General features: G+C 41.1%; 4 protein-coding genes across 11 annotated transcripts in view; 1 reads left to right on the plus strand and 3 right to left on the minus strand.

The window, feature by feature from the left end:
• Nucleotides 1-16780: 16780 nt before the first annotated feature.
• Nucleotides 16781-146837, minus strand: ECPAS (Ecm29 proteasome adaptor and scaffold). Of its 7 annotated transcripts, none has more exons than XM_031654398.1 (50): nt 146553-146822; nt 135480-135583; nt 113251-113381; nt 106259-106375; nt 104185-104303; nt 102286-102435; nt 98845-99013; nt 95475-95614; nt 92692-92773; nt 90324-90443; nt 87980-88065; nt 87655-87733; nt 85470-85519; nt 84395-84461; nt 84182-84304; nt 82263-82366; nt 80157-80280; nt 78578-78658; nt 76745-76970; nt 76200-76291; nt 74315-74449; nt 73280-73442; nt 72354-72526; nt 70891-70992; nt 57545-57668; nt 54706-54851; nt 54230-54284; nt 53316-53430; nt 52283-52351; nt 50506-50623; nt 50070-50237; nt 47187-47266; nt 46151-46256; nt 45350-45397; nt 44043-44164; nt 39483-39633; nt 31275-31340; nt 29928-30017; nt 28799-28865; nt 28143-28234; nt 28000-28066; nt 27257-27448; nt 26500-26708; nt 25605-25648; nt 25318-25510; nt 23931-24069; nt 21387-21492; nt 21099-21187; nt 18468-18539; nt 16781-17069 (listed from the first exon to the last, which is right to left on the minus strand). In XM_031654398.1, exons 2-50 carry the CDS (start codon nt 135499-135501, stop codon nt 16930-16932), a joined length of 5523 nt encoding a protein of 1840 aa, XP_031510258.1. In that variant the 5' UTR covers nt 135502-135583; nt 146553-146822; the 3' UTR covers nt 16781-16929. The 7 variants fall into 7 exon arrangements, 6 of the variants coding, with proteins under 6 accessions (XP_031510258.1, XP_021782977.1, XP_021782974.1 ...); XM_021927285.2 differs by lacking the exon at nt 146553-146822 and adding an exon at nt 145937-146047; XM_021927283.2 differs by lacking the exon at nt 146553-146822 and adding an exon at nt 136216-136323 and having other exon boundaries at nt 16786-17069.
• Nucleotides 146838-179610: 32773 nt separating this feature from the next.
• Nucleotides 179611-205494, plus strand: ZNF483 (zinc finger protein 483). 2 transcript variants are annotated; one of them, XM_031654400.1, is made up of 6 exons: nt 179611-179736; nt 181781-182322; nt 185395-185483; nt 188246-188372; nt 188767-188859; nt 196417-205494. In XM_031654400.1, exons 2-6 carry the CDS (start codon nt 181908-181910, stop codon nt 197928-197930), a joined length of 2238 nt encoding a protein of 745 aa, XP_031510260.1. In that variant the 5' UTR covers nt 179611-179736; nt 181781-181907; the 3' UTR covers nt 197931-205494. The 2 variants fall into 2 exon arrangements, with proteins under 2 accessions (XP_031510260.1, XP_031510261.1); XM_031654401.1 differs by lacking the exon at nt 179611-179736 and adding an exon at nt 181654-181675.
• Nucleotides 205495-224413: 18919 nt separating this feature from the next.
• LOC101004980 (prostaglandin reductase 1) lies at nt 224414-257517 on the minus strand. The gene is made up of 10 exons (XM_003911369.4): nt 257263-257517; nt 254980-255095; nt 252655-252700; nt 251384-251440; nt 247476-247643; nt 243242-243359; nt 240211-240366; nt 236092-236200; nt 231592-231710; nt 224414-224677 (listed from the first exon to the last, which is right to left on the minus strand). Exons 2-10 carry the CDS (start codon nt 255083-255085, stop codon nt 224567-224569), a joined length of 990 nt encoding a protein of 329 aa, XP_003911418.1. The 5' UTR covers nt 255086-255095; nt 257263-257517; the 3' UTR covers nt 224414-224566.
• A 29420-nt stretch (nt 257518-286937) lies between these two features.
• Nucleotides 286938-288358, minus strand: part of LOC101007270 (prostaglandin reductase 1-like) — a 28719-nt gene continuing 27298 nt past the window's right edge. The window contains exon 7 of the mRNA XM_031654768.1: nt 286938-287151. Within this exon, the coding sequence (XP_031510628.1) occupies nt 287041-287151 (111 nt within the window). The 3' untranslated portion in view covers nt 286938-287040. The remainder of the gene's footprint in view (nt 287152-288358) is intronic.

Consider the following 288358-nt stretch of genomic DNA (forward strand, 5'->3'; position numbering starts at 1 on the left):
ATGGATGCAGCTAAAACCATCATTCTTAGCAAACTATCACAAGAACCTAGAACCAGCACCGCGTAATTTCTCACTCATAGGTGGGAACTGAACAATGAGATAACCTGGACTCGGGGAAGGGGAGACATCACACACCAGCGCCTATTATGGGGAGGGGGGAAGGGGAGGGATTACATTGGGAGTTATACCTGATGTAAATGATGAGTTGATGGGTGCTGATGAGTTGATGGGTGCAGCACACCAACATGGCACAAGTACGCATATGTAACAAACCTGCACGTTATGCACATGTACCCTAGAACTTAAAGTATAATAATAAAAAATAAAATTAAAATTTAAAAAAAAAACATTTGAAAATGCCAGGATTTTTTTTTTTGGTAGGTTTTTTTTGTTCTGTTTTGTTTTTAAACCAAAGATGGTCACTTTCAGTAGAATGTTTTTAATATTGTTTTTTAATATATAGTAGTTGTGTGGTTGTACATACAAACATATACACATATAATGATAATGTGCAGAAAACAGATAATGAAATAAACACTTATAATGGTAAAAAAAAAATTGACAATCAGATGTTAAATAGGAATAATAGTCACAAATATTGAAGAAAAGCATGTAAAATTATCACTAGCAAACTATATGATTTTATATCTAAAAAAGAACAAGAGAATCAACTAAAATGTTCCCCAGAAGTGAAGAGTTTAGTAAAATAGCCTAATAAAAGAAATAAATAAAAACCAATCATTTTCTTGCAGCCAGTTGGAAGATATGGTAACCGGAAAAAGATTCCATTATCAGTTGCATTAAAAATGTGAGCTATCTTAGGATGACTCAAATGAGAACAGTGCAGAACTTACAAAAAAGAAACAATAAAATTTTAATAACAGGAGTGCCCTAGCCAATAAACTGGATGGATACCAATGCAAAATCTAGAGTCTACCTCTCTAAACATGCATTATTTTTATCAATAAATAAAAATAGTTCTTTTCTGATGAAACAAAAAATGTTATATTAAAATGAAACCTTCAAGTGAGCAATCACTAAACAGGTGTTTCCCTAAAAGATTATAGAGATAAATGAGTCTTTTGAGGGTTTCTCACAAAACCAAATAACTTAAAGGAAAAAAATGCTATGGAATAACAAAACGTATACTTCAGCCACTTCACCTTTCAGAAGAGTAGCATGAGGATCTCCCCTCTGGGTTACATGGCTCTTTTATTTAGGAAAACACCTCAAGGGATCTGTTTTCTTATGAAAGCAGGCCCTGGGCTAGTTCAAACGGGGAAATGGGTTGATAAAGATAACTAAATTATTCTATTTAATAATGATCTTATAGGATTTTAGCATTCATTCCTGGCTTCTTGAGGAGAAGCTTGGGGCACTGGGAGAGAAAGCAGAGAGGGAATTAGAGAAGCAGCAGCCCAGAAACCTTGCAGGAATAAGGAATCCAAAGACACTAACAAGAGGAAGGGAAAGCTAAGGTCTATAAAAACTGTGAGGACTCAGATTGAAGTTTAGGTTGCTGACTGCTTTCAACTATTTCGATTCCCCTGTCTGTCACTCCCAAACCTTCAGGTAAAGTCATGCAAATACAATGGTCTTGGATAATGGAGCTTTGATTATGGAAGAACAGGACTAGCTACCAGAATGGAGGATTTCTAGGTGCAAGGCACTTAAGGACATCTCTGTCCAGTCATTAGCTGACCACCCAGCTAACTGAGCAGAGACTTCCATGGTCACATATAAAAAGGAATTGAAGACTTTGCAGAATTAGTTTAGGAAGTCACTTAAAAAAAAATAGCAACAACAACAAACTCTGGAATGGGAGGGAAACCTGGTTTTCATTTAATATTTAAATATTTAATATGTTTTATTTCCCTTTAAAATAATATGTAATTATATAATCGCATATTATTTTAAATATCTGATTTTCAACAAAAGATTATAAGACATGTGAAGAGACAGGAAAGTATGATCCATATTTTTATAATGATAAAAGTGTCCCTGCCTGCCCAACATGGTGAAACCCCATGTCTACATTTAAATATACAAAAAAAAAAAAATTAGCCAGGCACGGTGGCGTACACCTGTAATCCCAGTTACTCAGGAGGCTGAGGCAGGAGAATCACTTGAACCCAGGAGGCAGAGGTTGCAGTGAGCCAAGATTGCAGTACTGCACTCTAGCCTGGGCGACAGAGCAAGACTCGGTCTCAAAAAAAAAAAAGTATTGATCCATCAAGAAGACATAATTATAAATGTATATACACCTAAAGCAGAGCTCCAAAATATCTGAAACAAAAACTGACAGATTTGGAGGGAAAAATAGACAATTAAGCTACCACAGTTGGAGATTTTAATGCTGCACTTTCAATAACTGGTAGAACTGGACAGAAGATGTAAGGCTGAAACTACACTACAAACCTACAGACCTAGCAGCTTCTAGAGAATACCCCATGCCACCGCACACACCCACGCACCGCAGTCTTCTCCACCATGCCACCACACACTCTTCTTCACCATGTCACTGCACACACCCACACACTGCACATTCTTCTCCAGTGATCACGGAATATTACCAGCTGATTTTGTGCCCATGCCCGTCAGTATGCCCTTTCTCCACAAAGGTGACTGCACTCCTGAATTATTCTACTTCCTATGTTAGTTTGCCTGTTATTGCAGCTTTTAAAAAATGTAATCAGGGCAGGGGTAGTAGCTCAGGCCTATCATCAAGGACTTTGGGACGCCGAGGCAGGAGGATTGCCTGAGTCCAGGGAGTTTGAGACCAGCCCGGGCAACACAGTGAGATCCTGTCTCTACTAAAAATTAAAAAAATTCATTAGTACATGACTGAAGTCCCAGCTACTCAGGATGCTGAGGTGGGAGGATTGCCTGAGCCTGGGAGGTTGAGGTTGCAGTGAGCTATGATCACACTACTGCAGTCCAGCCTGGGCAGCAGAGTGAGACTTTGCTTCAAAAAAAAAGGAAGCATATGATACACATTATGGTGTGTTTGCTGTCCTTCCCTCCACAGTATGCCTGCAAGATTCATCCATGTTGACATTTGTGGTTGCAGCTTGTCCATATTTATTGCTGTTATTGTCTATTTTATAAGCAACACACTTTATCTGTTGTCCTATTGTTAGACATTTGAACTGTCTTCACTTTTTGCCTATTTCAACAATGTCATTATAAACCTGTATGCATATGCCTTTTGGTTCACAGGCGTACACATTTCTCTTGGGTATATACTTAGGAGTGGAAATGATAGGTGATAGGACATGCTGAAGTCAACTTTAGTAGATAGTACTAAATTATTTTTCAGTATGTTATGAAAATGTGCACCCTCAAGTAAACCTCAAGGTTTCCTACTGATGCATAACAAGCTAAACCAAAATTTAGTGACTTAAACAATAGGCATTTTCCTATATATCATGGATGTCTGAGTCAGAAACTCAGACTACTTAATGGAAGTATTTGTGAGAGATTGAATAGTATAAGTTTGGCAAAGATTTTGGATTAGAAACTTTTCTTTTTTTCACTCAAATTTTTTTTTTATTTTTAATTTTTGTAGTTAGATTTTTTTTCTTTTAGGAGTTGGTTCAGCTATGGTCAGAGCTGATGAGCTAATCCTCAGAATTAAAAGGACTGGTAAAACTAATGAAAGGAGAGGATTCATTCTGTAAATAAATATTCTCTAGGAGAATTATCTAAGAGAAAGTTATTTCACTAAAGAATTTATGGTCTAGCTGGATGCGGTGACTCACGCCTGTAATTCCATCACCTTGGGAGGTTGAGGCCGGTGGATCACTTGAGGTCAGGAGTTTGAGACCAGCCTGGCCAACATAGTGAAACCCCCTCTCTACTAAAATACAAAAATTAGCTGGTCGTAGTGGTGCACATCTGTAATCCCAGCTACTCAGGAGGCTGAGGCAAGAGAATCACTTGAACCCGGGAGGTGGAGGTTGCAGTGAGCCAAGATTGTGCCACTGCACTCCAGCCTGGGTGACAGAGCGAGACTCTGTCTCAAAAAAAAAATAAATTATTGTCTAATATTAGGAGTTGACAGATAAAAATAATACCTAAAAGAACACCTCCAATTTTATATATTTTATGATGGAATTATGTGAGCATAAACATATAGAGGGGTCGTAGAAGTGATAATCTGCAGGTCACATCTGGCAGACTCTCAAATTATCTGCCTGGGGAAAGTCTTATAATTCATGGCCTACATCCTGTTCCCTGAGTAACGGATCTTATTGTGAGTTCCTCCAACTGTTGACATACTGATTAATACATAACTTATTGACATTGAAAAGAACACTGATTTGTTTCTGAATCATACAATTTTACTGCTTGTCTTACACATAGAACATTTTAGCCTGTATGCTGTAATCTGCAGCCAATGATTGCAAACTCTTTATTGTAATCACCAATGAAAAAGGGTAACTCCCATATGAGGAGTCCCCCTCCCTACTCCCAAACTTTCCCAGAAAAGTCTTTCAAGCGGTAGCTGACTCCAGACCATGGCCAATATGGAACTTCTAGCTTAGCACATTTTTGCATTTGAAAGTTGTTTTGATTGTCAAAAGAGTCAGATGAAAGCATAAACTTACTTATAAGACTTCAAGAGTAGGAGGTACTGACATCATAAATGGGTTTAATGCCATATTAAGTTGAAATCAATTCTGGGACAATGGAGAATTGTTTTAAATAAGATAGAGATATCATTTGGTTTATGACCAAATCAAGATGTAGAATATTCTTGAACCAAGAAGTTCCCTCATGCCCATTTACAGTCAATTATCTCCCCTGACCCCATGCCCCCAACTACAGACCTGACTTCCTTCACTATAGTTTTTCCTTATCTAGAATTTCACATAAATAGAACTATGTATAGTATGCAGTCATTTTACTTAGCAAAATGTCTTATGTTTATGTAATCATTTATTTTATTGCTGAGTATTCCACTGTGTAGATTTACAACTGTTGATGCACTCACTAATCGATAGACATTGGGATGGTTTTCGGCTTTGACCTATAATGAATATTTACTTACAAGTCATTGTGCAAACATAGATTTCCTCTTGTCTTAGGTAAATACACTTGTGTAAAATGTATGGGTCATAGTACAAGTGTATGCTTAACTTCGTATGAGATGTCAAACTGTTTCTCAAAGATGCTGTTCCTATTTTGCTATCCCATTAGCGATATGAGAATTCCTGTTGCTCCACATCTGTGTGACCGCTTGATTTTGTCACTCTTTGATTCGTCCTTTCAATATGTGATGACCCATGTTGGTTTTTTTCCCAAGGAAATATGATGTACTAACATATTTTAACAAGTAGTGTGTATAGAAAATAACCAACAGATGTTTTTGTATCTATAAATTATATTCAAAAATGCTCCAACATGTTCCAAATGTTTAAAAAGTTTTATTGAGATATAATTCATATACCATATGATTTACCCATTTAAAATGTACAATCCAAAAATTTTAAGTGGATTCAGACTTGTACAACTATCAGCACACAATCAATTTGAGAACATCACCCTTAAAAGAAACTCACACTCATTAGCAGAAATTCTCTATTTTCCCCCAACCCCTAACCCTAGGAAACTACTAATCTACTCTGTTTCTATGGATTTGTCTATTCTGGACATTTCACATAAATGGAGTCACACAATGTGTGGTCTTTAAAGCTGACTTCTTTCCCTTATATGTTTTCAAGATTCATCCAAGTCATAGCATGAATCATTATTTCATTTCTTTACTTGCCAAATAATATCTCATTGTATGGATATCCATATACAATGAGATATTTGGCAAGTAAAGGAATGAAATAATGATACATGCCAAACATCTCATTGTATAGATACGCCACATTTAATTTTTATCCAGTCATCAGTTGAGCATTTGGGTTGTTCCCAGATTTTGGTTTTTATAAATAATGTTCCTATGAACATGTATCTATAATTTTTTGTGGGAAGTATGTTTTCATTTCTCTTGAGTATGTTACACTTTGTTTAAACATTTGAGAAACTGCAAAACTGTTACCCAAAGCAGCTCTATCATTTTACATTCCCACCAGCAATGCTTGAGGGTTCCAATTTCTCCACTTCCTTATCAATACTTCTGTGTCTTTTTTTTAAATAGCCATCCTAGACAGTTTGTAGTGGCATCTCATTGTGGTTTGCATTTGCAATCCCCTAAGGGTTATTGATTTTTAGCAATTTTTATGTATATATCTTTTGTATATCTTCTTTGGATAAATGTCTATACAGATCCTTCGTCCATTTTAGAAATTAGGTTGTCTTTTTGAGTTGTAAGAGTTTTTTTCTGATACAAGTTCCTTATCAGGTATAGAATTTGCAAATATTTTATCCCAATCTATAGGCTGTCTTTTTACTTTCTTGATAGTGTCCTGTGAAAACACAAAAAGATGTTAATTTCAATGGAGTTCAATTTATATACTTTTTCTTTTGTCACTTGAGCTTCTGGTATCATGTCTAAGAAGTCTTTACCTAACCCAAGGTTATGAAGATTTACTTCTAGATTTACTTTGAAGATTTTACAGTTTTAGCTCTTACATTTAAGTCTGATCCATTTTGAGTTCATTTTGCATGCAACGTGAGGAAGAAGTCCAACTTCATTCATTTGCATGTAGATATTCAGTTGTACCAGCACCATTTGTTGAAAAGACTATTCTTTCCTCATTGAGTGAATTTGACACCGTATTGAAAGTCAATTTGCCATAAATGTAAAGGTTTATTTCTGGACTGTCAATTCTATTCCTTTGAACTGCATGTCCAGTCTTGTGCCAGTTCCACAGAGTCTTGATTATCATAGTTTTTTAGTTAAATTTTGAAGTCAGGAAAGAGAAGTAATCCACTTTTGTTTTTTTGGTGTGTGTGTGTGTGTGTGTGTGTGTGTGAGAGAGAGAGAGAGATGGAGTCTTGATCTGTCACCCAGGATGGAATGCAGTGGTGCAATCTCGGCTCACTGCCACCTCCAGCTCCCAGGTTCCAGAGATTCTCCTGCCTCCGCCTCCCAAGTAGCTGGAATTACAGGTGCATGCCACCATGCCCAGCTAATTTTTTGTATTTTTAGTAGAGACGGGGTTTCACTGTGTTAGCCAGGATGGTCTTGATCTCCTGACCTCGTGATCCGCCTGCCTCGGCCTCCCAAGGTGCTGGGATTACAGGCGTGAGCCACTGCGCTCAGCCCACTTTTGTTCCTTTTCAAAATATTTTAAGTATTCTGGGTCCTTTGCACTCCACATAAATTTTAGAATTAGTTTGTCTACTGAATCTGTAAATCAACTTGGTCACTATTGTCATCTTAACAGTATTAACTATTCTGATAAGAATGGATGTCTATTTACTTAGCTTTTCCTTAATTTCTTTCAGCAATATTTTGTAATTTCCCAGAGTGTAATTTTTGCATGTGTTTCATTAAATTCATCCCTAAAAATGCATTTTGAACAAAGAATTTACTATTGCAAATGAAACCGTTTTCTGAATTTCATTTAGACTGTCCGTTGGTACAACATAGAAATAAGTGATATTTTTAATTAACTTATAAAAATCAATCAATGATCAATTGATCCTCAACTTTGCTAAACTCATTTAGAGTTCCAATAGGTTTTTAGTGAATTCCCTAGGATTTTCTATATACAACATATTATCTGAAAATACTGTTATTTTACTTCTTTTCTTTCCAATCTCGATGCCTTCTGTTCACTTGACTAATTTCCCTAGCTGGAACTTCCAGCATAATGTTTAAAGGAAGGACCAAGAGTAAACATCCTTATCTCATTCCTGAGCTTAGAGGGAAAACATTCAGTCTTTCATTAGGTATCTTGTAACCCTATTATGTACTATCATGTAGCCTTATGGTGTAAGCTGTATGTTTTTTGTAGATCCCCCTTATTAGCTGATGAAGTTCCCTTTTATTCCAAATTGTTGAGTGGTGTGTGTGTGTGTGTGTAAAATGAAGGCGCACTGGATTTTATCAAATGCTTTTTCTGCATCTATTGAGATTATAATATGGCTTTTCTCCTTTATTATATTGGTGTGAGGCATTACACAATTTGATTTTCATGTTAAACCAACTTTGTATTCCTGAGATAAATCCCTCATGGTCATGATGTATAATCCTTTTTCCATATTGCTTCACTCAGTTGCTAGTACTTGTTTGCAAGTTTTGTGTCTATAAGAGAAATTTCTCTGTAGCTTTAGTTTTTCATCTATGTCTTTGTCCAATTTTGGTACTAGGGTAATACTGGCTTCACAGAACAAATTAGGAAGTACTCCCTCTTCTATTTTTCGGAAAAGTGTGTAAATAATTGATATTCTTTTGATACAGGCATAACTATTATGTACCCATAATTCAAAATAAAAAAATTAAAAAATTTAAAAAGAACTGGCATTCTTTTAAAATGTTTGGTAGAATTCACCATCTGCGCCTGGACTTGTTGTTGCAGGTAGCTTTTTGAGTACTAGCTCAACTTCTTTACTTGCTGCAGGTCTATCTATATTTTCTATTTCTTCTGAGTCAGATTTAATTTTTTGATTTGTGGCTTCCCAGGGATGTGTTGATTTCATCTAAGTTATCTAATTTGTTGCCATATAGTTGCTTATAGTATTCCTTTATATTTTGGTTTATCTTTTAAGATTAGCAAGTAGCAATATCTCTTTCATTCCTGTTTTAGTAATTCAGTGGGTTTTGTTTGGTTTTTGGTCTAACTACAGATTTGCTGATTAACAATTTTGTTGATCTTTTCAAAGAACTAACTTGCAGGTTTTTTTTTTTCTTTCCTATTCTCAATTTCATAATTTCTGCTCTGATCTTTGTTTCCTCCCTTCAGGTTTAATTTGCCTTTTCTTTTATAGTGCTTCAAGAGAAAGGTTTGGGATAGGTTTTTTTGTTTTGTTTTTTGAGTCAGGGTCTCACTCTGTCACCAAGACTGGAGTGCAGTGGTGTAATCATGCCTCACTGCAGCCTCGAAATCCTGGGCTCAAGCAATCTTTCTACCTCTGCCTCCCAGGTAGCCGGGACTACAAGTGCATGCTACCATGCCTGGCTAATTTTTAAAATTTTTCAGAGAGACATGGTCTGGCTACATTGCACAGGCTGGTCTTGAACTGCTGGCTTCCAACAATCCTCCCACCTCGGCCTCCTAAACTTCTGGGATTACAGGCATGAGCCACTGCACCTGGTCTTTTATTATTATTATTCATACTCTAATAAGATGGCCTTTTTTTCAGTTATAAATTCTCCTCTAAGCACTGCTTTAGCTACACTTCGTAAGTTTTGGAATTTTGTGTCATTTTAATTCATCTCAAAGTATTTTCTAATTTCCTTGGTGATTTCTTCTTTGTTCCCCTGCTTATTTAGAAGTATGTACTTAATTGCCATGTTTATAAATTTCCCAGTTTCATTCACTTATTAATTTCTATTTTCAATTCATTGTGATTATAGAGTACATTTTCTACAGTTTCAATACTTTCACATTTTGATAGGAATTGCATTGAATCTGTAGATCAACTCAGGAGTTGTGGCTTGTTTTATGGCCTACGGACTGTTAATCCTTGCCCCAAGACAGGTGTAACTATATGTCAATGTAAATTCATCAATTGCAACAAATGCACCACTGTGGTACAAGATGTTGATAGTGGGTGAGGTTGTGCATGTGTGAGGAAAGGGGGTATATGAAAACAAACCTCCCTTTTTGAAAGAAATATTCTAAAGGTGTTTTTCATACTTTTCTTCTTCCCTTACATTTTTGATTTCTGGAGAATAGTTCTCAACAATGTAAACCTTCATTTCAAAACCCTATTTCTAAAATTCCTGAAATGGCCAGAATAATTCAATGTCAAATTAGAAAGATCATATCAGCATAGAAAAGAGTAAGCTAGAATCCAATACCTAGGAATCCAAATGAGAGCAAGCAGACGTTACCAGTGCAAATAAATATACCATATTCCACACTCCATATCTGAATAACTTTTAAAAACCTGAATTAATTTTTTGACCAGAGGCAAAATTACCTACCCATATTCTCCTTTTCACTTAAAACTCATGTGTAGTCCAGATGCAGTGGTTCATGCCTGTAATCCAACACTTTGGGAGGCCAAGGCAGGTGGATCACTTGAGCTCAGGAGTTCGAGACCAGCCTGGGCAATGAACATGGTGAAACCCCATCTCTACAAAAAATACAAGAATTAGCTGGGCACAGTGGCGTGCACCTGTAGTCCTAGCTACTTGGGAGGCTGAAGCAGGAGAATCAACTGAGCCCAGGAGTCTGAGACTGCAGTGAGCCATGATCATGCCACTTTACTCCAACCTGGGCAACAGAGTGCGACCCTATCTCAAAAAAAAAAAAAAAAAAAAGCGGGGGGGTGGTTCATGCCTGTAATCCCAACACTTAGGGAGGCTGAGGTGGGTGGCTCACCTGAGGTCAGGAGTTGAGATCAGCCTGGCCAACATGGTGAAACCCCATCTCTACTAAAAATACAAAAAATTAGCCAGGTGTGGTGATGGGCACCTGTAATCCCAGCTACTCGGGAGGCTGAGGCAGGAGAATTGCTTGAATCCGGGAGGCGTAGGCTGCAATGAGCTGAGATCGCACCACTGCACTCCAGCCTGGGCACGAGACTCCGCCTCAAAAAAAAAAAAAAGGTTTTTTAGATTTATCTAAAACATAATTTAAACAGGCATTACTTTTAAGAGAAGTTTCAGGTTCAAAGCAAGATTTGAGAGGAAGATACAGAGTTCCCATATATCCTCTACCCTCACACATGCACAACCTTGCCCATTATCAACATCTTGTACCATAGGGGTACATTGGTTGCAACTGATGAACTTACACTGACATACAGTTATCACCTGAAGTTCATAGTTTGCCTTCGGGTTCACTCCTGGTGGTGTACGTTCTATAGGTTTGGGCAAATGTACAATGACATATATTCACAACTGTAGTATTAGACAGAGTATTTTCACTGCCTTAGAAATCCTCTCTGCTCTATTTATTCACCCTTCCCTTCTCTGAACACCTGGCAATCACTGATCTTTTTACCATCTCCACAGCTTTGCCTTTTCCAGAATGTCATATAGTTGGAATCATACAGGATGTAACCTTTTCAGATTGACTCCTTTCACTGAATAATATAAACTTATGTTTTCTCCATGTTTTTAATGGCTTGAAAGCTCTTTTTAGCACTGAATATTTCATTTTCTGGATGTATCAGTTTATTTTATATTTTACCATTCACCTACTGAAGGACATCTTGGTTGCTTCCAATTCTTGGCAATTATGGATAAAGCTGCTATAAATATCCATGTGCAGATTTTGCATGGACGCAAGTTTTCAAGTCACCTGCATAAACACAATGAGCACAATCGAATGGTAAATGTATGTTTAGCTTTGTATAGCTTTTTAAAAACAACAAATATTCTCCAATTCTATGTCCAGTATGGTGGAGTAACTTCCCAGAAGACTGCCTTGCATATAGAAACTATAAACACTGTATTCAAAATAAAACAAAACAAAGCAAAAACAAACAATTTTCTTAAGGCTCTAGAGTCAGAGTCGGGTAGATTTCGGCGGAGAGCCAAAACATGGAAGGGGCCGGCAGGGGGTGAGTTTCGGGGCTTTGTGGCTTTGTCCTTAGGGTAAAGCACAGTCAGAGCGTGGCACAGAACAGTGGAAGCTCCCACTGAAAATCACCCTCTCTCCAGCCTGAGGGAGGCAGAGCCCACTACAAAGTAAGGGGAAAATCCTGAATATAAAACAGCAGAGAAGAACCCAAGTTTCTATGTGTAACTCTGCCCAAGTCTGTGATTAACCTCTGAACCACTTATGTTCACGGCAGACTGCAAACAGCTCAGCCAAAAATAAGCTGAACTGAGATCTGAGCCAAAGGGGAGACAGTTGGCAGTTTGAGTCTAACCATGTTCATTGTCTGCTCAAATTGAACAGCAGCTCTTTGAAGGAACAATCCAGAGTCTCCATGACATAACATGCACAACGTCCAGGAATGTTGGGACATAGTCCCAAAATACCGGATATACGAAGAACCAGGAAATGATGTTGGGGACCTGGGGGAAGCAATAAAAAAAGACCAAAGCCAAGATGATCCAGATGTGTAAGTATCAAATAAGAACTTAAAAGCAATTATAATTATGTTTCATGAAGTTTTTAAAAATGTTAATGAAAGATTAGAAATTGAAAATTTTTAAAAATTGAAACCTTAGAATGGAAAATTAAAATATCTGAAATAAAAACTCACTAGATGGGCTTTAATATCAGAATGCACATGGTAGAGTCAGTAAACTTAAAGAGAATTTTTAAAACATGACTAAGACCTGTAGAACAACATCAAAAGATCTAACATATGTTTAACTAGAGTTCTAGAAAGAGAGGAGAGAAGATGGCACAGGGAAAAAAACACATGGGTAAATGGCAAAAAAAAAAAAAAAAATCTCAAATTCAGTAAAATGCATACATTTAGAAATTCAAAAATCAAAGCAAAACTTGAGGATAAATATGAAGAAAAGCACAGCTAGGTACATCATAGTCAAAGTGCTTTAATCCAAAAATAGGAAAAATCATGAAAGCAGACAGAAAAAAAACTACATACCACATCCAGAGAGCAACAATTTGAACAGCCTCAGAAATCACACTGGAAACGATGAAGGCCAAGAAACAGTGGGGCATCTTTACAGTGCTAAAATAAAACAAATACTAAAAAATACTGATGTTCAGAAAAGATCCTGTATTTGAAGACTGTTCTGGAATCAAAAGTAGCATAACAGAATTATACATCTAACTACTAATACCCAACATTGGTTTTAAAGTACTCTTTTCAAGAATACCCAAACAAATACAGATGTTCCTATTAGCTGTTTTCTCACTGTCTTTTATCTTCTTCATAAAGGCTTTTTCACTACTACTTGAATGTAAAAGAAATGTATCATTTTTAAAGGTAAACAAACACTTAAAACTTTCAGAAAGCATCATTTGAAAGGCTGTTTCCAACTTTTATAACATTATAATGTTTCACTTTAAAAACATGTTACTCTAGCTCCCTGGCTCCCTCCCATAATCCCAGCACTCTGGGAGGCTGAGGCACATAGGTCACCTGTGGCCAGGAGTTTGAGACTAGCCTGGCCAAAAAGGTGAAACCCCATGTCTACTAAAATGTAAAAATTAGCTGGGTGTGTTGGCAGGTGCCTGTAATCCCAGCTACTCGGGAGGCTGAGGCAGGAGAATCCCTTGAACCTGGGAGGCAGAGGTTGCAGTGAGCTAAGATCGCACCATTGCACTCCAGCCTGGGTGACAGAGACTCCATATCAACAACAACAACAACAACAAAAAGAGCTACTCTAGAGTAAGCTAATTTGGAACCTGCTTGAAAGGAAAAAACATACCAGGAGGGAACGGCATGGGCTTGTTGGCTGCTCGAGATAATAAGCAAGGTAACTCACTTTCATGGCCACCTTCTATAGTCTAAATATTTGCTTGGCAGTTTACAGTATAGGATGTGATTGTACCTCTGACATTTTACATTCATAGCCACGTATCTTAATCTTGGTCAAAAGGAGAACTGTCTGTTGTTTCTGTACGTTCCTAAGGGATTACTTTTATGAGAAAATAAAATGTTTCCATACCTCTTCTCCAAGCATCTGACAGCAGTTGTTCAGGGAGTCTTCCTTTTGTTTCTGCTTTGCCTTGGAACTCCTAAACACTTAAGCCCAGCAATTTCTACTTACCAGAGTTAGCTCAGAATATGGCAGGCAGTAGGGCTTTTTTTTTTTTTTTTTTTTTTTTTTTTTTAAGTGTAACTAGTCAACGCCTTGGCAGTTGAATTATTTTCCTGGAGAATTAATAAAAATTAATGCACTACTTCAAAAGAACAGATCATGCAGTTTTATTTGCCATTTAATATCTTCTTGGGCATGGATGGGATTTTCCTTTAAAATAAGACTATCAGACACTTAGCTAGCTGGGACACATTGCAGAGGATTTTGTGAAAGTCGCATATAAAATACAAACTTCTGTTACGTATAATATCCATTTAACAATAGTTTGTACATTACAATGAGGCCAATGTCAAAGTAACTCCCTGGCCTAGACAGCAGCATGAATCTATTGTGGCAGCAGCAGGTAGAAATGCCCCATGGAGGGCAGCCAGTGTGTGCACAGTGCAGTTGCTGCAAGAGCGCAGACCAACAAGGGCACATCTTTTTTCTTTTGTCTTATTAGTAAGTGCACAGTGAAAGATGGAAGAGGGAAGCAATGGGGATGCAGAGGCACTTTTGCTGTGCAGGTAGACTGTATTACAGGGAGACAGGGAGATACATGGAATTATAAATTCAATGCAAACATTAAGAAACAGCTGCTCTTTATCACCAAAAAGACAATTATATACTATTTTCACGATTCTGATTTCCAACTTGCCACACTTTGGGTATCTCCTTTTCACATATCAGTACATTTGAGACAATACATCCTGTGCACTAATTCCAGGAATAAGGAATTCAGTAATAGACCCTACCACCAATCAGTTTCTTGTATGACAGGTAACACCGACTATTTCTAGGGAGAAGGAACCAAAATCTGTTTGGGGGAGCTCTGGAAAACAAAGGCTGATGATAATAAACATGTATGAGTCCTTCTGCCATTTGTTGGCCAGTGAACATTTCACAATTACAAGCTCTGTTATTAACCCTTTTAAATAAATATATGCACACATGCACATCAAACATAAGGGGCACTGTGAGACAATTATTGAGCATTACTAGCTGTGTGAATGATTAGGCTGGTCAAGATGAAGGCATTAAGTATACAAATTAGAAACGTGCTCAGAAGGCTAATGTACAGGAATTCAATAGCACTAAGCACAAAGGTTCGAGTGCCTCAGCACCACTGTTAGCACCAAGGGAAATTCCCAATATTAAAAAACAAAAAGCTTAAAAAGCGTAACATTTGACAAGGTGTTAACATTTGATATAGACTAAGAGCATAATTCTTGTCTTTATAATCCTACTTTCTGAAAATATCCAACCTGCATTGCATTCTTGCCAAGGAATAATATCCCGAGTACTGTAAATGAAAGTCAGAGAGTACTTGGTGGAGGGGGAAATACTGATATGAAAAACAGTAAGTCCTAAAAGATGCCATGAACTTTCTAAAAAACATCCGAAGTTGATTTTTCCCCAAGCAAAAGCCGTTCTCAAATGAAAATCCATGATAGATTCCTTAAAATTCATGATGCTACTAAAACTCACAAGTCAGTATCAGCAGAGGATGTTTTTGTAATTAACACTTAAATTTTTATTTGTAAACTCCCTTTTCAATCAGAACAATCCCCAAACACAGCATATTCAGCCAAGTCTAGGTGCTATCTATGGCAGTGTTTTTTAAACTGTGAGTAGTGACCCAAGTTGTGAGTCAGGAAATGAATTGAGACAGTCTGAAGAGCATTATATCAGGAGCCCAGGGGGAGATATTAAAGGGTATCACACAGTTATGTATTATTTCATGAAATGTTTTAAGTATTTTATATTTAGGCATGCACATATATACACACACAAACACACATGTTCTGGGTCGTGATGTAAAAAGTTATTTTTATTATGACTTGCAGTCAAAAAACTTTGAAATACATCGGTCAATAGAGACCCTCAAAAATAATAAACATGGAGTTTCCACGAAAAATAATAAACATGGAGATTCCTGGTGTTAATGTCAATAAGGATCAGTATTGAATGTAAACCAATCTTCTGCTCTGGAATCCAAGGTAAGCTACAGAGTTCTCAGTTTACCATAAACACTAAGGCTTTACTTGTTTTTCCTCTTACCCTACACTTTCAGGCAGGGGCATGGGCAACAGAAGGAAGGAGGAAAACCCCTAGTGGCAATGATTTACCTGGAGTGGTATCATGTTATTTTGAGAAAAGGCATTTTTTAAAAGAGTAATTCCCAGGTGGCTAATTAAAAGGCTTTCCTTCTCCCCTATAAAGTCATACTGGTAGCATAAAAGTGAACAGAAATTTTATGTTGTCATTACAGTTTTGAGGCAGTCTGTGATTTTGTTTCTGGTTTTGCAAAATATGCAGCCACAGACACCGATAGAATGTGTGATCTTGTCCTAATCTACTTTACCCACCTGTAAAAGGAAGACGATTGGAATTATCCTAATGAGACTGAATCTGTCCTCTCCATCTGTAAAGATGCTAAACAATCATTTTCTCCAAATCAACCATCTAAACACACAAGACAATGTTCAGCTTCTGACTTTCGGAAACCCAACGATAAGGGTCACTTTAGTTCTGGCACAAGGGCTGTTGTGTGCCGCCCTAAACATACCTCAACTTGGAAGTTTCTTGGGTGGGCCAGGGTTAGCACTGATTTGGCAGATGGCTGTAAAAGAAAGTATCCAGGGCAGAACATTAAACACCTGGGTTCTGACTTTGGCACAGGCCTCAGAAAGCCTCTGAGATGACACAGCTTCCTATTTCTTCAGGTTTAAGAGGAAGGTTAAAACAAGTTATTTACAGGCCCCTTCCTGAAATAACTAATTTGAATGCAGTTCTAAGATTTTTATCCAGCTTGCTTTGCAACTTTGTCTATTAATTCCTTTAATAATAGCTTGTACTCTTTTAACAACTATTTCTGCCAGTTTCCTTTACAATCACCCCTCAAACATCCAAGGTTCCATTAAGCTCACTCAGCCCAGATACTTTAAAAACATAAAGTAAAATAAAGCTAATAAGGAACAAAATTTAAGGCTTTTTCTTTTTATTTCAGCCAAGGAATGATGCATGCTACAGATTAATCTTTACTCTTCCCCACTTGGTTTTTCAAAGAACACCACCATTTCAACCCCCAATGAACATGGCACTTGTTTGTTTCTTCCCCTTCTAATTTATTCCAGATTTTCAAGTGTTTTCTTCAGTAACGCTGCTTTCTCCTGCAGTTCAGGTCTGCTGTCTGGCTCCATAGTAGCTAAAGACTCAATTAGGAGCACTCTGCATTCAGATGTCAAACATTCCCACTGTTTAGATTCTGCATGGAAAAAAAAAAAAAGCAAAAAGAAAAAACCCCAAAGATTCCTTATAGGACAAGAAAAAAATTTAACAATATCCATCCCCCAAATAAATGCAAAGCAACCTCTTGATAACAGATCAGTATATAATGATTTAATGTTCAATAGGTGTCTCAAAACCTAATTCTTGACAATAGCCTAGAGGCACATCAGGGAGTTTCCTCTCCTTCCTCCAGTATCAGTGGGAGAAAGCGAAATAACTACAATGAAGCATAGTAGGAAGAAGGAATTATCGGGGCAAGGCACACTATAGCAAAAAAGTCATTTCAACAACACCATCGCAAGGCCATTTCATAAGATATGGTCAGTCAAAAAAAAAAAAAAGAAAAACTTGTAAGAAATTTCATAATTGCAAGGTCAGATTAAGTAGATGACACTCCCTTTTCTTTGAGTAAGGCATCTGAGAACTATTACATGCACACTGAAAATTTTAGAAAATAAGAAAGTATGTCAAATCTTAAATCTTGTTTACAAGGTTTTGCCACTTTCTAGCCATGTGGCTTCAAGCAAGTTTAGCTTGCCTTCAGCCTCATGTTCCTCATCTGGACTATATTAGTACGTATCTGGCAAACTGAGAATTTGGTAATATGACTTAAGTGCCTAGCTCTTTTATCTCAACAAGGAAAAAAGGGATCGGGAGATGTTTAGTGTTACTGAGTCTAAAAGTTCTGTCTGATGGAGCCCTAAGAGAGGTGTTTTAATTGCTAAGCAAAGATAGAGAAGTAGAAAGAGCAAACACACAAGGTTGCAGGAAAAACGTTTCCATCTCCTACATTCTTAATCCATGAAGTTAAAACAATTTGAGAGACAGGAAAAAAAAGAAGACAGTCCTCCTTCTGAAATCAGTAACAGATACACCACTGGAGAAAATGGTAACAGTTCCCCCTACCCTGCCCACTGATAGACCATTAGAAGAAAAACAGCTTAGGGGAGAAGAAGTAGGATTAAGAAAATTGCTACTACCAGATTTGATGACTCAGGGAGATAACTGTTAAAAATGTTTTTCCAACTCCACTTTTCAGTGTGCCGTTCTGCTTATTTACATGCACACATGCCACTGTCAACCACTTCCTCTAATTAACCAAGATTAAGTCAGGATTCCCGATGAAAACAAAAACTTTATTACTTTAAGACAACTATAGCTTAATAATATATTAAAAATATATAAAAGAATATCAAATTTAAATATTTAGTAAAATTCAATAGTTTTGGCTTTGTCCATTCTTATTGCATGTGCATACATACTGATTTGTATTTCAGAGTATATGCTTAGAGTGTAAGAAAAATGAAACAAAAAATTTCTAAAACATATGCCACATGGCTTTGTGGTCCTCCAGTCAGAACTAACAACAACTTACCTTCAAGTTTTTTAAGCAGCAATTCTATCACAGATAAAGCTTCTGTTCTCACAGATGAGTAGGTCTTATTTTCTAAAAAGAAAAATCATACAGTTTATACGGCCTGCCTGAAAAACACAACCTCCAAGATTAAATTTGTGTTACTGAAAGAAAGATGTCCAGAAATTACAACTCTAGGGAAGGGTACATCTGGTTTTTTGTTTTGTTGTGTTTTAAAGGAAGCTTCCCTTTGCTAAGTATCAAATACTTGAAATGTGCTAATGTACATAGTCTCCTACTTTGGGAAAACAAAAACCTGTCAGCCAAGTATACCAATCACCACAACAAATGGTAATATTTAAATGATCCATTTTAGAAGTGGAAGATGAAAAAACTATCTCAAACACAAAATCATCTTCACATCACACATAAGAACGATCCTTAGGTCTGCATGACCCTCCTCATTTTACCAAAGAACATTATACGACCCAGTGTTTAAGCCGATCAAGGAAACCTGGAACCCAGCAAAGACAAGTCTGTTGGCTGCCAGTTCTTTATCCATAAAAGCATGTTACTGCCAGCAACTGCAACTGAAGCATGCTTCCTTGGCATCCACTCTTTGACATGGCATCTGATTCACGGTGAAATTGTCTACCAAAAAAATCAACATACAACCAAGCCCAAAGCAGGGTAGGCATGAGATGGGCCTTAATCTTGTTATCTATGAAGTACAGAAGTGCTACAGTGACGGTGACCTGTCAAAATGACACAGGAGTCAGCTTGAAAGGGCTTCCACTGGCCAAATCTGGGACAATTTGAGTAACAAATTAAGATTTAAAAACTTAAATTATAAACCCTTTGAAGGGGGAAAGAAATCCATGAATCAATGCCAGTAACAGATAAATAAAAAGATGGGCAGAAGAGAAGAATCTTGCTTACAATAGAATTCGAACTATCAAATGGTGAATGTGGACAAAATGCTAGAGTTGCAAAATCATCTTAGTAAAAACTGGTTCAGGGAAGAATCATCAATGCATGCTAAATATAGAGAAGAGATTGTAAAGAAGATAAACATTATTTGAATGATCTTAAGGTCTGTTCCCACAGGCTACTTATTAGACACAAAAGGAAAATATAGTAACTAGCCATTAGAGAAAAACTGATAGTACCTTGACCAGGTAATCAAAATTAACATCACAAATGATAACAGATGGACACTGTGTGTGCCTCTTAATGTGAGGACATACCACTTATGTAAGTATCCCAACTGGGAATTCATAACCTGGATCTGATCATGAGAAAACATCAAACACCAAATGAGAAACACTGTTTTTTTCAAAAAGGGAGTTTATTCTTCAAAATTGTCAATGTCCTAAGACAAAGAAAGATTGACAAAATATTCCAGATTGAAGGAGACTAAAAATATATGACAACAAAATTCAATAAATAATTATGAATTGGAGGCCAAGGCGGGCAGATCACTTGAGGTCAGGAGTTTGAGACCAAGACTAGCCAACATGGTGAAACCCCGTCTCTATGAAAAGTACAAAAATTAGCCAGGCTTGATGGCACGCACCTGTAAGCCCAGCTACTTGGGAAACTGAGGCAGGAGAATCACTTAAACCCAGGAGGCAGAGCTGCAGTGAGCCAAGATCGCACCATTGCACTCCAGCCTGGGTGACAGAGCAGACCCTGTCTCAAAAATAATAATAATAATCATCATCATCATCATCATCATCATCCTGGACTGGATTCCCTAATGAAGGGGAGGGAAAAAAAACAATCCTATAAAGAACATTACTGGCTGGGTGTGGTGGCTCATGTCTGTAACTCCAGTATTTTGGGAGGCCAAGACAGGTGGATTGCTCGAGCTCAGGAGTCCGAGAACACCCTGGGCCAACACAGTGAAGCCCTGTCTCTACAATTAATATAAAAATTAGCCAGGTGTGATAGTAACTGTAATCCAAGCTACTTGGGAGACTGAGGCAGGAGGTCTGCTTGAACCTGGAAGGTGGAGGTTGCAGTGAGCTGAGATCACACCTCTGCACTTCAGCCTGAGTGACAGAGCGAGACTCTGTCTCAAAAAGTAAAAATAAAAATAAAGAACATTACCGAATCAACTGAACAAACTAGAGTATGAACAATAAACATTTGATTTAAAAAACTGCATCCATGTTTACTACCTAAAGTTGACAATGGTACTGTGGCACACTAAATAACTGAGGAAAAAGGGGGCCTGATGTAAGCAACATACTTTCAAATGGTTCAGGAGAAAAACATGTATACAGAAGTCCAAATGACAAAGCAAATGGCACAAAATGTTAACAGATGATTCTGGGTAAAGTGTATACATATTGCAGAGTATTAAATGTACTGTCGTTGCAACCATTGTGTAAGTTTGAATTTACTTTCAAATAACAATTTTGTAAAAATACTTGTCACGAAGGTTTTTCTAAACTAGATGCTAAAATCCTGTTATAGTTCCAGATTTAAATATTCCAGTTAAGGGGTACACACGGAGTATATTAACTAGCAGAGTCCAGTAGCTGTTTCAGAAATTTAGTTCCTAAGACAAGGTAGGAAATATTTGAAGCTCGGCTCCTTAGCTTTAAAATTAGGACTCCCTCGTCAGTTTTAGTTTACTACACTCACCTAAAGAATATGTGATTGATTTACAAGTTTCAAGCAGAATTTCAGCCAAAGCCTCAGGATCTGCATATTCTTCTTCCAAAAGCATTAACCTATACAAATCAGAAAGCAAGGTACAAATGCTAATTATTAAGAAACAGTCTAAAACTTTCCTGTCACAATTTCTGTCTGTATGTATCATTGTCACTTTAGCTACTAGTTTTTAAATGTATAAAAATTCCACTGATTATATATAAAATGCTGCAGGGGTGGGGGGAACAAAATAAAAAACTGAACCATGAGGCAGTTTACCCCTGAAAAAAGGCATTCATTGATTGCAAGACTCCTAGCTGCACTTTCCACGTGCTGAGTTTTAGCCGTTCACACATCAGTTTGCACAGCTCCTGACGATAACAACCTGGGAAAGAAAGACAAGGTGGGACACAGCAGGAGAGAGTATAAAAGAGCAAGAGATGGAATAAATGAGGGACAGACAGAGAGAGCAAGAGAAAGGCAGAGGGACAGAGAAAGAGAGAAGGCAGGGAGGATAAGGGAGAGAAAAGCAGGAAAAAGAGAAATAAAACAATAAATATTTTTAATTAAAGCCATTGAAATTTCTCCAAAACCTTCAGCATGACTTTGTACTCAATCCCCAAACAAATTTCCTTGATCAGAAACTGCCCCCACAAAGGTACAATATAATTGTTTACAAACATTCACTTTCAAGGCATATGGTTCTCCATGGAACTGAGAAAGCACTTTAACCACACCCCCTTTGCCCCTCAAAACTCCCTGAATGACAGCCAAAGAAAGGAGAACTCTGGAGGCCAGGAGCTCCTCTCTAGATGCTCACAAGCCTCTGCAAATTGCAGGTTTACCAAGAGTCAACAGTATTTTCTTATAAACCTGTTATGCCAACCGCAACTGTAATTATAATTATATAATTAATATTATGCCAACTGATGAACCAGCAGAAAACTTAAGAACGAAGTTGTTTTTAATTACTGTAGGATTTTGTAGGGCTCAAACAAATGTAAAAATGGGGGAAAAAATGTAGAATTCTGCACTAGAATTGTCTCATAAGAGCTTGAAATTTCTCTATTTTAAAGAAACAAAACCCAGAAATTGTAGATATATGTAAGAAGCCAATGCGTAACAGTTAAGTTCCTAAAGAAAAGGCCTTGGTTCGCAATAAATGCACTTTTCTATTAACAACCTTCTACGTCTTATATTAAAATAAACTGCTTTATGTTTGTATCAACTTTCTCATACAATTCCCTACCTTAGCTGTCTCCACCTATCAAGGAAAAGTGTAACAGTCTTTATAGTGTCATATTAGTGGACTTCCACTGCAGTGTATAATATTAAGAAATAAAACCACTTGCAAATTTGTATCTTCTGGGAAACTCTTCCTATAAACACAGCAAATACGTAAGTTCACTCAAAGGCTGACAGGGCTCAAAGAGAACCTTAACTCTGATTCTAGACATATCCAATTACAAATACTCAACAATACCTTTTTTAATAACATTCAGTAATATTGTCGCTTGGCATGGAGGCTCATACCTATAAATCCCAGCACTTCAGGAGGCAGGCCAAAGTGGGAGGATCACTTGAGCCCAGGAGTTTGAGACCAACCTGGGCAACATAGCAAGACCTCACCTCTTCAAAAAAAAAAAAAAAAAAAAAAAAACTAGCTAGGTGTCATGGCATGCACCTGTATACCCAAATACTTGGGAGGCTGAGGCAGGAAGATCACTTGAGCCCTGGACGTAAAGGCTGCAGGGACTGCACCATTGCACTCCAGCCTGGGTAACAGAGCAAGACCCTGCCTCAAAAAAAAAAAAAAATTTTATATATATATATATGTATATTTATATATATATATGTAGACACACACACTAAGATCTTCAGCAGGACGCACTGTAGGACCCAACCCAAGGCAAGCTTAAAGGGTAGCATCATCACTTCTTGGCCTTTTGGCTAAGATCCAGTGTAAAGGGTAGTATCATCCCAAGGTTAAGGCCCTATCAGGGGACTCGAAACTAACTGCAACCTCATCCAATAATAAAGGTTTACTGTTGATTTAATCTTTGGGAAATACATGTCCAGTTCTGAAAATCGTCCAGTAGTGAGTTTTTCACTGAAACAAGGATTTCAAGTGCTTACTGAACACTTGGTAACACGGCCATTCATTTTAGGATAAAGAGACCCCACTAATAAACTTTGTGGATTCCTCCAAACGATCATCAAGAAGATCAGCAGAACTCTTCTATCAAACTCTCTGCATAAAATGTATCATGGTTATTATAGGTGGAACTATGCCCCCAAAGTTCGTATGTTGAAATACTATCCCCCAGTACCTCAGAATGTTACTGTATTATTATTAGATAGAAGACAGACCCTTTAAAGAGGTCCTATGAGTGGGCCCTAATACAGAGTGTCTGGTGTCCTTACAGGAAGAGGTGATTAAGACACAGAGACAACAAAGATCATGTGAAGACACACGGAGAAGACAGCCATTCCCAAGCCAAGGTCTCAGAAGAAACTAACCCTGCTGACGATGCCTTGATCTCAAAAGCTCAGACTTCCATCCTCCAGAATTGTGAGAAAATAAATTTCTGCTAAGCCACCCAGTCCGTGATACTTTCTTATAGCAGCCCTCGCTGCAATGGTACACTGATCAGTGAGGTGATATGCTCACGTACACAAAAAATTTCCACTGAGTAATTCTCATTACTAATCAATCAGGCTCGATAAGAAACAATAACTATACTTTGTCATACAGAAAACCTTTGCTCTCATTAAGTAACCTCTGGTTACAGCACTTCTTCAAATGCGGTTTCTGGTGCTTACGTTGGGTCTCTGCGTTTCGGGGCCAGGCTTTGCCCAGGCTTTCAAAGGCACCCAGCAGATATTCCAGCTGGAGCTCCTTTTCCTTCTCATTCTCATCTTCATTTTTGGTTGTCTGGACCCCACTACTTTCAAGTGAATTCTAGGATATATCAAAGAAAATAAAATTTAATATTTTCTTCTTCAAAGTTACAGGTATGCTATTAAAGCAATCAGGGTACTAGGGCAGGAGCTATTAACCAAGAGTTAAACAGTAAATTCTCTACCATAAGCTTCCCCATTTACAACCAGAATACTGTGTCTCTAATAAATTTAGGAAATACTTTACAGGAATCTGTAAACAAAAGCTAAAAAATACTGCATATGTAGTCTTTTGAGCATAACGTGAGATCTGCATGAGAATCAGGTATTAAAGATGGAAGAAACTCAGTAATGATCTGAATAAATCCAAACTCTTTCTTGATAGATAGGAAAACAGAGGCTAAGAGAAGCAACTGGTCCAGCTCGCTAGTGATGTCATCAACTGAAAATACAAGTCTCCTAAATCCATATGCTATCACTATGTTTGTAATAGAAATTATTTAAATAGCCTTATTACTGAAAGAAAACAACTGCAAATTAGCAGCAATAAGAAATAAGAATGTTACTTAAAATATTTCATGTTTCACAAATAGGGAAACCACACTCTTTTTCTTTTTTTGGACCAGTGCCCAACTTTTAAAACTGAGTATTCCATTTTCCACATGAAACCTGAGTGGTTTTTTTTTTTGACCCAAATCCTCCACTATATGGCAGAGGCAATTCACATGACACACTGAGCTTCTTGCCTTTATTCTAGGATGGCTGGGGTGGCTTAGCTTATTAGCTAAGGCAAAGCTTATTATGACATAAACTGTTCATTCACTACCAAATCCACTCTCTGCTTCTCCCATGGAGGGAAAATGGACACCCAGAATGAAGACTCAGTCTGCTGCCAGGTGTGCTAAGTACTGAGCAACGGGATGGATATAAGTCAAAGTGCCATCTAGCGGTGCCCAAGAACTCTCCTCAAGAGAGAACTGGCATGCCCACTGTGATCCTTCATCCTTGCTTCACCTCCTCTGCATTCCTGCCTGGAACACACATACACTGTGGACCTTGAGGATGATGACTCCACCCTAGAAATGGCAGAGTTGGGAGATGTAAAGAGCCGGAATACCTGAACGCTTTGTGATGCTCCCAATGCTACATGAGAAACATAGCACTGTCTATCTTGTTTAAGGCCATATTTTGGAATTTCTCTGCTACTTGCAGCTAAACTAATCCTAATAATCAGGACATAGGGGAAAACAATGTTTTAACTCTTTCTTTTTAAAGTATAAACCAGAACTGAGGATACAGGTGGTATTACCTTCTTGATGAGAGGTATGACAATGTCAGAAAACTCCTGGAATCTGTCTTCTTTGGTGGCCTTCAAGACATCAGCTGCACAGCTGATTGCTACAATCTTGTATTTGAGATTCTCTTTGCTACATTCCTTCAGAACAGCTTGAAGAATTTCATTTGTGCTGGGTTGATTGGGCACAGACTTTTCCAGCTCTGCACTACAGGATCCATAAAAAAGCATCAGAAGTTAATAAAGGCTGCAGCTTTCAGGTTCAGTTTAAGAAATGGCATCCTCATTGAAAGAACATTTACCTGCAAGCTGTCACCACACAGGCAATGGCTTTCAACAGCTCTTCCTAAGGGGGTGAAAGATGAGGACATACTATTAATCCCAAACATGTCATTTACACTCTCTACACTATGATTATAATTACCTTAGGAATTTCTGATAACTGTGACAACAAAAATTAACAACTGTCACCTCATCTTTAATGCATAATTTTAAGCACATCCACCAAGTTTTACTCCAAACCATGGACGCAGGATAATTATCTTCACCTCCATTTCGTAGAAGCCTAAAGAACTGATTTGACCCAGGTCTCACAGACAACAGTGTCAACCACAGAATTAGAATGATGTCTGACTCCCAGTCCAGTACTACTTCAGTACCGCATGGGCCACTGTTGACCTTTACAACATAAAGATCATTATGTTGCCACAATCTCATGTTCCCCACTGAGTGTTCACTGTAAGAATCCTACTAAAGCCCTTGTGTAAAAAAATAACTGTTACTAATTCATAGGTCCCAGAGATGGGCATCTTCAGCCCCAGGTTTAGAAGCAGCCTACCTTGCTACTCTATGTCACACGGGCCCAATCCTGATCTTTTTATGCTCAATCCTGATCTGTTCATAAGGTCAACAGGTACAAAATGCTGACAAGTTGGTTTAAGACATAACTTGGAAGGCTGAATATGAAAAATGTATCTATCTCCAGCATTACTGTCCATTATGCAAGGCCACGTGGGTTCCAGTTTCAGAGGAAATACCACAGTTAATTGGGCAAGGTTTACCCAAAGCTCCACCGTCTAGGAAATCTGGTTCACAAAAATAATCCATCAGAAGTTACACAAAACCAGACCCTTATTATTATATGAAATGAAAGATGAAGTCAGAATCCCTTTAACTGGGCATGAATGGTTCCTTTACCTTTCCTGCCCACGTTCTTCCAGCCAGGCCTTGCAGCAATGCGGTCAGTATCATTCCAAGATATGGAGGTACTAGAGAGCTAGTTTGCTTTGCAATTGATGCCATGGCAATTGCACCCTGGGCTTTCATTTTCCAAGACTGAGACTGCAAAGCCTTCTGGGTAATGGTAATTAACTCCTGCAGGTATAATCGAATGCCACCAAAAGAACCTAGGAAAGCAAAATTAAAACAACTTTTAAGTGACAAGAAAAATTAACTGATTTTTCTAAGTCTGAAAAAGAGTCAGTGACCAACAGTCTAAAAGCAGTGATTCTCAACTGTTAAAACACACCACTCTCTCAAAGGGAGAGAAAGTGTGTTGGTGTTGTGACTTACTCTCACAATAGTAGAACTTTACGAACTTAGGTGCCCACAGGAACGTATCACACAAATGGGCATCACCCATTAATATGTAACAAGGTGAAAAACACATTTAGAAAACTACTGTAAAATAGTCTAAAGCCACAGAAAATCACACTTTCAATTAAAAATGTAAAGCTCTCCTTGCTCACAGAGTTTGTATTCTCTCATGTGGGCAGTGAGGAATGAGTAAAGACAAAAATCCTAAGTGCCAACCTTGAGAACTCAGCAATTGGGATGGGTGCATATTAAGGTCCTGGGAAAGTAACTTTAGAGGAGTTTATGAATAATGAATGCAAGTAAAAAAATCTAGCTGTGATTCCTAAGAAGCAGGTTTAACTCAGGTCACACTACTAACCAGGTACATTTTCCTGCCACACTTCAGTCCATAAATTACATTCTTCTTTTTCGGATTTTTCCTCATCAGCAATTTCATGCATGCCTAAAAATGCCAGAGGCAGGACTTCTTTTGCATGATTCTTTAACACATCAGGGCTGTATCGTCCAATAGCATGAATAGTCAAAGCACAAGAGGTCTTGTAGATAGGTTCTGAAAAGGAGAAACCAAAATCTTTATGATATTTATTGTTTTCAAGGGTAACTGATCTAAATAGGCTATTGTTCAACTCATACAATAGCAAAACAAATAGGTAAAGTCAATTAGAAATGTTTCTAGCAGGCTGGGTTGTGGTGGCTCACACCTGTAATCCCAGCACTTTGAGAGGCCAAGGTGGGCAGATAGCTTGAGCTCGGGAGTTTAAGACCAGCCTGGGCAACATGGCGAAACCCCATCTGTACAAAAAATACAAAAATTAACCAGGTGTGGTGGCACGTGCCTGTAGTCCCTGCTACTCAGAAGGTTGAGGCACAAGAATCACTTGAGCCCAGGAGGCTGAGATTGCAGTGAGCCGAGATAGCACCACTGCACTCCAGCCTCAGCGACAAAGCCAGACACCATCTCAAAAAAAAAAAGAAAAGGAAAGAAACAAATGTTTCTAGCAAATCACATAAAATCATGGAGGGTAAGACCTAATTCGTACTGTTTTATTGGGCTGTTAACATCTAAATTTAAAATAACATAAAATAGAAAAAGAAAGGTACCTTCTTTCTCCATATACCACCCACTGAGCTTCTGCAGGAGTTTTTCAGTGCTGCTATCCCGTGAAGTCTGAAAAAGAAACAATTCTAAGTATTTCTTTGTAACTGTCAGAGTTTTATTTAACTAAGCAAAAAATTTAACTCACCCGAACTAAATGGCCCATGGCAAATGCACAAGATTTCTGAATCACACTGTTCCGATCTGTCAGGCCACTAAGCAAAGCACTCATAAGTTTACCTACCAGAAATAAAGAGAAAAAAATCTGATACTTGGTTGACCAAATGTTCCACTCTGTTCCCAGAACCCAAACAAACCTAACCCTATAATTAACATCTGATTTCCTCCACAGTATAGATTTCTGAATGTTATATTTATATATCCATTTGCTTCCTTTCACCTGGTATAAAGTTAAAATTAAACCAGAATTATCGTGGAAAAATTTGCAAAAATGAGAGCCAGGTATATAAAGAACATTAGCCCAGTCTAGAAACCAATCTAAGAAGAGAAAAATGCTGACGTAAAATCAGCTATCAATGGTAAGTCCTCTGGAATAGAGGATACTTTTACCTCCATATACCACTAAGGAACAATCAAACGTTTATGAACAGTGAAAAGTTGCTAAACTTGATAAACCCTGCACTTCCTGCAGACAAAGAAATGAAGGGGCCAGGGGACTGAAGGGAGAAAAGGCACACAGCATCACAAGCAGGTCTGAATGATAATTCTTTTTCCTTTTTAAAACTCTGTCACACAAGACAGGGCCGTGCAAAAATATCACCACACATCACTTGACAAACTCACCTGAGTAAGGTGTTAGGTCCTGAGGACACTGAGTAGTTAATGACACAATGACACTGGCACAGCCACCCTACAGGATTACAAAAGCAAAGGTCTAAATCTGATGGTCACAATGTTCTACCTACCAAACCACTGGCTTAGGTGCCAAAAATTTAAACATATAAAATACATGAAACCTAATACCCCCTCCAGGATTCAATACAGAAAAAGGAAAACTCTTAAACTAGTAATGCAGAGATTTTATTTTTTAAACTCCCAAGAGAAAGATGGGTGATCTTAGACATTGTGAAAAAGAAAGAAAACTGGTACAATCTTCTGGAAAAGCAAAATATGTCATCTTGTCCATCACTGGGCTAACATTTCCATTTCTAGAAATTTAACCAAATATCTTCAGGTATGCCTCATCACCGTGAAGCATCACGGTGCTTTACTAATTTTTCAAAAACTGAAAACAAGTCAGATGTTCCCTGATGGAATAAAATAAATGGTGTTACATCCATACAGTGGAGTATCACAGGGCCATTAGAAGAGGACATTGCAGAAGATACATGTGCAGAAAAGACCGGAAGGAAACACTCCAAAATACTAACAGCAGTTATCTCTGTATAGCAAAATTCTGGACAATTTTTAACTTTTTCCTAATCTATAAATGCTAAAATTTTAAAATACCAGCAAGTGTTAATTTTGTCATAAGAAAAAATGTGAGTTATTAATTTGTTGTTAAAAGGGTGGTGGGCGGGGGGGCGTCTGATCCTTCAAAGATCTTGAAAACGAAGACATTTTTCTGTTCAAACACTGCTGACCCCTCTGTGAAAAATGCAATTGCCACCTAAAACAATCCATGCCCTAATAACTGGATGTGCATTTCCATGAACTGCTAATGAATGACAACCTAGAGGGTACGTACGTGGCACCCAGAGAACAGAAATGATTCCACTAAGTAAGTTAAGACAATACTTACTGGAACAGTTACATGTTTTCAGTTATCGGTGCAACCACAGAAATAAAATGGTTAGTGTATAATAATATTAGATTTTGTGGTAAAACATGAATTTCAAACATGATGGCTGTTATATCCTTATGGCCAAAACAAATGAAGATGCACATTTCTTCTTGTGAAAAGTACACTTACCTTAGTTCCAAGACCTACACCACTTCTGATCAGTTCACACAACCTAGGAACTAGCTCGCCCAGCACCGACACATCAAGATATTGCAGGCACTTTTGAAAAAGGACAAATATAAAGGTAAGCCTTGGCAAATAAGTCAGGACCACATCTTCAATTAAAAACTGCCCTTGTCAAACATGTACCCACTGGATTTGACATGAAGTTGAAAAATCACTGTTTGATTCTGCTCTAATTTCAATATTAAAACCACCACTGTACTACAAACAGAAAAATTATTCATCAGTGATTCAACACTAAAAACAAACCAAAAAATGAAAAACATCAATTGGCTAAAAAAGAAAATAATGGTTACTCAAGAATAAAGAATCTTTCGGGCCTACTTCCTCTTTATCAATCCATGTTTGGTATAAAAAACCTAAACTAAAAATTGACCTTCTACAGTGGGCCTACCCTACCAAATCCCCTCTAATGAGTCAATTTCTTAGATGAATTTTCCTATAAATTGCTGGCTTTTATTTTTGAAAATGCAATTAACATGTTTTCTATTAATAATGAATATAACTAAATGGTATTCACTAACTATTCCTATTTCTTTTTTATTTCCCCCCAATAATCCAACAAAGATACAACATTCTTAGACCAAATTTTGGTAACAGTCCCCCAACAGGTACTAAAACATAACTACTTCTCTTGTCCAGTTTAACGTAGTTTTTTGTACATTTCAATTTTTTTAGGGGTTGGATCTGTATCTTCAGAGTCCTGCTAAAGGTATAGATCTGCTTAGCAAACTAATTTCCAGTAAACACAATCATAGCTAACTAACCACTACCAGGAGTACACAACAGAGTAACTTTACCAAGACTCCAGGAACTTTAGAAATCAGAACCTGAGAGTGCCAAGCAGCTCTTTACTGCAAATGCCTTCCTATGACTAAAACAACGTATCGACATTGCCCAATCTCTTCACCTACCTTTATGTTACCTACTTCATTAAATACCTCCAGCTTATAACTTTCCTAGTTCCTCCCAAAGATAACTATTAGGCACAGGCACAACTCTGAACCTTTCTAAATACACAGATCAAAAGACTACAGATGTAAATTTATACAGAGCTCTTAATATGTTGTTGTCCCTTGTAACACAAATTTGGACCGACTGTTTCTGGCATTTGGGGAACTATTTATTCCACTTAGTGACAGAGAAGAAAAGAGAAATATACTAAGAAAAAACTGGAGTCACAACAGCTGCTCGACTCATCCCATAAGTCTCTACTTCATTTAACGTAGCCTGAAGACTTTGAAGAATTACACTTTCAGGTAAGAAAACCCTCTCATTATTTAAGACACTCACCATGTTGATTGTTTCCATCATCGGAGAGGATTTGGCAGCACTAAGGCGAGCACTATCCATCGCAGCCTAAAGAACAAAATTCAAGTCACTCGGCACATTCAATTAATTAGGAATAATCCACACACACACCATAAAAGACTTTCACTTCCAAATTACAGAACTTTAAAAAAAAAATCCGTAGCTATAACAAAGGCACACATTAGTCTAACTCTAATTTCTTTTGACCTATACTCAACAATTTACCAGGAGACGCAGCACCTCACTACAGGCGAAAAATTCAGATAATAGTTAAGAAATTAGCATAGTATGGCAGTGGGCAAGTCATCCAGCCTTCTTGAGCCTGAGGTTCTCCATCCACTAAATAAAGGAACTGACTAAATAAATTTCTAAGGTTTTTAAAATTGTGTCTAAGCAGTAAAAAATTTTATACGGGTAGTTCTTTAACTTTGTAATCAACCTTCATATCTACAAAGGTATTTTAATCTAACAACTATGCTGAAGGAGAGGTTAATACTATCCAGATATGATAAAGGAGAAAAGTAAGTCATACACAAGTGAATTGCCTAGGGCTGCAAAGTTTAGACTAGAATTTATGTTTCCAAATTCTCAATGCTTAGTAAACATTCTATGGACACCCAGGAAGGGGCAAGTCTACTGCTGAAAGAGGGAAAAATAATGAATAAATAAGCAGCAGCAACATTAGAGGCAAAGGGTAAAGAGAGTAAGTTATTAGAGAAGTTTAGGCAAGTTAAAGAGCAAATAGTGAACAGAGGAAATATGTTGTATATAACAGTGTTTAATAGTTCTAATAAAAAAAGTAAATTAAAAAGTCAAATAGAAGGGGCGGAGCAAGATGGCCGAATAGGAACAGCTCCAGTCTTCAACTCCAAGCGCGAGCGACACAGAAGACCGGTGATTTCTGCATTTTCAACTGAGGTACTGGGTTCATCTCAATGGGGAGTGCCAGACGATCGGTGCTGGTCAGCTGCTGCAGCCCGACCAGCGAGAGCTGAAGCAGGGCAAGGCATCGCCTCACCTGGGAAGCGCAAGGGGAAAGGGAATCCCTTTACCTAGCCAGGGGAACTGAGACACACAACACCTGGAAAATCGGGTAACTCCCACCCCAATACTGCGCTTTAAGCAAACAGGCACACCAGGAGATCATATCCCACACCTGGCCAGGAGGGTCCCACACCCACGGAGCCTCCCTCATTGCTAGCACAGCAGTCTGTGATCTACCGGCAAGGCAGCAGCGCGGCTGGGGGAGGGGCGCCCCCTATGGCTGAGGCTTAAGTAGGTAAACAAAGCTGCTGGGAAGCTCGAACTGGGTGGAGCTCACAGCAGCTCAAGGAAACCTGCCTGTCTCTGTAGACTCCACCTCTGGGGACAGGGCACAGTAAACAATAACAAACGCAGCAGAAACCTCTGCAGACGCAAACGACTCTGTCTGACAGCTTTGAAGAGAGCAGTGGATCTCCCAACACGGAGGTTGAGATCTGAGAAGGGACAGACTGCCTGCTCAAGTGGGTCCCTGACCCCTGAGTAGCCTAACTGGGAGACATCCCCCACTAGGGGCAGTCTGACACCCCACACCTCACAGGGTGGAGTACACCCCTGAGACGAAGCTTCCAAAGCAAGAATCAGACAGGTACACTCGCTGTTCAGAAATATTCTGTCTTCTGCAGCCTCTGCTGCTGATACCCAGGCAAACAGGGTCTGGAGTGGACCTCAAGCAATCTCCAACAGACCTACAGCTGAGGGTCCTGACTGTTAGAAGGAAAACTATCAAACAGGAAGGACACCTACACCAAAACCCCATCAGTACATCACCATCATCAAAGAACAGAGGCAGAAAATCCACAAAGATGGGGAAAAAGCAGGGCAGAAAAGCTGGAAATTCAAAAAATAAGGGCGCATCTCCCCCTGCAAAGGAGCGCAGCTCATCGCCAGCAACGGATCAAAGCTGGATGGAGAATGACTTTGACGAGATGAGAGAAGAAGACTTCCGTCCATCAAACTTCTCAGAGCTAAAGGAGGAATTACGTACCCAGCGCAAAGAAACTAAAAATCTTGAAAAAAGAGTGGAAGAATTGATAGCTAGAGTAATTAATGCAGAGAAGGTCATAAACGAAATGAGATGAAAACCATGACATGAGAAATACGTGACAAATGCACAAGCTTCAGTAACCGACTCGATCAACTGGAAGAAAGAGTATCAGCGATTGAGGATCAAATGAATGAAATGAAGCGAGAAGAGAAATCTAAAGAAAAAAGAAGAAAAAGAAATGAACAAAGCCAGCAAGAAGTATGGGATTATGTAAAAAGACCAAATCTATGTCTGATTGGGGTGCCTGAAAGTGAGGGGGAAAATGGAACCAAGTTGGAAAACACTCTTCAGGATATCATCCAGGAGAACTTCCCCAACCTAGTAGGGCAAGCCAACATTCAAATTCAGGAAATACAGAGAATGCCACAAAGATACTCCTCGAGAAGAGCAACTCTAAGACACATAATTGCCAGATTCACCAAAGTTGAAATGAAGGAAAAAATCTTAAGGGCAGCCAGAGAGAAAGGTCGGGTTACCCAAAAAGGGAAGCCCATCAGACTGACAGCAGATCTCTCGGCAGAAACTCTACAAGCCAGAAGAGAGTGGGGGCCAATATTCAACATTCTTAAAGAAAAGAATTTTCAACCCAGAATTTCATATCCAGCCAAACTAAGTTTCATAAGTGAAGGAGAAATAAAATCCTTTACAGATAAGCAAATGCTTAGAGATTTTGTCACCACTAGGCCTGCCTTACAAGAGACCCTGAAGGAAGCACTGAACATGGAAAGGAACAACCAGTACCAGCCATTGCAAAAACATGCCAAAATGTAAAGACCATCGAGGCTAGGAAGAAACTGCATCAACTAACGAGCAAAATAACCAGTTAATATCATAATGGCAGGATCAAGTTCACACATAACAATCTTAACCTTAAATGTAAATGGACTAAATGCTCCAATTAAAAGACACAGACTGGCAAACTGGATAAAGAGTCAAGACCCATCAGTCTGCTGTATTCAGGAGACCCATCTCACACGCAGAGACATACATAGGCTCAAAATAAAGGGATGGAGGAAGATCTACCAAGCCAATGGAGAACAAAAAAAAGCGGGGGTTGCAATACTAGTCTCTGATAAAACAGACTTTAAACCATCAAAGATCAAAAGAGACAAAGAAGGCCATTACATAATGGTAAAGGGATCAATTCAACAGGAAGAGCTAACTATCCTAAATATATATGCACCCAATACAGGAGCACCCAGATTCATAAAGCAAGTCCTTAGAGACTTACAAAGAGACTTAGACTCCCATACAATAATAATGGGAGACTTCAACACTCCACTGTCAACATTAGACAGATCAACGAGACACAAAGTTAACAAGGATATCCAGGAATTGAACTCATCTCTGCAGCAAGCAGACCTAATAGACATCTATAGAACTCTCCACCCCAAATCAACAGAATATACATTCTTCTCAGCACCACATCGTACTTACTCCAAAATTGACCATGTAATTGGAAGTAAAGCACTCCTCAGCAAATGTACAAGAACAGAAATTATAACAAACTGTCTCTCAGACCACACTGCAATCAAACTAGAACTCAGGACTAAGAAACTCAATCAAAACCGCTCAACTACATGGAAACTGAACAACCTGCTCCTGAATGACTACTGGGTACATCACGAAATGGAGGCAGAAATAAAGATGTTCTTTGAAACCAATGAGAACAAAGATACAACATACCAGAATCTCTAGGACACATTTAAAGCAGTGTGTAGAGGGAAATTTATAGCACTAAATGACCACAAGAGAAAGCTGGAAAGATCTAAAATTGACACTCTAACATCGCAATTAAAAGAACTAGAGAAGCAAGAGCAAACACATTCGAAAGCTAGCAGAAGGCAAGAAATAACTAAGATCAGAGCAGAACTGAAGGAGATAGAGACACAAAAAACCCTCCAAAAAATCAATGAATCCAGGAGTTGGTTTTTTGAAAAGATCAACAAAATTGACAGACCACTAGCAAGACTAATAAAGAAGAAAAGAGAGAAGAATCAAATCGACGCAATTAAAAATGATAAAGGGGATATCACCACCGACCCCACAGAAATACAAACTACCATCAGAGAATACTATAAACACCTCTACGCAAATAAACTGGAAAACCTAGAAGAAATGGATAATTTCCTGGACACTTACACTCTTCCAAGACTAAACCAGGAAGAAGTTGAATCCCTGAATAGACCAATAGCAGGCTCTGAAATTGAGGCAATAATTAATAGCCTACCAACCAAAAAAAGTCCAGGACCAGATGGATTCACAGCTGAATTCTACCAGAGGTACAAGCAGGAGTTGGTACCATTCCTTCTGAAACTATTCCAATCAATAGAAAAAGAGGGAATCCTCCCTAACTCATTTGATGAGGCCAACATCATCCTGATACCAAAGCCTGGCAGAGACACAACAAAAAAAGAGAATTTTAGACCAATATCCCTGATGAACATCGATGCAAAAATCCTCAATAAAATACTGGCAAACCGGATTCAGCAACACATCAAAAAGCTTATCCACCATGATCAAGTGGGCTTCATCCCTGGGATGCAAGGCTGGTTCAACATTCGCAAATCAATAAACATAATCCAGCATATAAACAGAACCAAAGACAAGAACCACATGATTATCTCAATAGATGCAGAAAAGGCTTTTGACAAAATTCAACAGCCCTTCATGCTAAAAACGCTCAATAAATTCGGTATTGATGGAACGTACCTCAAAATAATAAGAGCTATTTATGACAAACCCACAGCCAATATCATACTGAATGGGCAAAAACTGGAAAAATTCCCTTTGAAAACTGGCACAAGACAGGGATGCCCTCTCTCACCACTCCTATTCAACATAGTGTTGGAAGTTCTGGCTAGGGCAATTAGGCAAGAGAAAGAAATCAAGGGTATTCAGTTAGGAAAAGAAGAAGTCAAATTGTCCCTGTTTGCAGATGACATGATTGTATATTTAGAAAACCCCATTGTCTCAGCCCAAAATCTCCTTCAGCTGATAAGCAACTTCAGCAAAGTCTCAGGACACAAAATTAATGTGCAAAAATCACAAGCATTCTTATACACCAGTAACAGACAAACAGAGAGCCAAATCATGAATGAAGTTCCATTCATAATTGCTTCAAAGAGAATAAAATACCTAGGAATCCAACTTACAAGGGATGTAAAGGACCTCTTCAAGGAGAACTACAAACCACTGCTCAGTGAAATAAAAGAGGACACAAATAAATGGAAGAACATACCATGCTCATGGATAGGAAGAATCAATATCGTGAAAATGGCCATACTGCCCAAGGTTATTTATAGATTCAATGCCATCCCCATCAAGCTACCAATGAGTTTCTTCACAGAATTGGAAAAAACTGCTTTAAAGTTCATATGGAACCAAAAAAGAGCCCGCATCTCCAAGACAATCCTAAGTCAAAAGAACAAAGCTGGAGGCATCACGCTACCTGACTTCAAACTATACTCCAAGGCTACAGTAACCAAAACAGCATGGTACTGGTACCAAAACAGAGATATAGACCAATGGAACAGAACAGAGCCCTCAGAAATAATACCACACATCTACAACCATCTGATCTTTGACAAACCTGAGAGAAACAAGAAATGGGGAAAGGATTCCCTATTTAATAAATGATCCTGGGAAAATTGGCTAGCCATAAGTAGAAAGCTGAAACTGGATCCTTTCCTTACTCCTTATATGAAAACTAATTCAAGATGGATTAGAGACTTAAATGTTAGACCTAATACCATAAAAATCCTAGAGGAAAACCTAGGTAGTACCATTCAGGACACAGGCATGGGCAAAGACTTTATGTCTAAAACACCAAAAGCAACAGCAGCAAAAGCCAAAATTGACAAATGGGATCTCATTAAACTAAAGAGCTTCTGCACAGCAAAAGAAACTACCATCAGAGTGAACAGGCAACCTACAGAATGGGAGAAAATCTTTGCAATCTACTCATCTGACAAAGGGCTAATATCCAGAACCTACAAAGAACTCAAACAAATTTACAAGAAAAAAACAAACAACCCCATCAAAAAGTGGGCAAAGGATATGAACAGACATTTCTCAAAAGAAAACATTCATACAGCCAACAGACACATGAAAAAATGCTCATCATCACTGGCCATCAGAGAAATGCAAATCAAAACCACAATGAGATACCATCTCACACCAGTTAGAATGGTGATCATTAAAAAGTCAGGAAACAACAGGTGCTGGAGAGGATGTGGAGAAATAGGAACACTTTTACACTGTTGGTGGGATTGTAAACTAGTTCAACTATTATGGAAAACAGTATGGCGATTCCTCAAGGATCGAGAACTAGATGTACCATATGACCCAGCCATCCCATTACTGGGTATATACCCAAAGGATTATAAATTATGCTGCTATAAAGACACATGCACACGTATGTTTATTGCGGCACTATTCACAATAGCAAAGACTTGGAATCAACCCAAATGTCCATCAGTGACAGATTGGATTAAGAAAATGTGGCACATATACACCATGGAATACTATGCAGCCATAAAAAAGGATGAGTTTGTGTCCTTTGTAGGGACATGGATGCAGCTGGAAACCATCATTCTTAGCAAACTATCACAAGAACAGAAAACCAAACATCGCATGTTCTCACTCATAGGTGGGAACTGAACAATGAGATCACTTGGACTCAGGAAGGGGAACATCACACACCGGGGCCTATCATGGGGAGGGGGGAGGGGGAGGGATTGCATTGGGAGTTATACCTGATGTAAATGACGAGTTGATGGATGCAGCACACCAACACGGCACAAATATACATATGTAACAAACCTGCATGTTATGCACATGTACCCTACAACTTAAAGTATAATAATAATAAATAAATTTAAAAAAAAAAAGTCAAATAGAAAAATAGGCATGGAATATAAACACAATCACAGAAGAAATATAAATGACTAATACGAAATGAAAAGGCAATGGACAATGCTAGGCAAAGAGTGCAAATTAGAAAAATGAGATTCTTGTTATCAGATAAACATTATTCAACAGTGGCAAAGGTACGGAGAAAAAAGAACAATTAAAACCTTTGATGTTGCAAAACCTCTCCACCAAAAATTCAAAATCACCTCATGTAGAGCACTATGTATACATTAAAAAGAATGTGTATATATAGACATGATATTCTATTAATTTAAAAAACAAATCACAGAACAACATTCACAGTCTGATACTATTTTTAAATTAGTATGTTTGCTTGGTTTGGTAGCCTATGATTAAAAAGGAATTTGAGAGAAGGCACAGGAAACTTCTGATAGCAGGTGCTTCTCAGGGAATGATACTGTGGTGATGGGGAGACCTCCTGTGGGATTACTTTCTATCCTTCTGTATTAACTTTTCACAATAAACATGTCTCACCTGCAGTTTTTAAAAATGACTGATCAGGCCGGGCGCGGTGGCTCACGCCTGTAATCCCAGCACTTTGGGAGGCCGAGGCGGGCAGATCACAAGGTCAGGAGATCGAGACCATCCTGGCTAACACGGTGAAACCCCGTCTCTACCAAAAATACAAAAACATCAGCCGAGCGTGGTGGCGCATGCCTGTAATCCTAGCTACTCGGGAGGCTGAGGCAGGAGAATTGCTTGAACCCGGGAGGCAGAGGTTGCAGTGAGCTGAGATGGCACCACTGCACTCCAGCCTGGGTGACAGGGCAAGACTCCGTCCCCAAAAAAAAAAAAAAAAGACTTTGATCAGAGACTAGGTGAGTCCATTACACCTACAAAGCAGAATGATTTTGAGATATGCCAAAGTCTAGGTGCAAATACTCTTTGCTTACAGGGCAAGCGAGTCCATGGAAGGACTCTGAAGGTATAGACCCAAGCCCTAAAAAAAATTGAAATGTACAAAAAACTATGTTAAACAAATGTTAATTCATTTTTTAGATAGAAGTGTCAGTTTTCATCCAATTCACAAAACAGTGTATGAGCTGACAACCTCTCTCCAAAAAATAGTAAAACACTGCATGTGGTGAGACAGGGTGAGTTCTGGTAAGAGTAGTGACAATGTCATTCAAATGAACCTTGGTATCTTAACAGGGCTCTCCACTCACCTTTTCTTGCTCTGTTGCCCGGAGGCTCAAATAATTGAGAACTTGGGGCTCCAATACACTCAAGGACTCTAGCAGAGCTGGAATGAGTTTTGGTGCATGTGGTTTCAACATGGCTCCCGCACTTTTGCTGATCTTCACAAGGGTGTTAATGCTACAAACATATGGAACACAACTCCTGAGTCCTTTTAACAAAGTGAGAAGACCTACAAATCTCACCATGAGGCTGTTCTGTAGTTCACTGCATTAAAGCATACTGTCACATGGTTACAGAGCCTGGTCTTGGCATTTTGTTTAACTTTTATTAAAGAAACTTTCAAGCATATATAGAGGTAGAAAGAATGACAAAGTAGGAAAAGCCTACCTTCATTAATAGTAGGAATGAAATTCCATGTATTTATTTATAGTAGAAATTTATATTTATGGTGAAATTTTATGGTAGGAATTTATAGTAGACATGAAATTCTATGTATTCTCCACCCAGTTCAACAATTAGCAACATTTGACCAATTTTGTTTCATTTATGCCTCCTCCAAACATACAGCCGCCATTCCCCCGCCACTGTATTACAGTTATGTGCTGCATGAGACATTTCAGTCAACAACAGCAGACCACAATGTCCAGCAGTGGTTCCATAAGATCATACAGGAATACCCCGGGGATACTGCAGGTTCTGTTTCAGACCACCACAATAAAGAAAGCCACATGAATTTTCTAGCTTACCAGTGCATATAAAAGTTTTGTTTACACTATATTGCAGTCTATTAAGTGTGCAATAGCATTATATCTAAAAGTACATTAGTTAACTTTAAAATATCTTAGTTACTGATCATCTCAGCTTTCAGCAAGTCATTATCTTTTTGCTGGTGGAGGGTCTTACCTCAATGGTGATGGCTACTGACTGGTGGTGATAGCTGAATGCTGGGGTGGCTGTCATAATTTCTTAAAGTAAGTCAACAATGAAGTTTGCTGTATCAATCAACTCCTCCTTTCACAAAATATTTCTTTGTAGCATGAGACGCAGTTTGATAGCATTTTACCCACATTAGAACGTCTTTCAAAGTTGGAGTCAATCTTCTCCAACCCTGTTGCTGCTTTATCAACTAAGTTTATGAAATATTCTAAATCCTTTGTGGTCATTTTAACTATGTTCACAGAATATTCACCGGGAGTAGCTTGCATCTCAAGAAACCACTTTCTTTGCTCATCGAGATAAGAAGCAACTCCTCTTCTGTTCAAGTTTCATCAGGAGATTGCAACAATTTAGTCACATCTTCAGGCCCCACTTCTAATTCTAGTTTTCTTACTATTTCCACCATGTATGCAGTGACTTCCTCCACTGACATCTTGAACTCCTCAAAGTCACCCATGAAAGTTGGAATCAACTTTTTCCGAACTCCTATTAATGACATTTTGACCTCCTCCCATGAATCATGAATGTTCTTAACGGCACTTACAATGATAAACCCTTTCCAGAAGGTTTTCAATTTACTTTGCCCAGATCCATCAGAGGAATCACTAACAATGGCAGCTCTAGCCTTACAAAATATACTTCTTGAATAGTAAGACTTGAAAGTTGAAATTACACCTTGATCCACGGGCTTCGGAATGGATGTTACATTATGTTAACAGCCATGAAAACATTCATTTCCTTGTACCTCTCTATCAGAGCTCTTGGGTGACCAGGCACATTGTCAATGAGCAGTAATACTTCGAAAGGAATATTTGTTTTTTGTTTTTTTTTGTTTGGTTGGTTTTTTCTTTTTTCTTTTTTTTTTTTAGCAGTAGACTTCAACAGTGGACTAAAAATACTCAGTAAACCATGCTGTAACAGATAAGCTGTAATCCAGACTGTGTTGTTCCATTTCTAGATCACAGAGCAGATTTAGCAGAATTCTTATGGCTTTAATTTTTCAGAATGGTAAATGAGCACTGGCTTCAACTTAGTCACCAGCTGCATTAGCCACTAACAAGACAGTTGGCCTGGCCTTTGAAGCGTTGCAGCCAGGCACTGACTTCTCTCTAGCTATGAAACTCCTACAAGGTATCTTTTGCCAACAGAAGGCTGTTTCACCTCCATTGAAAATCTGTTGTTGAGTGTAGACATCTTTATCAGTGATCGTAGCTAGATCTTCTGGGTAATCTGCCGCAGCTCCTATATCAGCAATTGCTGCTTCACCTTGCATCTTTATGTTACGAAGACAGCTTCTTTCCTTAAACCTCATGAACCAACCTGTGCTAGCTTCCAACTTTTCTTCTGCACCTTCCTTACTTCTCTTAGACTTCACAGAATTGAAGAGAGTTAGGGCCTTGCTCTGGATTAGGCTTTGGCTGAAGGGAATTTTGTGGCTGATTTGATCTTCTATCCAGAATATTCAAACTTTCTCCCTGTTAGCAAAAGGCTGTTTTGCTTTCTTATCATTTGTGTGTTGGCTGACATAGCACTTTAAACTTCCTTTAAGAACATTTCCTTTACATTCCCAACTTGGCTGTTTGGCACAAGAGGCCTAGCTTTCAGTCTATCTCAGCTTTCAACATTCCTTCCTCACTAAGCTTAATCATTTCTAGCTTTCTATTTAAAGTGAGAGACAGGCAACTCTTCCCTTCATTTAGACAGAGGGCATTGTGGGGTTATTAATTAGCCAATTCCAATATTGTTGTGTCTCAGGGAATAAGACACTTGAGAAGTGGGAGAGAGATGGGGAACAGCTGTTCAGTGGAGCAATCAGGACACACACAACATTGATCAATTAAGTTCACCATCTTAAATGTGTGTAGTTCATACAACTCCAGAACAATTACAAAAGTAACATCAAACATCACTGATCACAGACCACCAAAACAGATGTAACAGTAATGCAAAGCATGAAATACTGTAAGAATTACCAAAATGTGACATAGACATGAAGTGAACAGATCTGTGGCAACCCTGCATCAAGCAATCTAACTGTACCATTTTTCCAACTTCATGTTAATGTTTGCACACCCATGAAATCACCTAATGACACATCTCAGAAGTATCCTATTCACTAAGTGACGCGTGACTGCATTGGAAAGCATACCCTTAACTAAACTCCACTATGAATATCTAAAAGACAAAGGTTCTTTATTATAATCATAATACCATTTTCACACTTTAAAAATATTAATGATTTTTCCATATCAAGTATCCAAATTTCTCTGTTTCATTAGCTTCTTAAACAGTTGGCATGCTAGAATCAGGATCCAAGCTCACTCATACATTGCAATCTACTGCATTTCCTAATTTTTTAACAGTCTCCACTCTCCTCTTTTTTTCTTATTTGTCCTCGACTGTATTCCAGTCAGGTCATTTAACATGTTCCTCTCTCCCCTGTACAGATCTACAGGCTAAACTGAGTCCACGTTCAATTTTGTAAACACACACACACACACACACAGAATCCTTCCTAGGCAATGCTGTGTGTGTCCTATTCCATCACATCACGATGCACTGGTTGTCTTTTTGTGCTGTGAGGAGTGATTGGTGAGTTCAGGTCTGGTTGCCCTGAATCATTATAAAGTTCTCGTCAGCCAGTGGATTAGGGGCATCTAATGATCACTACTTAGATTTTACTGAGGAGAGCAAAAAGTGATACTTTTTTGTGTGTGTATGAGGTGGAGTTTCACTCTTGTTGCCCAGGCTGGAGTGCAATGGTGCGATCTGGGCTTACCACAACCTCCGCCTCCCAGGTTCAAGCTATTCTCCTGCCTCAGCCTCCCAAGTAGCTGGGATTACATGCATGCGCCACCACACCTGGCTAATTTTTTTTGTATTTTTAGCAGAGACAGGGTTTCTCCATGTTGGCCAGGTTGGTCTCGAACTCCTGACCTCAGGTGATCTGCCCACCTTGGCCTCCCAAAGTGCTGGGATTACAGGCATGAGCCACCGTGCCCAGCCAAAGTGATACTCTTAGTTGCATCTGCCTTTGCAGTTGTTAGGTGAGTCGTCCTAAAAAAAACTTTCTCTCATCAACTATCTACTTGCCATGAAATACTGCTGGCACTATTATTAGTAATTTGTTCTACTTTTAAGAGTGAAATAAAAATGGAACAGATAAAGTTCCTAGACAGCACTGTAGTTTAAAAACAAACAAAACATACAAACTAGAATCCTACACTATTGGTTTTAACTTAAAGTAGCCATATATTATATCTAAAAGTGTAAGTACATTTTTTTGAATATTTTATCATTGCAGGTGGTAAACAGCTTGTCTTAAATCTAATAATGTGTCAAATATTACTGAATATTATCATGAACCAGCACGCTCCTGAGGACCTGCAGTGTAACAGGAAGATGTGCTTGTTGGGAGCAGAGGCTGATGACAACAGAAAAACATGCTTGACTCAGAATGCTGGGCAAAAGCAAGGTCTCACGAGAATGTTTCTGTGAAAATATTCTGTCTCACAAGTTTTCACAAATGACCCAAGGGTCATTCTCCCAAACCTCTTTCTCTATTATTTTCCAGAATCTAACCTTGAAAGAAACACGATTTCTAGGAACTGAGCAAATCCAATACATTCATTTCATCAATGGATGCACACCTGAGGGCTCGAACTTCCGTCACGGGGCTCATCATTCCTTTGTCCAGAAGGCAAGGCAGAAGGGCAGCGATGGTTCTCTGGCCAGCTGCTCCTTTGGCAGGGTCACACATTTTCACACAGACCTCACATACAAAGAGCATGGACGTTAGTGAAAGTGACCGCTCATCCAATAAAGCATTCATCTGACAAAAGACTTTCTACTTCACATATCTACAGAGAAGAATAAGTGAATCTACTTTCCCTGACACTACAGAGGAATGAGATCTGAGATTGAGGCTTAGGTCTGCCGAGAACTAAACAGAAAATCTAGTAATGCATTTCACTGTCTAAGCACTGGTCCTCCAATTTGTGAAATACAGAACAAAATAGATGATGATCAAATGAGAAAATATGTAAGAAAGCACTCTAAAAAAGGTTTAGGGCTGGGTGCAGTAGCTCACACCTATAAACCCAACACTTTGGGAGGCCAAGGCAGGCGCATTGCTTGAGCCCAGAAGTTTGAGACCAGCCTGGGCAACATGAAGAGACCCTGTCTCTACCAAAAATATGAAAAATTAGCCAGTCATGGTGGCAGACACCTGTGGTCCCAGCTCTCCAGGACGCTGAGGTGGGAGGATCACCTGAGCCCGAGAGGTCGAGACTGCAGTGAGTTGTGATCACAGCACTGCATACCAGCCTGGGTAACAGAGTGAGACCTTGTCTCCAAAAAACAAAAAAAAAATTAAAAAAAAAAAATTAAAGAAGTTTTGAAGTGTTATCATCATCATCATCATCATCATCAATAACGTCAGGTCACACACAATACAGTGGTCAAGATCACACCTGAAACAAGAAAACACCTATATTTAAAACCTGGTTTTACTATTTCTGTGACCTATGGCAAGGTTTGTGCAACTAGAATGTAAAGTTCCTGATATATCACAAAATCAAGTTCAAGTGGGAGATAATTTAGTTTCAAAAAGCTTTCCAACCTCACAGATATGAAAGGTAGCTTTATATGTAAACATAGCAAAAGCAAGAGAAAAGACAGGTGTTGCTTGATCTGAGTGACGTGCTCTTCAGGGTTAAGTCAAAGTTTTATCTTAATTTCACCATTTAAAGAGACCACAAGTATACTCTGTTCAACATACCAGCATTACAGTGTTTACAGCACTCGCTTTCTCATTCATTCTAAGAGCAGTGAACTACAACAGGAAGCCAATTATACTGCAAATACATGTCACTTCCTATGACAATAAGTAAATCATTGTCATGGTCACCCAGAACTCTGCCCCACTCCATTCCCAATTTAAGACAGGAGTTTTCACCTTGCTCAGAGTTTTCAGAGCTAGTTCTGCTGCTTTTCGTACAGATTCCTAAAAATGACAAAAGTGTGAGATCATACAAGTTAGAGAGTTTCACTATCATCTACTCTACAATTTGCAATTTAATTGCCTCAGAGCCTATAGAGATTGGTGGAAAATCTTACATTTCATATTAGGTTAAAAAAAATTGGTATCTCATTAGACTCCCTGCCCATCAAGGAACACATTACCATGCCATACTACTAATTTTTAAACATTAACTGTAACCTATTTTGACCTTAATAAATTTAGCCATTAACAGTTGAGAAACTAAATGTATTATGAAAGTAAATACGCAAAGATCTATGTGAGAATTCTGAAACACTTAAAATCCTCCAATAAATAAAAAAGAAAGGTAAAACTGAAGTGCCTAATTTTAATAGTAAAATATCAAAAATACCTAAAATTAAGATTGCCCAAGAAAAATTCAGAGGAATTGGTCACATTATTTGAGAATAATTAAACCCATTTACAGAACTGATCAAAATACTGTTACTATATTCAAAACTGTTATTTGTCCCTAATCCAACAGAATCATGTGATCTCTACTGAAAGAAGGTATACAGCCACCTTTTTTTCAAGTCTATTTAATTTAGATCTAAGGATACCCAACCTTGCAACTTCACAGACACATTAAGACCGAAACTTTGGGGGAAAACATTGGTCTCTACCTGGAAATGGAATTTTGACATATACAACATAAATATTTTAATAATTCCAATTTAACTTTTTGTATGTATAAATGCTGATTTATTTCTATAATACCTTGATATCATCTTGTACTCTAAAAAGCGTTTCCCAAATTTCTGGAAGTTTATCAATGATGTCATCTAAGGGTCTTCCTCTCAATAAATCATTCAAAGCTAAACAGCTGAAAATTAAAATTTCATTTCAACATATGAAGAAGAAGGTCAGTATTTTACTATGAAACGTTTACACTAAAAAAGAAAACAGACTCTGCCTCTAATTCGAGTTCTCATCCCCTCACCCCAACACAGCAATGACTTCTCTCCAGGTCCCTCAAATATACCATATATATATAGAATTTACAAGTATAAAATGTTTGTTTCCCACAACTACAATACAATCCCTTTGAGATGACACGTCGTTTTTTATTCACCAGTGTGCCCCCAGGGCCTAGCACACTGCCACGTACATAATAGGCACTGAATGAATGTAATTTGTATACAGAAATTCTACCCTATAAAGTCATGACAGTACAAAAATATATCTTGGTATCTAACAATTTAACAGGTAATCTTCAACTTCTTTGATTTCATACTTATATAAACTATGACAATTTAGGAAAATCTTTAACCAAAGCTTAAATAGTTAAAGAAAAATAACTACCTAATGTAGCCAACAAGAAATATGCTTTTTAGTAGTTTTTTGTTTTGTTTTGTTTCGAGACAGAGTCTCACTCTGTCGCCCAGGCTAGAGTGCAGTGGCGCAATCTCGGCTCACTGCAATCTCTGCCTCCTGGGGTCAAACGATTCTCCTGCCTCGGTCTCCCGAGTAGCTGGGATTACAGGCACACGCCACTGGGCCCAGCTGATGTTTGTATTTTTAGTAGAGACGGGGTTTCACCATGTTGCCCATGCTGGTCTTGAACTCCTCATCTCAGGTGATCCACCCACCTCGGCCTCCCCAAATGCTAGGATCACAGGTGTGAGCCACCACACCCAGCCAGCTTTTTAGTAGTTTTAATTTATTCCTTTTGCACAAAGTATAAAACCTGGAAATTCTGAAGGGAAAAAAATTCGGTTTTATTTGACTAAACTTATATTCCTAAAAATGGTACCTGGATTCTCGAACTCGCCACATATTGCTTGTAAGGTTCTTAACCAAATCTTGAAGAATTTCTTTCAAATATTTATCCACCTAAGGAAAGCAAAGGATAAAATTTAAAATGCAAAATCCATCAATAATCAAATTATTCAACTCTTAACCACACTGGTTAACCACATGTAACCCACACTGCCCATGTTTCTGTATTTTACAGCCTCCATGTCTCTCTAGGCCACTCAGCCCACAAACCTCTTCCCACTTTTGGTCGCTATAAAGCTGCCAGGTGATCATTCTAAAATGTACATTTGATGCTCTTATTTTCCTCAGTGCATAAGAATGAAGTCCAATCACCCGGGCTTCACACAAAGTGCACACAAAGCCTTCCATGACTCATCCAGACCCAAAAGTACCATATTCTGTCTCACCTCCATTCCTTGGCACATGCCACCTCTACCTACAATCCCCTTCCCAGGTCGTACTTGCTTGGCTAACTCCTACTTGTCCCTCAAGGTTCATATTAGCCGTTCTTTCTCAGAGAAGACTGGCTTGGGTACTCTCCTCTCTGTTCCCATAGCACCTTCTGAAGGAGCATCACACAAAACCATTCAATAACTGCACTGTTCCACTATACTGGAGACCCTCAAGGGGGTCAGGTGCAGTTACTGCACAGGACAGTGGAGTTACTGAGGGACAGAGTCTCACTCATCATCAGTGCAGTTACCAAGGGACAGAGTCTCACTCATCATCAGTGCAGTTACTGAGGGACAGAGTCTCACTCATCATCAGTGCAGTTACTGAGAGACAGAGTCTCACTCATCATCAGTGCAGTTACTGAGGGACACAGTCTCATCATCAGTGCAGTTACTGAGGGACAGAGTCTCACTCATCATCAGTGCAGTTACTGAGGGACAGAGTCTCATCATCATCAGTGCAGTTACTGAGGGACACAGTCTCACCATCAGTGCAGTTACTGAGGGACACAGTCTCATCATCGGTGCAGTTACTGAGGGACAGAGTCTCACTCATCATCAGTGCAGTTACTGAGGGACAGAGTCTCATTCATCATCAGTGCAGTTAGTTGAGGGACAGAATCTCACTCATCATCAGTGCAGTTACTGAGGGACACAGTCTCATCATCAGTGCAGTTACTGAGGGACAGAGTCTCACTCATTATCAGTGCAGTTATTGAGGGACAGAGTCTCACTCATCATCAGTGCAGTTAGTTGAGGGACAGTGTCTCACTCATTATCAGTGCAGTTATTGAGGGACAGTGTCTTACTCATCTTTTTATCCCCAGTACCTTACCCAGTGCCTGGCTCATGACTGTTCAGAATGAAAGATGAGTTTTACTTTTTAAGCCTCTGTGCTGTTTTGATATACACTTAGCAACTTGGTAATAATGAGAAAATAATGGTAGTATCACTTTTATACCAATGCTGACATTCTCAAAAATTTATGGCTTTTCCACTTTTATAGGTAGGAAAGGTTTTGTTATCCTTACTTACATGTAAGAAAACCAAGACAAAGAGGTAAATAACAAACTGATGTCCTCCTATGTCTGCTTCTCTCAACATTCTCCATGGATGATCTCATCCACACTTGTGGCTTAATCCTTTCACTCACAGAGATGACACTCATGTCTCAAGGGTCTAGGCCTGTGTCCTGAGCTCAGACCTACAAAGCCCACTGGCCTATTAGATCTTGGCTGACCCAGAAGTGCCACATGTTCTCCTGGAGCAAGCAAAACTCACTGAGTCTTCAAAGCTGAACCCTCAAGTACCTACCACCATGAATAGAAACATATTCAGCCTAGTACCAGACAGGTGAGACAGGAAGGGGCCACATTACGGGCAGGGACTTGTAAGATATAGTAAGGATCATGGAATTTATTTAAAGTGAGGCTGTAAAGCTACTAAAGGATCTTAATCCAAAATGGCACAATCTAATTTTCATTTTTAAAAATCACTTTTGCTACTATGTAGATAATTAAATGAAGAAAGGCAAAGAGGAAAAAAAAAGACGATGATGACCTGTTCATCGGGAAAGAATTAGGGAAAGAAGAGAGTGGATTCAAATAATACTTTGGAAGCAGAATCAACAGAATTTGCTACTAGATTCAATTGGGGGTGGTGGTGAGACACAGCCCAAAATAAAGTATGACACCAAGTTTTCTGGCTTGGGCAAATAGGTGAACAGTGAGAATAGAGGGGGAAGGTTATTTTTTAAGTCCTATTCTGGGCATGTTGGGTTTATGGTATTCTGAAACAACACTGAAGTGAAAATGTCAAGTAAACAGTTACATATACAAGTCTAAAGTGCAAGTGACATCTGGACCAAAACTATAAGATTGGGAACTTTCACAATAAAGATGACATTTATATGCCTTGGAACTGATTGATGCAGAGAAAGCTCAGAGAACAAAAAGATACTCAGAGACAAGCCCTGAGAAATCTTAGTATCTAAAAGTGGGATGGAACATGATTAACAGCCAGATGAGAGGACACCAACAGAGAAAACAGAATGGCAACTGCCTGCTTCCTTGTATGTCTCCCTACCTAACTGAATTCGCTGGAGGTGGGGCCACAACCCACTCTCCACTGCGTCAATCATCCCTCTCCACGTTTACTATTCTATTCGTGTGAATATATGATCATTTCCTTAACCATATTCCCAGCGGACATTTAGATGGTTTCCATTTTGGAGATTTTAATAAATGTTGCCATACACATCTTTGATACCTTGAAAGTAGGAAGAAAGCATGGAATGAAAGACAATTTGCTTGTTTAAACAAGTAAGTATAAAAAGTAGAAAGGAAGATGGGCAGTGGGTTTAAATCCCATGCATGACCTTGGACAATCTACAGTGTTTTCCTAACACAGGGTTCACAGACACTTACCACGGATTTGTCAGTGACCAACGCATTCCAAATACTTGTCATGGCCTGTCGAATGCCAAGGTTGGGATCAAACTGGTAACGATAAAGTCGAGGAACTAGCTGAGGCAGAAAAGGAGCCAGCTGCTCTCCAGCTCTGGTAGCAATTACATTAAAACCAAAAGCAGCACCCTAAAAATAATAATAGGCTGAAGTGACTCAGATGCACCCATTATAGTAAAATATTAACACAGCAAACAATTCTCCCTCCCAAACTTATGCCTAAATACAGCCTGATTTATTGGGCTTTCCAATCAATAGTAGCTATGCGGGGTTCAGCTTTCTCATCAGGCACATACTTTCACAAAATGCACTGTATATCATTTGCCACTGTCTGCCAATGTAGCATGTTTGGTTTGCAGGAAAAAACAGTAATAATTGTCCAGTGATAGCAACTTACCTTCCTAGAGTTCCACATTGCATGATGGTTGGCTAAATTCATAAATTTATACACCAGATCTGGCTGGCTAAGATCACTTGCCAGAGAACAAAGTTCCTTGTAGGTAGAAAGGCCCTGACTTGGAAACAAAGAAGAAGAGGTAGGCAATAATATACTTCTCTCTCTCCAGCCTAAAAAATTACATCATCAATATTACTAGGACATATTAAAATCAAATTTTCACTCAGTTGCTAATATTGAGTTATCTTATCACCATGGAGACGGAAAACAGGTTGGGAAGAATATAAAAAGTCACCTAATTCAACTATCAGCAATTCCTAAGCTCCTCTACATTGCTGCTGATAAATGACCTAAATGCACCTCTAAGTCCATAGAAGTGGTCCCCTCACCACCTGGGGATGCAACTCATTAATTCTCCATTACGTTATGCATAATCTCACATGATCATAAGAGGGTCATGTGAAGACGACATCTGTCTTCCCTAAGTCTTTTCTAAGCTGGCCCACTCTAACCCTGATTAACTTGAGTCTTGTTAACTTTCCTCTGAACAAATATATCTAATCGTTTTATGTTATTTTGTAAAATGTAAGCACTTTTTTAAAAACTTAGAAGGAGTCTACAAGGAGAGTAAGTAGAATGAAAACAACTTTTGATGTGATAACAGTGTACTGTAGGGGAAGGTCAACGACAGAACAAACTGCAGCTTTCTCCTGTTGCAGACAACAATGAAGCAGGCTCGTGTGGGACACCACAGCAAGGCCCTGCAACCAGCAAAGATTTGCCTAACAATCCACAGAAATAAAGCATGATAAAATAAAGGAGGTCAAGCTCAAGAAATTTATTTTAAATGCTAAAGTAGCGACCTCTAAGATAAAGAATTACACCCACCCAAAAACAAGTGGCAGTGGGTGCGCCTAGCTACGCTTCCAGTGTTCCGCAGGACTCAGCTGCCTGAGAGCTGACCTCTTGGCCTAGTCAGTCTTCCCCAACTGCCCTGAGAGCCCAACATCATGGGCTCCCATGCAGCAGCCCACCACCAATGGCTGGTCACTGAGGGGACATAAAGGGCCAGGCTTCATGCCTCAAAGCAGAACAACTCCGAAAGGCCACCCACGCCAGCTCAGAGCTCCTCAAGAGGCTGGTATCCACTGAAACGATGGCAGCAGTTCAGCCTTCCCTCAGTCATAGGCCCTATCCTGCTTCCTCATGTCCCCACAGTGATCCCTAGAGCACTCCCCAGTAAATTTCCCACACAGAAATCTCTATCTCAGAGTTTGTTTCCCAGGACACTCATTAAGACATCAGCCTGCCAGGCGCGGTGGCTCACACCTGTAATCCCAGAACTTTGGGAGGCCGAGGTGGGTGAATCACTTGAGGTCAGGAGTTCGAGAGCAGCCTGACCAACATGGTGAAACCCCCATCCCTAATAAAACACAAAAATTAGGCGTGGTGGCAGGCACCTGTAATCTCAGTTACTTGGGAGGCTGAGGTAGGAGAATCGCTTGAACGCAGGAAGGGGAGGTTGTAGTGAGCCAAGATTAAGCCACTGCACTCCAGCCTGGGCAACAAGAGTGAGGCTCCATCTCAAAAAAGAAAAAAAAAAAAAAAGACATCAGTCTTTTTTCCATATAAGTTTTCTTCTTCCACCAATAAATAATATTTCCTAAGCGGGTGAAAATCAACTTCATCACTGCTGTATTTACCAGACTAATAAATACATATATATATATATATATATTTAAAGATGTTTACCATTCAATGGATTTAGCATACTTACCCATCTGGCGTTTTGCCAAGAGCTCCCCCTTGAAATACCACTGTCTCTCCAGAAACTTCATGTTTAACTCTAAACCAAAATAAGAATTTCAATAAGCTTCAAGCTTTTCACACCAACATTCAACTAGCCAATGCAATTCATTTATACAGTGATAAAACTTCCTATCAAGCATTTACTGTGCATAAGATATAAAAGTCTTTTCCGGTCAGGCGCGGTGACTCATGCCTGTAATCTCAGCACTTTGGGGGGCCAAGGTGGGCGGATCACTAGGTCAGGAGTTCGAGGCCATCCTGGCTAATACAGTGAAACCCCATCTCTACTAAAAATACAAAAAATTAGCCGGGCATGGTGGCACACGCCTGTAGTCCCAGCTACTGAGGAGGCTGAGGCAGGAGAATCGCTTGAACCAGGGAGGCAGAGGCTGCAGTGAGCCGAGATCAGGCCACTGCACTCCAGCCTAGGCAACAGAGCAAGACTCCGTCACAAAAAGACAAAAAAAAAAAAAAAAAAAAAAGTCCTTTCCATGAGGCTACAAATTTTGTTAAATGAATCCAGAATGAACAAATTAACAGATGAAAAAGACATTTCACATAATTTCCCCTGGATTAAATGTGGTAGCACATGAAAAACTATCCTTCCTACAAGGGAGGAAACATAAAGCAGCAATCCCTTACACAGATGATTTTTCCCCTCACACTCTTCACAGATTAGACTATGAATGATATGCAAGCTTCTTCTCTGTATCTTAACTTCCATTTAGCCAACAGTAATTAAGGCATTTTTCTAATCCAATACATTAATTGTCTGAGATCATTAAACTTTCAAAGCTTGACCTAGTGGCATGCTCCTAAAGTTAACAGTATACACTGGAATAATTGTGCTATCCACAGCACAACAATTACGGACTTGCAATTTAGAAAAGGCTTCATAAACGAAAAAATGGAAAGCTGAATCTTCCTTCTCCAGCATATTCTCACTATGTGTATAGACTTCCTCTATGGGCTTGAATCTAAAATTTTCAAGTTCACCATACCTTTTGCCAGTCATAAGTGTTTCTACAAGTGTAGAAACCAATTCCTGTTGATCTTGTTCATTGCCTAGTTCATAAACCAACCCAAGGCCCTTTGATGCAACATCTTGGCTAAGTTCTACAAGAAAGTCAGACAAGATTGTATTACTTTAAAAAAATTTTGTCTGCTTGCTATGAAATCAAAAGCTTTAAAAAGTTAACACTGACCCAAAATGATATCAAAGTAAAGATATAAAAACAGAATCAACATGCCTATTTTATTAAAAACAATAATAAATCATTTCAGTGGACATGGCACCATACATAAGTTACTGTAAATGAGAACCACATTCACAGAAGATCCAGTTCACAAACCTAGACAATACTGATGGACCTATACAGTGTCACTGGACAGTGCAGTGACAGATCATCCACGGGCTATAAGTCATACACGTCAGAGATAAAACAGCCTCACAAGATCTCAATACACTCAGACCTAACTTTTAAAAGTCAATACAAGTCCATATGTTTAAAACAAGTTATAAAACAAAGCTACTATTGAAAGATTTAACACATATACGTTCACTCTCTCCTAGCTTAAATCAGAGAGGAAAAGTAACCAGAGGTAGAAAAAAGCTATTATGAGAGATACTAAAGAAGGCCTCGGCTCCATTTTAAAATGCAGAGTTGAGGAACATGTTCTAACGTATAAACCAATAAATAAAAAAGAATCTAAGTTTCCTATATCCTAACTAGAAATTTTGGTTTCCAAGCCATTAACATAACGCTTATCCTTACTGCTAACAAATAAGGTTTAATAATTGTTTTGATTACACAGCTCAAGAAAGTTTTCTTTTATGTTCATTAATCCAGGTTTTTCAACATTTAAAACACAAGTTCAATAAAGTTTAGAAATCAAATATTAACCAACAACCTACCATCATTTTCTGATAGAACTGAAACAAACGCACTTTGAATTTCTTTAAGATGAGACTGAAAGAAGAAAAAAGGCATTAGAACACTGAAACTCTACCTCTTTGAGAAAGAGTTTTGCTCTCACCGTGCACAAAATTTGTAGTCTTATTATCCAAGCCAGTTACAATCGCTGTTTTGCTCTCATCTTTACAGGTGGCCCAAATCACCTGGAGCTGCACCACTTTTACAGGTAGTCTAACACACGCAAGCTGACCATTGCCCTAACTGAGCTTCCCCATCTCAAGCACTTCTGACTTTATACCTTCAAGTCTAGAATCATCTTCTAGCCTATATATATCAGGCCACCATTCTTCATTCCTTCATGTACAATGTATTTCAAAATACCTACTATTGGTTAATGACCTTCACCCTCATATGCTTTCCTTGCTACTTATAAAACTGGTTTCCAACAGGGCTGACCACAGACAGCATGGCTCACCTTCACTTCTTTGTGGGTACTCAGCTTCCTCACAAGGGAAAGGAGCCAGATGCAGGCAGCTTGCCTCACATGTGGGTTGGGGCTGATGATATGTTTATTTAAAACCACATCCAACACCCATGGAACCACATCATTCACTTTGGCTCCTGGGGAAAAGCAAAGAAAAATAACAAAGAATTAAAATAATTCAACATAGTTTCCTGAAAAAATTAAATTGAAATCAACATTTGCATAACAATCCTATATTAAAATCTAAATGACTAAGGTGTTTAAAGTTGCTGAAGGAATCAATAATTATTCACTCTAGAACCTAGTGTAAACAAAATTACATTTCAAAGATACTCGAGTAACTTTTTAGTTCCTGAGAATAAAAACTTATCCCTACTCTTTAGCAATTTTTCTTTGTCTACTAGACGTTTCTCATCTTCCATCTAAAAACAAACTTCTTTTGCACTTACTTTCCTCCTCCAGCTACCATACTGTTTTTCTCCTTTCCTTTATTACTGCAGGGTTTCTCAAGCTCAACACTACTGACATTGTAGCTGGATAATTTTTTATTATACAGAGCTGTGTTATATACTGCAGGATGTCTAGCAGCATCCTGTGCCTTCACCCACTAGAGACCAGTGGCACCCACCCTCCCCAGTGTCTAGACATCACCAAATGTCCTCTGTTGGGCAAAAATCTCACTCCTCCAGTGACAAACCACTGATTTACATTAAGACCCTTCAAAACAGTTGTTTAAACTTATGTTCAAACTTTGCTCTTCTCTTTCCTTAAGCCCACTCCAAATCAGCCTTTTACCTTCTCTTCTCCACAGAAATTAGTCATAGAAACCACAAATGACTTTCCTGTTGCTAAGTTCAATGATGGTTTCTCAATTTTCACCTTAGTTGATATATTGGCAGTACATGACATGGTTAATTCCCCTCCACCCCTCATCCCTTCACAGTTCCTTGCTGATCACATTACTCCAGTTCTCAGAGTCAGAATCCCTTCCTTTAATTCCCATAACCACAACTCTAGCTGCCAGCAGTTCTGCTATCTGGGTAACTACAATTACAAAACCAACAAGTCCTTACTAGATTCCCATAACATGCCTGGGATAATATGCACAGATGTTAAGATGGCTAAGACCTGGGCCCTAACTGGCTTCTCAAATGCTGTTCATTCTACTCACAGCAAGATTGGTACACTGTAACCAACAACAACATCCAAAGGCCGAGTAGCACTCAGATGAGAATGACATAGAACACGCATGATCAAAATTCACATCAAAGATTCATCAACCCTCCCTTCTCCACAATATTTTATGTTCTCCTTTCCCAAAACAGACAAAAATAGAACTTCAACATTGAATGGACAATCTGAGATTCCTTTGGATGAGTAAAAAGCCAAGCAGGATGCAATCTTCCAAGAAGAGTTTGAGGCAATACAAGAGTTCAGAGAATGAAGACTGGCATAGATACCTCTCTACTAACCTTTACTTGTTAAGTCACTATGTAACTTATGGAGTCAGAAACATGCCTCTCACAGCAAACCCACTCCTCAGTGTGAGCCCTCCCTGCTGTCAAGCCTCTGTTACCACCTCTCACATGCAACCTGAAAATTCCCATTTCAGGTTTGGTTGTCTTCTTGCTAACAATGTCGCTTTCCTTCCTTACCGGTCTTCCTTCTATACAAACTGCTCCTTGCCTTGCTTCACGTGTGTTCAAAGAAAAACCTCAAAGAACTGACTCGGATTCAGCTTCTGTCAATCCACAGTTCTCATTACAGTGCAAGCAAAAGTGTGTTTTTCTATTTCCTTTAAATCTCTTTATGGTGGCTAATGAAATAATAAGTGAACGCATTACTGTGGAGTGAAGTGTTAACTGTAACACTAAGTGCAATAACTAAATTAATGCATTATTCATGATGGAACACAATATACAATAAAATGTTACCACGAGAATACTATCTTTTAATTTCCTCAATTGAGAGAATAAAATATAAAAACTTGGTGACTTTTCCTTCTCTTTAAATTTTTTTTTATTCTAGCTCAAATACTAAAATATATTTTCAATTCCAAACTCAAATCAAACCACAATAAATTTGAAATCATAATATATAAAACATAAAGTCAGAAACCACACGTTCCCTCAACTATATGCTGCCACTAAAAGCCAGTGTACCTGGAGCGCTAGCAGAAGGCACTTATGTAATAAGGGATTAAAGGACACATTATCTGGAAACAACTATACCTTGAATTCTGAAACTGGCTAAATACATAAATCCTCATGAAAAGAGCACAAGCTTCAAGGTGATCCAGAGCTGACTCCCCTGCTTGCTTGCCAAAGAGTCAGAAAAATAAGTTACTAATTTCATGCTGCCTTTTTTTTTTTTGAGACAGAGTCTTACTCTGTTGGCCAGGATCGAGTGTAGCAGCATGATCTCAGCTCACTTGCAACCTCTACCTGCCAGGTTCAAGAAATTCTCATGCCTCAGCCTCCCAAGTAGCTGGGATTACAGGCTTGTGCCACCACGCCCAGATAAGTTTTCTATTTTTAGTAGAGATGGGGTTTCACCATGTTGGCTGGGCTGGTCTCTAACGCCTGACCTCAGGTGATTCGCTCACCTCGGCCTCTCAAATTGCTGAGATTACAGGCACGAGCCACTGTGCCCAGCCTCATGCTGTCTTCTTCACCCAACTATTTTTCTTGACTGAATGAAATTGGTAAAACAGATATAAATATTTGAAAAAAGTAATATGGAATGTATAATGATTTTGCCTCAAATGTAATAACGAGAACAAAAAAGGGTTACTTGACAATTATAAATTGATTAGCTGAATATTTGGTACCAGCAGGAGGAGTATATTCCTCTTCAGTCACTAGCCAGGCATCTCGGGCAGCCACAGAACTAGTTCCTATTGCAGCGCTGGTAATGGCTTCGCCAATAGTGAACTGAAGTTCTATCTGCTTGGCCTGTAACGAAGGAAGTAAAAGCCATGAATGAGAAAACACATTTCCCAAAACCATCCATTTCTACAGAAAGCCTGCTTAAAAGTGTGTTTCTCAGCATGTTTTGTTTTCACTCTTTGCCCTAGCTTGCTTTCGGTTAATTCAATAGTTCAAAGGCCAGGGAGGGTGAGAGGGTGGAGGATATAAGAATCCCTTGAAGATATTTTTCAAAGTCTTTGCTGCCCTCCTCACCCTCAGTAGGGAACCACTAAGCAGTGATTTATGATTTCTGGAAGCATAATATGGTTCACCTAAGGAAGACTTAGAAAATCCCATCAACTTTGAAGCCATGTAAGTCTCAATATAAATTCTAGCCATCTCTCACCAGCTATATACCCTTATTTAAAATTTTTTAATTATTATTATACTTTAAGTTATAGGGTACATGTGCACAACATGCAGGTTTGTAACATATGTATACATGTGCCATGTTGACGTGCTGTACCCATTAACTCATCATTTACATTAGGTGTATCTCCTAATGCTATCCCTCCCCGTTCCCCTCACCCCAAGACAGGCCCAGATGTGTGATGTTCCCCTTCCTGTGTCCAAGCATTCTCATTGTTCAATTCCCATCTATGAGTGAGAACATGCAGTATTTGATTTTTTGTCCTTATGATAGTTTGCTGAGAATGATGGTTTCCCCCTTCATCCATGTCCCTACAAAGGACATGAACTCATCCTTTTTTATGGCTGCATAGTATTCCATGGTGTATATGTGCCACATTTTCTTAATCCAGTCTCTGAGACCACAGTGCAATCAAACTAGAACTCAGGATTAAGAAACTCACTCAAAACCGCTCAACTACATGGAAACTGAACAACCTGCTCCCGAATGACTACTGGGTACATAACGAAATGAAGGCAGAAATAAAGATGTTCTTTGAAACCAATGAGAACAACGACACAACATACCAGAATCTCTGGGACACATTTAAAGCAGTGTGTAGAGTGAAATTTATAGCACTAAATGCCCACAAGAGAAAGCAGGAAAGATCTAAAATTGATACCCTAACATCACAATTAAAAGAACTAGAGGGCTGGGCGCGGTGGCTCAAGCCTGTAATCCCAGCGCTTTGGGAGGCCGAGACGGGAGGATCACGAGGTCAGGAGATCAAGACCATCCTGGCTAACACAGTGAAACCCCGTCTCTACTTAAAAATACAAAAAACTAGCCAGGCGAGGTGGCGGGCGCCTGTAGTCCCAGCTACTTGAGAGGCTGAGGCAGGAGAATGGCGTGAACCCTGGAGGCGGAGCTTGCAGTGAGCTGAGATCCGGCCACTGCACTCCAGCCTGGGCGACAAAGCAAGACTACGTCTCAAAAAAAAAAAAAAAGAACTAGAGAAGCAAGAGCAAACACATTCAAAGGCCAGCAGAAGACAAGAAGTAACTAAGATCAGAGCAGAACTGAAGGAAATAGAGACACAAAAAACCCTTCAAAAAATCAAGGAATCCAGGAGCTGGTTTTTTGAAAAGATCAACAAAATTGATAGACTGCTAGCAGGACTAATAAAGAAGAAAAGAGAGAAGAATCAAATAGACGCAACAAAAAATGATAAAGGGGATATCACCACCAATCCCACAGAAATACTATAAACACCTCTATGCAAATGAACTAGAAAATCTAGAAGAAATGGATAAATTCCTGGACACTTACACCCTCCCAAGACTAAACCAGGAAGAAGTTGAATCCCTGAATAGACCAATAACAGGCTCTGAAATTAAGGCAATAATTAATAGCCTACCAACCAAAAAAAGTCCAGGACCAGACGGATCCACAGCCAAATTCTACCAGAGGTACAAAGAGGAGCTGGTACCACTCCTTCTAAAACTATTCCAAACAATAGAAAAAGAGGGACTCCTGCTAACTCATTTTATGAGGCCAACATCATCCTGATACCAAAGCCTGGCAGAGACACAACAAAAAAAGAGAATTTTAGACCAATATCCCTGATGAACACTGATGCAAAAATCCTTAATAAAATACTGGCAAAGCGAATCCAGCAGCACATCAAAAAGCTTATCCACCATGATCAAGTGGGCTTCATCCCTGGGATGCAAGGCTGGTTCAACAGATGCAAATCAATAAATGTAATCCAGCACACAAACAGAACCAAAGACAAAAACCACATGATTATCTCAACACACGCAGAAAAGGCCTTTGACAAAATTCAACAGCCCTTCATGCTAAAAACTCTCAATAAATTACATATTGATGGGACGTATCTCAAAATAATGAGAGCTATTTATGACAAACCCACAACCAATATCATACTGAACAGGCAAAAACTAGAAGCATTCCCTTTGAAAACCGGCACAAGACAGGGATGCCCTCTCTCACCACTCCCATTCAATAGAGTGTTGGAAGTTCTGGCTAGGGCAATCACGCAGGAGAAAGAAATAAGGGGTATTCAATTAGGAAAAGAGGAAGTCAAATTGTCCCTGTTTGCAGATAACATGATTGTATATTTAGAAAACCCCACTGTCTCACCCCAGAATCTCCTTAAGCTGATAAGCAACTTCAGCAAACTCTCAGAATACCCTCATTTAAACTTCTATGAGCCTCAAAAACTTCATTTGTAAAAGGAGCATAATATCATCATCCACAGCATTAGGCTTTAAGAATTAAATGAGGAAAAAAAAAAAAAAGAATTAAATGAGGTTAACGTACATAAAACGACTGTATAGTATGCTTGATTGTGGTTACTCCACAATAAATAGTAGCCATTATATTTTATTAACATTTAACAATTATTTAACTTTTTGCACTCTTAAATTTTATGATATCTTGATGTTACTTTTAAATGGCTCAGAAAAAAAGAGAATAATAAAGCATACATGAAATGTTAAAATTTGATAAATGTGGATAAAGGGCACACAGGAGTTCTTTACACTATTCTTACAGCTTCACTGTAAGTTTGAAAGCATTTCAAAAGTCAAACATTTGAAAATTCTATATAGTACCCACTCAAATGTTTTAACATTTTATTCAGAAATGTTGACATGATTCACTAGTAGGAATCACTGACCCAACATGTAACTACCTAGACCTGCATTTTCCACTTTTTACTGTGAACCAGAAAAAATTTAGGAGGAATAGGAGAAATAAGGGAATGAACAGAGAGCACGTGAGGGCTATGAACACGCTACTCTTCAAAGCCTAAAGACAACAGCTGAGACTTTCCTACACCAATCAACAAATGCTCTAGTGATGAGGCTTCAAGTACTAATGCCACATGCTTCCTAGTCTGAGGAAAAAAGATTTAAAGGCTTTAGCCCTACAGCTTCCCTGGTTAAAAGCTTTTCTTGGCAATTTCAAGCTGAAAAAAGGTATTTCAACATAATCCTTATTAGGGGTTCATTTTGTGTACCTGTACCTGTTTTTGCATGTTTCCTGTAATTAATAACAACACAGCTGGCATTAAAAACAAAAAACAAAACTCCATAGCTACATTTATGAATAATATACTATCTGGACATTGCTGTAAATATTCCATAAAGGGGGGGTTCAATAGAGAAAATAAGAACAGATACATGGGGATTCATTATATTATTATTCTATTTTTGCATATGTTTGAAATTTCCTATAATAAAAAGTTACAAGAGGGAGCAGGCGGAAGGACAAAGTGGCTGAACAGGAGGAGGTGGAAATGGTTAACAGGTACAAAAAAATAATTAGAAAGAATGAATTCAGGCCGGGTGCACTGGCTCATACCTGTAATTCCAGCACTGTGGGAGGCCAACGTGGGTGGATTACCTGAGGTCAGGAGTTCAAGATCAGCCTGGCCAACATGGTGAAACCCTGCCTCTATTAAAAATACAAAAATTAGCTGGGCATGGTGGTGTGCGCCTGTAATGCCAGCTACTTGGGAGGCTGAGGCAGGAGAATCGCTTGAACCCAGGAGGTGGAAGTTGTAGTGAGCTGAGATTGCACCATTGCACTCCCGCCTGGGCAATAGAGTGAGACTCTGTTTCAAAAAAAAAAAAGAATGAACGAGAAGTACTACTCTTTGACAGCAAACTAGTGTGGCTATAGTCAACAATAATTTCATTGTACATTTAAAAATAACTAAAAGAATATAATAGGATTGTTTGCAACTCAAAAGATAAATGCTTAAGGGGATGGATATCCTATTCTCCATGGTGTGATTATTAAGCATTGCATGTCTGTATCAAAACATCTCATGTACCCCATAAACATATACACTCACCATGTACCTACAAAAACTTAAAACTGAAAAAAAAAAAAAAAAAAGCCCAACAGAACCTCATCCCCTCCCCATCTAATGCAGGAACATCGAACTGAACTGTCCACCAAAAAAGCACCTTCATAAAAACTAAATCAGGTGACAGATCACAGTACCCAGCTTCAGCAGACTAACAAGAGGAGACGCGCTGAACAGTGTGGGAAGAACACATTGCCTACACCTCCAGCTTGGAAAGAGAACCTGTATGCTTGGGTGAATGACAGCAAAGGGAGTGTGATACTTTGCATTGCAACTCAGCGCCACCCTGTCACAGCATCAGGCAGAATTCTGCCAGTGCCCAAGGAGGCAGCACTTAGACCAAACCTGGGCCAGAGGGAAATCAGTTTCTTCAGTGAGAGGAACCCAAGTCAGTTGACTAAAATGGCCTCAGGTCCCCAAATAAATTTCACCAGCAGCTAGGCCACACTTGGAGGGAGGAAAAGCAAGAATACAGGAGACTTTTTCTCGTAACCAGGCACCAGCCCACCAATAGTAAAACAAAGCACCAGGCAGAGTCTGAAGGCCCCATTTCCAGGATGTTCCTGTGGAAGAGCACTTCTAGACTCACCCCAGGCAAGAAAGGAATCTGCTTGTGTGGCACTAACAACCTAAGTCCCAAGTCCTGGTTGGCTCCAACACCTGCTGACTAGAGCGGCCTCATCTTTGAAAAAGCATCAGCGGCAGTCAGGTGGTCACAGGTCTTCGGTGAGCCCTGGTACTGTGCTGGTCTGGGAGGCCATGGGCTTTGGGAGCAACTCAGCATGGTGCTAGCTGCTGTGGCCACAGGAGTGCCCACATTACCCCTCCCCTAACTTCAGGCAGCTCATCGTGGAGAGACACTCCCTCTATCTGGGGGAAAGAGAGGAAAGAGGACAAGAAACTTTGCCTGGGAACCCACAGAATGCTCCCTTATCTTCCCCAAGTCCATCAATGCTGGGTATCTAGGTGTCTGTAAGAGCTGCAGCACACCTGGGCTTAGGGTGCCCTCTAGTGCTGAAATGACTGCAGTGACCACAGGCTTAGGGAACTCAACACTCAGTCATATTTGAATTCTTGGAAGGCCCTCTGAAGGACAGGTACAAACGAGGCCAGACTGTGAAGACTGGAATAAATATTTACTCTTCAATGCCCAAACACTGATGAATGTTCACAAGCATCAAGGACATTTGAGAAAACATGTTTTAAAAAACATTCACGCTAAACAAACAGACTAAATAAGCAGGCACCAGTGACCAATTCTGGAGTGGTGTAGATATGTGACCTCTCAGACAGGGAATTCAAGATAGCTGTTTTAAGAATGCTCAACAACTTCAAGAAAACATGGAGAAGGAATTCAGAAACTTTTAAGAGAAATTTAGCAAAGAGATTAAAATGGAGGAAAAAATCAAATCTTAGAGCTGAAAAAATGTAATGGATGACTGAAAAATACTTCGGTGTGTCTCAACAGTAAAAACGATCAAGTAGAAGAAAGAATTAATGAGCTCTAACACAGGCTATTTAAAAACTTACAGTCAGAGGAGAAAAATGCAGAAGAATGAGATACACTTACAAGATCTGGAAAACAGCTTCAAAGAGGCTAAGAGTTATTTGCCTTAAAGAGAAAATAGAGAAAGAAACAGGTGTAGAAAGTTTATTCAAAGAAATAATCAACAGAGAACTTTCAGAACATAGAAAAAGACGAACACCCAGGGAAAAGAAGGTCAAAGACCAAGAAGATTCAACCCAAATAAGATACCCCAAGGCATACAATAAACTTGCAAAGGTTATGGACGAAGAGAGGATCCTAAAAGTAGCAAGAGAAAAGAAGCAAGTAAGATATAAAGGAGCTCTGATATGTCTGGTGGCAGAAGCCTTACAGACCAGGAGGGAGTAGAATAACATATTCAAAGTGCTGAAAGAAAGGAAAGAAAGGAAGAATAAGAGGGAGGGAGGGAGGGAGGAAGGAAGGAAGGAAAAAATCTTGCAACTGAGAATACTGTACTCAGCAAAGCTATCCCTCAAATATCAGGGGAACCAGCCCCCAATATTTCAACGTAGGTTCTTTTCTATTTTCCCTAAGTGTCAGCCAGTCTGAGAAAGAGAAAGAGTACAAAGAGAGAAATTTTACAGCTGGGCCTCCAGGGGTGCCACCACATACTGGTAGGAGTGTGATGGCGACCTCGAGCCACAAAACCAGCAAGTTTTTTTATTCGGGATTTTGAAAGGGCAAGGGGTGTACAAACAGGGAGTAAATGACAAAGATCACACGCTTCAAAGAGCAATAAAAGATCACAAGGCAAGGGCAAAATTAGAATTACTGATGAGGGTCCGTGTCCTGCTGTGCACACATTGTCTTGATAAACATCTTAACAGGAAACAGGGTTCGAGAGCAGACAACCCGTCTGACTAGAATTCACCAGGCTGGAATTTCCTAATCCTAGCAAGCCTGAGGGTACTGCAGGAGACCAGGGCATATTTCAGTTCTTATCTCAACCGTGTAAGACAGACACTCCCAAAGCGGCCATTCATAGACCTCCCCATAGGAATGCACTGCTTCCCCAGGGTATCAATTATTAATATTCCTTGCTGGGAAAAGAATTCAGCAATATTTCTCTTACCCACACATACGTCTAAAGGCTTTAAGCAAGAAGAAAAATACGGCTCTATTCTGCCCAACCCCGCAGGCAGTCAGACCTTATGGTTATCTTTCCTTGTTCCCTGAAAATCGCTGTTATTCTGTTCTTTTTCAGGGTGCACTGATTTTATATTGCTCAAACACATATTTTACAAACAATTTGTACAGTTAATGCAATCATTACAGGGTCCTGAGGTCACATACATCCTCGGCTTACAAAGATGATGGGATTAAGAGATTAAAGTAAAGACAGGCATAAGAAATTATAAGAGTATTGATTGGGGAAGTGATAAATGTCCAAGAAATCTTCACAATTCATGTCCAGAGACTGCAGTAAAGACAGGTGTAAAAAATTATAAAAATATTAATTTTGGGAACTGATAAGTGTTCATGAAATCTTCACAATTTATGTTCTGCCACGGCTTCAACCGGTCCCTCCATTCGGGGTCCCTGACTTCCCACAATATTGAAATATAAAGGAGAAATGAAGACTTTCCTGGGTAAACAAAAGACAAGGGAATTCACCACCAGATGTGTCTTACAAAAAATGCTACAGTTCTTCAATCTGAAAGAAAAGAACTCTAGCATGCAACAAAAAATGTAAATACACAAATTCAAAATACTCTAATACTGTATAGAGTATTCTAAAGATACTAAAGGCACTCTAATACTGCATTCTAAAAATACTCTAATACTGTATAGAGTATTAAGAGTACCTTTGTATTAGAGTATCTTTAGTATCCTTATCTAACACTCTATAGAATCTTTAGTATGAAGACTAAAACATAAACTTTTCAAAAATAATGACTACAATAATTTGTTAAAAGATAGGCAATATAAAAAGATGTTAAGTTGAGACAACAAAGAGCCAAAAAATGGGGGTATTGGAATTAAAACAGAGTTTTTTTAAAGTTTTTTCTTTGCTTGTTTTTGTTCTTTTCTTGTGATCAGTGAAGTTGTCATCAAACTTGTTATATTTTCTGAAACCCTTAGGGAAACCATAACTCAAAAAACAGTCTAAACAGATACACTAAAAATAAAAAGTAAAACATACTATGAGAAAAAAGTCACTTATCCACAAAGGAAGACAGAAAGAAAAAAAGAGAGGACTTCCAAAACAACCAGAAAACAAAAAACAAACTGTCAGTAGTTAAGTCCTTACTTAACAATAATAAACTGACTGTCGATGGACTAACTGATCTGATTAAAAGATACAGAATGGCTGAATGAATAAGAAAACAAGACCAACTATATGCTGCCTACAAGAAATTCACTTCGGCTAGGCACAGTGGCTCACACCTATAATCCTAACACTTTGGGAGGCCAAAGTGGGCCAATCACCTGATGTCAGGAGTTCAAGACCAGCCTGGCCAATGTGGCAAAACCCCGTCTCTACTAAAAAAAATAAAAAATAAAAAAATTGGCCAGGCATGATGGCTTGTGCCTGTATGCCCAGCTACTTGGGAGGCTGAGGCAGGAGAATCACTTGAACCCAGGAGGTGGAGGCTGCAGTGAGCTGAGATTGCTGCACTCCAGCCTGGGCAATGGAGCGAGACTCCATCTCGGGAAAAAAAAAAAAAAAAGACATTCACTTCACCTATAAAGATACACACAGATTGACGGTAAAGGTATGAAAAAGATACTTCATGCAAATGAAAACCAAAAAAGAATAGAAGTAACTATACTTGCATCAGATTAAGACTTCAAGTCAAAAACTAGAAAAAGACAAAGGTCATTATGTAATGATAAAGGGCTCAATTCAGCAAGAGGATATAAAGGTTATAAATATATATGCACACAGTATTGGAGCACTCAAACGTATAAAGCATAATAGATTTAAAGGGAGAGACAGACTGCAACACAATAATAGTTGAAGACTGACTTCAATACCCCACTTCCAGTAATGGACAGGTCATTCAGACAGAAAATCAAGCAACCCAAATCAAAATTGAACTACACTCTAGACAAAATGGACCTGACATTTACAGAACATTTCATCCAACTGCTGTAGAATACACATCTTTACTCATCAGCACATGGAACATTTTCCAGGACAGACCATATGTTAGACCACAAAGCAAGTCTCAAGCAATTAAAAAAATCTAAATCATATCAAGTATCTTTTCTGACTATAATGGAATAAAACTAGAAATCAATAACAAGTGGAACTTTGGAAACTATAGAAATATATGGAAATTAAACAACACGTTCCTGAACAATCAATGGATCTATGAAAAAATTAAGAAAGAAAAATTTAAAATGTCTTGATACAAATGAAAATAAAAACACAACATACCAACATCTATGGGAAACAGCAAAAGCAGTGCTAAGTGGGAAGTTTATAGCAATAAATGTTTACATCAGAAAAGTATAAAGACTTCAAATAAACAACATAATGATGCATTTTAAAGAACTAGAAAAGCAAAAGCAAAGCAAACCCAAAATTAATACAGGAAAGAAATAATAAAATTCAGAACAGAAGTAAATGAAATTGAGACTTAAAAAACTACAGAAGATTAATGAAATGAAAAATTGGGTTCTTTAAAAGATAAATAAAAAATTATTAGAACTGATAAAGTCAGTAAGTTACAGGATACAAAATCAACATATAAACAGTTGCATTATATGTAACATGTTTTGGATTTGTGTCCCTGCCCAAATCTCATGACTGAATAGTAATCCCCGATGTTGGAGGAGGGACCTGGTGGGGGGTGACTGGATCATGGGAGTGGACTTCTTCCTTACTGTTCTGATAGTGAGTGAGTTCTCACAAGGTCTGGTTGTTTAAAAGTGTGTGGCACCTCCCGCTTTATTCTTTTTCTCCTGCTCCTGCCATCTAAGACATGCCTGCTTCCTCTTTGCCTTCTGCCAAGATTGTAAGTTTCCTGAGGCCTTCCCAGCCATGCTTACTGTACAGCCTGAAGAACTGTAAGTCAATTAAATCTCTTTTCTTTATAAGTTACCCAGTTATAGCAGTGTGAGAACAGACTAATATGCCAGCAGCAAACAATTTTAAAAAGTAATCAAGAAAGCAATCCCACTTATAACAGCTACCAAAAAAACCCAAAAAACAAAAACCTAGGGAAAAATTATAACCAAAGAAGTAAAAGCTCTCTGTAATGAAAACTATAAAACATTGATGAAAGAAATTATAAAGAACACACAAAAGAGAAGACAGATCCCAAGTTCATGGATTGAAACAGTATTATTAAAATTTCCAAACTACCAAAAATGATCAACAGATTCAACATAATCCCTATCAAAATACCAATGACGTTCATCAAAGCAGAACTAGAAAAACAATCCTAAAATTTGTATGAAACCACCAAAGACCCTGAATAATGAGCAAAAAATACTGAGCAAAAAGAATAAAGCCAGAAGCATTGCACTACCTGACTTCAAAATGTATTACAAAGCTATGGTAAGCAAAACGGCATGGAACTGGCATAAAAACAGACACATACACCAATGGAACAGAATAGAGAACCCAAAGATAAATCTATCCATTTACAGTCAACTCATTTTCAACAAAGGCATCAAGAACATATATTGAGGAAGGAACAGTCTCTTCAGTAAGCTGTGCTAGAAAAACTAGATATCGACATGTAGAAAAATGAAACTGGGCCCCTTTGTCTCACCATATCAAACCAAAATAGACTTAAATCTAAGATCTGAATGTTGAGACTACTACAAAAAAACACTGGAGAAACATTTCAGAATATTGGTCTGGGCACAGATTTCTTAAATGAGATTATAAAAGCACAGACCAACTAAAGCAAAAATTGACAAATGGGATTATATCAAGCTAAAAAGCTTCTGCACAGCAAAGGAAACATCCAACAGAGTGAAGAGACAACCTATTGCATAGAAGAAAATATCTGCAAATTATCCATCTGACAAGGGATTAAAATACACAATAAGTAAGGAATTCAACTCAATAGCAAATAAACAATCTGATTTGAAAATGGACAAAAGATCTGAATAGTTATTTCTCAAAAAAAGGTATATAAATGGCCAACAGGTATATGACAAAAAGTTCAGCATCACTAATCATGATAGAAATGCAGAGAAAAACCACAATGAGATCTCATCTCACCCTAGTTAGAATAGCCATTATCAAGAAGACAGAAAACAATAGATGATAGTCAGAATGTGAAGAAAGGAGAACATTAATACACTGTTGGTGGGAAAACAGTATGAAGATTCCTCCAAAAACTAAAAAACTATCATATAACCCAGCAATCCCAGTATGTATCCTAAGTATATATCCAGAAGAAAGAAAATCTGTATTCTGAAGAGGTATTTGTACTCCAATGTTTACTGCAGCACTACTAACAATAGCCAAAACAAGATATCAATCTAAGTGTCCAGCAACAGATGAATGGATTTTTAAAAAGTGGTATATATACACAATGGAATATTATTCAGCCATAAAAAAGAATGAAATCCTGTTGCTGACAGCAACATAGATGGAACTGGAGGACATTGTATTTAGTGAAATAAGCCAGGCACAGAGCAAATATCCTATGTTCTCACTTATACATGAGAAAATTGATCTTATGGAAGTAGTGAACAAATGGTGGTTACCAAAGGCCAGGAAAGGTAATGGAGAGGCAGGGAAGAGAGCTTGGCAAATGGGAACAAAAATACAGTTAGAAAAATTAAGTTTTAGTGTTTGGCAGCACAAAAGGGCAAATATAGTTAATAAGAATTTATTGTATATTTCAAAACAGCGAGAAGAGAAAATCTGACATGCTCCGAACACAAAGAAATGAAAAATGCTTAAAGTGATGGATATCCCAATTACCCTAATTTGATCATTATACGTTGTATGCTTGTATCAAAATATCATATGTATCCCATAAATACGTACAACTATTATGTATCAATTTAAAAAATTAAAAATGGGAGAGGCACAGTGGCTTATGCCTGTAATCCCAGCATTTCGGGAGATCTAGGTGGGAGGATCACTTGAGCCCAGGAGTTCAAGACCACCCTAGGCAACATAGGGATACCCTGTCTCTACAAAAAATTAAAATATTAGCCAGGCATGGTGGCACATGCCTGTGGTCCCAGCTGCTTAGAAGGTGAGGTGGGAGGATGGTTTGAGCCTGGGAGATGTAGTGTACTCCAGCCTTGGTGACAGAATGAGATCCTGTTGTAAAAATAAAATAAATAAATAAAACAATTAAAAAAAAAAACAAAAAAACCTTCAGCACTATGTCCTATTCGACTGTGAAGATATTCTGCTTCTGTTTCATGGTTTTCATTATTCTCATCATTTAATCTCTGTACCTTATTTCCATACTTCTAGCTTTTCATGTATTTCTAAACTCTTAAAATAATGACATTAAAAGTAAGTTAAGAATCCAGAGAAGCCTTCATTAAAAAAAAAACAAAACAGGCCGGGTGCAGTGGTTCACATCTGTAATCCCAGCACTTTAGGAGGCCGAGGTGGGCAGATCACCTGAGGTCAGAAGTTCAAGACCAGCCTGGTCAATATAGTGAAACCCCATCTCTATTAAAAATACAAATATTAGCCAGGTGTGGTGGCGTGCACCTGTAATTCCAGCTACTTGGGAGGCTGATACAGAAGAATTGCTTGAACCCGGGAGGTGGAGGTTGCAGTGAGCCAATATTGCGCCACTTTACTCCAGCCTGGGAGACAGAGTGAAACTCCATCTCAAAAAAAAAAAAAAAAAAACCTAGAAGAAACCCACCACACTCAGGGATTTAAATCTACTAGGGTAGATTCTTTAGCAAGGCAACAATCTGAAAAGGCAGTAGGAAGCTTTCAAAAGCTCAGTACAAGGCGGCCAAAGAGGCTGGTATACAGAAAGTGAGTGAATGTCAAGGATCAAGGCTAGGGAAAGCAGGGCCAGATCAGGCCATGCTGAGACAGTACCCTATTCTGGCATTTGCCTACTCGTAGGTCTTCTCCACTACACACTAGGCATCTAGAGGACAGAAGCTAAATCATCAGACTTGAAAACAACTGAAATACCAACTGAAACACTCAAGAACAACTGTTTTTTAAAGGTTCACTCCACACATCTGGCTGACGGGGTATGTGGGTATATTTCCCCTTCTACCTACACTGCACCGTGCTGTGCTCAAAAATTTTAAGGTCTTTCCTTCATAGGTGATTTAGTCAATGCTATACCTAGCACAGTGATGAGCACAAAACTAGTATTCAAGTATCTGGTGAATAAACAAGTAAATGCTTAATTAGAAATCTCACAGCATGCAAAACTGCACCTAAAAAAGAAACAAAAACCAATGCCTTTTCTTCGAATAACTAACAATCAGGTAGCAATATAAATACCTCCACAGAATCCATCAGACCTTGCAAGAGGAGTTTCTGGTGAGGAAAATCTCCATCCCCAACTGGAAAATATCCCAGTGTTTGGATTGCTCGTTCTTTCATCTGGAAGAACATCAAATTTTTTTCTTTTAAACAGAGTATATACTAGCTTTACCCCAGCACAGTATTTCCAAAATGAGATGATAGGGAAGGGCAGTCTATCTAACACCTCAATGCGTAAGTTTTTACAAAAGCATCAAATTTTACAGTCGTATGTCTGTAAGTCACTGAAGGTAGAAACACACAAATTTGAGTCCACTAAGGATCCACAGCTGCAAAAGAAGAAAGAAGAAAGCCTTTAGGCTTATTACCTTTCAAACTACAATGATTTAAAATGTGGGTTCTGGGCCCAGTGGACCTAGGACCAAATCACATCTCAACCATTTCAGCCTATACTGGTGTGTGACCTTAAGCAAGTTACCTCCCCTCTATGTGACGCTGTGTCCTCATGTTAGCTCATATAGAGATGACAACTGTGCCTATTTCACTAGACCTTTTAGAAAATTCAATTAATGCATGCAAAGCACTTAACATACTCTCTGGCACATTAGAAGTGCTTAACAATATTTGGCAATGATTAGTTAATAGCTAATAAAAACTATACTGTGTATCTTCTCAGAAAGTTTTAAACAGTAGCTAGACCAAGATTAAGATTATATCAATTAGGCCAGGCTTGGTGGCTCAAGCCTGTAATCCCAGCACTTTGGGAGGCTGAGGCAGGTGGGAGTGCCTGAGGTCAGGAGTTTGAGACCAGCCTGGCCAACATGGTGAAACCCCATCTCTACTAGAAATACAAAACTTAGCTGGACATGGTGGCATGCGCCTATAATCTCAGCTACTCAGGAGGCTGAGGCAGGAGAATCACCCGCCTGAACCTGGAAGACAGAGGTTGCAGTGAGCCACAATCGCACCACTGCACTTCAGCTTGAGCGACAAGAGCAAAACTCCATCTCAAAAAAAAAGATTGTATCAATTAAACTTGTAGTAGTAAACTGGTATTTCCGCTCATTAAATCATCTTATACCTCAAAATTGAGGTGTTCTGATCACAAAACTGGCTTTAGGCGGTTAGGATTTATATTTGGCGTAAAATTTTTAAAAAATCATAAAACTACTTAACATTTTATTGTATACCTTTTGCATGACAAAAGATATTTCCTGATGAATTTAATACTTCACTCAAATCTTAACAGTTATAAAGATCTAAATTGGAATGACTGGGGCAAAAGATGGACACACTAAGATTGTACACAGATCACCTCTAGTTCAAAAGTAAACACTTAGATTTGCTTCTTTATCACCCATTTTTACATTAAATCCTTCCTCCAGCTGTAATGCCATCTATTCTCATTATAATTTGTTTTTGCTCATTTACTCACAGAAAGACAGAATTCCAGAAAGGGAAGAAATAAGAAAAAGACTTACCTTATTTGTTTCTTTACTGGAAGGTATTCTACTTAGTAAGCTTTCTACAAGATGCAATTTGGTAAAGCCAGATCCCTCACTGGGGATTGGAAGTGGACCATTTCTGCCTATTTCACCCAGGGCTGTGCAGGCAGCAATTGCCAGAAGGGGTGATGTACTGTCCAAAAATGAGCCTGTAAGCACATTTAGCCAAAAAGAGAATTATATACCATTATTCTTACAACCCAAAGCAACCAGTGATGTACTCAAGATTTTTTTAAGATGGCAAAATAAAATCAAAGTGTACAATATCTTTGAGTTGACAATTTGTTAACATTTATTCAGTGGAAAGACAACATGGCAACAGGGGATAGAGTAGTATTTTTTTTAATGTATACATTTTTTTTACCATAATAGGATCATCCCTGTTTATAAAAACATGTAGAAAAAAAACGTAGAGAAAAGAAAAAATGGAGTGCTTTCATTGCTTTGTTTTTTGTTTTGTTTTGTTTTTTTGAGACAAGGTCTAGCTCTGTCACCCAGGCGGGAGTGCAGTGGCATGATCACGGCTCACTGCAGCCTCAACCTCCCAGGCTCCAGTGATTCTCCCACCTTAGCCTCCTCAGAAGTTGAGGCTACAGGTACACGCCACTATACCAAGCTAAGTTTGTTTATTTTTTTATAGAGGCTAGGTCTCACTATGCTGACTAGACTGGTCTCAAACTCCTGGACTCAAGTGATCCTCCCAAAGTACTGAGATGATAGGCATGAGTTACCACACCCAGCCTTTGTTGTTATTAAAAATACAGAATTTATCAAGTAAGTTTTTTGTGAAAAAACTTGTGTCTTTAAAGTACAATGCCATAAAAAGAAACTGAAACTCCGTATTAAAATTTAACATAATTCAAAAGCTGCAACACCCAAGTCGGCATAAAGACATTAATTACCTATTGTTTCTGTAGCACTCTGAATGAGTTCCTCTTGATCAGGGAGGGTGTCAGCATTTCTCTCCAGGTCTTGTTGCTCTGCCATTCTCATTTTCTTTTTAGCCAAATACCTTCCCACCGTGAATCCCAGTGCAAGCAAGGATCCATGCTGTATCTCCGGGCTCTGAATTTAGCAAAACAATAGCATATCTCTGGCTCTCTCTCATGTATGCAAAACTACATGGCAGTAACTGTGTGTCTATTAGGATCATCTCTCCAACAAAACATAAGGCTAAAGAATAAAGTAAACACTTGAGGTTTCACTGGATGCTAATGCATTGAGCTTAGGGAATAAGAGAAACCTTGAGTTTCTAACGGAATTTTGAGAAGCTGAATCTTGATTCACTTTAAGATTTACATTCTCTAATTCCATGCCCACTCCAATTCCAGGTGAGATGACTTTCCTACATGCTCCTACATGCTCCCACGCCACTTTCTAGCTTACAGCACTTACATAACTAGAGTATCATAACTTTCACACATAATGTCTTTCTATTGCCAACAAAAGACAATGAACAGATCCTATTTCTAATTGCCAAAACCTCCAAACACAAGGTAACCAACAGACTATTTGAAGTAAAACTTGTTTTTTCACTGGCAGCAGATGAGGAAGAAAAATGGAGCTAACATTTCTCGCTCTCAGTACTAATCAGGCCCGACCCTGCTTAGTTTTAGTTTCCAAGATCAGATGAGATTAGGTGTGCTCACGGTGGTATCGCTGCAGGCTCTGAGCATCCTGTTGTACCAGGGATTCTCATGTATTTATGAATCACTGTACTCCTGGCACCTAAAATAGTGCTTATCAGACACAGCACCATACTTGTTAAGTGAGCTGACTGAACCAATGTATTACCTATCTCATTTACTCTTTACAGTAATAAAAGCAAGGAATTTATAAGTTCATTTTACAAATGAGAAGACAAAAACCAAAAATAAATTAGATCCTTTTATGAAACCCTATCTCCCACAAAAAGGAATGAAAACAAAATAACATACGTGATTGTCTTTTGTAGTCTTTATAAGCTGTTCTATCATTGATTTCAACTCATTCCCCGACACTGTTGATACCACCACAGAATAAAACAATGCTGCCAGTTCGCGCATTTCTTCTTTACTGCTATTCATCAGACTCTGAGTAGTATAAAAAAAAATACATACATGACACAGAACCACGAGCCTGATGACAACGTCTTTTAAAATTAAAAGAATGTTCAATCCATCTGTTGATGGATATTGAGGAAAAAAAGCTATTATTTGAAAACAAAATGAAAGCTGAATGAATTATATAACAAAATCTTAGGTCCATTTTTATCAAAGATACACAAGCACAAAACAGGTGAAATTTATTCACAGATGATCTAAAACAAGGGTCAGCAAACTTCTGTAAAAAAACTGAAAGGCTTTATGGGCCATTTGGTCTCTGCTGCAACTACTCCATTCTGCCACTGCAGTACAAAAGCAGCAACAGACAATACGCAACGAATGAGCGTGGCTAGATTCCAGTAAAACGTGGACACGACAAGGTTTGTGTCATGAAACTTATTCGTTTGATTTTTTTTCCCACATTTAAAAATGTAAAAAAAATTCTTAGCTTGCAAACCATACAAAAACAGGAGGCAGGCCCTATTTGGACTTTTGACTACAGTATGACAACCTCTCATCTAAAACATCAAAGCTCAAAAACTTTAAAATAATTTTAAAATCAGTAAATATTCATAAGAAATAAAAAAAAACTTTTTAAAATAGAAGCAATTTCATAAGACCAGATTATCCAGAAATGTGAAAAACTCACACCTCTTGGTAAATTTCTTTCATGTTTTCACCCTTAAAGATGTAATTTGTACATTTTTATCATCATTCAAGCTGTATTTTCCAAAAAAAGAACCACAATATGTAGCACATGGAGATACAGAAAACTGTATGGGCCAATACTTACACTAAAAAAAAAATTATTCATTATTTATTTGAAATTCAAATTTAACTGAGTATCATGTATTTTTACTTGCTAAACCTGGCATCCCTTTTGGTGTGGCCATGGGACAGGAACACCCTCATACATGACTGGCAGAAGTGTACACTGGTACCACACACATGGAGGGTGTGGCATTATCTATGAAAATTACAAAAGTACATGTCCTCTGATCCAGCTATTGCACTTCTGGGGAATCCATCTAAAACATATACTTCCTCAATATGCAAGATGATAGATTACTCATTGTAGCAGAATGGAAGTACTCTACATGACCATCTATAAAGATCTAGAATACATGATAGTACACTCATACAATAAAAACTGAGGCTGTTAAAGAAGATGCTCTCTCCATAGTTGTAGTGCAATATCTCTCTACTATTAAGTGAAAGAATGTATAAAACAGTATGAATAGTATGCTGCTTTTTATAAAAAGATGGGACAAAAATTTTAAATGCATGTTTTTATGTGTATGTACATAAGTAAACTCTAGAAAACATGCTATACATAAATGGTGACTTACATATGTTTGTCAGAGGGGAGAGGAAAGGGCAAAAATTAGGGTAGGTTGGAGATGGTTATGGAAAAGAGACATTTTACATAGTTTTTATTTAAACTACACAAACCCATTGCTTATTTTTTCTTAAAAAAAAAAAAAAAAAAAAACTTTCGAAACAGAATTTTTCTTTATACTCCTATGCTTCTCAATTCATCTCCCACTCTCCTCCAGATGTGTCAATGAGACACAGTGACCTACATGCTTCCCAGTAAGTGTCTGATGATGAGAGAGTTTTCAAAATGACCTTAAGGCAGAAAAGGTCATAGGGATGCTGGCAGGAAAAAGAAATTATGAGGTTAAAGTCTGAAATACAATTTTTTTAAAAAATAAAAAAAAGTACATGCAGAACATACCTTTATCCATTCTGTTTTGTCTACAAATTTGGTAGCCAGCTTTTCTGGATACACTGACACAGCTTCCAATAGACAGTACATAACCGGCAAACCTAAGTAAGAATTTAGAACCACTTTAAAATTTCAAGAAAAGTAATGAACATACAGGGATCACTAAATTCCTTTTAAGTATAAGGCCACTGCTTTAGCACACATTCTTTCAGTTCTATTAAAAAAAAAAAACAAAAAAAAAAACCCTACACAACCTAAATATAGTATGTGATTCACTACAGCAAATTTACAGATGAGCTATCTATAAAAAGGATATCCTGTTCTTCACATCCACTTCCGAAGTAAAAATGTATTATCTATTGTTAGTATTTCTTTCTGAAAAAAGAAGTAGTGTATCCAGAATGAATCAGATAAGTTTAAAAAAAAACAAAGGCTAATGTTCGGTTACAGAAGTGAAGAGAAAGAATAATTTTGCTATAATTTGTTAGCTAAGTTTAAAATTAGATTTTTGTTTAAGTGCTTCAACATCTTCCCTTCGCGTCGCAAATTCTTACCTCCAACACCTGCTAACAGTTGCTGAAGCAGGCCAATGTAGATCTGGACAGGGTTAGTTTCCCCACTCTTGTTAGAAGATGATGAGGGTGCCGTCTGCCCGCCTGACATTAAAGTCCGTATGTAGCGTCCAATGGCTGGAGCATGATCCTGCATATCAGCCAAACTCTGAGAGGTGGGCACCACCCCCGCACTGTGCGCGAGGCACATGCGCAAGTACAGAACGATCTACAAACAGAACGGAGAGGAAGACTGTATAAGCTTCTCGAAAAGTCAATGTGGGAAGGTACTCTTCAAAGTAACAATTTCTAGTTTTGATTCACCTACCCTTCTTTATAAAGCTATTCCAATCCTCATGGAAGGCAGAAAATATGCCATAATGGAGCAAAATTTGTATAACAAGGTTTGCAAATCCAAATAATTTTTTAAGATTGTTAAAATACAAACTGAACTTTTGTCAGAAATTGGAGCTGGAGGCTGTTATCCTTAGCAAACTAAGCAGGAACAGAAAATCAAATACCACATGTTCTCACTTGTAAGTGGCAGTCAGATGATAAGAACTTCTGAATGCAAAGAAGCAAACAACAGACACTGGGGTCTACTTGAAGAGAGAGGGTGGGAGGAGGGGGAGGAGCAGAAAAGATAACTATGGAGTATTGGGCTTAATATCTGGGTAATGAAATAGTATATATAACAAACCCCCATGACACATATTTACCTACATATCAAACCTTTACATGTAACCTCAAACCTAAAATAAAAGTTAAAAATTGTAATAAAAATCATTATTTTTTAAAAGCCGTATGTGTGTGTGTGTGTGTGTGTGTGTGTGAGAGAGAGAGAGAGAGAGAGAGAGAGGAAGGACAGACATCTGAAGCAAATGGCCTATTATTCCTGCAGAATTCCAGTTGTATTTACTCCACTGACACAAGAATTTGAGAAAATGGGTTCAATTCATCTACAGAAAAATAGATATACCACCATAAAAACCTCTAATATAGACCAGACACTGGCTCACGCCTGTAATCCCAACACTTTGGGAGGCTGAGGCAGGAGGACTGCTTTAGCCCAGGAGTTCAAGACCAGCCTGGGAAACATGGTGAAACCTATCTCTACCAAAAAGATAACAAAATTAGCCAGGAGTGGTGGTGCACGCCTGTAGTCTCGGCTACTCAGGAGACTGAGTCAGGACGTTCACTTGAGCACAGGAGGCGAGGGTGCAATGAGCCGAGATCACACCATTCACTGTACTCCAGCCTGGGCAACAGAGTGAGACTCCTTCTCAAAAATAAACAAACAAACAAAAACAACCCTTATATAAACAGGCTACCAAGGAGTCCATCCTCTGGAAGCTTTTTCACTGATCGTTAGGATAGGCAGTAAATTCACTGTGAATATTCTTACTCTGAACAAGATTACTTCTTATAATTTACCTAGTGCAAGTCAATGATCTAAAAAACAGAATTTCCCTTAATAAGTATGATCAATTAATCCTCTCCAACCTTCAAAACTAAATAACCCTAACAACCTCAACAACATGTTGGCTTTAAAACCCAAATCTAACTTGCTGCAAAATCACAACAGTAATCACTACAGAACATCCAGTTTTTTCACAAAAAGAATCTCACTGAGATAAATATATTTACGTACTTCACTATGAATTAAAATAATACCAATTTCCCAATACTGTTTTTTTAAATAAACAACCAGATGAAGAACAATGACACAATATGGGTTTACCTAAAACACAACAAGATGACAGATACCTCTTTGGGTGTGGTGTGATCTTTTTAGAACACTTACAAAAAGTAAATAGAAATATATGAAAATTCTACCTCTCCAAAGGCTGCTGGGTTAAATGGAAGGACAGTGGTCCCGGTCATGTACTTGACTGGAGTTTTCATTCGATGAGAAGCCTAAGTTTAAAAAGTCCAAAACAGACACAATTACTGAAAAATGGAGCATACCTGCCCTTCCTCAACTCAAAAACAACTGTATTTCTAGCTACATGTCCAAAGTTTGCTTCTTTTTCTGATTAAAACATTTTCCACTTTCCTATTAACCGTGTTGATCATGCATGTCCGTCACACACTAAATGACAAGTGTGTTGCCCTTTTTCCATGTTTGTACTGGCTTGTTTAAAAATAATAAACCTATTCCAGACATCTACTAATATGGTCATCTCAGGTCACTGCATGCCAGTTATTTTCATTAATAATGAAAGTAAGAGGAAACTACAAGCACAGAGAATCCTCTGACTACAAATAGACTGTGTTGCTATATGGAAAATAGAATCATGGCTGCTGCATACTGACCTGCAACTCCCTTAAGGTGCCTACCTAGCAAAGAGTTAGGATCACCAGTGGAGGTAAAAGGTAGGAAGGTGTCCTCTGGCAAAGTGGGACAGAGTCAAGGCCTGGAAGGGGTGGATGGTCATTACTGCCAATATCCTGGATCTACCAGCAGAAAACACTTACAAAAACAGATGGGATGCTCTCTTATGAACATGGTGGGAAGAACATGAACTACTCCCTAAAACATCCTTATACTACCCTAAAGAGTGCCCTTAAAAATAAAAAGGAGAACCAGCGTGGGCAATATAGCTAAACCCTGTCTCTACAAAAAATACAAAAATTAGCCAGGCACAGTGGTGCACGCCTATAGTCCCAGCTATCAGAAGGCAGAGGAGGGTGGATGACTTGAGTCTGGGAGGTGGAGGTTTCAGTGAACTGAGACCACACCCCTGCACTCCAGCCTGGGTGACAGCAAGACCCTGTCTCAAAAAAAATAAAAAAATTAAAAAAAAAAAAAAAGGAGATGTATTTTTAAGCATGTCATATTAAGAGAAAAAGTATTTAACACAGCCTAAATGTTGCCAAGCATGAAAGGAATTATAAGTAATTCAAGTTTAGGCAAAACAGATCAATTACAGGTGAGAATTATAATTTTTTTTTCCCTCACTTTGTATCTCCTTATTGTAAGTATTAATGCTAGAAACTTTGTGAGTCAGCTGGGCATGGTGGCTCACGCCTGTAAACCCAGCACTTTGGGAGGCCAAGGTGGGTGGATCACCTGAGGTCAGGAGTTCAAGACCAGCCTGGCCAACATGGTGAAACACTGTCTCTACTAAAAATACAAAAAATTAACCGGGTTTGGTGGCGGGCACCTATAATCCCAGCTATTCGGGAGCTGGGGCAGGAAAATCACTTGAACCCAGGAGGTGGAGGTTGCAGTGAGCCGAGATCGTGCCATTGCACTCTAGCCTGGGCAACAAGAGCGAAGCTCTACCTCAAAAAAAAAAAGAAATTTTATGAGTTAACATTTAGCAATTACATTTTTCACTTTAAAGATGAATGTTTTCAATTTCATCATCCATTATGATTTAGACTAATTACCTTAAGTTGCATGCCATACCTTTTCTTGGATGTAATATACCATTTCTGGGAAGGAAGGCATCTGCTCAGAAGTACTTTCTTTTCTGTTTCTACCTGGAAGACACCTTAACACGCGTTGTGCTTCTCCATGAACTTCTTCACGTCTTTCAGAAAAAGACAAATAAGAATAAAAAATAAATGTCACCAATTGGAAATGATCATTTGAAGAGTAAGAACAGCAATTTTATTTGCTAGCTAGAGTTCTCAGAAAATGTCTTAAATACATTCTTGGCTATCTAAGCAGAGTCAACACAACACATTATAAGAAATCACTTCTTTTTAGAAATTGCATGAGGTCTGGGGAGTCACACCAATTCCATCTTTCAATTTGACTTAGAAAAAAACAAGATAGGATACTGTAAGTAATTACGTAAATTTCTATGTGTATGCTTTACCTCACAGAGTTAAATCGTAAACTGTAAAATATATTTTAAAAATCAGTGACTATCCAGTGGTCTACACACTCCACCCAAACTCTTACAATTCTGTACAATTAGTAACTGATAAGTGACATTAAAGTGTAAAAACATAAACCCCAACCAATTTCAAACCACCTAGAGATTGATCTCAGCAACAGTCTTATCCAGATACCATATAAAGGCCTTTTAATTCCTCAATTGCCTTTGCTCGTGTCTCATTTTCCAAACAACAGATAAAGGGTCGAAAAGAATAAATAAATAATTCCTTAAATTGTCAGAGGATTTTCAATTGACCTGAATGGTTTTAACCCAAGAAGGAAAACTGTTGAATTAGTTATGCTTTGATTCTGGTTTCTTAAATAAAAATAATTTTCAGCACTTATGGAAATAAGATACAGCAGTTAAGAGCTCTATCTGGAACTCCAACTCCCTAGACTTAAATCCTTGCTCTAACATGAACTGCCATCTTGGCTGCCAGGCCCCAGTACATCTGGCCTGTGGTTGGGAAACTAATGTAAAAAAATTAAGAAGCAACAGAGCACCAGAATCAACATTAACAATCCAAAGCCACTTTAACCAAATTGAAATGTGCTCTATGAGAAGCAGCAGCCAAGATCAGAAGTCAAAAATCAGGGCCTGGTAATAACTTGTGATATCCAATTAAAATACCAACCAAATAAATAACAGCAAAATATATACAACTTATAGGAAAGAAAACAAATGCCATGAGGGGCACACAGTTGGCCAACTAGAATACTGACACAGTTATCAAGGAATTACCCATTTTTTAAAAATGAAGCATAATAGTTTATGGGCAAGGGTGTTCATATCATCATAGAACGCGTAATTTTATTTAAACTATTCCTCAGTATAAATGAGGCTTTTCACCTCCCCAAATAAGGCTATCCCTGATAACAACAACAAAAAAACATATACAAGAATCTCACTTAAAGGATGCAAAAATTCTAAATGTTAAACGTAGTACTGGTTTAATATTATGAAATAGATTAGAGTGCTGCATGGATTTTAAGATAGCAATGACCATAAGATATGTAACAGATTTGAAAAGAACTGTTTTAATATGTGCATATATATTTCATTGTATGTACATGACTTTTAAAGGCATATCCCAATTTCAAAACCATTTAAACATTCTTTTAAAATGCATTATACACGCTAGAAGATACAGTAGTATAATTAATATAAAATGCAACTTATACCTCATTTAAAAATATAAGTATATTAGATATAAAATGATACTACAATATTTAATAAAATATTAATACATATGTCAAACCATCAACATCAGCCTTTTTTCTCCTTACACAGGGCTTGATTTTAGAGATATATTACACATGCAATCATATAATCTACTTTATTTACACTTGACCATTTCATAAGCATTTTCTGTATTAGCTATATATCATATATTGCACATATATATCTACATAATATATATTATATAGACAAATACATGTAATATTTATATTATTATATAAATATATAGGTATATGAGTACAGGTCTATATCACATCAAGAGCCATACCTTAATAAATAGCTTTGCTTCTAAATTTCATAGACCAACATTGTAAACAACACAACTTTTAGTAATTTTCAAATAAATTCAAAATAAACCAAAATTCAAATTAACATCTTTTGAAACTTACGGATCTCCTGCAGCCAGTAGCAGCAAATATCTGGAAGGGATATGATCTGAGGGAAACACCGTGCTGGCAAATTTCACAGCCACTTGTCGAACTTGAACCTCAGGCTATTTGATGTGTAAACATGCACAGACCACCCCAATCCAAAAAAGAAAAAGGGAAAAAAAAAAATCAATTACCAGTCATTAGTCCCAATCGAGTCTTCCTAATTGTAAACAATTCAAAATTCTAAGGTGACATTTTAATAAATGTGTATCTAAATAAATTAAATAAATCATTTGTTCAAGATCTTTAATCATGTTGTTTAAGTCTTTTGGACACTGGCATTACTTAAAGAGTACTCTTATAATTTTAGAGGATCCTCCAGGTAAAGCAGGAAGACCTCCAAAGACCATAAGTAGAGAATCTCTGCACATCCTCAGCCCAAACCTCGGGGCCAGGGTCACTGTGACAGTTTCTGGCCACCACCTCTGCCACTCCAACTCTCAAATTGTCAGTCACATGAGTGAAACTGAGGTATTTTGCAGAAATTACAAACAGAGCCTACTTGGAATCCCCACCAATTTGAAGCAAAATACTTCCAATGTTCTCAGATTAGCTCTAAAGTTAAAACTGACTCCAAAGCAGTTCAACTACAGAAATATATTCAATTAACTGAGATTAATAATCTATGACTACAAAGTTCAACCAGAAAAGTTTTAGAATCTACTGATCCTGAAGCTTTACTCTTATGTAACTTCCCCAGGTCACTCCTCTAGCCACAAACATAAGTGAAATAAGACAGACATTAAAAATATATATATTGTCCCACTCATTCTGGCATTCTTGCTATTTAGCATTCCTTGAAGTACATTAAAGAGTGAAGATATTAAAGACTAGCCTAAATTACATAACTAACCTAGAGTTTGGTTGCTTTAAATGTTGTCTGTGAAAAGAAAAGAAATTAGCTTTGTCTTGGTAATAGTGTTACACGATTTGATTTGCGTGCGTAGAACCAGTATCTATAAGTGTTTATACAAGCATCACCTTTTCTTGTAAAGTTACCTGGAGCAAGTTTATTCTATTCTAATGAGCTTCCAAATACGCCTACACACCTTTGTCCATAATGTACAACCATGAACCACATGCACTGCACACTAAGAGCACTTAACAATAGGACTCCATCATAGTAAGCTTTCTGAGTGTATGTAATAGCACATTTAACCCTGCCATATTTTAATAGGAAGCAGATACCTTTCTGAATATTTAAAATTCCCTCAAAATATCAAATCATGTCAGTCTAATTCCATTAGGACACAATTTATATTAATCTCACTGACATTTTTTAGTATCATTCTGTCTTCCAATCTCCCTTTCTACTTCTAAAAATGTGGGACAAAGAACTGACTAAAGCAAATATATAATATTTTACATATTACACATATATGTGTGTGTATATATCTATAGATATTCAAAATCCTCCTACAAATTCCCATGAAAACCAAATAAAGAGGACCAGAGGAAGAAGAGCATGTATGATAGTACTGGCTCACTTCCTAAAGACTCACTTTGACATATGGAATTTGTCTTTCATTCTTTCTGCTTTTCTCTGAAAATGTTACCTATCGAACTCTACCCCAGCGGACAGTAGTGCTCAGCTACCAGTTACAAAGACAAAACAATTCTAACTCGGAGGGCATGGCATTAAGAAGAGTTTTCCCACATGGAAAGCTCTAAACATAAGCATCGCTATGAATACTACCACTCCTTCTCCCCTAAAGTCAAATTTTCATCATGAAGAATTAAAAATAGATCCTAAATCACAGCCCAAGTGAAAGCAAATATTCCTCTTAATTACCAAAACAGTTAAGTAGCAATTCAAATTTTGTTCTTAAAAATGTAAACCATATACTACCCAGGCTTTGTAGTTCACACGGACCTACCTTTATTAAGTACGAAGCCACAAGTGCCTCCATGAGAGTTCGCTGTGCCCCTTCCAAAGTACTGTATGCTCCAACCATCATAGATAAAGCTTCTTGAATAGCAAGTCGAGTCTCAGGCTCTTCCTATAAAGATAATAAAAATGTTTCCCTCCCTGTTGGGTTCCCAGGGGAACATCCAAACAGAAAGCATAAACTTAGCAGCTGTTTCCCTACCTTACATAGGGCTTCAAAAAGCTGCTGCACAAGCGCTATATCCTTAGTGAATAAATGCGGCATTCGACTGCAAAAGAATGTAAAAATATTGTTACTATCATAAATTTCCAAGAGATGAAAAAGGGAAAAAATGAAACTAAACACAGATTTTCCTGAACTCTCTGAAGACAATGTCAGCATCATTATATTACCTCCTCCAAGAGCCGAAAATTTTTCTAAGTAATTATTTAATTCTTTAATCTAAATAACCCTTGATTAATACACACATCTTCCAAATATCCCCTCTATAATATTCCATGCATTCAGTTAACATTTCTGATTTTAACAGGAAGAAATTAGATAAGACCAAATTGTGATCTAAACTAATGACTGTCACGGAAAGGGGCTTTGTTACTTCATGCAAACAGACAAGGGACAAGGTTGGCTGACAACCCGGCACGATATCCACTGATCTGGGGTGGCTTTCTTCCAAACCCCAAAGCTCCTTTTGCTGTAGAGAAGAGCAAGACCTGGTCTACACAGGCCAACACAAAACCTGCACTGGGGGTGGAAGCAGCACATGATGCCACTGAGGATGCTTCATGTCTATCTCCCTGCTTTGAAATACAGTGAAGGAAGATGAAGCCCGGAGGAACTGGAATGAGGAAATCACATTGAGAAGAAAAAAAAAATCTGTCAGGGCCACTCAGAATCATAAACACCATTCTCAGAAAAGAGAATCACTAGAAAAACCTTGATCACTGGGTTTATAAAAATTAGTGCCAAGTAGCAACAAAAACACTTAAGGTCAATCGAAAGTCTCTAGGGTACAAAAAAAGTAACCCATTATGACACCATTGAGTTCAAACTCTCATTTCAAGACCACCATTTAATACAGTAACATACCTTCAAATGTAAATTAAAATATCTCACATCTTTTTCCTTCTACACAGAAGACATTTCTAAACAACCTATGGCCATTAAATACATTGCCTTTCAGAGTCACAACAAATTTATTCTCCACCATTATTAAATGCCACATAATTTTTCTCAGTTTACCAACACCGTATCTCTCACTAAAAAAGAGTTTACTCACCTGGAGAGTTTTCCAACAGCTGAATATGCCATTGACAGTAGTTTAGGGTCCTTGAAATTAAAAAAAGAAAAGAAAAGAAAGAACAAAAAACAGACAAAACAAAAAATACAGTAAACAGTAAAACCTTTTCGCTGCAATTACATGCATTATTTTACTCCTTATTAAACCTAGGTCTCACTCTGTCTAACTACATGGTGTTAGCACCTGAACAACAACAAAAATGTCCAAACCCAGAATCCATCACACTACTAAAAGGAAAAACAAGACAAAACCTTGCATCCCCAATCATTCCAAAAAGAAAATGCGGTGGTCATAGATATGAAAGGTTTCTCTTAGCTGGTGCTGAGTTCAAGATATTTCAACACTATGTAACCTCCAAACACCAAAGTTCATCTTCAACACACTAAAAAACATTAACTCATTAGAAAATACATCACTGGTCCAACAGACTAGGATCCTCCATCTCTCACCAAAATTGCAGTAAACTCTAGTGTGATTTTCTAAAACTCTACACTGTAATGAACAGCTTCCTATCATATTTTCTACCATAAAAAATTAAGAGGGTTATAGTCACCAGGTGAATTAGTGAGGTTCTCTCCTCAAGATACAGATAGAGTTTTACATGGTTTTTCGAAAACTAATAATCTGATTACTCAGAACACAATAAACTTCTACTAGTTTATGTGTTTATCCTAGGATTTGCCCTTCCACATCTAAATGGCTACTCTTATGGATTCATCTGTTGGGAAGACATGCAGATGTCACCTGCAGGTAAGGGGACTCACACCCTGTGGTTTGTCTGGCCTCTCTAACTTATATTTAAATACACAGTTTCTCCCCAAAAGCCCCAGCACATTTTTATTTCTACCAATGACTCTAAAGCATCTCACTGTCTATGCCATAAAATAATCTGAGAAGTCCCCTAGATCTTAACCACGCAAGCATTACTTAATAAGAGAAAGAAGCTATGAGAACCAAGCCTACTTACCCCCAAAGCACAGCTGCACAGTAAATAAAGTGCCTTTCACTAATAATACCTAGTAATAGTAACGTGCCTTGACTATGGTGAACAATTTAGGTAGATTATTTTAATCTTCACAGTAATCTAATGAAGTGGTATTATTATTTTCATTTTTCTGATAAGAACGTGCAAAGAATTTAAGTAACTCACCAAAGAACAAAACTAGGATTCAAACTCAGTTCTAATTTCAGATAGTAAGATCTTGATCTCACTATACTATTTGCAAACATGCATTCATGTTTAGCTTATACTGGGGAAAATAATACTAATGAATTCTTGAAATATTACCTTTATAAGCAAATTCCTTAACAGAAATACAGCAGGGAAAAATGGGATTCAAAAATCCACAATCGAAGGAATCCTCATCCCATTTAGCTTAAGGAATCAAAAATTTACTGAATGCATGTTTTGACAGAATTTTGAATCATCAAAATCTCAGCCCCATTATTTACCAGAGAAAAATATAAAAGAAAAAAAGTATCTTAGCCCCTGAGAATTAACAGTTTCCCAACACAAGCCAAATCCAAATAGCCCCATATGGAAATCAACATAAATTTCAATTCCTTTAATTCCATTTTTGCATAATAGCTAGAAGTAGCACAAAAGGCGCTGGCTGAAAAAATGCTATTTAAAGATACAGCAGACCGGCGCAGTGGCTCATGCCTGTAATCCCAGCACTTTGGGAGGCTGAGGCAGGTGGATCACCTGAGGTCAAGAATTCAAGACCAGCCTGGCCAACATAGTAAAACCCCATCTCTACTAAAAATACAAAAAATTAGCTGGGTGTGGTGGTGGCAGGTGCCTGTAATCCCAACTACTCAGGAGGCTGAGGCAGGAGAATCACTTGAACCAGGAGCTGGAAGTTGCAGTGAGCAAAGATCGCGCCATTGCACTCCAGCCTGGGTAACAAGAGCAAAACTCCATCTCAAAACAAACAAACAAACAAAAAGATACAGTAAGACCTCATATCAGTTTTTAATAGTTATTTTCCCCCGAAAAAGCAAAAAAGGGCAGTAATTTCTGAAATTTGTAGTACTTCAAGTAAAAATGTTAAGAAACAATGAAACTTTAACAAACTTCAACTACATTGACAGACCAGAAAGATTACAGAAAATATTTTAAGATATAAAATATTGATAAAAATTTAAAAGACAAGTCACTTACCTCTTTGTATTCATTGATTAGCTTGGTGAGGCCATTCAAAAGCATTGGACCTAATGGCTTAATCTTGATTTCTGGACAGCTTTAAATAAAACACACATACACAAAGCAAGATAAGAATCACATAACTACATCTTTACGGATGATTACATAAAATAATGAGAGACATAACCGAAATAAGTTAACCTATTAAAATACAAAAATATTTAAAGATGAGCAAACATGATTTCTTTCTAGGTAAGATGAATAAAAAGATATACTTGAAGCATACTTGAAGCATTCAATCATTCCAGCAGCTTGAAAACTTTATAAAGTAGTTAAAACTTACGTTATACAAATATGATGCACAAATTGCAGGGATAATGTTCTTAACTTTGAATTTGTATTTGTACCAAAGAGTCCATCATACACCACCTATGTGAAAGGAAGAGTTGAGAACATCAATTAACAAAAATAAGAATTTAATATTTTTGAATAGTAATCAGAATTCAACAGCAGACCTTTCATACTACATCTCGTTCTTCAACGTTAATGCAGATAAACATTGTTAGCTGACCGACTTAGAAAGTCAATCAGAAGCTCCTATAAATAGTCTGTGGAGTAACAAACACAGCGGTTGATCTCACAAGTCTGCAAAGCTTATGGGTCTACCACGGTGAGGAAACGAAAAGTACACGCTGCAGTGGGTCACCACTCAGCTATTCCCTATGTTTCTTAATTATATGATTCAGGACAAATTCTAATAAAAGCTTCAGGGAAAACATACACATGGAAATATTCTACAAGTGTCCCATTGGGGTAAAGGTGCTTCAAGTATTAGGAAACCACATCTAGAAGGCAAAAACATCATGTAGATGAGTCCTGTGCAGCATGCAGCAAGTTCAATATTAACCATCAACATCAAAAATATCTAAATCCCTCAAGTTCCTTTTTATGACAAAGCTTACTTACACTAAAAAAAAAAAAAAAAAAAAAAAAACCCTCTACTCTTGTTCCTAAAACTGCCAGCAGTATTCTGATCTTATTTAACAATAACATGTGAGTTACAGACTAGTATTACCTGCTTTTTAATTGCCACTGTGTTAGGTACTAAGAGATATAAAAAAGAACAAGCACTCAATCTTGTTCAAGAGTTAAGAGATACATACATTAAAATGATACAGAGCCAGGCATGGTGGCTCACACCTATAGTCCCAGCTACTAGGGAGGCTGGGACGGGCGGATCACTTGAGCCCAAGCGTTCAAGGCCAGTCTGGACAACATAGCAAGATCCTGTCTCACTTCAAAAAAAAAAAAAAAAATCCCAGCACTTTGGGAGGCCAAGGCAGGACGATCACTTGAGCCCAGGAGTTCTAGACCAGCCTGGGCAACATAGTGAAACTCCATCTCTACAAAAAAAATTCAAAAATTAGCCAGGTATGGTGGCACATGCCTATAGTCCCAGCTACTTGGGAGGCCCCGAGAGGGGAGAATCACTTGAGCCTGGGAGGCAGAGGCTGCAGCAAGCCGAGATCATGCCACTGCACTCCAGTCTGGGTGGCACAGCAAGACTCCAAAAAAACCACAAAAAGTCTCCACAGTAAGTCTCCAAGAAAAAAAGACAAAAAGATATAGGACAAAATATAATCAAGTGCTACATTATTTGAAACAGACTTTTTTTTTTTTAGCTACTCAGGAGGCTGAGGTGTAAGGATCACTTGAGCCTGGGAGGCAGAGGTTGAGTGAGACAAGATTGTGCCACTGCACTCCAGCCTCAGCAACACAGTGAGACCCTGTCTCAAAACAAAAAAAAAAACAAGCAAAGAAAAAGAAACAGACTGGATGTGAGCCAAGACTAGAGGCAGGAAAATAAGTTAAAAGAATACTGCAGTAACCAAAACAGGAAGTAATAGTTTGAATTAATATCACCGTTATAGGTGTAGAGAAGTGAAGACATTAAGAAGATGAAATCAAGAGGATTTGGCCACTGCCTTCAAGTGAGCTTTCAGTTAAGGATGACTCAGCTTTTTCACTTAAGTGACTAAGTTGCTAATGATACCATTTTTGGAGAAAAGCCACACATTAAAAAAAATCTTGTTTGAAAGGGATTATTACCATACATTTAAGATAAATGGAAGCCATATATAGTATAGACTAAGTGTTCCTTACTGGAAATGCTTAGGATCAGAAGCGTTTTGAGATTTCAGATTTTTTCAGATTTTGGAATATGTGTACATACATAATGAGATATCCTGGGGATGAGACCCAAATTTAAAGATGAAAGTCACTGACATTTTCTATACACCTCATGCACATAGCCTGAAGGTAATTTATATATTTTAAATAATTTTGTGCATGAAGTAAAGTTTTGACTGTTTTAATGCAATCCATCACACAAGACCAGGTATGGAATTTTGCACTCGGAGCATCACATCAGTACTCAAAAAGTTTTGGACTTTGGAGCATTTAGGATTTCAGATTTTCTAATTAGAGATGCTCAACCTATATATATTTTCTGATAATTTTTTAGAAATCATACTGCAGCAAATTTAAGATAGAAAAAAAAAGAATCTCATTAATCTTGTTATATACATCAACCTACCCACTGAATATCCATTAACACAGTTCTTTCTCTAATTAAACAGACATAAAAGTTGCAGACAGGCCAATATTCTCTGGAAAAAATAAATTACCTGAATGTTGGCTGGGAACGTTTCAGCAGCTTGTCTAGAGCGGAGGAGATGGGGGACAATCTTTAACTTGACTCTCGTACTCACAGGGTCCCTTTTCAACTCTGGCTTCAGAACTGCGCCCTGTTGAAAATACGCTTGATTTTAACTTAGAAATTCAAAATTATTTTGAACTGAAAATGTCATGAGAATTCATCTAAATCAGTGGTCTCTCAAACTTTGCTTCAAGATCCCTTTAAAAATTACTGAACTCTCCAAAGAGCTTCTGTTTATATCTGTGTAACCTATCAATATTTATTAATTGGAAATTAAAACTGCGAAATTAACATATTTGTTAACTGAGAATTATTAATAAACTCATTATTTCAAAACTAACATTTGTTATAAAAAATAACTACTTTCCAAAGCAAAAAAAATTGTACTGAGGGAGAAGCACTATTTTACATTGTCTACAAATCACTTCTATGTTCACCTTACTACAAGAGAAATGAATTTTTATATATTCTTCTGTATTCAATCTGCTATAATACACTGTTTTGGTTGAAGTAAGTAACAAAAACCTAGCTTGCACAGATATGTGTGGTTGGAAAAGTGAAGATGATTTTAGCCTTCTTAGGTAATTGTGGATATTCTTTTTTGATACTACACCAAAACTTGACAAATAATAATTTCTTAACAGTTAATTGCTTATTTTTTTAAAATGAAAAGAAAAAAGATTAGTTGCAATTTGGAGTTGAAACCATATCAATGAACTTATATACTCTTATACTATATCCTGCTGATTATCTTACTCTGAATGGCTCCCTTGCCCTTATATGCTTTTGTAACATCATTCCTCATTTGCAAAATACTGGCTCACTGAGTTAAGCAAATGTTTCTTCATACAACATTTTTTTACAAAGCCTGTGCTCATATCACCTGTGTTCTAATCACATCAGAAAAATCCACTAAGTACTGATAAGCATCAAATCACTGTGGTGAACACAAGTTTCTCAAAATTCTAATTTTTGCTTGAAAGCTAACTTTTATTATTGCCAATAAATCATGTTGTTTTTCTTGAAGTAACAACTTCATTTTTTTCCTTTTAGAGAAAATATGTGCCAAACACCCATCTCAGTAGCTATAATTTGTCTGTCTACTCTTCAAGTAAAGTCATTTTTACTGCTTCATCAAGAATGTTCTTAAGTAAAGCTGAGTTTTATTCTCTCTCTTTTTTTTAAATGAGTACATAACACTCAAGAAAAGAATGACTGTTAAGTCATCCGGTGACATGGTTTTGATGTGTGGTAGGAACCGAGCAAGTACGCTCACCATTGCTTTTGTACAATGAGTGCAAATACTGACACGGTACAAAAAGAAAAGGCCTTCACAGATCACCTAAAAGGTTTTTTGTGATCCTTAAATGGTTCATAGAACACACTCCGAGAACCACTAATCTAATCCAACCCCTTCATTTTCTACATGAAGAACATGAGGCCAGGAAAGGTTATGTGATCAGCCAAACCTTTCCTCCCCAACACATTCATGTGTACAGCCATTTGGGGCTAGAATTCAGAGGTCCTGATTCCCATTCATTCAGCTACTCAAGAGACTGAGGCAGGAGCACAGCTTAAGCCCAGAAGTTCAAGTCCAGCCTAGGCAACATAGCAAGACCCCATTTCAAACAAAAAAGGGCAAGAATGCAAGCATGCAAACAAATAATCCTTGTATGTCTGGGTTTGGACTTGGAATACTTTTAAACACAGTGAACTAAAAAGAACTCATCTTATTAAGGCAAAGGTCTTACTTTGAGGCTTTAGGAGAACCCATCTTTTGTTCTAGATTCTAAACCAGAAGTCTGCAAACTACAGCCCATAGTCCGAATCTGGCCCACCATTTATTTTGATAAGGTCTATGAGTTAAGCATCAATGTTACATGTTTTAATGGTTAAAAAATATCAAAGGAATAATATTTTGTAATACATGAAAACTACATGAAATTCAAACATCAGTATCCACAAAATTTTACTGGCACACAACCATGCTCATTCGGTTATGTATTGCCTATGGCTGCTTTCATGTTACAAGAGTTGAGCAGCTGCAACCTGAGAGACCATAAGGCCTGCAAAGCCTACAAATTTTACAGAAAAAATCTGTCAATCCCTACTCTAGACAGTTTGTTGTTGTTATTTAGGAATCTGAATTTACAATGCCAGATCCAGTAAACTAAGTTACCAGGTTTTAATTCATCTAAACTAGCATGACTTAAAACTATCGTTTTGTTATAGTACAGATTCAGCTTAAATGAAACTAGAAGAAAATACATAAATACATAGTTCATGTCAACAAACTACTTTTTAAGCTGATGTAAGAATAAATCAAAACAGCCTACCTCTTTTGTCTTCAGTGGTATATCTCCAAGGTACACCTTGTACATCTTATTAATGATGGCAGGATTATTCCAGTCAATTAAGCTATGGAAGGTTTCAACACAGGTTGTTAAAATTATTTTTTCCTCCTCCTTCAGTGATTTCAAAAAAATTATAGCCCCATCATTTCTTAACAAAAGAAAATGTTAGAAATACACAAATGAAATGGGCAATTGACATTGTAGAAGAGAAGGAAAAGAAAGGTACTAATTTCTATTAAAGTTTGTTTTTAAACCAAAACAAACACAAATCACTTATCCCACCCTGACTCAACGGATTATTGTATCCAATGGCACAATTTGGTACCACAAGAAAAATGGACACTGTTCCTACACAGATGGGTTCACAGGGCCAATGGCATGGAGCAACTCCAACAGAGCAGAGCTTTACTACACTTGTTCAAAGAGGCCTGGGGCAGGGTAGGATTTGTCTGTTTAACCATTTGGCAATTCAAAAGTGATAAGGAAACTGACAAAAAAATTTGTACCCATGAAATTAAAGCCACACCTAGGAAGCTTGCAAGCCACTTTATTTCTCTAATGTTATGTCACTGTGATTCCCAGCATCCCCCTCCTTATCTACCAGTACACACTTGCAGTTTTAATTCTGCAGAGTAGTTATGCTGCCATTAGTCACTAAGACTTAATTCTGTTTGGGCCCCACAATAAGATGAACTCAGATATAAGATGATCGGTGAAGGCCGGGCACAGTGGCTCACACCTGTAATCCCAGCACTTTGGGAGGCCGAGGCGGGTGGATCAACTGAGGTCAGGAGTTCAAGACCAGCCTGGCCAACATGGTGAAACCCCGTCTCTACTAAAAATACAAAAATTAGCCGGGCATGGTGGTGCGGTCTATTTTTTATATATATACAAAATATAGAAATAAAAATAGCAGTTTCAATAGAAACATAAATGAGTTTATCCACTGCTACTGTAATCCCAGCTACTTGGGAGGCTGAGGCAGGAGAATCACTTGAATCTGAGAGGTGTAGACTGCAGTGAGCCGAGACTGCACCACTACACTCCATCCTGCATGACAGAGCAAGACTCCACCTCAAAAAAAAAAAAAAATGATGGGTGATTCGCTCCCACCCTCTGCAGCAGATCCCACCCAATCATTTCATAAACCTAGCAATAATGCAACCCTTCCTTCCATTTGACTGGTGTACCACACTATATTCTCTCTGCCCTTTGACACTAGTTCTGCTTTCAAGCTATCCTGTGTTTGTGCAAACATATGAAGCTGCTTTGACTGCTTTTCAGATTTATCTTTCTTTCATAGTTTATCAATATGCTTCTTAGAATAGCCACAATCCCGCTATCCTCAGAGGCATTCTACAATTCTGTTTTGGATATGAATCACCTACATCTTTCCTAAGCTGATTGCTACTAACTAATCCTCAAGCTCTGCCATTGCTTTTCTTTCATAATACTTGAGGTTTAGAGATTTCAGACAAAACAAACACTTTAGTAAAAGAAACTAAAAACTTAGTAGTAATTAATTTCATTCATATTTTGGCAAATATGTAATATTCCATAAAGATACATATAGTAATTTACTTAACTACATCCCCATTATGGAAAACTGAATTTGTTTTCATATTTTAACAATGATAGAAAATGATATAATGAACAAATCTATAAAATTTTTCTAAATCTCTTCCTGCTTTCGAATAATTTCCTTAGGACAAATTCCCAAAAGACTGAGATAAAAGGATAGAAATATCTTTATGATTCATTACTTATTGCAAACTGCTTTCCAAAACTTCATTTCAATTTATAATGCCAATCAACAGGGTATAAAATTAGCAGTTTTGGCCGGGAATGGTGGCTCACGCCTGTAATCCCAGCACTTTGAGAGGCCAAGCCACATGGATCACCTGAGCTTAGGAGTTCAGGAGCAGCCTGGGCAACATGGTGATACACCGTTTCTACTAAAAATACAAAAATTAGGTAAGTGTGGTGGCCAACGCCTGTAGTCCCAGCTACCTGGGAGGCTGAGGCATGAGAATCACTTGAACCTGGGAGGCGGAGGCTGCAGTGAGCTGAGATCGTGCCACTGCACTCCTGCCTGGAAACAGAGAAAGACTCTGTCTCAAAAAATAAATATATAAATAAAAATAAAAATAGCAGTTTCAATAGAAACGTAAACGGGTTTATCCAGTGCTACTGGTATCCCATTCATTTATTTTTCATTGACTTTATTTCTTATACAGAATATTTTCTGTAAGTCTACTTGCTATCTGTATCTCCTCATGTGTGAATTAGAATCTATTCAGCAACTCTTTTCATGAATGTAATTTTCACTGTATTAACCATAATACATACAAAGGCTTTATTAAAAGTAATCTCAAATGGTTTGAGACAGAGAAAAAAACAAAAATTAGTAACTTCTTGAACTGACACTTTTCTTAACATCAATTCTTGTCTCATCTACCTAGCCAAAAGTCTCATTGATTGTGATGACATTTCTAACCTAGTCCAGCTATAAACAGCATCTCCATACAGATTTTCTTCTCTGTCTTATACAGAATTCAACTCTTTAGCAAACTTTATTACAAACTGGGTATATTTAATCATCTCCTCTAAGTTGAATGCCTCATTACATAAAATCCTAAAAATATATATATATATATATATATATATATATATATATATATATATATATATACACATACATGTGGCAAGTAAGCTTTGAGAAATCCAGCCCTTTCAATCTTGAAAGCTTACAGAGAAGTAGTTACCTCTGTTTGCTTTTCAACTCCAGGTCTGCTGCCGTTGCCACACTGTGGCGTGTGTCACTAGAAGCAATCACCAAATGGAGAACAGCCTCGAGTTCAGGCACCTGTTCAGCTTCTATGAATTTCACGATTCCCAATTTGCACTGTAGACAAATGAAGGCAAGGAGAAAGAACAGTCAGGGGAGCAAGGGACACCCACTCAAAGTACTGCTTAACATATCAGTGTGGTCACAAACCAAAGATGAGCAGTAACAACAGTAGCAGCTCTTACTTGGGCTTACAATGTGCCAGGGACTATACTAAAGCACATATATTCATAATTTCACTTAATCCTCACAAGCTATCAATCATTATACCCATTTTTTAGCTAAAAATACTGAGGCAAGGCTTTAAGACACTGGTAAACAATTAAGGCAGGATTCAAACCCAAGTCTCTCTGACTCCAAAATTATTATGATACACAGCCACCCTAGTGAAGTTACACAGCCTCTCTAGAGTGATGAAGTCTTGAAGTCCAAATTTGGGGCCTCCAGATAAGACAGTGGTACACCAGGAATAAAGTGCCCCATGGATTTTCCTGACAGTTCAAAAAGAACTAAACAACTCACATTCCATGGAGTTTCACTCTATTGCTAACATACAAAGGATACGATTTCAAATGTTAGCTACTCAATACAAGTGAAATTCTAATCAAACAGTTTTCAATTTAATTGACTGGTTGAAATGAAACAGACTAAAGAGAGATTCTGCTTAGAACTTCATGCAATGTAAAGATGCTATGAATTTCACTACAAATGACTGTATTCAGGATAATATACCTGAAAAAATAAAATTTCATTTTCATCTTAAAAAATCGTCACATAACAGTTTTCACATATACTAGGATTAATAAAGTTTTACAATTATTAAATGAGAAAAAAACACAATTTAAAAAAGTATAACAGATCAAAAAAGGACCTGCCTTCCCTCCCCCGCTCAACACAACTTACTTTTAACAACAGCTACAATAGAAAAGATTCAAACATTTGTACAGCCATAAAAAAGACACTTATGGAAGTCAAGTACACAAAGATATAAACTAAACAAAAAATACGTAAAGAAAACAGAAAATGATACAGATGTCCATCAATAGGAGACTGGTTAAAAAATATCACATACAATTGTATGCAAACATTCAAACGAATTACTTTTTTAAAAATTCAAAATACTGTTCAATATAAAAAGCAAACTACAAACAATGTATTACATGACAAGTAGAAATGTATTATTTAAAACTGTGAACACATACACACATGCACAGAGCAAACTGTAGACAGATGACAAACTAGTGTGACAGGATTCCAGGTAACTTTTTTTTTTTGAGACAGAGTCTTGCTCTGTCACCCAGGCTGGAGTGCAGTGGCGCAGTCTTGGCTCACTGCAACCTCTGCCTCTGGGTTCAAGCAATTCTCGTGCCTCAACCTCCCCAGTAGCTGGGACTACAGGCACACACCACCATGCCTGGCTAACTTTTGTTTTTGTTTTGTTTTCTTAGTAGAGATGGGGTTTTGCCATGTTGGCCAGGCTGGCCTCGAACTCCTGACCTCAAGCGATCTGCCCAACATGGCCTCCCAAAGTGCTGGGTTTACAGGCATGAGCCACCACACCTGGCCTTTTTTATTTATTTATTTATTTTTACTCAGAGACTTGCTCTACTGCCCAGCCTGGAATGCAGTGGCACGATCTCAGCTCACAGCAACCCCCACCTCCTGGGTTCAAGTGATTTTCATGCCTCAGCTTCCCACGTAGCTAGGGTTACAGGCGGGTACCACCACGCCCAGCTAATTTTTGTATTTTTAATAGAGACAGGGTCTCACTCTGTTGCTCAGGCTGGTCTCGAACTCCTGGCCTCAAGCGATTCACTCGCCTCAGCCTCCCGAAGGGCTGGCATTACAGGCCTGAGCCAATGCATCCAGCCCCTTAATTTTTAATTTCTCTACTATTCTTAATTACTTGAATATTTACATTAGGTTTATAATTAGCAAAAACATGTTTTACTTGGAAGAAAAAGTATAAAACAAAGAGATATTTTAAAATTAGAGGAAACAGCTTTCACCCCTGAAACTAAACTGTTCGTTTCAGCACTAGATTATGAAACTGACAAAATACACACAGACGCGTATTGGCAAATAATGACCAATTTAAGATTATAATTGAACTATAACAATTTTTCTCCAGCATTTGTAGCTTTAACCCTCAGATAATCCCAGATTCAAAGCCTGGTACTAAAAGTGAGACCCTGGTAAATCTCAAAACCTCCATGCCTTTCAGAAAATGGAACTAACAATTTCTATACTTCACTGGGTTGCTGTGACAGTTGAATGAGATATTGTATTCAAAGTACCCAGTACAGTGCCTGTCACATAGATTGCACTCAATAAAGAGTAGCTTCTGTTAATTCTTTACCTTTCTTACTTACATAATAGTTTAAGGAGGAAAAAAAAAAAATCCATAAAGCATGAAGAAGGAGATCAAATCAATTATACCCCTTACTGAATAAAACATTCTATAAATTTGTGAATGCCAAGAATGCCCCACTTGCCTCTTTTTCCCTCTCCTAGGAACACTGTTTTAATCAATGGTCACTTACATTCCCCCCAAAAAAAGGATCAAATCATTTAGACTGCCATGGAGAAATAAAGGAAGGATCAGAAGACTAACCCATGTTGCTTGAATTCCAAAATAATTACATACTGATCTCATCTGTTCTTCCCTGAAGTGCCTGATGACACAGACACAGTGAGGCACCTTCTCTGTAGAGCACCAGTCATTTTTAAAAGCTGCTCAGAGAACATCTGTGTCCTGTTTAAATCCAGAATAAAATTCTTAATGCCAATTTTTAAATTCCCAAGAAGTAATATAACAGGGAGTCATGCTTTTCCCCACATTGTCACCTGTGAAGTGCTGGGGCTCCTCACTTTACATAAAATGTACAGCCCTTAAAAGTTGAATAATGTAAGAAAAATAGTACTTTAACTGCACCATAAAAGCTAGATGATAATTTAACCTACAATTTAAGAATTAAAATGACAAAAGTTAAAGAAAATTTTTAAATGACAAAAGTTAAACATATTCAATTTATAAGTGAGTTGTGTTTTATACTTGAAATATGTAAGCAATATTAGAAAAACTAAACAGCATGTCCCACTCCTCCCTGCCCCTAGGGCTTAATAAATAACTAGCATGAACAGAACACATTACATCAACTGCTCCTTTCAAACATTTTTCAATGGAGAGCCTGAATATACTAGAACTATGTTTTATATGGTTCATGAACTTCATAGGGGCAAATGTCCACAATCAAGTACTATTATGAGCAAACAGTGTGTGATACCTGTTCCAATTGTTCAGGTGTCCATGGGTTATCACCAATAACTCGTTTAGCTGCATAAAAGCTCATTCCCGGAGGAGGCTGTGGAATTCCAGAACCTCCTCCACTGTTTGAAGAAGAACCCTGTGCTGAAGATGAATTTTGGCGACTCTGGGATTCATTTAACACGTAACTGGAAAGGAAATAACACTTTAACCCTCTATAAAAACACAAGCATTTACATCTATATATGCATACAAAACATTCAATCATATACTGTCCTCCTACTGTATTTTACTAGAAGAATGAACACTTGAAATTAAAATTTCATCATAAAAATATTTTAAGGTATCTAGAAAAGATATATCTTCAGCCAACTAACCAGAAGAACATGTCATTTAACTTGGTTACAAATGAACTACAACTGTTACCAACAATGAATATAAATATTTTGATCATTCTCCATCTATAAATGATTGCTCCAATAGCTACTCCAGAATCACCACATTCTGAGTTTTGAGCTGCCAAATATGGAGAAAAGTTTGTTGACAAAGGGGACTGGGAGGAGCTATTGTACTATACCCAGAGTATTTTTACAGTCATTCTCATTTCTACGAAGCTGTAATTCACCTTCAATCCTCCCTGAACTGAGGTCTTTATCCCTACATTAGAAAACCCACTGAAACCTCCAAATGGCGTACCACATAAGACACAAAGTCCCCAAAATGAAAAAACTCAAAAGGGCCCAAAGAAGAAAAGTTACACAAGAACTGACTTTTCCCATTACATGTTCAAAGCCCTTTGCACCACCTGGTTAATTTATCATCCCTATTTCATTTAAGCTTCTATGGTAGAGAAATAAGATCTCCAAGAAATTCATTTTGATGCAATTAAACTGTTATTACTCATCTACAAAACGAAGTTTTTGATATAAATATTAATTCAAATCTCTTAAAACTAAAGATCTATGCTATTAAATTCCATTATCATATTGGATATTATAATAAAATATCCACTATAATAAAAGTTCAAGAAAACACTTAGAACCTGATAGGACAGTAAATTATTCCACATTACTTACATGTCATATTTATTCAATTCCTAAATTTATCTATTTTTTAAAAATCTCCTAAGGAATCGCTTTAATGTTATTATATAAATGACCCAAGTTCTCATTAATAAGAAAAATGTGAGGAATCACTGGCTTGGTTACATCATGTTCCTAAGGTAAATCTGAATTTCAAGGTTTATCTACCAAAGCCATCATCACCTGTCATTCTGGCTGCCTCCTGATTTAACAAATATAAAAGGAAGTTTTTTTATTTCTAAGTTGTAGCAAGACTGGTGGCATTAAGTAAATCAATCAATAAGTTAATACATCTTAATACTGCATAAAACATCCTAAGGCTGGGTGTGGTGGCTCAGGCCTATAATCCCCTGGCCCAATATAGGTCCAGGCCTATAATTCGGGATGCCAAGGTGGGAGGATCGCTTGAGCCCAGGAGTTTGAAACCAGCCTAGGCAACATGGTGACCCCCTATCTCTACAAAAAATACAAAAAAATTAGCTGGGCATGGTGGCGCGCACCTGTAGTGCCAGCTACCCAGAAGGCTGAGGTGAGAGGATTGCTTGAACCCAGGAGGTCAAGGCTGCATTGAGTTACCACTGCACACCAGCCTGGGTGACAGAGTGAGACCCTGTCTCAAACAAACAAACATCATCCTAAACACAAGACAGAGGAATATAAGGAGATGTAACATCGAGTCTCTGCCATCTGGAGTAAGCTGAGACAGTAACAACCTAACACATGTAATAGCATCTGCCATTTTATCAGAAGCAAAGAAACTGCTGAGAAATAAGAAATGATATAACAGGTGGTGAGAGTGAACATGGAGTGACTGAAGGCCCAGAAAATTGGGCTTCCAAACAAGAGGGGCAGGAGGAGAACAAATTTGTTCATCACACCGCATGAACTCTCGTTCCTGGATTGAGAAACAAATGATACGGAGCTCCACATGCCTAGCTTATCATGTACACGTAATTTTGTGATCAGGAAAGAAACAAGATGAAACCAGCATTTTGGAAAAATTTATCTGGCAGAGGGACAAAGTAAGTAGACTAGAAGTAGATCACAATCCGGGCTCTATGCCAGAGACCAAAGCTACATGACTACAAGGGGCTCACCATCTACTAGGGGAGATGGAAATGTCTACAATGTGGCAAAAACACACAGTGGCCATATAGGCAGGTATTTCGTGTTTTTATGACACAGAAAATAGTGCAATTATATCTGCCTAGGAGAAGAAATTTGTCAGAGACAAACGGAGTTGACATTTAGGCCAGTTTAGGATGTTTTTTTCTTTTTTTTGTTTTTGAGACAGGGTATTGTTCTGTCACCAGGTTGGAGTGCAGTGGCATGATCATAGCTCACTACAGCCTCAACCTCCCAGGCTCAATCAAAACTCCAGCCTCAGCCTCCCAAGTAACTGGGACTACAGGTGCATGCCATGGGGCCTGACTAATTTTTGTATTTTTTTGTAGAAATAGGGTTTTGCCATTTTGCCTAGGCTGGTCTCAAACTTCTGGGCTCAAGGGATCTGTTCTGCCTCGGCCTCCCAAAGTGCTGAGATTACAGGTGTGAGCCACTGCACCTGGCCAGGATGCTGTTTTTCGAAGTGTCTTTCTGTTGTTTTCTTTCTTTCTTTTTTTGAAGAAGCATTCTAGGCGGACAGAAAGGCATTCTCTTAAAAATAAACAGCAAGGACACATAAGAGTGCATGAAATGCATAATGACAGGATATGAGAAACCAAGGATTTTAAGGTGTTGCCTGATGAGATCTGTGTTTTGAAAATCCGGTAAAGCACAGAGAGGTGGTATAGAGAGATTTGAAGAAGTGGAGCCGCTGGGAAAGAAATTATGACAAGAGTTGAAAAGAGGTAAAACTAGACAATAGCAGTGGGAAGGGTTCCAGACACAGCAAGGAGAAGGAAGGAGGCAGTATGCAACTGATATTGCAGCAACAAAGAAGAAAAAAGCTGGAGACAATTTATCATTGTATGGCTAGGTGGCAAAGAGAACCATCATAGCACTGATAGCAAATTTAAAAGAGAAACTTTTTTTTTTTTGAGAGAGTCTTGCTCTGTTACCCAGGCTAGTCTGAAACTCCTAGCTCCCAGTGATCCTCCCACCTTGGCCTAAGAGGAACTATTTTTATGGGGGAAGACTGATTTCACCTTAGGCAGGTAGAGTCTAAAAATCATAACAGCAACTCAGCATTTGTAAGGCCAATAAGCAGTGGAGCTGAAGTTTAGAAGAGGTTTAGAAGAAAAAAATCTCTATAAACATAAATGATGTTGAGATGCATTCATTTACTAGTGAGAGTTGAATCATTTAAAATAGTATTTAACTCCACATAGTAAAAGCAGTCAAGAACAAGATTGCTTTGTTTTTATTTTTTAACTCACCCATAAGGCATCAGAAGGACATCTAGCATGAAGTCCAAAAGCAGCTGCACAGTCTTTGGTTTCTCAGCAAGATTAAATGGAGAAGCTGATTTTGATGATTCAACAGGGTATTTCATGTGAAAAAGGGTTGGTATTAAAAGATGCATTAAGCTGAAAAAACAATTACATTTATTGCAACCACTTAAAAAATGAGATTTTTATACATGCAAAACACAGACAAAACAAAAATCACATAACAAAAACTAGCAGTTTTAAGCAAGAGACGTTCCTTTTCAACACCACTAATTTACAAAGTCCTGATATAGGGACTGGCCTAGAATTCTTTTTTATTGAAAGTTCAGTATATTGAGTGATGATTAGCATTTAGCCAATCTGGCTCCTCACTAAAATTATCCGAAAAAAATACATAAAATGGGCTCAATGTTAATATCTAAAGTTTCCACAAGAGATTTTATATGAAATCTTAAGTAAAGTTCAACTTACAATTTGTCTTTTCATAAAGAATTATTTTCCAGGCCAGGCACAGTGGCTCTTGCCTGTAATCCCAGCACTTTGGGAAGCCGAGGCGGGCAGATCACAAGGTTAGGAGATAGAGACCATGGTGAAACCCTGCCTCTACTAAAAGTACAAAAAATCAGCCGGGCCCAGTGGCGGGCGCCTGTAGTCCCAGCTACTCAGGAGGCTGAGGCAGGAGAACGGTGTGAACCCAGGAGGCGGAGCTTGCAGTGAGTCAAGATCACAACACTGCCTGGGTGACAGCACAAGACTCCATCTCAATAAATAAATAAATAAATAAAAATAAAGAATTATTTTCAGTCAGGCACAGTGGCTCATGCCTGTAACCCCAGCACTCTGGGAAGCCAAGGTGGGCAGATCATCTGAGGTCAGGAGTTCGTGACCAGCCTGGCCAACATGGTAAAACCCCATCTCTTCTAAAAATACAAAAAGTTTGCTGGCCATGGTGGCAGGCAGCTGTAATCCCAGTTACTCAGGAGATTGAGGCAGGAGAATCACTTCAACTCGGGAGGCAGAGGTTGCAGTGAGCCAAGATTGCATCATTGCACTCCAGCCTGGGCGACACAGTGAGATTTCATCTCAAAATATATATATATATATTCCACAACTAAAGTTATTCTAAAAATTAAAAATCAATCGTATTAATATTTTGAATATAATATTAAAATTTCCACTGCATGAATTTAAGTAACAGGCCTCAGTAATTCCTTTCACTAACATCTTTTGATACTCTTAAAACATCCGAAAACAATTTCACAGTGCTTATGATGTCTATTAATTTTACTTGTAAACTTCTTCTGTATTACAGCATTTCTTTAAAAATGAATATGCACTAAAAGGTGAACTGAAAATATGATTTCACTCCATCTTTCCTCTATACTTCTGCACTCTTCATCATGATTCTCACTATGACAGGGCTACAACAAAGAACTTTTGCCTAAGCCTAGAAACAAATGATGTTATCTAAAACCCTTTTCACCTCTCCAGTTCCCAAAACAATACAAACGAGTGCTCTGTTCCTTAAGAAAACCACTGTGAAACTTTACATCTTCCAATATAGAAATGTTTTGATGCAAAGGATTTTTAATTCTAATTTTTGCAATCACATAAAATTAACTGCTTCAAGATAACTAGCCAAAAAAATGCACACACTTAGATAAATGTTGTTAGTTCTGCACATTTTTCAATGTTCACATCAAGAAATTTTATGATAGTATTAACGAAACAGTAACTTTGAGGTACCATGGAAAATTCTATTATTTGTCAGCTAAAACAGCTCAAGACCTCCCATTTGCTCAAGTAAAACCAAACATGTGAACTAATATTTGAAAGGCAGTTGTTGACTCCTGTAGGAGGGAAATTAGATAATTGAGGAAACCGTACCTATCCTGCTGTGGCTGAGGCTTCCCTTCCATGGCAGTAAGAAGCGTAGGGGCCAGTTCACATTGTTTTTCCACTGGTAGGCGAGGATAGCCCATTTTAACATAAATTATAGTAAAATTCTAATGCAATAAGAGAAAAGCAAGTGAGTGTGAAGGAAATACTCTATGATTTCAATGAAAATATATGATTGATAACTTAAGAGAGTTATGGTTACAACAAAGACATTGTAAACGTGACTCATCCTCCCTCCACATGTTTACTGCACCTTTACCAACTACTGTATCTCAGAGGAAGAATTCCAGTCCAACTTATTCAAAATGCTTGCTTTAAAGTAGGTCAAATGTGAGGTAGCATGGACTAATCTAAAGCATTCATATATGCAGTTTATCGTGGAGAAGAAAAAAATAATCATTCAACCTATTTACACCTACACACTACACATTAGCATCAGATCTCCCAGCCTGTTGCATTAATCCTTACAAGCTAGGAGGAGATGAGGTGTTGACAAATCCTAGACTGCCATTTCTCACTGGTCAAATGACTAAAACAAACTTAGTATACTGCAGCACTCTGTGGTTCCTCATTCCAGTAACTCACCAATGCAGGATGAACCAAAGGAAATTGAGTGCTGCGTGTCTGTGCAAGGCTGAGCATCCCAAATTTGAAAATCTGAAATTCAAAATGCTACAAAATCTGGAATTTTACGAGTGCTAACAAGACACAGAAAGGAAATGCTCCTTGCGGCATTTCAGATTTTGGATTTGGGATGCTAAATCAGGTAAGTATGATGCAACTATTCCAAAATCCAAAACACTTTTGGTCCCAAGCATTTCAGATAAGGGATACTCAACCGGTATCACTATAATCTGTGTGAATACTGCATTTTAAGCAAACCCATAAACAGATACCTGGATTTACAGATAAGATTAAGAATTGCTTTTCTGAAGCTTTTTTATTTTTTTCCCCCGAAGATGGAGTCTCGCTCTGTCACCCAGGCTGGAGTGCAGTGGTGCAATCCTGGCTCACTGCAACCTCCACCTCTGAGGTTCAAGTGATTCCCCTGCCTCAGCATCCCAAGTGGCTGGGACTACAAGCATGCGCCACCACGCCCGGCTAATTTTTGTATTTTTAGTAGAGATGGGGTTTCACTATGTTGGCCAGGCTGGTCTTGAACTCCTGACCTCATGATCAGCCCGCCTCAACCTCCTAAAGTGCTGGGATTATAGGCATGAGGCAACGTGCCTGGCCTCTGAAGAATTATTTACTAAAGTAAATGGGCTTCATAAGATTATTTCTTTAAATAAATTATATTTGGCATTTTTATTGGCACACAGTGTTCCTATTTGCTTAAAGAAAGGAAATGTGTAATTGAGCCAAATATCCAGAACAGGCACAGACAAAATGACGTCTGGACCAATAACAGGCTCCAAAAGGTTTGTGACTCCAGAGGTTAGATAAGATTCAATCGATTCTGCCTCAATGCTAGGAACTACAAGGACCAGGAAAAAAACATCACCTGCCATCACACAGCACCAACATTTTTTACATTTAATTTTTATGAAGACAACACTTTAAAAGGAATGTTTCTTACCAGTCAGATTTACTCCACTTTATAAAAAAGTTATCTTTCTGAATACACATCAAAAACACAAGATTTTTTAAAATTCACTTTATTTTTTGCCATTTTACTCATTTTTTTCCTCCATTATGCTTTATTTGTGCCCAAGCCGTATAACATTTCCCTCTATTCAGACCCATCTCATATAGTCTCTTACCAAAAATCAAATCATTATTTTATATAACAACATACCTGACAAGTCATTTCACCGACATTCCTTTGCCCAATGTAAACAGCCACTCATTACCCTGCTACTGTAAAGTAGCATTTCCTCTGGATTGGTACTCAGTGGAAAAACAGTATGTCATTTAAAAAAAAAAAAAAAAAAAAACTCATGTTTCATTTAGAAGTGGTCTAAGGTGAAATTTTAAGCTTGCCAATATGTTGATGACATCTGATAAATGTTAGGGAAGAAAATTTGCTATGAGTCAGAAAATATTCCAATACAACACTCACTGTGACAAAGGAAACTGCAGCAGGGTCCTGGTACTGAACCAACAGTGTCTCTACTGGAAGTTGTATTTTGGGGCGGCTTTTTATACGTTTATTCAGATGCACCAGCAGTTCCATTACCTAAAATACAGAGAGATGGGAACTGAAGTTATTGAGCATATCTTAAAAACCACTCATCTTAAAATTCATTTCTCAGATGTTATCTATGTTAGTGAATAGTAGCTACTTTGTTCTTTTAAAGGGTGTAAATTTTACATCCCAGAAAGGGAGTATACACTACATGAGTCTTGTTCAAAAATACTGTCTCCCAAAAATCTATGCACTAGTGAATTTCTTTTTTTCTTTTTTCAGAGTCTTGCTCTGTCGTGCAGGCTGGAGTGCAGTGGCACAATCTTGGCTCACTGCAACCTCCACCTCCCCAATTCAAGCAATTCTTCTGCCTCAGCCTCCCGAATAGCTGGGATTACAGGCATGCGCCAGCATGCCCAGTTAATTTTTCTATTTTTTCACCATGTTGGCCTGCTGGTCTCGAACTCCTGACTTCACGATCTGCCCACCTCTGCCTCCCAAAGTGCTCGTATTACAGGCATAAGCCACTGCACCTGGCTTTTTAATTTTTGACACGGAATCTCGCTCTGTTGCCCAGGTTAGCATGTACTGGTGTGATCTCAGCTCACTGCAACCTCCGCCTTCTGAGTTCAAGCATTTCCCCTGCCTCCGCCTCCCGAGTAGCTGGGATTACAGGTACCAGCCATCACACCTGGCTAATTTTTGTATTCTAGTAAAGACGCAGTTTCATCATGTTGTCTAGGCTGGTCTCAAACTCCTGATCTCAAGCAATCCACCCACTTAGGCCTCCCAAAGTGCTGGGATTACAGGTGTGAGCTACCACGCCCAGCCAAGTGAATTTATTTTTACGATGGCCTTTAGTTAAAGTTGAGATCCAAGTTGGGCCTAGACTGAAGCATGTCCCCCAAGAAGAACAGATTATTGCAACATACCATGAATACTATGAAGAGAGAGACATACAAGATACAGTGGATTTCCAGAAGAGAAAAGTATCTGCTCTATCAAGAAGGACTTCAAGGAGGAAGTGACAGGAACACTGAATTCTGAATAATTAATGAGTTCCAAGCAGAGTATCAGTTATAAGAAGGTTTGGGGCACACTGCGTCTGACTGAAGCCCAGAATGGTTAAGAGTTCATAAAAGCAGAAAGGATTCTGGCAAAATGCTGAGGCATTTTTATTTTTGTCTGGGAGTTGCTTTTTGTTTGTTTTTATTATACTTTAAGTTCTAGGGTACATGTGTACAATGTACAGATTTGTTACATAGGTATACACGTGCCATGTTGGTTTGCTGCACCCAACAACTCGTGATTTACATTAGGTATTTCTCCTCCTAATGGTATCCCTCCCCCAGGTCCCCACCCCCCAACAGGCCCCAGGGTGTGATGTTCCCCGCCCTGTGTCCATGTGTTCTTGTTGTTCAACTCCTACCTATGAGTGAGAAGATGTGATGTTTGGTTTTCTGTCCTTGTGATAGTTTGCTTAGAATGATGGTTTCCAGACTCATCCATGTCCCCGCAAAGGACATGAACTCATCCTTTTTTATGGCTGCATAGTATTCCATGGTGTATATCTGCCACATTTTCTTAATGCAGTTTATCATTGATGGACAATTGGGTTGGTTTCAAGTCGCTATTGTGAATAGTGTGAGGCATTTTTATTGTATTCTGAATATCATCTGATACTATCAAATAATTTGTAAGAAATAATAACCTTCCTCTCCTTTAAGTGGGAAAAGAGGGCAAAACAGAAATTGACAAGTCAACAGTTTGCATGGACAGAAAGGGATGTACAGAGGCTCATGTCAAATCCTCAATTATACTACAATAAAAAGATTATCTGCCAAGAGAAAAGAAATCGAGCATTGAGAAGTAAGATTTGTAGAAAGTCTTGCCTAAGAAAGACTCAAGAGTTTAAGATAATTATTCTGCAGGGCCAGGTTTACACTATTCTCCCTCATTTCTGAAATTTGTGCTCTAGCCTCAAAGCACGCACAAGGAAAGATGTGGAGATGTTTGACAGTGACAGCAAAAAATTCCAAGAGATCTAGAGCAATAACGAAATAGGTGAATTATGTTTAGGAATAAAAACAACTCTGTAATCAATGTTGAATGAATGATAAAATAGTAATAATAAAATAGCTACCATTTATCACACAGTTTCTATGCACTCTTCCCCCAGGCATTCCTTATCTAATATGATTCTCATGACAACCAGTGAGGTGGTGTCATTCCCATTTCACAGATGAGGAAGCAGAAGCCTCAAGTAAAGTAACTTGTCCAAGGATACTGGGCCAGCAAATAGCAGTCAAAATATGACTCCAGAGCCCATTTTTTTTAACTTTTTCAAACACTGATATTTGAACTCACATCAGTGACAGTGTTTGTCAGTGAGACATGATACCTTCCAAGAAGCTAGAAACTTGCATTGTCATCCATACTTCATCCAAACTTCCTATCTGTCCTGGATCTGTGATACTGCTAGGGGACAAGGGAAAACAATCAGGAGGAAGTAGTCTAAAGGAAAGAGCCCTCTTCTGACATTCTAATCTAGGCTGATTCCTAGAGGGACTCTATAGAAAATTATACTGATGGAGATAGAGAATCTTGCCCACAATTACATGCTTTTTTTAATAATAAATTTATTTTGATTTTTTTTTCCAAGACAGGGTCTCACTCTGTCACTCACGGTGGAGTTCAGTGGCATTATCATAGCCAACTGCAGCCTCGAACTCCTAGTCTCAAGGAATCTTCCTATCTCAGCCACTGCAGTAACTGGGACTACAAGCACATGCTACCATGCATGGCTTTTTTCTTTCTTGTTGGTAGAAATGAGATCTTGCTATGTTTCCTAGGCTGGTCTCAAAACTATCTTCCAACCTCAGCCTCCCAGAGTGCTGGGATTACAGGCATGATCTACTGCACTTGGCCTATTTTTAATTTTAAATGGATTAATTACTTAATTTCCTACTAGCATTATTGTCACGTTAAATATCGGCGAATTTCCTAAATATGGTTATATCTTGTCTGGAATCCTCTATAAACCAAGAAAGATTTAAAAATCACTTGTGGAATTCAAATAACATTTCAAAGGCTACTGTAAATATTTAATGAAAAGATAAGTCAGAGAGTTTAGCACAATGCTTACTATATAACAGGCTATTTTAGCTGTTTGATTCCATTTCCCCTATTCCAAAGGTTTTCCAACTTAACCAATTTGACAAGGACAAATAAAAATGCTATTTTATTAGTATAAATTAAATATATTAAGTTCAAAATGATTACATTTATCCTTATTACTTTATTCTATTTTATTGCTTTTTAAAGTTATAATAAAAAGATATATTTATTATAACAAATCAAGTGGAAAATCTCAAGCATCCTTTTTCCCTTGTCCTTTCACAGCCCCTTGAAGACACCAGTGTTGACAGTTTGATAACGAAAAAGTGAAAGAAGGGAAGAGAAGGAAAGAAAGGGAGAGAGGGAAAGGACAAATAGACCAAGTGATAAAACAGGTTAATAATCATGTATATTTCAAAATAGCTAGAAGATCTAAAATGTTCCCAACCCAAAAGAACAATAAATAAGGTGATGAGTATCCTAAATACTAAATTATTTGATTACATATTACATGCAGGTATCAAAATATCACATGTACTCCATAAATATGTATAATTATGTATCAATAAAATTTTTTCTTAAAAATTTAGGTTAATAATCACAATAACTGATGTAAATGCCCTCAATTCAAACCTCAAAAATATGTGACATTTCCATTGTACTAAGAGATACAGCCAAAGTAAATAAGGTTAAAATTGCAGGCTAGGGCAAATATTTATCAGACAGAAGGAAAGCGATGGTTAACAATACTAATTTTGGATAAAACAGGTTTTGGAGAAAAAACCTTAAATGGAATTCAAAAGATAAAAAATATACATAAAATACTATAATTATTAATAAAAACAAGGTGTTAAACTTGTACATCAAAATGCAGCAAGCCAAGATTATCAAAACTGAAAGAAAAATCAGAAAAACTGTAACAGTAGTATGACATTATACTTCAGGACTACCAACTTATAATAGGACTGGAAGACAGGTTCAAGACATAAATGCACAATGTTACTAACGAATGGCCATAACTCATGCTGAGCTCCATATTCCACAAACAGGAAGTATCCCTTTTATCTTCTGAAAGGCTTTTCTTACAAACATTAGAATACACTTTGAAGGACTGTAACATTTGCACACTATGATCTCTGACCAGAATGCAATAAAACCAGGCAAATTTTATATCAAATATTTTGAAACTAAAAACAACACTCTTATAAATAAGTCAAAGATAAAATGACCAAACTGCACATCAATATAACTATTAAATGTAACTAAAATAGTCATCAAGGAGAAATTCATAAGCTGAGGGCATTTTTGGTTCTTTTTTTTAAACATATTATAATTAAAGAATAAAGCATTTAACTTGATGGCCAAGCTTACATTGTGAAGTTCAAAAGCCCTGGGTTCAAATCCTGGCCTGACCATTTGTTATCTGACCTTAAACAAGTGTATTAATCATACCAAGCCTCAGTTTCATCTATAAAATGGGGATAATGCCTACCTCACATAACCTCGTGAGGATGTAAGTCCTTAGCACTTTTCTTGACACATAAGAAGCATTGACAGATTATTATATAAATTAAAACTTTACACAAGAAAAACATATCTAAAAAAGGAAATAATTTGAATAAAAATAGAAAAAATACAGTTAAAAAGGGAACATTAATCTAAAAGCTGGGTTTCCTTTCAAAATGGCCGATTAAAAGGTTAAAACTTTGGTAGTAATAAAATCAGAAACAAGAATAGAATTTCCCATTTGAAATAATGATAATAGAATATTAAGAGTAATAGTACAAAATTATGTGAGAAAGATATGCTCAACTGCTTCAGTAAACATTTAAAATCTATATGTATTCTATAACATCACATTGTAAACCTCAAATATACATAATAAAATTTATTTTTTAAAAAAACAATAATAGTATCATAGAAGTGAATGATACAAACTGAACATTTAAAGTAGATGGACAGAGTTGAATGACTTTCTATAAAAAAATAAAATACAAAGAAATAAAAAAAAAAAATCTAAGAAAAGTAAATGAGTTGAAACTACTGACAATACTAAGCCTGGACTAATGCAAAAGTTCCCTGTTTGCTCTTCAGCTCTCCACTCTTGGCCTCTACTCCAAGTCTTTCTCCAGCCAACAGCTAGAGTTATGGTGGCACTACCATCAATACCCTTTCAAATTAGTGCCCCTGGAATACCTCTTTCCTCCTATCAGGCTTCCTCTCATGCACTGGAGACATCACTGTGGCCTTCTCCAATTTCCTGAAAGCATCACACTTTGTGTGTTGCTCCGAACACCTGCACAGGGCCTATTAATGGTCTCCCCCATCTCTTAGCCTGGCTACTTCCTGCACACACCAGAGGCCTCCCCTTATACCCCCCACTTAGTCTAAATTATGTCCCAAATATATTCTTTCATAAAATCCTTTCCTTTTCCATCTTGGTATGTATCACAAATTATAATTATGTACTATTTGCCTGACTGTGTTATACTGATTTCCCCAACTAGGTGTTGTCATCATTCATCACCATATCCCCAAGATTTGGCATATAGAAGGCACTCAGTAAATATCTGCTAAATAACGAAACTGATAAAGCTAAGTAAGTAAAGAGAAATCAACTCCTGAAGGGCCTTTTAGACCTTGGTATCCTAAGGGTAAGAGAAGGTCACAGAAGGGTTTTAAATAGAAGAGTGATATAATCAAATGCACGTCTATCTCAGCAAAGAAGGATTAACAGCAGACATGCCAAATACATGACAAGAATGCCATTCCCTCCTGTAAAGAAACATAAACATAAAAGACATTCTTAAAGATACTCTTTCTGCACTGAACCCAAATCAGACTTTGGAATCCTCTCAGGGCAGACCTCCAGGAAGTCACTGCCAATTAGAGTGGCCCAAGGAATAAAACCTGACTATAGCTCAAAGACTGGATGACCTATTATAAATATACTGGAAGACTAATGAACAATTCTACAACTCAAGGGGAAAATGTTCCATGTAGAACAGTTCCATTAAAAAATAAAAATACTGGCCAGGCACAGTGGCTCACACCTATAATCCCAGCACTTTGGGAGGCCGAGGCAGGTGGATCGCTTGAGCTCAGGAATTTGAGACCAGCCTGGGCAACAAAGTGAAACCCTGTTTCTACAAAAAATTTAAACATCAGCCAGGCATGGTGGTCTGCACCTGTAGTCCCAGCTACTTGGGAGGCTGAGGTAGGATGGCGTGAGCCCAGATGATGGAGGCTGTTGTGAGCTGTGATTGTGCCACTGCACTCCAGCCTGGGTGACAGAGTGAGACCCTATCTCAAAAAAAAGAAAGAAAATGAAAATGAAAATACTGATGTGACAGTTATCCAACCTTTTGTAAGAGTACTTTGCAGAATCCTAAAACAGGAGCTATACAATACTTCGCTTAAATTTTTTTTATTTTGCTTACTTTTAGTTAAAATTATAGTCTTTGTCAACAACTAACTAAAGAATATTTTTGCCCCATTACCACACGACTTTCATGTTGGAATCAAGGGCATGGATTTCAGATCATGTCTCCATCCATTCCAGGATAATTATCTCAATTATATTATCTGGCACTGATGCCAAGTAGACAGTTGGTGCTAAAGACAGCTGTGCTAAGGATACAAAAGCTACTTTTAAATCATAAAAGCTGGTTCTATACTTACTCTCCATTTTGAAAGGCCATAATTAAGATCACAAACCTAGAATTCAATAATGGGAACAGAGAACTCACTTGATAATGTGTATTCATTTATTCATTATTTAATTCCCCCAGCTGTCCCAACATGCTTACCTTTTTACGTACTCCTTCTTGGGTGCTAGATAGTTTGAGCAAAACAGGAGGAAGGAATTTAGATATAATATTCTGTAATTGTTCATCTGTTTCAGCATGGCCAAGTCGTAAAAAGACTCGTTCAAGCTGATCTATAATATAAAAAGAAAAAAAGAGAGAGAATTTAGCAAACCAAAACAACCAAGACCAATTATTTTCATAGCTTATTCCTTTCTTCTGTACCGCAATCCTTTAGTCAGAACTTTAACCATAGCTAGCCCTGTACAGATATTTTGACAGAGCTACAAAACAACACCAAAAAGGTGAATTGTTCTATCCTGGTCTACCTTTTAGAATGGAAGAAAACAAACCCAAGAACAAAAAAATTCTCTCCCACATGCAAGGTTATTCAGTTTTAACTGGATACTGGAAAGGATACAAGATTTCTGAAGGCATTTTCTGGAACTAGTTAGTAGAACAAGGGAGCAAAACTTTAATCAACCATTAGTTATTAGGGACAATATATCTATCCCTGGTGAAATTATCTTACTGATGAAGTTTCTCCAAAGGCAGAATCACTGCCCATTACTGTGTTAGGGTTACCTAGTTAGAAAGAAACAGCCAAGTTTCCCCAAGAAAGTCACTATGAGAGACATGTTAAATGACACCATGGGGATACTCTCAGCAAAACCCAGACTGTGATAAACTACAGACAAGGCAACTTCTTCAACCAGTACACTGCTGGGGCAAGCGGGAAGATGGGGATGAAAGGGTAGCCTACGCAAACAACTAGATATTTGATTTTAGGGAATTACTGTTAAAATTGTTTTAGGTACTAGAATGGTACTGTGATTATGCTTGTTTTTTAAAGGTCCCTACAAAAATTGTCAATGGGAATTAGGGAGTTTTCTAATGAGCTAAAAATGTTCTATATTTCAATCTGCGTAATTACAGAGATAAATACATTTATAAAAATTCATCAAACTCTACACTTTCATACCTTCTACTGTATCTACTATACTTCAATTTAAATATATATATTTAAAGGAGTCATTTTTTAGAGATAAAGATGGAAATATCTGCAGGTGAAATAATAGCCAGTAGAATTTTCTTTAAATAATGAGGAGACGGCCAGGCGTGGTGGCTCACACCTGTAATCCCAGCACTTTGGGAGGCCGAGGCAGGCGGATCACAAGGTCAGGACATCGGGGCCATCCTATATTTAACACGGTGAAACCCATCTCTACTAAAAATACAAAAAATTAGCCGGGCATGGTGGCAGGCACCTGGAGTCCCAGCTACCCGGGAGGCTGAGGCAGGAGAATGGTGTGAACCTAGGAGGCAGAGCTTGCAGTGAGCCGAGATTGCGCCACTGCACTCCAGTCTGGACGACAGAGCCAGACTCCGTCTCAAAAAGAATAAAAAATTAAAAAAAAAAAAATGAGGAGACACTGGGGAGGGGTTATATAAGTAAAACCAAGATTGCCACTAATTGATAATTATTCAAGCTTCATAACAGATACTGAAAATTACTATTGTGTTTGCCAGAAATTTCCCACAATAATTTTCTAAAGGAAGATAGATTACATAGATACAGATTGCTCAATAGATGGATCAATGACAGAGATGTAGACAGATACATGGATAGACAGACAGATAGATCAACAGATCGATCGGTCAATTCTGAGAGGGGCAGAAGCAATGACATCCTAGTAGCAACAAGCATACCCAACACCCAGAATTGATCTTGTTTTTCAATACCATTCTCCAGCAAAAGGAACCAAGCTGCTTGGAAAAAGGCCTGAGTCTAGGGACTGGGGCAGGGCAAAAACAAGATGAGTATGAAGCATCTTGCAGTGCCTTAAAGGAAATGGAACATGGGGTCAGGCACAGTGGCTCATGCCTATAATCCAAACACTTTGAGAGGCCAAGGAGGGAGGATTGCTTAAGGCCAGGAGTTCAAGACCAGCCTGATCAACACAGAGACACCCCCATCTCTACAAGAAAAAGAAAAAATTAGCCAGGCATGTTGGCAAGTGCCTATGGTCCCAGCTACTCCAGAGTCTGAGGTAGGAGAATTGCTTGGGCCTGGGAGGTTGAGGCTACAGCGAGCCATGATGGTGCCACTGCACTCCAGCCTGGGTGACAGAGTAAGACCCTGTCTCAAAAATAAAGAAATGGAACATGGAACAAGTCAAAGGGATACAGGAACCAACCTGAAAGAACTCCTAATGGCCCAAGCCATGACAGTAGAAGGAATAAAATAAATAACAGCGTTGGATTATAAGCCAAAATGTAAATCTACATGAGTTCATACTGATGGAAATAATTATTGAATGATTAAAGAAATTGGGGGGGGAGAGGCAAATTTTTCTTATAGGAAAAATTCAAAATAATATATGTGGCTATTTCCCCCTATAGGAGGTGGAGCTTAATTCCTACCCACCCTCCCCCTTGAGGGTAGACTAGATTCAGTGACTGCTTCCTTAGAATACGAAAAGGGAGAAATGTTAACTTCACAGTAGAGAAAACTGCCAAATACTATCTTAGTCCAGTAAGAAGGTTAACCTCATGATGTCATGTAGATATCATGTGTCCCTGAAATGATGTGACAAGAAAGGCATTTTACCTCTCTGGCATTCATAACAAAAACCCATAACCCAAATATAATCATGAGTAAAACAACAGAAAAACCCAAACTGGGGGACACTCTATAAGACACCTGGCCAGTACTCCCCAGGACTTTCAAGATCATGAAAAACAAGAAATGACTAAAAAAACTGTCTCAGACCAAAGAAAGCTGGAAAACATCACAACTAAATGCTGCCTTGCACAGGATCCTGGAGTGGGGGAAAAGGACATTAATGTTTTTGAAAAACTGGTAAAATCCAAATAAAGTCACAAGTTTAGTTTAAAAAATTAGTAACAAAAAGAAAGAAGGGAGGGAAGAAAGAAAGACAGGCTCATTCTGAGACTACCAGTGATTCCATTTGATAAACGCTGAATGCTGCAGTAAAAGAAGTTCTCAGGAATGCTGAGTTCAACCCACAGTGCTTGCGGAAGTTACAAGTAAGGGAGCAGCTTCTTAGTGCCTTACAGCTCTTAGGCCGTAGAAACTACAAATCTGAGCTACAGAAATTGGAAAAGAATTGTTCTGTGGACAAAGGTAGAAAATTAAACTCTTCATAATAAACTGACCTAGAGAATCTCTGTCAAAGTTAAAGAAAACGGTGGGGGACGGGGGGCGGGCAGGGAGGCGGCAGCAGCAGGAGGGTGTGGAATATCTGGTCCTTGTTACTTTTCACGCAATGATTTGGATGCTTCTATGTATGCCCAGCATAGTACCTAATATCTTCTCTCCCTCACAAGACAGGCAAATGTGACATCCTAAACACAATACAATTATGAGAACATGGGAATGGGAAGAAAGAGCACCAACCGCCATGTGAGAGGGTCCTGCTAAAACAGGCTAGGTATACCAGAGGAAAAAGTAAAGCCTTCTACCTGCTTTGAGGTGAATCAATCTAACACTGTTAGGTCATCTTCACAGACCCATCTATACTTAAATAAAAGATAAGCTTGTTCAAATCTCACAAAAAGGAAGAAAGGTCAACATCTACAGATACAACCAAATGCTACATGTTTCTTTTCCTTTTTTTTTTTTTTTTTTTTTAAATAAGACAGGGTCTTGCCGTCACCCAGGCTAGAGTGCAGTGGCGCTATCACGGCTCACTGCAGCCTCAACCTCCTGGCCTCAAGCTGTTCTTCTACTTAAGTCTCCCATGGAGCCTGGACTACAGGCATACGCCACCACACCCAGCTGATTTTTTATTTTTTGTAGAGACAGAGGTCTCTGGTCTTGAATTCCTGGCCTCAAGCGATCCTCACACTTTGGCCTCCCAAAGTGCTGGGATTACAAGTATGAGCCACTGCACCCGGCCTAAGTCTTTTGAGTACAGTTGAACTTACCATTCCTTCCCTATATGACTTCTGAGTTTCTAGGGATGCTTAGAAAAGTCATTTTCACTGCAAAATATTTTTAAATATTATATTGTGTAGAGAAGAGTTAACACAGACCTAGGACTGCTACCTATAGAAAGACTTGCTTTCGGCTGGGCGTGGTGGCTCACACCTATAATCCCAGCACTTTGGGAGGCCCAGGCGGGCGGATCATGAGGTCAGGAGATCAAGACCATCCTGGCAAACATGCTGAAACCCTGTTTCTACTAAAAATACAAAAAATTAGCCTGGCGTGGTAGTGGGCGCCTATAGTCCCAGCTACTTGGGAGGCTGAGGCAGGAGAGTGGCATGAACCCAGGGGGCGGAGTCTGCAAGTTTGCAGTGAGCAGACATCACGCCACTGCACTCCAGCCTGGGTGACAGAGCGAGACTGCATCTCAAAAAAAACAAAGAAAGACGTGCTTTCTAGCTGAGGCTGGCCTGTGGCTGACATCTGGAAACCTGGATTTCAGCAGGGTTCCCACCATTTCCAGAACTGCTAAGAGTGGTTCACTGTGCCTGTCTGTACAAATAATGTTGTTTATACACCAGCTTCCCTTCAGGGAGGAATTTTGGTTCATTTCAGGAAGAAGGTACAAACATGACCAGCCCCAAATAAAAACCTGAGGCACCGAGTCTCTGATGACCATCTCTGGTGGATACCATTTCACACGTGCTGTCACGATCACTTCTGGAGGAATCAAGCATGTCCTGTGTGACTCCACCAGAAGATTCTTGGAAGCTTGCACTTGGTTTCCTCCAGACTTCACTCACATGACTTTTCCCTTTGGTGGCCTTGCCATACTAAATCTTAGCTGGGAGTACAAATATATGCTGAATCCTGTGAGTCCTACTAGACAATCACTGAAGCTAGGGGTAAACTGGGAGTCTCCTGGCAGGTATATTCATCTATGTTTTCTTCCAAGTACACTTATGATTTTGCTTTCTACATTCAACTCTTTGATCCATCTGGAATTTTCTTTTGCTATATGGAGGGATGTAGGAAACAAGTCTTTTGTGGGTTTTAAAAATCTTCTTAACTGTGTAATAATACATACAGAAAATCATTCAAAACAAATGCACAGTTTAATGAATTATTATAAACAATCTTGTGACTACCCCCCAAGTCAAGAAGAAAATTTATTTGGAAGGCTGCATAAAGAAAGATTTGTACTGGATTCAAAACAGAACTGAAGAAGACTGAAAGATTATATAACATAAAAAAGCACAGTGAGTTTTAAGGACTTGCCCAAGGTCACAGATGTAATTAGCAACAGAGTAAGAATAAGAATGGAGTCTTCCGAACTTTAGTCTAAAAATCCTTGCCTATACCATACAACTGTCTCCAAGAATGACCCTTTTTCTATCGGGTACACATACTATACATACTATACCTTATACAGGAAGTTTTATTTGAAAGAATATCCAAAGGTTCACTAGAACGTATCTCATTCAGGCAATATTTTTTACAAAAATGGAAAAACATACAAATTCAAAGGTCAGAAAACAACATTAGAGAGAACTCACTACTACAAATAAGAAGCTAACTCCATATGTGACCAGCTGCAATTCAACCTTTCTCCTCCTCCTCCCCGCTCATCAAAATTCTCTCCTCCTTCAAGGCCCAGCACCCTCCCAGTTTCACAGTCAAGCACTCATTCTCCTATGTAGGTCACTCATTCAAATATCTACTGAAACTCTACCATGCGCCAGAGCTTGGTGGTCATGGGTATAAAGAGTGAAGAGGGAAGAGGCACGGATGTTGTCCAGGCTTACCTCACAGGTACATGATAACTGCATGTAGAAAGAAAATAACAGAAGGCCTGGGACAGACTGTTTGCGAATAACAGCATTTAAATGCAGAAGAAGGAAAGTCTGAAAAAGGGAATGGTAGGCAACACACAAAAACAGAAAGAAAACATGGGGTCAGAATAATTAGGAAAGATTTTCCTAGGAGACAGCAGTCAACCATCTTCAAATGATGCAAAAAGATCATGCAAGGTAAGAACTGAAAAGAATCCAGTTCATTTAGCAATAGAGTTCACACCTGACCTTGGCTCAAGTAGTTTCATTGAAGTGGTAGAGACAAAAGCAGACTGTGCAGGCTAGAGGAATCAGTGGAAGATTAAAAAGGATGTGAGGAATACAGTAAATGACAACTCTTTAGAAACTTTTAGTTATGAAAAGGGGAGGGGAAGTTATTTTTCATTATTTCAATCAAGTAAGAGCTCTGAGCACATTTAAATAGCAACAGGAAAAAGCCACTAGAGAAAGAGAGATTGAAGAGGGAAAAAATTATTAGACTGTGACCCTGAGAATATGGGAGAGATTAAGATTCAGCACAAGGTCTGAGAAATTACCTTAGATAGGACAGGAAGGCCATCTCTGCCATTATAATAGGAGGGGAACAGGAAGACTGGTGTTGATAAAATCAATGTTACAAATTTTATGGAAGGGCCTGAAAGAATTCCCTTCTGATGGTTTCTATTATTTCTGTAAAAAAGAAGGCAAAGTCTTCTTCTGAGATTTGGAGAGCAGAGGGCAAGTCAGCAGTGTGACAATGGTAGGAAAAGGCTTGCCACAGAGTGACAGGAAAAATTTGTTTGGTAAAATGAACTACAAATGTGAAGAAAGTGTAAAGGACCCAATTGAGGTTAGTGAATATAAATTTACAGCAGCATTAATCCACACAATCAAACAAATCAAAAATAAATCTCCTATTCTTTCTTCCCCCTACCCCAATAGCATTTACATCAGTGTCTAATCACTGAAAAAATACAAACATATACAGACAGTTTTCCAAATCTTCAGTTACTAATATGATTTAGGAAAATATCCTTTATTTCATATCAACCAACTAAAGAGAATTTCTGCTAAAAGAAGTGTCTAGATTTTGTGTGCATATATATACACACATATGAGAAACACACATTAAAAGAAGTATAAAATTCCTCCTTTGCATATATTATGGGGACAATTCCAAAGGGGCAATTATTTATAAACTATACAATTATTATTAACATACACTTGTGAAAGCCCAATTAATGATTCTCTCCAAGAGTCTATGATATAAAGGAGCCAATGGACCTATATTTTCATGTCAGATACATTACTGGTTTTAGTTAGTAAACTAAACCTAAGGTTATTAACGAACTTGTCTATTAGGAACAGCATAAGATTGCTTCACAAGAATGTTGTGAAACATTATATAATGTTATAATGGCTATCATATTATATGTGCAGCTTTTATATTCTTGTGTAATAAAGAATTTCAGTGGCCTCTGTCCATGTTCCTGAGAGGTAAGCGCTATACCCTTGGGATTTCCCCAGTAACTGAAGTGCCTTTGTTATTCATAGCAGGACCCTCTAATCACATCTGATAACTTATGCTGAGGAAGTAACTCATAGTGGGCCCCTAGACTGTTCATGCTAAGAGAGAACTTAGGATGGGGGTTGATTACACTAGAAAGACTAACCATCTTGCAGGTTTCAGCCAGGTGATTAGGGGAGTTGGGCAAGGAGAAGGGTTGGAGGGGGAGGGGTGTTAGAAATCGAGTCACATGGGCAATGATTCAATCAATCAATCATGCCTGGTCAGTAAAACCCTGGACACCAAAGTTCAGGCCAGCTGGTGAGCTTCTGTGATCAGCAGTGCATTGTGTGTATTATCACACATCGCTGTGCCAGAAAAGTACCCTGACACAACAGAAACTTTGCATCTGGAACCCTCTCAGGCCTTGCCCTACATGTCTCTCCCTTTGGCTGGTTTTAACTTGTATCCTTTTCTATAAAACTATAACCATAAATACAGGGCTTTCCTGAGTTCTGACTCATTCTAGCTAATGATTAAACCTGAGGGGGGTCCATGGAGACCCCCAAATCGGTATCCAACAGGTCAAAAGTGAGGGGGGCTCTGGGATCACAGGAACTTGTAGGTGGCGTATGAAGTCGATTCAGTCTAGTGGAGGGCTATGCCCTTAACCGGTTAGGTTTGGCAGAGTAATTATATATGATATAAAATATTTTCTATATGTTATATAAACATTATATATAATTATTATCTCTCAGAATACATTATTCCTTTAATTTTACCTTTTTCTTCCCCCCCCCCCTTAAGCTCAGTGGCAAGAAGAAATTTTCTTTTTCTTTTTTGTATTTTTTGTAGAAATGAGGTCTATGTTGCCCAGGCTGCTTGTGAACTCCTGGCCTCAAGCAATCCTCCTGCCTCAAACTCCCAAAGTGCTGGAATTATAGGTATGAGCCATCATATCTGGCTAACTTTACCTCCTTTTTAAATAAAGCTAACTACTACTATAAAAATAAGTATTTTAATAAATCAGGAGTCTACAAAATATTTGAGAACACATATTCCATCAGTTGGGAGCAAAACATAAATTATTAGTAGAATCTCACCTACAGTAGGAATCCTATGCTAGGTATGTTAATAACCCCATGTACTACCACCAAAGGAAAACTGAGCCAGGCCAGAAAGCTAAAAATCCCATGTGACAATACCTCAGAGACACAAGAGCTCATCATATGGAGGCATAACTTAGTACAAAGTCATAATTACATGATTTTAAGGGTTTTTTTAATTACTTCTAAAGACAGACCACAGTGACACAACTTGCAATTATAAATTCTGCTTTAAAAAACTGGTTCATTTTAAATTACCACAAATATGGACTGTTTTATTTAAAACCTCCCTACACAAAAAAAGTGCCAGGACCTTATGAATTCACTGGCAAATTCTCCTTCATAACTTCTTCCAGAGAAGAGAAAAAGGTGGGGTAAGGGGATGGCACATCCCTGATGTTAAGAGGCCAGAATAACCTTGATACCAAACAAGGGTATCCCCAGAAAGAAAGATAAAAGCAAATAAAAGATATTTCTCATGAATATAGAGGCAAATTAGATAATAAAATAATATTGAAATCATAATACATAAGTAAAAAATATGTAAGTCAAATCCAGTGACACATAAAAAGGATAATACATCATACCAAAATTGGATTTATTCTAAAGATGCAAAGTTGGTTTAACATTTAAAATCAGTGTAATCTGCCACATTAACACAATAGAGAATAACAATCATATGATCAATATATACAGAAAAGGCATTTGATCAAATTCAACATCTGTTCATGCTAAACAGATGGGAACAAACTATTCATGTTGAATAGACAAGGAAGAAAAGAGAACTTCCTTAATCTGATAAGAGATTTTTATTTACAGCAAACATTATATCTAAAGGTAAAATATCGAACACTTTTCCTCTGAGTTCAGGAACAAGGCAAAGATGTTCACTATTACCAATTCTATTCAAATTTGTACTGCAAGTTTTATTCAGAGCAGTAAGACAAAGAAAAATAAAATGCATTAAGATTAGAAAGGAAAAAATAACGTTTTCATTATTTAAAGATAATGACTGGTACACAAAAAATCCAAAGCAATCTATGGAAAAATTAATAGAATAACAAAACACACAAATAAATTGGTTTCCTATATAATAGTAATAAACCATTAGAAAACAAAATTTGAAAACACCTATTACAATGACATCAAAACACATCAAATAGCTGGGAATTAATCTAGGGAAAAATATGTAAGACGCCTACAAAGAAAACTAAAATACACCACTATGAGAAATTAAGGAAAACTTAAAGGATACACCATATTCACAGATTAGAAAATATTAATAAGATGTCAATTCTCCCCAAATTCATCTATAGACAATACAATCCAAGCACAATCCATCAGGTATCTTGGGTAACACTAAAGCTGATCCTAGAGCCAGGCACAGTGGCTCAAGCCTATAGTGGTTCCAGGCCAGCCTGGGCAACATAAGAAGATACTAACTATCTCAATCAATCAATGAATGAGTGGATGAATAATTTTTAAAAGTGTGGACACCACTAGAAGAAAAAAAAAAGAGTTGATTCTTTCTATAATTTAAAGAAATGCAAAGGACCAAGATTTGCCAAAACTATCTTGAAGAGAAAAAACAGTTAGACGTCTTTGGTCAGATTTCAAGGCTAACTACAGTAGGCTGGGCACAGTGGCTCAGCCCTGTAATTCCAGCACTTTGGGAGGGCAAGGCAGGCTGATCGCTTGAGCTCAGGAGTTTGAGACCAGTCTGGGCAACATGGTGAAACCTCATCCCTACAAAAAAAAAAAAAAATTTAGCTGGGCGTGGTGGCGTGCACCTGTAGTCCCTGCTACTTGAGAGGCTTAGGTGGGAGAACTGCTTGAGCCCAGGAGGTAGAGGTTGCAGTGAGCCACGATCATGCCACTGCACTCCAGCCTGGGCAACAGAGCAAGACCTTGTCTCAAAAAAATAAACACATAAAATAAAAACTACAGTAATTAAAAGTGTACTATGCTAACAAAAAATAAGTAGACCACTTGAACAAAATAGAAAATGCATAAAAGACAAATATGTATATACTCACCTGGTTTACAACAGAAGTATCACTGCAATGCAGTAAGTAAATGATGGTCTTTTCTTTTTTTTTTTTTTTTTTTTTGGAGCGGGGTTCTCGCTCTGTCGCCCGGGCTGGAGTGCAGTGGCCGGATCTCAGCTCACTGCAAGCTCCGCCTCCCGGGTTCCCGCCATTCTCCTGCCTCAGCCTCCCGAGTAGCTGGGACTACAGGCGCCCGCCACCTCACCCGGCTAATTTTTTTTTTATTTTTTAGTAGAGACGGGGTTTCACCGTGTTAGCCAGGATGGTCTCGATCTCCTGACCTCGTGATCCGCCCGTCTCGGCCTCCCAAAGTGCTGGGATTACAGGCTTGAGCCACCGCGCCCGGCCAATGATGGTCTTTTCAAAAAATGGTGTTAGATCAACCATATTGCAATATGGGAGAACAATATTTAATCCCTACCTCACACCATATCTATTAGTCCATTTTCATGATGCTGATAAAGACATATCCAAGACTAGGGAATTTACAAAGGAAAGAGGTTTAATGGAGAACTACAGTTCCATGTAGCTAGGGAAGCCTCTCAATCATGGCAGAAGGCAAGGAGGAGCAAGTCACATCTTAACATGGATGGCAGCAGGCAAAGAGACAGCTTGTACAGGCAAACTCCTGTTTTTAAAACCATCAGACCTCCTAAGACCCATTCACTATCACCAGAACAACACGGGAGAGACTCACCCCCATGACTCAATCATCTCCCACTGCATTCCTCCCACAGCACATGGGAATTATGGGAGCCACAAGATGAGATTTGGATGGGGACACAGAGCCAAGCCATATCATTATACATAAAAGAAAATCAATTCCAGATGGATCATAAATCTAAATGTCAAAGGTAAAACAATAAAGTTTCTAGAGAAATAAAGAATATTCTCATTACCTCGAGATAGGAAAAGATATCTTAAAACAAGAAGCTAGATGGTAAGGGAGTCTGAAAAATATGATTAGCAGAATCTGTCCCAAAGAGTAGCTTATAAATGTGGAGCTGGAAATACCCATCACTGAAAAAACTTTCATAATCTGACAAAAAGCATCTATGTAAAATCTACAGCAAATATATCTCATACAAAATCAGAAACAAGATGTGCACTATCATCACTTCTAAGCAAATAGAACTGAAACCACTAGAAAATGCAATATGGAAGTAGGAGATACTAAAAACTGTCATTATTCACAGATTACATGATATTTATGGGATAGGGTATGTAAACTAAGAAAGTTAATCATGTTGCATACAAGATTAGAGTACAGAAGTCAACTGAGATAAATGAGAACAAAGTATGAGACAACGTAGCTTTTAAAAACGTATAATTAACAATGGCAATAAAAACTACAAGTTATTTGGAAATAAATCTAATGAAACATGTCATAGTCCTTTACAGAGAAAATTATAATCCTAACTATAATTCATAACATCTAAATTAATGCAAAAGCATAACATTCATGGACTTTTTTGTTGTTTTTTGTTTTGTTTTTTCCTTCTTTTGAGACGGAGTTTCATTCTGTCACCCAGGCTGGAGTGCAGTGGTGCGATCTCGGCTCACTGCAACCTCTGCCTCCTAGGTTCAAGCGATTCTCCTGCCTCAGCCTCCCAAATAGCTGGGATTACAGGCATGCGCCACCACACCTGGCTAATTTTGTATTTTTTGTAGAGATGCAGTTTCACCATGTTGGTCAGACTGGTCTCTAACTCCCGACCTCAGGTGATCCACCCACCTCAGCCTCCAAAAGTGCTGGGATTACAGGTATGAGCCACCACGCCCAACTACATTCATGGATTTCCATGTCAGGATAGGTTAATGATAATAACCCCCAAGTCTCCATGGCTTAAAAACAACCAACATTAGTTTCTCACCTGGACTACGCCTCAATCATAGATCAGGAGGAGGGCTCTGCTCACTGGAGTCGGTTGATAGAGGCAACACTATCTCAAACACTGCCAGTTAGTGCCATATCCTCAATCCTTCTGGCTCAATTCAACCCTACTGTGGTGAAACTAATCGCATGTCCCTCACTCTGTCCCAGCACTAAATTATATTTTGTGCCCAAAAGAGAGAACTAGAAATAAGTGGTAAACAGCACTAATGCTCACAAATAAACTCAATATTGCAAAGATGGAAACCCCCCACAGTCAAACATTCTCTACAGAAAACAGTGCTTTGTGAAAGCTGAAAAAAATTATAAAATTCCTATGGAATATGAATGGAACAGAATATGTAATAGCAAAGAGCCAAGACTAACTGTCAATCTTCCATAAAAGTGAGGTAGGAGTGGCTCAATCAGATTTCAAGACTTATAAAGCTATGACAATTAAGATTCAGTGTGGCAAATGCAACTGTCAGCACATAGACAAATCAATAGATTAAAACAGAGAACACAGAAAGAGAACTGGGAATACACGGAAACTTGAGATTGACAAAAATGCCATTAAGAATCAGAGAAGAAAAAAATGGACTACACATCAGAAAAAAAAGATCCAAATCTAACAGTACCAAATGTTGGCAAAGATGGTAAACAAACCAAGAACTCTGGTTCACTACTGATGGGGTACATATCAATACAACCTCTGAAGAGCAATTCTGCAATAAAGACATCCCTAGCAAAGTTGAAGAGGAACATACCCTTCCACCTAGTAATTCTGCCATTCAAGAAGCCCATCTACAAACTGTTTATCACCAGTCAGCAAAGAGATAAGGAACACCTTTTATTGAAAAAGTGCTGCTAGAATAAGAAGTGTTAAATAAATTAACAGTGATAGTTGATTTACATTTTGAGGCAAGTTCCTTATTTGCCAGAAATAATTCCCCAGTGCTCAGACAACACTTTATGTAACACTGTCTTAGAAAAAAACTCTCCCAGAGGCTGAGTGTGGTGGCTCACGCCTTTAATCCCAGCACTTTAGGAGGCTGAGGTAATCAGATGGCTTGAGCTCAGGAGTTCAAGACCAGCCTGGGCAACATGGCAAAACTCTGTATCTACAAAAATAAAAAATAAAAAAATAAAAAATTAGCCAGGCATGGTGGTATGCACCTGTAGTCCCAGCTACTCAGCACTCGGGAGGCTGAGGTGGGAGAATCCCTCAAGCCTGCAATGAGTCGTGATCATGTCCCTGCACTCCAGCCTGGGCAACTGAGAACTGAGCAAGATCCTGTCTCAAAAGGGAAAAAAAAAAAAAAAGGAACTCTCCCAGGAAGAGACAAGCACAAGGACACATGTGTGAAAGTGTTCACAGCCCAGGATTAGTAAAAGCAAAAACATATAAACAATCTAAATATCAGTCAACAGGAGAAGGAATAAATATGCAGAGTCACACAACAATTGAAATAAATAAACAAGAATTATATGTCACATGAGCCAACAAGACCATATCTGAAAAATCTAATATCAAACAAAATAAGTTGCAGAAGGATATGTACAGTTTAGTCCCATTTATGGAAAGTTTTTAAATGCAATACATATAGAGTATGATATATACATCACAGCAATGACAATCTCTGAATGAGAACGGAGAGGGAAGGAGGGGAAGAGGAAAGAGAGGAAAAAGGGAAGAAAAGAAAAATGATATGATAAGGAGTAACACAGGGTGTCTGAATTACATCTGCAATGTTTATTTAAAAAAATAAGGCCGGGCACAGTGGCTCATGCTTGTATTCCCAAAACTTTGGAAAGCCAAGGCGAGTGGATCACCTGAGGTCAGGAGTTTGAGACCAGCCTGACCAAAATGGAGAAACTCCATCTCTACTAAAAATACAAGGAGGCTGAGGCAGGAGAATAGCTTAAACCCGGGAGGTGGAGGTTGCAGTGAGCCAAAATCGCCCCACTGCACTCCAGCCTGGGCAACAAGAGCAAAACTCCATCTCAAAATAAATAAATAAATTAATTAATTAAAATAAAATACAAGACCTGAAGCTAATAGCAAAAAATGTAAAAATTTGACAAAGATGAGTTAGACATACATAAATGTTAATAAGGTTACTCTCCAAGGCTGGGCACGGTGGCTCACACCTGTAATCCCAGCACTTTGGGAGGCCAAGGTGGGTGGATCACCTAAGGTCAGGAGTTTGAGACCAGGTTGGCCAACATGGTGAAACCCCATCTCTACTTAAAATACAAAAATTAGCCAGGCATGGTGGCGGGCACCTGTAATCCCAGCTACTCGGGAGGTTGAGGCAGGAGAATCGCTTGAACCCGGGAGAAGGAGGTTGCAGTGAGTCAAGATCGCGCCATTGCACTCCAGCTTGGGCGACAAGAGCAAAAAAACTCCATCTCAACATTACTCTCCATACTTTCCTTCATGGTTGAAATAATTCATTATTTTTAAAAGGATATATATATTCCATGATAATTTTATTTTATAATTATATAAAAAGGGAAATAAAATACATCAGTAATTGTTCTTCTTAATACTTTTCAAATATTTTTCAGTGAAAATACATTTTTTGATTAGAAAAAAAACAGCATACAGGCCGGCATATGCAGTGGCTCACTCCTGTAATCCCAGCACTCTGGGAAGCTAAGGCAGAAGAATCACTGGAGCCCAGGAGTTTGAGACCAGCCTAAGCAACACAGCAAGACCCTGTCTCTACAAAAAATTGAAAAATGAGCCAGGCGTGGTGGTACGTGCCTGTAGTCCCAGCTACGCAGGGCGCTGAGGTGGGAAAATCACTTCAGCTCAGGAGGTTGAGGCTGCAGTGAGCTAGATCATGCCTCTGCGCTCCAGCCCAGGTAAAAGAGCAAGATCCTGTACCAAAAAGAAAAAGAAAAAAAAAGTATACAGAGCAAATATTTTCCAAAAATCCATGTTTTAAAGACAAGAAAAAAAATTTCTTAATCACAGAACTTTAAAGCTTAAAAGGAACCTTAAAGCATATGAAAGAACAAAAAGAGGCAGGGCACGGTGGCTCACACCTGTAATCCCAGCATTTTGGGAGGCCGAGGTAAGTGATCACAAGGTCAGGAGTTCAAGACCAGCTTGGCCAACATGATGAAACCCCGTCTCTACTAAAAATACAAAAATTAGCTGGGCGTGATGGTGTGCATCTGTAATCCCAGCTATTCAGGAGGCTGAGGCAGGAGAATCACTTGAACTCGGGAGGTAGAGGTTGCAGTGAGCCAAGATTGCACCATTGCACTCCAGCCTGGGTGACAGAGCGAGACTCCGTCTCAAAAAATAAAAAAAAAGAAAGAAAGAACAAAAAGAACATTTGAGACTCCGTCTCAAAAAATAAAAAAAAAGAAAGAAAGAACAAAAAGAACATTTGATCTCAAAGGAAAAGTATCAAAACCCTGAGAATCTCAAAATTCCAAAACAAAACAAAAATCCAGTTTAGCTCATGTTAAGTGTGACATTCATGTAGGAGGAAAAAAATCTACTAAAAATATAAATTATGTATAAATACACACATGTGTTTTTGTTTTGGAGACAAGGTTCTGCTGTTGCCCAAGCTGGGGTGCAGTGGTGCAGTTACAGCTCACTGCAGTCTCAATCCATTCTCCCACCTCAGCTTCTGGAAGTAGCTAGAATCATAAACATATGCCACTGCACTCATCTAATTGTTTTATTTTTTGTAGAGATGAGGTCATCCTATGTTGCCCAAGCAATCCTCCCACTTCAGCCTCCCAAAGTGCTGGGATTACAGGCATGAGCCACCACACCCAGCTCATTTATTTTCCTTTAAATAATTCAAATTTATATTATTCACCTGTCTTTAGTTTCTCTATCTAAAGACGAAGAAGGAACTCTCCCTCCTCTTACCCGCATAGAAAGAAAACGACCACTAAAGTTTTAAGGACTTCAGTGTTGCCTACTTTTAGCTACTGACATTTCTGAAAACATTAAATCATTCCTGAGAAATAAAACTGTCCACAGAAATCGCACATTTTTCAGATCTCTCTCAAAAATACAACTTTAACTTCTAAATTAGGGAGGAAAAGCTATTTTCTCACAGGACCAGAAAAGGCAATAAACCTACAATTACTTATTTTTCCCTCACATCATTATTAATGGAAAAAGCATGTTAAAAAAGAAAAAAAGAGAAGAGAAAAAAGAAGAGAAGAGGAGAAGAGAGAAAAGAGGAGAAGAGAGAAGAGAAGAGGGGAAAAAAAAAAAGAAAAGAAAAGGCAATAAATCAGTTTTCTTTCAGGACAACCTGAACATCAAAACATTCCTTAAAAATTATGCAAGAAAAGTAAACCATCAAAAGGAATAGGGAAAGGATTCTATTTAAGGTAATGTTATCCCTGGTTTGGTTGAATTTCAGAGGATTCTTTCTGGTTTGTTTAATTATGTGTCATTACTAACTTTATGAGCATGAATTACTTGTGTGAATTAGAATGAGTAGTTATTTCTGAGTGACAGGTTTCAGGTTTTTTAAGGTTGCTTAAATTTTCTACAAAGAATATTATTTTTTTCTGAATATGAAAATAAATTTTAAAATACAAATCAGGTTAGAAGTCTTAAGTAGAAGCTGAGATTGAAGAGAAAGCTAAAAATATCTAGACCACTGCTAACACTACACGGTATTTTTTAAAAGATCTATCAAGTTCCTATAGAAATATACTACACTATAATATTCTTTCTAATGGTATTTACTTTCTTCTGATTCACATATATAAGTACATAAAATATATCATAGTCACAAAGCAGTTTCACATGGCCTTCTGAGCCTCAGAAAATTGTGAGGCTCACTTATAGATGCATTTATAGACTCACAACCTAACTGACCTGCCAGAGGTCACCGTGTGAATGATACACAGATTCAGAAGCTGAATCCAGGTCAGGTGCAGTGGCTCATGCCTGTAATCCCAGCACTTTGGGAGGCCGAGGACCTGAGGTCAGGAGTTCGAGATGAGCCTGACCAATATGGTGAAATTCCATCTCATCTCTACTAAAAATATAAAAATTACCCAGGCGTGGCAGCATGTGACTGTAGTCCCAGCTACTAGGGAGGATAAGACAGGAGAATTGCTTGAACCCAGGAGGCAGAGGTTGCAGTGATCCGAGATCGCGCCACTGCTCTCCAGCCTGGGCATCAGAGTGAGACTCAGTCTCAAAAAACAAAAAACAAAACAAATAAGCTGAACCCAGAGGCCTCTACCCTCCAAGCACACACTGGAACACAGTACCTGCCTGTAAAGAACTTCTAGTAAAGCAAGTAGTAATAGCTCCAATTTACAGTTGAGAAAACAGAGCCTTGAAAACATTCTGTTGACCAAGATTACAAAGCTACTAAGTGGCAGGGCTGATTCAAATCCTAGACAGTCCAATGCTCCTTCTAGCATGCTAAATTATGACACGGTTTAAGCGAGAAAGCAGGTGAAGATACTAAATCTTACTAGACAACTATATACAACATGCCTCCAAACCAGCAGAGGTGCAGCAGTTACTGCAGAGAGAAGGAAAAGAAGAGAACAGAAAAAGATGAAAAGGAAGGGGAGAACCAGTAAAAGAGCAGAAAATCAAGCGCTCTTTAGACAAGACCTTTTCCTAGGACATACCAATTCTGGGAAAAGAGAGTGAGTGTGAGATAAAGAGAGACAGAGAGAGAGTGTGTGTCTGTGTGTGTGGTGTGTGTTTCATGTCCCAGCTGAAACATTTTCAGAAATGGGAGCCCAAAAACTAAGAAAAGAGTAAGAAACTAACCTATAAGGAATTCACAAAAATTGGATACATCAGGCTGGAAGGCAGGGAAGAGAATGGACTCTAACAGTCAGTACAATTAGGAGTTTGAGGCTAAAACTATGGGAAAGGAAGCCCTAGCTGGCATCTAGATTTTGTGTATAATACTAATATTTTCTGGTAGATCAATCCTGTGAATTATAAATCTAACCAGATACTAACTGGAAGTTAAAGTCGACTTCCTCTATTTGAAATACCATCTCAATTCCCCAAAAGCCACTCTCATACTTGGCAAAACCCAAATGAGGCCAGCAGGATGCTTCTTTAAGAATTAATTAGCTGGGCATGGCAACAGGCCCCTGTAATCCCAGCTATTTGAGAGCCTGAGGCAGGAGAATCACTTGAATCCAGGAGGCGGAGGTTACAGTAAGCCAAGACTGTGCCACTGCATTCCAGCCTGGGCAACAGAGCAAGACTCTGTCTCTAAAAAAACAAAGCAGCCGGGTGCAGTGGCTCACGCCTGTCATCCCTGCACTTTGGAGGCCAAGGCAGGTGAATCACGAGGTCAGGAGTTTGAGTTCAGCCTGGCCAACATGGTGAAACCCCATCTCTACTAAAAATACAAAAAATTAGCTGGGCGTGGTGGTGGGCACCTGTAATCCCAGCTACTCGGGAGGCTGAAGCAGGAGAATCATTTGAACCTGGGAGGCGGAGCAGTGAGCCGAAATCGAGCCACTGCACTCTAACCCAGGCGACAGTACAAGACTCTGTCCCACCAGGCGTGGTGGCTCACACCTGTAATCCCAGCACTTTGGGAGGCCAAAGTGGGAGGATCACGAGGTCAGGAGATAGAGACCATCCTGGTTAACACAGCGAAACCCCATCTCTACTAAAAATACAAAAATTAGCCAGGCATGGTGGTAGGTGCCTGTAGTCCCAGCTACTCGAGAGGCTGAGGCAGGAGAATGGCGTGAACCTGGGAGGTAGAGCTTGCAGTGAGCCGAGATCACGCCACTGCACTCCAGCCTGAGCGACAGAGTGAGACTCCGCCTGAAAAAAATAAAAAATAAAAAAGACTCCGTCTCAAAAAAAAAAGAATGTCCAGAAATTTGATCTCTACTCCTGTTTTTAAAGAGTTACGCCTACCCCCGGCCTTTTTTACAGAACTCAACAGATGCAAATGTACTTAAAAGGAGAATGTCAGGCAGTCTAACAGTAAACATAAATATAAGCTGGGAATGGGGAGAAGATCCATTATCAGAGAGAGACAATCCATCATGGTTCCTGCAGGAGCTGCCTCTCTCCAGCCAAGGCCCAAGGGGTGGCAATGACTACCTTCACAGGCAACCAAGTCCTGAGCAGGAGGTCCTTGCTGATGGAGTCCTTTGCTAGTAACCCTGCCCCACAGAATTAAGGCAATCAGACAGATTATCTTTCTGTTCCCTAGTCCACCAGTCTGTCCCCACAGGGCCCAGGCAGATACCCTAATCTGGAAACCCCTGCATCTGGATCCACTACAGGTCAGGATAGAGTCTTTCTTTCTTTCCCTGGCCTTCTTTTTTTTTTTTTTTGAGATGAAGTCTCGCTCTGTCACCCAGGCTGGAGTACAGTGGCGCCATCTCTGCTCACCACAACCTCCGCGTCCCAGGTTCAAGCGATTCTCCTGCCTCAGCCTCCTGAGTAGAGGGTACTATAGGCACGTGCCACCACACTCAGCTAATTTTTTTTATTTTTAGCAGAGATGGGGTTTCACTGTGTTACCCAGGATGGTCTCAAACTCCTGACCTCGTGATCCGCCCATCTCGGCCTCCCAAAGTGCTGGGATTTCAGGCGTGAGCCACTGTGCCCGGCCTTTTGCATATGATTCCAGGCTACTTCAAACTCCCTGCCAATCCAGCATAGCCCAGAACAAGGCTATCCCTCCCTGCTCATACTGCTTACCACCCCACACTCCCTTCCCCACAACCCCATCATGTCCTCTCCTCCCACCGCACACACACACACAGAGGAAGCAGAGGAAATCATAGGAGTAGCTTGGCAAGATTGGGCCAGGTGACAAGACAGAAGCCCTAGATTTAATGAGTAAGTGGCAGACTCCTGACACTGAGGTCCACAAACACTCCTACCTTCTAAGGCCCTTTCCCCCAGAGACAGCGGCTGGCAGAGATACTCAGTGAGAAATCGGTTTTAGGAGGTGACAAGCAGGAAAGATTACTTCAGCTTGTGAAAGCTAGCTTAGAAGAAATAATATATACTATGCAAGAGTTCAGACTGCATAAAAGTCAAATGTACGATAGTTAAGATCCACTCAAAGCAGCTACTTAGAAGAACAATGCTCATCTGGGTGTGTAAACCCTAGAATGTTCTTTTTTTAAAACCCTATTTAAATCCTAGTAGCTGTAGTTTCACTTTTGCCTTCAGTATATCATAATGATATTAACATATCAATCACGAGCCCAAAAGTTCTAGGAGCTAAAGAATCTAGGAGGGAATAAACAACGTCCTCACTGCTCTTCTAAACAATTCTTCCAATCTCCCAATTTGTCATTTCTCTAAACGCCCAAGAAATAAAGATATGTGAAAATAGCAAAAACAGGCCAAAATTTATTTTAAAGTTGAATTCTGGTTTCAAAATTATCCCATCCCTCAAAATTTCACCTAAAGAAGACATTTCATAGCAGCAGCAGCAATACATATACCAAAATACAGTAGAATGCATAGGAGGGTAGGGAGAAGGGGCCCAACAGTTAAATTAGAAGATAGCAACAAAAAGCACTTTTGAATTGAAGCTACAAAATCCCAGGAATTCACTGGATATTGAGTCCATGATATCAGAGAATTACAATCTGAATTTACAGAGTTTCAATCAAAAGACCATCCAATATCATCTAAGAGTGAAAAGGACACCATACTCTCATTCTGCCTTAGAATGAAGTAGAATTAAATGGCTTTTCTCAAAATCACAATGCATGACAAAATGGCAGAATTAGGAACATCCAATTACCATGATGCCTCCTTCATACCTCTTTTCACAAACAGAACAACTGGCTGGACATGGTGGCTCACGCCTAAAATCACAACATTTTGGGAGGCCCAGGTAGGAGTACAGCGTGAGCTCATGAGTTCCAGACCAGCCTAGGTAACACACAGAGACTCTGTCTCTACCAAAAAAAAAAAAAAAAAAAAAAGTAGCCAGTCATGGTGGCACACAACTATGATCCCAGTTACTTGGAAGGCTGAGGTGGGAGGATCCACTCGAGCCCAGAAGGTCAAGGTGCAGTGAGCCATGATTGTGCCACTGCACTCTAGCCTGGGCTACAAAGGAAGACCTGTGTCAAAAATTAAAAATAAAACAAAATGTAGTCCCAGCTATTAGAGAGGCTGAGGTGGGAGGACTGCCTGAGCCCAGGAGATCAAGGTGGCAGTTAGCCATGATTGTGCCACTGTACTCCAGCCTGGTGACACAGCGAGACCCTGTCTCAAAAAAAAATTAAAAATTTAAAAAAAAAAAAAAAAACTCCATGATGCCATTCCTGGAGCATGTAAAATGATTTTTTGTGATTGTGGCACACAAAGTTATTTGTAAACGATCATCCATCGTCTTTTCCTTGTGCACAGTGCTAAATAACATCTCCAAGGGAGGCCGAGGTAGGTGGATCGCTTGAGCCCAGGAGTTCGAGACCAGCCTTCATGGTAAAACCCCATCTCCACTAAAAATATAAAAATTAGCCAGGCGTGATGGCATGCGCCTGTAGTCCCAGCTACTCAATGGGGCTGAGGCAGGAGGATCACGTAAGCCTTGGGAGATCAAGGCTACAGTGAGCCATGATTGCCCCACTGCACTCCTGCCTGGACAAGAGAGTGAGACACTTTCAAAAAAAAAAAAAAAGACTTCAAGTTTTATCTTTTTCTTCTTTTTGCAAATTTTTTTTTTATGTTTAGCATCACAGAGAATAGAGATTTCAGGCATTTGTAAATTAACATGAACTTAACCAATTATCTCAGGATAGCTAGAAAAGGAAAAAAACAAAAACAAAAACATGATGATCTTGGGGGCAAATTGCTACCTGATAACCTATGCATTTTTAAATGCTCCTACAAAAAAAAAAAAAAAAAAATGCACACATCCTAAGGAACTAAATCTACTAACCTCTACAATCAATGTGATACATGGTTTATCCAATCTTGACAAAAATCCTCAGGATCACCAATGGTATGTTCATCCACTCGTACAAATGCAATTGTATAAAGAATCTATTATTTAGAACCAAAAAAATACAATTAACAGACGTATATGCATAGCTACCATGTTAAGAAAAAAATAAAGCACTTTTCATTTCTTGTTAGATATTTGATGCCCTGCTTTGCAAATTCAGTATGAGGAAAAAAAATTGTAATGACTACCAAATTTGAAAAAGAATAAGGCATATGTCCACAAACCAAATTTACTGAGAACATGCTAATACTTCAAAAAATACACTGCTAATGATTCGCTGAAGACTTAAAATCTCTAATACCAATGCAACATATTTTATCATATATGTATATGTGTGTATATATATCATAAATACATAAACTGTTACATTAAAGTTAGATGTGTTTCAATTATACAATAGTTTTATAAGAAGTGTTACTAAACATGTATACATGTTTTTAGCACATTACATATGAGAACGTAAATGGCTGACAGACATAACCCTGGTCACCGCTGTCCTCTCTTAGCATTCTTCATCTCCTTTCTCTGATTATCTTCCTCTCACTCTTAAATATGCATATGCATGGCCCCCAGTCAGCTGCCTGTGAAGAATATGCCCATTCCCACAGCTCTACCAAGGGAATCATTCCCAAACTATCTCCCTACCTTCAGAACCAAGGTTCCCACACACCTGCAATCCATGTGCCAAGATGTGCTATCTCTTCCCATTCTTAAAACAATCCTGGCCAGGCACGGTGGCTCACGTCTGTAATCGCAGCACTCTGGGAGGCCGAGGAGGGCAGATTGCTTGGGTACAGGAGTTCGAGACCAGCCTGGGCAACATGGCCAAACCCTGTCTCTACAAAAAATACAAAAATTAGCCAGGCGTGGTGGCGCCCACCTGCAGTCCCAGCTACTCAGGAGGCTGAGGTGGGAAGATGGATTGAGACTGGGAAATTGTGGCTGCAGTGAGCCAAAATCACACCACTGCACTTCAGTCTGGGTGACAGAGAGAGACCCTGTCTCAATAAAAAAGAAAGAACAGAAAAAAAAAATCTTCTAAGTTTTATTATCTCATTTTACAGATGAGAAAACCAAGGCCCACAAGTTAGGTCCCTTGTTCAAGAACACAAGAAGTATCAGAATCAGGATTCAAAACTGTCTTTGATTCCAATTCCAGAGGTTTTAGCCACTACTCAAAACAGTCTCCCTAAACAACATGGGGCCTCAATAACTCAACCCATTCATTCAACAAATAATCTTTCTGCTGAACACAGACTACGTATCTGCGGAATCTGTTCTCTCTTTTCTTCACTTTCCTAAATCTGTCTAGAGGCTGCACTCTCCCTTACTCCTCCACCTTCTAGTCTCAGGTCAGATTTAGATTCATCTCTAACTCCTTCCTTCTTTAATAACCCTCATCTCGTTAGCCAACAATTTCTCCCTATTTTAGGGATTTTAGATTATATTAACTCCTTGCCAAATCCACTTCCACTGTCCCAACTCAGACCCTAAGTTTCTTTTTACTTGGCCACTGTGATACCCTCCTAATTAGTCTTGCGGCTCTTGGTCTCAGGATCCTTGCAATCAGTGTTACACCACTGCTATCTGCTACCCTTATAAAACAGACCTACTCATGTTATGCTCCTGCTTAAAAGCTTTGATGGTTCTCTACTGTCTATAGAACAAAGTCCAAACTAGTTCTGTTGGCATTCCTACAACACACTGGTCCCAACCTATCTCCACATCATCATCTGCTATTATACTCCACACCAAAAATAACAATAATTTATAAGAGCTTAAGTGTTTATACAGTACATTTTCACATACATTAATTCTAACAATACTATGAGTGATTCTTGTCATTCCAATGTTAATAGGAAGAAACTGAGGCTTGCAAAAGTAAGGTAATTTGTCCAAGATCTCAAATCATAAAGGCAGCATGGGCCAAGTCTCAAACCACACAGCTGATCCCCTTTCCCAGTACTTCACACAGCACCCCCATTCCCATCACAACAGACTTACTCAGCGGTTTTTGTTTTGCATATTTTCTTATCTCCATGTCTCAGCTCAAGCTATTTTTCCTTTAGCCTCAAATACCATTCTCATTTCTTGAGGTTTCCAAAGAACTGTGTTAGGCAGTTCACTTACCATGCTTTGTATAAGTTATTTATATTTGCATATAAATCTGTCTCTGCACTGAATTATAAGCCCTCTGAGGACAGCACCATACATTATTTACTCAATTTTAAAAGTCTGCTTATTGAATTGAAAAAATATGTGGGCAAAACAAGCCATATAAGATGAGAAGCATCAAGGCCAGGCCTGAAACGAGATCTCAGCAACAGGGATCAAACCATCTGAGAACACTGGCAGTGACGTGACTTCAATTTTAACATCTATCTTCTGAACAAGGTCAATGCTCCTGTGCCAACTATTCTCACTGACACTGGCCTTTATTACATATTATAGTTTACTGAAAGCATAATTCAAAACAGAATGTGGTGGGCCGGGTGCAGTGGCTCAAGCCAATATGGGAGGCCGAGGCAGGCGGATCACTTGAGGTCAGGAGTTCAAGACCAGGCTGGCCAACATTGTGAAACCCCATCTGTACTAAAAAATACAAAAAGTAGCCAGGTGTGACAGCACACGCCTTGTAGTCCCAGCTACTCAGGAGGCCGAGACGGGAGAATCACTTGAACCTGGGATGCAGAGGTTGCAATGAGCCAAGATCGTGCCACTGTACTCCAGCCTGGGCGACAGTGAGACTCTTGTTTTAAAAAAAAAAAAAAAATCAGAATGCAGTGAAAGTAAAAAAATCAGAACGGAAATTAATTTTTAAAAAATAGAACTTTGGGAGGCCGAGACGGGCGGATTACGAGGTCAGGAGATCGAGACCATCCTGGCTAACACTGTGAAACCCTGTCCCCGTCTCTACTGAAAAATACAAAAAAACTAGCCGGGCGAGGTGGCGGGCGCCTGTAGTCCCAGCTACTCAGGAGGCTGAGGCAGGAGAATGGCATAAACCCGGGAGGCGGAGCTTGCAGTGAGCCGACATCCGGCCACTGCACTCCAGCCTGGGCGACAGAGAGAGACTCTGTCTCAAAAAAAAAAAAAAAAAAAAAAAAAACAGAAATATCCGTGGCCATTTTCCATTTTAAATTTCTGATTTGGTTAAGTAACCAAAATGTAAATGATACAGGCTTGCCTTGGCCTTTCTACAAAGATCAGCTCAGAAGCCTGTATTCTGGTCATTTAAGCAATTAGCTCTTAGGGGCTATTTCACCATGGCCACAGAATCATGTTCGACACACAGCTTCCCACGTCTCATCCTCTAAAAGAGTCACCAGGAGTCCCAGCACTAGCAGAGGCTCTCTCAGAAGACACTTGACATGCTGATTATCTGGCCAACTTTTGCAGCTGAAGTTTCCCATAGCTATGTCAAATGGTCAAATTGAATAGTGCATCCTTTAAGATTACACGTTGTTGCTCCTTCATGAGTCGCCTTTATCCCAACGAAGATCAGATTCTAAGGATGCCTTACTTATAACTATAAAGCCCAGAATATGAAACCACTAAACAGCTGACCAGGTGAAAAGTCTCAAATGCTTCCTTCCCTGTGGGAAATCTCTCAACCCACTGCTGAAATATTAACCATAATGTCAACTTTTCCGTAAAGTGGCAGAAGATAATATTAGCAGAAAAACTAGCCACATGTCTTACACTGAATTTCATTTCATTTGCAATAGTCATAATCACTCTAAGCATAAGAAAAGCAAGCTACAGGCTCTGACCTTAACTAATTTACAAACTAGATTTCAGAACTGCCTTTAACAGTCAAAACTAATGGTTTTCTTTTTTGGCAACTTACTCAAAAATCTACTATCAGAATATTTTTTTCTTTTTTCTGAGATGCAGTTTCACTCGTTTCCCAGGCTGGAGTGCAATGATGTGATCTCAGCTCACCACAACTTCTGCCTCCCGGGTTCAAGCAGGAGTCTTACTCTGTCGCCCAGGTTGGAGTGCAGTGGCACAATCTTGGCTCACTGCAACCTCTGCCTCCCAGGTTCAAGTGATTCGAGTAGCTGGGACTACAGGCATGTGCCACCACAACCAGCTAATTTTTGTATTTTTAGTAGAAACAGGGTTTCACAATGTTGGCCAGGATAGTCTTGAACTTCCGACCTCAAACCTCAGGAACTCCAAACCTCAGCCTCCCAAGTAGCTGGGATTACAGGCATGCGCCACCACGTCTGCCTAATTTTGTATTTTTAGGAGAGATGGGATTTCTCCATGTTGGTCAGGCTGGTCTCGAACTCCGAACGTCAGGTGATCCACCTGCCTCAGCCTCTCAAAGTGTTGGGATTAAGCGTGAGCCACTGCACCTGGCCTTTTTTTTTTTCCTTGAGACAGAGTCTAGCTCTGTCACCCAGGCTAGAGTGCAGTGATGCATTCTCAGCTCATTGCATCCTCCAGTTCCCGGGTTCAAGCAATTATCCTGCCTCAGCCTCCCAGGAGGCTGGGACTACAGGCGCATGTCAAAACACCCGGCTAATTTTTTTGTATTGTTAGTAGAGATACGGGTTTCACCATGTTGGCCAGGCTGGTCTTGAACTCCTGCTCTCAAGTTATCCACCAGCCTCGGCCTCCCAAACTGCTGGGATTACACGTGTGAGGCACCGCCCAGCCCCAAATGCCACATTTATACACTAAAGAAGGTTCTTTCTGGATACTGTGCCTGGCCCCGATTGCCACATGTTATACATTACAGAAGGTTCTTTCTGGATACTAGTTAGACACCGAAAAAAAAAAAAGCCATCTTGATCTTGTTATGAACTATATATTCTCCCATGCAGGAATAATACAGTAGTAGTAGGGCAGAATTAATACAAATTTTGGAATTAGAGAATCTAAGTTCAAGTTCTAACTGTCTAAGGAGGGTAGCTCTACCCCGAGACAGTAACAGTACCAAACTCACAGGGTTGTTTTGAGAATTCAATTAGTTGATACATGCAAAACAATGAGAACACACAGTAAACACACAATACATAAACAGCTTTACCATTATTCTATTATAATCACTGACTCAAACATGAAGTTTGTGAAAGGATAACAAATGCTAACAAGTCTCAGCCCAAAATTAACCTGCCTATTTTTGGCAACCTTTTTTTTTTTTTTTGAAACAAGGTCTCGCTTTGTCACCCAGGCTAGAGCGCAGTGGTATGATCTAGGCTCACTGCAGTCTTGACTTCCTAGACACAAGCATCCTCCTCACTCAGCCTCCCAAGTAGCTGGGACTACAGGCGCATGCCACCACACACAGCTAAATTTTATATTTTTTGTAGAAATAGGGTTTCACCATGTTGCCCAGGCTGGTCTTGAACTCCTGGACTCAAGTGATCTGCCCACCTCGACCTCCCAAAGTGCTGGGATTTTGAGTCACCACATCCAGCCTTCTGGAAACTTTCACGCTCAATGATATTACTCAAAAAAATAAATAAATAAATAAATAGGCCGGGCACAGTGGCTCACGCCTGTAATCTCAGCACTTTGGGTCAGTTTGAGACCAGCCTGGCCAATATGGTGAAACCCCATCTCTACTAAAAATACAAAAATAAGTTGGGCACGGTGATGCGCGCCTGTAATCCCAGCTACTCAGGAGGCTGAGGCAGGAGAATCGCTTGAACCCAGGAGGCAGAGGTTGTAGTGAGCTGAGATTGCACCATGGCACTCCAGCCTGGGCAACAGTGCAAGACTCCGTCTCAAAAACAAAATAATAAACAAATAAATAAATAAAAGAGAACTCTAACAGTCAATTTTGCTTATCCTACAAACTGTGGTAGCAGACATAACTGAAAGTTGCAGATTTCATTTAAATTGATGTGACGTAAATTACTTCAAGTGCAAGAGGGAAGATGTTCACTTGAAATCTATAGAAATGCAGTTTTACCAGCTACACATCTCAAAACAACAGACCTGGGAATCACAGACGATATTACTTTAGTATTATCCGTATCATACAGTCATATATTTTGGTCCTTCCTTATCTGTTTAAACATATTCTTCCTCTTCCTCAATAGTACTGTAATTCCTTTGGCGGGCTTTGGTGTCTCTTTTGTACCCAACAGCAATGATAAACAACAGTCAAACGGTTGGATTAAGGTAACATCTAGCTGAGAATCTGGCAATGCATCTGATTTGAACTGTTCATCACGCACACTCTGACCATGGTGCAAAGAGGTAAGATGGCCTCAAGTATGGCTGTGACTGCATACTAGAAGCTGAGGACACGGGGACTACTTTCCAGCTTCAGGACCCAGGGGACCTAAGAAGCCTGTTTCTCTCTCCAAAAAGCAGCAATTACCTACCTTTCAGGATTATTCTGAGGAAAAATACATACAAAGCATTTAAAACAATGCTGGTGCTGAAATATTTAGGGGGAAGGTATGTTGATGTCACCAGTTTACTTTGAAATGCATGAAAAAAGATGGAGTAATAAGTACTTAATACCACTGTACACTTAAAAACTGTTAAGGTAGGCAGGGCGCGGTAGCTCACACCTGTAATCCCAGCACTTTGGGAGGTCATGATCAGGCAGATCATGAGGTCAGGAGGTCGAGACTAGCCTGGCCAACATGGTGAAACTCTGTCTCTACCAAAAAAAAAATTAGCCGGGCGTGGTAGCGAACACTTGTAATCCCAGCTACTCAGGAGACTGAGGCAGGAGAATCGCTTGAACCCAGGAGGTGCAGGCTGCAGTGAGCCAAGATCACGCCATTCCACTCCAGCCTGGGCGACAGAGCAAGACTCCGTCTCCAGAAAAAAACAACAAAAGAAAAATTGTTAAGGTGGTAAATTTTATGTTATGTGTATTTTATTACAATTTTTTTTAAAAAGTTAACAATTAACAATTGGCCAGGTACGGTGGCTCACGCCCGTAATCCCAGCACTGTGGGAGGCCGAGGCAGGTGGATCACGAGGTCAGGAGTTCAAGACCAGTCTGGCCAAGATGGTGAAACCTCGTCTCTACTAAAAACGCAAAAATTAGCTGGGCGCAGTGACAGGCGCCTGTAATCCCAGCTACTCAGGAGGCTAAGGCAGGAGAATTGCTTGAACCCAGGCGGCAGAGGTTGCAGTGAGCCAAGATCGCACACTACTGCACTCCAGCCTGGGTGACAGACTGAGACTCCGTCTCAAAAAAAAAAAAAAAAAAGTTTAACAATTTTTAAAAATCTACTGAGATGGACAAATGACGAAGTTTAGTGTAATAGTAAATATGATAAAGTTATTCGACTATCAATTGCAGAATCTAGGTGGTGGGTACATGAATGTTCACTTTCAACTTTTCTGTGAGTTTGAAGATTTTTTTTACAATAAAATGTCAGTGGAAGAGAACAATGCTGGCATCTAGTAGTTTGCTTTTACTATCATCTACTAGTCATAAATAATAGAAAATATTTGGATAATTCTCTCCTTTTTTTTAGTAAAATTCTTAAAAGCACTTTTTTTTTTTTTTTTTTTTCTGAGACAGTCTAGCTCTGTTGTCCAGGCTGGAGTGCAGTGGCACCATCTCGGCTCACTGGAACCTCCACCTCACAGGTTCAAGTGATTCTCCTGCTTCAGCCTTCTGAGTAGCTGGAACTTCAGGCACGTGCCACCACACCCGGCTAAATTTTGTATTTTTAGTAGAGACAGGGTTTCACCATGTTGGCCAGCCTCGTCTTGAACTCCTGACCTCAGATGATCCACCCATCTCGGCCTCCCAAAGTGCTAGGATTACAGGTGTGAGCCACCACACCTGGCCAAAAGCACATTTTATCAGCATCTCCTATTTCACTATAGCCATTCTAAAACTAAAAGTGGTTTATATGAAACTTCTTAACCAGTGCACACGTATATGCTTTCAAGTTAAATTATTCTAAGGTATCAACTGCCACGTATTCAGTCTCTCCTGAAGAAATACAGAAACCAAGTCCACAGGTATCTGTGGCTGATGACTGACAACTTAACTGAACAAAACAAGGAGAAGGCAAGGATTGGAATTATTTGTTCCTAACTTTCTATTAGCTACTAGAGCCAGGAAATCCCTTAACTAACAGCATCTTAACCAGTACCTGAATGTACAGAAGCACACTGCATAGACACAAATACTTCAGCCACTTCAGAATATCCAATTCTTCCTCTAGTTTTGTTCCCCATTCCTGCTAGCAATTCAGACTTTAATGTGTTTGGTGCTACAACAGGAACTCAGATGTCATACAGCATAGCAACTGAAAAAAAATCAGACCACCTCACACCCATCAGGATGGTTACTACTGACAATAAAGGTAAGCGTTGGCCACGATGTAGAGAAATTAGAACCCTGTGTATTGTTGGTGGGAATGTAAAATGGTACAACAACCACTGTCGAAAACAGTACAGTGGTTCCTTAAAAATTTTAAACTAGAATTATCACATGATCCAGCAATTACATTTCTGGGTATGTACCCAAAAGAACTGAAAGCAAGGTCTCAAAGAGATATCTGTACACCCATGTTCACAACAGCATTATTCCCAATAGCTAAAACGTGGAAGGAACCCAAGTGTCCACAGACAAATAGATGGACAAGGAAATGCGGTATATACATACAAGGGAATATCATTCAACCTTTAAAAGGAAGAATTCTGACACACGCAACAACATGGATGAACCTTGAGGACATTATGCTAAATGAAAATAAAACCAGTCACAAATTCTGTATGATTCCATTTACACGAGGTACGAAGAATACTCAAAATCACAGGGACAGAAAGTACAATGATGGTCGCCAGGGGCTGAAGGGAGGAGGGAATGGAGATTTGTTGTTTAACGGGTATCAAGTTTCAGTTTTGCAAGATGAAGAGTTCTGGAGATGGATGGTGGTGATGATTGCACAACAGTGTGAATACACTCAATCCCACTGAACTATACACTTAAAAATGGCTAGGACGGGAAATTTTATGGTATGTGTATTTTTATCACAATTAAAACAAAACATGGAACTGATCTCAGAAGGCCTGGTGGTGCTTCCACGTGGAACCGACAGAAGAGCAATCTATTTAGCCGGCTTCTATCTCTAATCGCACCATGAGACCTTGTCTCCTCCGACTCTCCAATCTGCTCAGGATCACACCAAGTGTTTACTTCAGCTTCAAAAAGAGCAAACAGTACTCCTGCTCCACCAGTTCTGTGTCAAAGCAGCAAGGAACTTAATCTCTCCAAACCTGCCTCCTCTTTAAAACAAGGATAATTCCTACCTATCTGCCTCACAAGGTTGCTATGAGGGCAAAAGTGAGATCATATATATAAAAGTGGCTTTAAACTGACAACCACTAGAGAAACATACATTACGTGTACAACTACTTTCATATGGAAATTCAGAAGCGGCTTTAACAACGTAAGCTTCATAAAGCTTGCAACACCTCACCCATGCTTTATTCCTTTATTCCATTTAAAACCCACATCATCTCCAAATAACACCTTTCTTGTTTTTGCCATAAACTGAAGGACAGCACTGGGGCAGGGGGGGGGGGGGGGGGGGAAAGAAAACCCTTGGGTGGAAAGAAAAAAAAAAAAAACTCAAAACACAATCAGAAATTATCTCACATGTCCTATGTCCTATGAAAATTCGGTATTTATGATCCCAGCGTGGGCCCGCGGCGCCCCGGAACTACACTTCCCACAAAGCATCGAGGCGAACGCCGGCGGCGGGCGGGGCGGCCTGGGATTCAGGGTGACCACCGCTCTCCCCAGACAGGGACCGCCGTCCCCGGGAAGGCTGCACCGCGTACGCTCGAGGGGGCACTAACTCTCCTTTCTGAAAGCGCTGTCACCCCGTGGTTTCTCCTGCGGTTCGACCGGCGACCCTCTCCGCCCTCCCTGCTCCACCTGAGGGTCACCGCCTATTCGTGACCTTTCGGCTGATTACTAGAGTGTCACAAAAAGGCACCTTCTCCCCTTTCCCGAAAGCTCCATTTCTAGAACTCGCCCAACCGTCGGGGACCCGGGGCTAGGAGGGGTCAGACGGGACGGGTGGACACTGCCCGTCACCCCGGGGCTCCGGCCCTCCCGCCAGCCGAGGCTCGGTGGGCAGGGGGCCGGGCTCCCCCCACCCCGGGCCAGGGCGGATCGCGGGCAGAGGTGGCTCCGCCCGGGGCTCCAGTTTCAATTTCGCAACGTGACGGTGCAAACCTGAGGCCTACAAACGCCAGCGGCGACGGTCCGCGCCCCGCCCGCCAGCCAGGCCAGGGCGCCCCAGCTCCCCGCACGCCGCGGCCGCCGCCCGCCCACCGGGCCTGGCGCCCCAGCCCTCCAGCCCTGATGCGGCCGCCGCCCCCGGCACCGCGCGGCGCCCGTTCCGGCTCGCGGCCCCAGGTTCGGCCGCGGCACTTACTCAGCTCATCCTGGGAGGCGGAGGCGGCGGCCGCAGCCATGTTGCGCCGGGGAGGGAACGAAGGAGGGGCTGGGGGGGCAGGGCGCGGCCGGGGGGCTCGCGGCTCGCGGTGCGGCAGGGGCCACGAGCCGCCTCCGGTCACTCGGCGCGGACCGCGCTGTGCCTCGAGGCCCGCCCGCCGCCGCCGCCGCCGCCTGCGTCCTCCGCGTCGCGAGCGTCGCTCTTCGCTGCCCCCGCGAGCTCGCGACTCGGGCGCTCCCGCAGCCTGACGCCTCTGCGGAGCCGCTGCCGCCGCCGCCGTCTGTGCGGCCGAATCCCCGTGCGCCAGGCCCGCGCGGCGGCTCTGCGACTCCGCGCCGCGCTCGCCCAACTCACGCCGGTTTTATATTTAGAAAGAGCTGAGCCATCCTCCCAGCGGCCCCCCCGCCGGGCCCCTCGCGCGCCCGCCCGCCCTCGCTCGCTCGCTCGCGGCTCGTCCTGCCCACCTGTCGCCGCCCGCCCCGCGTGCGCTCCCCGCGCGGACTCGGCACGCGGCGGCCTGTGCGGGCGGCCCGGCCTAACCGCCCCAGCGCGCGCGCAGAGCCAGCCCACCGCGGCCGCGGCGCGGGCCTCTGACCTGAGTCGGAGCCGGTCTCCATGCCGCGGACGCTACACTCGGCGCCGCGAGGTGAGGGCTGTGGAGTGAGGCGTTCGGCGGGCCGGGCCCCGGGGAGCCGCGCGCCGCAGTCCGTGAGGGGCTGGGCCGAGCGGGCCCAGGCTGCCCTAGCGGCCGGGGGAAATCCTCGAGGCGGGGCCGGAGCGCCCTTTTTTCCGAGGTCTGCGGCTGTCACGTTGGCTGGGCCCGACCTGGGGAAACACGCCTGTCCAAAGGAAGAGACGTGGACTCAGAAAAGTAGAGCCGGGCTCGGAGTCGGCGGGAGGAAGCCCCGCCCTGCGCCTCCCGCCGAACTTCTCGGCCCCGGCGCTGACTCAGTCCCGGACGAGTCCCTGCGCCGCAGCGGCCCCTGACAGCCCGGTCCTGGTGTGGAGGTTACTGGTGCTCCCAAAACGGCTAGCGGGAGTAGGGGATCCACTCAGCCCTGCAAAAGTTAGATGAGCCAAGATTCCTAAAGTTCACATGGAAGTATCTATGCCTATGTGAGCTTTGACATTTTGTTCAGATACTCTACGTTCTTTTCGGTCATGAGAGTGATTTATTTTCGATATGCTCATTTTAACTTTCTGCCTTCGCTCTGTCCGTGAGGTCATGTACACTTACAAAATGAAATTCAAATTCAGGGGTTGCATAATTGCTGTACTTTAAGTGATAGTACTGTCATAACAAATTAGATACAAGATCAGATACTTTTTTAATATAAGAAGAAGAAATCAAGTCTTAAATGGATTGAAATTGCATTTATTCCTTAAAGCAGAAATCTATAAAGCCGTAAGTAATGTTTTGAAAATGGAATATGTGTCATTCCTGTGGTAACAGGCCAAGTACAAGGTACAACACTGAAGACATTTTTATTTCCTTTATTGTTTTTATTGTAGAAATTTATATGATCTTGGGCCGGGCGCAGTGGCTCACGCCTGTAATCCCCGCACTTTGGGAGGCTGAGGCGGGTGGATCACGAGGTCAGGAGTTCGAGGCTGGCCAACATGATGAAACCCTGCCTCTACTGAAAATACAAAAATGAGCTGGGCGTGGAGGCGCGCGCCTGTAATCCCAAGTACTCGGGAGGCTGAGGCAGGAGAATCGCTTGAACCCAGGAGGCAGAGCTTGCAGTGAGCCGAGATCGCACCACCGCACTCCAGTCTGGGGGACAGAGCGAGACTCCGTCTTGAAAAAAAAAAAAAAAATTATACATGATATTTGTTAAAAACATGCAAATGATTTGGAGTATCATAAAATGAAAAGTGAACGTCCTTCCTCCTTGCCCCACCATCCCACTCTGCAGAGAAATTACGACTAACAGTTAACAGTTAAGGGTGCAGAAGACCTTTTCTCTGGACACATATATACAGCCCCATGTATGGCTTTGATGGGGACAGCTTTCATACAATAAAGTTCTGGATCAATTATTCCTTCAAACACATTGTTCCATGTTAATTCAAAACACTACACTACCATCACCCTTTTTTGTTTGTAACTTCATAGTACACTAAGTTAAGCAACCCCTTTTTTAATGTACGCCCCTCTTTTATTTGATGTTGCCTCTAAAATAAATACACAATGAACTACTTACAAACACAGGTCTTCCCCCAACTCCATACCCACCATCCCCCTCATCCCACTCATGCCTATAAATAATGTCTGTTAACAGTTTGGTGCATTCAACCTTTCCTGACTATTTCCATGACTACAGAAAGTAGCTGCACCAAAGACTGGTTTGGGGAAATTTGACTTCCCATAATCTCAAATGGATCCTTCTAAAGCCACCCCAGATAAATACGGAATCTAAGTAAAAAAACAATGGTTTTGGTTTTTATTTTATTTTATTTTACTTTATTTTTATTTTTTTGAGACAGTTTCGCTCTTGTTGCCCAGGCTGTAGTGCAATGGTGCGATCTCAGCTCACCGCAACCTCCGCCTCCCGGATTCAAGCGATTTTCCTGCCTCAGCTTCCCAAGTAGCTGGAATTACAAGCATGCACCACCACGCCCGGCTAATTTTGTGTTTTTAGTAAAGATGGGGTTTCTCCATGTTGACCAAGCTGGTCTCCAACTCCTGACCTCAGGTGATCCACGCACCTGGGCCTCCCCAAGTGTTGGGATTACAGGCGTGAGCCACCGTGCCTGGCCATTAGGCAATTTTAACCTCCAGGCAAGACTAGTTAACAAATCTTTAGTTCCTCCTATGTAGAAATTCCAGGTTCTCTGCGTGTACAAATCACATGAATGTGTGTACACAGATTTCTGTTAGTTTTGACAAAAATGGAACTCTACTTCCCATATTATGTAACATTTTTTGCCAAATAATATATTACAGGTATCCTTTCATATCAGTAATGATAATAATGGCTAATGTAATACTAATTATGCCAGGCACCATTCTAGTGTTTTACTTGGATGAATTCATCTCCTCCCCACAAAAATCTTATGAAATAGGGATTTTTATGGCACTGGATGGTTGAGGAACACATCTAATGTGCCACAAACGAAAGGAAGTGGTGGAGCTGGGATTTGAACCTGGGCAGTGTGGATCCAGAGTCAGCTTGCTTAATCACTAGGATCAGTATGTACAGAACTACCTCTTTTTGTTTTTGTTTTTGTTTTGAGATGGAGTCTTGCTCTGTCGCCCAGTCTGGAGTGCAGTGGCGTGATCTCAGTTCACTACAACCTCCTCCTCCTGGGCTCAAGCAATTCTGCCTCAGCCTCCTGAGTAACTGGGATTACAGGCGTGTACCACCACACCCAGCTAATTTTTGTATTTTTAGTAGAGATGGAGTTTCACCATGTTGGCCAAGCTGGTCTCAAACTCCTGACTTCAAATGATCCACCCGCCTCGGCCTCCCAAAGTACTGGGATTACAGGCATGAGCCACTGCGCCTGGCCTCATTTTTTTTTTTTTAATGGCTTCATGATAAGAACCAATAAAATGTATTTAACCATTTCCTTATTGATGAGCAGTTAGGTTGTTTACAATTTTTTACTAAACAATACTACCATAAAACATTCTTATACATATCTTTATGTAATCATACATTTCTATACGTAGACGTGGAATTGTTAGGCAAAAAAAGTCTTAAAGTCTCATTACATACAGTATATAGCAACTTACAGTGCTATTTCTGATCACTACTGTGTAAAGCTCTGAGCTTTTTTATACTTGCTTCTTCCATCAAACTACTTATAGTTTATTTTTCCCACTAAATAGCTTCATGTTCATATGAAACACTTTGGTTTTGAATAGCAGCAGCCTTGAGAGAGTTACTGTCTAGAATTCACTTCAGTTTTCAAAAACAGACGCAAGAAGGAATTGGGGTGAGGAGGCAAACAGGAGCCAGAGAAGAGGCTACTGAGAAACCAAAATAGGATATCATAGAATCCAAGAACTAAAAACCTGTCCCCTCTCCTCTCATGTAGGCTGTCTTCACATCAAATGCATATAAAGTTCTAACAAGATTTTTAAAAATCTTGTTTCCCGAGTTAAAGCAGAATATTTGAAAGCATTCCTCTTCTGGGCAGATACATAGATGACAAGTGCTAACAGACACCTAAAAACAAAGCAGCATACAAATTATTAGGCTGGGCCAGGCACAATGGATAATATCTGTAATCCCAGCACTTTGGAAGGCTGTGAGGGAGGAGGATCCTTGGAAGCCAGGAATTCAAGACCAACCTGGGCAATCTAGCAAGACATGGTCCCTACAAAAAATCAAAAAGTTATCCAGGTGTGGTGGTGCACACCTGTGGTCCCAGTACTGGAGAGGCTGAGATGGGAGAAGTGCATGAGCCTGGGAGGCAGAGTTTGCCATGAGCAGAGATTGCACCACTGTACTCCAACCTGAGCAACAGAGTGAGACCCTGTCAAAAAAAAAAAAAAAGAGAAGAAAGGAAGGGAGGGAAGGAGGGAGGGAGGGAGGGAGGAAGGAAGGAAGGAAGGAAGGAAGGAAGGAAGGAAGGAAGGAAGGAAGGAAGGAAGGAAGGAAAAAGAAACAGCAGCTACTCAGGAGGGTGAGGTGGAAGGATAACTTGAGGCCAGAAGTTCAAGACCAGCCTAGGCAGCATAGCAAGACCCCATCTGTACAATAAAATGATAAATAAATGAACATATAAGAACTCAAAATGTAAATTCTGGGTTGGGTGTGGTGGCTCACGCTTGTAACCCTAGCACTTTGGGAGGCCGAAGCAGGTGGATCATCTGAGGTCAAGAGTTTGGGACCAGCCTGGCTAACATGGTGAAACTCCATCTCTACTAAAAATACAAAAAATTAGCCAAGCGTGGTGGCACGCAGCTGTAATCCCATCTACTCAAGAGGCTGAGGCAGGAGAATTGCTTCAACCCAGGAGACGGAGGTTGCAGTGAGCTGAGATTGCGCCATTGCACTCCAGCCTGGGCGACAAGAGTGAAACTCAGTCTCAAAAATAAAAAAATGTAAATTCTGGGGGTATTTATAAAGTATGAAATGCACTGAGTCATTTCTCTTGAATAGATGGTATTCATGGTGCTAATCCTAACCTTAAAAAACAGTAAAATTATGGCCAGGCATGATGGCTCACACCTGTAATACCAGTACTTTAAGAGGCTGAAGCAGGAGAATGGCTTGAGGCCAGGAGTTCAAGACCAGCCTAAGGAAACATAACAAGCCCCTGTCTCTACAAGAAAGAAAAAAAAATGTAGTAAAATTATGTCAGGTATATTAGCATCAAAAAACCAAGTATGGAGTATATTTTAGTAAGCTTTTCATCTAAAATGGTTGTAATAAGAAATTTTGGGTGCCTAAAAGGATTTATTCTAAACTATCTAGAAAATTAAATTATCCCAAGTGATTCAATTTAGAATTGAATTCAATTTGGACCTCCAGAGTTCCAGACAAGCCAAAATTCTACATAAATAAATTTCATATGCCATTTGTTTTGGTTGCTGAAAAAGTCAGGGACTGGGTCCAACCAGGCAATGTAGTTCAAACCTAAGATCTTCATCTCTGCTCTTTTCAGTCATTTATTAAAGACATATTTCACGCACATAAAGCCATGTCATGACTTAAAACATTCCTCTTTCTAAAAAATCACACTCAGAAACATCTGTCTCCAACCATTATTAGAATCCTTCCACTATTTTACTCTCTAATTCCTGTAAACTCAGAGTACATTTTAGAGTCTCATCGTCTGAAATGTTTCAACCACTTTCTGGTCCATGTGTCGTCTCCTGAGCATCACTAGCTCCAGTCTTAGGCTAAAGCCCAGGGATGTCAATGAGTTATTTTTCTTTTTCTTTTTCTTTTTTTTTTTTTGAAACTGAATTTCGTTCTTGTCGCCCAGGCTGGAGTGCGATGGCATGATCTCGGCTCACTGCAACCTCTGCCTCCTGTGTTCAAGCGATTCTCCTGCCTCAGCCTCCCAAGTAGCTGGGATTACAAATGCATGCCACCACGCCTGGCTAATTTTTTGTAATTTTAGTAGAGACAGGGTTTCAACACGTTGGCCAGGCTGGTCTCAAACTCCTGACCTCAGCTGATCCACCCGCCTCGGCCTCTCCAAGTGCTGGGGATTATGGGCGCGAGTCACTGCGCCCAGCCTGGCAATGAATTCTTACTAGAGCACCTTCAAGTTCTTTTCCCTGGGTTTTTATCTTACAGACTGTGCCAGTCAGTTCCCAATCTTGGACAAACCCCACCATCCACTTTATTTTCCCTCTCAACTACCATTGCAAAGAAGGCAAAAAGCTGACCTGGTCTAGTATAAAACTAAACCATGGCTATAGGAGGCAGTCTTCCTGCTTTTAAAAATGTAGCCCTATACCAGAATATCCTATCTCTTCTGGTTTCCTTTAGACAATGACTTCAAAGTTCGTGTTCCCCTAAAAGAATTTTGAAAAACACTGTAATCCAATAATGCATTTTTATGTTGGCGTCTAAAATTTTTTCTCATAACTTAAATAATTGAAAAGAGGAAATTTTGACAACAAATTCTATTGTAAATATCAGCATTTTAAAATAAAGGCCCTTTATCACTTTTTTAAATGTATCTATAGACTAAGATTTTTTCTAAATAAATTTTAATTTATTTAGAATTTATTTATTTATTTATTTATTTGATACTGCGAGGTTAAAAACGCAAACTATTTTTTTCTCTGTGCTCACATCACAATCAAAACACAAGACTTCAGGCTAGGCATTGTGTTTCACGCCTGTAATCCCAGCACTTTGGGAGGTTGAGGCGGGCAGATGACTTGAGGTTAGAAGTTCGAGACCAGCCCAGCCAACAGGGTGAAACCCTGTCTCTACTAAAAAATACAAAAATTAGCTGGGCGTGGTGGCACGCAGCTGTAATCCCAGCTACTCAGAAGGCTGAGGCAGGAAATCGCTTGAACCCTGGAGGAGGAGGTTGCAGTGAGCTGAGATTGCGCCATTGCACTCTAGCCTGGCGACAGAGTGAGGCTCTTTCTCAAAAAACAAACAAACAAAACAAAACAAAACAAAAAACAGAAGACTTCTAAGACCAAATGGAGGCAGGGGGTAGGTTCTTCCCATACAATAAGCAAGCAAACAATTCTGCAGCAGACACCTACTACATAGCCTCTAATTCAATTCCAACACCATCTACTTTGAGATAATCTCAGATCACACAGGTGGAGGGTTCAGTCCCACAAGACTGCCCCACAACTTACAATGCCAATTGCAAGCTCCAGGTTATTTAACCTGTGCTTCTGACTAACTGGCTGTAAACTGGGGATCCACGACCCCCTCCTTGGTTCGACTAATTTGCTAGAGCAACTCACAGAACTCAAGGAAATAGTTTACTGGTATATTATAAAGTATATTACAAAAGATACAGATGAAAAGCTGCATGGAGCAAAGAATGAAAAGGGGTGTGGAGCTTCCATGCCCTCCCCAAAGATAACACCCTCCTGGAACCTCTATTTGTTCAGCTACCTAGAAGCTGTCTGTACCCTCATCCTCTTAGGCATTTTATGAAGATTTCATTGCAGAGGCACGATTGAAAGATGGACAACCTTGTGGAAATGTGACTGAACAAAAAGGATATGACCTAATACTAATAGACTGAGTTGAAACCCTGCCAGGCCTGTCTGTTCAGATTCTTCTTTGCCTCTCTGTGTAGCATTATTTCATCCAGATATGGGGCAGGACCCCTTCTGAAATGAGAGTCTTTTTTTAATTACTATTTCTAGTAGAGACAGGGTTTCTCCACATTGGTCAGGCTGATCTCGAACTCCCGACCTCAGGTGAACCACCCACCTCGGCCTCCCAAAGTGCTGGGATTACAGGCATGAGCCACCGTGCCTGGCCTGAAATGAGAGTCTTATGATCTACAATTGGACAAGGTAGGTGAGAGAATTTTTTACTGCCAGCCCCCAAGACGGAAGGGTAGGGGAAGAAGATTCTTGCTTTGAGAAGAAAAAGGAGAGCAAGAGAAGGTCAGAGAGAGAGAGAGAGAGAGAGAGAGATTCTGTTTTCTTTTTTCTTTTTTTTTTTTTTGCGACAGAGTCTTACTCTGCCACCCAGGCTGGAGTGCAGTGGCAAGATCTCGGCTCACTGCATCCTCTACCTCCAGGGTTCAAGTGATTCTCCTGCCTCAGCCTCCTGAGTAGCTGGGATTACAGGTGCCCGCCACTGCACCTGGCTAATTTTTGTATTTTTAGTAGAGACAGGGTTTCATCATGTTGGCCAGGCTGGTCTCGAACTCCTGACCTCAGATGATCTGCCCGCCTCAGCCTCCCAAAGTGCTGGGGTTACGGGCCTGAGCCATCACACCTGGCCAAGATTCTGTTTTCCGAGGCCTGCTTCTGAGGTCTAAAGCACCCAACATTATAACAAGGGCTACTGGAGTCATAAGCCAGGAACCACAGAAGCAAACATATATATGTTTTCACAGATATCTACCATCATCATTATTTTAAAAATACATGAACAAGACATTTTACATGATTGCCCTTTCTCCTTGAACTTGTAGTTTGATTAGACTTCCCTCACGATAATTTAAATGAATGTAATACAGTTTTAATCTTTAAAGTTTTATTTACTTCATTATTCTTTTCTTCAACAAAAATACATATATAAATTTTTTTTTTTTTTTTTTTTTTTGAGATGGAGTCTCGCTCTGTCACCAGGCTGGAGTGTAGTGGTGCAATCTTGGCTCACTGCAACCTCCACCTCCCGGGTTCAAGCGATTCTCCTGCCTCAGCCTCCCAAGTAGCTGGGACTACAGGTGCACACCACCTCGCCCAGCTAATTTTTGTATTTTTAATAGAGATGGGGTTTCACCATGTTGGCCAGGATGGTCTCGATCTCCTGACCTCGTGATCCGCCTACCTCGGCCTCCCTAAGTGCTGGGATTATAGGCGAGAGCCACCGCAACCGGCCAAATTACATTTTTTTAAAAATTTTTCTATGACCATGTAAAAAATTATTTTAGATTGAGTAATCATAATTAGTCACAGTATACAATTTATCAAAACAACATACATATGTTACAACCTTCTTAGGCATTGAACTATTAGTGAATAATATTTTTTTTCTTAGAGATGGGATTTTGCTATGTTGCCTAGGCTGGCCTTGAACTCCTGGCCTCAAGCAATCCTCCCACTCCCTCCTCCTGAGTAGCTGGGACTACAGGCACGCACCACCATGCCCCATGCAATTTTTTATGTTACAGCTTTTGAGAGTCATGATACATAAAAAGATTTTATTGGAAATGTCTCTTTTAACAAAAAGGATAGAGCAGCCTAAGCAACATAGAGAGACCCCATCTCTGCAAAAAAATTTTTAAAAATTAGGTGGGCATGGGCCGGGTGCAGTGGCTCACGCCTGTAATCCCAGCACTTTGGAAGGCCGAGGTTAGCAGATCACGAGGTCAAGAATCCGAGACCAACCTGGTTAACATGGTGAAACCCCGTCTCTACTAAAAATACAAAAATTAGCCAGGCATGGTGGCACACACCTGTAATCCCAGCTACTCGGGAGGCTGAGGAAGGAGAATTGCTTGAACCCAGGAGGCGGAGGTTACAGTGAGCCAAGATCGTGCCACTGCATCTCAACCTGGGTAACAGAGCAAGACTCCATCTCAAAAAAAAAAAAAATTAGACAGGCACGCTGGCACACACCTGTGGTAATATAGAAAGAGGTTTCCTCACAAGACAGAGGGGGGCAACAGAAGCCAGGCAAAAGAGGCAGTGTCCCTAAGTCAGGGCTGGAGAGGCATTCTGCCGAATGCACAGGGGCTTGAAAGAAAACAAACCCGGAAGAGACCACGGAAAGCTACAACCCTGTCATTGTGAAACTCCCAAAGATGGGACACCATGTGCCTGAGATTCTCGAGTTTGTACATGTTGTCTTTTCATATGTTACATATTTTATATGTATATATATGCACATCCCTTTTTCTGTGGCGAGCGGCCCTTCTCCTTACCACATGGTTCTTATGGGGCCAGCATTCCCAGTACTCCAAAACCCCACTGACCCAGGGCCCAGGGATCATGGATTGCCATTCCCCAGTCAGAAGATGGCTCAAAAAGAGCAATATGTTTAACTGTAGGAGATTGGAGGCTTTTTGTTCTTGTTTATTTGGTTTTTTTTTTTTTGAGATGGAGTCTTGCTCTGTCACCCAGACTGGAGTACAGTGGCACAATCTTGGCTCACCACAACCTCTGCCTCCCAGGTTCAAGAGATTCTCCTGCCTCAGCCTCCTGAGTAGCTGGGATTACAGGCCCCCGCCACCACGCCCGGCTAATTTTTGTATTTTTAGTAGAGACGGAGTTTCACCATGTTGGCCAGGCTGGCCTCGAACTCCTGACCTCAGGTCATCTGCCAATCTCAGCCCCACCAAAGTGCTGGGATTACAGGTGTGAGCCACTGCACCTGGCTTTCTCTGCCTCCCCTTGAAAGTCAATATTTTCTGGGTTTCAGCTGCAAATCACTCTACCTGCTCTTTCTTTGCAATCTCCACTCACTCGTCTTCAAGTACTTAAATGACTCTTTAATTTCTCTCTCCAGTTAGGTCTCCTGGACATCACCCACATGTCCCATTTGTGCTTCAAACTTAATGTGTTTCCAACTGAATTTGACTTCCTTCTCAAACCTGCTTCCTGTATCTGTCAGAGTGTGTGGAACCAGCATCCAGTCGACCAAGCCATAGAACTGGGAGCAGTATATAATTCCATCCTCTCTCACCTTTACTCACTACATGCCGATGGTCACTGAGTAGTATCAGTTAGGGTTTCTCTGTTTCCTAGCACAGAAACCAACTCATATAAACACAACAAGATTTGTAGAAGAGTACTGGAGAAGTTCACAGAAACATAGGAAAATTAAAGAACTAGGCTTCATGAAGGATAGAAAGCAGGCAACTGCGGTGTTCTCCCCAAGAGGAGCTTGAAGACCATCCCCCAGAGAGCTATACCCAGATAATTCGGCAAAAATACAGCCTTTCATTTATGGATGGGGTGGAATAAGAATTATAAACTCCAAACTTTTTATTCAACCTTGGTTAAGATGAAAAGAAACCATTGGTTGCAATGCTATTGGATGAGAGGTAAATAATCTTGTTGATGTAAATCTTCGAGAATCCAAACTGCTGATCCCCACATTTCTCAACAACAAAAGAAGGAGATGATTAGAGGAAATTTACATTCTGATGACTACAGGAACACAATGAACAAGATATCAACTCTAAGAGATGAAGGTCATATTTAAGTTTCAAATCTTTGCATGCTCTATTTCTTATTATCATGACCATAGCTTCTTTAATAAAGAGCAACAGACTACCGTTTTAAGTAAATTTTCTCATTCATGCTATAAATGAGTTCACCAGTCTTGTGTTCACATATATACTGTGTAGATTCTTTTGTCAGACCAAGAGTATTTTGAGTGACCCTCTCCCATAGCTGTAGATATTAAAGTCACCTCTGATACAGCTAATTTCAATGCAATACAAAGCTGATGTATACAGTAGTATCTAGATCAAACTCCTGGGAGGGTTGGAATTGATTGATTTAGTTTGGATCACATATCCACCCTGTCAGGGAGAGTTGGGAGTATTAATATAGGAATGGGGATAGGAAAGTTGAACAATAAAGTAAACAATAATAACCGCATCTGATATGGTTTGGCTCTGTGTCTTCACCCAATCTCATCTTAAATTGTAATCCCCAGGTGTAGAGAAAGGGACCTGGAGGAAGTGATTGGATCATGGGGGTGGTTCCCCCCATGCTGTTCTCAATAGTGAGGGAGTTCTCACAAGATCTGGTTGTTTGATAAGTGCCTGGCATTTCCCCTGCCCTCACTCAGTCTCTCTCCTGCTGCCATGTAAGGCGTGCCTTGTTTTCCCTTCACTTTCCAAGATTGTAAGTTTCCTGAGGCCTCCTCAGGCATACAGAACTGTGAGTCAATTAAACCTCTGTCCTTTTTAAATTACCCAGTCTCAAGTAGTACCTTTACAGCAGTGTGAAAACAGACTAATACAATATCTCACTATACAGCAAATATTCAGTCTGCTTAAAGTGGCCTTAAACTGTCACTTTATCTCAATACCGTGCCTTAGTCCACTTTCTCTAAAGCATATTTCAGTAAAAATAAGATCTGTCTTTAATCCCTTGCATTTTGGCTTCTGGCTTCTTTTTTATTACTATTACTATTATTATTATTATTATTATTATTATTTTGAGACAGAGTCTTACTCCGTCACCCAGGCTGGAGTGCAGTGGCGCGATCTCGGCTCACTGCAGCCTCTGCCTCTTGGGTTCAAGGGATTCTCCTACCTCAGCCTCCAGAGTAGGGATTACAGATGTGTGCCACCACACTAGGTTAATTTTTGTATTTTTAGTAGAGATGGGGTTTTGCCATCTTGGCAAGGCTAGTCTCAAACTCCTGACCTCAGGTGATCCACCCTCCTTGACCTCCCAAAGTGCTAGGAATATAGGTGTGAGCCACCATGCCCAGTCGGCTTCTGGCTTCTTTACCCCGATGAAGATCACCACTGTTACTCTTGTGGAAAAAAAAGAAAAGAAATTCTTATCTGAGGAATATGAGCTCCTTTAAATTATCCGGCCCAAGCCGGGTTCAGTGGCTCATACCTGTAATCCCAGCACTTTGGGAGACTGAGGCGGGCAGATCACATGAGGTCAGGAGTTTGAGACCAGCTTGGCCAACATGGCAAAACAATGTCTGTACTAAAAATACAAAAATTAGCCAGGTGTGGTGGCCCATGCCTGTAATCCCAGCTATTTGAGAGGCTGAGGCAGGAGAACTGCTTGAACCCAGGAGGCGGAGGTTGCAGTGAGCTGAGATCACGCCACTGCATTCCAGCCTGGGCCATAGAGCAAGACTCCATCTCAAAATAAACAAACAAACAAACAGGCTCAGAGAAGCACTGGAATAAAAGAGCAGTCACATCACCCTCCCTTAAGCTAAATAATTACCTCTTGAAGCCACTTGCTATGTGGGTTGTAGATTAATTGATGCCAAAAGCCATTGAATGGCATATACCCTATAGCTGATATGTAGCCAAACACTAACCAATGTTATTTCTGTGGAATTCCTAACAACTTTTGTAATCACCCCCTTCTCCTGATTTGTTCTTCTTTCTTTAAAAACTTGAGCCTCCTCTTTGTTCCCCAGAGCAGTCTCCAAGGCAACTTGGAAGTATGTTCCAGACTGCAGTCCTCAACCTTGGCCCAGATAAACTCTTTATATTAATTATGCCTCGGCTTCTTCCTTTGAAGTCAACACTCAGAGTTTACCAGTGACTTCTCATATGATGTTTAGTGATTTTTAAGGACAGCTTAGTCTTGCTGACATCTAACAAACATCAGACACTTCATGCAGCTCTATCTTCTTGTCAGCCTTGACTCATTTTTCTTCTTTCTGAAGTCTACCTGTTTGGCTGCATGTGGTGGCTCACGCCTGTAATCCCAGCACATTGGGAAGCCAAAGCAGGTGGATCACTTGAGGTCAGGAGGTAGAGACCAGCCTGGCCAACATGGTGAAACCCCGTCTCTACTAAAAATACAAATTTTTGTATTTTTTGTACAGAAAATACAGTAACACATGGTGGCATGTGTCTGTAATTCCTGTTACTTGAGAGGCTGAGGCAGGAGAATTGCTCGAACCTGGTAGGCGGAGGTTGCGGTGAGCCAAGATAGCACCACTGTACTCCAGCCTGGGCGACAGAACAAGACTCTGTCTAAATAAATAAATAAATAAAGTCTACCTGTTTCCATTCTTCTCTCCCCTTCCTGATAGCTATGTACCTCATTTAAGTTTTTGCTTAACCTTAGAGCAATGGGGTGCTGAAATGATCAAATGTGCATTTCAAAAAGATTACATTGGCTGCAGAGTTCAAAAAAATTATTAAAGGCGAGCAAAAGTGAATGAATATAATAACATGTTGAGAGTCTATTTCAGTAATTCCAGAGAGAAATAGAAATTTGAATTATGGTGGTGGTGATAAAGATGGAGGGATTTGGATGAACACAAAACAGATTTAAAAGTCAAAACCAATGATGGACTAGATAAGGGAGATGAAGGATGACTGCCATGTTCCTGACTTAGAAAATTATGTGGCACATAGGAAAACCAGATGTGTAGGGGAGGATGCTGGAATTCAGTTTGGGGCATGTTGAGTTGGAGGTGACTTTGAGATATTCAAGGAGAGATGCCCAGTAAACAGATAAATGAATCTGGAGGTCATATTGTACTGTCATGGAGGTGAATATAAACTTGTGAATTATCCTGGTACATGTGGTATTTGAAGCTAAGATTATGAATGAAGTCAGTTAAGGAGATAGTATGGAATCAAGGGAAGATTTGACTCAGCAGAGAAGAATGAACTGGCAAAGAAGACAGGTGGACTAGCCACAGAAGTGAGAGGAGAGCCTCAAGCCATGGAGAGCTTCAAGAATGGAATTAAGCCAGGTGTGGTGGCTCATGCCTGTAATCCCGACACTTTGGCAGGCCAAGGTAGGAGGATCACTTGAGCCCAGGAGTTCGAGACCAGTCGATACCAGTCTGAGCATTAGAGTGAGACTCCTGTCTCTACAAAAAGAAAACACAAAAACAAAAAACAAATGGAATAGAATCATCACTCCCATCAAAATGTTCTGAGAAGACAAATGATAGAACTTTAAAACCTGTTAGTGAAACTTGGGTGCAGTGGCTCACACCTTTAATCCTAGTGCTTTCGGAGTCAAAGGCAGGCAGATCACTTGAGCTCAGGAGTTTGAGACCAGCATGGGTAACATGGCAAAATCCTGTTTCTACAGAAAATACAAAAATTAGCTGGGAATGGTGGTGCACACCTGTAATCCCAGCTACTTGGGAGACTGAGGTGGGAAGACTGCTTGAGCCCGGCAGGCGGAGGTTGTAGTGAGCTGAGATTGCACCACTGCACTCCAGCCTGGGCAACAGAGCGAGACTCCATTTCAAAAAATAAAAATAAAAAAAGTCACTGTCATGAAAGATTTTAAACAACAAAGTAAGCCGGCAGTGGTGGCTCACGCCTGCAATTCCAGCACTTTGGGAGGCCAAGGTGTGAGGATCGCTTGAGCACAGGAACTCAAGACCAGCCTGGGCAACATGGCAAGACCCCATCTCTATTTTAAAATATATACATAAATAAAACAAAATGTGTGTTTTGGAGGGGTCTGTGTTAAGTTGACTAAAGATGCAACCAAATCCTTGAGTGGATGTTAGAAAGCATCTCTAAAGACCTTTCTGTGGAAATTGAGGAAATTTGAATTAGACTATGTATTAGGTAATAATATTGTACTCATTCTAAATGCCTTATATGTGATAGTGATACTTTGGTTATGTCAGAGAATATGCTTGTTCTTACATAATAGAAACAAATGTTTAGGGAGTAAATGTAATAATGTCCACAACTTAATTTAAAACATATATGTGTGCAAAAACCAAAAAAATGCAAAATGTGTGCAAAACCAAAAAACTGTATCTGTGCAAAAACAAATGTGGATGTGTGAAAAACCAAAATGTATATGTGTGAATGTGTATGTGTGTGTGTGTGGCTGTGTGGGTGTGAGAGAGAGAACAAATGTCACAAAATGTCGTCATCCGGCAAAACCAGATGAAGGGTATTAGAGTATTCCTTTGTGCTATTCTTCCTACTTTGCTGCAGGATTGAAATTTTCAAAATAATGAATATTTTACTACAAAAACAAAACAAAAGGCTTATTTACAATCATATCCAACGCTTGCAATTATGAGATTATACTCCCAAAGAATTCTCACAAAACAATTGCATTAATAGGCTATATTTGTTTCACTTCTTACCTATTGATTTGATCAAGTGACCACTGTAAATTGATAGGTCACGGTTGAAAATATGCCATGAGGCAGAGTCCTGGATATAATTAAGCCATAATAAGGTGAGCCAATATGGAAGTATATATGGCATTGGTTTCCTCTATCACCCCCTTCTTTCCTTCCTGAAGGTAGAAGTTATTGGCAAGACAAAGTAATAGATAAGTAGACTTCAGTAGCATAACAATGCATCAAAGTTAGTAAGGCAAAAGTCTGTTTTGTAGATGCTCTTTTCTGAGGAATCTGAAAAATCTAAGCCTTCTGCTATGGAAAGAAGAATCTAGGGTATCAGCCGGGCACAGTGGCACATACCTGTAATCCCAGCACTTTTGGAGGCCAAGCAGGTGGATCACCTGAGGTCAGGAGTTTGAGAGCAGCCTGACCAACAAGGTGAAACCCCGTTTCTACTAAAATACAAAAATTAGCTGGGTGTGGTGGCATGCATCTATAGTCCCAGCTACTCCAGAGGCTGAGACAGGAGAATCACTTGAACCCAGGAGGTGGAGATTGCAGTGAGCCCAGATAGCACCACTGCACTTCAGCCTGGGCAATGGAGCGAGATTCTGTCTCCAAAAAAAAAAAAAAAAAAAAATCTAGGCTATCTTTCCAGGTAAGAACCAGAAACAAAGTTCAACTTGACCTACAGAAACTTTGTGGCATACCTGCAGAGTGGAAACTGTGCCCTGTGGGAATCTCCATTCCCTTTTACCCGGTTCTGTACTTCCTCTCCTCCTCAAGAGATCATTTATTAGCAACATAATGCATCAAGTAGTGAGGCATGGCCTGGCGGTGGCTCACGCCTGTAATCCCAGCACTTTGGCGGGCGGAGGCGGGCAGATCACGAGGTCAGGAGATCGAGACCATCCTGGCTAACACGGTGAAACCCCGTCTCTACTAAAAATACTAAAAACTAGCTGGGCGAGGTGGCGGACACCTGTAGTCCCAGCTACTCGGGAGGCTGAGGCAGGAGAATGGCGTGAACCTGGGAGGTGGAGCTTGCAGTGAACCGAGATCATGCCACTGTACTCCAGCCTGGGCGACAGAGCAAGACTCCGTCTCAAAAAAAAGAAAAAAGAAAAAAAAGTAGCCAGGTGTGATGGCTCATACCTGTAATCTCAACACTTTCGGAGGCTGAGGCAGATGGATTGTGTGAGTTCAGGAGTTCAAGACCAGCCTGGCCTCATGGCAAAACTCCATCTCTACAAAAAATACAAAAATTAACCAGGCGTGGTCATGCGTGCCTGCGGTCCCAGCTACTTGGGAGGTTGAGGCTGGAGGATCACGTGAGCACAGGAGGTGGAGGTTGCAGTCAGCTGTGACTGTGCCACTGCACTGCAGCCCGGGTGACAGAGTGAGACCCTGTCTCAAAAAAATAATAAAACAAATGCATAAATTATAATGGACAAACCTTGCTATCCACAAGACAAAAGTGAGTTTGTCTCATTGTGAAAGACCTAAGCCTTCCGCCTGAGGAGAGGAAATATCCTAGGTTGCCCTTCCAGGAAGACAGGTCATCTTGATCTCATGAACCTTGTGGCTACTCTGCCGAGAGGCCTGAGGAGTAAAAATCCCAGAGGAGACTGCAGTATTAAGAAATAGAGAAAGAGCATAGACTAGAGAGAAATAGGGGTCCCTATTTCTAACTGAATATTCAGTGAAGAGAAACTGAATGTTAACTGAATGTTCAGTGAAGAGAAAACTTTAAAAAAAGAAAGAAAGAAAAACAGGTTGGGTGCGGTGGCTCACATCTGTAATTCCAGCAGTTTGGGAGGCTGGGGTGGGCAGATTGCTTCATCTCAGGAGTTTGAAAGCAGCCTGACCAACAAGGCAAAACCCCATTGCTATGAAAATACAAAAATTAGCCAGGTGTGGTGGTGCATGCCTGTAATCCCAGCTACTTGGGAGGCTGAGGTGGGAGGTGGAGGCTTCAGTGAGCCGTGATCACGCCACTGCACTCCAGCCTGGGCAACTGAGCCAGACCCTGGCTAAAAAAAAAAAAAAAAAAAACCCCAAAATCATTGGATTACTATGTGGTATATAGTGGAACACAGGTTCAGGAGCTGTGCTGCCTGGTTTGGAATCCCAGTTCTGTCTCTTTACTAGTTGTCCAATGCTTATTAGCTGAACTGTTACCAGAAACACTGTAACACATGCAGTAAACACTATACTCAGCTATTTGTCCTATAGACTCCATGTATGTTTTTTTACTTTTTTCTGATCATAGTATCTGCACATCTTCCTGGCATAAGGAAGGTGTTATATATGAGGAAGTGGAATTTCTGAATGAGAGAAACACAGGGGAAGGAAAAGAATATGTCATTTGGTGGTTAAGAAAGGATTAAAGAAACCGGGGGTATTAAAAGACTTGTATGAGGCTGGGCGCGTTGTCTCATGCTTATAATCCCAGCATGTTGCCAGAAGTCAGGGACCCCGAACAGAGGGACCGGCTGGAGCCAAGGCAGAAGAACATAAATTGTGATGATTTCATGGACATTTATCAGTTCCCAAAATTAATACTTTTATAATATCTTATGCCTGTCTTTACTGCAATCTCTGAACATAAACTGTGAAGATTTCATGGACATTTATTACTTCCCCAATCAATAATCTTTTTTATGCCTATCTTTAATCTCTTAATCCTGTTATCTTTGTAAGCTGAGAATGTACGTCACCTCAGGACCACTATTGTACAAATTGATTGTAAAATATCTGTATTTGAACAATATGAAATGAGTGTACCCTGAAAAAGAACAGAATAACAGCAATTTTCAGGGAACAAGGGAAGATAACCATAAGGTCTGATTGCCGGCAGGGTCGGGCAGAATAGAGCTATATTTTCCTTCTTGCAGAGAACCTACAGATGGACGTGTGAGTAGGAGAAATATGGCTGAATTCTTTTCCCAGCAAGGAATATTAATAATTGAGATCCTGGAGAAGGAATGCATTTCTGGGGGTAGGTCTATAGATGGCTGCTCTGGGAGTGTCTGTCTTTTGTGGTTGAGATAAGGACTGAAATATGCCCTGGTCTCCTGCAGTACCCTCAGGCTTACTAGGATTGGGAGATTCCAGCCTGGTACATTCTAGTCAGACCGGTTGTCTGCTCTCGAACCCTGTTTCCTGTTTGTTTTTTGTTTTTTTTTTTCTGGGGGGGGGACGGAGTCTCACTCTGTCGCCCAGGCTGGAGTGCAGTGGCACAATCTCGGCTCACTGCAAGCTCCACCTCCCAGGTTCACGCCATTCTCCTGCCTCAGCCTCAGGAGTAGCTGGGACTACAGGCGCCCGCCACCACGCCTGGCTAATTTTTTGTATTTTTAGTAGAGACGGGGTTTCACCGTGTTAGCCATTGCACTCCAGCCTGGGCAACAGGTGGGAGACTCTGTCTCAAAACAAAAACAAAAACAAAAACAAACGAACAAAAAAACAAACTCTTACATATAAGCCATCCAGGGAGTTAGGTCTTAAGCATGAGCTGCTTGATTCTCCTTGCTTGGTGCCCTGGAGATAAAAACCCTCCTTTGTCCTGCTACAAAACTCAGTGTGGATGTTTGGCCTTACTTGCTGGGCAAGCAGACCCAGTTTGATTTGGTGACAGATATATGCAACGATGTGGCTGAATCTCAGAAGCAGTATGCTAGGTGAGAGATGTGAGATGCAAGAAGGTAGACCCTGTATAATTCAATTTATGACATTCTAAAAAGACAGAATTATAGGGACAGAAATCAGATAAGTGGTTGCCAGGGGATGGGAATGTAGAGAAATGCCCAAGGGAATTTGGGGGATAATGAAAATGGTGATTACATGATTGTATTTACCTGTCCAGTTGAATATTGCTTTGTATAGATTTGTCAAATGGAATTGTGTACCTTAAAAAGGTGAATTTTACGTCAATAGAAATGAAAGCATATTTCCATACAAAGACTTAGATATGACTGTTCACAGCAGCTTTATTTATAATAGTCAAAACCTGGAACTATCTGTAATGTCCAGCAACTGGTGAGTGGATAAACAATAGTGGTCCATCCACACGATGGAAAACTGCACTATCCACTGATGGAAAGGAATGCACTGCTGATACATGCCACAACATGGGTGAAATCTCAAAGTGAAATGAATGAAAAATGTATACTATAACATTCCATTTTTAGAAAATTCGAGAAAATATTAACTAATCTATAGTGACAGATAGCAGATCAGTTGTTGCTTGTAAAGGGAGGAGGCGGAGAGAGGAAGAAATTACAAAGGGACATCAGAAAAGTTTTGGAGGTGACAGATATGTTCATTATACTATTGCAATGATGGTTTCATGGGTGTACAAGTATGTCAAAATTCATCAGCCAGGTGCAGTGGCAACTCATCAAATTGTACTCTTTTTTTTTAATTTTAAATTTTTTTTTTTTTTTTTTTTTGAGACAGTGTCTCACTCTGTCATCCAGGCTGGAGTGCAGTGGCATGATCTTGGCTCACTGCAACCTCCTCCTCCCAGGTTCAAGTGATTCTCCCACCTCAGCCTTCCGAGTAGCTGGGATTATAGGTGCATGCCACCAGGCCCAGCTAATTTTTGTATTTTTAGTAGAAATGGGGTTTCACCATATTGGCCAGGCTGGTCTCGAACTCCTGACCTCAGGTAGTCCATCCACCTCAGCCTCCCAAAGTGCTGGGATTACAGGAATGAGTCACCGCACCTGGTCTGTACTCTTTAAATATATGCAGTTTATTGTTCATCAATTAAGCCTAGATAAAGCTTTAAAAAATTGTATGTCAATAAACCTGACTTTGGGAAAAGAAGGGGAGCAGAGAAAAAACGTTCAAGGAAATGAAAGGCCAAAGTGCAGGATGGCTCTGTGGATGGATGTCAACATCCAAAATACTCCAGGACTTGGGATGTAGAGGAAGATGTAAACTAAGTGAGCACTGATGTGGGAGCAGCCAGAGGAGCAAGGCTGCTGAGCCTACCACCTGTTCCAGTGGCATGCCAGGTGTGAGATCGAGCAGTTTATACTAGTGAGGGCTGCACAGGAAAAACATTATCAGATAAGGTAGGAAGTGCGAATAGTGTTAAAAAGAAAAACTTTAGACAAATTAAATTTGTCAGCATTTATTTGAGCAAAGAATCATGCATGAACTGGGCAGCCCTCAGAACCAGAAAAGGTTTAGAGAACACAGTGTGGGCAGGCAGTATTTATAGACAGAAAATGGAAGTGAGGTACAGAAACCGCTGCATTGGTTACTACTCTGCTTTGCCTTATGTGGGCATGGTCTGATCAGTTGGCAGCCTGTGATTGGCTGAAGCTTAGCTGCTGTGATTGGCTGCAATTCAGCCATTTGTTACAAAAGTACACTCTTAAGTTAGGCTTTGGGTTTGTTTATGTGCCAAGCTAGGTTGCAGTTCCTTATGTAGGGACTGAGGTACGGAGGCAGCCTCAGGCCAAATTTAGTTTAACAGTCAGTTCTGTGAAGCTGTTGAGGATGCAGAGGAATTTGTGACAACTAAATCGGTTCCAGACGCCTCAGTGGAGGGTTTGAGGGTGGTTGTGAGGGGTTGGGTCAGCCTGGGAAGAATGCATGGAAGCATGGGGTTTTTGGCACAGGAATAGAAATATCACACCTTCTCTTGGAGCAGGAAGGCAGGGGCAGAAAGAGACTGGGATTATCAGAGACACAAAGCATTTCTTAGTCTAGGGTAAATTCAAACTGGATTCCAGCAGTTATTTTCCCTCTGCCTGATAGTATTTGTCGACCTAGAGGAAAGCATCTTAGGCAAAATTAATAAAAGCAGAGAGTTTGTTTGAGCCAAGTTTGAGGAAGCACAGATTCATGTTGCCTTCTATACACTCTGATTAGCAGCACTTACAAGTGGTTTTTGTTTTTGTGTTGTTTTGTTTTGTTTTGGGGACAGGGTGTTGCAGTCTCTGTTGCCCAGGCTGGAGTGCAGTGGTGTGACCACAGCTCACTGCAGCCTCAACCTCCTGGGCTCAGGTGATCCTCCCACTTCAGCCTCCCAGGTATCTGGAACCGCAGGTATGCACCACCACTTGCACAGCTAATTTTTTTTTTTTTTTTTTTTTTTTTTTTTGAGACAGAGGCTCGCTCTGTCACCCAGGCTGGAGTGCAGTGGCTGGATCTCAGCTCACTGCAAGCTCCGCCTCCCGGGTTTACGCCATTCTCCTGCCTCAGCCTCCCAAGTAGCTGGGACTACAGGCACCCGCCACCCCGCCCGGCCAGTTTTTTTGTATTTTTTAGTAGAGACGGGGTTTCACCGGGTTAGCCAGGATGGTCTCGATCTCCTGACTTCATGATCCGCCCGTCTTGGCCTCCCAAAGTCCTGGGATTACAGGCTTGAGCCACCGTGCCCGGCCTTGCACAGCTAATTTTTAAATTCAGTGGGATCTCCCTATGTTGCCCAGGCTGGTCTGAAACTCCTGGCCTCAAGCAGTCTTCCTGCCTCGGACTCCCAAAGTGCTGGGATTACAGATGTGAGCCACCTGGCCCAGATGGATTTTTTTTTTTTTTTTTTTTTTGAGACAGAGTCTTGCTGTGTCGCCCAGGCTGGAGTGCAGTGGCACAATCTCGACTCACTGCAAGCTCCACCTCCCAGGTTCACACCATTCTCCTGCCTCAGCCTCCCCAGTAGCTAGGACTACAGGCGCCCACCACCGCGCTCGGCTAATTTTTTTGTATTTTTAGTAAAGACGGCGTTTCACAATGTAAGCCAGGATGGTCTTTTTTTTTTTTTTTTTTTTTGAGACTGAGTCTGGCTCTGTCGCCCAGGCTGGAGTGCGGTGGCCGGATCTCAGCTCACTGCAAGCTCCGCCTCCCGGGTTCACGCCATTCTTCTGCCTCAGCCTCCCGAGTAGCTGGGACCACAGGCGCCCGCCACTTCGCCCGGCTAGTTTTTTTGTATTTTTTAGTAGAGACGGGGTTTCACCTTGTTAGCCAGGATGGTCTCGATCTCCTGACCTCGTGATCCGCCCGTCTCGGCCTCCCAAAGTGCTGGGATTACAGGCTTGAGCCACCGCGCCCGGCGCCAGGATGGTCTTGATCTACTGACCTCGTGATCCGCCCGCCTCAGCCTCCCAAAGTGCTGGGATTACAGGCGTGAGCCACCACACCCGGCCCCAGACAGATTTTCAAAGGAAAAGAAGAGGTAGTTCCTAAGTTATTTACCAATAATTCACATTAAAATAACATATTGATTGTCTATACATAATTTTTTGTGTCACAAATTTCAGGAGCATGAAAATAATGGGTGAGACAGCTAGTCAGTCTTTAAACAATTGCCATTGGGTATGGGTGTGGGGGCTGACTCATGTTTCTCTTGCAAATCTCACAGTGCTCAGGCTGCTCTGAGCCATCTTTCTTTTCTCATATTGATAGTATTGTTTGCCTACAGATCTTCCTTATCTTGTAGATATTGGCCCAGCCCAATTGCAAAGCTAATCTAGGCAGAAGCATAGTGGATGGCTATGGGTAGGCCTTGGAATTCTTTGAGGCCCCTTCCTCCCAATGAAACACGCTGGGCACTTATGTTGCTCCCACATTATCTCAGTCTCCTTTGAGGCCACATGACCTGGGAGTCATTTTCCATGCTCAACATTGGATGCCAGCCCTTCCCAAAAGTCCTCATTTGTTGGGCCCTGATCTGCCTGGGGACAAGAGACAAGGCAGGTTGCAATTTAGCCAAATGACTTTCTAAGTGTGTCAATCTTACCAAGTCACAGTTGATGTCCTTGCTGGCTTAGAAATGTTCACCTTTGCTTTGGTCCTAACTGGGCATGTTCTGATTTGCTTTACAACTTGGCTTTTGTCTTTATGAGTAATCTTTTGTCTTCTGTATCACTCCTCTTATTATAAGACACATCCACTAGTTTTTGAAAATAAGGGGCTGGGAGAGGGGAGATAACAAATAATTAATGTTTGTTTAGATAGCCCAACATTGCCAAAATCCATCTTAGCCTTCCCCTGGTTTCCTCTCCCATGGTTAGTGGCATTATCTACTCTATTTGTTCTCTAAACTGGAAACCTTGGGAATCATTTCCCTGCTCCTGAATTCTTACATTTATCTGTCTTTGAATTGTCTCTTGAGACCGAGTGCGGTGGCTCATGCCTGTAATCCTAGCACTCTGGGAGACTGAGGCGGGTGAATTGCCTGAGCTCAGGAGTTTGAGACCAGCTTGGCCAACAAGGTGAAACTGTCTCTACTAAAAATACAAAAAATTAGCCGGGTGTGGTGGCAGGCACCTATAATCCCAGCTACTCCGGAGGCTGAGGCACGAGAATCACGTGAACCAGGGAGGCAGACGTTGCAGGCTGCACTCCAGCCTTGGCGACAGAGCAAGACTCTGCCTCAAAAAAAAAAAAAAGGGAAATGAATTGTCTCTTGAATTTGAAATCCAATTCTCTCTCTCTGTTACTTTCATCTAGAATATTGCATAGTTGCTTTCCCATTGTCCTTTCTTCCATTCACATTTATTAAACAATTGAGTATACAGATGAATTAAATATGGTATGACAGTTTAATGCAATTGGACACTAACAGTTAAGACAGAAAACAGATCACAGTGGATTATGTAATTCTTATTATCTCATGAAAGGAATTATCGAAGTTTTCCTGAGATTCACACTTTTTCCTGGCACTCGATTCTAGAAAAAGCTATTCCTTGGTTAAATTGACCAGTAGAAAACATGTTGATCATTTTTTTCAAAGGAATTTTCCTTCTTTTTTCTTTTTTTGAGATAGGGTATTGCTCTGTCTCCCAGGTTGGAGTCCAGTGGCGCAATCTGGGCTCACTGCAACCTCTGCCTCCCGGGTTCAAGCGATTCTCCTGCCTCAGCTGCCCTAGTCACTGGGATTACAGGCGTGCATCACCATGCCCAGCTACTTTTTGTATTTTTGGTGAAGATGGGGTTTCGCCATGTTGCTCAGGCTGGTGTCGAACTCCTGGGCTAAAGTGATCCACCCGCCTTGGCCTCCCAAAGTGCTGGGATTACAGGGATGAGCCAACGCACCCAGCCGGGAATTTCCTGTTTTAGAAATTATAAAACATTGCTAGCTGTGATGGCTCATCACAGGTCATTGCTTGAGGACAGGAGTTCCAGACCAGCCTGGGCAACATCTTGAGACCCATCTTTAAATAGAAAGAGGCTAGGTGAGGTGGCTGACACCTGTAATCCTAGAACTTTGAGAGGCCAAAGTGGGAGGATAATTTGAGCCCAGGAGTTGGAGACCAGCCTGTGAAACAGAGAGAGACCCATGTCTCTACGAAAAAAGAAAAAATAGCCAGGTATGTTGGCATGCACCTCTAGTCTCAGCTACTCAGGAAGCTGAGGTGGGAGGATTGCTTGAGCCCAGGAGTATGATGAGGCTGCAGTGAGCCGTGATCATGCCATTGCTCTCCAGCGTGGGTGACAGAGTAAGACCCTGTCTCTTGAAAAAGAAAAGAAAAACAGTACTGAAGCAAAACAGCTCTGTGAGCCTAAGTAAAACTTAAGGCAAAGCCCTACCTTTGAGAGCTAGTGGAGCTAGCTGAAGGAAAGAGGCATTGAAATCTACTCTGTAAATTTCCCAAAAATGATATACCCAGAGCCGAATTTAATGGAACTTAGTGAACAGTTAGCCCATGTATTCCATTCTGTATATTTTACTAGAAGGTGTTTGAAATATGCATTTCATGGGTGTAATCTGTTCAAGACTGAGTTCTTAGACAAATGCCTTAAGGGAGGATCTTACGTGCTTTTGATTGAAGAAATCCATAGTGTACCAAATGATTAGGTGGTAATGTTAGCCACTGTGCCCGGCCATATGTAAGAGTTTTTAAAGGCAGGGAGCAGAAGTTACAGGTACAATCATAAATCAATATATGGAGGCAACACATTGAGTTGACGTTAAAAGGCGGGACCTCTCAAAGCAGAAGCCTAGAAGTCATAGGTGGATTCAAAGATTTTCTGATTTCTGATTGGTTAAGGAGGTAAAGCTTTAAAAATTTTTTAAAGTGGCTGGGCATGGTGGCTCACGCCTGAAATCCCAGCATGTTGGGAGGCCAAGGCAGGTGGATCACCTGAGGTCGGGACTTCAAGACCAGCCTGACCAACATGGAGAAACCTCATCTCTACTAAAAATAGAAAATTAGCTGGGTGTGGTGGCACATGCCTGTAATCCCAGCTACTTGGGAGGCTGAGGCAGGAGAATCGCTTGAACCCAGGAGGCGGAGGTTGTGGTGAGCCGAGATCACACCATTGCACTCCAGCCTGGGCAACAAGAGCAAAACTCTGTCTCAAAAAAAAAAAAAAATTTGAAGTCTAAAAATTTGGGATCAGCAGAAAAGAATGTTAGCTCTGGCCCATGGGTATGACTTCCTTTATGCCTCTCAGGAAGAAATTTGGAACAAAGAAGAGCAGTCAGAATTTAGTCCTTAGTTCCCCCTTATCTGAATTCTACAAGACAGCAGATCTGTTTGGTGGGGGGGGGGGGGGGGGGTTTCTGAAAAACAACTCAGGAACACATGTTATGATGTTATCTTTGGTTTCTATAGGGAACCAAACATCTGTGATTCTAACTTCCTTGGCTATTGTTTTACGCTACTATTACCTTCTTGCTTATCAAGTGGTTCACTTCTCAGGGCTAGCTAGGTGCTTGGAATTTCCCTTGAAGGAACTTAAGATTTTCCTTATTTTCATGTGTGAGGGGGGCCTGCAGACCCATAAGAGGGGTCCCTGCTTCCTCATCGGTAGGTCATTCTTTTCTGTTGCTGAGTAGCATTTCATTGTATGAATGTAAGACAATTTATTTATCTGTTCACCAGTTGCTACACATTTGAGTTATTTCCAGGTTTTGGCAAGTGTTAATAAAACATCCATAAGCATTTCCAGACAGATATTTTTGTGGGCATGATTTCATTTTTCATGAGTAAATACCTAGGAGTGGGATTGCTGGGTCATAAAGTAAGTATACATTTAACTATATAAGTACATTATTATTATTATTATTATTATTATTATTATTTTGAGACAGAGTCCCGCTCTGTCACCCAGGCTGGAGTGCAATGGCGCGATCTCAGCTCGCTGCAACCTCCGCCTCCCGGGTTCAAGTAATTCTCCTGCCTCAGCCTCCCAAGTAGCTGGGATTACAAGTGCCTGCCACCACACCTGGCTAATTTTTTGTACTTTTAGTAGAGATGGGGTTTTGCCATGTTGGCCAGGCTGATCTTAAACTCCTGACCTCAGTTGATCCACTTGCCTCAGCCTCCCAAACTTCTGGGATTACAGGCGTGAGCCACGGCGCCCGGCCATAAGTACATTATTTATTAAGCTTAGATGCTTTGATTTCTCTTATCCTTTAATCTCTCTACTTTCTTCTTTTTCATTCATTCATTCTTTTTTTTCTTTTTCTGGGGGGTGGGGGACAGGGTCTTACTCTGTCAACCAGGTTGTAATGCAGTGGCACAATCAGAGCTCACTGCAGTCTCAACTTCCTGGGCTCAAGAGATCTTCCTTCCTTAGCCTCCTGAGTATCCAGAACCACAGGCATGCACCACCATGCCTGGCTATTTTTTTAAATTTTTTATACAGATGAGTCTTGCTATGTTGCCCAGGCTGGTCTCAAACTCCTGGCTCAAGTGGTCCGCCCGTCTCAGCCTCTCAAAGTGTTGAGATTACAGGTATGAGCCACCACGCCTGGCTCATTCTTTCTTTTTTTAAGAGACAGAGTCTCACTATGTTGCCCAGGCTGGTGTCAAACTCCTGGCCTCTGGCAATCCTCCTGCATCAGCCTCCTGAGAAGCTGGGACTACAGGTGCATGCTGCCATGCCCAACTCTCTTTTCTTTTTTTCTGTTAACTAACTCTTATTTTCATCTTCCTTACCTAAATTGGACTCCATCATGCATCATTTTAAACAAACTTTTGCTCATATCCTCCACTAGTTATCCCATTGTCTTCCTGTCAAACTTACCCTACAACCCCCATTCCCTGGATCAATTCAACTGTCCCTCTTCCCTGTACCTATTCTGGAGCTATGTTGTGTACCTTGAGAAAAATCATTTAATGTACATACTGATATAACATAAAATGGGGGTTTCTAACCTCAAATGGGCCCTTAACACTGCAGGAAAATCCTTCTATGTTTTTGTGATCAACTCATATTCTCCCCAGTAGCCATCTCAAACCTAATCTACTCTTATTTATTTATTTATTTTTGAAACAGAGTCTCGGCTCTGTCACCCAGGACGGAGTGTAATGGCGTGGTTTCAGCTCACTGCAACCTCCACCCCCCAGGTTCAAGCGATTCTCCTGCCTCAGCCTCTTAAGTAGCTGGGACTACAGGTGCATACCACCATGCCCAGCTAATGTTTTTTTTTTTTTTTTTTGTATTTTTAGTAGAGACAGGGTTTCACTGTGTTGGCCAGGCTGGTCTCGAACTCCTGACCTTGTGATCTGCCTACCTTGGCCTCCCAAAGTCCTGGGATTACAGGTGTGAGCCACCACGCCCGGCCAAACCTAATCTACTCTTATCAAGCTTCAGATCCCAACCCTATCTCCCTTCTGGGGAGGTCTCAATAGCAGATCTCAGCAGGATCCATTAGATACCAGTTCCAAATCCACTTGCATCTACCCCCTTCTTTGCCTCCTTCCCTTCTATTACAATGAACAGTGGACCCTGGCTCTGGCAGTTTAAGACTAATTTCTTCACTTGTGCTTCCTCCTAGTTTCTCAGTCTTCACTCTACAGCATATTCCCACACTCTCTGTCTTCATCCCCTTTCTCTCTAGTGGATCCTTATGGGAGCTTGGTAGCTCACTTGCTTGCTTTTTTTTTTCTTTTTTTTTTTCTGGAACATACCACCCTCTGTGGCTCTACAGAGCCAGGCAGGAGGAGTTTTTTTGTTATTACTTTTTAGGAGACCGTCAGCTCCCCTAGAGTGGAAATCATGACCTTCAACTGGCTTTGGGATCCTTGGAGTCCCAGCTAAACCAGGACTGGAGGCACCTGGAAGCAAGGACTTGGTGTCCTTGAGGCAGCTCAAACCTTTAGAGCTCAGGGGCCTCCAAACTGAATGCACAAGAGCCCTGAGGGTCCTAAGGAGGTAACCCCAAGGCTGCTAGGTGGGGAAGCCAGGACTTCAATCAGGAATGCCCCTCTTTCATCTGCAATATTTCTTTTGGACAGTCTGGCAATTAAACAACTACTAGTTTTAAAACACCTGTCTTAGATCCTTGATCAGAGTCCCAGCCTGTCCTCCTCCCTCTAGAGATGGGGAAGATGTGCTCCTTCCTCCTAAAAGCCTTCAGCTCAGAGCCAGTCAGTTTCCAATCTACCAGTTGAGTGACATTGGGCAAGCCCCTCCCTGTGCTGGGTCTCATTTTTGAAAAAAATAGGGTTTGGGGAGGAGTGGGCAGGACCTTGGGTCTTCAGTTTCTTTAAAGTGGAGTGAGTCTAGAAAGAAGACGGGGAAGCCAGGCGCAGTGGCTTACACCTGTAATCTCAGTACTTTGGGAGGCTGAGGCAGGTGGATCACAAGGTCAGAGGTTTGAGACCAGCCTGGCCAAGATGGTGAAACCCCTTTCTCTACTAAAAGTACAAAAATTAGCCAGGCACGGTGGCAGGCACTTGTAATCCCAGCTACTCAGGAGGCTGTGGCAGGAGAATTGCTTGAACCTGGGAGGTGCAGGTTGCAGTGAGCTGAAATCGCTCCACTGCACTCTAGCCTAGGTGACAGAGCAAGACTCTGTCTCAAAAAAAAAGAAAATAAAAAAAGAAAGAAGACAGGAAAATCAGAAAGACTCTCCCCTTCAGATATACATTCATACATACTTCCTCCCCACCTCTGTATAGGGGAACAGAGGCAAGGCAAGGGGTTATGAAAACAGGAAATGTTAATATAAGTAACAGGTCAGGCCAGGCGCAGTGGCTTACCCCTGTAATCCCAGCACTTTGGGAGGCCAAGGTGGGCAGATCACCTTAGGTCAGGAGTTTGAGACCAGCCTGGCCAACATGGCAACCCCGTCTCTGCTAAAAATACAAAAATTAGCCAGGTGTGGTGGCAGACGCCTGTAATCCCAGCTACTCAGGAGGCTGAGGCAGGAGAATTGCTTGAACCCAGGAAGTGGAGGTTGCAGTGAGCTGAAATCGCTCCACTGCACTCCAGCCTAGGCGACATTCTGTCTCAAAAAACAAACAAACAAACAAAAAAAAAACCAGAAACAAAAAATACACACAAAAATACAGGTCATAGGAGAACACTATGCAGCAATGAAAATAAACACTGTATAATCACATGCAATAATATTGATACATCTCACAGACATAATGTTGAATGAAAGAAGTCATCATATACAAACAACATGTACCAGAGGATTTTACTTTCTTTCTTTCTTTTTTTTTTTTTTTTTTTTTTTTGAGATGAAGTCTTGCTCTGTTGCCCAGGCTGGAGTGCAATGGCACAATCTTGGCTCACTGCAACCTCCGCCCCCCTGGGTTCAAGCGATTCTCCTGCCTCAGCCTCCTGAGTAGCTGGGATTACAGGCAGGCGCCATCATGCCTGGCTAAGTTTTGTATTTTTAGTAGAAACGGGGTTTCAGCATGGGCCAGGCTCGTCTCAAACTCCTGTCCTCAGGTGATCTGCCCACCTTGGCCTCCCAAAGTGCTGGGATTACAGGCATGAGCCACCGTGCCTGGCCGGATTCTACTTTCTAGACTCTAGATTCTACGACGAAAACAAGTAAAACTATTCTTCTCTGTTAAAAGTCACAATAGTGACGCCCTTGGGAAGGTGACCGAAAGGAAGTACAGAGGGATCAGGGCTTCTGCGTTGCTGGTCATGTTGTGTTTCTTGATCTGGGTGCTAGCTCTGTGGATGTAGGCAGGTTTAGAAGTTAGGCAGCATCATCTCCACCGCATTCTATGGGCTTAGGTAGTTACAAAGGTCAACCTAGTTTCAAGGGGAGGAAGCATAGGTAACTCCTCTCAAAAGGAGGTATATCAACACTACCTTGTAAGAATAACTTGTGGGATGGGACATATATTGCTGTGGCCATTTTTACAAAATGTAAGATGCCATATAGCATATTGTTTTCTTCGTTCCCACCCGTGAATATTTGCAATAAATCACCAAATCCTACTACTACTATCTCTTGATAGTACTATGCCCTGTGTCTGTCTTCCATCACTTTTTTTTTAAGACAGAGTCTTGCTCTGTTGCCCAGGCTGGAGTGCAGTAGCGCAATCTCGGCTCACTACAAGCTCCGCCTCCCGGGTTCACACCATTCTCTTGCCTCAGCCTCCCGAGCAGCTGGGACTACAGGTGCCCGCTACCATGCCCAGCTAATTTTTTTGTGTGTTTTTAGTAGAGATGGGGTTTCACCATGTTAGCCAGGATGGTCTCGATTCCTGACCTCGTGATCCGCCCACTTCGGCCTCCCAAAGCGCTGGGATTACAGGCGTGAGCCACCACGCCTGGCCCTTCCAACACCTTTTAAACCATTTTATTTTATGTCACCATCATACTACCTAGATTGTGGTAAGACAAGTCTTTTTATCTCTGGTGTTACTTCTTTCTAATCTACTCTCCATACTGAAGCCAGAACAGTTAAACGAACAAACAGCTCACTTAAAGTTTTCCTAAGCATGTTTTCCTAGTTAGAGATCCCATCAGATTGTTTACCAGTGAAACTAACTGATTTGTAGTTTCCTGCTTCCTTCCTGATGCACAGTCCATCACTCCTTACCATGATGGTTACTTTTAATCAAAAGTTATAGTTTGACTACCAGTTCCAAAATGATTCCATTCTTTCCTGGTAATTTATTCATAGGTAGCATGTCATTTACTTACACAATATTTCAACTAGTACCGTGTTTCTCAAAATACAAGATCTGCAACAAGTTGATGGGTGGGGAGGGCCAGAAGGTCCCACAATTTGTATTCAAATAAAGAACACCATGTGATTCTAAAGTACAGTAAAGCGTCAGAACCACTAAATAAAGTGCCTCTGACTTGCCTGGTTAAAATAATGAGCCAATAGATATTTCCCATTCCTCTGCCTTCTCCAGCTTCTTCCTGATGTGTCTTAAGACAGACAACGGGAGATGTGTAAAGGAGAATATGCTGTGGGACTTGGGACTGAGAAAACTTTTGTCTTCACTCTTAGACCTGTTTCTTTTCTTTTTCTTTTTTTTTTGTTAAGACAGAGTTTCACTCTCGTTGCCCAGGCTAAAGTGCAATGGCCTGATCTCGGCTCACCGCAACCTCCACCTCCCGGGTTCAAGTGATTCTCCTGCCTCAGCCTCCCAAGGAGCTGGGATTACAGGCATGCACCACCACACCTGGCTAATTTTTTGTATCTTTAGTAGAGACGGGGTTTCTCCATGTGGGTCAGGCTGGTCTCAAACTCCCAACCTCAGATGATCCACCTGCCTCAGCCTCCCAAAGTGCTGGAATTACAAGCATGAGCCACCGTGCCCGGCCATTCTCAGCCCCGTTTCTTCAGCTTGACTTGCTGCCTGTGATAAGCCCAGTGGTTCATTTAGTTGAGCTTGCTCTGCCCTTTTAAAGTCTCAGAGTCTTGAATCACCTTGCTCCTTCAGTCTAGAATGAATCTAGTCTTTCTCTCCCAACTCCACCCCTTCAGGGATCATCCAGTTATTAGAACCCTCCAAAAAATTTTTCTGGAGTTCTTTGGCCCTTTTTGCGATGCCCCCCATAATCCATGCAAGCACTCATTCATAAGCTCAACAAATATCTATTGAGTGCCTGCCATGGGCCAAGTACTGTTCCAGGACCTAAACACACAACCTAGAACAAATGAAATAAAAATACTTACTCTTGTGAAATTAGTATTCCCGTGGAGAAGGCAGATAAGTAGTAAAAACAAACAAACAAACAAACTTAACAAACAACCTATAGGGCATGTTAGACGAGGAAACAAGAGTGAGGTGGGATTCCTATTTAAGTGGAATGGTGGGAGAGCTTCATTGAGAAGACCCGAAGGGATGGGAGAGCGGGCCATATGGCCACTTAGGTAAGGAGCAGGTCAGCCGGAAGTACCCGGCAGGTTAGAAGAGGAAGGGGTCTATCAAGATTGGAGCAGGAAAGTCAGGGAAGAGGTGCGGGAGGTATAGGTGGCTAGATTCCATCAGGCCTTGTAGGCCACTATAAAGAGCTGGGTTTTCACTCTGAGTGAAATGGGAAACCATCGCAGGGTTTTAAGCAAAGGAGGGACATAATTTGACGTTATTAAAACGTCTGTCTGGCTGTGGTGTGGAGAATAGCCAAGGAGAATACAAGATTACACCAAGTAAGGTGTAATCAAGAAGCTATTGCAATAATCCAGGTGAGCCATGAGGGTGAACTGGACCATGGGGGCAGGTGTGGAAGTCATAAGATTAATATGTGTTTAACTCAAGTTGTGGTATTAATTATGATTTGCATTAAATGCATCGCTAATATGCTTCTGTGGTGGATTTTTCCACCTTAGATTTCAGGGAATGGATGTGATGGGAGTGGGTAGGGAAGGTCTGAGGTTACTAAAGACATGGAGCCTCCTGGATCTAGCAAACCTCAAATGATTCTAGGCCTCGGAGCCTCTGGCGCAGCAATAATTCTGCAGCCGAGCCCACTAGCCGCTTCCCAGTGACCATGCGCAACAGGCAGGTGGGAGCCTATGGAAAGCGCGGACTTTCGGAAAGCTGCACGAGCGCGTTCGGGGAGTCCGGTTCAGCGCCTCTGCGCAGGCGCAGTGGTCCCCACGGGCTTGCGCGCGCACTCGCTGCGGGACAAGCTTCTGGAAGCTCATTGCGGTGGCGTTGGTGCTGTTTGCGGATGCTGGTGCAGGTACTGGTCGTCCCCGGTCCCGAGTTTCGGGGCCGTGGCCGGGTCGCCGGCTCCGAGGGCGCACCTGGGGCGGGGTGGGGGCCGGGAGCAGCCTACCAACGGGCTGTGCGGTGCGCTGCTGCTGCTTCTGTGGGAGGTGCGCACTCCGCTGCGGGATGGGGCTGTTGGCTTCCCTCCATCCCCCCCTGCGCAACTTGGGCACTGTTGACATTTTGGGCGGGATAATGCCTAATGCCTTGTTTTGTTTGTGTGGTGTGGCTGTGAGGGGGAGGCTCTCCCGTTATTGCAGGATGTGTAACAGCGTCACTGGTTCTGCCCGTTAGATAACAAGTACCACCTTTCCTCCCAGTCGAGCTAACCAAAAATGTGTCCAGACATTGCCACAGGACCCCTGGGGGGTGAAATCTCTCCTTTTTAACTCCCTCCGGTTGAGATCCTCTGGCTGCGTCACATTTTCACCGGGCCTCCAGTGTAAACTCTGTAGACGGAGCCGAGTGTCTTAGTCACCGCGGAGCCCCAGGTGCCCCGCACGGCGCCAGGTACATGGTGGGCGCCTAATATTTGGCAGAGGAATAAATGACGTCATGCGTGCTGTGTGCCGGGCGCTGTACTCGGAAGTGGGTTGTTATTGGTATGGTAGTTGCAATGCGAAGCTGTCACATCCTTCACTTGTCGCATTGTAGTCCCGCTCCGGCTGCATTGTCATTTCCTGGACCCTCTGTGAGCGTGAGGACCCTTTCAGGCGTGTCCACGCCTGGCCCCGCAGCTCATGACCCCTGGTCCTGTTCCAGCTCATTGTAGTTGCTCAGTCACTTGTAGAATGAATGAATGCAGGCAACACAGGGTAGTCTGTGTGCAAAGGAGTGCTTTGGGATCAAGCAGAGCATCACACAAGAAGTGACAGTTGAAAGGAGTCAGGCTTTAAAAAACGAATAAAAGTTTGTTAGGAGAAAGAAAGCAACATTCCGAGGAGAGGGAATAGCCTTGGTGCGAACGCTAGGAGGGTATGTAGAGAGGAAGTGTCTGGGAATGGGGAGATACTAATTTATGGCTGTAGTGTCAATCGGGTAGCTTAGAGCTCAAGTGGTGAGGTCATCAGGCAGTGTCTCTAGATCACAATGCCATGGTCCCTGCATGTGAACTTTATCGAGAGACCGTTTGGGGGCTGGTGAGGGACTCTAAGCTGGGGAGTGATAAGATCATATTTTGCCTGTTAGAAGGAATTTTTTGGCTACAGTGTGAGACTGGATTGAAGATCCCTGTACTTAGGCAGTTTCAGTAGGATAGAATGGAGAGGTTCTTAGGAAATAAAATCACCAGACCTTGGTTATTGATGATGGGAGAAGTAAGGAGGAAGAGAAATTTGAAAGTCAAATATTAAATTGGGCTTCTGAGTTGAGCAACTGGTGAGAAATGTGTACCCTTTCATTAAGAAAGGGTAGGAGTTGTTAAATAGCTTTTCGACTGGGTCCCCTTTTGAACCTTTTCTGATAACATTTTGTTTAGGAGGAGTATTGAATCTAAAGCAACTGTTTCCTTAACCCTTAAGTCGCTCCTCGGCTTTTGACTATAAAGAAAATTATGACTGGGTGCGGTGGCTCAAGCCTGTAATCCTGACACTTTGGGAGGCCGAGGTGGGTGGGTCGCCTGAAGTCAGGAGTTCGAGACTAGCCTGGCCAACATGGCAAAACCCCATCTCTACTAAAAATACAAAAATTAGCTGGGAGTGGTGGCACGTGCCTGTAGTCCCAGCTTCCTGGGAGGCTGAGGCAGGAGAATTGCTTGAACCCGGCCGGGGCAGAGGTTGCAGTGAGCCGAGATCGTACCACTTCACTCCAGCCTGGGCACCAAGAGCGAAACTCCGTCTCAAAAAAAAAGAAAGAAAGAAAATTATCTTTTTAATATAGTAGTTGAGCAGGGCTTTTCTAGGCCTTTGCAGGTGTGTGTGTGGATATATTTCTCTGAACCAAACCAAGAACAATGTTTTTAGGACTAACAACAGTTTGTTTTACTTATTTAATGCCTTAATATTTCTTCTTGACAGTTTCTGCAGGACTGTAAACTGGATTCCTGGAACCTTTGATATTCCTGGCTGTGTATAGTACCTGTTGGTGGACTGCACTGATACTCAACTAGAGTGTGAAGGGACTGGATTCCTGCCCCGAGACACAATGCAAGCTGTAGTGCCCTTGAACAAGATGACAGCCATCTCACCAGACCCTCAAACTCTGGCCTCGACTGAACAAAATGAGGTCCCAAGAGTGGTTACTTCTGGGGAGCAAGAAGCTATTTTAAGAGGAAATGCGGCTGACGCAGAGTCTTTCAGACAGAGATTTAGGTGGTTTTGTTACTCAGAAGTAGCTGGACCCAGGAAAGCTCTGAGTCAACTCTGGGAGCTCTGCATTCAGTGGCTGAGACCAGACATTCACACGAAAGAACAGATTTTAGAGCTTTTGGTATTTGAGCAGTTCCTGACCATTTTGCCTGGGGAGATCAGGATTTGGGTAAAGTCACAACATCCTGAGAGTAGTGAGGAGGTGGTGACCCTAATAGAAGATTTGACCCAGATGCTTGAAGAAAAAGGAGGTGAGATTTATAGATGGAGGGAGGAAGCGGGAGACATTGCCTCAAAGTCCGAAAGTAAATTCCTCAAAAGAAAGCAATTTACTGCTAAAGAGGAGTCTGAGGTTTGAAGTTGGGACTGGGTTTGAATCAGCCCTGCCATTTACTGTGTGATTTTGGGCAAGCTGTGTAAACTCTCAGAATGTAAATATTTTTATCCGTTAAAAAGGGATATCATCTTTCCTGTAGTTTTCTTGTAAAGGTAAGACAAGATAAGATATAATATATGGTGGATGCTCAAGACATAGTAATTTCTTTCCCATCCCCTTCAAGAACACAAGTTATCTGTGAAAGTGTTTGGAGTCACAGGCAAATCAACCAGCTCAGGCCCTAATGTCTAGTTCCACTGTGTGGACTAGCACGTTGCTGGAGCAGGGCTGTCAGTGTCTTTGCTGATGGAAATGTTTCTGCACTGTTTTGCAATTCAAGTTAAGTACATGAAAAGCAGCTAGTGCAAATAAGGAACTGAATTTTTTAAATCAAATTTAAAGTTTAAATAGCCAAATGCGACTAGTAACTATTTTACCGTGCAGTTCCACAGCCTTAGGGCAGGAAAACCTGAATTTTATGTATGTAATTACATATTATAAATATAAATGTATAAACTATAAACTGAATTACATTGATATCATTATAAAATATTGATGTAAAGTCTTCTAGGGTGAATAGTCCTTTCAGGGAATGTGGCTCGCCTTTTTTCTCAAATTTGTAGCTATTCATATTCTCAAATATGATACAAATATTTGTATTTTGCAGTGTAATATGCTACAAATATTTGGAATATTTGCATTCCAAATATATTTGGAATATTTGTAGTGTATTTACCATAGGGCTCCTGATATATATGTATGACAGTTTGTATTCTGGAAGAGTTCTGAGATAGGGAAATAAATAGTATTTACCTCCATACGCTTAATTTGCCGTCACATAGCTAATTAGTGTATCTAAAATTTGGATTTCCTGACTCCTCTGTGATTTGTCACTGCAGTGTCATGCTTCTACAAAATTAGGGCCTCTTTGTGGAGGCACCTGCAATAAAGAATTCGTTTCGGGCTGGGTACGGTGGCTCACGCTTGTAATCCCAGCACTTTGGGAGGCCTAGGTAGGTGGATCACCCGAGGTCAGGAGTTTGAGAGCAGCCGTACCAACATGGAGAAACCCCGTCCCTACAAAAATACAAACTCAGCCCAGCATGGTGGTGCACACCTGTAATCCAAGCTACTGTGGAGACTGAGGCAGGAGAATCGCTTGAACCCGGGAGGTAGACATTGCAGTGAGCCAAGATCGCGCCATTGTACCCCAGCCTGGGCAACAACAGCACAACTCCGTCTCAAAAAAAAAAAAAAAAATTGATTTCTAGGATTCTGTAGGGTATAACAGTTTTCTTAAATTCACCCCACTTTTCTCTTTGATTAAGTCATTCTAATTCTTAATTTTTATTGATTGTCTAATCACTAAAGTTGCCTAAAATTATTTTCATAAGAAGGTAGAGTATGATTTGAAAAAATACTTTTTCTTATTTGAAAAAGAGCTGTTGACATCCGAGGGTTTTTATGTATTTATTTTTTACTACTCCTTGCGGAGCAGGGCCCACTCATTGGTAGTATGCCCAGAATGGGCCAATCTGAAGGTACTGGATACATTTAGTTCCTATGAGTTTATTAGACGCCTCTTTTCTGTCATAAGGAATCTGGTGGAGTCAACTCTTGAGACTAACCTGGTACTTTCATTCAGTTAGCAGGTTGGAGTGACTCTTGAGCAAGGCCTTGTACTAGCACTATGAAGAATACACAGTTTTACCTTACTACGTCTTTTAAATTAGGATACTTCAAAATTCATTGTTGTTCAAATTAAACATTTTTAAACTGAGGCTATATAGAAAGAAGAAAACCAGTTTTCGTGAGCTTAGGATTTGAAAGGATTTTTATATGAGCTAAGAGGAAACGCCTAGGTTTTCATAGGAAACTTTTATCTATGGCTGTTCTCTGTTTTAAAGAGTGGACAACTTTTTGTTTCTTCTGACTTTTTTATCCAGAGAGGCTCAGAGCTCTTAGAACCCTGGTAATTTCCTGGGTGATTAGAGCAGTAAGAGTGTCTTTTGTTAAAATATTTGGCCTTTTGTCCATGGTTCCTGAAACAGCTCCTGAGCTATAAAGGAGAAAGACAGTCTTTTTGTTATTTGTAACAAGCCCCTTTTAACCACCCTTGAGTTTATGTTAATGAGATGATTTTTGGAAAGTCCTTAGATAACCCTGGAATTGGGGGAGGGTGCTGGTTGCCAGGGGAACCAACCCCTGTGCTTACAGGGTTGGAACTCAGCCCCACCCCCCCAACCTGTCAGAGGGGAGAGGGACTGAAGGTTGAGTTAATCACAGGGCCAGTGATTTAATCAGTCATGCCTGTCTATGAAGCTTCCATAAAAACCAAAAAGACACAGCTCATGAGAGTTTTCCAGATAGCTAACCATGTGGCAGTTCCTGGAGAGCGGTGTAGAGAGCATGGAAGTGCCAAGCATCTTGCCCTGTGCAGTGTCATCCGTCTGGCTGTTCATCTGTATCCTTTGTAATACCCTTTACAATAAACAAGTAAACGTAAGTAAAGTGTTATGTGAGCCACTCTAGCAAGTTATTGGAACCCAGGGAGGGGCTCATGGGATCCCCAATTTGTATCTTGTTGGTCAAAGCCCTGGAGGCTCAGACATGAGACTGGCATCTGAAGTGGAGGTCGGTCTTGTGAGACTGAGGCCTTAACCTTTGGGAGCTAATGCTGTCTCCAGGTAGATAGTATTAGAAATGAATTAGAGGATACCCAGCTGGTGCCTGCTGGGGAATCCAGCACAGAATTGCTTGCCGGGTGTGGGGGAAACACCCCCACATATCTGAAGTCTCAGAGTTATTTTGTGTTGTGAGTATAGTAGGAGAAACTGACTTAGTTTTTTTCCTGTGTATCACTTAGAAATATATAGATATATATATAAAGATTTTTAGTCTGAGGAATTTATTTGAAAGAGTGGACTGGTTTTCTCCCCTTTCCTAGATCCAGTCTCTCAAGATTCTACTGTTTCCCAAGAGGAGAACTCAAAAGAGGATAAAACGGTCGCTGTTTGTCCCAATACTGAGTCCCGTGTAAGTTTCCTTTCAATGGTTTTTATTCCTAAGTGAATACTTAACTGAGCTCCTACTGAGTGATATTAAGATACAAAATCAAAGGCTAGGCATGGTGCTTACACCTGTAATCCCAGTCAGTACTTTGGGAGGCTGAGGCAGGAAGATTGCTTGAGTCCAAGAGTTCACGGTTGCAGTGAGCTGTGATGACGCCACTGCTGCCTTCCATCCTGGGCAACAGAGCAAGACCCTCTCTCTAACAAAATAAAATGAAATAAATATAGTCTCCCTTTCAAGGAACTGACACCTCATTTTCCGCATGCAGTTTTGTTTCAGTTCACAGAATGCCATGAGTCTGATTCTAATGAGACAAAAAAATTTACTAAAATTCAGCAGTTACCGCTGTTAAAATTAGTCAGGTGGAAGTAGAAGTTCATTTCCTTCTTTTTTTTTTTTTTAATTGAGACAGAGTTTCACTCTGTTGCCCAGGCTGGAGTGCAGTAGCGGGATCTTGGCTCACTGCAACCTCTGCCGCCCAGGTTCAAGTGATTCTCCTGCCTCAGCCTCCCAGGTAGCTGGGACTACAGGCACGTGCCACCATTCCTAGCTAATTTTTGTATTTTTAGTAGAGACAGGGTTTCACTATGTTAGCCAGCCTGGTCTCGAACTCCTGACCTCATGATCCACCCACTTCAGCCTCCCAAAGTGCTGGGATTACAGGTGTGAGCCACCGCACATGGCCTGCCTGCCTTCTTTTTTTTTTTTTTTAGGAGATGGGGTCTTGCTTTATCATCCAGGCTGGAGTGGAGTGCAGTGATGCAAGCATAACTCACTGCAACCTTGAAGTCCTGGGCTCAAGCTATCCTCCCTCCTCAGCCTCTTGAGTAGCTGGGACAACAGGTGCACATCACTCTGCCCAGCTCATTTTAAAATATTTTTTGTAGAGTTGGGGTCTTGCTGTGTTGCCCAGGCTGGTCTTGAACTCCTGACTTCAAGCAGTCCTCTCCCTTGGCCTCCCACAGCGTTGTGATTACAGACATGAGCCACTGTGCCCAGGCAGAGGTACATGTCCTTAAATCTTAACATGATAAAGAACATATTTGACCGGGTACAGTGGCTCATGCCTGTAATCACATCGCTTTGGGAGGCCAAGGTGGGAGGATTGCGTGAGCTTGGGAGTTCGAGACCAGCCTGGGCAACACAGCGAGACCCTCGTCTATATAAAAAATTTTAGAAATTAGCTGGGCACAATAACATACCTGTGGTCTCAGCTACCCGGGATCTGAGGTGGCAGGGAAAGACAGTCTTTCACTTGAACCTGGGAGGTTGAGGCTGCAGTGAGCTATGATTGCGCCACCATACTCCAGCCTGGGTAGCAAAGTGAGACCCTGTCTCACAAAAAGAAAACAACATGAGGAATTTATTCTGGATGATACAGGTGGGCCCTAAATGCCATCCCAAGTGTCCTTGCTAGAGAGGCAGGAGGAGATTGAAAACACAAAGAGAAGGTGATGTGAAGAGTTAGGCAGAGTTTGGGGTGATAGGGCTGCAAGACAGGGAACGGTGGCAGCCACCAGAAGCAGGAAGAGGCAAGGAACAGATTCTCCCCCAGAGCCTCTGAAGGGAGCACAGCCCTGCCAACACCTCGATCTCAGACTTCTGGCCTCCAGAACTGTGAGAGAACAAATTCTTATTTTGAGTCACCAAGGTTATGGTAATTTGTTACAGCTCCCAGAGGAAGGTAATACACGTACCAATAGCCATTCTGCTCTACTGCCTCTCAAAAAGCATGCGGAGAATGCTATAGAAAGTGTATTTGAAAAATTAGCCGGATGTGGTGGTGCATGCCTGCAATCCCAGCTGCTTGAGAGGCTGAGGCATGAGAATCACTTGAACCCGGGAGGCGGAGGTTGCAATGAGCCGAGATCATGCCATTGCACTCCAGCCTGGGCGACAGAGCAAGACTTCGTCTCAAAAAAAAAGAAGGAAAGAGTATTTTAGTGAGTCAGTATTCTTGTTTGTAATTGTGGAGTAATTGCAAGTGTGAGTATGTTGTTGAACATAGATTCTCTGAATATGATAGAAGATAATTGCTGCTTATAATTGGAAGTTAAAATTTGGAATGCAGTTGCAGATATTATGCAATTATTACCTGTAGTAAACTTACATTAATTCTGCAAATTTAGGGTTCAGGAATGTAAATCATGCCCTTCATTTAATATTTTAGTCCTAGAAATCGATGTGTTAGGGTGAACTTGATCAATGTTATACATTCCAGAGAACTCTTGTACAGTATTGAACACTAGAGACTGAATGGAAGAGGCAGGGATTGTGTAGTACCTTTGTTCTGAATCACTTATAAAAGTCAGAGAATGAAGAGCTGCTTTGTAGCTTACTTTGGAATTCTTAAAAACTTGCATGCTATCAAAACCATTCTTTATATCCTATCCAGGCTGGGCACAGTGGCTCAGGCCTACAATCCCAGTGCTCTGGGAGGTAGAGGACAGAGGATTACTTGAGACCAGCCTGGGCAGCATAGTGAGACAATGCCTCTACAAAAAACTTAAAAATAAGCCAGGCATGGTGGCACAAGCCTGCAGTCCCCACTACTATTGGGAGGATCACTTGAGCCCAGGAGGTTGAGCCTGCAGTGAACCATGAAGCACCACTGCACTCTAACATGGGTGACAGAGAAATAATAGCCTGTCTCAAAAACAAAACAAAACAAAACTTAGGTTCTATTTGGGAATAGTCCAATACAAAAGAGCTGTTTGGTGTTCTAGGAATCTATAACATTGAAGGATGTAGCTGTGAACTTTTCAAGAGGAGAGTGGAAGAAGCTGGAGCCTTTTCAAAAGGAGCTATATAAGGAAGTGCTACTGGAAAACTTCAGGAACCTAGAATTTCTGGGTAAAGACACCTTTTCTTCATTACCTAGTGCTTAGCCTTGGGTCTCTTTTTGTCCCCTTTTATTGAAAGGTAAGTGCTATGTGAAGTACTTTGTTTTGGCTGGGGACCCAGGGACTGATAGGACTAATCCAAAAAACCAGTTCTGAAAATGTGCTTTTCTGCAGTGTATCTTCTAGAAAAGGTCTTTGCTTCATTGAATTGGAAATGTGAAGCATCATTTTGATTTCATCAGTGGAATACCTTTTCCCATTTTTGTCGCAAGTTCCAGTATTTATGTCTGTGTATTTTGGTAGCATTTTTTATCTTCCTTGGAGAACCAGAGTCTATATATGAGTGCTGGGAAATTTTTATTCTATGCAAAACAGCAATTTTCTGTTCTTTTCTCTATGAGCAGACTTTCCAGTTTCAAAATTAGAGTTGATTTCCCAGCTGAAGTGGGTTGAATTGCCATGGCTGCTGGAAGAAGTCTCAAAAGGCTCCCGACCAGGTGAGTTGGTGAAAAATACACAACGAAATGAAAACAGTTGTTTAGCAAGTCTGTTGAGAAGACTCTTTGAAATGTTGGACTGCCTAGATACTAAAATACGAAGATGATTAGAATAGAGCCCTTGCCTTCCTGAAATGTTCATTTTAATGGAGGAGACTTGGTTTGGGTCCTCTGAATAGATGCCAGGACATGATTAGCCATGTAAGATCTTTACTGGAGAAAGATTCAGTGAAGGAAAATGAGGAGGGAACTAGAAGAAGCCGGGAGAGCTATCAGAGCATAATGCTGGTCTAACCTGTGAATGAGAACAGGAAGTAGGGCAGATTGGGTAGGAAAAGTCTTAGACTAAAGTGTCGTTCTATCTTTTTTTATTTTTATTTTTATTTTTTGAGTCAGAGTCTCGCACTGTCTCCCGAGCTAGAGTGCTATAGCACTATCTCAACTCACTGCAACCTCCGCCTCCCGGGTTCAAGTGATTCCCCTGCCTCAGCCTCCCGAGTAGCTGGGATTACAGGCGCCCACCAACAAGCCCGGCTAATTTTTTGTATTTTTATTAGAGATGGGATTTCACCATGTTGGCCAGGCTGGTCTCGAACTCCTGACCTCTTGATCCGCCTGCCTCGGCCTCCCAAAGTGCTGAGATTACAGGCATGAGCCACCGTGCCCAGCTGAAGTGCAGTTCTAAAAAAGTTTAGGCAAGGCCAAACAGGAGTCCTTACCATAGTTACCTATCAGAGGAGTCCTGTGTCTCAAAGAAATGGGCCTCCATCATTGACCGGGAGCCGCTTGTGGGAACTGGTGTGGATGCAGTGTTGAATTCATAGAGCAGCAGTAGAGGTTGTCAGGTAATATCTCCACAGGAGGAGTTGTGAGCGGTGCATATTTATGGACACTAGAGGACATATCGAAACAAGAGTGTTAACACTGTGATGCATAGTATATCAAGCACGTGTATAAGGAGCTGTGGGAATATGTAGGAGCAAGGTTTTAATTCGCATTTGAGTTGAATCTTGAAGAATAAGAAGGAACTCACCCGGTGGACAGCATGTATAATAATTCAATTTTTGCTAAAGGGAATAACACATGCCTGAATACATAGAATATATGGATTTTTAATATCTGGAAAACATTCATGTTAGCACTGGTTATCTTTGAAGAATTAGGTTTTGTTTTGTTTTGTTTTCTTGAGATGGAGTCTTGCTCTGTTGTCACGCTGGAGTGCAGTGGCACAGTCTCGGCTCCCTGCAACCTCCACCTCCCACGTTCAAGTGATTCTTTTGCCTCAGCCTGCCAAGTAGCTGGGACTATAGGCGCGTGCCACCACGCCCAGCTAATTTTTTTGTATTTTTAGTAAAGGCGGGGTTTTACCATGTTGGCCAGGATGGTCTTGATCTCCTGACCTCGTAATCCAACTACCTCGGCCTCCCAGAGTGCTGGGATTACAGATGTGAGCCACCGTGCCTGGCCAGGATTAGGTTTCTTTATACTTATCTGTATCTTACAATTTATATACATTATTATTTTTATTTTTATTTTTTTTTGAGACAGAGTTACCCAGGCTGGAGTGCAGTGGTGCAATCTTGACTCACTGCAACCTCTGCCTCCTGAGTTCAAGCAATTCTCCTGCTTTAGCTTCCCAAGTAGCTAGGACTATAGGCACGTGCCACCACACCCAGCTAATTTTTTTTTGTATTTTTTTTAGTAGAGATGGCATTTCTGCATGGAAAGGAGGTGGATCACTCCTGATCTCAAGTAATCCAACTGCCTTGGCCTCCCTAAGTACTGGGATTACAGGCGGGAGCCACCACGCCTGGCCACGATTTATATATATTAAATTTACGTTAAAAAAAAATAAAAATAGGCCGAGCGCAGTGGCTCCTGCCTGTAATCCCAGCACTTTGGGAGGCCAAGGTGGGCGGATCACGAGGTCAGGAAATCAAGACCATCCTGGCTAACATGGTAAAACCCCGTCTCTACTAAAAATACAAAAAAAAAAAAAATTAGCTGGGCATGGGGGCAGGTGCCTGTAATCCCAGCTACTTGGGAGGCTGAGGCAGGAGAATCGCTTGAACCTGGGAAGCAGAGCTTGCATTGAGCCAAGATCGCACCACAGCACTCCAGCCTGGGCAACAGAGCGAGACCCCGTCTCAAAAAAAACAAAATGAAAATAAAAATAAGTTATTACATGTATCGATACCTTGGTTTATCTTAAAGAAAGAAGCAATAATCCATCTTGCTGTATTCCATCTTCTCAAACATTTATTGTAGTCAACTTATTGGCTGCTTCCAGTATACGATTGACCCTTGAACAACATGAGGATTAGGGGCACTGATCCCCTCCGCCCATACAGTTGAAAATCCATGTATAACCGTTAACTCTCCAAAAACTTAACTACTAATAGCCTACTGTTGACCTGAAGCCTTATGATAAACAGAATTACATATGTTTGTTATATACTATATTCTAGTAAGCCAGAGAAAAATGCTATTAAGGGAAAAAGAGAAAATACATTTACAGCACTGTACTGTGTGTACAGATCACTAAGTTTATGTTTTCTATCTGAAATGGCTGACAATTGTAGCTGCAGACCTCAGTCTATGGTGCATATCAAGCAGTTCAGCTTTTTCTTGAATTATCGTGACTATTCTGTGCTTGTTGGCAGCACTTCCAGTGCTACTAGCAGCACTTTGTATGGGTCCCATGATGTTATTCAAGTTTTACAGCATTGCACTAAAGACAATGAAAAATAGGAGAGAACTGCAAGAGATCCATTTTTACTGTGATAGGCAATTTCCTGGAGACGTAAACTGCTTACATGGAGATGATTAGCATGATACGGCTTTTTTTTTTTTTTTTTGTGGAGACAGAGTCTCACTCTGTCACCCAGGCTGGAGTGCAGTGGTGTGATGTCAGCTCACTGCAGCCTCCACCTCTTGGGTTCCAGCGATTCTCCTGCCTCAGCCTACCAAGTAGCTGTGATTACAGGTATGCACCACCACACCCAGCTAAGTTTTGTATTTTTGGTAGAGACGGAGTTTAACCACGTTGGTCTCAAGCTCCTGACCTCAAGTGATCTGCCTGCCTTGGCTTCCCAAAGTGTTGGAATTACAGGCGTGAGCCACTGCACCTGGCCTACCTGGCATTTTAAGTGGATACTTAGGGCAGACGTTTGAGCTCATTGCAATACCAACAAGAGATGCCTATGAAATTATTACAGTGTATGGTAGGTACTATAGTTCGTTTTATGCAGTTATTAGTTTGAGACAGGGTCTTGCTTCGTCATCCAGACTAGGGTGCAGTGGCATGATCACAGCTCACTATAGCCTCTACCTCCTGGGCTCAAGCAATCCTCTCACCTCAGCTTCTTGAGTAGCTGGTACTACAGGCACATGCCACCATATTCAGCTAATGTTAGTATTTTCTGTAGAGACAGAGTTTTGTCATGTTGCTCAGGCTGGTCTCTAACTCCTGAGCCGAAACAAACTGCCCACCTTGGCCTCCCAAAGTGGTGGGGATTATGGGGGTGAGCTACTGTGCCTGGCCCAGTTATTAGTTGATACTGTGTCTTTACATTTGCTTACATTTCTCTAGACTGTGAATGACACCAAGTATGGCCCGTAAGTGTGTGTTTACGTTTTGATAAATTTTAACTTTATAATTTGTGTACATTTTATAGCAATAAATGACAAAATAGATTAGTATCTATATGTCTTAAAAGTTCATGACTTTTTTTTTTTTTTTGACATGTCTAGGCTACACAGTTTGTCTGCAAGTTTTTTCCAATTGTCACAGATCTCCAAAAATTTTTCTAACGTGTTTATTGAAAAAAATCCACAGGCTGGGCATGGTGACTCCTACCTGTAATCTCAACACTTTGGGAGGCCAAAACGGGAAGACCACTTGAAGCCAGGAGTTTGAGACCAGCCTGGGCAGCATAGTGAGACCCTGTTTCTACAAAAAATTTAAAAACCAGCCAGGCGCAGTGGTGTGCGCTGAGGTAGGAGGATTGCTTGAGCCCAGGAGTTAGAGGTTGCAGTGAGCTACAGTCATGCCACTGTACTCCAGCCTGGATGACAGATCAAGACCCCATCTCTTAGAAAAACAAAAATCCACCTGTAAATGGATACTTGCAGTTCAAATTTATGTTGTTCAAGGGTCAACTGTGATTACATATATAAAGGACAATAGTTATTTTATCGCATTTAAGTAGCATTTTGGAGGGGAATTTAAAAAATGGATTCTAAAAGTGTTATGAGTAGTTCTGGCAGCACTGGTGTAAATATATGTTCCTTCCCCAATTATCTTACATCAAACAAAAAAGCCTCATGTTGATATACAGCTTGTTTTAAAAGTTATTTACGACACACTAGAGAAGAAGGTTTTTGACAGATACAGCAGTCAATGGCCATAATTTATTTAAAAAAAAAAAAACAAAAAAACCTCAGCCAGGTGTCGTGGCTCACCTATAATCCCAGCACTTTGGGAGGCCAAGGCAGGTGGATCACCTGAGGTCAGGAGTTCGAGACCAGCTTGGCCAACATGGTAAAACCCCGTCTCTACTAAAAAATGCAAAAATTAGCCAGGTGTGGTGGTGGGCAGCTGTAGTCTCAGCTACTCAGGAGGCTGAGACAGGAGAATTGCTTGAACCTGGGAGGTGGAGGTTGCAGTGAGCAGAGATTGCTGGGGTGACAGAGTGAGACTCCATTTCAGAAAAAAAACCTCATTCAAATCAATAAGGAACACTAAGTCTGTTAGGAAAATGGGCTAACTTGAATGGATCACCAACAAAATTTAAAATTTAAATAGCTTGTGAACATGAAAAAGTTGTTCAAACTCACTGGTTAGCAATACAGTGCACATTTAAAGCAATAATACTATTTATTATGAATTAAATTTGCAAAGATTTAAAGAATATTTGACCAGAGATAGTACTCAGGGGCTTCTGCTCCTTGTGTGTCATGTAAAGCAGTATAACCTGGCCGGGCGCGGTGGCTCAAGCCTGTAATCCCAGCACTTTGGGAGGCCGAGACGGGCGGATCACGAGGTCAGGAGATCGAGACCATCCTGGCTAACACGGTGAAACCCCGTCTCTACTAAAAATACAAAAAACTAGCCGGGCGCGGTGGTGGGCGCCTGTAGTCCCAACTACTCGGGAGGCTGAGACAGGAGAATGGCGTGAACCCGGGAGGCGGAGCTTGCAGTGAGCTGAGATCCGGCCACTGCACTCCAGCCTGGGCAGCAGAGCGAGACTCCGTCTCAAAAAAAAAAAAAAAAAAAGCAGTATAACCTAGTTTCTACCCTTTGGTTTAGTAATTCTGCCTTCATGACTCTGTTTTTCAGGAAGTATTATTTGATAAAGGTTCAATAAGAGAATGAGACTGGGTATGGTGGCTCACGCCTGTAATCCCAGCACTTTGGGAGGCCAAGGTGGGTGGATCACCTGAGGTCAGGAATTCAAGACCGGCCTGACCAACGTAGAGAAACCCCATCTCTACTAAAAATACAAAATTAGCTGGGCGTGGTGGTACATGCCTGTAATCCTAGCTACTCGGGAGGCTGAGGCAGGAGAATGGCTTGAACCCGGGAGGCAGAGATTGCAGTGAGCCAAGATTGCACATTGCATCCAGCCTGGGCAACAAGAGCAAAACTCCATCTCAAAAAAAAAAAAGAGAGAATGAACAATTATATCTATATGATGATTACCATGTCACTGATTAAAATTATCTTTGTGAAGAATTAACAAGTTGGGTGCAGTGGCTCATACCTGTAATCCCAGCACTTTGGGAGGCCATAGTGGGAGAATCACTTGAGGCCAGCTATTCAAGACCAGCCTGATCAGCACAGGGAGACCCCATCTTTACAGATAATTTTTAAAAATTAGCCAGATGTGGTGGCACCTGCTTGTGGTTCTACCTACTTGGAAGGCTGAGATGGGAGGATTGCTTGAGCTGGGGAGGTTGAGGCTGCAGTGAGCAGTGATCATGCCACTGCACTCCAGCCTAGGCAACAGAGTAAGACCCTGTCTCTAAAAATAAAAAAAAAAAATTTTTTTAAAGAAAAATTAGCAGTAAAATGGGAAATAATCATAAATGAAAAGAGTAACAATACAAAGTGAAAAGAATAACAATACAAATTATACAGTTTTTCTGTTTTAAACTATATAGAAACATCGAAGGAAATATACAGAATTGTGTATTAACCATTAGTTAACTTCTAGGTAATACGATTTTGAGTAACTTTGTATTTTATAATTATCTGTTGAAAAAATAGTTTCATAAAAGTGACAATGTGACCTCATGGCAAAAAGCCAGGATGTAGTTAATTAGTGAATTCAAAAATTCTGAGAATAGCATAATCAGTGAGAGTATGGTATTGGAGAGAGCTCTGGGGATTGTTGCAATTGAACCCTAGGCCCTGTCGAATTTATGTTTGTGACAGTGAGGGTGCTGTGGGAATGCATTCTAGGTAGTAGGAAGTATGCAGGTCAGACGAATAGTACTGGAACTGCAACAGTGTAGGAGAGACTTAAAATGGATGCCTGATTAGTGTATATGTAAGGCTGATAGGGCCAACTTGTAATCTTTGAAAGTCTATATTGGTGGTGCTGCATATCTATGATGTGTATACTCTTTTCAACAAAGTAGTGTTACTTGTCTGCTTTGCGGAGAGGTGATATGATACAGGGATCAAGAGCGTGGGCTTTGGTTTCAGATTAAGTTAAAAATCTAGCTATATCACGTATTATACATGTGACCTTGGGCAGACTACTTAATACTCTTATGTTCCCAGTTGTCAACATCCATAAAACCCGGGATGGTAATAAAAGCTACTCCGTAGGGTTGTTGTGAAGATTAAGTGCAGTTTATTGTACTTACTTTTATTACATCGTGCTTGGTGCGGGACCTGGCATTTGGTAAATATTCGACAAATGTTTGTGCTATCATTGTTGGAAAGAGAAAAATTACGATATAGGGAGAATAGGTTTGAACCTTTCTTTTTTTTTTTTTTTGAGATGGAGCCTTGCTCTGTTGCCTAGGCTGGAGTACAGTGCCACAATCTTGGCTTCCTGCAACCTCCACCTCCTGGGTTCAAGCGATTCTCTTACCTCAGCCTCCCGAGTAGCTGGGACCACAGGCTCATGCCATCACACCTGGCTAATTTTTTGTATTTTTAGTAGAGATGGGGTTTCACCATGTTAGTCACGATGGTCTTGATCTCCTGACCTCATTATCTGCCTGCCTCGGCCTCCCAAAGTGCTGAGATTACAGGTGTGAGCCACCACGCCCGTCCTGAACTTCTTATAAAAATTCAAATGAGGGCGAAAACTTGTATCTAACTGTAAAGCACAAACTTTTCATCTTTCTCAATATTTTTCTTAACCCATATGTTTACATTGTTTCCCTATATTGTCTTTTCCTTTTCTATTTTATAAAGCTCTTTTTGAGAACCATCGAAACTGTATTCCTTGTAGTTACTAATGTATTCTTATTTCAGACCCAAATACAACAGCTTCCTTTCTTGCAAAGGGGAAATACTCTATTTCTTATTTCTTTTAGATGAATCGGCTTTAGATAAAATAATAGAAAGATGCCTCAGGGATGATGATTATGGCTTGATGGAAGAATTCCAGCAATATTGTGGCAGCTCAGAGGAGGATCACGGTAATCAGGGAAATTCAAAAGGAACAGTCACACAAAACAAAACTCTTGGGAGTGGCAATAGGGGTAAGGAATTTGACCCAGGTAAAAGCCCCTTTGGACATAATTTCAAAGAAACTTCAGACTTAATTAAACATCTGAAAGTCTACTTGAGGAAGAAATCTCGGAGGTATAATGAAAGCAAGAAACCCTTCAGTTTTCATTCAGACCTCGTTCTGAACCGCAAGGAGAAAACCACTGGAGAAAAGTCACGGAAATCTAATGACGGTGGGAAAGTCTTAAGTCATTCTTCAGCTCTTACTGAACATCAGAAACGTCAGAAGATTCATTTGGGGGATAGGTCCCAAAAATGCAGTAAGTGTGGGATAATCTTTATTAGAAGATCAACTCTTTCTAGGAGAAAAATCCCTATGTGTGAGAAATGTCGGAAAGATTCATGTCAAGAAGCAGCCTTAAATAAAGATGAGGGAAATGAGACTGGAGAAAAAACTCATAAATGTAGTAAGTGTGGAAAAGCCTTTGGCTATAGCGCCTCACTCACCAAACATCGGAGAATTCACACTGGAGAAAAACCCTATATGTGTAATGAATGTGGAAAAGCTTTTAGTGATAGTTCGTCGCTCACGCCACATCATAGAACTCACAGTGGAGAGAAACCCTTCAAATGTGATGATTGTGGGAAAGGTTTCACCCTAAGTGCTCACCTCATTAAACATCAGAGAATTCATACTGGAGAAAAACCTTATAAATGTAAAGACTGTGGGAGACCCTTCAGTGACAGTTCATCTCTTATTCAACATCAGCGAATTCATACCGGAGAAAAACCCTATACATGTAACAATTGTGGAAAATCCTTCAGTCATAGCTCATCCCTTTCCAAACATCAGAGAATTCATACTGGAGAGAAACCCTATAAATGTGGCGAATGTGGAAAAGCCTTTAGACAGAATTCATGCCTTACCCGGCATCAGAGAATTCACACTGGAGAAAAACCGTATTTGTGTAATGATTGCGGAATGACTTTTAGCCATTTTACATCTGTGATTTATCATCAAAGACTTCATTCAGGAGAAAAACCCTACAAATGTAACCAATGTGAGAAAGCCTTCCCAACTCATTCACTGCTTAGTCGTCATCAGAGAATTCATACTGGTGTAAAACCTTATAAATGTAAAGAATGTGGGAAGTCCTTTAGTCAGAGTTCATCTCTTAATGAGCATCACCGAATTCATACAGGAGAGAAACCCTATGAATGTAACTATTGTGGTGCAACCTTTAGTCGAAGCTCAATCCTTGTAGAACACCTAAAAATTCACACCGGAAGGAGAGAATATGAATGTAACGAATGTGAGAAGACTTTTAAAAGTAATTCAGGCCTCATTAGACATCGGGGATTTCATGCTGCAGAGTAATCCTGGAACTACATTAAGATGGGGGGAATTTAATTCAAATTGTCAGTTACTGAAACCCTGGGATATAAACTTACAATATTGATCAGTAGCTGCAACTTTCATAAATTGGCAGTTAGGAAAAATATTCTTTTGCCCATCCCTCTTCTTTTCAAGGATGGCAACAGCTGGTAAACAGTAATTAGTTGGTAAAGTCACTGGAAAGGGAAGAATGCAAAATGATTCTGAGGCCAAACGAATTGGAAAAACTCTTTTCTTCAGGGGATTTCCCTCTAATTTCTTCCACTACCGTGTAGTGTGATGGAAAGACAACTTGACTGCAGTCAGATAACTTGGATTCTGTCCCAGTTTGCCAACCAACTTGCTGTATACACCTTGGACAAGTCATTTGACCTTTCAGAATTTTATTTTCTTCACCAGCAGAATGAAGGGATGGGACTAATGATTTTTGTCTTTTTTGGTTTTTTAGTTTTTGGTTTTTTGATATTCCTGATAATCTCTGAAGCTGTGGACATAAGTTTTTTTTTTTTTTTTTTTGTCATTACTTTCAAGTTTCTCTAGTGAAAAATACCACTATTCAGGATACTGGACTTTTTTTTTTTTTTTTTTTTCCGCTTTTCTTTTTTGGGATGGTGTCTCACTATGTTGCCCATGCTGGTCTTGAACTCCTGGGCTCAAGTGATCCTTCCATCTCAGTTTCCTGAGTAGCTGACATTACGGGTACACTCCACCAAGCCTGGTTCCCAGGATGCTGGACTTCTAGCTTAGTGAGAATGCAGTATAGTTGTTGAAAACTTTGTGCAGGAATCCCTGAAATGCTGTGACTAGGAATGGGCCAGTGAAACTCAAACAACTTTTCCTTGAGGGAGTATTTTAATTGGCCAAGGGAGCTCTTTTTCTTTTGGCGTTGGCCAAGGGGACTGAGAAGCCAGAGAGCTTGCACGGGAGCCATCTCAGCCGTGAGAATAACAGTCCTAGGAAAATAGATGGGGGCTGAGGTGAAGGAAGTGTGCTGAAAACAGAGCTGTTCTGGATGGATTTTGGTTTGCAAAAATTCTACTTTAAAACAATGTTGCCTGTAGCAAGTACATTTTTTTGCAACTGGAGTGTAAGCATTCTATATGGCAACAGTTAAAAGCTGTTCTAACAATTTGTCTACTTGGGGTGTGCCTGCGCGCGCGTGTGTGTGTGTGTGTGTGTACGTTGTTGCCGCTGTCTAAAATTAGGGCATTTCATACTAAAAACAATGCTTGTCTTAAAAAATTATAAGGGCTAACAACACTGGGCTTATATTTCTGTAAAGCACTCAGCTGGTCCTGGGTAGCAGCTGCCACCTTTTGATGGGGAATCTACTTTCTGACTTAGCTAGTTCTCTCATGTATGTAACCTGACTTTCCCACTGTAGGAATGTTCTGTTATAACCCCTACCATTTTGAGAATAAATACCCTAAAATCTAAAGAGACCCCATTGATAGCAAGTAAAGTTCAGGGAATGAATGTAGAATTGATACAGAAAAAATTTTCAGTTAAGTTTTCTTTCGTGACATTAGACCTCAGAGGAATGGAATATACGGGTATTGGTGGATTATTCCTTATAAATTTCATTGGTGGAGTCTGAATAATAATTTCCAACTGAAAAAGGAACTTAAGGCCCTGAATGAGTGAGGTTTTGGCTTCAGGTCATAGGGTTCTGGAGAAATCCCATGGACAATGGTCTAGAAATAAGTTCCTAAAGTTGAAATTGTAGGCAGCTCCTATAGAAAGAGAGCTAAACAAGAAAATTCTTGGTTTATGGAAGTAAAGCGATCCTTAATGCTGATCTTAGACTCAGGAACATTTACTGTGACTAATGTATGTAGGTGTGAAATGCTACCTCTGGGAGAAGGTTTTTGGTGCCTCCCCAACCCCAAGCCTGCAGTTTAAATATTGCCGTGTGATAAATTGGTCTGCATAGTTATTGCTCAGCGGACCAACCAATCACATGCTAGCCACGAAAGGAATGTTTATAATGAGAATCATTCATGATGGTTTTAAGTTTTTTTCTGAAAAGACAAAAAACTTGGTTTAAGTTTTGTTTTCTGAAAAATATAATTTATAGAAAGAGTTGAAGAAACATGCAAAAGACTTCAGAAAAGACTTGTTCCAGGATGATTACTCTTAGACTCCCTAACATTCATAACAATGTTTTATCCCAGTATCCATTGGGAATCTAGAGTGTAAACATTTTTTTCAATGAATTTACTGAGGTACAAATTACATATCATTAAAACCATATCAAGTGTACAATTCAGTGAATTTTAGTAAATTTGCTGAGTTGTGTAACCATTACCATAATCCATTTTTTGGAACATCATCCCAGTAAGATCCCTTATTCCAGTTTACAGTTAATCTCCCTTCCAACTTCTAATCCCAGGCACCCACTACTCAGTCTGCTTTGTGTCTCTAGAGTTGTCTTTTTCTGTACATTTTATGTTATATGTGATCTTTCCATATTTTTTCATTAATGTGTTTTAAGTTCATCCATATTGTAAGATACTAGTACTTTATTCCTTTTTATCATAAATAATAATAGATTATGTGGATCCTTTGTACATTCACTAGTTGAAGAACATTTGAGGTTTTTCCAGTTTTTGCCTGTTAGGAATAATGCTGCTTTGAACATTGGTATGCAAGTGTTTTGAACATTAGCGTGCAAGCCTTTGTGTGGACATGTTTTCATTTTTCTTAGGCAGATGCCTGAGGGGAGTTGCTATGTCATATGGTAAATTTTTGTTTAACTTTGTTAGGAAACTGCCAAATTGTTTTCCCAAGTGACCGCATTACTTTACATTCTGACTAGTAACGTGTGAGGGTTCCCATTTCTCTACAATCTTGCCAGTCATTGTCTGTTTTTTAAAAATTATACCCATTCTAGTGTTTGAAATATTCCTTTGTGGTTTTAACTCTGATTTTCCAGATGACGAATAATGTCAAAGCATCTTTTATGTGCTCTTCAGCCATTCATGTATCTTAGTGAAGTGTTTTATTGCCAGATTTTTTGTCCATTTAAAAATGGAGTTGCTGATATTGTGTTGTAATCCTTTTTATTCTGGATATAAGTCCTTTATCCAATATGAACTTTCTAAATACCATGTACTAGCTACAGAGGGCTGCCTCAAACTCTGTTGGATAATAATCAAAGTCTTGATTTCAGTAGCTAAGTCTGTATAATTGCCTGCGGGACATTCACTCTGGCCCATCACCCAAATATTTAAATTCACTTTTGGATTAAGTCACATTATCAAAAGGCTTTAAATATCTTTTGATTCCTTATAGGATTGCTTTTATTAAGAGCACTGTGACACATTTTACTTTAAAATGAAGTCCTTGCTTTAAATAATGTTTCCTCTTAATGAGCTTGTATACATTTTTTTTCATATCACAAGACAAGGCAAGGTTTTTGTCGATAAATTAACTTTATTTATTTTAGAATTACTTTTTAATGTAGTAAAATATACATAGCATAAAATTAACCATTTAAACACTTTTTGGTTATACAACTCAGTAGCATTTAGATACAGGTTCACATTTTTTGCAGTCATCACCACTGTCCATCTCCAGAACTTTTTCATCATCCCAAACTGAAACTCTGTACTCTTTAAACAATAATGCCCCATTTTCTCCTCCTCAGGCTCCTGGTAACCATTGTTCTACTTCCTATCTATACAAATTTGTTCTAATTACTTGGCATGAATGGAATCATACAATATTTGCCCTTTTGTGTGTGGCTTATTCCACTTAGCATTATGTTTTCAAGGTTCTGCTGTGTCATAACACGTATCAGAATTTAATTCCTTTTTAAGGCTGAATAATATTCCATTTAATTCCTTTTTAAGGGTGAATAATATTCCATTGTACTTGTATACCACATTTTGTTTATCCTTTTATCTGCCAGTGGACATTTAAGTTGTTTCCACCATTTTGGCTATCAAGAATAACATTGCTATAATCAGTGGTGCTTTCTGTTCTTTTAAGTATACACCTACAAATGGAGTTGCTTTATCTTATGATTCTATGTTTAACTTCCTGAGGAAATGAAACTATACTATTCTAAATTCCCACCAGCTATGTGCAAGGGTTTTTTCAATATTCCCACCCTTGCTAACACTTATTTTCTATTTCTTTTTTATAACAAACATCCTAATGTGTTTGAAGTGGTATCTTATTCTGGTTTTGTTTTGCATTTCCCTAGTGATTAGTGATGTTGACTGTCTTTTTATGTGCTTATTGACCATTTGTATCTCTTCGGAGAAATGTTGATTGAAGTCCTTTGCCTATTTTTTAATTGGTTTTGTTGCCATTGTTGTTTAGGTGTAGAAGTTCTTTGTATATCCAGAATATATAAAGAACTTTTCAGGTAAATGATTTGCAAATACTTTCTTCCATTCTGTGTGAGTTGCCTTTTCATTCTATTCTTAATGCCCTTTGAAAAAAGGTTTTAATTTTGGTGAAGTTCGATTTTTCTATTTTTTCTTTCGTTCCCTGTGCTTTCGTTGTCATGCCTCAGAAACCATTGCCAAATCCAATATCATGAAGCTTTTCTCCTGTTCTAGGAGTTTTGTAGTTTAAGGTCTTATGTTTAAGTCTTTTAACCATTTTGATTTTTATGTATGGTGAAGGTCCCATCTTCATTCTTTTGCATGCGAATATCCAGTTTTCCCAGCCCCATCTGTTGAAGAGACTATTCTTTCCGTATCATGCATTCTTTGCACTCTCGTCAAAGATCATTTGACCATATACATGCATGTTTATTTCTGACTGTCTACTCTGTTCCTTTGGTCTGTATGTTTGTCTTTATGCCAGTACCACGCTATTTTGATTACTCCAGTAATGTTTTGTAATCAGGATTACACTGTTTTCCTGTAGTATGTTTTTGAAATGAGGAAGTGTGAGGCCTCCAGCTTTGTTCTTTCCCAGATTGTTTTGGCTATTCAGGGGTCCTTAAGATTTCAAATGAATTTTAGGATGGTTGGTTGGTTTTTGTGGAAAATGGCATGGAGATTGGGCTTGCATTGAATTTGTAGATCTGTTGGGTAATGTGGACATATTAATATGAAACATTACAGTCTGTAAACCCAAGGTGTCTTTCCATGTATTTGTGCCATCCTTAATTTTTTCAGCAATGTGTTATAGTTGTCATTGTACAAGAGTTTTGCCTCCTTGGTCAAGTTTATTCTTGAGTATTTTATTGTTTTTGATGCTGTTGTAAATGGGTCTTTGTTAGTAAAGCATAACTGAGTTTTGAGTGTTGATTTTGTATCTTGCAACTTTGCTGAATTTGTTTATTAGTCATAACAGTTTCTTGTGAAATTTTTGGGATTTTTAAATATAAGATTATGGCATCTGCAAATAGATAATTTTTCCTTCTTCCCAATTTGAATGGCTTTAACTTGCCAATTGCTCTGGCTAGGACTTCCATTACTGTGTTGAATAGAAGCAGCACTAGCAGGCATCTGTGCCTTTTCCTGAGATGCTTTCAATTTTGTATCATTCTATATGACGTTAGCTGTGGTTTTTTCATATTTGACCTTTATTAAGGTAATTTCCTTTTATTGATAAATTCTTGTTTGAAGGACAGTTTTGCTGGATATAGAATTCTCAGTTGACAGTTTTGTTTTTTTCTTTCTGCGCTGAGTATAACGACACCACAGCCTTCTAGCTTCCAAGGTTTCTGATGAGCAATCAGCAGTCTCACTGAGGATACCTTTTATGTGATGATTTGCTTATCTCTTGCCACTTGTCTTTTCTCTTTGGATTTCAACAGCTTGATTATAACTTGTCTTGGTGTCTTTGGGGGGTGAGGGTAGGAGTCAGTTGCAGTGCTTGTTGCCATAGTTCAGAACCTGCACCACAAAGACCTTTCCAGTTATGTAGAGTGGTTTATTGCTTTATTAGTGCAATAGAGAGTCACTGGAGGTTCTCTGTGTGTGTGAGTATATGAATAAATATTTAATTTTGTTTTGCTCTTGTTTTCACCTCAGAATAGTTTTATCAGATGTGGAATTTCTTGATCATTAGGGAGAAATATCTTGCGATTCTGAAAAGCACACCGTCAAAATGCTTTTCATAAAATGTAGCACATATTAGGGTTTCTCCCTTGTGTGGAAATGTTAGTGCCTATAGAGGTCTGAACTGAGAAAACTTCTCTCAAGCCAGAGCACATGTGAGGTTCCTCTGCTGAATGAATCCTTTGGTGCTCAGTAAGTTGCGACTTGCAAGCAAAGTGTTTTTCACCCTGAGAAATTGGTGAGATACCTCGAGTCTTTTTTATGAAGTCTGATGTAGAGAGGTTCTTCCAGGTTGGAGTTCTTAGGTCTCTCTCCCTTTTAGATTATCAGAGCAGGTCTGATCATCTACAAGCTTTGCTAAACCTACCTGTAGCTCTTCTGGGGTGGTGGTGGTGGTGGTGGTGGCCGTGGCCGCAGTGTTCTGCATTGATTTTCTAAATGTTTGTGGTTCTTTTGTAAAGTGGACCCTTGCCTTCTAAGTTAATGGTGAATGATACATATTCCCTTCATTTTTCTGCTTTGAAGCTTCAGTCTTCTTCATTTTCTCTTCTGATCTGTCAACACAGTCAGAACTTTCACTTAGCTCTTTGAGCATCTTTAAGGCAGTTGGTTTAAAGTCTGTCTAGCAAGTCAGTGTTTGGTCTTCCTCGTGTCCATTTTTTGTTGGTTTATTTTGTGCCTTCGAATGGTCCATACTTTCTTGTTTCTTTGTATGCATTGTGATTGTTTTTGTTGACAGCTAGATATTTGAATCTTATAATGTGGCAGCTCTGGAAATCAGATTATTCCTTTCCCCCCAGGGTTTATTTTTTTTATTTGTGTGTGTGTGTGTGTGTGTGTGTTGTGTGTTTTTTGTTTTCATTTTTGTTTTATTATCATAGACTGTCTTTGCTAGGGATCAGCCTGTGTTGAATGCCTAAAGTTTTCTCAGTTCTTTTCAGAGCCTGTGTTTTCCCCTGGCAGGGGCAATGGCTTTCTAAATTCTCCTAGATACACAGTTGTTTGAATGTCCAGAAAAACAAGTGTCATCCCTTTTTTCTCCTGGAAGCCACTTTAGCCAGTTGGGGGTTGGGATAATGGTAGCTTGCTTCTGTGTCTGCTTTTCCTCTGTGATCAGAAGTAGATATCTGCAATCAGAACCCTGATATTTGGAGGAAGTGGCTTTTATTGTCCACCCTGGCGGCAGCAAGCTGAACCAGAAATGTGGGATTGTGTCTCCACAGCTGCCTTCCATGGAGTGGGTGGGGGATGGGTAGCTGCTACTTCACTGAAGGGTGAAATCCACCAATGTTAACTGCAATTTACCAGTCAGGATTTCCCCTAGAAGCTACAAGTGTTCAGATGGACTCAATGTGCTCCCAAAATAATCACTTTAGGAACTTTCTGCCGATGTAATTGTTATCTAGGTGGAGAGGTGGATTCCTGGGCCACTCTCTCCATGTCTTTGATTTTTCCTACTTTCTTGAAGATTTCTTCAACTTTATCTTCCAGCTCTACTATTAAATGTTGTGAATGTTTTATCTCTGCTGTCATATTTTTATTTCCAAGTGCATTATGTGATTCTCTGTTCCTTTTTTCTAATTGGTTTTGTTTCATAGGTGAAGTATTTTTTCTCTGAGCATGTTAATTATAGTGTGTTTCTGTGTTATTGTGCTCCCTGCATTATTGCTGTTTCCTTTGAGTTGTTTTTACCTGTTTTCTGTCTCTCACATTGGAGACTTTCCTGAAGCCTCTGGTGATCTTTGACTATTTATATTTAAGAGCAGGGCTCTACAAGCTGATTGGAAGGTGTTTTAGGTACTTCAGCACCATCCAGCAGTAATATAATGGGAGCCACATACGTAATTTCAAATTTTGTAGTAGCTACTTTTAGAAAATAAAACAGGTAAAATTAAAAATGTATTTTACTTCACCCAGTATATCCATAATATTATTTCATCATGTAATCAATGTAAAAAATTATTGAGACATATTATTTTTTGCACTATTTTTGAAATCTGGTATGTAATGTGTCACAGCATGTCTTAATCCACACATAAAATTTTCATTTGTAATACTTAACTCACATTTAGATTTATAAAACAGTTGATAAGTAGATTCACATAGTTCTTCTAAACATATTTTGTTGTTCTAAATATGCTTAATTCCAATAACTGAATCAAGTATCCAATTTTTTTTTTTTTTTCCGAGATGGAGTCTCACTTTGTCACCCAGGCTGGGGTGCAGTGGCGCGATCTCGGCTCACTGCAACCTCTGCCTCCTGGGTTCCAGCGATTCTCCTGCCTCAGCCTCCCCAGTAGCTGAGATTACAGGTGCATGCTGCCACGCCTGGCTAATTTTTTTTATTTTAGTAGAGATGAAGTTTCACCATGTTGCCCAGGCTGTTTTCCAACTCCTAAGCTCAGGCAGTCTGCCTGTCTCGGCCTCCCAAAGTGCCGGGATTACAGGTCTGAGCCACTGCACAGAGCCCCAATTTTTTTTTTATATTTGCATCCACATTAATAAAACATCTTTTATTAGAAAAATTCATTTAATATCTAGGCAAATGTATATCACTTTCAAAACTGTTTTTAAGCAAATTCACTATCAATTCAGTTTATTAGCATCAAATTTGATGAGGCATTGTATAAGTGGAAACAAAACAGTTTATCAGTGCAACATACCGTTCTTCAGATTTTGCTTATTGCAGCCATTTATTACATTTAAAATTTTCTGCATATTGACTCATTTGAAAAATATGTGAGTTATTCTGTTTTATTTGTATTATGAAATGTTTCTATTGTAAATAAATTCTTTTACCTGTCTAGCCAGGTCACAAGTTTTTCCAGTTTTAGGAGCTTCAAATTTAGCTTGTTCATATGCAGCGTGATATTAGGGAGAAAATGTGAATCACCGTGCTTTTTGTCTTTGATTGAATATTTGGTAAGCATTTCTTTTGTTTCAAGGAAACCTTGAATTGGATTTTCTAGTACAGGAAATCCTTATAAAATTCTTTTGTAAGTCATCCAAGTAATATTGGTAAGTAAATGAGATCATTGGTTACTTTTTTTTTTTCCCAGAAGTTTCATAAACTGTCAACATTCTATAGCTTTTGTGCGTATGTACTGAAGAATTATAACACCTGTCTCTATGACTCGTTTCTTGGAGTCTGCTTCAGAAAACTGAACACAAATATTTTCAATGTGTATCATGCAATAGAATAAAGCAATGAGGGAAAACTTACCCTCTTGCTTTAAAATTCCAACACGGATGGTCTTTTGACTTAACATAGCTGGAGTCCCATCCTCGTGATAGAAACTAACTTTTCTGTCTCTAACTGAAATTCTTTGACAGATGGAAGATTGTCAAAAATATCTGCCATGAGTTTGAGCCTTTAGGCAATGAATTCACATTTCATTGCCTTTACATGAATCGACATTGTGAATTTGGAGGTTCTTTGAGACAGAATATGCCCAGAGTTTTCTTTGGGCAGGGTCTTATATCAAACAGTTCATCTACGGCTAAAGAAAAATACTTGAAATTTTTCAAATTTTGAATTAATTGGTCTTTATTAAAAATATATTCTATAAGCAAAAATATATTTTGTTCATGTATATCCAAGAGCAAAATTGTTTAATGGTTTCATTGAGATTTTCAATTTTCGTGAATGTCTTTTAAGGTCTTTTCCTCATAATTTTCTAAATACGATAAAGTGATAATTTGTTCATCTCTCCATCTAAGGTTCTTCTTTGTGTATGCATGTGTAAGAAGCTAGTTTATAGCTTGCCAGGTTTACAAACTCAGATCCTTTTAAAAGCTGTTTAAATTGTTTCATTAGAAATTTAACTCAGTTCATATGACTAATTTTGTGTATTATTTTTTGACCTAAACTCACTAAATGGTTGCTAAAAATTACATGTCTTAAATATTGTCTTAAGTATTATCTACTATATATCTTTAACACTTCTGAATACAACAGACAGCTTTTCCATTTTGCTCTGCTGCAGTAAATTGCAATTGCCATTCATCATTAAATGTGCACTATACTGTCTTCTAGTCGTCTTGACTATGCCAGTTGTAGTACCAGCTTCTGTATCTGCACTGAATTCTGCCTCAGTAATATGCCTTTGTTTAAAATTTAAATATTTTTTCATATTTTTAACCTAGAAAATAATTATAATGAAAATGTTAAGCATCTCATTTTAGGATTTCAATTTACATAGGTATCACTGTAACTTGTGCTGTTTGCATAGGTATACTCTATCTTGTGCTATCTGCATAAAATATCCAAGTAAACACATTGTGATATTACATGCGTGCATAGAAAAAAAAAATCATCTAACTCAATCTATTAATACTGTCTAGATTGGTGACATGTTTACGTGTAACACTAGTGATAATGCACGTTCCTGTACAAGCATTATAGTACAACAGTGTCCTATGCGATGCAGTGGTTAAAGTGAATTGTAGTTCTATCAAAATAAAGATACATTTAGTGGAAACGTATTTGACTCTGCTTCTGTTTTTAAAATTGTGAAATGTGGCACTGTGTGCATTTCCATTTCTCACTAGCCTCAAGTGACTACCGTATTGAGTTGCAGTAAGCAGTCCTAGCCTCAGATAACCCAACAAATCGGAGTAGCTTAACTGAATGAAAGTTTATTCCCCAGGGGTCTTTCCAGTGTTTTGTTGCTTTCCCATAGTGTGTAGCCATGGTGTGTGGAGCACATGATTTCCAATGTCCCAGAGGCAGGAAAAGGAAAAACTGGAGCATTGTGCAGTGTTTTTAAGCACTAGCCTAGAAACAGCTGAGAACCATGGGTTTCAAACTAGGTGCCAAGGTTTCCCATGCCACTGTAGAGATCTCACACGGGCTTCCCAAGATATTTTAAAATCTTGAGATTATCACAACTACAACTATTGACATCACAAACTACTACTATTATGTTATTTGGAACTAACTACTGAGCAAATGGAATTGGTAGTTAACGGGTTTGTTTGTTTTTTTGCCTGGGAGCATTGTGGAAAGATGGCCCTGGTACTACGGACGCTGTAACTAAGAAAGTTTGTGAACCTCTGTCTTAGAAGTCACTTCTACTCTTCTGTTGTCCAGAGATCAATCATATAACCCTAACCTCACTTAAAGACAGACTTGAAATACAGCTTTTCCCTCGTTGTGGTGAGCACATAGATTATTTCTACCACAGTCTTTCCTTTTGGTCACCAATCTCTTCCCACACATAATGCATACAGTATCCCCCTTATCCATGGGGGATATGGTCCAAGACCCCGAGTGGATGTCTGCAACCTCAGATAGTACCAAACCCTGTATGTAGTATGTTTTGTCAGTCTGATAACTGAGAAGGCTACTAAGTGACTAACAGGCAGGTAGTGTAGATGACATGGATATGCTGGACAAAGGGATAATTTGTGCCCTAGGAGGCATGGAGCAGGATGGCAAGAGGTTTCATCGAGCTACTCAGAATACACAATGTAAAACTTATGAATTGTTTATTTCTGGGATTTTCTATTTAATATTTTGGGGCCAAGATTGATTGAGGGTAACTGAAACCACGGAAAGTGAAACTTTGAATAAGGGGAGACCACTGTATTTTACCCAAGGGAGACAATCTGAAGTCTAATCTGCTCAGGGTTTACAACTAACGTCCAGAGTCTTTGAGTTAGAAACTTTGAGTGTCACGTACTTTTTGCCTTTGGGACCCTAAATGTCAGTATCTGTTAATTTTTCTTTGAGAAGTGTAATTTCTCCAGAGGCTGCTCTATAATTTCCCCAGAGAAGGATGTCCCAGTCCGCATGGGGGATATAAGCCTGGCTACCATTACTGGAGAGCAGGCAGAGGCACACTGCATGGTGGGATAGGAGTTGGAGTTCATCCCCTTTTATTCAGACTTCCACTTAGTATCCTGTTTTTAGTCTTCTATCTTATTTCTATCCTCCTCCAGGCCCAGGGTACCCAAGTTAATAGCCTATCAAGTTCTATTTGGTAAAAGATAATGCCTCTCATTTCCTGTGGCAATTGTGATGAATTGATAATCACCTGGCAAAATAAGGTAAGAGTGGCGACTTGAGCTCAAACTGTTCTATGCACATTTTCAAAATCTTTTTAGCCTCTGATTTCCTCCCTACTTCCAGAAAACCTGATGCCTCTACCTCCTAAATCTTTCCAGATTCCATTAGTACCCCATCAGAAGGCAGTTGTGCTATATTCTACTGTGCTCTGTTAATAAAATTTTTCCTCTAAACAATATGTGAATTCTGTTCTCACACTGCTATAAAGAACTACCTGAGACTGGGTAATTTATGAAGAAAAGAGGCTTAATTGACTCACAGTTCTGCAGGCTATACAGGAAGCATGGCTGGGAGGCCTCAGGAAATTTATGGCAGAAGGGCAAAGGGGAAGCAAGCACATCTTCACATGGCGGCAGGGGAGAGCAAAAAGGGGGAAGTACTACACACTTTTAAACAGCCAGATCTCATGAGAACTCACTATCATGAGAACAACAGGAGGGAAATCTGCCACCATGATCCCATCACCTCCCACCAGGTCCCTCTCCTAACATTGTGGATTATAGTTCAACAGCAGATTTGGGTGGGGACACAGAGCCAAACTATATCATTCCACCCCAGCCCCTCCCAAATCTCATGTACTTTCTCACATTTCAAAGCCAATCATGCCTTCCCAACAGTCCCTTAAAGTCTTAACTCATTCTAGCATTAACTCAAGAGTCCAAGTCCAAAGTCTCTTCTGATACAAGGCAAGTCCCTTCTGCTTCTGCCTATGAGCCTGTAAAATCACAAGTCAAAAACAAGTTTGTTACTTCCAAGATAGAACAGGAGTACAGACATTAGGTAGATGCTCCCATTCCAAGGGGGAGAGATTGACCAAGACAAGGGGGCTACAGGCCCCATGCAAGTCCAAAACCCAGCAGGGCAGTCATTAAATCTTATAGCTCCATAATAATGTTTGACTCCATGTCTCACATCCAGGGCATGCTGATGCAAGGGGTGGGCTTCCAAGGTCTTGGGCACCTCCACCCCTGTTACTCTGCAGGTTACAGCTCCCATGGCTGCTCTCAAGGGCTGTTGTTGAGTGCCTGTGACTTTTCCAGGTGCATGGTGCAAGTTGTTGGTGAATCTACCATTCTGGGGTATGGAGGATGGTGGCCATCTTCTCATGGCTCCACTGTGTGGGGGCTTCATCCCCACATTATCTCTCTGCACCACCCTAGTAGAGGTTTTCCACAAAGGCTGTGCTCCTGCAGCAGACTTCTGCCTGGACATCCAGGCATTTCCATACATTCTCTGAAATCTAGGCAGAGGCTCCCAAACCTCAACTCTTGTCTTCTGTGCACCTACAGGCCCAGCACTACATGGAAGTTGCCAAGGTTTAGGGCTTCTATCCTCTGAAGCAATGGTCCAAGCTATACCTTCGCCTGTGTTAGCCATGCCTGGAGCTGGAGCGGCCACAATGCATGGTTCCATGTCCTGATGCTGCACAGAGCAGTGCGGCCCTGGGCCTGGCCTGTGAAACCGTTTTTGTCTCCTAGGCCTCCAGGCTTTTGAAAGGGCTGCCGCAAAGATCTCTGAAATGCCCTGGAAGCATTTTCCCCATTGTCTTGGCTATTAACATTTGGCTCCTCATGCAAATTTCTGCAGCCTTCTTGAATTCCTCCCCAGAAAATGGGTTTTTCTTTTCTACCACATGGCCAGGCTGTACATTTTCCAAACCTCTCTGCTCTGCTTTCTTTTTAAATATAAGTTCCAATTTCAGACCATCTCTTTTGAATGCATATAGGCATTCGAATGCATATGAGCATTAGAAGCAGCCAGGCCATGTCCTGAATACTCTGCTGCTTAGAAATTTCTTCTGCCATGTACCCTAAATCATCTCTCTCAAGTTCAAAGTTCTACAGACCCCTAAAGCAGAGCACAATGCCGCCCGTCTCTGCTAAAGCATAGCAAGTGACCTTTACTCCAGTTCCCAATAAGTTTCTCATCTCCCTCTGAGACTTTCTTAGCATGGACTTTATATTACTATCAGCATTTTGTTAACAACCATTCAACAAGTCTTTAAGACATTCCAAACTTTCCCTCATCTTCTTGTCTCCTTCTGAACCCTCCAAATTGTTCTAACCTCTGCCCATTACCCAGTTCCAAAGTTGCTTCTACATTTCCAGGCATCTTTATAGCAATGCCTCACCAATCTTCTATATTAGCCTATTCCCACACTGTTTTAAGGAACCACCTGAGACTTGGTAATTTATAACTGAAAGAGGTTTAATTGACTTATAGTTCCACAGGCTGTACAGGAGGCATGGCTGGGGAGGCCTCAGGAAGCTTACAATCATGGCAGAAGAGTGAAGGGGAAGCAAGCATATCTTCACGTCGTAGAAGGAGACAGCGCAAAAGGGGAAGTGCTACACACTTTTAAACAACCAGATCTCATGAGATATCACTATCATGAGAACAGCAAGAGGGAAATCTGCCACCATGATCCAATCACCTCCCACCAGGTCCCTCCCCAACACTAGGGATTACAATTTAACATCAGATTTGGGTGGTGACACAGAGCCAAACCTTATCAGTGTCTTTATATGTTATTGTTTAGGGTTACATATGTCCCTTTTTTTTTAACAGCTTTACTGAGATATAATTCAGATACCATACAATTCACCTCTTCAAAGTATACAATTCAATGGTTTTTAGTATAGTTGCAAAGCTGTACAACCATCACCACTAAATAATTCAAGAACAATTTCACCACCCGAAAATAGAAACTTCATACCTATTAGCCATCACTAGCCTCTCTCCAGTCCCGGAGAAGCACTAATCTACTTTCTATCTCTATAAATTTGCCTGTTCTGGACATTTCATGTAAATACAATATGTGGCCTTTTATGTCTGGCTTCTTTCACTTGGCTAACTGAACCTTTAATGAAGTAACTCATTGCCAGAAGAAAAATGTTTCATCCAGCATGTGGTAGTCTACGGTTCAGGGAATATTTTGACAGTATTTTCAAGGTCTATTAACATCATAGCAGGTATCAGTACTTAAGTCTTCTTGGCTTAGACTAGGATGGAATAATATTCTATTGTATGAATAGATCACATTTTGTTCGTTTGATGGACATACGGGTTGTTCCTTCTTTTGGCTGTTATGGATAATGGTGCTATGAACATTTACATAAACGTTTTTGTGTGGATGTATATTGTTGGTTCTCGTGGGTGTATACCTATGAGTGAAATTGCTGGTCCATATGGTAACTTTAGCTTAACATTTTGAGGAACTGCCAAACTGCTTTGCAAAGTGAGTGTACTATTTTACATTCCCATCAGTAATGTGTGAGTAAATCAGGTTAAAAAAAAAAACAACAATTTTTCACTTCTGCCATTAATCATTATTGTCTATCTTTTTTATTACAGCCACCTTGCTGGTGCCTATAGATTTGACTTAAAATGGAGTTTGTATTCCAGTTTCTTATGCTCTTTGTCATTTTGGGTGATTTTCCAGAGAACAGGACAGAGTTTTTACCAGAAGTTGGTAATCCTATAGATCTTGTTTAACTTTTTAAATTTGGCTAATAATATGTTGTCAATGGTGATATCCTGCCTGGTTCTTCATCTTGGAGCATTTATGGGATGTTGACTGTCACCTTACTATCAAGATTTCACTGAAAAAAAAAATTAAATACCTGGGACATGCATAAGTTAACAAAACATAGACTCAAAATGCCTGAAGCAATAGTCTATGACATGCTGGCAGAAATAATTTTTTTTTTTCTGGCAATGAGTTGTATAATAAAAAGTTCAATTAGCTACCTGGCAGCAGTTCTAAAGTATGCTGTAAGCATCAGGCTAAAACATTGTGTGAAGTGTTTTAAATGATTTCATCTGGAATACTGTATTAGAAAGAGCACTGTTTTCTGGCTGGGCGCAGTGGCTCATGCCTATAATCCCAGTACTTTGGGAGGCAAAGGTGGGCGAATCATTTGCGGTCAGGAGTTCGAGACCAGCTTGGCCAACATGGTGAGACCTCGTCTCTACTAAAAATACAAAAATTAGCCAGACGTGGTGGCATACACCTGTAATCCCAGCTACTCAGGAGGCTGAGGTAGGAGAATCACTTGAACCCAGGAGGCAGATGTTGCAGTGATTCAAGATCATGCCACTGCACTCTAGCCTGGGTGACAGAGTGAGACTTTGTCTCAAAAAAAAAAAAAAAGCACTGTTTAGTATTTTATTCCGAAAATTCATAAATTAATTGTGCATAGATTGAGAGTCAGGTGTACTTAAAAGCTTTCCAAAACTCCAACAGTAACTAATTAAAAAATGTAATATGAACAATCCTGTTAACATTAGTGGCAAAAGAAGAAAACAGAAAGATCATTTTAACAAGTGAGTCTAGCTATGGAACTAAGTATCTATACATAGAAAACATGTATTAGTCAATTCTCAGGCTGCTAATAAAGACATACCTAAGACTGGGTAATTTATAAAGAAAAAGAGGTTGGCTGGGTGTGGTGGCTCATGCCCATAATCCCAGCACTTTGGGAGGCTGAGGTGGGCAGATCACCTGAGGGCAAGGGTTAGAGATCAGCCTGACTAACCTGGTGAAACCCTGTCTCTACTAAAAATATAGTTAGCTGGGCATGGTGGTGCATGCCTGTAATCCGAACTACTTGGGAGGCTGAGGCAGGAGAATCGCTTGAACCCAAGGGGCGGAGGTTGCAGTGAGCTGAGATCATGCCATTGCGATCCAGCCTGAGCAACAAGAGTGGAACTCCGTCTTAAGAAAAAAGAAAAACAGGTTTAATGGACTCACAGTTCCACAATGCTGGAGAAGTCTCACAATCATGGTGGAAGATGAAGGAGGAGCAAAGGCATGTCTTACATGGCAGCAAGCAAGAGAGAGTGTGCAGGGGAACTGCCCTTTATAAAACTATTGGATCTTGTGAGAATTATTCACTGTCACTAGAACAGCACGGGAAAAACCCACCCCCATGATTCAATTACCTTTCACTGGGTCCCTCTCATGACACGTGGGGATTATGGGAGCTACAATTCAAGATGAGATTTGGGTGGGGACACAAGCCAAACCATATCAATGCATATTAAAGATGTATTTCACATCAATGAAGAAAAGATTGGTCATTGTTGGGAGTAAGTAAAGATGGGTACCTATCTTATTATTGGGACCAAAATAAATTCCAGAAAGAGATGTAGAAGGGAGTAGGAGGGCCATGAAGATCTGTGTATGTCTTGCCTCCTTTCAAGTTGGAAAAGCATATTACTGCCTGCTTGGAAGCCTTTCTCACAAAGTACCTTGTACCTTGTGGCTGTGGGTCCTCCAGACTTTGGCCTTACTTTGGCTGTTTATTGTACTTCTTTCTCCCTTGGACTAAGCCAGGAGTCCACAGCAGTTTGGTGGCAAGCAAGTGCCTGTCTTTTATAGGACACATATATATATATATTTATAAATCAACTTTATTGATTTACCTCAGAAGGTACACACATTTTAAAAGTACCGTGTTATGAGTTTTGACAAATATCTACCCTTACATAATTCCCATTCCAACAGAACACTGGGTCACCCCAGAAAATTCTCTCTTGCTCATTTGCAGTCAATTCCAATCTCACTCCCTGCTTCATCACACATCTAACATAACAACTAAAGCTGTACCTGAGGCTGAGGCAGGAGAACTGCTTGAACCTGGGAAGCAGAGGAAAGATGTAGTAAGAAATCAACTGAATGAAGGCCCGGCACGACGGCTCACACCTGTAATCCCAGCACTTTGGGAGGCTGAGGCAGGCGAATCACCTGAGGTCAAGAGTTTGGGACCAGCTTGGCCAACATGGCAAAACCCGTCTCTACAAAAATACAAAAATTAACAGGTATAGTGGCAAGTGCCTGTAATCTCGGGAGACTGAGGCAGGAGAATCACTTGAGTCCGGGAGGTGGAGGTTGCAGAGAGCCGAGATCGTGCCACTGCACTCCAGCCTGGACAATAGAGTGAGACTCCATCTCAAAAAGAAAAATATAGAAAAAGAAAAGAAAAGAAACAAGAACTAAACCTGTAAAACGTACAGAATAAAATTTGTGAGAAAAATTTCATTACCTTGAGATAGGCAAAGATTCTGTTGGTGAGAAACAGAAAGCACTATCCATCAAATAAAGACAAATATTACCAAAATTTAAAATATATGCTGTCGCCAGTCTCAGTGACTCATGACTGTGGATCCCAATATTTTGGAAGGCTGAGGCAGGAGGATGGCTTGAGCCTAGGAGTTCAAAACCAGCCTGGGCAACAGAGTGAGACCTTGTCTCAACTAAAAATAAAAAAATTGACTGAGCATGGTGGTGTGCGCCTGTACTCCCAGCTACTTGGGAGGCTGAGGTGGGAGGATCGCTTGACCCCAGGAGTTCAAGGTTGCAGTGAGTTGTGATGGCACTCCAGCCTTGGTGACAGAGTGAGACCTGTCTCAAATATATATGTATGTATATGCATATGTATGTATATGTATCTCTGTGTGTGTGTGTATATATATATGTATATAAGTATGCTCAACTTCCAGTTTCTGTTCAGCATGAAAGGTGCTTGGTCACTGCCACCCCACCCTAACAACAAGAAAAATGTCAAATTAACTGAAACATCAACAACTTTTTCTAGATCCAGCAGAGAACTGAGGGCACAAAGTGGGGAGACAGACAGGCAGATACGGAGAATTACAACTTACTGGAATAAAAACCCAAGAGCAAAATTCCACAGGAACCAGGCGGGCATGGTAGCTCACACCTGTAATCCCAGCACTTTGGGAGGACGAGGCAGGCGGATCACCTGAGGTCAGGAGTTCAAGACCAGCCTAGCCAACATAATGAAACTCTGTCTCTACTAAAAATACAAAAATTAGCCGGGCATGGTGGCACATGCCTGTAGTCCCAGCTACTCGGGAGGCTGAGGCAGGAGAATCGCTTGAACCCAGGAGGTGGAGGTTGCAGTGAGCTGAGATTGCACCATTGTACTCCAGCCTGGCAACCACGTCTCTACTAAAGTGATTGTCTCGATCTCTTGACCTCATGATCTGCCTGCCACAGCCTCCCAAAGTGCTGGAATTATAGGCGTGAGCCACTGCACCCGGCCTATTTATTTATTATTTTACATGGCATCTCACTCTGTCATCCAGGCTGGAATGCAATGGCTTGATCTCGGCTCACTGCATCTCCCCCTCCCAGGTTCAAGTGATTCTCCTGCCTCAGCCTCCCAAGTAGCTGGGATTACAAGCACCTGACATCATGCCCAGTTAAATTTTGTATTTTTGTAGAGATGGGGTTTCACCATGTTGGCCAGGCTGGTCTTGAACTCCTGACCTCGGAATGACCTTCCCACCTCAGATGACCTTCCCACCTCGGCCTCCCAAAGTGCTGGAATTACAGTCGTGAGCCACTGCGCCCAGCCTGCACTTTTTATTAAGGCTTTCCCTCAAGAGAAACTATTTTACTAGAGCCTAACCAACCTAGAAGAAGGGAAATACCCAATGGCAGCCTTCTTGGGTCTTCCGGTACCACATAAAGGTGGGGAGTGACAGAGAAGCCCTTGTAAAGGTCACCACACAGGGACATGGCCCACTGAAAGGCTGAGACCTTATCATAGAGAACACCTCCTCTGCCAACACTGCATCTATAGGGCTCCTGTACAACAGGGGAAACCACATCTACAGGGCTACTGAACAACAGAAGAAACACAACAAAACCCTCCAGAGGAAATTTTTACCCCTGACAACTACAGCTAGAACAAACCAGGATCATTAGCATTGTATCAGGTGCCATGCAAATTTTATTTGTCTCATTATTATTATTATTCTTTGGAGACAGAGTCTTGCTCTGTCTTTTGCAGATACAAGCAAGAACCCGCAGATACGGGCAAGAAGCCATATCTGCAAAAAAATTAAAAATTAGCTAGGGGTGGTATGTGCCTGTAGTTTCATCTACTTGGGAGGCTGAGGCAGGAGGATCACTTGAGACCAGGAGTCCGAGGTTGCAGTGAGCTGTGACTGATACCTTGTCTCTTAAAAACAACAACAACAACAACAACAACAAAAACGACATTACTGATGAACACAAAGAAGCCTTGAGGCCGGGCGCAGTGGCTCATACCTGTAATCCCAGCACTTTGGGAAGCCTGGGTGGGCAGATCACAAGGTCAATAGATCGAGATCAGCCTGGCTAACATGGTGAAACCCCGTCTCTCCTTTAAAAAATACAAAAATTAGCTGGGCCTGATGGTGCACGCCTGTAGTTCCAGCAACTCGGGAGGCTGTGGCAAGAGAATTGCTTGAACCCGGGAGGCAGAGGTTATAGTGAGCCGAGATTGCGCCACTGCACTCCAACCTGGGAGACAGCGCGAGACTCCATCTCAAAAAAAGGAAAAAAAAAAAAAAGAGGCTGGGCACTGTGGCTCGCACCTGTAATCCAAGCACTTTGGGAGGCTGAGGTGGGTGGATCATGAGGTCAGGAAATCAAGACCATCCTGGCTAATGGGGTGAAACCACATCACTACTAAAAATCCAAAAATTAGCCGGGCATGGTGGCACGCACCTGTAAGCCCAGCTGCTCGGGAGGCCGAGGCGGGAGAATTGCTTGAACCCAGGAGGCAGAAGTTGCAGTGAGCTGAGATGGCGCCACTGCACTGCAGCCTGGGTGACAGAGCAAGACTCTGTCTCCAATAAAACAAAGACGACGAGCATATGGAAAGGTACCATGCTCTTGGACAGGAAGATTCAATATCTTTTTTTTTTTTTGGAGACAGAGTCTCACTCTGTCTCTCAGGCTGGAGTGCAATGGCGTAATCTCAGCTCTCTGCAACCTCTGCCTCCTGGGTTCAAGTGATTCTCATGCCGAGTGGCTGGGATTACAGGCTTGTGCCACCATGCCCTGCTAATTTTTGTATTTTAGTAGAGATGGGGTTTCACTGTGTTGGACAGGCTGGTCTTGAACTACTGGCCTCAAGAGATCTGCCCGCCTTGGCCCCCCAAAGTGCTGGAATTACAGGTGTGCGACACCACACCCAGCTGATTTGTCTCATTATTGATGACGTTAACCTTGACCACTTGATAAGTGGTGGTAGGCTTCTTCACTTTAAACTTCTCCTTTACTCTTGGTAATTAAAAAGTATTCTCTGGAGAAGTAATTTAAAACTATGAAAGTAGGGCTGGGAGCGGTGGCTTGTAGTCACAGCGCTTTGGGAGGCCGAGGCAGGCGGATCACTAGGTCAGGAGTTCAAGGCCAACCTGGCCAACATAGTGAAACTCTGTCTCTACTAAAAATACCAAAATTAGCCAGGTATGGTGGTGCGCCTCTGTAGTCCCAGCTATTCAGAAGGCTGAGGCAGGAGAATTGCTTGAAACCAGGAGGCAAAGTTTGCAGTGAGCTGAGATTGCACCACGGCACACCAGCCTGAGTGACAGAGAAAGACTCCGTCTTGGAAAAAACAAAAACAAAAACTGTGGAAGCACTCCATTCCTCATCAAGCTTTCAGCGTATTCAGGTATTTATCTCAGTATAGACTCATGGTTTCCCTTTCTAATTCAATGGTATATAATCTGTAATTATCATTGTCTACATGGAGCTCAAATTTTCCATGATTTGTCTAGTGGGAGCCCTTTCAAACTGCTTGTGTTCTTTTGACATGACCTCATTGTTCTTTGAGCATTCTTTGATTTATGGTATAAGATGCTCCAGGCTGGGCATGGTGGCACATGCCTGTTGTCTCAGTCAACTGGGAGGTTGAGGCAGGAGGATCACTGTACCCTGGGAGTTTGAAGCCAGCCTGGACAACATAGCAAGACGCCTCTTAAAAAAAGAAAACTGAGGCTGGGCACGGTGGCTCAAGCCTGTAATCCCAGCACTTTGGGAGGCCGAGACGGGTGGATCACGAGGTCAGGAGATCGAGACCATCCTGGCTAACATGGTGAAACGCCGTCTCTACTAAAAATACAAAAAACTAGCCGGGCGAGGTGGCAGGCGCCTGTAGTCCCAGCTACGTGGGAGGCTGAGGCAGGAGAATGGCGTGAACCTGGGAGGTGGAGCTTGCAGTGAGCTGAGATCCGGCCACTGCACTCTAGCCTGGGTGACAAAGCGAGACTCCGTCTCAAAAAAAAAAAAAAAAAAAAAAAAAGGAAAACTGAAAATGTTGCAAGTTCATCTTGTATCTTCCCTACCCCAGCCCCAGAACAAGCCATTTCTGGTTCCTTTTAGTAGCGAATAACATAAAAGCCACAATCTAGAATTTAGGTATGCTCATTGCTATTGGAGTGTCACTACTTTCAGGCCCTCTTAGTGGGCAGAGTTGTATATATATATATATATATGTACACACACTTTCATTTATATGTGTGTCTATGTACATATGATATATACATACACATCTATTTTTTTGTCTCATATACATTGAAATTCATGAGTTCATACCAATACCTTCAATTCCAATCTAACGCCACAAGGTTCTTCCCATGTTTGTAACTCCCTTCTCTGACAGTGAGAAACTCTGGCTTCCCTTATCTTTAATTTACTTGTTTGATCAAACCTTCTGTATGTAACCATCTTCTGTCGCCACCACTACCCCCTCTCCTGCAGATGCTCCTCCATTCCTCTCAAGCTCTGACATCCTGCAGCTCCCAGCCCCTACTCTTGCCTCCCCATGTGGTTAGTCTTTCCTTGCCAAAGCTCTGTCCACTCATGCTGGGCCATGCTGCCAGGTAGAAGCTCCCCTCAGGCTCTGCCCTCCGTGCCAAGCTATCCATGCATCAGCACCTCCTCAGCTTCCTTGGGATCCAACCACCCATACCAGGTCACTCACTCCCAAGTAATGCCTTCCTACTGCTTCTAGGGATCACATACTCCACACCAGTCCACCCCTTCACATGCACACCTTCCTTATTCTGGGCCCTTACACTCCATGCTGAGCTGCCCCCAGGAGCGATGCCTTCCATACTCTGTGTGGACTTTGACTCCTCACACCAGGCAGCCCTGCGATTCCAATGCCCTTCTCACCCTACTTGGACTCTCACACCCTCAATCAGGCCCTGCTGTCACTCCCCTACCCACACTGATGACTTCACTGTTCTTGGGCTCTGATACACCATCTGGGAAGCCCCGCTATGACTCGAGCCATGTTCATTTTGCTTAGGCTCCAACTCCCCTCATCAGGCCACAACACACTGCCCAACCCCTCCTTCTTCCTGCTCACCAGTGTCCACACACACACTCACACACACATATACAACACATACACACATACAACACACACACACACAGCGTTGGGCTATGACTCCCTGTGCCAAGCAGCCAGCCTCGATGCATGACCTCTTTGCTCTGCTCTGGGCCATAGAGGCTCTCCCACCCCAAACCCCAGCAGATAGTCACCTTCTTGGCTCCCTCTAATGTCTTTAGGATGGAATAGTTTGATAAGAAAAGAGGACATGGGCAGAGATTTTTTTCTCTTATCCCTGTCCTTCAGGCATTCCTTAGTTATCTTCCTTGAAGACAAACCATATTAAAAGTTTATTACATCTTTCCAGAGTTTTTGTACAGACACTCTTTTCCCCGTTGTTTCATTGCACTATAATTTATTTAACCCCTTATCTCTATGATGGCAGAATTGATCAATAGAATTGACATCTTCCTGACTGATATTGAATCTTCTGGCCGGGCACGGTGGCTCATGCCTCCCAAAGTGCCTCATCCCAGCACTTCCGGAGGCCGAGGTGGGTGGATCACCTGAGGTCAGGAGGTCGAGATCAGCCTGGCCAACATGGCGAAACCCCATCACTACTAAAAATACAAACATTAGGCTGGGCGCGGTGGCTCACGCCTGCAGTCCCAGCATTTTGGGAGGCCGAGGCAGGTGGTTCATGAAGTCAGGAGATCAAGACTATCCTGGCTAACACGGTGAAACCCCGTCTCTACTAAAAATACAAAACATTAGCTGGCCATGGTGGCGGGTGCCTGTAGTCCCGTCTACTCTGGAGGCTGAGGCAGGAGAATGGCGTGAACCTGGGAGGCAGAGGTTGCAGTGAGCTGAGATCGGGCCACTGCACTCCAGCCTGGGTGACAGAGTGAGATTTCACCTAAAAAAATAAAAAAAATAAAAAATAAAAAAATTAGCTGGGCATGATGGTAGGCGCCTGTAATCCCAGCTACTTGGGAGGCTGAGGCAGGAGAATCACTTGAACCCAGGAGGCAGAGGTGGCAGTGAGCGGAGATCGTGCCACTGCACTTCAGCCTGGGAGACAGAAAGAGAGACCGTCTCAAAAGAAAAAGAAAAAAAAAAAAGGACTGTGTGCAGTGGCTCACACCTGTAATCCAAGTACTTTGGGAAGCTGAGGTGGGCAGATCACAAGGTCGGGAGTTCAAGACCAGCCTGACCAACATGGTGAAACCCCGTCTCCACTAAAAATGCAAAAAATTAGCCAGGCGTGGTGGCTCATGCCTGTAATCCCAGCTACTCAGGAGGCTGAGGCAGGAGAATCGCTTGAACCTGGGTGGCAGAGGTTGCAGTGACTGGAGATCACACCACTGCACTCCAGCGTGGGCGACAGAGTGAGACTCCATCTCAAAAAAAAAAAAAAAAAGATATTGACTCTTCCTGTCCAAGAGCATGGTACCTTTCTATATGTTCAAGTCTTCTTTCACGTTCATCAGTAGTGTTGCTTTCATTGTTGTTTCGTTTTTAATTTTTTTTGGACACAGGGTCTTACTCTGCTGCCCATGCTGGAGTGCAGTGGTACAGTCACAGCTCACTGCAACCTCGGACTCCTGGTCTCAAGTGATGCTCCTGCCTCAGCCTCCCAAGTAGCTGGGACTAGAGGCACATACCACTGCACCCAGCTAATTTTAAAATTTTTTGCAGATACGGGATCTTGTTCAGTCTGGTCTCAAACTCCTGGACTCAAATGATCTTCTCACCTTGGCCTCCCAAACAGCTGAGATTACAGGTGTGAGCCACCATGCTTGGCCCCTCAGTAATGTTTTAAATTTTTCTTCATATAAATCGTGCACATTTTTGTAGATGTATAGACATTCCCATGTGTTATCTTTTGTGCAGCTCTTGTGAATGACAGATTCCTTCTTTGATCTGTTGTATAATTAGACTCATCTGTAGAGGACCAGTATGGACTGGCTGTAAGACCCTTGTACACCTGCAATGATTATTTCTTCTGGCATGATCACAAGCAATAGGGGTGGTAATCTTAAGACTTCAAAATCACTGATATCGGCAGGGAGGTAGCTAACACTTTCCTAATACATGCCAGGCATTACGCTGGTGTTTTTAGTTTAGTTTAGTTTTGTTTTTTTCTGAGACAGTGTTTTGCTCTTGTTGCCCAGGCTGGAGTGCAATGGCACGATATCAGCTCTCCACAACTTCTGTCTCCTGGGTTCAAGCGATTCTCCTGCCTCAGCCTCCTGAGTAGCTGGGATTACAGGCACCTGTTACCATGCCCAGCTAATTTTTGTATTTTTAATAGAGACAGGGTCTCACCATGTTGGCCAGGCTGGTCTTGAACTCCTGACCTTGGGTGATTCATCAGCCTCCGCCTCCAAAAGTGCTGGGATTACAGGTGTGAGCCAACATGCCCAGCCCATGGTGGTGTTTTAAATAAATGTATAACATGTATATGAAACAGATGTTATTATTCTCACTTTAAAGATGAAAAATCAGAAGTCTAAGGTCACAGAAGCAGTCAATTTTTTTTTTTTTTTTTTTTTTTTTTTTTTTTTTTTTTTTTGAGATGGAGTCTCACTCTGTCATCCAGGCTGCAGTAAAGTGGTACACTCTTGGCTCACTGTAGCTTCCGCCTCGCAGGTTCAAGTGAGTCTCCTGTCTCAGCCTCCCAAGAGGCTGGGATTACAGGCGTGTGCCACCACGCCCAGCTAATTTTTGTATTTTTAGTAGAGATGGTGTTTCACCATGTTGGTCAGGCTGGTCTTGAACTCCTGAGCTCGTGATCCGCCCACCTCAGCCTCCCAAAGTGCTGGAATTACAGGCATGAGCCACCACGCCTGGCTAACTGTTTTAAAATTTAATTTAATTTAATTTTAGGTTCCGGGATAATTGTGTGGGACGTGCAGGCTTGTTACATAGGTAAACGTGTGCCATGGTGGTTTGCTGCACCTATCAACCCATCACCACATGCATTAGCTATTTATCCTGATGCTCTCCCTCCCCCACCCACGCTTCCACAGGCCCAGATGTGTGTTGTTCCCCTCCCTGTGTCCATGTGTTCTCATCGTTCAGCTCCCACTTATGAATGAAAACATGCAGTGTTTGGAAAACTTTCACACTTCAAAGCCATTATTTTCTACCACAACTCAGAAGAAGCTGTAGTGAACAGAGAGGTGACTGGTTGTTGTTGACGGTGAAACTTCCATCCTCCATCACTAATTACATACCACTTAAATGTATTTTATTAAGTAGATCAAACTCATTACAAGTACTGTTTCTTAGACATTTAAGGTAGTATACATTGTTGCTAAATGGTGAAAAACAAATTAAGTAATCATTTAAATGGCCTCCAGATTCCATGTATCCTTTTTTTCATACTTTCACTATTGTTTTCCCCAAATTATCTCCTTTCAGCATTCCCATAAATGCAGCTGGCATGTTTTCAAATCCTTCGATGATATATTCCTTGTCCTGGATTTTACCCTGTATCAAAGCAATAACAAATTCCAAAACTTAAGTTAATATTCTCAATGATATACTGTTCTCATCCTAGCAACAAATGTATCAGGTACATCATTGGAAACCTTGAAAATAAGAGATGGAGGTCCTGTCCTCCATGAACCTGAAGTCAAGTGGGGGCAAGATCCACTTACACAGTACGTGTAAAAGATTACAAAGTACACCTAAGAAGAACTTAATAATAGGTGTCAGATCATAGTGTGAAGTGTCATAAGGCAGCGATTAAGCAATTTCTTTTTCTTTTCTTTTTTTTTTTGAGATGGAGTCTTGCTCTATCACCCAGGCTGGAGTGCAGTGCCGCGATCTTGGCTCATTGCAAGCTCTGCCTCCTGGGTTCACACCATTCTCTTGCCTCAGCCTCCCGAGTACCTGGGACTACAGGCGCTTGCCACCATGCCCGGCTAATTGTTTTGTATTTTTAGTAGAGACGGGGCTTCTCCGTGTTAGCCAGGATGATCTCGATCTCCTGACCTCGTGATCCGCCTGCCTCGGCCTCCCGAAGTGCTGGGATTACAGGCGTGAGCCACTATGCCCAGCACGATTAAGCAACCTCTAATTAAGCTGCACAGTAAAGTTTAATAACACAATGATCTCAGAGGAGGTAGAAATAGACAGCGAAAGGAGCACCCTTCATTACCTCTGGCCCCTGAAGAGGGAGGTCCTATTCAGGAAATATAAATAGCAGGACAGTCTAAAAATCTGCCTCCCCTTTAAGCTAAGGTTCTTTCAACATGTGTTTAACCTTTTTCTGGGAGTGTGGGAAGGAAGGGTGCATGGTAGTGAGGAAGGTTCTTCATTTCTCTTTCTACTACAAGGCACAGCCTACTAATGGGAACTAATTTCCATTTTCAGATTTTTTGAAGGGGTCTTATATAGAGACCTGAGTTACCTGGTACAAGCTTTTCCCTAATGCATTCCAGTGATGGCTTAGCGCTCTGTATGGATTTAGAGACAAGATTATTTGCTTGAAGTCAGTCAATTACAAAGTAGGGAAACTGAGATTTAAACTTTTATTATTATTATTATTGTGAGACAGGGTCTCACTCTGTCACCCAGGTTTGAGTGCAGTGGCACAATCATAGCTCACTGCAGTCTCAACCTCCTGGGCTCCAGTGATCCTTCCGCCTCAGCCTCCTGAGTAGGTGGGACTACAGGGATGTGCCACCATGCCCAGCTAACTTTTTTAGTTTTTGTAGAGACAGGTCTTGCTAGGTTCACCCAGGTTGGTATCAAACGCCTAGGCTCAAGTGATCCGCTCACCTCAGCCTCCCAAAGTGCTAGGATTACAGGCGTGAGCCACCGCTCCTGGCTAAGATTGGAACTTTTGACTTGAAAGCCCCAATTCATTCTTGTTCTTGAAGAAGAAAGGAATCTGGAGAGCGTGGAAAGGTAGAATCCAGTTCACAGGTTAAACATAGAGAACGATTACTGTTATGGACTGAATTGTTTGCCCCCAATCCAAATCCATACCTTTAAGTCATAATCACCAGTGCCTGACAATGGGACTGTATTTGGAGATAGGGCTTTAAGAAAAGGTAATTAAGAGGCCGGGTGCAGTGGTGCACGTCTGTAATCCCAGCACTTTGGGAGGCCGAGGCAGGTGGATCACCTGAGGTCAGGAGTTCGAGACCAGCCTGGCCAACATGGCGAAACCCGTATCTACTAAAAATACGAAAATTAGCCAGGCGTGGTGGCACATCCCTGTAGTCCCAGCTAGTCGGGAGGCTCAGGCAGGAGAATTGCTTGAACCTGGGAGGCGGAGGTTGCAGCGAAGAGATCGCACCATGGCACCCCAGCCTGGGCAACAAGGGTGAAACTCCATTTCAAAAAAAAAAAAAAAGGTAGTTAAGGTAAAACGAGGACATACAGGTGGGCCTTAGTCAATATGACAGGTGTGCTCAGAAGGAGGTTAGGACACAGACACACAGAGAGAAGGCCACGTGAAGATGCGGGGAAAAGGAAGCCATCTACAAGTCGAAACAAGAAAGGCCTCTAAAGAAACAACCCTGCTGACACCTTGATCTTGGACTTCTAGCCTCCAAAACTGTGAGAAAATAAATTTGTTGTGTAAGCCACCCAGTCTGTGGCGCTTTATTTTGGCAGACCTAGCAAACTAATACAAATACTAATGGAAAATGTTAATAATAGGGGAAATTAGGGTATAGGATGCAGGGTATATGGGAGCTCTCTGTACTATCTTCCCAATTTTCCTATAAATCTAAAACTTCTATTTTTATTTTTGTTTTTGAGACAGGGTCTTGCTCTATTGCTAAGGCTGGAGGACAGTGGCGCATTCAGAGTTCACTGTAGCCCTAGAACTCTTGGACTCTGCAGATCCTCCCACCTCAGCCTACCGAGTAGCTGGGACTACAGGTGTGCACCACTGCACCCAGCTGATTTTTTTACTTTTTGTTTTTTGTAGGGTCTCATTATGTTGCCAGGGCTGGTCTCAAACTCCTGGGCTCAAGCAATCCTCCTTCCTCACCCTCCCAAAGTGCTGGGATTATAGGTATGAGCCACCACACCCAGCCTAAAACTTTTCTAAAATAAAAAGTGAATTTTAAAAAATAGGGAATGAGATTAAAAAGGGAGGATGAGAAAGAAATTAGGCCAACTCACAACTTAAAACCCAACTAGGGCCGGGCGCCGTGGCTCACGCATGTAATTCCAGCACTTTGGGAGGCCGGGCAGGAGAATCACTTGAGGTCAGGAGTTTGAGATGAGCCTGGCCAACGTGGTGAAACCCCGTCTCTACGAAAAATACAAAAAGTTAGCCGGGAGTGGTGGCAGGCGCCTGTAATCCAGGCTACTCTGGAGGCTGAGGCGGGAGAATCACTCGAACCCAGGAAGTAGAGGTTGCAGTGAGCCAAGATCGCGCCACTGCACTCCAGCCTGGGCAACAGAGTGAGACTCCATCTCAAAAAAAAAAAAAAAAAAAAAACACAACTAACTATGATCAGCTTCACTTTGTTAGAGGGAAGCATTGGGGACACCAGCACAGTGGTTTCCTGTTGTCAACTGTGATCACGGATGGGCTCTATTAGATTTCACCAACCGGGACAACCTAGATTCAGCTTTTTGCAGCTCCCTGGAGAGAGCCCAGCCCGGCACTCCAAGTGCTAGACTGGGAAGAGCGCCAAGCTCCAGTGGCTGCCGGAGGAGCAATCTATTCCTTTGAATTGGGAAATGATCACTGGCCAGGGATTAGGAAGTACGGTATCATTTTTCCCCTGTAAAACTAAAATAATGCAACTTGATTGTTCAGATTTCTGTTGACTAAAACTTTACATGGTGTAAGGTTTGAAAATTATCATAGCACAGGACTAGCGGATTGTCTTCTTTGCTACTTTGGACCTGGAAGAGCCATGGTACATGTATGCTCCCCTCTAACATTCATTTATTCAGCAATATTTATCCAGTGCCTACATCGCTTCATCTACTCTTCTGGGCGCTGGAGATACACCAGAAAGCAAAATGTATGGACATGCTGTCTTCATGGAGGTTACATCCTCAAGAAGGGAGATGGGCAATAAATATAAATGAATAAGTGAATTATAGTATATATTATGTAAAAGATGATTAATTGCTATGGATAAAAGTAGGATAGGAGCCTGGGCAACATGGTGAAAGCCCATCTCTATGAAAAATACAAAAAAATTAGTCAGGTGTGGTGGCACATGACTGTTGTCCCAGCTACTCAGGAGGTTGAGGTGGGAGAATCACCTGAGCCTGGGTGAAGGCTGCAGTGAGCCATGATCGTGCCACTGCACTCCAGTCTGGGTGTCTGAGTGAGACCCCGTCTCAAAAAAAAAAAAACCCAAAAAAACAGGGGCTGTGGGATATGGAGGATCAAGAATGAAGTGGGAATGCAACTTATAATAGGGTCATTTAAAAAGTTGCCTCACCCAGAAGGCACTCCCTTTTTTGTTGTTTGTCTTTTTGTTTTTGAGACAGAGTTGCGCTCTGTCACTGGGCTGGAGTGCAGTGGCACAATCTCGACTCACTGCAACCTCCGCCTCCCAGGTTCAAGTGATTCTCCTGCCTCAGCCTCCCGAGTAGCTGGGACTATAGGTGCATGCCACCACGCCCGGCTAATTTGTGTATTTTTAGTAGAGACGGGGTTTCACCATGTTGGTCAGGATGGTCTCGATCTCTTTGCCTTATGATCCGCTTGCTTTGGCCTCCCAAAATGTTGGGTTTATAGGTGTGAGCCACCATGCTGGTCCAGAAGGTACTTTTTAGCAAAGACTTGCAGGATGTGAGAGAGTTAAGCAAGCAGTTACAGAGCGGTGGAGTGGTGGAGGAGACTGGGAGAAGTAAACAAGGCAGTGAATACTAAGAAATGAAATCAGAGAGATATCAGGGGTCAGATTTTGTGTAAGCTTGCTGAATATTCACACTTTGGTTTACGCTAAGTGAAATGCAGAGCTTTGCATGGTTTAGATCATAAGAACGGCAGGATTTGATTCATGCCTTAACAGATCGCTATGGCCACCACATTGGGAATTGTCTATAGGGGTGCGAAGATGGGAGTCCAGATAGAGTCCACTACTGCTGTGGGAAGTCAGGGACCCGAAACGGAGGATCCGACTGGAGCCGTGGCAGAGGAACATAAATTGTAAACATTTCATTTTAATATGGACATTTATCAGTTCCCAAATTAATACTTTTATAATTTCTTATGCCTGTCTCAATTTAATCTCTTAATCCTGTTATCTTTGTAAGCTGAGAATGTACATCACCTCAGGACCACTGTGATAATTGTATTAACTGTAGAAATTGATTGTAAAACATGTGTGTTTCAACAATATGAAACCAGTGCACCTTGAAAAAGAACAGAGTAACAGTGATTTTCAGGGAACAAGGGAAGACAACCATAAGGTCTGACTGCCTGCGGGGTTGGGCAAAAGAGAGCCATACTTTTGTTCTTGCAGAGAGCCTATAAACGGACGTGCGAGTAGGGAAGATATCGCTAAATTGTTTTCCTAGCAAGGAATATTAATAATTAATACCCTGGGGAAGGAATGCATTACTGGTTGGAGGTCTATAAGCAGCCGCTCCGGGAGTGTCTGTCTTATGCAGTTGAGAGAAGGACTGAAATACACCCTGGTCTCCTGCAGTACTCTCAGGCTTATTAGGGTGGGGAAAAAAATCCACCCTGGTAAATTTGTGGTCAGACCGGTTCTCTGCTGTTGAACCCTGTTTTCTGTTGTTTAAGATGATATCAAAACAACACATGCACAGCTGAACATAGACCCTTATCAGTAGTTCTGATTTTGTCCTTGTCCTGTATACTCAGAAGCATGTGATCTTTCTTCTGCCTTTTGCCCTTTGAAGCATATGATCTTTGTGACCTACTCCCTGTTCGTACACCCCCTCCCCTTTTAAAATCCTTAATAAAAACTTGCTGGTTTTGCAGCTCAGGTGGGCATCACAGTCCTACCCATAAGTGATGTCACCCCCAGTGGCCCAGCTGTAAAATTCCTCTCTTTGTCCCAGCGGCCCAGCTGTAAAATTCCTCTCTTTGTACTCTTTCTCTTTAATTCTCAGCCAGCCGACACTTATGAAAAATAGAAAGAACCTATGTGGAAATATTGGGGGCGGGTTCCCCCGATACACTACAAACATCCAGGCTAGACGGCATGGGCCTGGACCAGGGTGGTAGCAACGAGGTGGGAGAAGTGTTCAGATTCTGTATATATTTTGAAGATAGAACCACCAGAATCTCCTTAGAGATTAGACATGGGTACGAGAGAAAGACATCAAAGATGACTCCAAGGTTTTTGGATTGAGAAATTAGAAGTATAGAATTATTATAACTGAGATAGTAAAGTCTGAATATGGAGCATGTTGAGCAGGAAAGATCAAAACATATTTAGTTTACAAGATGTTATGTCAGAGATGTGTATCAGGCATCCAGGTGGACATACTAATCTAGAGTTAAGGGGAGACTCAGGCTGGAGATAGAACTGGGAGCTCCCAGCATACTGAGCCCAGATGAGCTAACTAAGGGACAGCTCGAGTGTGGATAGACAAGAGAAAAGGCCCAATGACCATGACCTGGGGCACTCTAATATTAATTTGGAGAACAGAAAAGCGAGCAGGAGTCTGAGGAGGACCAATCAGTGAGGAAAACCAAGAGTTAAGGGATGCCAAGGGAAGAAAGCATATCAAGGAGAGAATGATCACTGTTAAATATTTCCCATAGCCAAGTGAGGCTAAGAATCAACCAGTGGACTTCACTATGTAAGGGTCCCCTGTGACCTTGACAAAAGTTAATTTTGGCCAGGTGTGGTGGCTCACATCTGTAATCCCAGCACTTTGGTAGGCTGAGGAGGGCACATCACTTGAGACCAGCCTGGCCAACATGACGAAAACCTGTCTCTACTAAAAATACAAAAAGTTAGCTGGGCGTGGTGGTACACACGTGTAGTCCCAGCTACTCGGGAGGCTGAGGCATGAGAATTGCTGGAACCCCGGAGGCAGAGGTTGCAGTGAGCTGAGATTGCACCACTGCACTCCAGCCTGGGCAACAGAGTAAGAGTCTGAAAAGCCTGATTGTGGGTTTCAGGAAGAATGGAAAGAGAGGAACGGCAGACAGTGAGTGTAAACAGCACTTCTGGGTATTTTGTTATAAAAGGGAGAGAAGGGAAATGGACCTGCATTTGCAGTGGAAATGAACTTTAGAGAAGGTTGTTTTGTTTTCCTTTCAAAGATGGGAAAAGTAAGAATATTTATATTCTAAGTACAAGGACCCAATAGGGAAAAACTGATGATGCGGCAGAGAGAGGGAAGAATTGCTGGAACAAAAGCCTTGAGAGGCAAAAGGGAATGGAACCTAGTGTACAATTGGAAGGGGTGGGTCCGGAGCTCCTTACCTCTGAGACCCATTTCAGCAAGTCCTTCAGAGCTTTTTGGCGGACATCTCCTTGCCAGCGGTAGACGACAAAGCCTTGTATGTGAAGCTCCTGAAAGATAACAATCTCTGGGGGTGGACCTGTGAAGAGAAGGGCACATTTGGGTGGCAGGATCCAGGGAGGTGGTTGCAGTGAAACAAGTAGTACAGGTCACTGTCACTACACTTGGTGCTTGGAGTTTCCTGGTGCTTCTCTCCTTCTGTTTCCTCACTCCTTTGTGATCCACGGGACTGCTGGCCCATCAACATGAACTCTGCAGCAGGCAGAATAATGGCTCCAAAGATGTTCATATCCAAAAACCCCAGAACCTGTGACCTTACATGGTAAAAAGGACTTTGCAGATATGATTAAGAACCTTAGGGGGGACGCGGTGGCTCACGCCTGTAATCCCAGCACTTTAGGAGGCCAAGGCGGGCAGATCCACAAGGTTAGGAGTTTGAGACCAGCCTGGCCAACATAGTGAAACCCCCATCTCTACTAAAAATTAAAAAAAAAATAAAAAAAATAAAAAAATCCGGGCACGGTGGTGGGTGCCAATAATACCAGCTACTTGGGAGGCTAAGGCAGGAGAACTGCTTGAACCTGAGAGGTGGAGGTTGCAGTGAGCCAAGATTGTGAGCCAAGTCACCCAGGCTGGGTGACTGTATGAGACTCTGCCTCAGAAAAATAAAAATAAAAAAAGAACCTTGAGATGGGAAGATTATTCTCCACTATAAAGATGGACCCAATATAATAGCAAAGGTCTTCGTAAGGGAATGAGGGACACAGGAAAGTTATAGTCAGGAACGGAATATGGGGTGATAGAAGCAGAGATGAGAGAGAGGAGGAGGAGGAAGATCCTATGCCACTGGCTTTGAAGACAGAGGAAGGGGCCACATGCCGAGAAATACAGGCAGCCGCTAGAAGCTTGAAAAGGCAAGGAAACAGATTCTCCTCCTGCGTCTTCAGAAGGAATGCAGCCCTGCCAACCCACTTTACTTTTAACCTCCAGACCTCTAAGAATAAGTGTGTGGGGTCGGGTGCATGGCTCATGCCTATAATCCAGCATTTTGGGAGGCCAAGGCAGGCAGATCACTTGAGGTCAGGAGTTTGAGACCAGCCTGGCCAACATGATGAAACTGTGTCTCTACTAAAATACAAAAATTAGCTGGGCGTGGTGGCACATGCCTGTAATCCCAGCGACTCAGGAGGCTGAGGCAGGAGAATCGCTTGTAGCTGGGAGGGGACTGCAGTGAGCTGAGATTGTACCACTGCACTCTAGCCTGGGTGACGGAGCGAGACTCAGTTTGAAAAAGAAAAAAAAGAAATTTTTTAGGTTTTTTGTTTGTTTGTTTGTTTTGGTCAGAGATGAGGTCTCACTCTATTGACCTGGTTTGAAACTCCTGGGACAAGCGATCCTCCTGCCTCGGCCTCCCAAAGTATTGGGATTACAGGCATGAGCCACTGCACCTGGCTAAGAATTGGTATTTCTAATAAGCTCCCAGGAGATGGTGATACTGCTGGTCCTTGGCCCACACTTTGAGAACCAGCACCCCAGAAATAGCACACAGCTCTCCTGCAGCCTGTAAAGAAGGTACTCCCCTTCTGTGTGTGAGGAAGAAAAAGTTTTTTGGTTGCCTGGTTGATTTTCCCAAGTGTCCTAATTGACTAGGAACTGAGAGAATTACACCTGAGCATAGGCTTTCAAGTTCAGGAAGTCAGGCGAAGATGCCTAGGGAATGTCAGAGCCAGCGGTGCTAAGACGAGTGGTGGAATCTAGCTTCAGCATCTTTGACCACTGGCACCACTCAGCCTAAAGTTCCCACTCACTACTTTGAGGAAAGTAACATTAGCAGTTGGAAATATGAAGCTTTGTCCTGAACCAAAAGAAACTAATGCAAGAGAATGAGACAGAGTGTTTCTTCAGAAGACCCACGTCAACTATTCTTTATGAGTGAGCGATTGGAACTCTCACTTCCCCATCTTAAATGAAAGTGGGCTGGGCATGGTGGCTCATGCCTTTAACACCAGCACTTTGGGAGGCAAGGTGGGAGGATCACTTGAGCTCGGGTGTTCAAGACCAGCTTGGGCAACACAGAAAGACCTCATCGCTTCTAACAAAAATAACAATTGGCCAGGAGCGGTGGCTCACGCCTGTAATTCCAGCACTTAGGGAGACCTAAGGGAGTGGATCAAGAGGTCAGGAGATCAAGACCATCCTGGCTAACGTGGTGAAACCCTGTCTCTACTAAAAACACAAAAAATTATTCAGGCATGGTGATGTGTGCCTGTAATCCCAGCTAGTCAGAAGGCTGAGGCAGGAGAATCGCTTGAACCCAGGAGGTGGAGGTTGTAGTGAGCTGAGATCGCGCCATTGCACTCCAGCCTGGGCGACAGAGTGAGACTCTGTTTCAAAACAAAACAAAAAACAATTATCCAGGTATGGTGGCACATGTCTGTAGTCTCAGCTACTTGGGAGGCTGAGATGAGAGGATCACTTGAGCCTGGGAGGTGGAGGCTGCTGTGAGTCATGTTTGTGCCACTGCACTCCAGGCTGGGTAACAAAGGGAGACCTTGTCTCAAAAAACAAACAAAAACTCCAGTCTGGGAAACAGAGTGAGACCTTGTCTCAAAACAAACAAACCAATAAACGAAAAAGCAAAATGAAAGTGAAATGCTGTTTCTGGGTTTGTGCGTGTTGATGAGAATGTCGGTTTTTGTTTTCTTACTGAGAGCAAAAAAGCAAATGTGGCATTAAACATAGAGGAAATCATTGCTTGCCTCTCAGCTATCCTAACACTGGAATATGTTAGAATTTCTGGGAATCTGTGGCAGGGCAGAATTCCATCTGATTAAAATGGAATGGACAAGGCCAGCTGACATCTCAAAGTGCTGTCTGAGCAGCTGAGCTTCCAAAGACTAATTGCTAAAAAGACTAGGTCGAGTTACTGTATCCAAAATAGCTGGCTCTTCCTAATTGGACTGTGGTTAAGAAAAGGCCTCCTGCAGCTTCGCTCAGTTGGCAGGCAGACAGTTTTCCATGATTCCAGCTTAGCACCAGTTAGAAAATTACAGGGGGAAAAAAGTCCCTAACAGTAAGATTGCCAAGTAAATCTGGAGTTACCTTCTGGTAATGGTTTTCATTTTTCACAACCTAAGAGGGAGTCTACAAGTTGCCCTTTGACAGCCCCTTCCTTTGTAGCCCCCATCTCCATACGGTTGTGGGACGGTTAACTAGCGGGGCTATAAGGTTTCATTCCCTTTAGTCAAGCTCATCATAGAATAAATAACCAATTGATTTATGGTTGCCTGGATCCTCATTAGAGTCTGGAACATTCCTTTTTTCCTTCTTTCTCCTTTTTTGGGGGGATCACAGGTAATTTGTGATCTCTCTTAATAGCACAGGATCATTGTAGCAGAAACAGACTCTAAATAAGGCGCTTAGAAGACTGGTCTTTGTTTTGAGTCTGTTGCAAATAGGAGTTAAAGAGTCTCTGGTCCTCTCGGCCATTCATCTCCCCACCTGTAAAACGAGAGGCCTGTACAAGGCATCTCACAGGACAGGGATTTAACGAATATGGTTCTCCGGTTGATACTGCGTTTGGACCTCAGAGTGTGGCGTGGGAGGGGCGTGGTTTCAGCATAAGAGAGTAGGGAGTGGGGAATGGAGTACATGGCAGGGCACCAGAGAAATAAAACAAGGACACTCGAGGAATGGAGGGAAGCTGCTGCTGCCTTCCTGTTTAGTGGCAATTGTCAGCCTGCTGAGGCCAAGGTGCCCTACTGCTCCAAGAAGCACTGCCCAAGATTTCTGAAGGACATGGCAACCTGCCCTTCCCTTCACCCACAGCAAGTCACCCTTTATTCCTCTCACACCTCCAGCAATGTCTCTGATATCCAGAGGAACCTGAATATTTTACCAGCCAGACCAAGGTGTTCTGTTTCTAAATCAAATCATCACTGTCTTTTTACAACTTTGCATTAAATGATAGGTAAAAACTAAAACTTTTAATAACTGTTTCTTCTATATTTGTGGATCCTGCTATTTCTCTATATAAAAATCAAATATAAGCTGATTTAGCACAAAATACATGAAATTGTTGTTGTTATTATTATTTTGAGACAGGCTATCACTTTGTCAGCCAGGCCGGGGTGCAGTGGCACGAACACAGCTCACTGCAGCCCCAGCCTCCCAGGCTCAAGCAATCCTGCCACTTCAGCCTCTTGAGTAGCTGGGACTACAGGTGCACACCACCACACCCGGCTTATTTTTGTATTTTTTTGTAGAGATGGCGTTTTGCCATGTTGCCCAGGATGCTCTCAAACTCCTGAGCTCTCTCAAAGTGAGACTGTATCTTAAAAGAAAAAAGAATATATGAAAATCTTTCTAATAATTTCAGAGTCACTGGCCTATGGCATATCTGTGAATTTTCTCCTTGTCCAGCCTTGTGACATGTGGGATCGTGTGCATGTGCTCATTACCTGGGGGAAGTGGGCCGGTTCTGTTATATGTAGAGATGGCTCCACATATGGCAATCCTTCCAAATTTCTTCATCTGGCTGATAACAGTGTTTGAAAACTCTCCACCTACCTAAACAGACAGGAAATACAAAACCAAAGACAAAACGTTAAATCGTCTAAATATTAGAGATTCAGGAAAATCATTGAGTCAGAATCATTATTTTACAATACTCGTTTTAGCAGCAACAAAACTGATTGAATGAGCCCAACTGTGCAGAAGGTTGCAATGAGAAAAAGACATTAGAAACAGGCATTTTCGGCCAGGCGTGGTGGCTCACACCTGTAATCCCAACACTTTGGGAGGCTGAGGTGGGTGGATCACCTGAGGTCAGGAGTTCAAGACCAGCCTGGCCAATATGGTAAAACCCTGTCTCTACTGAAGATACAAAAAATTAGAAGGGCATGGTTGCGGGCTGCCCTTAATCCCAGCTACTTGGGAGGCTGAGGCAGGAGAATTGCTTGAACCCGGGAGGCAGAGGTTGCAGTGAGCTGAGATCGCACTACTGTACTCCAGCCTGGGCAACAGAGCAAGACTCCATCTCAAGAAAAAAACAAAAAATAAATAAACAGGCATTTTCATTTGACTCTAAGACCATACCTTTTATAACTTATACATTTTACTTTATTATATATTGAGGTTCTCTGATCAGTCCAATAACGTCATTGTCTTATAATTTAAAGGTATGTAAAAATACTCAAAAGGTGTATAAAGAACAAAGCTGGAAAACTGGCATTTTTCAATTTCAAAACTTAATACAAAGCTAATTTAATTAAGATAGGGTGAGAATAGCAATATAGATCAATGTAACTGAATCACGAGTCCAAAAATGAACCCTCACATTTATGATCAATTGGTTTTTTTACAGAAGTACTAAAGCAGTTCAATAGAGGAAAAATAGTCCTTTCAACAAACGGTGCCCAACAACTGGATTTCCACATGGAAAATAACGCAGTTGGGCCTCTTCCTTATACTACACACAAAAATTAACTTCAAATGCCTGGTAGACCTGAATATAGGAGCTAAAACTATAAAACTCTTAGAAGAAAACACAGAAATAAATCTTCATGGCTCTGAGAAAGGAAAAGCCTTCTTAGGCATGACGCCAAAAGCTCAAGGAACAAAAGAAAAATAGATTAATTGGGCCTCATCAAAATTTAAAACTTTTCATGCTTCAAAGAATACCATCAAGAAAGTGAAAGCCAGCCTGGGCAACATAGTGAGACTGCACCTCTACAAAAAAAATAAAATAAAATAAAATAAAAAATTAGCTGGGCATGATGGTGCATATCTGTGGTCCCAGCTACTTGGGAGGCTGAGGCAGGAGGATCGCTTGAACCTGGGAGGTCAAGGCTGCAGTGAACTGTGATCACACACTGCACTCCAGCTTGGGAGACAGAGTGAGACCTAGTCTCAAAACAAACAAACAAACAAACAAAGGGCAAAAACAAAAACAGAAAAAAGGTTAAAGGCAATTCACTGAATAGGAGAAAATATTTGCAAGCCATACAGAGTTGGTCCTCATTATTAGTGGATTTCATATTTGCATATTGTGAACTACTTGCTAAAATTGTATTTGTAACCTCAAATCAGTACTCACTAAGCTTTCCCTGGTCACTTGCAGGCATACATGGAGCAGAAAAAAAGATGCAGATATTCTCTGAGGCTGAATAAGGCCATGCTCTGCCTTCTTGTTTCAACTGTTACACAGAGAAGACCAGAGGATGAGGCCACTGCAGCATAGTTCAAGAGGCTCTGGTTCTGGGAAGAGTTGGATGGGGTATGAATCCCAACTCTGGGGGTATTAGCTAGTGGGGTGGCCACAGGCCTTTTGTCTTTCATAAAATAAAACCATAAAATAAAATTGAACCTCCTTTTGTCTTGCATAAAATAAAAGCAACTGGGATGAGTTGTTTTAAGGATTTAAGATTATAGTCTATGTGAGATATGTACATACACGTACATATTTCCCCTAGAAGCAATGGTTCAGCTTTGGTGGTGACCTTATAGAACATAAATATTGCGAATAATGAAAATCCACTGAATCTAATAAGGGACTTGTAAGATGTACAGAACTCTTGGCCAGACGTGGTGGCTCATGCCTGTAATCCCAGAGCTTTGGGAGGCCAAGGCAGGTGGATCACCCGAGGTCAGGAGTTCGAGACCAGCCTGGCTAACATGACGAAACTCCATCTCTACTGAAAATACAAAAATGAGCCGGGTGTGGTGGCTCATGCCTGTAATCCCAGCTACTCAGGAGGCTGAGGCAGGAGAATCACTTGAACCCAGGTGGCAGAGGTTGCAGTGAGCCAAGATCGCGCCACTGCACTCCAGCCTGGGTGACAGAGCAAAAATCTTTGTCTCGAAAACAAACAAACACAAAAACAAAACTCTTACAACCTCACAAATAACCTAACTGAAAAATGGGCAAAGATTTTGACCTGACATTTCTCCAAAGAAGATATAAAAATGCCAAATACATACAGTGAAAGATCCTCAATATTGTCAGCCATAGGGAAATGCAAGTCAAAATCAAATCACAATGAAATATCACTTTGAACCCACTAGGATGGTTATAATAAAAAAGACAGACAATAGCAAGTGTTGGTGAGTATGTAGAGAAGTTGGAACCCTCATACACTGCTTGTGGTAATGTAAAGTAGTGTAGCCACCTTGCAAAACAGTTTGACAGCTCCTCAAAATGTTAAACATGAAGTTATCATATGACCCAGCAATTTTACTCCTAGGTATATACTTAAAAGAAATGAAAACATCCACACAAAAACCTCTGCATGAATTTTCATAGTAACATTATACATCCTAGCCAGAAAGTACAAGCTGATACCCATCAGGCTGGGTGTGGTGGCTCACGCCTGTAATCCCAGCACTTTCAGAGGCTGAGGTGGGAGGATCCCTTGAGCCCAGGAGTTCCAGACCAGCCTGGGCAACATGGCGAAACCCTATCTCTACTTAAAATATATAAATTAGTTGGGTGTGGTGGCACAGCCCTATAGTCCCAGCTACTTGGGAGGCTGAGGTGGAAGGATTGCTTGAGCCAGGGAGGTCGAGGCTGTAGTGAGCCATGATCACACCACTGCACTCCAGCCTGGGTGACAGAGTGAGACCCTGTCTCAAAAAACAAAAAAAGGGAATAAAGCACTGATAAATTCTACAATATGGATGAAACTTGAAAACATTTTGCTAAGTGAAAGAAGCCAGTCATAAGAGACCACTTTTAGTGGGGAGGAGGGTGGGTAATGGAGAGTGACTGCTAATGAGTAGCGTTTTTTTGGGGGGTGATGAAAATATTCTTAAACTGGTTGCGCGATTTTGCCAATATAGTAAAAATCATTGACTTCTACACGTTAAATGAGTGAATTACATGGTAGATGAATGATATCTCAATAAAGCTGTTTTTTAAAAAAGGCATATATACTTTGTTCATGCATCCCAAATGCAAACTCTAGGACTGTATTTCCTTGTATCAGCGGTCCTCAACCTTTTTGGCACCAGGAACCAGTTTCATTGGAAGACAATTTTTCCACCGACTGTTGGGCAGACGATTTCGGGGACGATTCAAGTACATTGTGTTTATTGTGCACTTTATTTCTCTTCTTATTACAATGTAATATATAATGAAATAATTATACAAGTCACCATAACATAGAATCAGTGGGTGAGTTTTCCTGCAACTAGACAGTCCCATCTGGGGATGATGGGAGACAGTGACAGATCATCAGGCATCAGGCATCATCAGGCACCTGAGTAGTGCGATCCCCATAAGGAACGCACAACCTAGTTCCCTCACATGCATAGTTCACAATGGGGTTTACACTCTTATGGGAATCTAATGCCGCCGCTGGTCTGACAGGAGGCGGAGCTCAGGCAGTAATGGGAGTGAGGGGGAGGGGCTGTAAATACAGATGAAGCTTTGCTTGCTCACCTGCCCCTCACCTCCTGCTGTGCATCCCAGTTCCTGATAGGCTATGGACCACTAACCATCCATGGCTCAGGGGTAGGAGACAGCTGTGTTATATAATACTCCATTAATAAATCAGATATTAAGTCCAGTTTGTACTTACATTATCAAAATAACAATCATAACCATCAGGAGAGGCTTTCTTCAAGGTTTCTTCCAAAGACTCTACTGTCTTGTAGTTAAAGACAACATCAAATCCAAGCTTTTGAAGGTAGGCAACCTTTTTGTCAGACCCTGCTGCTGCAACAACTTTGCAGCCCTAAATAGAAAAAAACAAACAAATAAAAAAAGGAAACCATGAATAAGCCACAAGCATGGACCATGGACCAACACTACTTTCCTGGTCCAGCACGCCTAGGCTCCCTAAGAACACTCTGTTAGGTGCTGAGCCACATATATAAGGAATACCATAATGGGCCAAAAGATCCCATAGGTGAAATTCGGCCCTGGACCATCCTACAACTCAGCTTCAGCTTGCTTCTGACCACCCAGCAGGTCTCTTCTGCATTTATTTGGTTCATAGTTCCGCCAGCTGGTTTAACAACCGATCCATTTGACTTCCTTGGTTCTTTGTTTCTGGGCTTCTCTTCCTGCAATGCATGTATGCCATCTCTTGGTACGGTCCTTCTTCAGACTATTATTTTGTCTCAGCTCTGTGACTCCCACATCACAAACGGTCCTCCTGATAACTGCCCCCTTATCTTTTCTTGATTTTTTAGATGTTTATATTTTTTTGAGACATGGTCTCACTCTGTTGCCCGGGCTGGAATGCAGCGACACAAACATGGCTCACTACAACCTTGACCTCTTAAGCTCAAGTGATCCTCCCACCTCAGCCTCCTGAGTAGCTGGGACTACAGGTGCATGCCACTACATCTGGCTTATATTGTCTTAAATTTTCATAGAGACAGGGTCTCACTATGTTGCCCAGGCTGATCTTGAACTCCTGGGTTCAAGGGATCCTCCTGCCTCGGCCTCCTAAAGTTCTGGGATTACAGGCATGAGCCACTGCACCAGGCCCTTTGATTTAATCCAAAGCACCAGACTAGACGCTTCCTAATCCCAGAGCAGCTAGGAAGCATTCTGAAAAGCACTTTCAGGATGAGACTATAGATTATATTGGCTCATAGAAACTATTGGAAGAGAGCCATCCTTGGTCCTTTTCCCTTCTAAGACTATGCACTATCATAGGATGATCTCTTGTACTCTTAAGACCTCCTTTATGGAGATTATTAATTAATCTATTAATTCTATCTATTAATTCTAACCCATTTTTCTCTCCTGAGTTCCAAATCAGTATTTCCAACAACCTCTAGATGTCCTCACAATTGGATGTCCTATAGGTCCCTCATAATTAGTGTGTTCAAAAGGGAATATACTTTTTTCCTTGTTTCTTGTTTCTTTTCTATCCACTATTGCAGAGAAGGATACAACTCAGTTATCCAAACCTGAAGCATGACTCAAAGGAGAAGCTTTCCTTTGTCTTATGATCCACATCCGGTCACCTGGTTTTCTTCCTCTTTTTTAATCAAACACCCTTAAAAGCTGACTCTGGGCCAGGCGCGGTGGCTCATGCCTGTAATCCTAGCACTTTGGGAGGCTGAGGCGGGCGGATCACCAGAGGTCGGGGGTTGGAGACCAGCCTGACCAACATGGAGAAACCCCGTCTCTACTAAAAATTCAAAAGTAACCAGGTATGGTGGCACATGCCTGTAATCCCAGCTACTTGGGAGGCTGAGGCAGGAGAATCACTTGAACCCAGAAAGAAATAACCAATAAATGAAAAACAAAGTAAGATAATATAAATATGACCAAACATTCCAGTTATGATAATTAATATGAATGGCTTAAATTTAACTATTACAACACTGAGACTTTCAGATGGGTTAAGAATTAAATGCAAATAGCTGCGTTTTACAGAAACACACATAAAATGGACACAAAGGTTGAATATAAAGGAATAGGTTTAAGCGCAGGTTCTATCAAACTTACGGGATAAAAGCCCCTTATGGCTTTAATAGGATATTTGAAATTGGAATATTTAGAAATAATCCTGATTCATTTTGTAATTTTAGCATAATCCAAGCTTAGCTAAATTCCAGAACAAAAAGTAAACTTTAAACCAAATTCACTTGTGAATATAGATGCAAAAATTCTATTTTAAATGTTGTTAAGTCAATTCCAAAGGTATAAGCCCATAATATAGCGTACACAGGTAAAGATTATTCTGGAAATGTTACAATGGTTCGACATTGGAAAACTAATATAATTTATTCACTGAAACGTGAACCTGATAAATGTTGCAATGGCATTTGATAAAATTTAATATCTACTCCTATTTATTTACTTACTTAAACAAATTATTCTACAACTTCTGTGGTAGCCTCATATTTGTATTCCAAGCTCTTTTAGCACTGGAGACCAGTCCAAACCCCTGGCCATTGGTTGTAGCCCTGTACTCATCTGTACTCCATCTAACTTGTCCTCTAGGACCTAGGTCCTGAATCCTGCATCCCAGCTTTGGGCAAAGGATCAGTCAAGCCGCATCGCCTTCCCACTATGTAATAAATCCCTGCTGTGTCTGAGTTGTCGCCTACTCTATACACTCACCATCAGATTGGATCCCTTGAGCAGACATCTGCCTGAATTAGAGCCAATATTTCCTTGTCCTAGGTATTGCCAGGAGTTAGTTCCCAAGCCGTGGCCCCACTGCTCTGGGCTGAATGCCCATTTCTTTCTAGTACAACAGCCTTTGCAGTGGGGCCACGTGGGTGATGACTCTTAGTTGACTGATCTCAAGTCCCTTCTTCTATTGCTAAGGACAATCATGAAGAAAGAAGATTAAGCTGTAGCGATAGAATGTTCAGTAGAAAATATGAAAATGATTAATGCTGATAAACTCACTACTCTAGACAGAGGCCATTTCTGACTTGATTGTCTGCAATGTTATCAAATAACAATGTTCAGCTTATCTTTGGTCTAGTTTTCCCCATTCTTCCAATTTCTCAATCTCCAACTTCTAAAGAAGACCACTGGACTATAAATTCCCTGAGGCCAAGGAAGATCTGCTGTGTTCACTGTTGCATTCCCAGTGGGTTTAGAATAGAGGCTTGTTACTAGAGAAAGGCACTTACCTTGAGCTTTGCAATCTGCCCCACAACAGAGCCCACAGCTCCAGCTGCTGCACTAACCATCACTGTTTCTCCACCCTTCACACCACAGATTTCAAGTAGACCAAAGTAGGCAGTCAGGCTAAAGGAAGAAAATTAAGGATATATGAATAGAGTGGTTTCTTTCCTCTATAACTCATTTATATGTATCTTGAAGGCCTTCTTAATGGCCCAGTGCCATAGGTCTGAGTAAAAGACAAAAATACAGGAAATAAATATTGCCAGTCACTGTTGCTTTACTTCCTCCATCTCTACTCTCAGATAGGAATAAAAATGATGTGAACTAGGGAGGGAAGGGAGAGTTGGCCAAATTTCAGGGACAAAAGATAGATCATCTTTCTCAAACTTTGGGGATTCAAGAAGAGAGAGCTATGCATCATTCCCATATAAGTTCTATGGAGATGATGAGCTTCATGGGAGAAGCCCCTATGTTATCATGGTGACATAGCCACAGATAGCTACGATGTGTGATATTAGGCATGAGAGGGTCACAGGGAGCATCTGGAGCTTTCCATGGCTCCAAAGTGGTATGGAAGACCTTCCAGAATTTCTCCGTATTACTAAGTGAGATGTGAAAGTTGGCTTGCAGGAAAACAGCTACTGGACATACAAAGATGCAGCACTGGCAGTACTGATGGGGACTGGGTGAAGACACCACCACACCTCTTTGGATTGTGAGTTTGGAAGGTGATAGGATTGAAGACTTTCTTCACCACCAAAGTTTCCTCGTGTCTCCCTTCACCTCTTCTCCCCTACACCTGGCTCACAGTCCAGAGGGAATGATGGATAACAGAGGAGAATGGAGAGGAAGAGCCTTCATCCGTAGAGGGTGCAAGGCAGGCAGGAAACACCCAGAAGTGCTGGAATTGTTTAGTGCCCACTAATTTCATGGAAGACGGTATTCAGCATCCTCTACTTTCACAATGATGTCCTTGGCAGTGGCAATTTTGAGGAGTTCAAATTCTCAGGGAAATATGAATTTGGGGTACCTAGGGGTTGTGTTTGTTTAGAGGCTGATCATTTGATGGTATATATGTATTTCCATTTCATTCCTCAGAAAACCTTCAAAGTGTAAAAAAGGAAGGGGAAGGAAGGGTGGGAAGAAAGGAAGTAACTTTGAGCAGGAGACCAGCTTAAGACCAGTACAGATCGAGATCAAGAAGTTGTTGTTGTCCCTCTTCTACTGACACTGAACTTGTATTATCCTTGGAGCTTTGCAGCAACCCCAGGGAGAAGAAAAGAGAAATCCTGAGTTTTATATTTGAAATGATGTGAGAAATCACTGAATTCAACTGAGGTTTTCTCTTTTTACACCAGCCAAAATGAGGGGTTGAGATAGAAATGAAGTTCAGTAGTGGACAAGTTTAAGCTATATTTTTGCAGCCCTGGATCTGAATCAATAAAATCCGGACCCATTATAGTGATTGTTAAGGCACTTGCAGAATTTCAGACAAATTCATGTAAAGTTATTTCTGCATTAAAAAAAAAAAAAACAACTACATGTTGACATTAGTTAGCTTATACAGCCTCTGACTATATTTGGGGCCCATGAGAGGTTGGCATTGAATAGAATGCAGTGAGAGGCACAGGCACAGGCAGCACTTTTTCTGAGAATCCAAATATCTCCCTTAACACAATGTTTTTCAAAATGGCGGGGCAGCACCAGGTGTCTCAGAATCACCTGAATTGTTTTTTGTTTTTTTTTTTCTTTAGACAGAGTCTCGCCCTGTTGCCCAGGCTGGAGTGCAATGGCGTGATCTCTCCTCACTGCAACCTCTGACTTCCGGGTTCAAACGATTCTTCTGCCTCAGCTTCCCCAATAGCTGGGATTGCAGGCATGTACCATCACGCTCAGCTAATTTTTTGTGTCTTTAGTAGAGACGGGGTTTCACCATGTTAGCCAGGCTAGTCTCGAAGTCCTGACCTTGTGATCTGCCCGCCTGTGCCTCCCAAAGTGCTGGAATTACTGGTGTAGGCCACCGTACCCGGCTGAAATGTTTAACATTTAGATTCTCAGGCCTCACCCTAGACCCACTGATTCAGAAATAATCCAAATGTTAATAAGACTCTAGGTGATTCTTATGAATGCTAGCAATTCACAACTACTCCCTTTACAAAAAAAATTTTTTTGAGACAGGGTCTTGCGCTGTTGCCCAGGCTGGAGTGCAGTGGTGAAATCACAGCTCACTGCAGCCTAAACCTCTAGGGCTCAATGGATCCTCCCACCTCAACCTCCCAAGTAGCTGGGACTACAGGCACATACCACCACACCCAGCCAATTTCTGAAATTTTGTAAAGACAAGGTCTCACTATGTTGCCCAGGCTGGTTTCCAACTCCTTACCTAAGACGATCCTCCTGCCTCAGCCTCCCAAAGTGCTGGAATTACCAGCATGAGCCACCATACCTGGCTGGGATGGGTCAACTCTCAAGAATGCTAGCACTTCTGATATAGATTAAAAGAGAAGTTGAACTTTGAAATCTAGGGTGTCTTTTAGCTGTCCAGACTCCACAGATTTAACATTCCCCCAAAGTTTTGCATCTTTTCCTTCAATTAAGTTGGAAGAGCACATGTATTCATGTGTTTGCTCTCCAAACCACTGATTCTATTAAGTCCTTCTTAGTCCAAAGTACAACATTCATTTTCCCTCAAGAATTTCTTTACTTTTGGCTTTCTTCATCTTATCTCCATTTTACTTTATTTTATTTTATTTTATTTATAATTTTTTTTTATTATATTTTGAGATGGAATCTCGCTCTGTCACCCAGGCTGGAGTGCAGTGGTGCAATCTTGGCCCACTGCAATCTCCGCCTCCGGGGTTCAAGTGATTCTCCTGCCTCAGCCTCCTTAGTAGCAGAGATTACAGGTACATGCCACCATGCCTGGCTAATTTTTGTATTTTTAGTAGAGACATGTTGGTCTCTGCATGTTGGTCAGGCTGGTCTCGAACTCCTGACCTCGTGATCCGCCTGCCTCGGCTTCCGAAAGTGCTGGGATTACAGGCATGAGCCACCGTGCCCGTCCTCCATTTTATTTTAAAAGGAGATAATGTTTGGGAAAGGCTTTGTGTATCTTAGATCAGAATATCTAATTGAAAGCCTACTCTGGAAATATCTAGAAGGTATATTGGGAGAGGGGGATGCTGGTTGTCACAGGTGGAATAACTCAATCAGAAAGTATAACCTCTGCTTCTCTTTTGGGGTTAGGTGAACTGGCCCAGAAAACTCTGGCATTAGCAAAGAAGACCCATCCCATTGGTCAGTGACTCATAATGACAGGAATTCTCATTGAAAGGGTGATGTGTTGCCAAAGGATTCTTAGAAACGGGCATGTATGACTCCCCAGCTCAGTCACTGAGAACCACTGTTGATTGTTTAGAGTAAACGTGCATTAACATGCACTCCTTAGTGGCTTGGATCAGATGAATAAGAAATATACATGAGTGAATAAATCACCTTCTTTTTCAGGAGTCAGGATCTCCTAATATATTACAAATTACCTTCTCAACAACCAAAGTTTCCTCGTGTCTGCCTTCACCTCTCCTCCCCTACACCTCGTTCACAGTGCAGAGGGAAGGATGGGTGGGATAACAAAGGAAGAGGAAGAGCTCTCACCCGTAGAGGATACAGGGAAGGCAGGAAAGAACAAAAAGTGCTGCAATTGTTTAGTGTCCACTAATTGAATGTAAGAAGGTATTAATTTTAGCAAATATTAATTACTAAAATATTTGTTCATGCCAGGCATGGTGGGTCTAACTGAAATTTTGTATCCTTTGACCAACATCTCCCCAACCCTTCAGCCTCCCGACCCCTGGTAACCATCATTCTACTCTCTAATTCTATGAGTTCAACTTTTTTAGATTCCACATTTAAGTGAAATAATGTGGTATTTGCCTTTCTGTGCCTGGCTTATTTTCCTTAACATAAAGTCCTCCAATGGTGTCACAAATGACAAGATTTTCTTCTTTTTTTAAGGCTGAATAGTATTCCACTGTGTATATAGACCATGTTTTCTTTCTCCATTCACCCATTGATGGACACTTAGGTTGATCTTCCTGCTTAGTCCTGCCATCTTCTCTAATCAGCCCCTGAGCCTATCGTGCATCAAAGATCTTCCTGTTGACCAAGTTCTGAACAAACCATTTTGGAAAACCAGAGTGTCAGACATTCAAACAAATGGAATATATTCATGAAACTCACCCTGGCATGCCAACTGTCCCCAGAGCCAAAGACAGTGGTATTGTGTCTGGCCACTCTGTCAGCAGCTTTTCCAGATCTTTCCCATCAGAAATGGAGTGTGTTGTCCAGCCTGGAGAAGTCAGTACAATAGTTCCTTTTGGTAGGTCTGCATTTTTACTTTCCACAACTCTGAAAGATAAAGCACATTAAGACATTAAGGCATGGGACATGTCTTCCCTTTCAAGGAAGTCAGGATGCTGTGGGGTTAGTGTTGACAAAAGGGCACTGAGGTTGATATTCCACAACTGATAGTCCACCACCCCTCTCCATCTTAATTCTTAGCCATGCGGCATAGGGATCATCAGAGAACTCTCCAACTTACCCAGCCACTTGGTGGCTCATGAGTGAGGCCGCCTGTTGTTCTCACCCACTTCTCTTCCTTTTAAGCAAGAAGCCTCTGTCCTCTGGCTCAAGGTGACCTGGACACTAGCCTTCTCTTCTTCAGGTGTCGCTCTCTTTCCCTTGGCCTTCCACTCTCCAGAATCTTTGAGATTTTCCTCTCTACTCTCCCTTTCACTCAACATATAAGTATGCTCAACTCTGCCATCTTATAATCCTATCCCTCCCCTATCTCCTTGCTCCTTCATCTTCCTTTTTCAGCCCAACTTCTTCACTTTCCATTCATGTGCTAACCCACTGCAACCTGCCTTCTACCCCTACTACTCCATTAAGGTCGCAAGAACCTCCTGAGCACAAAATCCAGTGGATATTCCTTAATCATTGTCTGGTTTTACTTTTCCACTCTCTCCCCCACCGGTCTCTCTCTCTCTCTGTCTCTGTCTCTGTCTCTCTCTCTCTCTCTCTCTCTCTATATATATATATATATATACTTTTTTTTTTTTAAGATGGAGTCTTGCTCTTGTCGCCCAGGCTGAAGTGCAATGGTGTGATCTTGGCTCACTGCAACCTTCGCCTCCTGGGTTCAGGCAATTCTCCTGCTTCAGCCTCCTGAGTAGCTGGGATTATAGGCGCCTACCACCACACCAGGCTAATTTTTGTCGTTTTAGTAGGGATGGGGTTTCACCATGTTGGCCAGGCTAGTCTCGAAATCCTGACCTCAGGTGATCCACCTGCCTTGGCCTCCCAAAGTGCTGGGATTACAGGTGTGAGCCACTGCGCCCGGCCTACCCTTTTCCACTCTATTAACACAGGGTCACCCAAAAGTCTCCCCTCATTGGTTCCCAGGATACTAATGATCTCTGCTGGCTTTTTGCCTCCTCCTCTAAGCTGCACCCTTTCTGTCTCATTTACTGATTCCCTTTTCTTCATCCAATTCTTCATCCTTCTTTACCATCTTTCGTCCCCAGATCATAAAGTTATATAACACATATTTATTCTAGAAAATTTTAAACATATAAAATAAAAATATCAGTTCTAATCTCACAGCACAAAGACAACTGCTAACATTTGGGTGTATTTTATGTCAGTCTTAATGGTGAATTTTAAAATGTGTACTATACGTATTTTTTTATTTTTTATGTTTATTGTTTGAGACAGAGTCTTGCTCTGTCGTCTGGCTGGAATGCAATGGTGCCTTCTCGGCGTACTGCAACCTCTGACTCCCGAGTTCAAGCAATTCTCAGCCTCCCGAATAGCTGGGACTACAGGCGCCCGCCACCACGCCCAGTTAATATTTTGTATTTTTAGTAGACATGGGGTTTCACCATGTTAGCCAGGACGGTCTTGGTCTCCTGACCGTGTGATCCGCCTGCCTTGGCCTCCCAAAGTGCTGGGATTACAGGCGTGAGCCACCGTGGCCCTCCATTTTTTTTTTTTTTTCTTTTGAGACAAGAGTTTCAATCTATTGCCCAGGCTGGAGTGCAATGGTGTGATCTCAGCTCACTGCAACCTCCGCCTCCCAGGTTCAAGCAATTCTCCTGCCTTGGCCTCCTGAAATAGCTGGGATTACAGGCGACCACCACCACGCCCAGCTAATTTTTGTACTTTTAGTAGAGACCAGGTTTCACCATGTTGCCAAGGCTAATTTAGAACTCTTGACCTCAGGTGATCCACCCACCTCAGCCTCCCAAATTACTGACATTACAGGCGTGAGCCACTGTGTCCAGACTTTTTTGTATTTTTTTGTAGAGATGGGGTTTACCACGTTGCCCAGGGTGGTCTCAAACTCCCAGATCCACCCACCTCGGCCTCCTGAAGTGCTGGGATTATAGGAATGAGCCACTGCACTTGGCTCAATACTGTTTCCTTAGTCAGGATTTCTATAAATGGTATTACTAGGTCAGAGTATTAAAACGTTTGTAACTCTTGTTGCATATTGCCAAATTTCCAAATTCCTTTCTAGAAGGTTGTGCCAACTTCCCCTTCCACCATCTATGTATGAGTGTATCATCTCCATTACTATAATATTTTTAAAAATAGTTTGCTAATCCAGCAAGCCTAAATACATGTTCATTTATTTAATTGTTAGCAAGAAACGTATAAGACCTACATGAAGAAAACTGTTAATAGGATATAAGACAAAATGAATAAATGGAGAAGCATACCTTGTATTTGGAGAGAGAAATTGTAAAGATGTCAGTTTCCTCTAAATAGATCTGTAAGGTCATTGAAATCCCAGGAAATATCCATATAAGATTTCTACAAATGGTATTATAATAACTGGCTAGTCATTGAGACACACAATTTAAAAAAATAAAGAATGAGATGCTTGGTTTTTTTTAGAGACAGGGTTTTGCCATGTTTCCCAGGGTGGTCTCGAACTCTTGAATTCAAGCAATCCATCCACCTTGACCTCCCAAAGTGTTAGAATTACAGGTGTGAGCCACTGAACCTGGCCCCACTCATTATTCCAATATAAAAACTAAATGACTCAAAATTTTGTCGTAAAATTAAACTATAGTGGCGGGTAGCGGTGGCTCAAGCCTGTAATCCCAGCACTTTGGGAGGCCCGAGGCCCAGGCCCGGATGTAGTCAGAGATGAGACCATCCTGGTTAACCACGGTGAAACCCGTCTCTACTAAAATAACTTGGTGAGGTGGCGCCTGTAGTCCCAGCTTCTCGGAGGCAGAGCGGAGAATGGCGTAAACCGGCAGGCGGGCTTGCAGTGAGCTGAGATCCGGCCATTTACCTCCAGCCTGGGTGACAGAAGCGAGACTCCGCCTCAAGATGCAACTATAAAATACAGAAAAAATGAATAATTTTTTTTTTTTTTTTGAGACAGGGAGTCTTAACTCCTGCCAAAACTGGAATTCACAATAGTCGCGATCTCTGCTCACTGCAACCTCCACCTCCTTGGTTCAAGCGATTCTCCTGCCTCAGCTTCCCAAGTAGCTGGGATTACAAGCACCTACCACTGTGCCCAGCTAATTTGTGTATTTTTAGTGGAGACGGGGTTTTGCCATGTTAGCCAGGCTGGTTTTGAACTCCCGACCTCAGGTGATCCACCCGCCTTGGCCTCCCAAAGTGCTGGGATTACAAGCGTGAGCCAACGTGCTGGCCCACAATTTTTGAAATAATAATATATTAACAATAGTTGTCTTTAAGGTTCAGATGATGGGGGAACTTTCAATTCCCAAGATAAAAATTTTTGTTTTATTTAAATTTTTACAATAATCATGACCTGGATGAAATTTTTTTTTTCTTTTTTTTTTCTTTCTTTTTTTTTTTTTTTTTTTTGTGATTAAAAGTAAGGATGGCAAAGTGAAGCTGAAAAATGACAATTTCACATCCTTCACTCCTTTCCAGCTAGTCAGGAAGGGAACAAGATTTCCCAAGTTGATTCTAAGATCACATAGTGAGTGAACCACACAGGCTGAAGAAATTGTAGGAGTGATGGACAGAGACAGGACCCAGCAGGAGGTAAAGAGGAGACATATTTTCTAAGCTTTGGGACAAATGGAAATAATTACCTGGCCACTTGCTGCCCCATCATTCTATCACCTTCTTTCAATGTTTTGGCTAAAATTCTGAAAAAAAAAAAAAATTCCATCCTTAATACATAAGAGCATCGAGGGACTGTTTTGAGTTTCAAGTCAAATGAAAAACTGCTGGGTAAGTGTATGCGGCAATAAAACCCAGACAGATGAAGCGCTACAACTAGGTGAGATGCAGGAGGAAAGCTGTTAGAGGAGGTTCTGCTCTGTGACCTCAGATAAGCGCTCCGATTGGATTTTTTAATGAGTGAACACAAAAGTCTTACCGCCATGTTCAAGTAAAGATGAATTTCTACCAATGACTTAAAAAGTATAACCCAGGCACCACTAGGTGGTTATTACCCAAAACACTAGCTACACAAAAAGATGCCAATTAGCATTTTTAAACTGTATTTTCCACTTCAGATTTGAATCTTTATCAATGACCTATGAAAAAAATGTAAAAGAATGATGGCTATGTTATTTACCTGGGCAAAAAAATACTGAGGACTTAGTGGTCAATAAAGCCTTTTGATTTCCTCCCCTCCCTGAGTTGTTTGCTGAGTATATAAGTTTGAGTCAACTGCAGATTTACCTACATTAAAAGAGTACAGGTAAATGGAAGGCCAGAAAAGCTGATTTTAGTCTTAGCATCTTCCTCTATCCAAATTATTTGCCAGTAGTGAAATAGACAAATTTGGGTTTGGCTTCTTTTTTCTTTATGAGACAGGGTCTTACTCCGTTACCTAGGCTGGAGTGCAGTGGCACGATCTCAGCTAGCTGCAACCTCTGCCTCCCAGGCTCAAGTGATCTTTCTGCCTCATTCTCCTGAGTAGCTGGGACCATAGGCATGCGCCACCACGCCCAGCTAATTTTTTTGTATTTTTAGTAGAGACAGGGTTTTGCCATGTTGCCCAGGCTTTATTTTTTATTTTTTTCTTTTAAGGTTTTTCTTTCTTTCTTTCTTTTTCTTTTTCTTTCTTTCTTTTTCTTTTTCTCTGGAAGTAATTCCATTGAGCAGTGAAAGGCAAATTGTGCAGGGCAGATAGGAGATGGTTGGGACAAAGGAACCGAGGTGATCCCTCACTAAGCTACTTAGACCTTTGCCTGCAAAAGATGAACATGCATGAATCCCATCACTGTTACTGGCTGGGAGAAACAGAGGGAAAGTGACATGCTTTAAGTCAGTTGGATATTTTAAAAGATGAACTACTTCCAAATAGCATTTAACACAGCATTAGTGTTTTGAGGGGGGAAATAAATAATACCTCATGTAAGGATCCACGGTGAGGAACAAAGCTTCAAGCAGGACCTCTACAAAATAAAGCATACCATAGGCAATTAGAAACTCAAGGCCTGAGAGGAACAACAGACACTGAGCACCACTAGACAGGGGAGGGTGAGATCGGGACGAAGGTTGAGAAACTATCTATGAGTTAGCATGCTCTCTACCTGGGCAACAGGATCATTCGTACACCAAACCTCAGCCACATGCGATTTACCCGTATAACAAGCCTGCATATGTATCCCTCACACTAAAATAAAAGCTGAAGGAAAAAAACAGAACTCGAAAAACAGAACTCAAGGCCTGATGTCTTTGTTTGGCTTTTTTTTTTTTTTTTTGAGACGGAGTCTTGCTCTGTTGCCCAGGCTGGAGTGCAGTGGCTTGATCTCTGCACACTGCAACCTCCATCTCCCAGGTTCAAGTGATTCTCCTGTCTCAGCCTCCTGAGTAGCTGGGATTACAGGCGCCTGCCACCACAACTGGCTAAGTTTTGTATTTTTAGTGGAGACGGGATTTCACCGTGTTGGCCAGGCTGGTCTTGAACTTCCGACCTCAGGAGATCTGCCCACCTTGGCCTCCCAAAGCGCTGGGAGTACAGGCATGAGCCACCATGCCCAGCCTGTTTTTGGTCTTCTAAAAAAACACAGATAATACTTCTGCTTCAGGAATGTCTTCCTATCTGTGCTTCTATCGCAGAGACAAGAAGGGGTTCTCGTTTTTGGCCCAGCCTAGTTAATAATAACAATAATAATAATAATAATAATGATAATAATAATAATAATAATGCTATTTACTCAGCACTCATTCCATGCTTTACATGAATTATGTCATTTGATATTCAACAAATATTGCTTCCATTTTATTTAAGGTTAGGTTAAGTAACTTGGCCAAGGCCACATTTAAACCATTATGTTCCAGTGCTCACCATGTGGTTTCACCACCAGCCCCAGTTAGTGTTAGAGAACATGCATTTTGCTGGAGTGACTCTCATGTACACATTCTTTGGAATTTTGAATTTGAGTCATGGCCATCACAGCTTAGATGGGACTGATCACTTTGCCATGCTACTTAATGGCATCACCTTTTCTCAAAAGCTTACCTACCTGTAAACACTCCTTAGAGACTCCTCTTATAGTCTGAACTCTTCATATAGCTACTGGGCAGTGCTTACCTCACTGCCATCATCAGGTTCATGAGGATACAGAGGACATCCTCCCCATAGTCTGGTCAAAGCCAGGAAGAGTAATGCACTCAAGCATGAATTTCAATTATCAATGAAAGCAGGGGAATCCTGCCACGTGACATCGAGGCTTCACACAGAAAACCCTGGAAAGGTCTATGTGGCATTTGCAAAATGGCCACAAATAAGTCCCACCCTTGTGTGCTGGTCTCCTTGCCATTTTTCCCATCAAGAAATCTATTTTCTGCCTTTCAAATCTGAGCTGGTTTTGTGATTTGCTTTCACCGTGGGATATTAGCAAATGTGGCACAAGTAGAGGCTTGAAAAGCGCTTGCACAGCGGGGCGTGGTGGCTCACACCTTTAATCCCAGCACTTTGGGATGTCGAGGCGGGTTAATCATCTGAGGGCAGGAGTTCAAGACCAGCCTGGCAAAGATGGGGAAACACCATCTCTCCTAAAAATACAAACATTAAGGCCAGGCACTGTGGCTCACGCCTGTAATTCCAGCGCTTTGGGAGGCAGAGGCAGGTGGATCACCTGAAGTCGGGAGTTCGAGACCAGCCTGGCCAACATGGTGAAACTCTGTCTCTACTAAAAATACAAAAAAAAAAAAAAATAAGCTGGATGTGTTGATGGGTGCCTGTAATCCCAGCTACTCAGGAGGCTGAGGCAGGAGAATCACTTGGACTTGGGAGGCAGAGGTTGCAATGAGCCAAGATCATGCCAATGTACTCCGACCTGGGCAACACAGCAAGACTCTGTCTCAAAAAAAAGAAAAAAAAAGTGCTTGCACATTGGAGCTTGCCAATGTTCTTACCACTATAAGAAAAGAGCTCAAACTAGCCTACTAGAAAGGCCACATAGATGAGAACTAAGGCATGCACCCCAACAGAAAGCCTGCTAACCAGCAGACATGTGAGCAAGGCCCATCCTAAATTCACCATTTATCCCAGATGAGACCTAAGAAGAACCACCCAGCTTAACTCAGCCCAGATTGCCAACCCAAAGATTTGTGAACTAATACACCTTATTGCTTAAAGTCACTAGACTTTGAGGTAGTTTGCTATGTAGCAAAAGCTAACTGATACAGTCCCTTCCAACTCTGAAATATTTTTAGTATGGCTTACCTCCATTTTTTAAGGGTGGTAGCTCAGCTGTCTTCAACTCAAAGTCACTATTAGTAGGATGGCCAACAAAGTGCTTCTTCAGGGTCCATATCTTAGTACGAACCATCCTGAAGCTCCTAGAACACAGTAAATATGCAGTCAACTGCCATGCATTCTAACAGTTCCCTCACCATCAAACTGAGCCCAGATAGCACAACTACAATATCCTCAAATCCCATCATTATCAGATAACGTCATCCACATTCATTTAATATTTACTATGTTTCTGGTGCTGTGCTAAGCACTTCATACAGATTACCTCATTTTATCCTTATAACTTCACTATAAGAAAGACATTAGTATCATTGCCAGTGTACGGATGAGGAAACTGAGGTTTAAAGAAATCTTCAAGACAAGGAAAAAATAGAAATCAGCAAAGAAATTCTTCCCAGCCACTGCTAGGCTGGAGTTTCTTTATGGCCCTGAACAGTTACGGGGAGTGCGAATATTCCACTCCGTTTCTCATTTCACATGGAGTGAATTCTAAGAAAAAGCATCAAACACAAAGAACCCAATAGAAAGAAGTCCATGCACCTCTTTCAGAAAGAAAGAGCCAGGCATTTCAAGGCAGTCTCAGACCTCCCGAAAACCACCGGGGGGCGCCGCTGCTCCGCTCCATTTTCAGGTGCGGTTTTTTTGTTTGTTTGTTTTCATTTATTATTATTTTTTTAAATACTTTTCTCTCTCTTTCTTGTAGAGAGGAGCCACACTGTGTTGCCTAGGCGATCCGCCCGCCTCCACCTCCCAAAGTGCTGGGATTCCAGGTGTGAGCCACTTGAACTCAGCCATTGGATGCGAATTTTCTTTGGCCCAGGAGGGATTTGAGTTTAAACTCCACACCAAACCGATTTTGAGCTTAAACTCAACACCAAAGCAAGGGAAGATGATGAAAGCTGCCCCGAGCTGGGGGTTCAGGACGTTCTGCTTGGACTGAACTCGGCCGAATCACTTGGGACCCGCGCCTTCCCGCGTGTGCATCCGCTACAAACAAGCCAGTATCAAAACATTCTGGAGCTGCCGCTGACCTCCCCAGCTCCCCACAGGTGCCGCGGGGAGGGGACACGGGTGGCCGGGAGCCAGGGTGGCGGTCCGATCTGCAGCCCGGGGTTGTTCCTTCTTGTTTTTTCTTTTTTAATAAAGACTTTTTTTTTCTTTCTTTTTTCTTTTTTCTTTCTTTTTTTTTTTTTTGGTGACGGAGTCTCGCTCTGTCGCCCAGGCTGGAGTGCAATGGCGCCATCTCAGCTCATTGCAACCTCCGCCTCCCGGGTTCAAGGGATTCTCCTGCCTCAGCCTCCTGAGTGGCTGGGATTACAGGCGCCCGCCACCACGCCCGGTTAATTTTTGTATTTTTAGTAGAGACGGGGTTTCCCCATGTTGGCCAGACTGGTCTAGAACCCCTGAGCTCTAATGATCCGCCTCGACCTCCTAAAGTGCTGGGATTACAGGCGTGAGCCACCGCGCCCGATCCTAAGTATGACTTTAATGATGAGACATTTGAAGTTTGCTCTTAGTTATTTTGAAATACACATTATTGGCTCTAGTCACCCTGCAGTGCAACAGATCTCAGAACCTACTCCTCTCGTCTCTGAACTTTGTACCCTTTGACCAACAAGTTCCCATTCACCCGCGAACCCGCTCCCAGCCTCTGGCAACCATCATTCTAGTCGTTACTTCTACGAGTTGAACTTTTTAAGTGTTCACACATCTTTGTCCGTTTTTCCTAGAAAGCAACCGCTGGACATTCCAAACTCGCTACAAGTCCAGAAGCCCTTCTGGAAAGGGTCTGGCCCCAGAGGGGCGAGGTCCCGGGAAGGTCTCGTCCGGCCTTTGCCCGCTCGCCCTTTGCTCCCACCCCCGCCGCCCGCCACTCGTCACCCACCGCCTGCGTGCCCATTCCCAAATCCCCACCCCTATCTTCTTCTACCCTCGCCGAGTTGTGCGGTCCCACAAGTTCCCTGGCCAGCCCCTTGCCGGGTGCAGGCAGCTGCCGGGTGTCCGGGATTGTAACCAAGCTTCCCTCCTGCGCGCGTCTCCAAACTCTCCAAGGAAGTGCAGGGCCGGGAGGCGTCCGGACATCGGCTCCCAAGATCCTCGGAGTGCAAGACCCAGCGGTCATTTCGGCGTAAGGGGAGGAGGGCTAAGCCCAAACCTCCTCCACTGGTGCGTCTAGAAACTGGCAGGAAGAAAGCAAGGGGGTTAAGGGAGGGAGAAAAGCGAAGGAAAGAAAACAGGAGGTCTACTTACAGGAGCCTGAGGGTTCCACTGCCTGGGAAAGGCGGCTGGGACTGCGCGGCCGGGCGCCCGAGGACCGCTTTATGACAGGTCCCAGGAGAGGGTGGGGCCACTCCAAGGCGGGGCTGCTTCTGGAGGGTGAGAGCCCCGCCCCGAAAAATCTCAGGAGGAAAACCAGGGTCCGGGGAATCTGAGTGCGTTTGTGTGTGTGTGTGCGCGCATATGTGTGTGTGTGTGTGTGCATATGCGCGCGTGCGTGTGCATGTGTGTATGTGTTTGTGTGTGTAGGGACGTTGGGGACTTCTGATAGTAAAACCCCTAACAGAGCTTTGTCCAGGTGACACTGGACCTGCGCCTGGGGTCCTAATTTGGAGCCCTGCGGAAATACGCCCCGTGGGGGAACGAGCCGAAGGGTGCCCGGCAGGCCAGAAGGGGCCAAAGGCAGGGCCTGGGGCGACCGCAGCCCTAATCAGCCCCCAGTGCTGGTTCCGATTCCCGGGCTCCTGCAAGGAGTGCAAGCTTTCGCCCAGGGCTGGGGTGCAGACACTCTGCCTGTCCGTCCCCAGTACACCGGCTGAACACCTACTCGCCTTCCAGGAGCCAATTCAAGGTCACCTCTAGGAACCCTTGCCAGACGCCCCCAGGCAGGAGTGAGCGTTCTTGCCACTGAGGCACCCCACACATCACATCCTAGCAAACATCAGGCCTTGACCCGGCCTCTGCAAGGAGAGGTGGTATCAGGCAGGGGTTGAACGTGAAGCTAAGTGGTTGGTATTAGACGGCTGCAGGTTCGAAGCCTGCGCCTGCCACTTACTAGTTGTGTAGCTTTCAAAGACTTACTTACATTCTCTTTGCCTCACTCAGTTCAGCCATCAGCAAGATGGGGATAAGAACAATGCCTAACTCCCAGTCATTATGAAGATTCAATGTCTTTAATGTATTTACTTAATTTTAATTATTTTGAGGTCTGGCTCTGTCACCCAGGCTGGAGTGCAGTGGTGGGTATCACAGCTCATTGCAGCCTTGAACTCCTGGGCTCAAGTGATCCTCCTTCAGCCTCCCTAGAAGCTGGGATTACAGGCCCACCACCACACCGGGCTCACTGTCTCTCCTTGTGAGGGTACCTGTCATATTGGATTAGAGCCCCACTTGTCAGCCTCAGTTTAGCTTAATCACGTCTTCCAAGGCCTTGTCTTCAAATACTGTCAAATGGATTAGAGCTCACTAATATGGCCTCATTTAACCGTAATTACCTCTTGAGAGGCCCTATCTCCAAATACAGTTACATTGTGAGTACTGGTACTTGGGGACTTCAACACATGAAATTGGGGAAGACACAGTCCAACCCATAACAGTGTGTGGACCAAGTGTGGTGGATGCATACCATGGGATATATGCAGCATCGGAAGCACTGGGATCGATGTACATAAAGCGACTTGGATGGACCCTAAAAACAAAATACTGAGAGTTGAATTCTTCATACTCATCAGAGTTTGTTGCATTTTATCCCCACTGGGCTGCCAAATTCTTTCTTTCTCACTCACTCTCTCTCCCTTATTAATTTATGTAACTTAAAATAAAACAAAACAAAATTCCATTCCCAGGCTGGGTTCTTTGGCTTACGACTGTAATCCTAGCACTTTGGGAATCCAAGGCAAGAGGACCACTTGAGGCCAAGCATTCAAGACTTGCCTGGGCAGCATAGCTTGAACCTGGGAGGTGGAGGCTGCAGCGAGCTGCGATTGTGGCACTGCACACTAGCCTAGGTGTCTAAGTGAGATCCAGTCTCCAAAAACAAAAAACAACAACAACAACAAAATAACTCCGTTCCCTGCTTTTCTTCTCCTACTGTAGGTAACTACTGTGATTTGTTTGATGTGCATAGAGTTTTGTGGTTTTTTTCCCCATGTTCTTACATAATGTGCACTGTGGGCATATACTTTTAATGTATAGAAACAGTATTGAGTTACATATCTCATTCTGCTTGGTTTTTTTTGTTTTTTCTTTTAAAATATCTTGTTATAGAATCACTCTGTTTCTTTTGGATATTAGAAGTGTTAATAAAATTGCAGGCATAAAAAGTCTTTGTAAAGTAAGAATAACAGAAAAAAAGTGCCAGAAACACAGAGTGGCTCACATATTTACTCACTTGTCATTAAATAGAAGATGTCGATAATACTTGGCAGCACCAGAACAAATAAAATCTCTTTCCCAATTATTGACTCAGTCAGTCTTAAAGGCTGCAGTTTGTCAAGTCATGGTGATCAAGTTAATCATGACTGTTACATAATCACACACAGAGTCAGAATATGGAATAAAGGATCAAGGAAAAAGATTTTTCTTGGCTTTTCCCTGAGACAAAACTCTATTCAATTCAGTTCTCTGATCTTAGGTTTCAATGAGTTCTGATCTAACTGTGGAGGGAACAGTTCACTTAAAACAATAAAGTAATAACAAACAAGTAAATTAAAAATGCTTTTTATCAAATAATTCAGACAATACAGATGTGTACAATATAAAAAGCAAAAGTCATTGTTATCCGTTTGGAGGAAATTTCTTCTGGATCTTTCTTGTACTTTAAAAAGAGACAGACTTAGTTGGGGGTGGTTGCTCGCGCCTACAACCCCAGCACTTTGGGAGTCCGAGGCAGGCGGATCACTTGATGTCAGGAGTTCGAGACCAGCCTGGCCAACATGATGAAACCCCATCTTGACAAAAATACAAAAATTAGCTGGGCATGGTGGCACGCACCTGTAATCCCAGCTCCTCAGGAGGCTGAGGCTGAAGAATCACTTGAACACAGGAGGTGGAAGTTGCAGTGAGGCAAGATCATGTCACTGCACTCCAACTTGGGTGACAGAGCAACACTCTCTCAAAAACGAACAAACAAACAAACAAAAACAGACAGACTTGTCCCCCACTTTCTTCTCTACAACTTCCATTTCATTGGTCAGGTGGGATAATGCTGGAGAAATAATGATAACAACAAAGAGTAATATTTTTCTCCTAATTGTAGGAATTCCTGAATATAGATGGGACACTGCATTTGGGGAGAGATTGATTATCCTCTCTGCACAGCACAGAGGAGATGCAACCTTGCACTAGAGTAGCCCTTGGTATCCCGTATTTGTAGTCCTTATGACCACCCAAGGAAGGGTGATGTTATGGGAACAACAGGTTCGTATGCCCACTGCATAGTAATAGACCTATTACACTAAGACAGCGGGGATGCAGCAAAGAAAGAGTTTAATGATCTGGGGCACCCAGCAGGAAGTGGAAGGAAACCCTCAAATCCATCTCCCAAAGTTCTGGCCTGGGGCTTTAAGAGGATTGTGAGTGAGGAGTTGGAAAACCAGGGTTGCTGGTGGGTTGGGTCAAGGGGATAAAATCATCATAAATTGGAAACTATCGTTGGTGAGGTAGCCCCTCGGGGAGTCCTTCAGGTCAGCTGCATCAGTGGTTTCATCTGTATGCAGGACCTGAAGGAATATCTCAAAGTGAAAACAACATTTCATAATGTTCGAGTTGTTATTTAAAGAGCAGTTAAGGGAAACTATAATCTTGTATCCAGGTCTAGTGATTCTAGGAAAATAGGCATCAAACTGTGAGGAAGCAGATTGGAGAGCGTGCTGACTTAATGATGAATGCTGGACATGCTACCAGATTGGTTTCTTTTTGTTTCTCCTTCCCTCCTTCCCTGATTAATTTTATGTATTTTTTGAGATGGAGTCTTGCTCTGTCTCCCAGGCTGGGATGCAGTGTCATGATCTCAGCTCACTGCAACCTCCACCTCCCTGGTTCAAGCAATTCTCCTGTCTCAGCCTCCCGAGTAGCTGGAACTACTGGCACATGCCACCACGCCTGGCTAATTTTTGTATTTTTAGTAGAGACAAAGTTTCACCAATTGGTCAGGCTGGTTGTGAACTCCTGACCTTAGGTGATCTATCAGCCTCAGCCTCCGAAAATGCTGGGATTACAGGCATGAGCCACTGTGCCTGGCCTACATTTATAAAGTTTATAGGGGCAGTTTCAGAAGCACATATTACCATCGTCTTCCTTGAAGCCTCAGGAAACTGAAATTCTGAGAAGTAAAACAACATAGACAAGATTGCATAGGTAGTCAGTAGCAGGGTTGAGATTTGAATCTTATTCCATGTCAAAGTCCTACACTTTTCTCTGTTCCATTCATGTCGATTGCCCAATTCTGTCGCTCTTGGGGGTGCCACTATGCCGCAGACCTATTGGACTGAACAAAGGGGGCAAAAGTGGTAATAAAATACAAGAGACAAAAGAGTATATTTGGAAGAAGGGGTCAGGGGGCACCTTGCCTCTACTGGACAAGGGCCCTGAGCTTTACACAGTCTTCCCTATTTATTAGACAAAAGAGATAGCAAGAAATGGATGTGATTGTCAGATAATTGTCACTTGGCCGTTTGGTTCACAGCAGGCTTGCGAGACTGCATCCTTTGAACCATAGGCGTTAATTTTCTCAGTAGATAACTTCAAGGAGCCTGGCACCAGGGAGTGATGGCCCTCAGCAAACATTTTGGAGTCAGGGGAGTGTGAGTTTGCCCGCAGCCTACATTCATGCTAAACAGTTTGCTGTTTGCTCATATAGCCTCCAGCAGAATACTGAGTTGGTCACTTCCCATGGGCCTTCTGCTCCCTGCATATCCCCCTTTTTGTTTATGTATTAATTGAAAGAATGTAAGGCCTGGCTGGGCAGCTCTCATTCTCCAAATGGCAGTTAATCCGATTTTACAGAAAACATAGCATTACAACCGTGTCATGACTCTGGTCAGCCTTCTCTCTATCTTTGCATTCAGTCTCAGCTGGTTCATAGGTTGTACCGGAGGGACCGTGCCCATGGTTGGCCACTCTGGGTTCTTGCAATCTCCTGTTCCTGTTCCATGTTCGCATGCATCTTGAGGGCACCCATGCAGTTTGTCCATCTCCTGTAAACACACAAGCACACCCTCTTCCCCTGTCAGTAAATCCACTGGACATTTCACTGTCCTTCTTTTGAGGATTTCCATAACACTTTCGGATAAAATTTTCTCTTTTCCTCTAACACTTGCCAATATCTTTCTGCTGGAGTCTTACCATCCATACTGTAATGTCTAAGGTTCTTGCCTAGCCACGCCAAAGAATTGTGTGGCGACTGACCACGGCAAGTGATAGAGACACAGACCTAGAGAGAGAAAAAGCTGTAGGCTTTATTGAGCAGAGTGAAAGTACAAAGCTTCCATAGCGTGGAAGGGGTCCCAAACGGGTAGCCAGAGTTAGATTACGTAATTGCCTTTTAAACTCTTTAAGGCGGGAAATAAGCGTGGCGAGAAGATGTTACCAGAGCGAGAAACAAAGGCAATTAGCCATTTATGACATGTCTTAGATCTTGAGGAAAACCGGACTTGCAAATTAAGTTTTATCTATTTCATGACCTTGCAGCAGCATGGCAAAAGAGACACGATCTTACAGGACTTCACAAAGTATGTTCACAAGGAATTGGAATTGGGAGGATAGATAACATCTGCTGGTCATGGGAAAAGGGACAGTTAACATTCTTTTTAACTTCAGTTTCGGGGGATGGGGAAGGGAGGGAGGGAGAGATGTTGCGGGAAGTCAGGGACCCTGAATGGAGGGACTGGCTGGAGCCGTGGCAGAGGAACATAAATTGTGAAGATTTCTTTTTAATATGGACATTTATCAGTTCCCAAATAATACTTTTATGATTTCTTACACCTGTCTTACTTTAATCTCTTAATCCCGTTATCTTCATAAGCTGAGAATGTACATCACCTCAGGACCACTGTGATAATTGTGTTAACTGTAGAAATTGATTGTAAAACATGTGTGTTTGAACAATATGAAACCAGGGCACCTTGAAAAAGAACAGAATAACAGTGATTTTAGGGAACAAGGGAAGACAACCATAAGGTCTGCAGGGTTGGGCAAAAAGAGCCATATTTTTCTTCTTGCAGAGAGCCTAGAAACAGATGTGCAAGTAGGGAAGATATCACTAAATTCGTTTCCTAGCAAGGAATATTAATATTAATACCCTGGGAAAGGAATGCATTCCTAGGGGGAGGTCTATAAACGGCCACTCTGGGAATGTCTGTCTCATGTGGTTGAGATAAGGACTGAGATATGCCCTGGTCTCCCGCAGTACCCTCAGGCTTACTAGGGTGGGGAAAATCCCAACCCCGGTAAATTTGTGGTCAGACCAGTTCTCTACTCTCGAACCGTTTTCTGTTGTTTAATGTGTTTATTATGACAATATGTGCACTGCTGAACATACACCCTTATCAGTAGTTCTGCTTTTTGCCCTTTGAAGCATGTGATGTGCTCCCTGTTCTTACAGCCCCTCCCGTTTTGAAACCCTTAATAAAAAACTTGGTGGTTTGAGGCTCAGGTGGGCATCACGGTCCTACTGATATGTGATGTCACCCCCGGCGGCCCAGCTGTAAAATTCCTGTCTTTGCACTCTATTTATTTCTCAGCTGGCCCACACTTATGGAAAATAGAAGGAACCTACGTTGAAATACTGGGGGCAGGTTCCCCTGATGGAGAGAGGGAGAGAACAGTACAGGGAAACATCCAGTAAAATCTTTGCTGTTCATAGCTTTCTTGGGGAAGAAAACACATGCACAAATCCTGGTGCTAGGAATATTTTAAGCGTATACTTTCAATATTATTCATCCAGGACCAAAGCAAGCCCTGATGCAGGAAATGAGTGAGTTTCACAGCTTTCTAAGCCCCTACTCGACCCAGGAAGCCCAGCTGGCACCTCCTCTCAGTCCCCCCTCTAAACAAGACACCCCAACTGCTGTTGGGAACTGGGCAGCGGTTGTTCTGGCTACTTCCTGCTGGTTAGGGGTGAAGAAGGGGCTCTGCAGTTGTGGTGTCCTCCAGAGGGAACTTTCTAGGCCAGTCAAGGGACCAGTGGGTCAATCTAGGGTTCCTCAGTAGAAGCCATGAGATGAGCTAATTTGAGGTTCTATTTGTAAGACTATTTGTAGCTTGATGGCCTCAATTCTGGAGGCAACAAATTTGACAAGGAGGTTAAAAATGCAAGGATTAAAGGTGAGTAATAGTAGGATGGCTGTCACAGGGCCTAGAAAGGGAAGGAGCTAAGGTATCTATTGGTTAAACTTGTTTCAGGGTCCTGAGTGTTCAAGCTCCATTTTCCTACTTTTTATCAGTTTTTTTTTTTTTAATTTCTTTGACATTTTCAGTAATGATTCTTGACTGGTTAACAAAATAGCAACATTCTTATGTTAAGAGGCAGGTTCCTCCTTTTTCAGCTGTTAATATGTTTAGGGCTCTTCAGTTTTGGAGAACTACTGCAGCTAGAGAATTAAGATGGCTTTGTAGAGTCCCTAGGGAGTGGGCAACTCATTCTATGTCATCATTTAATTTTTGTGATAATTTATAATAGAACTGGGTGGGGGAGGTTATACCTCCAATTCAAGTCCTAAGTCCACCTAGTAATCTGGCTCCTACAATAAAAGGGACAATAAGGGCTCATGTGTGGTGGGATTGGGGTATAAGGAGACTTTGTAACTCTTTTTCACTATATATGGACATGGGAGGTGCTAGAAAGGAGAGAAAGATAGTTCTTTTGGAGTGCCATTTAGGCATTGATAGACTGTGTTATCACAAATGAAAATGATGCCTGAAGTTAAACAGGTGAAACCTGAGGTTACTGATATCCAGGACTGACATCAGGAGGTGTTCTTATTGAGACTCAAGCTGAAGTTTATCCATGTGAGATTTGAGGCCTGTGTGGCTGGTACCTTGGGGGACCGATTAATTTGGGTGTGTTTAGGAGTGGGGTGGATAAATTCTACTGTCTGGGGACAGGGACTGGGACATATGGTTGAAAATGCAAGGGGAGATACATCTAAGAGTTGGTTGGGTTCCTAGGAGAGGCCACTTTTATTCCTCTAAGGGTGGTGTTAAACAGCCTCTTGAGACAAGAATGAGAGTTAAGGGTTTCTTGTACCCTGGAACGGTCTAATTTCTTGTATGGACTGGGAGTACTGGAGAGCTGGACTACGTTTTTAATCATGTGTTGGATAGGCCATTCTTTAGTACCATCTTGGATGCCTCTTCTGTCAGACATACCTACATGGGTATGATATGTCTGACAAGCACTGGCCCCCGATTTCTCAGGGTGGTCAGCATGGATCATTTTTCCTTGGTGATATGTATGGCTATTGTGAGAGCAGAGAGAAGCAGTTTTATAACATTTTTTTCTCATGTAAGTATATACGGCAAAAGATACGGGTGCTCGGAAGGGGCTACCCAATCTCTAAGAGTTTCTAAGAGAAGCCAGTTGACTCTTCAAGGGGAAGCATACTGACATGGGATGTCTGTTGTAGCTGGAGAAAGGGACATAAGTAGGAAGAGGGTGGCTGAAACCTGAGAGGAGTCATGACATGTTGTAGATGGAACAGTTGTAGGAAACAGTAGGGAAAAAGGAGTAAATTGCTATTAGAAGGAAGGACAATAGAAGAAAGGTTGATGTGAGTGAGATTTTTGTACCAGCTGGAACTACAGTATATAATCCTACTGCAAATAATATAGTTAGTATACTGCTTAATAATGTAATGAAACAGTAGAAGGAGTCTATTAAAGGGAGCAAGGAGAGATGTCAAAGATCATGTAGGTTTTCTATTTATCCACCTTTAGGTAGGGAGAAATTTCTCTACAGGATAAACTGCAAGGAGTCTTTTTGGTCTGAGGTGTTTTCTTCCAAAATAGAAGACGCAGGTCCTCTGGCAGCTGACAGGCTGGTCTGGCTGACCTTGTGTCTCTTGAGTTGATGATCCTGTAAGCTCTTCAGGAGGTGTCCAAGGTTTAACACGGGTGTGGTGTCCAAGGTTTAACATGGGTGTGGTGAATCCAGGATTCCACCCTTGCCATTTTAACTGCAGTGGGGGTAGGAGATTAAAACTGAGAATGCCATGTCCAGGAGGAAGTCCACTTCCTGGCCTTCAATGGTCAGACTTACTTGGGGCACTGTGAGGGTGATGGCATGAGCTGGCGCTTGCCCCGGGCCCCCTCAATCCTATTGCTGAAACATATGGTTGGGTGCATCTGGTCTAGAGGGCCTTTGTCCTCTGGGGCAGTGTGCCTTTCAGTGACTACCTTGGCATATTAGACACGGGTGAGGTGGCGGTTTGTTTCTTGTTGGACAATCTTTCTTAAAGTGTCCTTGCAAACCACACTGATAACAAGCCCTCATAGGCAATTGGCCTGCTCTTCTTTTGGTTCCTTCTGAGGCACCAAGGTCTGCCATGACTAAGGCTGCAGCCTTTCTCTTTGTGGGGAACAGGTCCCCAAATCTGGTCAAAAACTGGCTCCAAAACTGGCCATAAACAAAATTTCTGCAGCACTGTGGCATGCTTTTGATGGCCAAGACACCCACACTGAAGGTTGTTGGTTTACTGGAATGAGGGCAAGGAACATTTGGCCCAACCAGGGCAGAAAACCGCTTAAAGGCATTCCTGAACCACTAACAATAGCATGAGCGATCTGCATCTTAAGGACATGTTCCTGCTACAGATAACTAGCCAGACCCATCCCTTTATTTTGGCCCATCCTTTTATTTCCTGTAAGGAATACTTTTAGATAATCTACAGTCTATAGAAACAATGCTTACCACTGGCTTGCTGTCCATAAATACGTGGGTAAAACTCTGTTCGAGGCTCTCAGCTCTGAAGGCTGTGAGACCCTTGATTTCCCACTCCACATGCTATATTTCTGTGTGTGTCTTTAATTCCTCTAGCGCCCTGGGTTAGGGTCTCCACGACCCAGCTGGTCTCGGCACTCTTATCTCGCTTTTCCCTTTTGGCCTGTTCTTCTTGGTCACTGTTATAGAACACCAAGGTTGCTAGGTTTAATAATGTCTCCAAATTTTGTTTTGGGCCTAAGGCAGACTTTGAGAGTATTCTCCTAATGTCAGTTGCTGATTGGGTGATAAATTTATCTTTTAAAATAAGTTACCCTTTTATAGAATCTGGAGTTAAGGAGATGTGCTTTCTTGGGGCCTCCCTTGACCTTCCTGAAAAGCAGAGGGGTTTTCCTCTTTTCTTTGCATAATTGTGGATAGCACTGTGTAGTTCATAGACTTTTTCCTCGTCTCCTTCAACCCTTCTAAAATGCAAGTTAGCAAATACCTGTGGCTCTAATCTCCATGGTCTGAGCCAGTATCCCAATGAGGGTCTACAGTGGGGACCGCCTGTTGCCCTGTGGGAAAATTTTCCCTCTCCTCCAGGGCTATTTGATCATTTACCTGGCTAAGGTACCAGGTAAATTGCCTAAATTGCCAGGCTGCTGCTAAAGTTGCTTCCTTATCAGTAGGACTTAAGGTCTGATCAAGAGATAAAATGATATCTCTCCATGTGAGACTTAAGGGCTGCCCCAATCCTTGCAGGACATATATATAGTTATCAGGATCATCTGAGAATTTCCCTAAATCTGCCTTTATTTGTTTTAAATCTGAGAGTGAGACGGGGGCATGGAAATCATACTGCTTATAAGGGACATAGTTTGGGTTGCTTAGCTCGTGGAGTTTATGTTCTCTTTCCAGGGTGCCTTTAACACTTCAGTGGGGCTGGATGGAGGAGAGTCAGTGGGGGAGGAGAGTGGGTCTGAGGGAAGAGGCAGTGAGTATGGAGGCAATTGTGGGCCTCTGTCATTTGGGCAAAGCTTGCAGGCTTGGCACAGGGCAATATTGTCAGGAAGGGCAAAGAAAATCTGTACATAAGGGACTTCACTCCATTTACCTCCTTATTTACAGAAAAGATCTAGTTACAGAAGGGTGTTCTATTTAATCCTTCTCTCAGGGGACCAAGTTTCCTTATTTTGTAAGGAATACTGTGGCCAAGCAGTGGTACAGTAGAAAATCAGCCACTTCTTTTTTAAGGTTTCAGGGTCAAATTTGTCTCAGTTATTTAGGATACATCTTAGGGGAGTGTCTGGTTCTGAAGGTGCGGTTCCCATCTGGAATTTTGCTCCAATTGTGCTAAAAGCTCATTGCCGCTTTTCCTAAGCTCTCCGTCTACCAGATTTAACCATGCTTCCCGGTGGGATGGAAACTTTCCTTCCCCTGTTATGCACCCATTGACCACTAAATGGGGCACAAGGTCTGTTGGATTTATTGTGGTACTTCTTCCAACGCATCATGCCTGTTCCAGAGTGGCAAGGCCTGGGTCGGGGGTACCACTAATGCTTGCATGCTAAAGCCTAATTTACGTGGGCCTGGCCATAAAACCGTCCTTCAAGGAGAAATCTCTAAATCAGCGACAGAAGGCTTTGTAAGCTTAAAAGGGGTGGTGGATGTCCTCTAGGCCGGGGCCAAGAGAACAGCTGCTGTACTTTAGCCTTCTGTCATCACTTGCCATCAAAGGAGTAAGTCCCCCCTCAAGGCGATACCAGTATCCTGTGTCCTAACTGACTATATTTTCTTCCATCTAATACCAATAACTGAATAGTTGAAACAACAATTCAATGGGTGTAAGAGCCATGCCTATGCACCACAGATCGTACTTGAGAGGCCCTCAGGAAGGGGAAAGTCTATCTGGGGAGCAATGGAGGAAATGCCCTAAGGCTTCTACTGTCCACATGAAAATTACAGACCTGTCTTTAAATTGTACTGATGTGGGAGACCACACACTATCGTGGGAAACTGGCCTTTCAAAAGAGCCATCAAATGGCAACACCTGCCTAAACCGCAGAGGGCACCATGAACAGGGATCTTCTCAGTGCCACCCCAAGAATTGAAGAATTCTAACTAGGGAATTTTGATCCTGCCTAGCGGGAATAACTTTGCTTACAAGATGAGGAAATAAGTCTAACCAGCGCATGTTCGGACCCAGGATGCAGGAGTCAGAAGATGTGGCTGTCTCACACTCAGTAACCTGTGCAGGGGGAGCCTCTGGCGGGGCCATGATCTCAACCAGGATATCTAGGAGACCAAAACGTCTGCTGAGCACTCTTGGGTGTACCACGGAAAGCAAAAGAGTTACAACTGGTTCCAGGCAAACCAACGCTCCTGACTCCGAAGGGTCGGGAGTTTGTTAGAGAGCCCTTTCCTAGAGATCCTGACACGCGTGTCTTTAGTCTGGTGGCCGTGCTAACTGCTTTTCAGTTGCCAAGAGGTGCCTGGTGTTTAGCCCCCGAATTTTAAGGAAAGATAGGACAGAACAGGAAGTGAGAGAGGTCCATGGTACTCACTGCATACTCATAATTGCAGGAATTCCTGAGTACAGGTGGGACACTGTGTTTGGAGAGAGATTGATTATCCTCTCTGTGCAGCACAGAGGAGATGCAAGCTTACAGTAGAGTAGCCCTTGGTATCCAGTATGTCTAGTCCTCATGATAACCCAAAGAAGCATTATGTTGTGGGACCAACAAGTTTGTATGCCCACTGCATAGTAATAGACCAATTACACTAAGACAGTAGGATGCAGCAAAGAAAGAGTTTAATGATCACAGGGCACCCAGCAAGGAAATGGAAGGCAACCCTCAAGTCCATCTCCCAAGAAGTTCTGGCCTGGGGCTTTAAGAGGACTGTGGAGAGTGAGGGGCTGGATAATTGGGGTTGCTGGTTGGTTGGGGCAAGGGGGATAAAATCATCAAGAAATGGAAACTATATGTTGGTGAGGTAGCCCCTCGGGGAGTCCTTCAGGTCAGTTGTATCAGTGGGGACCTTCAGCTGACATTAGTAGTTTCATCTGTATGCAGGACCTGAAGGAATATCTCAAAGTGAAAACAACATTTCATAATGTTCAAGTTGTTATTTAAAGAGCAATTAAGTGGAACTATAATCTTGTAACTGGATCTAGTGATTCTAGGACAATAGGCACCAAACTGTGAGGAAGCAGTTCGGAGAGCATGCTGACTTAATGATGAATGCTGAACATGCTGCCAGCTTGTTTCATTTTTGTTTCTCCCTCCCTCCCTTCTTCCCTGATTAATTTTATGTATTTTTTGAGATGGAGTCTCACTCTGTCTCCCGGGCTGGGATGCAGTGTCATGGTCTCAGCTCACTGCAACCTCCACCTCCCGGGTTCAAGCAATTCTCCTGTTTCAGCCTCCCGAGTAGCTGGGCCTACAGGTACATGACACCACCCTGGCTAATTTTTGTATTTTTAGTAGAGACAGAGTTTCACCAATTGGTCAGGCTGGTCGTGAACTCCTGACCTCAGGTGATCCACCTACCTCGGCCTCCCAAAGTGTTGGGATTACAGGCGTGAGCCACTGTGCCTGGCCTAAATTTATAAAGTTTATAGGGGCAGTTTCAGAAGCACATATTACCATCGTCTTCCTTGGAGCCTCAGGAAACTGAAATTCTGAGAAGTAAAACAACATAGACAATATCACATGGCTAGTCAGTAGCAGGGTTGAGATTAGAATCTTAGTCCGTGTCAAAGTCCTACACTTTTCTCTATTCCATTCACATCAATCGCCCAATTCTGTTGCTGTTGGGGGTGCCACTATGCCGCGGACCTATTGGACTGAACAAAGGGGGCAAACGCGGGAATAAAAGACAAGAGACAAAGAGTATATTTGGAAGGAGTCAGGGGGCACCTTGCCTCTAGTGGACAAAAGCCCTGAGCTTGACACAGCTCTTCACATTTATTAGTCAAAAGAGATAGTGAGATGGGGGGGTGGTTGTCGCGTAATTGTCTGCAGACAGTTTGGTTCATAGCAGGTTTGCGAGACTGCATCCTTTGAGGAATAGGCGCTAATTTTCTCAGTAGATAACTTCAAGGAACCCGGGCGCTCCAGTGAGTGATGTCCCTTTTGCAAACCTTTTGGTGGCAGGGCAGTGTGAGTTTGCCCACATCCCACATTCGTGATAAGCAGTTTGCTGTTTGGCATATAGCCTCCAGCAGAATGCTGAGTTGCTCATGTCCCATGGGACTTCAGCTACCTGCACATTCAGCCTTCCAGTACAGGTGAGGTAGATTCCTTTTGTAGGTAAGAACAAACTTAGGGAAGGTTACCAATGAGATTTCTGTTAACCTCTATCAGCGATGTCATTTCTGGCATGCAAACATGCTGCACGTCTTGGAATGCGAACTAAAGATTAGATCAGGAGTTGGCAAACTGGCTACGTCAGCCTACCTAATTTTGCTTACAGCCTTAGAATTAATAATGCGTTTTATATTTTTCAAAATCTTACAGTAGGCTGGTGGCAGTGGCTCACACCTGTAATCCCAGCACTTTGCAGGAACCTAGAAGCGGAGCTGATCCACGAGAGGCAGAGGAGGTCAGAGAGGCCATCCCTGCTATAGGGTAAGCCCGTCTCTAACAAATACAAAAAATTTAAAAATTAGCTGGATGCTGGTGGCCTGTATCCATAGCAACTCAGGAGGCTGCAGGGCAGGAGAATTAGCAGACAGGAGGTGGAGCACATTAGGCAAGGGGTGGGCCACTCACACTTCCAGCCTGAAGTGACAGAGTGAGAATCTGTCTCAAGAAAAGAAAAAATATATATAAAATAAAGAAGCATAAACATTTACCATATTAACCATGTGTGTAGTTCAGTAGTGTTAAATATATTCCGCATTTTATTACGTTTGAAAGCATATCTCAAGAATGTTTTAATCTTGGCTAGAAATTCTACACCCATTGAACGCTGCGCGTAATTCTGCCTCCGCTAAGCCCCTGGCAGCTCCATAATTCTATTTTGTTTCTGGTTTGGCTGCTTTTGCATACACTCTATCAGTGGAATCGTGCAATATTTGTCCTTCTGTGACTTATTTCACTTAGCATCATGTCCTCAAGTTTCACTCATATGGTAGCATTTGACAAGATTTCCATTTTAAAGGCTGAATAATATTTCCTTGCATGTATGTACCGTATTCTCTTTATCCATTTATTTGTTCATGGACATTTAGGTTGCTTCTACCACTTGGCTATTGTGTATAATGTGGTAATGAACATGGGTGTATGAATATCTCTTTGAGATCCTGCTTACAATTCTTTTGGCTATATATCCAGAAGTGGGATTGCTGGCTTATATGGTAGTTCTATTTTTAATCTTTTAAGGAATATCCATTCTGTTTTTCCATAGCAGCTGCACCATTTCATATTCCCACCAACAGTGCCCAGGGATTCCAATTTTTCCACATCTTTGCCAACATTCATGATTTTCTGAGAGTGGCCATCCTAATAGGTGTGAGGGGATATCTCATTGTAGTTTTGATTTTCATTTCTATGATGATAGTGATGTTAAGCATCTTTTTATGCTTGTTTGCCATTTGTGTATTTTCTTTGGAGAAATGTCTATTCTTTTTTCAGTTTTTAAACGGGGTTATTTTTGTTGTTGTTGTTGATTGTAGGGTTCTTCATATATCCTGGATAGTAACCTGTTATTAGATATATGATTTGTATATATTTTCCCCCATTCCATGGGTTGCCTTTCAATTTTGTTGTTTTAGTTGATGTGGTTTTTACATTTTTAATAGTTGAAAAAAATCAAAAGAAGAATATTTCTGGCTGGGCGTGGTGGCTCACGCCTGTAATTTCAACACTTTGGGAGACCAAGGAGGGCGGATCACCTGAGGTCAGGAGTTTGAGACCAACCTAGCCAACATGATGAAACCCCATCTCTACTAAAAATACAAAAATTAGGTGAGCATAGTGGTGTGCACCTGTAATCCCAGCTACTCGAGAGGCTGAGGCAGGAGAATCACTTGAACCTGGAAGGCGTAGGAAGCAGTGAGCCGAGATCACACCACTGCACTCTAGCCTGGGTGACAGAGCAAAACTCTGTCTCAAAACAACAACAACAACAAAAAAACACAAACCCCCAAAAAACAAAAAAGACCCCCATTTACTTTCACAGATTGCCTCATAGTGCAGAGCACAAGTTTCTGTCACCTATAAGGAAGAAGAGATGTGGGTTGGTCCCAGCTATCTCTCACCCTGTGGACTAAGGGTAGACAAAAGCCCTTTGGCCTCCCCAGGGTTTTGCTTCCTCACATACAGAATTGAGGGGGGTGGGCTAGATGACTTTTAAAAGACCTTTCAACTAAAATAATCTAAGTCGTCTTGAGATCCTTTCTTCGACCAGACATTTAGGATGGCAAAAGGAACGGATAAAAAAGCAGGTAGGGCCGGGTGCAGTGGCTCATGCCTGTAATCCCAGCGCTTTGGGAGGCTGAGGCGGGTGGATCACTTCAGGTCAGGAGTTCAACACCAGCCCGGCCAATGTGGTGAAACCCCATCTCTGCTAAAAAGACAAAAATTCACTGGGCTCAATGGCGGGTGCCTGTAGCCCCAGCTCCTGGGGAGGCAGAAGAAGGAGAATCGCTTGAACCTGGGAGGCGGAGGTTGCAGTGAGCTGAGATCTCGCCATTGCACTCCAGCCTGGGCGACAGAGTAAGACTCTGTTTCAAAAATAAATAAAATAAAATAAAACCAACCAACCAACCAAACAAGGTAAATAAAATATTTCTCACTGTTTCATACTGTCACTCAGAATTATTCTGCCCTACAGTTCAAGGAAATGTTTGCTAAGTACTGCTAAAGGGTATGTAAATGAGGCATCTGACAATGAAATTTTTAATAAAAAGGTAAAAAGGCTATGCCAAGTTTGAATGGAAAAGTAATGCACCACTGTGTTACTACCAGCAGTCCACACTTTCTGCCTCTGAATTTTAAGAGTCACCTATGCGGTTGGGAAAAATGCCAGGGAGATGCACATTCAAGCCATTCTATAGAGATCTAATGAGTGCACATCTGTTGATCCATTTTCTGAACGGATTAACAGGATGAAGGCTGACGCAGTGGCTCACACGTGTAATCCCAACCTTTTGGGAGGGTAAGGCGGGGAGATCACTTTGAGTTCAGGAGATGGACCCAGCCTGGGCAACATAGCAAAACTCCATCTCTCCAAAAAAATACAAAAAAACAACTTCTAAAAAAACCCAAAAAACAGTTAGCCAGGCGTGGTGGCACATGCCCGTAGTCCCAGTTACTCAGGAGGCTGAGGCTGGAGAATCACTTGAGCCAAGGAAGCAGAGGTTGCAGTGATTGTGCTGAGATTGTGCCACTGCACTCCAGCCTGGGCAACAGAGTGAGACCCTGTCTCAAAAAAATAAAAATAAAAGAAGGGATGCAAGAGAGTTAACTGCAGAGCAGGATTTTTTTCTTTACAGAACAGAAAAATAATCCAGAGAGCAATGGCTTCTCATTTTCAGTCTTCTGCAGAGAATACAAATATCACTTCTTCTGAATCTAACACTAGCTTCCTTTCCAAATGCATCGCTTTTATTTCCTTAAAGGCAGCCACAGATGATAAACCCGTAACCACGTGACAGTCACATGACCTCTTCAGTAGAGCGAAGACTTTCACACACTTTCTCCTGGAGCTTAGAGCCAGAGTCACAGGTTGTCAAATATTAAGCTCTCCACAGCCACACATTCCTTTGATGATTGGGTTATTGAACACAAGCTTACTGGATAATTTGTTTTCAACACAGTCCATCTCTGTTCCTAAAAGTGTTAGCAGTGCTTTTTTTTTTTTTTTCCAGTGGATACTCTGATTTCATCTCGAACAACTTCTTCATCAGAATCTCCATTTGTCTTCCTACATTCTAGAGAATAAGCGAGTCGCTGGTACGGACCTCAGGCTTATCTATACAAAGTTGTTTTATCATTCGCTCTTGAAGGTGTCAAGAGGAGGGTGGCCCAGGTGGCCTACAGCTTCCTGTTGCTCACAGCCGGGACAGTGGCCCAAAGTAAAGAAGCTCGCATCTTCTGGGTCCTGGCACCCCTGTGCTTCAGGCCGGAACTTGGGCACCTCAGCGTCTCTCTATAGACACTGTGGGCAATTCCCAAGCAACACATTTTTGATTTGGCTCCAGCAAAATTTGTCTCTGCAAATAAGTTATCCATTGGTCTTTTTTTTTTTTTTTTAATATGGGAGGAGGTTGGTAGGTAAGAAAATGAAAAAATCAAAAAGTGCATGTGTCTGTATGTGTGTGTGTGGTGTGTGTGGCTGTGTGTCTGTGTGTGTGTGTGACTGTGTCTATGTGTGTGTGTTTGTGTGTCTGGCTTTGTCTGTGTGTGTGTGTCTGTGTGTGTATTTTGTCAATTTTCTGCCATGATTTCCTCCTGTACATTAAAGCCAAGGGAGTTAGATGCATGTAATCAACCCAGCAGTTGCCTGGTTATATTTCCTTTGCTGCCTATAAATTTCTGTCTTTTAAAAAATTACCAATTGATCATATTTAATTGAGATGCTACAAATCCTTTCTCCGAATTTGAAATTTTAAAAAATTCTCCCTATACAAATTTTTTAAAATTCTCCCTTAAAAGCCCTAGATGGCTTTTAAGAGATCTTCCAACTAAAATAATCAAAGTCAGCTTGAGAGCCTGTCTTTGACCAGATATTTAGGGTGGCGAAAGAAATGAATAAAAAAGCAGGTGGGGCCAGGCGTGGTAGCTAATGCCTGTAATCCCAGTACTTGGGAGGCTTTTCTTTTTTTTTTTTTTTTTCCTTTAAGATATCTTGTTATAGAATCACTCTGTTTCTTTTGGATATTAGAAGTGTTAATAAAGATTGCGGGCATAGAAATTCTTTGCAAAGTAAGAATAACAGAGAAACGTGCCAGAAACACAGAGTGGTTCACATATTTACTCACTTGTCATTAAATAGAAGATTTGGATAAGATTTGGCAGCACCAGCACAAACAAAATCTCTTTGCCAATCATTGTGACTCAGTCAGTCTTAAAGGCTGCAGTTTGTCAAGTCATGGTGATCAAGTTAATCATGACTGTTACATAATCACACAGAGAGTTAGAATATGGAATAAAGGATCAAGGAAAAGTATTTTCCTTTGCTTTACCCTAAGACAAAACTCTATTCAATTTAGCTGTTTGATCTTAGGTTTCAATGAGTTCTGATCTAACTGTGGAGGGCAACAGTTCACTTAAAACAATAAAGTAGTAAGAAACAAGTAATTTAAAAATGCTTTTTATCAAATACTTCAGGCAATACAGATGTGTACAATATAAAAAGCAAAAGTCATTGTTATCTGTTTGGTGAAAATTTCTTCTGGATGTTTTCTTATACTTCAAAAACAGACAGACTTAGTCGGGGGTGGTGGCTCATGCCTATAATCCCAGCATTTTGGGAGGCCGAGGCAGGTGGATCACTTGATGTCAGGATTTCGAGATCAGCCTGGTCAACATAGTGAAACCCCATCTTGACTAAAAATACAAAAATTAGCTGGACACGGTGGCACGCACCTGTAATCCCAGCTCCTCAGGAGGCTGAGGCTGGAGAATCGCTTGAACACAGGAGGTGGAGGTTGCAGCGAGGCAAGATCATGCCTCTGCACTCCAGCTTGGGCAACAAAGCAAGACTCTGCCTCCAAAACAAACAAACAAACAAACAAACAAACAAAACAGACAGACTTGTTGCTCACTTTCTTCTCTACAACTTCCAATTCATTGGTCTGGTGGGGTAATGCTTGAGAAATAATTATAACAACGAAGAGTAATATTTTTCTCATAATTGTAGGAATTCCTGAATACAGGTGGGAAACTGCATTTGGAGAGAGATTGATTATCCTCTCTGCACAGCACTGAGGAGATGCAACCTTGCACTAGAGTAGCCCTTGGTATCCAGTATTTCTAGTCCTCATGATGACCCAAGGAAGGGTTATGTTATGGGACCAACAGGTTTGTATACCCACTGCATAGTAATAGACCAATTACACTAAGACAGCGGGGATGCAGCAAAGAAAGAGTTTAATGATCACAGGGCACCCAGCAAGGAAGTGGAAGGAAACCCTCAAATATATCTCCCAAGAATTTCTGGCCTGGGGCTTTAAGAGGATTGTGGAGAGTGAGGGACTGGAAAATTGGGGTTGCTGGTGGGTTGGGTCAAGGGGGATAAAATCATCACAAAGTGGAAACTATACCTTGGTGAGGTAGCCCCTCGAGGAGTCCTTCAGGTCAGCTGTATCAGTGGGTTCCTTCAGCTGACATCAGTAGTTTCATCTGTATGCAGGACCTGAAGGAATATCTCAAAAGTAAAAACAGCATTTCATAATGTTCGAGTTGTTATTTAAAGAGCAGTTAAGGGGAACAATAACCTTGTAACTGGATCTAGTTATTCCAGGACAATAGGCACCAAACTGTGAGGAAGCAGTTCGGAGAGTGTGCTGACTCAATGATGAATGCTGGACATGCCGCCAGCTTCGTTTGTTTTTGTTTCTCTCTCCCTCCCTTCTTCCCTGATTAATTTTATGTATTTATGAGATGGAGTCTCGCTCTGTCTCCCAGGCTGGGATGCAGTGGCATGATCTCAGCTCACCGCAACCTTCACCTCCCGGTTTAAGCAATTCTCCCATCTCAGCCTCCCGAGTAGCTGGGACTACTGGCACATGCCACCACGCCCAGCAAATTTTTGTATTTTTAGTAGTGATAGAGTTTTGCCAATTGGTCAGGCTGGTCATGAACTCCTGACCTTAGGTGATCTACTGGCCTCAGCCTCCCAAAGTGCTGGGATTACAGGCGTGAGCCACTGTGCCTGGCCTAATTTTATAAAGTTTATAGGAGCAATTTCAGAAGCACATATTACCATCATCTTCCTTGGAGCCTCAGGAAACTGAAACTGTGAGAAGTAAAACAACATACACAAGATCGCATAGCTAGTCAGCAACAGGGTTGAGATGAGAATCTTATTCCATGTCAAAGCCCTGCATTTTTCTCTGTTCCACTCATGTCGATCACCCAATTCTGTCGCTGTTGGGGGTGTCACTATGCCGTGGACTGAACAAAGAGGGAGAACGTGGGAATAAAAGATAAGAGACAAAAGAGTATATTTGGAAGGAGTCAGGGGGCACCTTGCCTCTAGTGGACAAAGGCCCTGAGCTTTACACAGCTCTTCGTATTTATTAGATAAAAGAGATAGTGAGAAGCGGATTGGAGGGGTGATTGTCGGGTAATTGTCAGTCAGTCGTTAGTTGACATGAAGCTTGCGAGACTGGATCCTTTGAACAACAGGTGCTAATTTTTTCAGTAGATAACTTCAAGGAGCCTGGCACCAGGGAGTGATGTCCCTCCCAAACCTTTTGGTGGCAGGGCAATGTGAGTTTTCCCGCAGCCTGCATTCATGATAAACAGTTTGCTGTTTGCTCATATAGCCTCCAGCAGAATGCTGGGTTGGTCACTTCCCATGGACCTTCTGCTCCCTGTATACCCACCTTTTTGTTTATGTATTAATTGAAAGAATGTAAGCTCAGGTTGGGCAGCTGTCATTCTCCAAATGGCAGTTAATCCGATTTTGCAGAAAACATAGCATTAGAACTGTGTCATGACTCTGGTCAGCCTTCTCTCTGTCTTTGCATTCAGGCTCAGCTGGTTCATAGGTCGTATTGGAGGGACCGTGCCCATGGTTGGCCACTTCAGATTCCTCCAATCTCCCGTTCCATAGTCACACGCACCTTGAGGGCACCCACACGGTTTGTCCATCTCCTGTAAACACATAAGCATACCCTCTTATGTCAGTAAATCCACTGGACCTTCTACTGTCCTTCTTCTGGGGATTTCCATAACACTTTCAGATAAAATTTCCTCTTTTCCTCTAACACTTGCCAATGTCTTTCTGCTGGAGCCTTACCATCCATATGTAATGCCTAAGGTTGTAGCCTAGCCACGCCAAAGAATTGTGTGGCAGCTGACCACGGCAAGTGATAGAGACACGGACCTAGAGAGAGAAAAAGCTGTAGGCTTTATTGAGCAGAGTGAAAGTACAAAGCTTCCACAGCGTGGAAGGGGTCCCAAACGGTAGCCAGAGTTAGATTATGTAATTGCCTTTTAAACTCTTTAAGGCGGGAAATACATGTGGCGAGAAGATGTTACCAGAGCGAGAAACAAAGAAAATTAGCCATTTGTGACATGTCTTACATCTTGAGGAAAACTGGACATGCAAATTAGGTTTTATCTATTTCATGACCTTGTAGTGGCATGGCAAAAGAGACAGGATCCTACAGGACTTCACAAAGCATGTTCACAAGGAATTGGAATTGGGAGGATAGATAAGGTCTGCTGGTCACGGGAAAATGGACAGTTAACATTCTTTTTAACTTTAGTTTCGGGGGACGGGGAAGGGAGGGAGAGAGAGATGCTGCAGGAAGTTAGGGACCCTGAATGGAGGGACTGGCTGGAGCCATGGCAGAGGAACATAAATTGTGAAGATTTCATTTTAATATGGACATTTATCAGTTTCCAAATAATACTTTTATAATTTCTTACACCTGTCTTACTTTAATCTCTTAATCCTGTTATCAAAAGCTGAGGATGTACGTAACTTCTGGACCACTGTGATAATTGTGTAAACTGTACAAATTGATTGTAAAACATGTGTGTTTGAACAAAATGAAACCAGTGCACCTTGAAAAAGAGCAGAATAACAGTGATTTTTAGGGAACAAGGGAAGACAACTGTAAGGTCAGACTGCCTGTGGGGTTGGGCTAAAAGAGCCATATTTTTCTTCTTGCAGAGAGCCTATAAACAGACATGCAAGTAGGGAAGCTATTGCTAAATTCTTTTCCTAGCAAGGAATATTAATATTAATACCGTGGGAAAGGAATGCTTTCCTCGGGGGAGGTCTATAAATCGCCACTCTGGGAATGTCTGTCTGATGTGGTTGAGATAAGGAATGAGATACACAATGGTCTCCTGCAGTACCCTCAGGCTTACTAGGGTGGGGAAAAACCCCACCCTTGTAAATTTATAGTCAGACAAGTTCTCTGCTCTTGAACCCTGTTTTCTGTTGTTTAACAAGTTTATCAAGACAATACGTGCACCTCTGAACATAGACCCTTATCAGGAGTCCTGCTTTTGCCCTTTGCTTTGTGATCTTTGTTGGACCCTTATCAGTAGTTCTGCTTTTTGCCCTTTGAAGCATGTGATCTACTCCCTGTTCTTACAGCTCCTCCTGTTTTGAAACCCTTAATAAAAAACTGGCTGGTTTGAGGCTCAGGTGGGCATCACAGGCTTACTGATATGTGATGTCGCCCCCGGTGGCCCAGCTGTAAAATTCCTGTCTTTGCACTCTTTCTCTTTATTTCTCAGTTGGCCGACACTTACGGAAAATAGAAAGAACCTATGTTGAAATATTGGGGGCAGGTTCCCCTGATAGACAGAGGGAGAGAACAATACAGGGAAACTTACAGTAAAATGTTTGCTGTTCATAGCTTTCTTGGGGAAGAAAACACATGCACAAATCCCGGTGCTAGGAATATTTTAAGCGTATACTTTCAATATTATTCATCCAGTACCAAAGTGAGTCCTGATGCAGGAAATGAGTGAGTTTCACAGCTTTCTGAGCCCCTACTTGACCCAGGAAGCCCAGCTGGCACCTTCTCTCAGTCCCCCCCTCTAAACAGGACACCCCAAATGCTGTTGGGAACTGGACGGTGGTTGTTCTGGCTACTTCCTGCTGGTTAGGGGTGAAGAAGGGGCTCTGCAGTTGTGGTGTCCTCCAGAGGGGAACTTTCTAGGCCAGTCAAGGGACCGGTGGGTCGATCTAGGGGTCCTCGGTAGAAGCCGTGAGTTGAGCTAATTTGAAGTTCTGTAGGGAAGACTTTTTGTAGCTTGATGGCATCGATCCTGGAGGCAACAAATTTGACAAGGAGGTTAAAATGCAAGGCTTAAAGGTGAGTAATAGTAGGATGGCTGTCTGGGGCCTAGAAGGGAAGGAGCTAAAGGTATCTATTGGTTAAACTTATTTTAGGGTCTAGTGTTCCAGCTCCTTTTTTCCTACTTTTATCTTTTTTTTTTTTTTTTTTTTTTCATTTCTTTGACCTTTTCAGTAATGATTCTTGACTGGTTAACAAAAATAACATTCTTTTCTTAAGAGAGTAGGTTCTTCCTTTTTCAATGTTACTATATTTAGAATCTTCAGTTTTTGGAGAAACGACTGCAGCTAGAGAATTAAAGATGAAGCTGTAGGGTCCACAAAGGGAGTGGGCAGCTCATTCTATGTCATCATTTAATTTTGTGATAATTTATAATGGGAACTGGGTGGAGGAGGTTATACCTACAATTCCAGTACTAAGCCCACCTCGTAATCTGGCTCCTACAATAAAAGGGACAATAAGGACTCGTGTGTGGTGGGATTGGGGTATAAGGAGACTTCGTAACTCTTGTTCACTATGTATGGACATGGGAGGTGCTAGAAAGGAGAGAAAGCATAGTTCTTTTGGAGTGCCATTTTAGGCATTGATAGACTGTGTTATCACAGATGAAATGATGCCTGAAGTTAAACAGGTGAAAACCTGAGGGTTACTGATATCAAGACTGACATCAGGAGGTGTTCTTATTGAGACTCAAGCTGAAGTTTATCCATGTGAGATTTGAGGCCTGTGTGGCTAGTACATTGGGGGACTGATTAATTTGGGTGTGTTTAGGAGTGGGGGTGGATAAATTCTGTCTGAGGGACAGGGACTGGGACATATGGTTGAAAATGCAAGGGGAGACGCATTTAAGAGTTGGTTGGGTTCCTAGGAGAGGCCTCTTTTATTCCTCTAAGGGTGGTGTTAAACAGCCTCTAGAGACGAGAATGAGAGTTAAGGGTTTCTTGTACCCTGGAACGGTCTAATTTCTTGTATGGACTGGGAGTACTGGAGAGCTGGACTAAGTTTTTAATCACTTGTTGGATATGCTGTTCTTTAGCCTCATCTTGGATGCCTCTTCTGTCAGACATACCTACATGGGTATGATATGTCTAACAAGTACTTGACCCCGATTTCTCAGGGCAGTCAGCTCGGATCATTTTTCCTTGGTGATATGTATGGCTGTTGTGAGAGCAGAGAGAAGCAGTTTTATAACATTTTTTTATCATGTAAGTATATGCGGCAAAAGATGCGGGTGCTGGGAAGGGGCTACCTAATCTCTTAGAGTTTCTGAGAGAAGCCAGTTGACTCCTCCAGGGGAAGCACAGTGACACGGGGTGTGTGTTGTAGTTGGAGAAAGGGACATAAGTAGGAAGAGGGTGGCCGAAACCTGAGAGGAGTCATGACATGTTGTAGGTGGAACAGTTGTAGGAAAGAGGAGGGAAAAAGGAGTAAATTGCTGTTAGAAGGAAGGACGATAGAAGAAAGATTGATGTGATTGAGTGCTTTGTCCCGGCTGGAGCTACAGTATATAATCCTACTGCAAATAATATAGTTAGTATACTGCTTAATAATGTAACGAAACAGTAGAAGGATTCTATTAAAGAGAGCAAGGAGAGATGTCAAAGATCATGCAGGTTTTCTATTTATCCTCCTTTAGGTAGGGACAAATTTCTCTTCAGGATTAACTGCAAGGAGTCTTTTTAGTCTGAGGTGTTTTCTTCCAAAATAGGAGATGCAGGTCCTCTGGTGGCTGACAGGTATATTGAGGCTGGTCTGGCTGACCTTGTGTCTCTTGAGTTGATGATCCTGTAAGTTCTTCAGGAGGTGTCCAAGGTTTAACTCGGGTGTGGTGAATCCAGGATTCCACTCCTGCCACTTTAACTGCAGTGGGGATAGAGAGGATTACTGAGTATGGTCCTTCCTATAAGGGATCCATAGATGGAGAAGTAAAGGGGACCGATTGAGTAATACTAGATCTGGTTGAACAGTTCTATTCCCTTTTCCTTGTCACACTTTTCGGGTAAAGTTTTAGGGATTTGTTGATATTTTGCTAGAGATGTTATGTCTTTGACTAAATTGGGCATTTCCTGATTGAGCAGGAGGTCATTTGTGAGAAAGGGACGTCCACACAACATTTCATATGGAGTGAGCCTCATTCTGTAAGTGGAGTTTTGAATTCTTAATAAGGCCATGGGCAAGAGGTTGGGTCGTGGGAGATGAGTTTTTTGCTTTAGCTCTAACAACATCCTGTAATCCTTTATGAACTTTAGACCTTAAGGGATATTGCCTTTGATAAGGAAAAGTGGTGGGGTCTTTTAACCTGATTTGAACTGGATGGGCATTTTTTGCTCTTCCAAATTGTCCTTCTCAGGCCTAGACTTCAGAGATGATTCTTTCTTTAAGTAGGGGGACAACAAATCGGTAATTTTTCCTCATGTTTATGTAGATAATAGCCCCAGCTTTGGCTAACATGTCTCTCCTTAATAAGGGTGTGGGACTTTCGGGCATAACAAGAAAGGTATGTGAAAAGAGCAAAGTCTCCTAATTGCAGCTGAGGAGGTGAGAGAAATACCTGGTTACTGGCTGTCCTTAGATTCCTCGGATAGTAACAGACTTTCAGGACCGTCATGTGGAGCAGGAGATTAAAACTGAGAATGTCATGCCAGTGTCCAGGAGGAAGTCCACTTTCTGGCCCTCAATGGGCAGACTTACCCGGGACACTATGAGGGTGATGGCATGAGCTGGCGCTTGCCCTGGACACTCTCAGTCCTGTTGCTGAATCATCTGGTTGGGTGCATCTGGTCCAGAGGGCCTTTGTCCTCAGGGGCAGTGTGCCTTTCAGTGACTACCTTGGCATATTGGACATGGGTGAGGAGGTGGTTTGTTTCTTGTTGGATAATCTTTCTTAAAACGTCCTTGCAAACCGCACTGATAACAAGTCCTCATAGGCAATTGGCCTGCTCTTCTTTTGGTCACAACTGAGCCACCAAGGTCTGCCATGACTAAGGCTTCAGCCTTTCTCTTTGTTGGGAACAGGCCCCCAAATCCGGCCAAAAACTGGCCCCAAAACTGGCCATAAACAAAATTTCTGCAGCCCTATGGCACACTCGTGATGGCCAAGACACCCACACTGAAGGTTGTCGGTTTACTGGAATGAGGGCAAGGAACACTTGGCCCACCCAGTGCGGAAAACCGCTTAAAGGCATTTCTGAACCACTAACAACAGCATGAGCGATCTGTGTCTGAAGGACCTGTTCCTGCTGCAGATAACTAGCCAGACCCATCTCTGTATTTCAGCCCATGCCTTTATTTCCCGTAAGGAATCCTTTTAGTTAATCTACAACCTGTAGAAACGATGCTTACCACTGGCTTGCTGTCCATAAATATGTGGGTAAATCTCTGTTCGAGGCTCTCAGCTCTGAAGGCTGTGAGACCCTTGATTTCCCACTCCACATGCTATATTTCTGTGTGTGTCTTTAATTCCTCTAGCACCCCGGGTTAGGGTCTCCATGACCCCAGCTGGTCTCGGCACTCTTATCTCACTTTTCCCTTTTGGCCTGTTCTTCTTGGTCCCTGTTATAGAACACCAAGGTTGCTAGGTTTAATAATGTCTCCAAATTTTGTTTTGGGCCTAAGACAGACTTTGGGAGTTTTCTCCTAATGTCAGCTGCTGATTGGGTGATAAATTTATCTTTTAAAATCAGTTAACCTTTTACAGAATCTGGAGTTAGGGAGGTGTGCTTTCTTAGGGCCTCCCTTAGCCTTTCTAGAAAAGCAGAGGGGTTTTCCTGTTTTCCTTGCATAATTGTGGATAGCATTGAGTAGTTCATAGGCTTTTTCCTCGTCTCCTTCAACCCTTCTAACATGCAAGTTAGCAAATACCTGTGGCTCTAATCTCCACGATCTGAGTCAGTATCCCAGTGAGGGTCTACAGTGGGGACCGCCTGTTGCCCTGTGGGGAGTTTTTCCCTCTCCTCCAGGGCTTTTGGACCGTTTACCTGGCTCAGGTACCACAGATTCCTAAATTGCCAGGCTGCTTCCTTATCAGTAGGACTTAAGGTCTGATCAAGAGGTAAAATGATATCTCTCCACGTTAGATTAAAGGACTGCCCCAATCCTTGCAGGACATTTATGTAGTTATGAGGATCATCGGAGAACTTCACTAAATGTCCCTTCATTATCAGTAATGTTTTAAATTTTTCTTCATATAAATCGTGCACATTTTTGTAGATGTATAGACATTCCCATGTGTTATCTTTTGTGCAGCTCTCGTGAATGACAGATTCCTTCTTTGATTTGTTGTATAATTAGACTCATCTGTAGAGGACCAGTATGGACTGGCCCTACAACCCCTGTACACCTGCAATGATTACTTCTTCTGGCATAATCACAAGCAATAGCATGGTAATCTTAAGACTTCAAAATCACTGACATAGACAGGGAGGTAGCTAACACTTTCCTAATACATGCCAGGCATTATGCTGGTGTTTTTAGTTTAGTTTAGTTTTGTTTTTTTCTGAGACAGTGTTTTGCTCTTGTTGCCCAGGCTGGAGTGCAATAGGCACGATATCGGCACACCACAACCTGCGCCTCCTGGGTTCAAGCGATTCTCCTGCCTCAGCCTCCTGAGTAGCTGGGATTACAAGCACCCGTTAGCATGCCCAGCTACTTTTTGTATTTTTAGTAGAGATAGGGTCTCGCCATGTTGGCCAGGCTGGTCTTGAACTCCTGACCTTTGGTGATTCACCAGCCTCCACCTCCAAAAGTGGTGGGATTACAGGCGTGAGCCACTGAGCCCACCTATGCTGATGTTTTAAATAAATGTATAACATGTATATGAAACAGATGTTATTATCCTCACTTTAAAGATGGAAAATCAGAAGTCTAAGGTCACAGAAGTAGTAAACTTTTTTTTTTCTTTTAAGATGGAGTCTCACTCTGTCGCCCAGGCTGCAGGAGAGTGGTGCAATCTTGGCTCACTGCAACTTCCGCCTCCCAGGTTCAAGTGTGTCTCCTGCCTCAGCCTCCCAAGAGGCTGGGATTATAGGAGTGTGTCACCACGCCCAGCTAATTTTTGTATTTTCAGTAGAGACGGTGTTTCACCATGTTGGTCAGGCTGGTCTTGAACTCCTGACCTCGAGATCCGCCCACCTCAGCCTCCCAAAGTGCTGGAATTACAGGCATGAGCCACCACGCCTGGCTAACTTTTTTATTTTATTTTATTTTATTTTATTTTATTTTATTTTATTTTATTTATTTCATTTGTTCATTTCATTTTTTATTTTACTTTATTTTATTTTTTTTGATTTTTGAGGCAGGGTCTGTATCACCCAGGCTGGAGTGCAGTGGCGGGATCTCAGCTCACTGCAAGTTCCTCCCTCCTGGGTTTATGCCAAATCTCCTGCATCAGCCTCCCGGTAGCTGGGACTACAGGTGCCCACACCACCTGCATGCAGTAGTTTTTGTATTTTTGGTGGTGGGGTTTCACCATGTGTTAGCCCAGGATGGTCTCTAGATGGCTAGCCTCGTGTGATCTGCCGATCTCGGCCTCCCAAAGTGCTGGGATTACAGGCTTGAGCCACCGGCGCCCGGCCTAAATTTAATTTAATTTTTATTTTAAGTTCGGGATAATTGTGTGTGTGGGATGTGCAGGCTTGTTACATGGAGTAGCGATGTGCTATGGTGGTTTCCCTGCACCTATCAACCCGTCACCTAGGTAGTAACACCCGCGTACATTAGCTATTTATCCTGATGTCTCCCCCGCTCCCAGCTTCCACAGGCCCAGATGTGTGTTGTTCCCCTCTCCCTGTGTCCATGTGTTCTCATTGTTCAGCTCCACTTATGAATGAAAACATGCAGTGTTTGGAAAACTTTCACACTTCAAGCCATTAGTTTCACAACTCAGGAAGAAGCTGTAGTGAACAGTGGTGACGCTGGTTGTTGTTGACTGTGAAACTTCATCACTCCATCACTAATTATATCTGACTTAAATGTATTTTATTAAAGTAGATCAAACTCATTCTGAAGTACTGTTTCTTGGAGCATTTAAGGTAGTATACATTTTTTTGCTAAATGGTGAAAACAAATTAAGTAATCATTTAAATGGCTTCCAGATTCCATGTGTCCTTTTTTTTCATACTTTCACTATTGTTTTCCCCAAATTATCTCCTTTCAGCATTCCCATAAATGCGGCTGACGTGTTTTCCGATCCTTCGATGATGTATTCCTTGTCCTGGATTTTACCCTGTATCAAACGTAACAAATTCCAAAACTTAAGTTAATATTCTCAATGATATACTGTTCTCATCCCTAGCAACAAATGTATCAGGTACACATCATTAGAGCCTTGAAAATAAGAGATGGAGGTCCTGTCCTCCATGAACCTGAAGTCAAGGGGGGGCAAGATCCACTTACACAGTACATGTAAAAGATTACAAAGTACACCTAAGAAGAACTTAATAATAGATGTCAGATCATAGTGTGAAGTGTCATAAGGCAGCGATTAAGGAATTTCTTTGTCTTTTTTTTTTTTTTTTTTTTTTTTTTTTTGAGACAGAGTCTCGCTCTGTCGCCCAGATTGGGGTGCAGGGCCGCGATCTTGGCTCACTGCAAGCTCCGCCTCCCGGGTTCACACCATTCAGCGGCCTCAGCCTCCCAAGTAGCTGGGACTATAGGCGCTTGCCACCATGCCCGGCTAATTGTTTTGTATTTTTAGTAGAGACGGGGCTTCACTGTGTTAGCGAGGATGGTCTCGATCTCCAGACCTCTCGATCTCCTGACCTCGTGATCCGCCTGCCTTCACCTCCCAAAGTGCTGGGATTACAGGCGTAAGCCACCAGGCCCAGCACAATTAAGCAATTTCTAAGTAAGATGCATAGTAAAGTATGATAACCCAGTGATCTCAGAGAAGGTGGAAATAGAGAAAGGAGCACCCTTCATTTACCTCTGGCCCTTGAAGAGGCAGGTCCTATTCAGGAAATATAAATAGCAGGACAGTCTAAAAATCTGTCTCCACATTAAGACAAGGTTCTTTCAAGATGTGTTTAACCTTTTTCTGGGAGTGTGGGAAGGAAGGGTTCATGTTAGTGAGGAAGGTTCTTCATTTCTCTTTCTACTACAAGGCACAACCTACTAATGGGAACTAATTTCCATTTTCAGATTTTTTTAGGGGTCTTATATAGAGACCTGAGTTACCTGATACAAGTTTTTCCCTAATGCATTCCAGTGATGGCTTAGCACTCTGTATGGATTTATAGACAAGATTATTTGCTTGAAGCCAGTCAATTACAAAGTAGGGAAACTGAGATTTAAATTTTATTATTATTATTATTGTGAGACAGGGTCTCACTCTGTCACCCAGGTTTGAGTGCAGTGGCACAATCATAGCTCACTGCAGTCTCAACCACCTGGGCTCCAGTGATCCTTCCACCTCAGCCTCCTGAGTAGCTGGG

Source organism: Papio anubis, chromosome 13 (assembly GCF_008728515.1).
Source record: "Papio anubis isolate 15944 chromosome 13, Panubis1.0, whole genome shotgun sequence".
Taxonomy (NCBI): Eukaryota; Metazoa; Chordata; class Mammalia; order Primates; family Cercopithecidae; genus Papio; species Papio anubis.

What these genes read in the sequence shown, in the direction of transcription:
- ECPAS (XM_021927282.2), bottom strand. Translation starts at nt 145,976, where the DNA reads ATGGCTGCGGCCGCCGCCTCCGCCTCCCAGGATGAGCTGA. An exon ending in CTACTGGCTGCAGGAGATCC is followed by an intron (nt 80,281 to 82,262) that starts GTAAGTTTCAAA and finishes TTTTTCTGAAAG; the next exon opens with ACGTGAAGAAGTTCATGGAG. An exon ending in GAGTACAAGATGATATCAAG is followed by an intron (nt 45,398 to 46,150) that starts GTATTATAGAAA and finishes TGTCATTTTTAG; the next exon opens with GAATCTGTACGAAAAGCAGC.
- ZNF483 (XM_031654400.1), top strand. Translation starts at nt 181,908, where the DNA reads ATGCAAGCTGTAGTGCCCTTGAACAAGATGACAGCCATCTCACCAGAC. An exon ending in GATGCTTGAAGAAAAAGGAG is followed by an intron (nt 182,323 to 185,394) that starts GTGAGATTTATA and finishes CCCCTTTCCTAG; the next exon opens with ATCCAGTCTCTCAAGATTCT. An exon ending in GTCCCAATACTGAGTCCCGT is followed by an intron (nt 185,484 to 188,245) that starts GTAAGTTTCCTT and finishes TTGGTGTTCTAG; the next exon opens with GAATCTATAACATTGAAGGA.
- LOC101004980 (XM_003911369.4), bottom strand. Translation starts at nt 255,085, where the DNA reads ATGGTTCGTACTAAGATATGGACCCTGAAGAAGCACTTTGTTGGCCAT. An exon ending in ACCGTGGATCCTTACATGAG is followed by an intron (nt 251,441 to 252,654) that starts GTATTATTTATT and finishes TTTTTTTTTCAG; the next exon opens with AATTTTAGCCAAAACATTGA. An exon ending in GGGACAGTTGGCATGCCAGG is followed by an intron (nt 243,360 to 247,475) that starts GTGAGTTTCATG and finishes TTCTTCCTTTAG; the next exon opens with CCTGACTGCCTACTTTGGTC.